General features: G+C 40.4%; 12 protein-coding genes, 3 long non-coding RNA genes, 1 other non-coding gene and 3 pseudogenes across 23 annotated transcripts; 8 read left to right on the top strand and 11 right to left on the bottom strand.

Annotated features, from left to right (window-relative positions):
- Positions 1-8,378: 8,378 nt before the first annotated feature.
- LOC120734079 lies at positions 8,379-9,202 on the top strand (annotated as a pseudogene).
- Positions 9,203-17,946: 8,744 nt separating this feature from the next.
- Positions 17,947-19,681, bottom strand: LOC120734116 (olfactory receptor 1500-like). The gene has a single exon (XM_040032684.1). It carries the CDS (start codon positions 19,331-19,333, stop codon positions 18,362-18,364), a length of 972 nt encoding a protein of 323 aa, XP_039888618.1. The 5' UTR covers positions 19,334-19,681; the 3' UTR covers positions 17,947-18,361.
- A 3,607-nt stretch (positions 19,682-23,288) lies between these two features.
- Positions 23,289-27,622, bottom strand: LOC120734078 (annotated as a pseudogene).
- A 4,381-nt stretch (positions 27,623-32,003) lies between these two features.
- LOC120734060 lies at positions 32,004-33,219 on the bottom strand (annotated as a pseudogene).
- An 8,064-nt stretch (positions 33,220-41,283) lies between these two features.
- Positions 41,284-43,803, bottom strand: LOC120734077 (olfactory receptor 1M1-like). The gene is made up of 3 exons (XM_040032652.1): positions 43,045-43,803; positions 42,620-42,673; positions 41,284-42,310 (listed from the first exon to the last, which is right to left on the bottom strand). The coding sequence occupies exons 1-3, from the start codon at positions 43,118-43,120 to the stop codon at positions 41,838-41,840; spliced, it is 603 nt and encodes a 200-aa protein (XP_039888586.1). The 5' UTR covers positions 43,121-43,803; the 3' UTR covers positions 41,284-41,837.
- Positions 43,804-48,407: 4,604 nt separating this feature from the next.
- LOC120734059 (olfactory receptor 1500-like) lies at positions 48,408-49,620 on the bottom strand. Its single transcript, XM_040032625.1, has one exon. It carries the CDS (start codon positions 49,618-49,620, stop codon positions 48,649-48,651), a length of 972 nt encoding a protein of 323 aa, XP_039888559.1. The 3' UTR covers positions 48,408-48,648.
- Positions 49,621-60,489: 10,869 nt separating this feature from the next.
- On the top strand, positions 60,490-61,842 carry LOC120734108 (olfactory receptor 1500-like). The gene has a single exon (XM_040032679.1). The coding sequence runs from the start codon at positions 60,490-60,492 to the stop codon at positions 61,459-61,461; it is 972 nt and encodes a 323-aa protein (XP_039888613.1). The 3' UTR covers positions 61,462-61,842.
- A 15,879-nt stretch (positions 61,843-77,721) lies between these two features.
- Positions 77,722-114,719, bottom strand: ubl3a (ubiquitin-like 3a). Its single transcript, XM_040031899.1, has 5 exons — positions 113,976-114,719; positions 87,501-87,609; positions 83,603-83,689; positions 81,252-81,329; positions 77,722-79,549 (listed from the first exon to the last, which is right to left on the bottom strand). The coding sequence occupies exons 1-5, from the start codon at positions 114,000-114,002 to the stop codon at positions 79,497-79,499; spliced, it is 354 nt and encodes a 117-aa protein (XP_039887833.1). The 5' UTR covers positions 114,003-114,719; the 3' UTR covers positions 77,722-79,496.
- LOC120733603 lies at positions 94,574-99,837 on the bottom strand. Its single transcript, XR_005695865.1, has 2 exons — positions 96,952-99,837; positions 94,574-96,919 (listed from the first exon to the last, which is right to left on the bottom strand). It is a non-coding gene; the product is annotated as an uncharacterized LOC120733603 (long non-coding RNA).
- Positions 114,720-121,276: 6,557 nt separating the features above from the next.
- On the top strand, positions 121,277-131,721 carry LOC120733601. The gene is made up of 3 exons (XR_005695864.1): positions 121,277-124,650; positions 124,813-124,821; positions 131,711-131,721. It is a non-coding gene; the product is annotated as an uncharacterized LOC120733601 (long non-coding RNA).
- Positions 131,722-136,026: 4,305 nt separating this feature from the next.
- On the top strand, positions 136,027-138,356 carry LOC120733600. Its single transcript, XR_005695863.1, has 2 exons — positions 136,027-136,909; positions 137,447-138,356. It is a non-coding gene; the product is annotated as an uncharacterized LOC120733600 (long non-coding RNA).
- A 131-nt stretch (positions 138,357-138,487) lies between these two features.
- On the bottom strand, positions 138,488-142,087 carry LOC120733598 (high mobility group protein B1-like). Its single transcript, XM_040031898.1, has 5 exons — positions 141,955-142,087; positions 139,508-139,668; positions 139,094-139,242; positions 138,837-139,011; positions 138,488-138,750 (listed from the first exon to the last, which is right to left on the bottom strand). The coding sequence occupies exons 2-5, from the start codon at positions 139,652-139,654 to the stop codon at positions 138,601-138,603; spliced, it is 621 nt and encodes a 206-aa protein (XP_039887832.1). The 5' UTR covers positions 139,655-139,668; positions 141,955-142,087; the 3' UTR covers positions 138,488-138,600.
- A 3,495-nt stretch (positions 142,088-145,582) lies between these two features.
- Positions 145,583-159,685, top strand: uspl1 (ubiquitin specific peptidase like 1). Of its 3 annotated transcripts, none has more exons than XM_040031896.1 (10): positions 145,583-145,777; positions 146,764-146,835; positions 147,213-147,372; positions 147,989-148,111; positions 148,196-149,084; positions 149,465-149,575; positions 154,314-154,443; positions 154,887-155,012; positions 156,351-156,511; positions 157,601-159,685. In XM_040031896.1, exons 3-10 carry the CDS (start codon positions 147,244-147,246, stop codon positions 159,361-159,363), a joined length of 3,432 nt encoding a protein of 1,143 aa, XP_039887830.1. In that variant the 5' UTR covers positions 145,583-145,777; positions 146,764-146,835; positions 147,213-147,243; the 3' UTR covers positions 159,364-159,685. The 3 variants fall into 3 exon arrangements, with proteins under 3 accessions (XP_039887830.1, XP_039887829.1, XP_039887831.1); XM_040031895.1 differs by having other exon boundaries at positions 146,761-146,835; XM_040031897.1 differs by lacking the exon at positions 146,764-146,835.
- A 640-nt stretch (positions 159,686-160,325) lies between these two features.
- On the bottom strand, positions 160,326-160,397 carry trnae-uuc. Its single transcript has one exon. It is a non-coding gene; the product is annotated as a tRNA-Glu (tRNA).
- Positions 160,398-161,589: 1,192 nt separating this feature from the next.
- LOC120733596 (arachidonate 5-lipoxygenase-activating protein) lies at positions 161,590-164,699 on the top strand. The gene is made up of 5 exons (XM_040031894.1): positions 161,590-161,834; positions 161,912-161,993; positions 162,798-162,868; positions 164,235-164,316; positions 164,395-164,699. Exons 1-5 carry the CDS (start codon positions 161,762-161,764, stop codon positions 164,555-164,557), a joined length of 471 nt encoding a protein of 156 aa, XP_039887828.1. The 5' UTR covers positions 161,590-161,761; the 3' UTR covers positions 164,558-164,699.
- Positions 164,700-164,707: 8 nt separating this feature from the next.
- On the bottom strand, positions 164,708-172,600 carry LOC120733594 (mesenteric estrogen-dependent adipogenesis protein-like). Its single transcript, XM_040031892.1, has 6 exons — positions 172,532-172,600; positions 166,051-166,266; positions 165,808-165,944; positions 165,436-165,551; positions 165,186-165,353; positions 164,708-165,079 (listed from the first exon to the last, which is right to left on the bottom strand). Exons 2-6 carry the CDS (start codon positions 166,248-166,250, stop codon positions 165,065-165,067), a joined length of 636 nt encoding a protein of 211 aa, XP_039887826.1. The 5' UTR covers positions 166,251-166,266; positions 172,532-172,600; the 3' UTR covers positions 164,708-165,064.
- On the bottom strand, positions 170,928-172,547 carry LOC120733595 (mesenteric estrogen-dependent adipogenesis protein-like). Its single transcript, XM_040031893.1, has 5 exons — positions 172,316-172,547; positions 172,073-172,209; positions 171,701-171,816; positions 171,451-171,618; positions 170,928-171,344 (listed from the first exon to the last, which is right to left on the bottom strand). The coding sequence occupies exons 1-5, from the start codon at positions 172,513-172,515 to the stop codon at positions 171,330-171,332; spliced, it is 636 nt and encodes a 211-aa protein (XP_039887827.1). The 5' UTR covers positions 172,516-172,547; the 3' UTR covers positions 170,928-171,329.
- Positions 172,601-178,215: 5,615 nt separating the features above from the next.
- Positions 178,216-215,456, top strand: b3glctb (beta 3-glucosyltransferase b). 5 transcript variants are annotated; one of them, XM_040031888.1, is made up of 17 exons: positions 178,220-178,472; positions 179,196-179,295; positions 179,388-179,425; positions 179,518-179,545; positions 179,757-179,866; positions 186,710-186,786; positions 186,895-187,006; positions 187,165-187,301; positions 187,878-187,941; positions 188,613-188,729; positions 190,949-191,018; positions 200,401-200,514; positions 203,236-203,335; positions 205,413-205,532; positions 206,238-206,382; positions 207,267-207,417; positions 207,701-215,455. In XM_040031888.1, the coding sequence occupies exons 2-16, from the start codon at positions 179,274-179,276 to the stop codon at positions 207,399-207,401; spliced, it is 1,389 nt and encodes a 462-aa protein (XP_039887822.1). In that variant the 5' UTR covers positions 178,220-178,472; positions 179,196-179,273; the 3' UTR covers positions 207,402-207,417; positions 207,701-215,455. The 5 variants fall into 5 exon arrangements, with proteins under 5 accessions (XP_039887824.1, XP_039887823.1, XP_039887822.1 ...); XM_040031887.1 differs by having other exon boundaries at positions 178,220-178,842; XM_040031886.1 differs by lacking the exon at positions 179,196-179,295 and having other exon boundaries at positions 207,701-215,454.
- A 15,706-nt stretch (positions 215,457-231,162) lies between these two features.
- Positions 231,163-273,542, top strand: rxfp2a (relaxin family peptide receptor 2a). 2 transcript variants are annotated; one of them, XM_040033321.1, is made up of 20 exons: positions 231,169-231,910; positions 239,785-239,928; positions 245,299-245,382; positions 245,899-246,004; positions 246,818-246,889; positions 247,368-247,439; positions 247,967-248,038; positions 248,572-248,643; positions 253,175-253,249; positions 253,620-253,691; positions 256,039-256,110; positions 256,452-256,526; positions 261,741-261,812; positions 262,113-262,184; positions 262,304-262,533; positions 265,673-265,818; positions 266,393-266,488; positions 267,218-267,386; positions 267,845-268,063; positions 271,573-273,542. In XM_040033321.1, exons 1-20 carry the CDS (start codon positions 231,856-231,858, stop codon positions 271,704-271,706), a joined length of 2,109 nt encoding a protein of 702 aa, XP_039889255.1. In that variant the 5' UTR covers positions 231,169-231,855; the 3' UTR covers positions 271,707-273,542. The 2 variants fall into 2 exon arrangements, with proteins under 2 accessions (XP_039889256.1, XP_039889255.1); XM_040033322.1 differs by lacking the exons at positions 267,845-268,063; positions 271,573-273,542 and having other exon boundaries at positions 231,163-231,910; positions 266,586-267,335.
- Positions 273,543-274,487: the final 945 nt, after the last annotated feature.

The raw sequence follows: 274,487 nt of genomic DNA, 5'->3' as shown, positions 1-274,487 counted from the left end.
GATAGATAGACATATATGATATTGTCGAGATGTTCGTAAAAAAGAGGGTGGGAGGGGGTGGAAGACCAGGAAAGGGTGGATTTGCGGCCATGACAGCTGTAGATTGTGCCAGGGGGGGGGGGGGGGGAAAAAAAGGCAGGAGAAAATAGAGGGGAAAGAATAAAGAGGGACACATGGAAGGTGACGAGAGCAAGAGATGAAGACATTAGATGTGCGATCCTATTTTGCGTTGTATCTTAAGAAGATACCGGACCATGGCCAAATATCCACACGTTATAATGGAAAAAGACGAATGGACGCGAGAAAAGTAATGATTTGTTAACACTCCAGAAGAGATAGAGGAGGAATGTGATGTGGGGGGGGGATATGAGTTCTGGCATGGCAAAACAAACGGTCATGGCCGCAATATAATTTGGAAAGTGCAAGACAGATTCTGAAAAGACAAGCAATCCAGAATATGATAGCACATGAATGATACTACTATGTAGCATCGCCTACAGCTCTTATAATTGTACAGTAATATAAGCTAGATCATATAAGAGAGATAGCTAACAAGTTAATAGATATACTCATATAGTATATACATAACTGAGATATAACCAACGGCGGAGATGATGTATAATATAGTTACTAACTGTCTGCTAGAGTCACCCCCGAGCAGGTACGACTGTGTGTATGTATTGTATCATCCTAGTCCAATAAAGGCTCTATAAGCTTTTACTCCCGATAAACTGCTAAACACACTGTGGTTTTGTGATGTGTTTGTAGTCGCAAATTTGCACACCGGAGATGTTGGCTCGCAGAATGATGAAATGCCATCTTAGATATAAAGTAGTTGAATCTAATGCTTTAGTTTTGACTATAAGAAGTTAAAGATTTAACGTTTCAAGGCTCCATGCTAGATCTTCGAATTCTCACGACACATATCTGAACTATTATAACAAGATACATCGTGGAAGCGAACCACAATATAACCATAGACGGGGCAGAAGCATGTGAAGAGCTCTATGAGAGGGGGACTCGACTGTCACGTAAGTAGGTCAGTTTAAGATAGTATAGAGATGTAGGCTCGAATATATTCAAGAACTGATATAGTGAAAGGGATAAGGAATACAGAGAAGTGCTTAATTTGATTTTAATTTAAACTGGAGAGCCGGTGAAGAGAAAACCCATATAGAGGAATATAATGCGTGGCTTGTGGTGCTGGGTTATAAAGAGCTTTATAGTGCTGAGGCAAGCGGTAGACCATAATGGCGCGGGTATAAGCATAGAGTGGCTGGCCTGGGTTCGATAGGACCTTTGGCCTTGCTGCATGTCTTCCCAGCTCTCCCTCCGATTTCTTGTCAGTCTCTACTGTCCCTATCAAAAAAAGAAAAAAAAATACTAAAAAGGATAAATGTGTTCTCTCTTTCTAGAGATAAACGTGAAGTCATGCCGGCTCGGTCCCCTGATCAACAAGGTCCGTGTCAGGTGTTGAGGAACCAGGGCACCCTGATGAGAAGTGGGCTACTGGAACAAGAAGGCATTGGTAGGCAAGAGACGAAATTGGGCGTTGTTGGAATGCTACTACGCAAGTAACCCCGGCGAAAGGCGCTACACGAATAGGATGGAATCTTCAATATACAACATCCACATTGAGCTACTAGTTGTTTCACAGTCAGAGTTTCAACATTCAGAAGAAGGGATTGTACTCACAGCTAGAGATTGACAAGGCACAACACACATGCTACGGCAAGGGTGAGCCAGGAAGACACCCGAGATTGGGTACAGGTCAGGCATCATAGCAGCTAAGATGAACAGGCACATGGATCAATACATGACTGGGACACAGAAAGGGATTGGCAAGAATACCAGAGGTGCAAAACACCAACTACTGGTAGACTAGGACCCTCAAGCTCCCACGCCTCTGGTAGAGGACCCGAGCTTGAAGCATATTAAGGGGGAGTTATCTAATTGTGTGTGTGTGTGTGTGTGTGTGTGTGTGTGTGTGTGTGTGTGTGTGTGTGTGTGTGTGTGTGTGTATATTTCACAGTTCGGGTCAGTTTGATACTTTGGTGTCATGGTTATATATTTTTTCAATACAAAAATAATGTTCATGCCTTTTTTAATTTGTAATTTATTAAAATTATAAATATTTCTTTTAACTCAAAATTACAGTTTTTAAATTAAATGTTGCTGAAACATCAAAATAATAAAAATAATAATCTGATGGAGAGTTTATTACAGAGAAATGGCTCTTTCCAAAATAAAAGCTATACTATACCCTTCTTCTGGGGTATTCTCAGCAGCATATTAAACATACCAGGTCACCATAAAATGAACCTCTCTCTGATGGACCTCCCCTAACACTCATCTTCTGAAGTGCTAGCACCGCATATACAACAAAAACAACTTAAATAAAAGGCCCACTTAAATGCAACCCAAAACATAGTTTACTAAATTTTCATGTTTTTCTTCAGAAAAATTGGGATGTCCACATGTTCTGCTGACAGTACAGATCTGCTTGCTGTGACAATGTCACCTGCTGTGGAAAACATCCTCTCACTTGGGACAGAGGTTCCAGGTACAAGCAAGTAACACTGTGCCACAGTGCCAACTTGGAAAGATGAGGGTACGAGCTCAGTTGTTCCTTCCACCATCTCAGTGGGTTATCATCTGTGGGAATGCAGTCTGCAAACCTGTACAAGTTATTTCCTCCTCTGCCACTTCAGCTGCAGACCTGGTCCTTGGTTCCTGTGCCACGAACAGTTCTCCAAACAACTCCTTCATGGTCGACTTCTTCTCTGGTGAAGATGCTGATGACTAATCTGAAGAGTTTGCTGCTTGAGTCTCTGCGGAGGTCACAGTTTCTGTGGTGCCTGCGGCTTGGTCCTGAGGAAATATAAACAACCAAACTGTTAATTGTATTTGGTTAAATAATATTTATAAATCAAGCAGTAGCAAACACATCATGATTGTTACATATTTTAGGGTATTCAGCCACTGTATGTTCTTGTTCCTGAGTTAGATTCTGAATGTTCTTCATACTCTTCCTCACAGTGTTGTCGGCCATAGCAGCATACACTGCAGTTTGCTGTTGAAGGTATCTTTCCATTATATCATGGGAGGAGTTCCATCTTGAATCAGTTTTTCTTCACTAAGCTGCAGCAGTTGTTTTTTTTTCTTAAACACACATAACTATGTTTTTAGCATTGTCAGTAGTTACAGGTATTGTCACATTTGGTTTCACTAACTTTCAATATTCCACAGCTTCTGACAGACCTTTGGCTAAGTCGCCAGTGGCATTACTTTTGATGAGGCATGTCTGCAAAACACTGCTTTTCATCTGCCATTCTGGATCAATGTAATGTGTGGTGACGGTCAGGTAGCTCTGTGTAGCTCTTGACATCCAGCCGTCTGAGGTCAGAGCAACAGTGGGTGCTGCTGACACTGCCATCTCTAATTTGGCTTTTGTCTCCTTGTACAAAGCAGAAACTGTGGTATCGGTGAAATAGAGATTGACAGACCATGTGACTTTCGCGCATTGCATTGAGGGTACGAGTGGTAACAAAATCAAAACACTGCATCAAGCGCTAGCATTTCCAGCACCGGTAATCAAAAAGGCAAAAAAAAAAAAATGTACGAGGAAAAAAATCAAAGGAGTTAAAGGGTTAGACCCATACAAACATACAGAGTGGAGTAAGGATGTTAGTATGCTGCCCAACTTTCATCACGCACATATTTATTATTATATATATGGTCCTAAGTGCGAGTGGATACACTCACAAAATGTTTAGTAACTTCAGATCCCTGCAACAAGCCCAGGTCCACTTTACTTTGGTGATTTGGACTATTCCATTTCACAGCTGTTGTTACATTTTTTTCTCTTTATCTCCTGTACAGGCCAACGCAATCTATTTATCATTTCAGGTTGTAGTATTAAACAACATTTTCAGATCTAAAAAAAAAAAAAAGAGTGTTTTGTAATTCATTCAATGTATTGTCTTTATTTATAACTGGCATTATTGTTTCATTCTATTATAGAATCTTACAAGAAAGAGGCAAAATTGTATTCCATTGTGCTTTATTAGCTGCTTCGGTGAAAAACAAATTAACAATGCAACAACAAAAAAAAAACTATTGCAAAACAACATACTGGAAAACAGTTATTCATCACTTGATTGCTTCAATACAACCCTTGGGCACATACAGTGGGGCAAAAAAGTATTTAGTCAGCCACCGATTGTGCAAGTTCCCCCACTTAAAATGATGACAGAGGTCAGTAATTTGCACCAGAGGTACACTTCAACTGTGAGAGACAGAATGTGAAAAAAAAATCCATGAATCCACATGGTAGGATTTGTAAAGAATTTATTCGTAAATTAGGGTGGAAAATAAGTATTTGGTCACCTCAAACAAGGAAAATCTCTGGCTCTCACAGACCTGTAACGTCTTCTGTAAGAAGCTTTTCTGTCCCCCACTCGTTACCTGTATGAATGGCACCTGTTTGAACTCATCATCTGTATAAAAGACACCTGTCCACAGCCTCAAACAGTCAGACTCCAAACTCCGCCATGGCCAAGACCAAAGAGCTTTCGAAGGACACCAGGAAAAGTATTGTAGACCTGCACCAGACTGGGAAGAGTGAATCTACAATAGGCAAGCAGCTTGGTGTGAAAAAATCAACTGTGGGAGCAATCATCAGAAAATGGAAGACATACAAGACCACTGATAATCTCCCTCGATCTGGGGCTCCACGCAAGATCTCATCCCGTGGGATCAAAATGATCATGAGAACGGTGAGCAAAGATCCCAGAACCACACGGGGGGACCTGGTGAATGACCTGCAGAGAGCTGGGACCAAAGTAACAAAGGTCACCATCAGTAACACACTACAATGGCAGGGAATCAAATCCCGCAGTGCCAGACGTGTTCCGCTGCTGAAGCCAGTGCATGTCCAGGCCCGTCTGAAGTTTGCCAGAGAGCACATGGATGATACAGCAGAGGATTGGAGAATGTCATGTGGTCAGATGAAACCAAAGTAGAACTTTTTGGTATAAACTCAACTCGTCGTGTTTGGGGGAAGAATAATACTGAGTTGCATCCCAAGAACACCATACCTACTGTGAAGCATGGGGGTGGAAACATCATGCTATGGGGCTGTTTTTCTGCCAAGGGGACAGGACGACTGATCCGTGTTAAGGACAGAATGAATGGGGCCATGTATCATGAGATTTTGAGCCAAAACCTCCTTCCATCAGTGAGAACTTTGAAGATGAAACAAGGCTGGGTCTTCCAACATGACAATGATCCAAAACACACCGCCCGGGCAACAAAGGAGTGGCTCCGTAAGAAGCATTTGAAAGTCCTGGAGTGGCCTAGCCAGTCTCCAGACCTCAACCCCATAGAAAATCTGTGGCGGAGTTGAAAGTCCGTGTTGCTCGGCGACAGCCCCAAAACATCACTGCTCTCGAGAAGATCTGCATGGAGGAATGGGCCAAAATACCAGCTACTGTGTGTGCAAACCTGGTAAAGACCTATAGTAAACGTTTGACCTCTGTTATTGCCAACAAAGGTTATGTTACAAAGTATTGAGTTGTATTTTTGTTATTGACCAAATACTTATTTTCCACCCTGATTTACGAATAAATTCTTTACAAATCCTACCATGTGAATTAATGGATTTTTTTTTTCACATTCTGTCTCTCACAGTTGAAGTGTACCTCTGGTGCAAATTACTGACCTCTGTCATCATTTTAGGTGGGGGAACTTGCACAATCGGTGGCTGACTAAATACTTTTTTGCCCCACTGTATATGCCTGACTTTTTGTGGCTGTTTTGATCTCGCTCTCTCTCTTAACCGATCAAATCTCACTGTGGTAGCAACTTTAAACTCGGTATGACCCAGGTTGATAGAGGGTGCCCAGTCTGGATCGCATTCCAGCATTTTGTAGGCTGGTTTTCCTACAAAACACAACAAACATTAGCCCGCAAAGCCACAGTGAACAAAGCAGCATAGCGCAACGAATTCAATTCAAATCAGTATAAGACTTATTTGTAAACTACATCAACAACTATGTTATGATAAATTACATAATAACTACAACAGAAGACTTACCTTTGTGGAAATGCTTGGAGCAGACTAACATGTGAGCTGGAGTGTTCTGGAACGTTATATTTGATCTTCGAATGGCTGCAATCCAGGCCATCCGTCGGATCTTTGTTACTTCGGAAACATGGCTTAAACAATTTCTCTTCCACGACAGAATCCGATAAAAAACGATCTCTTTACCCATTGGCTTCCCGTGGCTGTCATGTGACCGGCTATTGCAGTTAATAATACAACAGCTTCTTGCCATTCTTTGTTTCTTTTTATCGCTGTGTGACTGTTTTCATGTGAAAGCCTGCGTGCGCTAGTACCGCTTGCCACTCGTACCCACAATCCTTTGCGGTTTTACCCCGAAATGACGTCTCATTTTCAATCTCTATAGGTTTGTGTTGACAGCAATAAAAGTAGCAATTGCCCTGTCCATTTCTTTTGCCCTCATAGAATCATGTGCTAACGGCTGTCTTAATGACTCAGGTAAAGTTTGTAGCATGCATGCTTGTTGTTGTTTTTGTCTGCTTCCACTTGTCTTTGCACTAGGGTGATGTTGGCCTTAAATGTGCAGTCATATTCATTTTATTCCCACTGATGTAATTGAGCATTGCGTGGCACATCCGACATACTGTTGTACTTTTGTCCAAGACGCGATTACCATCAGGGTCATACTTCACATGAAAACCAAAATAGTTCCAAACGCCAGATCTGAATGACGGTGGAGGAGGTTCAGTTTTGGGTAGCAGTGAGGCAGTTGCCATGTTGCAACAAGATCCACTGAGTTCTCAATACAGACAGCATCATCAGAAGATAAGTTGATGAAATAAATTAAAAATTTTGTATTCTTCAATACTAGGGATAGGTACCGGTAATGGCACCGGTTCTGACATAAACGGTAGTAACCAGACCAAAAAGCAGCGGACATTTCGGTGCTTTATTTCGGTGCTTTTTTTTCCTGAGATGTCATACACTTTGGATTCCAGCCAATCATTTTACCTTTCCGAGGATAGTAGGCGGGCCCAGGTACATACGTTCTTTTAGAGCAGAGCTACAGATTAAAAATGCCCAAGGCGAAGCGGCCAAAGTCTGGCTGTACTTCACAGCAAAAGAATGGCAAAAGCAGGCAGCCGGATGCATATATATATATATATATATATATATATTATATATCTATATATATATATATATATATATGTGTATATATATATGTATATATGTGTGTATTTTTTTTTTTTATTTTATTTTATTATTTTTTTTGCCTGTCCCTTTTGGTTCTTTTGCCATCAGAATTATTGTCTAAAGGCAAAGAAAGATGCCCAACGGATTTACTTTACCAAATTGACCATCCCAGCCTTGCCGTAATGGTCCATTGATTCACCTTTTATTGTTTATTTTATTTTCACTTACTGAATACGGGACAGACTTGACTGGAGGAAAGAAGGGGAAAGAAAGAGGGTAAGAGAAACAGCTGAGAAGAGGGACGGGGGAGAAGGGCAAAAAACAAAAACCAACAGAATGGGCAGCAAAAAAAAAAAAAAAAATGCACATATCGATCACCTGGATCACCTGTTGAGAAAGAAAAAAGAAAACAAGCAGAAGAGAACAAGAGTAATAGAATAAACAACATCACAATGATATATGGGAATATGACAGTAAATACTAAATATTAAACATTATTGTGCAGCACATAACATCAACAGAACACAGTGTGCTTTGAGGTAAGAGCCAAAAAGGGTAGTTTGTGGGTGTGATCACCTGTGTGTACACCTGTGAGCATGGACGCGCTTGTTTTTTTAAAAGGTTCCTTCATGTAATGATCTGCTAGAGGGTGGGGGGGGCCACTGCCCCGTCCTCCAGGGCATGAAGCAGGTATGGAGGAGATCAAAACTCCAGACATCTAGAGGCCCCCAGAACACAGAGACCAAGGAAGACTAACAGAGGGGCAGCCGCGCCACTGTCCCAGAAAGAGCTGAGGAGAGTCCCAGATGAGCGTTCACTCAGCAGCCGCGGAGCAGAAGCCAGGGGGAGTTGCAGTGACGCGCCCGTGAGCTCCGCCGGCAGCCAGCTGTGCCTGAGTGACCGAGCCCCAGGCCGAGAGGCCGGGGGCACCCCACCTCCGAAGTGGCCCGAGCAAGCCCCAGGCTCCAGGCCCCGATAAGCGGCCGCCAAGGAGTGAGCCGGTGTGTACCTGGACGCCCATCCCCAGACACAAAGAACACCAACGCACGATGTCTGAGTGAGTCCGCCACTGGCAGGGAAGTGGTGGTGGGTGGAGATAGGCCTCCAAAACCTTGTTTATATTATTTCTGTCCTGGCAAACACAGCTGTCATGGCCTCAATATATTTGGATCACAATCTAATAAAGAACACCAAAATATATTGCAGTTTTCAATCTTGCATTGGTTGATCTGTTTAGGGTAACTCCGCCATGGTGCCAAAGGTTCTCAATATCTTTCTGGTTAATCACCCCCACATTTCCTATAATGACTGCTGACATTCCTGTTTTCTGCTATGTATTCCTTTCAATGCAAGATCTAAATCTGGTTGCACTGTCATATGACAGAGCTATGGCGATCGTTACCCAATGCATTATCAACTGAAGGTGACTCACAAGTCATGTTCTGTTTAATTGCCTCTTTCTGGGTGTTTGTCATTATTGTTGTACTCATTGCAATGGCCTTCTTACAAGGCTTTCTTTCTGTGGAATCAGTTGTTATTTTAAAAGCTTTTTTTTTTTGTTGACCATGGTCAGATATACCGCGCTTTGCATGCACTGATTATTACACCCAGCGATATAACTGCTTTGGATTTTGCAAGCTCTTCTTCTTTGGCTTCCTCTTTTGTTTGGTTTGTTGAGTTATCTGAGTATAGGCTATGCTTTAGCTAAGGTAGCCACAGTTCGAGAAAGAATGAAAGGTTTTTAAAACCTGTACAGCTTCATCTTCATTAGTGGCAATCTATTTCCTCCCAATACTAATCACATTTACCTCTAGGTGCAAACATAGAGCCAAATGCCAGAAATCATAAACCTGTCTCTGACCTCAGTTCTTTCCTCCAATGCTGAACCCTATCATATATGTTCTTCAGACACGAGAAATCAAAGAATCTCTGAAGAAGTTCTAAGAATCACAACACACTACAAAAATAGAAAAGTCAAATTTAAACAGTAAGAATAAATTGGCATAAGTATCTTTACCCCCTTTGTTTTATTTAAGGGAATGCTTATAAAATAAAAAACTGTGTTGAATTATGGTTAAGTACTTCCAAACAGAACCCAAATTACAAATGTCACACTTCACGGGGGACTGTGCGTTTGATTTTAAAGCACATGTAGCAAAGATTGTGATTTGTGAATTTTTTAAGCAATTGTAATTGTACTGTTAGGACCAACACAGAGAGACATATAGATACTTATTCAAAACTATGGCCAGTTTATGAACCATTTATCATTACATATACAAAATAAATAAATAAAAGGAGTGACAAGTCATGTATGGAAAGGTGAAAGATTTAGGTTCAAAGCAGGGACCTCGATGCTGTGAGGTGATAGTGATAAGTAATCTCATTTATCTTAGCAAATGTAAGGGTTGCCTTTCTGAGATGTATGCATTGCACATGACATATGCTTGTTTTGTTTGTTTGTTTGTTTGTTTAAAGGTAATTTATTAAAGCCCCTATATAACTAAATAAATACACTTAATGACTGTTTAACCCTTTAGAGCCGATCGGAGCGGACACGCTCTGTTTTGCGTAACTATTTTTAAATCCCAGTAGCACTGCAACCCACGTAAGCTAGCGCAAAAAATTTTTTTGCATATGAAACCGGAGGAGTTGTACTTACATCTTATGCCATCAGCTTGTCCTAGGTCACGGTTTTCCTTCCACATACAGCTTTGCAAAAACTGCATACAAGCGCTTGCAGGAACAAAACATAATATTCCAGAAACACCTTTGCCAATCCGATCAGCTGTTCATACACTTCCTACGTTGGGAATAGATGTCAGCGCGAACTTTGCATTTCCGCCATTACCTGCCCGAAACCGGAAGTGACGTCATTTTCGCGGAAATGTAGTCTTTTTTACCATCAGGGCCTCAGGGCCTATACTGGTCTTTTTAAAAGTTATCTTTGACTTTATGCCTTTCTGTGTCGTTTCTGGGATGCTTAGGACTCATATTGCACTGCTGGAAATAGTTTATTTGATGCATATGCTGCTTTTTTGCAAATTTGCAGTATAATATTTATTTTCGTTTTTCCTGCAGTGTATAAAAATTGGTGTATTTCAAAAATAAAACTATGAAGACACTCAAAATAAATTTCCTGTGGTAGGAAACTATTTTGTGCAACTTTTTTGTATTTACAGTTTTGAGGGATAAGCCTCTTAATTTCTCTAACTAGAAATATATGTTAAAAAAGCAAAAACGATTTTCAATGTTTTTGTAGTTTATTGCACTTTTTTGCCATTTATGTAATTACTATGCACTTAATGAATACATATTATTAAAATCTGGGCTATAATGGTTGTATTGATGTATAGCAACTTGAAATGCTCCAAAAATGGCTCCACAGCATGTAAAAATATAATATCAGCTCTGGCGGACTTGGTTCTATGGTAGGTCTTAAAGGGTTAAACATATTTAAACATTGTCTGCTCTGAGAATATGTCAGGAAGCATTCCAACTTCTCTTTCTTCCACCTTCTATGTGGATATCAGGAACCTTTGATTACTGTTTCAAAGAATGTCCAACCAAAATATAAATATTATGTAAAGGACTGACTAAACTGGTAGAAACCTAGAAACTTTATTTTTTGTGGCAAATAAACTGAATCATTGTGTAGTGACCCGATTGAGTAAATTCTACTCATAACTCTATGATCACATGGTTTAATGAAGAGGAACAGACAGCTACTAAACGTGACAGGCTGTGTGGTTATGTTGTAACATTGGTTCTCTGAGTGAAGACATTAACTAGCCAGCTTTTGAGCTGCTCTTCGTGGTTGTGTGCTATAAACATTGCCTGCCAATAGAAAACAAATTAAATGTAGGGAGTTGTTTTCCCTTCTGTGTCCCTGCTGTTTGTTGTTATCAGTTTTTATTTGCAGGCAAGGTTTTCTACTTCTTTGTACATTACATACATACTTTCAACAACTTCCCACCACGAATTTTTGAGTCCTTAAGTTGATGCTTTGATTAGTATTCATTATATGAATATGATAAGATAAGAAAATTATTATTCTCTCACTAATAAAATCAAAAACAATGGCGAAAAAGAAGTTAGAAATGCACAGGAGGAATCAGTAATACTGAACAGCCCAATTGCTATCAGGCAATCAATTTACGCTGTACAGTTTCCAAGGGATTTGCAGTTACAATGTAGCTATGATGTAGTTTTCCTGCTAAAGCATAAGTCAGGTGCCCTAGCCACCCTCATTTGGGGAACTGGATTGGGTACAGGGGGAGGCTGGACTGCAGCCACCCTAGGAGTAGAAACAAGGAGTGGCTGGGCCCTAGCCACCCTCATCTGGGAAATTTTGATGGGTGCGGGGAAGGCAGGACTGCGGCTGCCCTGGGTCTGGGTGCAGTTCCCCCCTCCAGGGGCAAGGGTACCTAGACCCGGTTCGTAGAGTACGCTTGGGGAGTGTGACCGTGTGTACAGCGTCTCTTTATGTCTGTCTCCATGTTGGTTGAGTGTGGAGTAAGTGCATATGAGAGCATGAGGGTGGGAATGGATGTTTGTGTCTGTGTGTGCCTGTATGTCTGTGTCTATATGTCAGGTTGGGTATCAGACGCCACCTCTCTGGGGACATCTCAGGCCCTCCAAGGTTTGGAGGCCTATCTCCACCCACCACCACTTCCCCCTGCCAGTGGCGGACTCCCTCAGGTGTCGGTGCGTTGGTGGTTCTTTGTGTCTGGGGGTGGGCGTCCGGGGTACACACGGCTCACTCCTTGGCGGCCGCTTATCGGGGCCTGGAGCCTGGGGCTCGCTCGGGCCACTTCGGAGGTGGGGTGCCCCCGGCCTCTCGGCCTGGGGCTCGGTCACTCAGGCACAGCTGGCTGCCGGCGGAGCTCACGGGCGCGTCACTGCAACTCCCCCTGGCTTCTGCTCCGCGGCTGCTGAGTGAGCCCTCATCTGGGACTCTCCTCAGCTCTTACGGGGACAGTGGCGCGGCTGCCCCTCTGTTGTCTTCCTTGGTCTCTTGTGTTCTGGGGGCCTCTGGATGTCTGGAGTTTTGATCTCCTCCATACCTGCTTCATGCCCTGGAGGACGGGGCTGTGGCTCCCCACACTCCCTAGCAGATCGTTACATGGAGAAACCTTTGGAATGCAAGCATGCTGATCCACACAGGTATGCACACAGGTGTACACACGGGTATTCTCAGACGCGGACTACAGCTTTCTTGGCTGCTGCCTCAAAGCACATTGTGCGCTGTCTATCTTGCGTGCTGCACAATATCGTTTATTATTTAGTATCTACTGATATCTACTGCTAGCTAGTTTATTGTGATGGTGCCGGTTTTTTTTATTTATTATGTTGCTCTTTGTTGTTTGCTTTCTCTTCTGTTTTTTTTTCTCCATACAGGTGACCCAGGAGTTTTGTTCTTTTTTTTTTTTTTTTTTTTTTTTTTTTCTTTCTTCCCCCCCTTCTCACCGTCTCTTCTCCCATTTGGTTTTCTTTCTCTCCCTCTCTTTCTTTCATTCTTTCTCCCTGTCCTATCCTCCAGTCATGTCTGTCCCGTTTGTAGCAACTGAAAATAAAATAAATTCATAATTATAATAAAGGTCAATCAAATGGACCAATATGGCAAGGCCATGACGATCCACTTGGTAAAATAAATCCGCTTGGCATCTTTCTTGGCCTTAAGACAACAATTCTGATGGCTATAGATCCAAACGGGACACAAAAAAAAGAAGAAAAAAAAAAAAAAAAAGGACTGCGGCTGCCCCGGGGAAAGAAACATGAGAAGGGTGCACTCAGGGATAACCACTGGTATTTACAGTCTTTTGGGAAATGTGTTTTCCACAATCCAAAACACAATCCATCTCTCATCTTTCACAGTTTCTTCAGTCATTAAACGGAGCCTGAGCAGAGTCTCAGTATCTGGGAGAGCTGATTCGGCGACACAAAAAACATTTTCAACATACATGTCCATGAACACTAGGGTTGGGCGACTGGATGAATATATTGACTGTCATAGATAGACTGATCACAACGGTGATCGTTTTTACAAGGGTGATTTATTTATTTATTTATTTGCCCATGAGTAAGTTTGCTAATAAAGATGAAGCTAATAGAAACCGTCAACAGAAAAAAAATAATAATAATAGCGCTGTTTTAATAGTACCCTCTTTCATCTGCGAGTAAATGCCCCTCCTCAGAGTGCACCCAAATGCTTGTTGATGGAGCTGCAGAAGCCGAGCATACTCAGCTGTGTGGCACGTACATGCTCATGCAAGTTAGTTGTATTTGAATACTTTGCTCACACGATACGTCTGCACAATAGGCTCCCCATCTTCAGACCACATGCCTGCCGAGGAGTTTGTTCATTGCTGTGGTGGCATGGACTTGGAAGGACTTTAGAGGCTTTGCCGCAGCAGCGCCAACATGGATGTTGAAGGGCTTAATGGCAGTGATAGAGCTGGTGAGTATGCCGCTGGTGAGAGACGCAGGTTGCTGACTCTAATCAGTTCAGAACAACGATGTTGTGGGTGATGCTGGCAAGCCAAGACGGTAGGCAATCCATAAAACCTGGGTTGGCCATAGCAATCTGGGCCAACTGAGGCCCTTCTCTCTCTCTAGTGGAGAATATCCATATGATGCAGAGCGGAGTAACACAGACACCAAACTCAAAATTGTTGCTAAACTAAAGGTCTGCTGGTTCCAACATATTCAGGTGGAAACAAAACTTGACTAAATCGGAAAACTGGAGAGTGATACAAATGGAAGACAGGAGTAAACTAAAGCAAAACGTACTAAGACTAAACTGGGAAAACTGGACTAAACTAAACACTAGGGACATGTAACATTAACTTGGAATACTTAAAGATGGAACACCTGAGCATGAAGTATGACAACCAGAAACATGGTACAAGGTGAGCAGATGACCTGTCAATGAACAGAGGGAAAAATGAAACAAAATATACACAAAAGGGTAATTAGGGAGAGTGGAAACATATAGGTCTATTCATCCAGCCATATTCCTAACAACACAGAGAAAGCAAAATGATGTGTTGGAGTTTAATTACGACGAGGAAGAATATGAAATCTTCATACCTCCCTCTTAGGCTGCCAAGCCTAATGTTACGACCACTCTCCAGGATGAGAATTAGAGCACACCAGCCTCTCCCACTGCAAAACATGTATAAACATTTTACAGTGGGAAACGCTAGGACAAATGTATTAACCGAGACCACCAGATCATATTAAGAAGGGAAGAAATTGCGCAGGCCATAAGGGCAGCAAAGCAGTTACTCTCCGTCTTCTTGGAGCTACTGGAAGAGGTAACTGTCTCTTGGAAGGACTGCCCGTTCAGCAGCAGAAGCCCTATACAGGGGGATTCTTCACTTAATTTTGAGGGCATGGGCAAGCACGCCTTACTCTGCATGCCCCCTATGGAACAGTTAGGCACAGCCCACCTCCATTTGGGGCTGGCTATGGCCTCCTCCAGGACCCCCAGAATCCCATCAAAATAAGACTGTTTTCAGTCCACCATGACTGAAAGGAGCAGAGCCAGATTGCTCAACCTGAGAAACCTCTCAGAGAGGAAGGAGGACATCTTGGACATGTTGATCATGACTGACAACATTTTTGGGACTCCTCTGGCTTCCATGCAGCAGAAATGTGAGGTGAGGAAGAGGGATGATGAGGCCATCCCCGGAAAACTGAGCCAACAACATCTCTGGCCCTGTGATGAATGTTCGCGCAAGTGGTAACCCAGCCTCCCACTCAGTCAAGATCCAAAACAAATGAAGCCCCAGGCAGCCCTGGCATCTCCACTCAGGCAACATAGGAGTGCGGGCTGTCAGCTTGTCAGTCACCAGGCCAGAAAAAAGAAGTAGGCGGCCTAACAGCCCTTCCTTTCCCACAGGTGCAGAAGCTGAATGTTCCCCATTCACTTGCCATGTTCTGGAGTGTATTGCAAGGGCGGTCATCGACCACTCGCACACACATGGTCTGCCTGAGAGGTTTGTCAGGTTCAGCCATCTGGACCATCCTTCTTTACACATCCCCCCCCTCTGATATCTCCCACTTTCTCCAGAGTGAGGGAGAATCATCACATCCTGAGTTTGATTGCTCGGCTCTGGCCAACAGTGCATTGGCTGACAGAGCTTCTGTGCAGGCAGCCGTGGAAACTCCCCGCAGAGCAGGGACATGCTGATGCAGGCAGAGGGGACAATTATCCACCCACATCCAGACACTTTAGGCTTTTAATCTATAAGCAGGTCACTCTAAGCTGATAAGGCACTATTTTAATGAATAAAAAACAAAATGTAACGGGTGTATTAAAAAATCATTTATATTTCACCAAAGATCAATCCTCTAGTGTTATTTTGCTTTGTCAGTATTGGTTATGTATATGTGTTTATTTTATACCTACTCAATGTCTGTATTTTGTATTTTGGGAGCTTTTATTTTGTTTGTGTGACCTTTGAATTCTCACAAAGTCACTTCCTGTGGTTGCGCGCTATTCTCCTCAGTCGGCTAGCGGCCGCTGAGGCGAGGTGACTGTACACTAGTGTCCCCGGATGCAGAGCAATTAAACACAGTTTAAGATAACAAAAGTGATTCAAACACTGCTCATTCCCTTTGTGCATTTTGTCTCACAGTTTTGGTGGATGTTTTAGTGTGAATTGTAGTGATGTGCGATACCACTGATTTTCTTTCCGATCCGATACCAAGTAATATTCAGGGTGGTATCGACGATACTGATCCGTACGGATACTTAGTACGAAAACTTTTTTATTTATTGTATCTCAAATTATAGCATCATAATGATTACAGGGCATCAGATTACTTGTTCTTATCACTTAATAATGCAGAGTTCATCATATAAAAATAAAAAAACTTAAGTTGTGCCTGCATGCAGCACTAAAGGACTCCGTGAGAGACGTCTATCTCGCGCTAGCAGCACCTGTCCCTCTCCTCCTCTTCAGTTCGCCTCAACATACGCTCGTCATATTCTGTGATCTGATTTACTCTGAGGTGTTTGACGAGGTTAGTGGTGTTGCCACAACCATACATGCCAATCCTCCCGATTTTTCCGGGAGAATCCCGAATTTCAGTGCCCCTCCCAAAAATCTCCCGGAGCCACCGTTCTCCCAAATTTCTCCCGATTTTCCTCCCGGACAACAAAATTGAAAAAACCACATCGCAGAATTCATAGCGCGGCCCAGCCAATTCCAACTACTTATTTTTAATATTACTCTTATTTCTCTTTCTGAGCCATGTTGAGGATAGATTCCGTAATATACATCAGAATAAAGAGAATATAGTTTGGGATTGATTGTAATATTACAATATGGCCGTTAATGGGTGTAAGAAGGCCTGGAATGGGAACAAAGAACTGGGGTGCAGGGCAGGAGGACAATCAACCCCCATCCCCAGGCCAGGATGCAAGAGTTACTGAGGGTGAGGGGCAGACAAAGACCTTAAAAGGAGATGGGGGTCAGGGTGTCAGCACCCTTGGCCACTGTACTAGTGTATTTCCATTGTGGGGGTGTTTACTGTAGGGGGGAGGAGACCAGAGGTTATAACTGTAACTGTTGTGTGGAGTTCTTTAGATCAGCCTTTAGCATAGGACTGCATAGGATGCAGTGTGCTGATCTCCAGATGGATCTGTAAGAATAATGGGTAATAAAAGGATTGTGTAAAACATGGAAACATCTCAGCGTGATCTCTACCAGGACCAAAAGAATTGCAGACACCGGCGTTGTCTCAACAGTCGCAAATTTTTTTTAACATATTTTCAGGTGAGAATGTAGCTGTGTAAACTTCAAATATCTGAGCCGACCGACACATCATCTTCAAACCCCGGCGATCTTTCGCTACTCGGGTTAAACATGATATATGAGTCACTTTGATAACTTAAAAATGTTATTGTTTGGCTTTTTCAGTGTTTTATTTGTTCATGAGTAAATCGGTTTGGCTCTTAGATTCAATTAAATTTAACTTTATTAATCCCTCGGGAGGGTTCCTCCGGGGCTTTCACACAGCTGAATAAACATCAAACAGAAAATGATTAAACAGAAGTTTGAGACGGTCGAGAGTTTACGTCAGCGCCCGGTTATATTTTAGATAGCAAGGAGCAGACAGCAGAGTTTCACTCCACCGAGGGAGCTCGTGCCGTACTACCCCGGCTTTCTTTAGACCGCAAAGGCCGGGTCCTCAGGTGGAAGCAGCCTGTGAATTTGGACCGTTTCCGGGCCGGCCAATAATAACGGTGACATTTAACGTATTTTATCCGATAAATAAGCCCTGTAAAATGTATTTAGCCCCCCCTCCCCCGCCCAACAGCCCTTTTGAATGTCTCCCTAGTATGGCCACAACACCTCACTCTTGGAGCACTTTTTTGCCATATGTATCGCAAACCATGTCTCAGCTGTTTGTGGAGGTAAAATACGTCCACACATGACTCCAATTACGCTCAGCCATTGCTGTGAGTCAAGGGGCTGCGAGACATTTATTCAGCCGTATTTCGCACATGACTGAAAGGTGGAAGAGGAAGTAGTTCCTTTGAATGTAGACAATCCGAATGTTATAGTTTCCTTCCACTGTGTTCCTGTTAATGATAAACTACAAATTTAATCTAAATTACTAAAACATCAATATTTTAATGTGAGAATCGATATATTTTTCGTATTTTTCACATTTTTTTAGTATGTGACACGTGGTATTGTACGACTTTAAAAAAATAAATGATTATAATGGAAAGCAGCTTTTACAATTTCATTTTACTATGGTCATGCAAGAGAAATTACTCTGGTATTACTTCACTTATATTTTTATTGTTGAATATTCTTTTTCAGTTATATTAACTTGTAGTTTCAATTCTATGGTCTTTTAGATTCTATAATAGTACCATAACAGTGGCACACGCAGGTACTGAAACAACAAATTCAAAGAAAAAAGAAGATTGCTGCTACTAAAACTGACTAAAGTTAAAATAATGTCTACATCTTAGTCCTGAAAAATACAGAGGAGCAGAATCTCTTTGGTCACAGAAAGACTAAATCTTTTACATCAGATGGCAGAGGGCACTGCAGACATTCAAGTCTAAATCCTTTTTTAATATTTTGTGGCAATTTTGGATGTAACTCGAGTTTGTAGCAACTTCTTTAATGACTCTTTGATCTCCTGTGTCTGAAGAACATAGATAATCGGGTTTAACATGGGAGGCAATACAGTGCTCATAGAAAGGCTTATGATTCTAGCATTTGGATGTATTACACTCCCAAAGATATACACAAATGTAAATGGAAGGAAATAAATTGCCACTAATGAAAGGTGACCTGTGCAGGTTTTGAAAGCTTTCACTCTTTCCCTAAATGTAGAAATTTTTGACAAAGAATAGCCAATACAGCAGTAACTTCCCACGATAAATGCCAGTGGAAACCCAAGAATTATAACTAGTGCCAAACCAGCAATTGCACGATTGGGGGTAACATCATTGCAGCCAAGACGATACATAGGACCATGATCACAATAGTAGCTCTGAATAACAACAGACTTACAAAAAGAAAGTCTTGTGAGAAGGCCAGCTGCAATGAGTATAAGAGTTATGGCAAAAAGCCAGAAAAAAGCGATCAAAGATAAAATGAGCCTGTGGCTCACTCTCATTTGATAGTGCAGCGGGTACATGATAGCCATGACTCTGTCAAAGGACAATACAACCAGATTAAAACCTTGCATAAAAATGAAAGTAAAGCAGAAAAACATGAAAGTCAAGCAGTCATTGTAGGAAATATAATAATGGTTAAACAGAAAAATGTCAACAACCTTTGGAACCAAAGCAGAGCTACTTAACAGGTCTGTAAATGCAAGGTTAAAAACAGCAATATATTTAGGACTTCTCAACATGCGATCCAATGTTATTACAATCATCACTAATGTGTTTCCCACCACTGCAAGAATGTAAATAAAACACAGAAAGACAAAATAATATCTAATATTAGGTATGCCAATAAAACCACTTATTATAAAATATGCAGGTCGCACAAAGGTGATGTTGTTCTCAGCAGCTGAGTTAATCAATGCCATGTAAAGAGCTTCTGTTAATCTTCTATAATTCTCTGTACTCGTTTGTGTAGGCTGCCTCTAGTTTGTGAAGGCTAGCTACAAATATAAGCAGAGCAACTTTGTGCTCTGATACTTATAGCAGTACTCTGTTCTCTTGTGTACTGCTCTCCTCATGTGTGTGCATGTGTGCATAGGGTACACAATTCAGCAGCCAGCCAAACACCATTCAAAATATATAATTATAGCGTCCAAGCTCCAGGTGCTTTATTTTAGGTTGCAGCTGTACAGCAGGTCACAGTGGTTGTATTGGACTACCTGGGTTCACAAGTGTTATCCACCCACTTAAAAAAAAAGAAAGAAATAGGCTTGTCCCTTGTCTTCTTGGCAGCTAAAGGTCAATCTCATAATTCCCATTCATTGCTAAGACTTATAATATTATTATTGTTAATAATAACTTAATTATATCACCCTTTCGAAACATCAAGTTACAGTGCTTTACAGCTCAAATAAAAGCAACACATAGAACAGATAGAAGTTAAATCTACATGTTAAAACATAGAGACCCATAAACAGGCATATAATCAGCCATACTGAGGGATATTCATCCCTACATACACGCATACATGGCTAGAAGGCCCTGGTTAGATCCAAAAGGTCGGCTGCATTGATAAGGTGTGCAGGGGCCTGTCCATGTAAAGTTTATATGTTAATAACATAATTTAAAGTGGATTCTGAATTTCACTGGAAGCCAGTGAAGGGAAGCAAGGATAGGTTTAATATGTGACTGCTGGCTAGTTTTCGTTAGCAGCCTTGCTGCTGCGTTCTGAACTAACTGAAGATGAGCTATGAAAGAACTGAGAGATGTACGTGAAAAGTGAATTGTAATAATCAACACAGGAGAAAATTAAAGTGTGTACTAAAAGTTCAAGATGACAAACTCACAGTAAAGGGTTGTTGTTCGCAATATTTCTCAGATGAAGGAAACAAGACTGGGTAACCTTTGAGATATGACTTTCAAAATTCAAGTGTTGATCTTGGTATCAAAAAGGATACCAAGGTTTTTAACCAGATGATTTGATGGTATTAGCGAGGGCACTGATGTACTGGCTAACTTTGAATGTTTGGGCCGAGCACTAGAACCTCAGTTTTACTTGAATTGAGATCGAGGAAATTAGAATACATCCAATTAGCAACACATGAGCGGTGCAGATGAGAACATACATTGATTAATATGAATTCATATTACTCATTTTACAGACCCAGCTAGTCTTAGAGTGTCCAACAAGATTTTGATTTAATGTAATATAGGCGAATATTGTGTTTTCCTGACGATGGACCTGACCTGAACATTATATTTTGCTCGACTGGCTGAGACGTTGTACCTGAGTTTGCATAGCTTCCACCTACAGTACATACACATGCACTTAGTGGGGTTAGGTTAATTGGTGATTACAAATTGCCCATTGGTGTGAGTATGAATGTTTGTCTGTTTTTTTTTTTCTTCTTTTTTTAAGTTTTAGCCTGTGGGAGACAGGTGTCATGGTCCTGAGCCTGCCGACTCAGTGTTTTGTGTTTCCTTATGCTTTTGTTCATTCCGATTTGCCATTTGTTAGGTTTCTGTTCTTTGCCTGCCTGCTCCCACTTCTCTGTGTTCCCTCCGTCTCTCCATGGTGTCACACTGTCTGCTTGTGAATCTGTCTGTTTAGTTCTGTGTCTTGTCTGGTTCTGTGTCTGTGAGTTTCCAGTTTTATTGTGAAGGTCTCCGTCTGATGTGAGTGTGTTCAGTTTAGGTTTCCCCTGTCCCGTCAGCTCTGATTTCTCCCAGCTGTATTGCCCTCCTGTTTCTCATCCCCTGATTACTGGTGTGTGTATTTAAGCCCTGTGTGTTCTCCTGCCTGTTGCCGGTTCGTCTGCGTTACTCTGTGTTCCACGGTGTCCTGTTCCTCGTCTGCGGCTCTCTGCCTCTCATCCCGTTTGGTATCTTCTCAGGTTAGTTATTTAGTTTTCCCAGTTTAGGTTTCTTTAGTTTATTGTCCTCCCTCATTGCCTGTTTTGCCACCACTCCACTTTTTAAATAAACATCACTAGCATTATCATCCACTGCTTGCATTTTGGGTCCTTTCTCCCTCCAAAACCACACGGCTCGCCTCGGAAGCCGTGACAACAGGTGTCATAACCACAAAACCTTTTGTAAATTAATAGCATTAACCCCACATGAGCCTCACTCCATATGCAGTTACATGTTGTCATAAATGCTGCCAATGGAACTTGCGTATCACACACAAGTTTCGGCTATCAGCAATAAACATGGGGACTGACTGGACTGACAAAAACTTGACTGACATGACACCAATATGCAAGATTGCACCTCCACCCACAGAGCAAAAAGGGTGGATGTTTCTTTTTTTTACAGGAACAGGAGGATGAAAGCAACATCTTAGTTTTGCATGTCTTGTAGGCCATGCAGATCTTTTGGTTGCCAGTTTTTTCTGTGTCTGTTTACAAGCAGTGTGTTAATATGACCTTCTATTGTTTACAATGCAAAGGTCACTGTGAGAAAGTGTGCATACAAGATGCACTGGGCTAACATCTACATCTACTTTTTCTACAGCAGAAGGATAATCATATGATTTAATCACATGATTTGCAGCAGGAAACACCACTGGCCAATTTTTTAAACACAGGCTTACAGGCCTGGAGCAGAGCTACTCCATGGGAGAAGCCCTGCAAATATTAAGAGAGAATGGGCAACTTTATTGTGCATCTCTAATTGTTTTGAATTGACACATGGCAAGGACCATGTGGCAAAAGGGGTTTGTCAGGGTAGTTTTAATTTTTAATTACAGGTGCAGTGACCAAACTGATGGAAGGAGATCATTCATAAGATGCAGACTGAGACCAGGAGAGAAGGCTTCAAGAGCACCAGATGGGCGACCAGTCTTATCCCCAGAGATCAGAACAAGAGCTATTGAAGAGGCACATGGGTTACAGAGAGCACAGCTTGCTGCAGGAAGCTCGCTGCTGGAAGCCTGGTGGGTACGTCTGAAAGTGATCAAAAGAAAGTGGTCGAAGCCGAAGTAGACAGGACATCGCACGCTGTTTCACTGAAGGGCAAAGGCGAAGCCGGGTAGCACTGGAGCCAGTGTGCAGTAGCTGAGGAGCCAGGAAGGTCGGTGAAGGAACAAGGAGCAACTTGAGCACCAAAGGGGGAATCGAGCCCTGACTCAAACGAGTCAGAGAACACCCAGACCTCAACCACGGGGGCAAAGTAATCCCGTGGTCTGTGGCAAGGTCTCAGGGTAGTCTCCCCCTGAGACTGAAGAAAGAAGAGGAGGAAGAACGCAGAGACTCACCCCACGCTGGAAAAAGAAGACTGAGTGAATAGATGTTGAAGGTTGTCTACTCCACACCACCCTATTCAAGCAGTTAAACTGATTTTATCTTAGGAAGTGGGAAAAGCATTCACACAAAGAGAGTCCGTCAGGTTTAGGAAACCAGTTTTCACCCAGGATGAAGGACACGTGTGATGTGATCTCTCATTGGAGAGGTAAAAAGGGGAATTATTGAGAATAGAAATAAATAAACTTAAGTTGTGCGCTATTTGAACAGCTTGCCTGCCTGCAGCACTAAAGGACTCCGTGAGAGACGTCTGTCTCGCCCTAGCAGCACCTGTCCCTCTCCTCCTCTTCAATTCGCCTCAACATACGCTCGTCATATTCTGTGATATGATTTACTCTGAGGTGTTTGACAAGGTTAGTGGTGTTGCCACAACCATACATGCCAACCCTCCCGATTTTTCTGGGAGAATCCCGAATTTCAGTGCCCCTCCCAAAAATCTCCCGGAGCCACCGTTCTCCCGAATTTCTCCCGATTTTCTCCCGATTTTCCACCCGGACAACAAAATTGAAAAACCATATCGCAGAATTCATAGTGCGGCCCAGCCAATTCCAGCTACTTAGTTTTAATATTACTCTTGTGATATCCTAAGACCAAGGAACCACGGAGACCATGTTTAGCTCACAGTTGCTTCTTTATTAAGAGAACCGGGGCATGCGCCCCACAGACTGAAAGCTCTCCAACCACTGTTGCCCCCTGGTGGACAAATCCCTGCCACAACATAACATTCCTCCCCCCTTAAACTGGAACTACTCTGTAGTTTTAATCACTACAGAAAATACCCATAACCAAAAACTTCACCTTTATAAAAAATGCAACAACCTCGTCCCCAGCCTTTATTGAAATTTCACTCCGTAATAATGAACCTTTAGTCCAACAGTCTTAGGTTAACCTATAACAGTTCACCGTAATCACGGCACAAAGTCTCTCAGGTGCTCCGGCTTTCTCTTGGTCCTTTGCGATCGCCGTAACCCAGTGGCAGGTGATTCCAGCGAATCACTACTCTCCATATGTGGCTTCACCACTGGTGTAACTTGCACCTCTATGTGTCTCTCATCCTCGTCTCCTGTCTCAGCGCTGATGTTTGGGGCTGCCTTTGGGGGCTCGCCTGGGTGGCCTTCAGGCATTCCTGCTGCCAGGCACGGCTCCAGGCGGGCAAACAGCTGATCGACGTGACGCCTCACCACTGTCCCATTGCCCAGCATCACCAAGTAGGAAACAGGCCCCGTCATCTCCTGTATAAGTCCTGGTATCCATTTTGGTCCTCTGCCATAGTTTCTGGTATATACTGTGTCTCCAATAACAAACATGCGCTCCTTGGCATGTCTATCATGATACAGTCTTTGGCTATCTTGTTTTGCTGTCACTTTTTGTTTCAAGTCAGGGTGTATGAGATCAAGAGTACACCTCAACTTCCGGCCCATCATCAACTCAGCGGGAGACTTCCCTGTTGTGGACTGTGGTGTGATTCTGTAACTAAACAGAGCCCTGTTTAACTTGGTTGCCAGTGTGTCTCCAGTACTCTTTTTCATGAGTTCTTTGAACGTTTGCACTGCTCTTTCTGCTAACCCATTGGAGGCGGGGTGATATGGAGCGGAGGTGACGTGAGTGATTCCGTTCTTTGCCATGAACTCTTTAGTTTGTGCACTTACAAAACACTGGGCATTATCTGAGACCACCATCTCAGGAAGGCCGTGCGTGCTGAAACAGTTTCTCAGGCAGTCTATGGTTGCAGCTGCTGTAGCGGATGGAACTGGATACACATCTAACCATTTGGAGTGTGCGTCCACTATTACTAAGAACATTTACCCAAAAACGGGCCCGCATAATCGATATGTATCCTTCTCCAGGGCTTTTCTGGCCACTCCCAGGGGTTGTAGCGGTGCGTCTTGTGGCCTGTGTCTATGTTCTTGACATGTACTGCAGGACCTCACCTTGTCTTCAATGTCATTCTCCATATGCGGCCACCACATGTAGCTTCTGGCCAGGCCCTTCATGCGGCTCATTCCTGGGTGTGACTGATGTAGCTGTTCCAAAAGGGGGCGTCGACCTCGTTCTGGTATCACCACCCTCGCCCCCCCACAGCACACACCCATCCTGCACACTCAGCTCCTGTTGTCTCTGTCTGTAGGGCTGAAAATTAGGATGCTGCGTAGTGGGCCATCCTCTCATAGCATACTCACGCACTCTGGAGAGTATGGGATCTTTGGTTGTCCATCTTTGCAGCTGCTCAGATGTCATCACGCCCTCCTGGTCCTGATCTACCATCAACACTTGGTCCTCAGCTGCCACCTCTTTAGGGAGGTTCTCTGGAAGAGGGAGACGACTCAGACCATCAGCATTACTGTTATTTTTGCCTTCTCTGTATTTAATGACATACTCATAGGCTCTTAATAACACTGCCCATCGCATGATCCTCTGTGACGCCATCTGAGGGACGGCCTTCAACTCATGGAACAAACTTATCAATGGCTTATGATCCGTGATAATCATGAACTTCCTGCCGTACAGGTACTTATGAAAATACTGTACACCAAATATCACAGCCAATCCTTCTTTATCCAGCTGTGAGTAGTTCTTTTCTGCTGCATTCAGGGTACACGATGCAAACCCAATGGGTTTTTCCTGACCATCTGGCATGCGGTGAGCTAGTACTGCTCCCACTCCATAGGGGGACGCATCGCAAGAAAGAATTAAATCCTTTTGCTCATCATAGTGTACCAATACACTGCTTGACTGCAACAGTTCCTTTGATTTGCCGAAAACCTTCTCCTGTGCTGGTCCCCAACACCATGGTTCCCCCTTTCTCAGAAGCTTGTGCAGTGGGGCCAACAGTGTGGACAAGTTTGGCAAGAACTTATTATAGAAGTTCAACAACCCCAAATAAGCTTTGAGCTCTGTCACTGATTTTGGGGGTGGCGCCTCCTGCACTGCTTTCACTTTTGCCGGCACTGGATGTAAACCGGTCTTATCCACCCGATGTCCTAAAAATGTCACTTCCTTCTCCATGAATTGACATTTGCTCCTTTTTAAGCGCAGGCCCGCCTCCTCCAAGCGCTGCAGCACTCCAGCCAGTGTTTGAAGATGTTCTTTGTCATTCTTTCCCGTCAGGATGATGTCATCCAGATACACTGCGACACTGGTCAGACCTTGCAACACACTCTCCATGGTGCGCTGAAAAATGGCAGGACTTGAACTCACACCAAATGGCAACCTGGTGTATGTAAACAAACCCTTGTGTGTGTTCACTGTGACATACTTTCTAGATTCCTCATCAAGTACAACCTGTTGATATGCGTGACTCATATCTAACTTGGTGTATTTTTCTCCTCCTGCCAGCCCCGCTATCATGTCCTCCATTCGTGGAATGGGGTATTGTTCTACAGGCGACACCTTGTTAACAGTCAGTTTGTAGTCACCACAAATTCTGGCGCTGGAGTCTGGCTTTAGTATGGGTACAATGGGTGCGGCCCACTCTGAGAATTTCACTGGTTGGATGATCTTCTCCTCCAACAGTCTCTCCAGTTCCTGCTCCACTTTCTTTTTCATAGCAAACGGAACTGATCGGGGCTTATAGAAGCACGGTTTGGCATCACTGGCTACATGTATCTTTGCTGCAAACCCCTTCAGCGTTCCCAACTCATCCTTAAACACTGTTTCATGTCTGGCCAGTATCCGCTGTAAGGCATCATCTCCGCCTTCTATCTTATGTACAGGTTGCCAGTCTAATTGGAGGGCCTTAATCCATCCCGACCCATCAAACTAGTTCCAGCCCCTTCAACCACCACCACATCCAGTGTTTTCTTACTGTCTCTGAATTCCACCTGCACTTGGGCTGCTCCCCACACGGGTACCTTGTGGCCTCCATACGTTCTCAGTTTGATTCCACACTTGCTTACTTTGGGCGCCTTACTGCCTTCAAAAAGTTTTTTAAATGACTCCTTCGACATGATAGTGTAACCACAGCCTGTGTCTACTTCAAATGTCACATTCTGTCCGTTTACTTTTAGCTTCTGTCTGATGGGTTCTTCCCTTGGGATGCTAATCTCCTCATGCACATTATACATAGTCACACTTGCCTTTATGTGGTGCATTTCAGCTCCTTCTTCCTCACTCTCCACATTCTCCTCTTCCAAGAAATGGGCTTGTTTACCTTGTCTGCCACGCCCTCCTTTTTTGTTCCATTTTCATTCGGCAGACCCTTTTTATGTGTCCCACCTTTCCACAGTTGTGGCATTTTTCTGAAACAAACTTGCAGTCCTTGGCCACATGATTTAGCCCTCCACATCTGTAGCACTTCCTGACAACCTGTTGTGACGTCGAGCCGCCGTCCTCCATCTTGTTCACGGCTCCTAATCCTTTAGTGAATCGCGACTGTTCTGTCATGCTCTTCAAATCCACAATGTCTCTGTTAGCAGCCTCCATTGCTTGAGCAAACTTCAGCGCCTTTTCAAATGTTAGCGAATCCTCTGCTAACAATCTGCGCTGTATTCTGTCGTCACTTATTCCACATACTAAACGATCCCGCAGCATCACCGTCAGGGAGTCTCCAAAGTTACAGTCCTGTGCGAGCTTCCTCAGCTCCGCTACATAATCGCCCACACTTTCCTCCGGCCTTCTATTCCGTGTGTTAAACTTCCACCGGTGCACAATTTCACTCGGCTTAGGGTGAAAATGATTGTTCAACAATCCCACCAACTCAGCATAAGAACGATCCCCTGGCTTGACCGGACTGAGTAGGTTCCTAATCAGGGCATAGGTCTGTGCGCCCACGCAACTCAACAGTACCGCTCACTTCTTCTCCTCCTCCTTAATATCATTCGCCACAAAGAAGTAATCCAAAATCTCACAATATTCCTCCCAGGATTGCAGCTCGCTGTCGAACGGTGCCACCGAGTCCAAAGTGGTAGCCATTATTCCACACCGAGGGTTACGCTCCACTTCCCACAGATGCTAGCGCTGTACCACTTGCCAACCTCAGTTCATAAGTCACTTAGCACGGTGTAACTTCACAGCAAAACCTGGCTTTTACCCTCATCGCCATATGTGATATCCTAAGACCAAGGAACCACGGAGACCATGTTTAGCTCACAGTTGCTTCTTTATTAAGAGAACTGGGGCATGCGCCCCACAGACTGAAAGCTCTCCAACCACTGTTGCCCCCTGGTGGACAAATCCCTGCCACAACATAACAACTCTTATTTCTCTTTCTGAGTCGTGTTGAAAATAGATTCCGTAATATACATCAGAGTTAAAGAGAATATAGTTTGGTCGAAGATCAGACACCAGCGAGGGAGGATAAGAAGGACAGACACAACAACATTGTCATCCCCTATGTAGCCGGTGTATCAGAAAAACTCAGGTGAGTTTTCTCCAAGCATGACATCCCAGTGTACTTCAGACCCAGCAACACGCTCAGACAAAAACTGGTTCACCTGAAAGACAAAACTCCAAAACACAGACTTAACAATGTGGTGTATGCTGTACAGTGCAGCGAGGAATGCCCAGACCTCTACATTGGAGAGACCAAACAGCCACTTCACAAGCGCATGGCACAACACAGAAGAGCCACCTCCACAGGACAAGACTCAGCAGTCCATCTGCATCTGAAGGATAAAGGACACTCTTTCGAGGATGCCAATGTTCACATTTTGGACAGAGAGGACAGATGGTTTGAAAGAGGAGTGAAAGAAGCCATCTATGTCCACTGTGAGCGACCATCTTTGAACAGAGGCGGGGGTTTACGACACCAACTGTCTGCCATCTATAATCCAGTTTTGAGTTCCCTCCCCAGACGCCTTAACGCCCACTCACATCCTGGGCCATCTGACCTCAGGAATTTGCATGATAAGGTGGGGCCAGGTTTCACAATGAGCTCACCCGAAACCCTGGCTGATTGGGACCCACACCCAGTTTCACACCTTGGCTCAGGCGATTAGAGGATCATCAGGGGGTCCTTTTGTCCCTCTGTGGGGGGATACTCCCACTAGGTTTAAATCTGGGACTCCCCACCATTTGACCTTAGAACTGAAGAAGCTTCTCGGATGAGAGGTGAAACGTCTTCAAGCAACTTAAAGAAGTCCAGACGCTTTTCTTTGCAAGCTCCTTTGACTACGATGACCTGGATGACTGAGAACCTTCACAGACATAATTTGGGATTGTAATATTACAATATGGCCGTTAATGGGTGTAAGAAGGCCTGGAATGGGAACAAAGAACTGGGGTGCAGGGCAGGAGGACAATCAACCCCCACCCCCAGGCCAGGAAGCAAGAGTTACTGAGGGTGAGGGGCAGACAAAGGGGTCAAACGGACACTACCTTAAAAGGAGATGGGGGTCAGGGTGTCAGCACCCTTGGCCACTGTACTAGTGTATTTCCATTGTGGGGGTGTTTACTGTAGGGGGGGAGGAGACCAGAGGTTATAACTGTAACTGTTGTGTGGAGTTCTTTAGATCAGCCTTTAGCATAGGACTGCATAGGATGCAGTGTGCTGATCTCCAGATGGATCTGTAAGAATAATGGGTAATAAAAGGATTGTGTAAAACATGGAAACATCTCAGCGTGATCTCTACCAGGACCAAAAGAATTGCAGACACCGGCATTGTCTCAACAGTCGCAAAAAAACTTATACATATTTTCAGGTGAGAATGTAGCTGTGTAAACTTCAAATATCTGAGCCGACCGACACATCATCTTGAAACCCCCGCGATCTTTCGCTACTCGGGTTAAACATGATATATAAGTCACTTTCATAACTTAAAAATGTTATTGTTTGGCTTTTTCAGTGTTTTATTTGTTCATGAGTAAATCGGTTTGGCTGAGATTAAAGTTATTAGATTAGATTCAATTAAATTTAACTTTATTAATCCCTCGGGAGGGTTCCTCCGGGGCTTTCACACAGCTGAATAAACGTCAAACAGAAAATGATTAAACAGAAGTTTGACACGGTCGAGAGTTTACGTCAGCGCCCGGTTATACAGGGAGTGCAGAATTATTAGGCAAATGAGTATTTTGTCCACATCATCCTCTTAATGCATGTTGTCTTACTCCAAGCTGTATTTGCTCGAAAGCCTACTACCAATTAAGCATATTAGGTGATGTGCATCTCTGTAATGAGAAGGGGTGTGGTCTAATGACATCAACACCCTATATCAGGTGTGCATAATTATTAGGCAACGTCCTTTCCTTTGGCAAAATGGGTCAAAAGAAGGACTTGACAGGCTCAGAAAAGTCAAAAATAGTGAGATATCTTGCAGAGGGATGCAGCAGTCTCAAAATTGCAAAGCTTCTGAAGAGTGATCATCGAACAATCAAGCGTTTCATTCAAAATAGTCAACAGGGTCGCAAGAAGCGTGTGGAAAAACCAAGGCGCAAAATAACTGCCCATGAACTGAGAAAAGTCAAGCGTGCAGCTGCCAAGATGCCACTTGCCGCCAGTTTGGCCATATTTCAGAGCTGCAACATCACTGGAGTGCCCAAAAGCACAAGGTGTGCAATACTCAGAGACATGGCCAAGGTAAGAAAGGCTGAAAGACGACCACCACTGAACAAGACACACAAGCTGAAACGTCAAGACTGGGCCAAGAAATATCTCAAGACTGCTTTTTCTAAGGTTTTATGGACTGATGAAATGAGAGTGAGTCTTGATGGGCCAGATGGATGGGCCCGTGGCTGGATTGGTAAAGGGCAGAGAGCTCCAGTCCGACTCAGACGCCAGCAAGGTGGAGGTGGAGTACTGGTTTGGGCTGGTATCATCAAAGATGAGCTTGTGGGGCCTTTTCGGGTTGAGGATGGAGTCAAGCTCAACTCCCAGTCCTACTGCCAGTTTCTGGAAGACACCTTCTTCAAGCAGTGGTACAGGAAGAAGTCTGCATCCTTCAAGAAAAACATGATTTTCATGCAGGACAATGCTCCATCACACGCGTCCAAGTACTCCACAGCGTGGCTGGCAAGAAAGGGTATAAAAGAAGAAAAACTAATGACATGGCCTCCTTGTTCACCTGATCTGAACCCCATTGAGAACCTGTGGTCCATCATCAAATGTGAGATTTACAAGGAGGGAAAACAGTACACCTCTCTGAACAGTGTCTGGGAGGCTGTGGTTGCTGCTGCACGCAATGTTGATGGTGAACAGATCAAAACACTGACAGAATCCATGGATGTCCTTGCAAAGAAAGGTGGCTATATTGGTCGCTGATTTGTTTGTGTTTTGTTTTTGAATGTCAGAACAGAAATGTATATTTGTGAATGTGGAGATGTTATATTGGTTTCACTGGTAAAAATAAATAATTGAAATGGGTATATATTTGTTTTTTGTTAAGTTGCCTAATAATTATGCACAGTAATAGTCACCTGCACACACAGATATCCCCCTAAAATAGCTAAAACTAAAAACAAACTAAAAACTACTTCCAAAAACATTCAGCTTTGATGTTAATGAGTTTTTTGGGTTCATTGAGAACATGGTTGTTGTTCAATAATAAAATTATTCCTCAAAAATACAGCTTGCCTAATAATTCTGCACTCCCTGTATTTTAGATAGCAAGGAGCAGACAGCAGAGTTTCACTCCACCGAGGGAGCTCGTGCAGTACTACCCGGCTTTCTTTAGACCGCGAAGGCCAGGTCCTCAGGTGTAAGCAGCTTCTTAATTTGGACACCACCGCTGTTTACGGGCCGGCCAATAATAACGGTGACATTTAACGTATTTTATCCGATAGATAAACCCTGTAAAATGTATTTACCGCCCCCTCCCCCGGCCCAACAGCCCTTTTGAATGTCTCCCTAGTATGGCCACAACACCTCACTCTTGGAGCACTTTTTGCCACATGTATCGCAAACCATGTCTCAGCTGTTTGTGGAGGTAAAATACGTCCACACATGACTCCAATTACGCTCAGCCATTGCTGTGAGTCAAGGGGCTGCGAGACATTTATTCAGCCGTATTTCGCACATGACTGAAAGGTGGAAGAGGAAGTAGTTCCTTTGAATGTAGACAATCCGAATGTTATCGTTTCCTTCCACTGTGTTCCTGTTAATGATAAACTACAAATTTAATCTAAATTACTAAAACATCAATATTTTAATGTGAGAATCGATATATTTTTCGTATTTTTCACATTTTTTTAGTATGTGACACGTGGTATTGTACGACTTTAAAAAAAATAAATGATTATAATGGAAAGCAGCTTTTACAATTTCATTTTACTATGGTCATGCAAGAGAAATTACTCTGGTATTACTTCACTTATATTTTTATTGTTGAATATTCTTTTTCAATTATATTAACTTGTAGTTTCAATTCTATGGTCTTTTAGATTCTATAATAGTACCATAACAGTGGCACACGCAGGTACTGAAACAACAAATTCAAAGAAAAAAGAAGATTGCTGCTACTAAAACTGACTAAAGTTAAAATAATGTCTACATCTTACTCCTGAAAAATACAGAGGAGCACAATCTCTTTGGTCACAGAAAGACTAAATCTTTTACATCAGATGGCAGAGGGCACTGCAGACATTCAAGTCTAAATCCTTTTTTAATATTTTGTGGCAATTTTGGATGTAACTCGAGTTTTCAGCAACTTCTTTAATGACTCTTTGATCTCCTGTGTCTGAAGAACATAGATAATCGGGTTTAACATGGGAGGCAATACAGTGCTCATAGAAAGGCTTATGATTCTAGCATTTGGATGTATTACACTCCCAAACATATACACAAATGTAAATGGAAGGAAATAAATTGCCACTAATGAAAGGTGACCTGTGTAGGTTTTGAAAGCTTTCACTCTTTCCCTAAATGTAGAAATTTTTGACAAAGAATAGCCAATACAGCAGTAACTTCCCACGATAAATGCCTAGTGGAAACCCAAGAATTATAACTAGTGGCCGAACCAGCAAATGCATGATTGGGGGTATTATCATTGCAGCCAAGACGATACATAGGACCATGATCACAATAGTAGCTCTGAATAACAACAGACTTACAAAAAGAAAGTCTTGTGAGAAGGCCAGCTGCAATGAGTATAAGAGTTATGGCAAGAAGCCAGAAAAAAGCGATCAAAGATAAAATGAGCCTGTGGCTCACTCTCATTTGATAGTGCAGCGGGTACATGATAGCCATGACTCTGTCAAAGGACAATACAACCAGATTAAAACCTTGCATAAAAATGAAAGTAAAGCAGAAAAACATGAAAGTCAAGCAGTCATTGTAGGAAATATAATAATGGTTAAACAGAAAAAATGTCAACAACCTTTGGAACCAAAGCAGAGCTACTTAACAGGTCTGTAAATGCAAGGTTAAAAACAGCAATATATTTAGGACTTCTCAACATGCGATCCAATGTTATTACAATCATCACTAATGTGTTTCCCACCACTGCAAGAATGTAAATAAAACACAGAAAGACAAAATAATATCTAATATTAGGTATGCCAATAAAACCACTTATTATAAAATATGCAGGTCGCACAAAGGTGATGTTGTTCTCAGCAGCTGAGTTAATCAATGCCATGTAAAGAGCTTCTGTTAATCTTCTATAATTCTCTGTACTCATTTGTGTAGGCTGCCTCTAGTTTGTGAAGGCTAGCTACAAATATAAGCAGAGCAACTTTGTGCTCTGATACTTATAGCAGTACTCTGTTCTCTTGTGTACTGCTCTCCTCATGTGTGTGCATGTGTGCATAGGGTACACAATTCAGCAGCCAGCCAAACACCATTCAAAATATATAATTATAGCGTCCAAGCTCCAGGTGCTTTATTTTAGGTTGCAGCTGTACAGCAGGTCACAGTGGTTGTATTGGACTACCTGGGTTCACAAGTGTTATCCACCCACTTAAAAAAAAGAAAGAAATAGGCTTGTCCCTTGTCTTCTTGGCAGCTAAAGGTCAATCTCATAATTCCCATTCATTGCTAAGACTTATAATATTATTATTGTTAATAATAATAACTTAATTATATCACCCTTTCGAAACATCAAGTTACAGTGCTTTACAGCTCAAATAAAAGCAACACATAGAACAGATAGAAGTTAAATCTACATGTTAAAACATAGAGACCCATAAACAGGCATATAATCAGCCATACTGAGGGATATTCATCCCTACATACACGCATACATGGCTAGAAGGCCCTGGTTAGATCCAAAAGGTCGGCTGCATTGATAAGGTGTGCAGGGGCCTGTCCATGTAAAGTTTATATGTTAATAACATAATTTAAAGTGGATTCTGAATTTCACTGGAAGCCAGTGAAGGGAAGCAAGGATAGGTTTAATATGTGACTGCTGGCTAGTTTTCGTTAGCAGCCTTGCTGCTGCGTTCTGAACTAATTGAAGATGAGCTATGAAAGAACTGAGAGATATATGTGAAAAGTGAATTGTAATAATCAACACAGGAGAAAATTAAAGTGTGTACTAAAAGTTCAAGATGACAAACTCACAGTAAAGGGTTGTTGTTCGCAATATTTCTCAGATGAAGGAAACAAGACTGGGTAACCTTTGAGATATGACTTTCAAAATTCAAGTGTTGATCTTGGTATCAAAAAGGATACCAAGGTTTTTAACCAGATGATTTGATGGTATTAGCGAGGGCACTGATGTACTGGCTAACTTTGAATGTTTGGGCCGAGCACTAGAACCTCAGTTTTACTTGAATTGAGATGAAGGAAATCAGAATACATCCAATTAGCAACACATGAGCGGTGCAGATGAGAACATACATTGATTAATATGAATTCATATTACTCATTTTACAGACCCAGCTAGTCTTAAAGTGTCCAACAAGATTTTGATGTAATGTAATATAGGCGAATATTGTGTTTTCCTGACAATGGACCTGACCTCTGCCTTTCATTCTGTTGAACTAGAGATGGACCGATCCGATATTACGTATCGGTATCGGTCCGATACTGACGTAAATTACTGGATCGGATATTGGAGAGAAATAAAAAATGTAATCCGATCCATTAAATATCAAAAAAAGCACCTCACAAAACTTGCGACATGGCGTAACTCAGCTCATAACCGTAGCACCTGTGCAGTGTGTCACATGATAGAGCAGCTGTGTGTATTTGTAGCCTCACTACCAAACCAGCATTTCATCTCCGAGGAAGTTATCCCAGAGAGCAGTAAAGCAAGTGTGTAAGTTCATCTCTGAATGTTTTTAAATCATTCCCACGTTAAGCTTAACAACCGATATATGGAGCAACTGCCTCTTCTCTAGTGATGTGCGATACCACTGATTTCCTTTCCGATCCGATACCAAGTAATATCCAGGGTGGTATCGACGATACTGATCCCATACGATACTTTGTACAGAAACTTATTTTATTTATTGTATCTCAAATTATAGCGTCATAATGATTACAGGACATCAGATTACTTGTTCTTATCACTTAATAATGCAGAGTTCATCATATAGAAATAAATAAACTTAAGTTGTGCGCTATTTGAACAGCTTGCCTGCCTGCAGCACTAAAGGACTCCGTGAGAGACGTCTGTCTCGCCCTAGCAGCACCTGTCCCTCTCCTCCTCTTCAGTTCGCCTCAACATACGCTCGTCATATTCTGTGATATGATTTACTCTGAGGTGTTTGACAAGGTTCGTGATGTTGCCACAACCATACATGCCAACCCTCCCGATTTTTCCGGGAGAATCCCGAATTTCAGTGAAATCTCCCGGAGCCACTGTTCTCTCGAGTTTCTCCCAATTTTCCACCCGGACAACAAAATTGAAAAACCATATCGCAGAATTCATAGTGCGGCCCAGCCAATTCCAGCTACTTAGTTTTAATATTACTCTTATTTCTCTTTCTGAGTCGTGTTGAGAATAGATTCCGTAATATACATCAGAGTTAAAGAGAATATAGTTTGGTCGAAGATCAGACACCAGCGAGGGAGGATAAGAAGGACAGACGCAACAACATTGTCATCCCCTATGTAGCCGGTGTATCAGAAAAACTCAGGTGAGTTTTCTCCAAGCATGACATCCCGGTGTACTTCAGACCCAGCAACACGCTCAGGCAAAAACTGGTTCACCTGAAAGACAAAACTCCAACACACAGACTTAACAATGTGGTGTATGCTGTACAGTGCAGCGAGGAATGCCCAGACCTCTACATTGGAGAGACCAAACAGCCACTTCACAAACGCATGGCACAACATAGAAGAGCCACCTCCACAGGACAAGACTCAGCAGTCCATCTGCATCTGAAGGATAAAGGACACTCTTTTGAGGATGCCAATGTTCACATTTTGGACAGAGAAGACAGATGGTTTGAAAGAGGAGTGAAAGAAGCCATCTATGTCCACTGTGAGCGACCATCTTTGAACAGAGGCGGGGGTTTACGACACCAACTGTCTGCCATCTATAATCCAGTTTTGAGTTCCCTCCCCAGACGCCTTAACGCCCATTCACATCCTGGGCCATCTGACCTCAGGAATTTGCATGATAAGGTGGGGCCAGGTTTCACAATGAGCTCACCCGAAACCCTGGCTGATTGGGACCCAAACCCAGTTTCACACCTTGGCTCAGGCGATTAAAGGATCATCAGGGGGTCCTTTTGTCCCTCTGTGGGGGGATACTCCCACTAGGTTTAAATCTGGGACTCCCCACCATTTGACCTTAGAACTGAAGAAGCTTCTCGGATGAGAGGTGAAACGTCTTCAAGCAACTTAAAGAATAGAATAGAATAGAATAGAATAGAATAGAATAGAATAGAATTCAACTTTATTGTCATTGCACATGCACAGGTACAGGGCAACGAAATGCAGTTTGCATCCATCCAGAAGTGCTTTAGTGATATAGATATATTACAGTATATATTAGCAATAATATAGATATGTGAGTATATTACAGAAATGGGTCTATTATGGTATGTTATAATGTACACGGTATGAAGTATGTTGTGAATATTCTATAACTATAAGTATGTACAGGCTGTAGTGAGTACAGGCTATGAACAGGATATAAATATGAAAAACTATACAGAATATGAAATAAATAACTTTACAGAATCTGAGATATACAGCTATACAGAAATGGGAACTATGCAAGTTGTAAACAGTTGTAGGATTAAAGATTATCGAATGTACAGAATGATTATTTACACAGAGCTATACAGTAGTGCAGTTAAGATAAGTGAGGGTGTAGATAGTTTCTACAGAGGCTATATAAAGTGCTAGTGGTTGTGAGTGGTGGTTCAGTCCATGTTATTATTGTGTGTTTGAGGGTACAGTTGTCCATTGTGGGTATGTGTATGTTCAGTCCATGAGTTTAACGTGGGTCAGATGTCAGGAGGCAGAGTTCAGGAGTCTGACAGCTGTGGGGAAGAAGCTGTTCCGGTACCTGGTGGTCTTAGTCCGGAGGCTCCTGTGGCGCCTCCCAGAGGGCAGGAGGGTGAAGAGTCCATGTGATGGGTGACTGGGGTCTTTGATGATTTTCCCAGCCCTTTTCAGACACCGCTTCCTGTAGATGTCTTTTATGGCAGGAAGTGGTGCTCCGGCGATGCGCTGGGCAGTTTTCACAACCCTCTGCAACGCCTTCCAGTCCGAGGCAGAGCAGTTCCCATACCAGACTGTTATACAGTTGGTCAGGATGCTCTTGATGGTGCAACGATAGAAGTTCACCAGGATGTCTGAGGACAGGTGGTTCTTCCTCAGAGTCCTCAAGAAGAAGAGGCACTGGTGAGCCTTCTTGACCAGCTTGGAGCAGTTGGTCGTCCAGGTGAGATCCTCGGAGATGTGGACTCCCAGGAACTTGAAGCTGCTCACACGCTCCACAGCCGTCCCCTTAATGTGGATGGGTGGATGTGGGTCAGCATTCCTCCTGTAGTCCACGATGAGCTCCTTGGTCTTCTCGGTGTTAAGCAGCAGGTTGTTTCTGTCGCACCACTCAGCCAGACTATCCACCTCCTCCCTGTAGGCGGCCTCATCATTGTCACTGATGAGGCCAATCACCGTGGTGTCATCTGCAAACTTAATGATGGTGTTGGAACCATCAGCAGGTCTGCAGTCGTGGGTGAAGAGGGAGTAGAGGAAAGGGCTCATCACACAGCCTTGTGGTACACCGGTGTTCATCGTGATTGTAGATGAGCAGTGGTTATCCAGCCGGACATGTTGGGGGCGGTTGGTCAGGAAGTCCAGTAACCATTTGCAGATGAGAGAACTGATGCCCAGGTCTGTCAGTTTCCTGATGAGTTGTGAGGGGTGGATTGTATTGAATGCTGAACTGAAGTCTATAAACAGCATTCTGGCGTAGGTGTTGTTGTTGTCCAGGTGTGAGAGGACAGAGTGCAGTGCGATGGAGACTGCATCCTCTGTGCTCCTGTTCTGGCGGTATGCGAATTGGTGGGGGTCCAGGGTGGGGGGGAGACAGGATTTGAAGTGTGCTAGGACCAGCTGCTCTAAGCACTTGGTGATGATGGGGGTGAGTGCTACTGGGCGGTAATCATTGAGGCAAGATGGGTTGGAGTTTTTGGGTATCGGGACGATGGAGGTGGATTTGAAGTAGGCCGGTACCACAGCGTGGGCCAAGGACAGATTGAATATGTCTGTGAGCACTCCTGCAAGCTCCCCAGAACACGCTCTGAGAACACGCCCGGGGATGCCATCAGGGCCTGCAGCCTTGTGGACATTGATCCTCCTCAGCACCGCTCCTACATCGGTGGGGGAGAGAGTCAGAGGTTGGTGGTCTGGCGTCATGTCTGCTTTGGTTGTGGTTGTGGGGTTCCCTCGCTCAAAACGAGCATAAAAGTTGTTGAGCTCGTTGAGGAAGGAGACATCAGAGGATGCGGGGGAGGGTTTGGTGGTCCTGTAGTCTGTAATGGTCTGGAGTCCTTGCCACATGCGTCGGGGGTTGGAGTTGGAGAAGTGTTCTTCTACCTTCTTTTTGTAATGGTGTTTGGCTTTTTTGATGCCCTTCTTTAGATTAGCCCTGGCTGTACTGTAGGCGTGTGCATCTCCTGACCTAAAGGCGGTGTTGCGGGCCTTCAGGAGGAGACGAACATCCCGGTTCATCCAAGGCTTCTGGTTGGGGTACATGGTGATCCGTTTCTGGGTGGTGACACTGTCTGTGGTTTCGGAGATGTAATCCAGTACAGATGAGGCGTACTGGTCCAGGTCTGTGTGGGTGAACATATTCCAGTCTGTGTTTTTAAATCTGTCCTGGAGCACTGCGTCTGTCCCCTCTGGCCACACTTTAATTGTCCTCACAGCAGGTTTCACACGTTGGATGAGTGGTGAATACCTAGGTGTGAGGAACAGGGAGAGATGGTCCGATTGTCCAATGTGGGGGAGGGGTGTGGCTTTGTAGGCTCCAGCCAGGTTGGAATACACATGGTCTAAAGTCTTGTCTCCTCTGGTGTGGCAGGAGACATGTTGGTGGAATCTGGGGAGGACTGTCTTTAAGTTGGTGTGGTTGAAGTCGCCAGCAACAATAAAAGCAGCATCGGGGTGTTTATTCTGGTGTTTGTTAATGGCTGCAGAAAGTTCTTTCATGGCCAACCTAGCATTAGCGTCGGGGGGTATATACACGGCAGTGAGTATGATCGAAGTGAGTTCTCTGGGGAGATAATAAGGTCTGCATTTGACCATTAAAAACTCCGCATTAGGTGAGCAGTGACTCTCAGTAGTAGTGGAGTTCATGCACCAAGCATTGTTAATATAAATGCACAAACCTCCACCTCTGGTCTTGCCGGAGTCATCTGCTAGCCTGTCGGCTCGGTGTGTGTGGCGTCCTGCTAACTCGATAGCATTGTCCGGGCAGCTGTTGTTCAGCCATGTTTCGGTGAAAAACATGACATTTGAGTCCATAATCCATCTGTTGTTAGTGATGGAGAGCCGTATCTCATCCATTTTGTTTGCCAGAGAACGGACATTGGCGAGAAAAATACTGGGTAAAGGCAGCCGGTGTGGTGTTAGCTTTAGCTTAGCCCGTAGCCCTCCGCGCCTACCTCGCCTTTGTTTACGATCTCGGCGCCGTCTGCGTGCACTTCCACCCGGCCGGGGACAGTGGGCAGCCTCCGGTGTTCTGGAGATCTCTGGGATGAGTCGGAGATCGGCGATAAAACTGTTGGAGTTGTGAGTCCAGATGTCTAGAAGCTCTTGTCTGCTGTAGGTCAGCAACACACAGCAATTCTGGACGAATAATCCGGTTAAAAGTAGATAAAAAAACCGCTAAATAGCAGATTCTGGAGAGACACTGAGCCTCGCGTTGTTCACGCGCCGCCATCTTGGAATCGTCTGGACTTAAAGAAGTCCAGATGCTTTTCTTTGCAAGCTCCTTTGACTACGATGACCTGGATGACTGAGAACCTTCACAGACATAGTTTGGGATTGTAATATTACAATATGGCCGTTAATGGGTGTAAGAAGGCCTGGAATGGGAACAAAGAACTGGGGTGCAGGGCAGGAGGACAATCAACCCCCATCCCCCAGGCCAGGAAGCAAGAGTTACTGAGGGTGAGGGGCAGACAAAGGGGTCAAACGGACACTACCTTAAAAGGAGATGGGGGTCAGGGTGTCAGCACCCTTGGCCACTGTACTAGTGTATTTCCATTGTGGGGGATGTTTACTGTAGGGGGGAGGAGACCAGAGGTTATAACTGTAACTGTTGTGTGGAGTTCTTTAGATCAGCCTTTAGCATAGGACTGCATAGGATGCAGTGTGCTGATCTCCAGATGGATCTGTAAGAATAATGGGTAATAAAAGGATTGTGTAAAACATGGAAACATCTCAGCGTGATCTCTACCAGGACCAAAAGAATTGCAGACACCGGCGTTGTCCCAACAGTCGCAAAAAAACTTATACATATTTTCAGGTGAGAATGTAGCTGTGTAAACTTCAAATATCTGAGCCGACCGACACATCATCTTGAAACCCCCGTGATCTTTCGCTACTCGGGTTAAACATGATATATAAGTCACTTTGATAACTTAAAAATGTTATTGTTTGGCTTTTTCAGTGTTTTATTTGTTCATGAGTAAATCAGTTTGGCTCTTAGATTCAATTAAATTTAACTTTATTAATCCCTCGGGAGGGTTCCTCCGGGGCTTTCACACAGCTGAATAAACGTCAAACAGAAAATGATTAAACAGAAGTTTGACACGGTCGAGAGTTTACGTCAGCGCCCGGTTATATTTTAGATAGCAAGGAGCAGACAGCAGAGTTTCACTCCACCGAGGGAGCTCGTGCCGTACTACCCGGCTTTCTTTAGACCACGAAGGCTGGGTCCTCAGGTGGAAGCAGCCTCTTAATTTGGACACCACCGCTGTTTACAGGCCGGCCAATAATAACAGTGACATTTAACGTATTTTATCCGATAGATAAACCCTGTAAAATGTATTTAGCCCCCCCGGCCCAACAGCCCTTTTGAATGTCTCCCTAGTATGGCCACAACACCTCACTCTTGGAGCACTTTTTTGCCACATGTATCGCAAACCACGTCTCAGCTGTTTGTGGAGGTAAAATACGTCCACACATGACTCCAATTACGCTCAGCCATTGCTGTGAGTCAAGGGGCTGCGAGACATTTATACCACCGTATTTCGCACATGACTGAAAGGTGGAAGAGGAAGTAGTTCCTTTGAATGTAGACAATCCGAATGTTATCGTTTCCTTCCACTGTGTTCCTGTTAATGATAAACTATAAATTTAATCTAAATTACTAAAACATTGATATTTTAATGTGAGAATCGATATATTTTTCAGATTTTTTTCACATTTTTTTAATATGTGACACGTGGTATTGTACGACTTTAAAAAAATAAATGATTATAATGGAAAGCAGCTTTTACAATTTCATTTTACTATGGTCATGCAAGAGAAATTACTCTGGTATTACTTCACTTATATTTTTATTGTTGAATATTCTTTTTCAATTATATTAACTTGTAGTTTCAATTCTATGGTCTTTTAGATTCTATAATAGTACCATAACAGTGGCACACGCAGGTACTGAAACAACAAATTCAAAGAAAAAAGAAGATTGCTGCTACTAAAACTGACTAAAGTTAAAATAATGTCTACATCTTACTCCTGAAAAATACAGAGGAGCACAATCTCTTTGGTCACAGAAAGACTAAATCTTTTACATCAGATGGCAGAGGGCACTGCAGACATTCAAGTCTAAATCCTTTTTTAATATTTTGTGGCAATTTTGGATGTAACTCGAGTTTTCAGCAACTTCTTTAATGACTCTTTGATCTCCTGTGTCTGAAGAACATAGATAATCGGGTTTAACATGGGAGGCAATACAGTGCTCATAGAAAGGCTTATGATTCTAGCATTTGGATGTATTACACTCCCAAACATATACACAAATGTAAATGGAAGGAAATAAATTGCCACTAATGAAAGGTGACCTGTGTAGGTTTTGAAAGCTTTCACTCTTTCCCTAAATGTAGAAATTTTTGACAAAGAATAGCCAATACAGCAGTAACTTCCCACGATAAATGCCAGTGGAAACCCAAGAATTATAACTAGTGCCGAACGAGCAAATGCTTGATTGGGGGTAACATCATTGCAGCCAAGACGATAAATAGGACCATGATCACAGAAATAGCTCTGAATAACAACCGACTTACAAAAATAAAGTCTTGTGAGAAGGCCAACTGCAATGAGTATAAGAGTTATGGCAAGAAGCCAGAAAAAAGCGATCAAAGATAAAATGAGCCTGTGGCTCACTCTCATTTGATAGTGCAGCGGGTACATGATAGCCATGACTCTGTCAAAGGACAATACAACCAGATTAAAACCTTGCATAAAAATGAAAGTAAAGCAGAAAAACATGAAAGTCAAGCAGTCATTGTAGGAAATATAATAATGGTTAAACAGAAAAATGTCAACAACCTTTGGAACCAAAGCAGAGCTACTTAACAGGTCTGTAAATGCAAGGTTAAAAACAGCAATATATTTAGGACTTCTCAACATGCGATCCAATGTTATTACAATCATCACTAATGTGTTTCCCACCACTGCAAGAATGTAAATAAAACACAGAAAGACAAAATAATATCTAATATTAGGTATGCCAATAAAACCACTTATAATAAAATATGCAGGTCACACAAAGGTGATGTTGTTCTCAGCAGCTGAGTTAATCAATGCCATGTAAAGAGCTTCTGTTAATCTTCTATAATTCTCTGTACTCGTTTGTGTAGGCTGCCTCTAGTTTGTGAAGGCTAGCTACAAATATAAGCAGAGCAACTTTGTGCTCTGATACTTATAGCAGTACTCTGTTCTCTTGTGTACTGCTCTCCTCATGTGTGTGCATGTGTACATCAAGTTACAGTGCTTTACAGCTCAAATAAAAGCAACACATAGAACAGATAGAAGTTAAATCTACATGTTAAAACATAGAGACCCATAAACAGGCATATAATCAGCCATACTGAGGGATATTCATCCCTACATACACGCATACATGGCTAGAAGGCCCTGGTTAGATCCAAAAGGTCGGCTGCATTGATAAGGTGTGCAGGGGCCTGTCCATGTAAAGTTTATATGTTAATAACATAATTTAAAGTGGATTCTGAATTTCACTGGAAGCCAGTGAAGGGAAGCAAGGATAGGTTTAATATGTGACTGCTGGCTAGTTTTCGTTAGCAGCCTTGCTGCTGCGTTCTGAACTAACTGAAGATGAGCTATGAAAGAACTGAGAGATATATGTGAAAAGTGAATTGTAATAATCAACACAGGAGAAAATTAAAGTGTGTACTAAAAGTTCAAGATGACAAACTCACAGTAAAGGGTTGTTGTTCGCAATATTTCTCAGATGAAGGAAACAAGACTGGGTAACCTTTGAGATATGACTTTCAAAATTCAAGTGTTGATCTTGGTATCAAAAAGGATACCAAGGTTTTTAACCAGATGATTTGATGGTATTAGCGAGGGCACTGATGTACTGGCTAACTTTGAATGTTTGGGCCGAGCACTAGAACCTCAGTTTTACTTGAATTAAGATGGAGGAAATTAGAATACAACCAATTAGCAACACATGAGCGGTGCAGATGAGAACATACATTGATTAATATGAATTCATATTACTCATTTTACAGACCCAGCTTGTCTTAGAGTGTCCAACAAGATTTTGATGTAATGTAATATAGGCGAATATTGTGTTTTCCTGACGATGGACCTGACCTCTGCCTTTCATTCTGTTCAACATTATATTTTGCTCGACTGGCTGAGACGTTGTACCTGAGTTTGCACAGCTTCCACCTACAGTACATACACATGCACTTAGTGGGGTTAGGTTAATTGGTGATTACAAATTGCCCATTGGTGTGAGTATGAATGTTTGTTTGTGGTTTTTTTCTTCTTTTTTTAAGTTTTAGCCTGTGGGAGACAGGTGTCATTACCACAAAACCTTCTGTAAATTAATAGCATTAACCCCACATGAGCCTCACTCCATATGCAGTTACATGTTGTCATAAATGCTGCCAATGGAACTTTCGTATCACACACAAGTTTCGGCTATCAGCAATAAACATGGGGACTGACTGGACTGACAAAAATTTGACTGACATGACACCAATATGCAAGATTGCGCCTCCACCCACAGAGCAAAAAGGGTGGATTTTTCTTTTTTTTACAGGAACAGGAGGATGAAAGCAACATCTTAGTTTTGCATGTCTTGTAGGCCATGCAGATCTTTTGGTTGCCAGTTTTTTCTGTGTCTGTTTACAAGCAGTGTGTTAATATGCCCTTGTATTGTTTACAATGCAAAGGTCGCTGTGTGAAAGTGTGCATACAAGATGCACTGGGCTAACATCTACATCTACTTTTTCTACAGCAGAGGGTTAATTGTATGATTTAATCACATGATTTGCAACAGGAAACACCACTGGCCAATTTTCTAAATACAGGTTTACAGGCCTGGAGGAGAGCTACTCCATGGGAGAAGCCCTGGAAATTTTAAGGGAGAATGGGCAACTTTATTGTGCATCTCTAATTGTTTTGAATTGACACATAGCAAGGACCATGTGGCAAAAGGGGTTTGTCAGGGTAGTTTTAATTTTTAATTACAGGTGCAGTGACCAAACTGACGGAAGGAGATCATTCATAAGATGCAGACTGAGACCTGAAGAGAAGGCTTCAAGAGCACCAGATGGGCGACCAGTCTTATCCCCAGAGATCAGAACAAGAGCTATTGAAGAGGCACATGGGTTACAGAGAGCACAGCTTGCTGCAGGAAGCTTGCTGCAGGAAGCTCACTGCCGGAAGCCTGGTGGGTACGTCTGAAAGTGATCAAAAGAAAGTGGTCGGAGCCGAAGTACACAGGACATCGCACGTTGTTCGACTGAAGGGCAAAGGTGAAGCCAGGTAGCACTGGAGCCAGTGTGCAGTAGCTGAGGAGCCAGGAAGGTCGGTGAAGGAACAAGGAGCAACTTGAGTACCAAAAGGGGAATCGAGCCCTGACTCAAACGAGTCAGAGAACACCCAGACCTCAACCACGGGGGCAAAGTAATCCCGTGGTCTGTGGCCAGGTCTCAGGGTAGTCTCCCCCTGAGACTGAAGAAAGAAGAGGAGGAAGAACGCAGAGACTCACCCCACACTGGAAAAAGAAGACTGAGTGAATAGATGTTGAAGGTTGTCTACTCCACACCACCCTATTCAAGCAGTTAAACTGATTTTATCTTAGGAAGTGGGAAAAGCATTCACACAAAGAGAGTCCGTCAGGTTTAGGAAACCAGTTTTCCCCCAGGATGAAGGACACGTGTGATGTGATCTCTCATTGGAGTGGTAAAAAGGGGGGTTGTTGAGAATAGAAATAAATAAACTTAAGTTGTGCGCTATTTGAACAGCTTGCCTGCCTGCAGCACTAAAGGACTCCGTGAGAGACATCTGTCTCGCCCTAGCAGCACCTGTCCCATTCCTCCTCTTCAATTAGCCTCAACATACGCTCGTCATATTCTGTGATATGATTTACTCTGAGGTGTTTGACAAGGTTAGTGGTGTTGCCACAACCATACATGCCAACCCTCCCGATTTTTCTGGGAGAATCCCGAATTTCAGTGCCCCTCCCAAAAATCTCCCGGAGCCACCGTTCTCCCGAATTTCTCCCGATTTTCTCCCGATTTTCCACCCGGACAACAAAATTGAAAAACCATATCGCAGAATTCATAGTGCGGCCCAGCCAATCCCAGCTACTTGGTTTTAATATTACTCTTATTTCTCTTTCCGAGTCGTGTTCAAAATATATTCCGTAATATACATCAGAGTTAAAGAGAATATAGTTTGGTCGAAGATCAGACACCAGCGAGGGAGGATAAGAAGGACAGACGCAACAACATTGTCATCCCCTATGTAGCCGGTGTATCAGAAAAACTCAGGTGAGTTTTCTCCAAGCATGACATCCCGGTGCATTTCAGACCCAGCAACACGCTCAGACAAAAACTGGTTCACCCGAAAGACAAAACTCCAACACATAGACTTAATAATGTGGTGTATGCTGTACAGTGCAGCGAGGAATGCCCAGACCTCTACATTGGAGAGACCAAACAGCCACTTCACAAACGCATGGCACAACATAGAAGAGCCACCTCCACAGGACAAGACTCAGCAGTCCATCTCCATCTGAAGGATAAAGGACACTCTTTTGAGGATGCCAATGTTCACATTTTGGACAGAGAAGACAGATGGTTTGAAAGAGGAGTGAAAGAAGCCATCTATGTCCACTGTGAGCGACCATCTTTGGACAGAGGCGGGGGTTTACGACACCAACTGTCTGCCATCTATAATCCAGTTTTGAGTTCCCTCCCCAGACGCCTTAACGCCCACTCACATCCTGGGCCATCTGACCTCAGGAATTTGCATGATAAGGTGGGGCCAGGTTTCACAATGAGCTCACCCGAAACCCTGGCTGATTGGGACCCACACCCAGTTTCACACATTGGCTCAGGCGATTAGAGGATCATCAGGGGGTCCTTTTGTCCCTCTGTGGGGGGATACTCCCACTAGGTTTAAATCTGGGACTCCCCACCATTTGACCTTAGAACTGAAGAAGCTTCTCGGATGAGAGGTGAAACGTCTTCAAGCAACTTAAAGAAGTCCAGACGCTTTTCTTTGCAAGCTCCTTTGACTACGATGACCTGGATGACTGAGAACCTTCACAGACATAGTTTGGGATTGTAATATTACAATATGGCCGTTAATGGGTGTAAGAAGGCCTGGAATGGGAACAAAGAACTGGGGTGCAGCGCAGGAGGACAATCAACCCCCCATCCCCAGGCCAGGAAGCAAGAGTTACTGAGGGTGAGGGGCAGACAAAGGGGTCAAACGGATACTACCTTAAAAGGAGATGGGGGTCAGGGTGTCAGCACCCTTGGCCACTGTACTAGTGTATTTCCATTGTGGGGGTGTTTACTGTAGGGGGGAGGAGACCAGAGGTTATAACTGTAACTGTTGTGTGGAGTTCTTTAGATCAGCCTTTAGTATAGGACTGCATAGGATGCAGTGTGCTGATCTCCAGATGGATCTGTAAGAATAATGGGTAATAAAAGGATTGTGTAAAACATGGAAACATCTCAGCGTGATCTCTACCAGGACCAAAAGAATTGCAGACACCGGCGTTGTCTCAACAGTCGCAAATTTTTTTTAACATATTTTCAGGTGAGAATGTAGCTGTGTAAACTTCAAATATCTGAGCCGACCGACACATCATCTTGAAACCCCCGTGATCTTTCGCTACTCGGGTTAAACATGATATATAAGTCACTTTGATAACTTAAAAATGTTATTGTTTGGCTTTTTCAGTGTTTTATTTGTTCATGAGTAAATCGGTTTGGCTGAGATTAAAGTTATTAGATTAGATTCAATTAAATTTAACTTTATTAATCCCTCGGGAGGGTTCCTCCGGGGCTTTCACACAGCTGAATAAACGTCAAACAGAAAATGATTAAACAGAAGTTTGACACGGTCGAGAGTTTACGTCAGCGCCCGGTTATATTTTAGATAGCAAGGAGCAGACAGCAGAGTTTCACTCCACCGAAGGAGCTCGTGCCGTACTACCCGGCTTTCTTTAGACCGCGAAGGCTGGGTCCTCAGGTGGAAGCAGCCTCTTAATTTGGACACCACCGCTGTTTACGGGCCAGCCAATAATAACGGTGACATTTAATGTATTTTATCCGATAGATAAACCCTGTAAAATGTATTTAGCCCCCCCGGCCCAACAGCCCTTTTGAATGTCTCCCTAGTATGGCCACAACACCTCACTCTTGGAGCACTTTTTTGCCACATGTATCGCAAACCACGTCTCAGCTGTTTGTGGAGGTAAAATACGTCCACACATGACTCCAATTACGCTCAGCCATTGCTGTGAGTCAAGGGGCTGCGAGACATTTATACCACCGTATTTCGCACATGACTGAAAGGTGGAAGAGGAAGTAGTTCCTTTGAATGTAGACAATCCGAATGTTATAGTTTCTTTCCACTGTGTTCCTGTTAATGATAAACTACAAATTTAATCTAAATTACTAAAACATTGATATTTTAATGTGAGAATTGATATATTTTTTGTATTTTTCACATTTTTTTAATATGTGACACGTGGTATTGTACGACTTTAAAAAAAGATAAATGATTATAATGGAAAGCAGCTTTTACAATTTCATTTTACTATGGTCATGCAAGAGAAATTACTCTGGTATTACTTCACTTATATTTTTATTGTTGAATATTCTTTTTCAATTATATTAACTTGTAGTTTCAATTCTATGGTCTTTTAGATTCTATAATAGTACCATAACAGTGGCACACGCAGGTACTGAAACAACAAATTCAAAGAAAAAAGAAGATTGCTGCTACTAAAACTGACTAAAGTTAAAATAATGTCTACATCTTAGTCCTGAAAAATACAGAGGAGCACAATCTCTTTGGTCACAGAAAGACTAAATCTTTTACATCAGATGGCAGAGGGCACTGCAGACATTCAAGTCTAAATCCTTTTTTAATATTTTGTGGCAATTTTGGATGTAACTCGAGTTTTCAGCAACTTCTTTAATGACTCTTTGATCTCCTGTGTCTGAAGAACATAGATAATCGGGTTTAACATGGGAGGCAATACAGTGCTCATAGAAAGGCTTATGATTCTAGCATTTGGATGTATTACACTCCCAAAGATATACACAAATGTAAATGGAAGGAAATAAATTGCCACTAATGAAAGGTGACCTGTGCAGGTTTTGAAAGCTTTCACTCTTTCCCTAAATGTAGAAATTTTTGACAAAGAATAGCCAATACAGCAGTAACTTCCCACGATAAATGCCAGTGGAAACCCAAGAATTATAACTGGACTCAAACCAGCAATTGCACGATTGGGGGTAACATCATTGCAGCCAAGACGATAAATAGGACCATGATCACAATAGTAGCTCTGAATAACAACAGACTTACAAAAAGAAAGTCTTGTGAGAAGGCCAGCTGCAATGAGTACAAGAGTTGTGGCAAAAAGCCAGAAAAAAGCGATCAAAGATAAAATGAGCTTGTGGCTCACTCTCATTTGATAGTGCAGCGGGTACATGATAGCCATGACTCTGTCAAAGGACAATACAACCAGATTAAAAGCTTGCATTGAAATGAAAGTAAAGCAGAAAAACATGAAAGTCAAGCAGTCATTGTAGGAAATATAATAATGGTTAAACAGAAAAATGTCAACAACCTTTGGAACCAAAGCAGAGCTACTTAACAGGTCTGTAAATGCAAGGTTAAAAACAGCAATATATTTAGGACTTCTCAACATGTGATCCAATGTTATTACAATCATCACTAATGTGTTTCCCACCACTGCAAGAATGTAAATAAAACACAGAAAGACAAAATAATATCTAATATTAGGTATGCCAATAAAACCACTTATTATAAAATATGCAGGTCGCACAAAGGTGATGTTGTTCTCATCAGCTGAGTTAATCAATGCCATGTAAAGAGCTTCTGTTAATCTTCTATAATTCTATGTTCTATCGTTTGTTTAGGCTCTAGTTTGTGAAGGCTAGCTACAAATATAAGCAGAACAACTTTGTGCTCTGATACTTATAGCAGTACTCTGTTCTCTTGTGTCAGCTGTAAGCAGGCCAGTTTACTCCGCCTCCATTACAGACAATTAGACATGGAAGTAGTAATATGTTAGTTTTGTAAAAAAATTTGTGAAAAATGATTGTCGCTACATTAACGTTCAGTTTGAGGCTTACATCAGAAAATTATATGTTTATTGTTCTCACATGGTATGGGACAGGATTATTTTAACAAACAAAGGACATTTTGCCTGATAATTATTTTTATCCTCTTGTAACTTTACTGTATAAAGAGCTAAAACCTCCAAAGTTTCAGAAGTAGTTTATATATAAAAAGATCAGTATTGTTGAACTGCAAAATATCTTGGGTGCAGTTATATTTTTGCACACAAGTATAACAGAATAGCTTTAGTGTTTATTAAAATTTTACTACGAACTTATACAAAATGTAGCAAGACATTAAACAAACAGTTTTACTGATTATGAATTAGACAATATCGGATTCATATCGGTATCGGCAGATATCCAAATGTATCTTTCGGACATACAAAAGTGGTATCATGCCATCTCTAGACCTCACCCTTAGTGTAAGTCGTGCCCTTCCCCTCCAGACCAGGGATGTGATTATTAAAGATTATGAAAGGCCCGACGGGGCAGCATGGTGGCTAGCACTGTTTCCGCACAGCAAGAAGGTCCTGAGTTCAATTCCACCATCAGGCTGTGGTCTTTCTGGAGTTTGCATGTTCTCCCCGTGTTTGCGTGGGTTCTCTCTGGTTTCCTCCCACAGTTCAAAGACATGCAGTCAGTGCCATGTGAATTTAGAACTACTCGTATGCTCAAACATAGTGGTTAGTAATGTGTCAAGTTGTGGTTAGCACAGATGACCAATAACAGAACACAACTCTGGTTCAGATTGACCATGATGTTCCTCCCAAGCACTCATGCAACCCACCCAGCAACTCCAATAAGACTGGGTACTCTGAACTGTTTTTGGTGTACAGACACAAATGTCATTGAGAAGCCATTCTGACCTCAAGGTGCAGGGAAGCAACCCTCTCATCAGCTGGAGAAAACCCCAAGATACTGGCATTACAGTGGTCCCTCGCTATAGAGACGTGACTTTCGCGCATTGCATTGTGGGTACGAGTGGCAGCAAAATCAAAACACTGCATCAAGCACTAGCATTTCCAGCACCGGTAATCATTAATTCTGTGGTTTTAATCCCTACTTGCATTTTATTTGCCCCAAAAACAGTTATGCACAAAACGACGGTGAACACGGCAGGTCTGTACAAAGACAGACTTGACGAAAAGGAAAAAAAAAAAGTATGAGGAAAAACAATCAAAGGAGTGAAAGGGTCAGACCCATACGAGCATACAGAGTTCAGTAAGGACGTTAGCATGCTGCCCAACTTTCATCACGCACATATTTATTATTATATGGTCCTAAGTGCGAGTGTATACACTCACAAAATGTTTAGTAACTTCAAACCCCTGCAACAAGCCCAGGTCCAGGTTACTTTGGTGATTTGGACTATTCCATTTCACAGCTGTTGTTACATTTTTTTCCTTTATCTCCTGTACAGGCCACCGCAATCTATTTATCGTTTCAGGTTGTAGTATTACACAACATTTTCAGATCTAATAGAAATAAAATTAGTGTTTTGTAATTCATTCAATGTACAGGGAGTGCAGAATTATTAGGCAAATTAGTATTTTGTCCACATCATCCTCTTCATGCATGTTGTCTTACTCCAAGCTGTATAGGCTTGAAAGCCTACTACCAATTAAGCATATTAGGTGATGTGCATCTCTGTAATGAGAAGGGGTGTGGTCTAATGACATCAACACCCTATATCAGGTGTGCATAATTATTAGGCAACGTCCTTTCCTTTGGCAAAATGGGTCAAAAGAAGGACTTGACAGGCTCAGAAAAGTCAAAAATAGTGAGATATCTTGCAGAGGGATGCAGCAGTCTCAAAATTGCAAAGCTTCTGAAGTGTGATCATTGAACAATCAAGCGTTTCATTCAAAATAGTCAACAGGGTCGCAAGAAGCGTGTGGAAAAACCAAGGCGCAAAATAACTGCCCATGAACTGAGAAAAGTCAAGCGTGCAGCTGCCAAGATGCCACTTGCCACCAGTTTGGCCATATTTCAGAGCTGCAACATCACTGGAGTGCCCAAAAGCACAAGGTGTGCAATACTCAGAGACATGGCCAAGGTAAGAAAGGCTGAAAGACGACCACCACTGAACAAGACACACAAGCTGAAACGTCAAGACTGGGCCAAGAAATATCTCAAGACTGCTTTTTCTAAGGTTTTATGGACTGATGAAATGAGAGTGAGTCTTGATGGGCCAGATGGATGGGCCCGTGGCTGGATTGGTAAAGGGCAGAGAGCTCCAGTCCGACTCAGACGCCAGCAAGGTGGAGGTGGAGTACTGGTTTGGGCTGGTATCATCAAAGATGAGCTTGTGGGGCCTTTTCGGGTTGAGGATGGAGTCAAGCTCAACTCCCAGTCCTACTGCCAGTTTCTGGAAGACACCTTCTTCAAGCAGTGGTACAGGAAGAAGTCTGCATCCTTCAAGAAAAACATGATTTTCATGCAGGACAATGCTCCATCACACGCGTCCAAGTACTCCACAGCGTGGCTGGTAAGAAAGGGTATAAAAGAAGAAAAACTAATGACATGGCCTCCTTGTTCACCTGATCTGAACCCCATTGAGAACCTGTGGTCCATCATCAAATGTGAGATTTACAAGGAGGGAAAACAGTACACCTCCCTGAACAGTGTCTGGGAGGCTGTGGTTGCTGCTGCACGCAATGTTGATGGTGAACAGATCAAAACACTGACAGAATCCATGGATGGCAGGCTTTTGAGTGTCCTTGCAAAGAAAGGTGGCTATATTGGTCGCTGATTTGTTTTTGTTTTGTTTTTGAATGTCAGAAATGTATATTTGTGAATGTGGAGATGTTATATTGGTTTCACTGGTGAAATTAAATAATTGAAATGGGTATATATTTGTTTTTTGTTAAGTTGCCTAATAATTATGCACAGTAATAGTCACCTGCACACACAGATATCCCCCTAACATAGCTAAAACTAAAAACAAACTAAAAACTACTTCCAAAAACATTCAGCTTTGATATTAATGAGTTTTTTGGGTTCATTGAGAACATGGTTGTTGTTCAATAATAAAATTATTCCTCAAAAATACAACTTGCCTAATAATTCTGCACTCCCTGTATTGTCTTTATTTATAACTGGCATTATTGTTTCATTCTATTATAGAATCTTACAAAAAAAAGATGCAAAGTTGTATTCCATTATGCTTTATTAGCTGCTTCGGTGAAAAACAAATCAACAATGCAAAAATAAAAAATAACCATTGCAAAACAACATACTGGAATTCTTTGTGTTCCTTTTTATCGCTGTGTGACTATTTTCTTGTAAAAGCCTGCGTGCGCTCGTACCTCTTGCCACTCGTATCTACAATCCTTTACGGTTTTACCCCGGAAATGACGTCACATTTTCAATCTCTATAACGCAGTTCACCCTTCGCGGCCTCGCTGTTTCGTTGATTTTTTTTGTGCATGCTTTTTTTTTACAGTGCATTGTGTTCTGCGTCCTGATTGGCTGCAGACCATTGTCAATCTCATGCCATGTCTCCTGTACAGTACAGAATGCATTCAGCTTGTCAACTTTACATAAATGTTCGATCACTCGCAGTGTGACTCTGAAGTGCTGTACAGTATGTCTGTAAGTTTTCTCCCCAACAAACACCAATGTCGATGAAACGTTTTGCACCATCAAAGGCAACCGCGGGTGCCTTTGGATTCATTTTATAATCCATCCATCCATTCGCTTCCACTTATCCCTTTCAGGGTCGCTGGAGCCTATCCCAGCTATCATAGGGCGAGTGGCGGGGTACACCCTGGACAGGTCGCCAGCCTGGGCCAACACACAGGGACAACCATTCGCACTCACATTCACCTGCACATTCACACCTAGTGGCAATTTGGATTATCCAATTAACCTATCCCAACAAGCTGCATGTCTTTGGACGGTGGGAGGAAGCCAGAGTACCCGGAGGGAACCCACGCAAACACGTGGAGAACATGCAAACTCCACACAGAAAGACCCTGGCCTGATGGTGGAATTGAACTCAGGACCTTCTTGCTGTGCAGCAACAGTGCTAACCACCGTGCCACCGTGCAGTATTTTATAATACTGGACTTATCTTTCTATGAAGGTTTAACCTTTGAGAGTGTTTAAACAGGAGAGAAAAGTGTGAAAATGTTCATGCCTGTCTGAGAAAAGTGTATACATACATATCACCCAGTGTATACCATTCAATATCACCCAGCTTGAGGGGTCCAGATCCTCACTTAAACCTGGCAGCTCTACATTCACCTTCAAGACTGAGGACGTGGTGAGAGCCCTCAGGATGACCAGGAAGAGGACCTTGACAACATCAGCAGTCGAGTTCTGAGGCACTGTGCAGGGCAACTAGGAAGTGTGTTCCAGACTAGGGCTGCCACAAATGATTATTTTGATAGTCGACTAGTCAACGATTATTTTTGCGATTAGTCGACTAATCAGATCATGCATCCACTGGACGTACAGCGTACAGCTTATTGCACCAGCATGCATCTGCTCTTATATAACAATCATTATCTTACAGCTTGAAGTGTTTAAGGTATGTTCTAACTAAAAATAAAGACAAGATGATAGTTTATTAAATTTTAATAGAAATTTGCAGATTGTTTTGGTGAAGTTTAATAAACTCAGCCGTCTGCTCCTTGCTATCTAAAATATAACAGGACACCGGAGTATATTCTCGAGCATCTCACACTTCTGATAATCAGTTGTCTGCTTGAGGTTTATTCAGCTGTGTAAAAACTATAACTTTAATCTCAGCCAAACCGATTTACTCAGAAACAAATAAAGTACTGAGAAAAGCCAAACAATAACATTTTAAAGTTATCTAAGCGACTGATATATCATGTTTAACCTGAGTAGCGAAAGACGGCGGGGGGTTTGAAAACGATTTCCCGGGAGTCTGATGCTCTCACCGGCTCTAGTGAGCCTTGAACCCCGGCTAGCTATCAAGCTAGTGGGTAACAGACGTCTCCGAAAACGTCAGGGGGCTTTTAGAAATATGTGGTGTCTTGATAAACTGAGCAGATATTTGAGGTTTACACATCTACATTCTCGCCTGAAAATATGTTAAACGTTTATTTTGTGACCCAGAAAGAATGATGAAAGAGTAATATTAAAACTAGCTGCCGCTATTGTTGGAAACTGAGCAGGGCTGCGCTATGAATTCTGGGACACAGCTTTGTCTTCTTCTTCGGGGTTTATCGGCAGCTGGTATCCTTGTACATGCAGTGCTGCCATCTTCTGTTTCAGTCCGTTATTACACACTTAAATCCTACTACTTATTCGTGTGTCTTTTGGGATCTTACAAAGCTTCAAATGACGCGGCGACTATTAAATCAGTCGTCGACGATTTTGATAGTCGACATAATCGTGACTTGTCGACTAATCGTGGCAGCCCTATTCCAGACTCTATTTCAACAATCAATTGACAGTCGCATCGTCCACCAGCTGTGGAAACACTCCACAGTCATCCCCATCCCCAAAAGAAACAACCCAAAGTCTCTGATGGATCTTCATCCTGTGGCCCTCACCTCACAGGTGATGAAGGCCATGGAGAAGATCATAAAACAGCGCATCATAAGAGCAACTGACCCCCTGATGGACCCACTCCAGTTTGCTTACTGTGCACACAGAGGTGTTGATGATGCAAAAAATCTTCATCTTGAACTCCATCCACAAACATCTGGAACTCCTTGACTCCTCCGCCAGATTTCTGTTTGCTGATTTCTCATCAGCGTTCAACAGTCTGGAGCCTCATATCCTGGCCACTAAACTTTCCTCCCGATTTCATCTGGATGATCTGCTAACCCTGTGGATATTGGACTTTTTGACAAACAGGACTCAGAAAGTTCGGGTCAACAACTCTCTTTCCCATCAACAACGTCCACTGGCTCCCCCCAGGGCTGTGTGCTCTCCCCTCTGCTCTACGTCCTCTACACCGTTGACTGCAGATCCACACAGCCCAACTGTCACCCGGTGAAATATGCTGACAACACAGTTCTCCTGTCACTGCTGTCAGGCCCCTCACAACGCCACAGGCCTGCTCTTCAGGAGTTTGAAGCTGTCACACCACTCTACAAACTTGAATTTGCTTCAGTCACCGCCACCAAGGGAAGTCAGTGGAGGTAGTTGAGGAGTACAAATACCTGGGAACCATCTTTGACAACCTCCTTCAATTCTCTGCTAACACAGAGGAGATTCTCAGGAGGTGCCACCAACGGCTATACCTCCTTAGGAAACTCAACTCCTTTGAAGTCAGCACACCCATCATGTTGACTTTTTACTATGCCTTCCTGGAAAGTATCATGACCTTCTCCATCACCTGCTGGTTCCACTCCCTCAGCCTTCAGAACAGGAACAGACTGCAGCATCAGTGTGCTCTAAAATCATTGGCCTGCCTGTCAGAACTCTTGCACAAGACAGGCAGACAAAATCATCAACGACCTCTCTCACATTCTTCACCCCGCATTTCAGTCCTGCATTTCCTGCAGGACTGAGAGGAGGAGAGCCACTTTTGTCCCCAAAGCCACTCTGCTTTTTAACTCCAGCCGATAAGACCATGTCGCACACCAGAAACAATGGGAAAGTACAAGAGGAAAAAAAGAGACCTCTACTCATGCTGGGCTCCTGGGAGGACAGCATGAGAACAGGAAACAAAAAAACTCCTCTGCACAAAAAAGCACATAAATGTCCCCAGCACAACATTATGGAACACGTGACAAGCCACAGGGTCGGGTGGGGGGTGAGGAGTAATCCGAAGCAAACACAGCAGCCATCCTGCCCAGTGCTACCATTCCAGCGCGGGCTTAGACCCGCCGTGTTCCCAGGAGAGAACAAGCATCGAAGGCGTTTGGAAAGGGAGGGGGGATGAGTGTGTGCATATCAGTGTATACAGTGGGGCAAAAAAGTATTTAGTCAGCCACCGATTGTGCAAGTTCCCCCACTTAAAATGATGACAGAGGTCAGTAATTTGCACCAGAGGTACACTTCAACTGTGAGAGACAGAATGTGAAAAAAAAATCCATGAATTCACATGGTAGGATTTGTAAAGAATTTATTCGTAAATTAGGGTGGAAAATAAGTATTTGGTCACCTCAAACAAGGAAAATCTCTGGCTCTCACAGACCTGTAACGTCTTCTGTAAGAAGCTTTTCTGTCCCCCACTCGTTACCTGTATGAATGGCACCTGTTTGAACTCATCATCTGTATAAAAGACACCTGTCCACAGCCTCAAACAGTCAGACTCCAAACTCCGCCATGGCCAAGACCAAAGAGCTTTCGAAGGACACCAGGAAAAGTATTGTAGACCTGCACCAGACTGGGAAGAGTGAATCTACAATAGGCAAGCAGCTTGGTGTGAAAAAATCAACTGTGGGAGCAATCATCAGAAAATGGAAGACATACAAGACCACTGATAATCTCCCTCGATCTGGGGCTCCACGCAAGATCTCACCCCGTGGGGTCAAAATGATCACGAGAACGGTGAGCAAAGATCCCAGAACCACATGGGGGACCTGGTGAATGACCTGCAGAGAGCTGGGACCAAAGTAACAAAGGTCACCATCAGTAACACACAACAACGGCAGGGAATCAAATCCCGCAGTGCCAGACGTGTTCCGCTGTTGAAGCCAGTGCATGTCCAGGCCCGTCTGAAGTTTGCCAGAGAGCACATGGATGATACAGCAGAGGATTGGGAGAATGTCATGTGGTCAGATGAAACCAAAGTAGAACTTTTTGGTATAAACTCAACTCGTCGTGTTTGGGAGGAAGAATAATGAGTTGCATCCCAAGAACACCATACCTACTGTGAAGCATGGGGGTGGAAACATCATGCTATGGGGCTGTTTTTCTGCCAAGGGGACAGGACGACTGATCCGTGTTAAGGACAGAATGAATGGGGCCATGTATCGTGAGATTTTGAGCCAAAACCTCCTTCCATCAGTGAGAACTTTGAAGATGAAACGAGGCTGGGTCTTCCAACATGACAATGATCCAAAACACACCGCCCGGGCAACAAAGGAGTGGCTCCGTAAGAAGCATTTGAAAGTCCTGGAGTGGCCTAGCCAGTCTCCAGACCTCAACCCCATAGAAAATCTGTGGCGGGAGTTGAAAGTCCGTGTTGCTCGGCGACAGCCCCAAAACATCACTGCTCTCGAGAAGATCTGCATGGAGGAATGGGCCAAATACCAGCTACTGTGTGTGCAAACCTGGTAAAGACCTATAGTAAACGTTTGACCTCTGTTATTGCCAACAAAGGTTATGTTACAAAGTATTGAGTTGTATTTTTGTTATTGACCAAATACTTATTTTCCACCCTGATTTACGAATAAATTCTTTACAAATCCTACCATGTGAATTCATGGATTTTTTTTTCACATTCTGTCTCTCACAGTTGAAGTGTACCTCTGGTGCAAATTACTGACCTCTGTCATCATTTTAGGTGGGGGAACTTGCACAATCGGTGGCTGACTAAATACTTTTTTGCCCCACTGTACTTCAGGGCAGTACCCTGTCCACTGGAGCTCCATTGATGATAGACTCACTGCTGACCCATTCTAAAGTCCTCCACCAGCTCCTTGGTCTTGGTCAGATGTTCAGCTGGAGGTGGTTGTCCCGACACTACGATGCCAGGTTCTTCACCTCATCCAAATAGGATCGTTGATGGAGCAAACTTAACAATGGTATTGGAGCCATGAGTGGCCATGCAGTCAGAAGTATAGAGGGAATACACCAGTGGTGAGGGTATGCACCCCTGTAGTGCTCCCGTGTTGGTAGTGATGTTTTCAGAGACACACCTACCCACCTTCACCACCTGAGATCTGCCAGTGAGGAAGTCCAACACACATGCACATAGATGGCTCTTAAGTCCTAGAGTCTGGCTTGTTGTTCTTGGGCACGGAGCAATGGAGGATATTTTCAAGCATGTGGGGACCATGGACTTTACCAGGGAGTCATTGAAGATAGAAGTGAATACACCTACGAGCTGGTCAGCACAGCAATGCAGCAGATGGCCAGTGATGCCGTCTGTTCCCGCCACTGTTGTGGTGTTCACTCTCCTCAATGCCGCTCGGACGTCGTGCTCCACTATGCTGATTACCTGTTCCTCGGTTCTGACGTCACTGTCCTCTGTTGTCGGGCTGTAGTTAGCACTAGCCACCTGGCTAACCTTGAAACGGGCGTAGGACTCGTTCAGCTCATTGGCAAATGCAGAAGCGACATTAATTGTCGTGGTGTCCCTGACTTTGTAATCTGCGATGGTGCGCAGTCTATGCCGCATGCTCTGTGTGTCACCCTGGTGGAAGTGAGACTCCACGCACTCCCGATACCTGTGTTTGGCATCCCTCACCACTATACAAAGCCACTTTTTAGGCGCTCATATTGCCAGTGGCGAGACCAGCATTGTATGTGGCGGTCCTGGTGTTCACTGCAGTGGGAATCAATCCGTCCACCACGGTTTCTGGTTTGGGAGTATCTTGACTCTTACAGTAAGGATGATCTCCCCTGCTACAATGCTAATGAAGCTAACTGCTACTTCCGTAAACTCGCTAATGTCATTGATAACCGAAACATGTCCCGGTCTACGTGTTTAAATGCTTTCTGTAGCGTAGCTTCTGATTGGGCAGACCAGCATTTCACCTCCCTCGTGACTACTCATCAATATGTATGTTTTGTTTATACTAAGGAATGAGGAAATGGGGTTGTGGTCAGATTTGGATGTGAAACAGTTTTGTTGCCCTACTTGTATGGCATGTAGCAATGGCCCAAAATTCTTTCTCCCCTCATCGGACACGTAATGTGTTGGTAAAAGTTCGGCATAACTTCTCTGAGGTTTGCTTTATTAAAGTCTCTTGCCACAATGAGGGCTGTACCTGGATCTTGGTTTTGAAACGCACTCAGCATATCATGTAGTTTAGACAAAGCCATACTTGTGTCCACCGTGGGGTGGGATAGGCGGTGGCCAAGGTGAACTCACGACACAGGTAAAAGGGGTGATACTTAATTGTCAAGTATTCCAAATGAGGCGAGCAGTCACTGGAGACAGTAGAAATGCTCCTGGCATTGCACTAATTTCTGTTTACCATGAGAACCACCCCTCCACCTTTGGTTTTGTTCAACTCTCCCATTCTGTCCGTACAGAACACTGAGAATCAGTCCAACAGATTTATGGCATGGTCTGGCACAGATGGGGGTCAGCCCTGTCTCAGTGAAGTACAGAATGTTACAATCCCTCAGGAAAGGACTCTGCAAATGGTTGTTTTTGTAAAATGAGGTCTGCAAAGCCAGACTGAAAATGATCAAGATTCCTTTATTGCTGCTGCTTGGCCACAACCTTTTCTAAAACCTTAGCAAGTAGCAGTAAATATGAATTATGAGACTGGCATGTAGCTATCAAGAAGAGAAGAGGCAGACTTATTTAATTTTTTTCAAATGGGCCGATAGAAACATTTGTGAACCCAGGCCTGCTTACAGCTGACACAAGGGAAAAGAGAACTGCTATAAGTATCAGAGCACAATGTTGCTCTGCTTCTATTTGTAGATCGCCTTCACAAACTAGAGGCTCCCTAAACAAACGATAAAACACACAGAATTATAGAAGATTAACAGAAGCTCTTTACATGGCATTGATTAACTCAGCTGATGAGAACAACATCACCTTTGTGCGACCTGCATATTTTATTATAAGTGGTTTTATTGGCATACCTAATATTAGATATTATTTTGTCTTTCTGTGTTTTATTTACATTCTTGGAGTGGTGGGAAACACATTAGTGATGATTGTAATAACATTGGATCACATGTTGAGAAGTCCTAAATATATTGCTGTTTTTAACCTTGCATTTACAGACCTGTTAAGTAGCTCTGCTTTGATGCCAAAGGTTCTTGACATTTTTCTGTTAAACCATTATTATATTTCCTACAATGACTGCTTGACTTTCATGTTTTTCTGCTCTACTTTTTATGCGATGCAAACTTTTAATCTGGTTGTATTGTCCTTTGACAGAGTCATGGCTATCATGTACCCACTGCACTATCAAATGAGAGTGAGCCACAAGCTCATTTTATCTTTGATCGCTTTTTTCTGGCTTCTTGCCATAACTCTTATACTCATTGCAGCTGGCCTTCTCACAAGACTTTCTTTTTGTAAGTCTGTTGTTATTCAGAGCTATTTCTGTGATCATGGTCCTATGTATCGTCTTGGCTGCAATGATATTACCCCCAATCGTGCAATTGCTGGTTTGGCACCAGTTATAATTCTTGGGTTTCCACTGGCATTTATCGTAGGAAGTTACTGCTGCATTGGCTATTCTTTGTCAAAAATTTCTACATTTAGGGAAAGAGTGAAAGCTTTCAAAACCTGCACAGGTCACCTTTCATTAGTGGCAATTTATTTCCTTCCATTTACATTTGTGTATATCTTTGGGAGTGTAATACATCCAAATGCTAGAATCATAAGCCTTTCTATTAGCACTGTATTGCCTCCCATGTTAAACCCGATTATCTATGTTCTTCAGACACAGGAGATCAAAGAGTCATTAAAGAAGTTGTTGCAAACTAGAGCGCAGTTTAGAATTGCAGAAAAATACTGATAAGGATTTAGGATTCGAAATGATAAAGTATTCCAATATCCTTCAGTACCACTCTACACATCAAATTTTGAATTTCTGGGTATTACAATATGTGCCATTTAAAGCAGCAGTCCCCAACCCCCGGGCCACGAAAGTTGAAGCTCGGGTGTGAAATTTATGATTTTCGGGTTTTTTATCGTTAACTCAGTTTTCCTGGTTCTTTCCCCATGTTGTAGTTGTGTGTCTTATTTTGAAAGGAATATTTACACCTTACCATAGCAACCAGATAGCATTAAGGGGCAGAGAGGTGGACGTTTCTCTCAATGTTGTTGGCGCAGTTCAGGAGGATGCTGCTAATAAAGTTACACAATTACACAGTGAATTTCACGTTTATTATTATATTTACAAAGTTTGTCTTGGTTGTATCATTTTATTTTGTTGTATTTATCTGTGACACCTTAAAGAAGTCCAGACGCTTTTCTCTCCAAGCTCTTTAGACTACCATGACCTGGATGACAGTTTTCGGCTGATGTAAACCACAGGTTGTTCGATCCCCTTGCTGGGTCCAAACAACTGTCAGCCCTTTGCTCAAGGAATCAGTCTAGAGAATGAAAGGGCGATCCAAATAGAACTCTATGAGTGTGGTGCAACCGGGCAGAGGGAGAACACATCTGCAAACTACGGTTGCAATCCAGCAACATCTGCTCTCTGGGCTGGTGTGAGATGGTTCTCACAAAGGAGCGAGGATGGAATAGTTAAATATGTTAACTCAGGCCTGAACTCATCTTGATACCAGGCCTCACGAGAAGTAAGCAGAAGTTGTTGATTTACCGGTCAGTCTGCATTCTTACCCTTGCCTACGGTCACAAGCTCTAGATAATGACCAAAAGAATGAGGTCATGGCTACAAATGGCAGAAATTAATCTGCTTTGAAGGGTGGCTGTGGTCTTCCTGAGAGAGAGAGAGAGAGAGAGAGAGAGAGAGAGAGAGAGAGAGAGAGAGAGAGAGAGCGAGAGAGAGAGAGAAAACCTTGATAATGTCTTCTGGGAATCTCCTACTGCGAGAAGGCCCCAGGGCAGACCGAGGACTTGCTGGAGAGATTACATCTCTCGGCTACCTTGGGAAAGACTGTCCCCGCAGATGTGCTGGAAGTGGTGATATCCATGAAAGATGAATGGATGGTTTACAACAAGATTATAACATGATAAAATGTGGACCAAGTGAGCCGTACAAATACTTTCTGGATGCACTGTAATCTTTTGCACCAACACATCTGCTTCCTATATGGACTTTTCTTTTGCACTTTTTACTAATATATATACATGAAGCAAAGATCAAACGATATATGATTCAACGCACAAATGACTGGTCTATGTATACAGACTGTCAGGGCTCTGTGTGCGGGCAGGTGGAAATGTGGATCCAAATGCAGGACTACGAGACAAAATGTAACTGAAAACCACAGCTTTTATTGCTGGCATGAAACAAAAACAGAAACCAAACCATGAAACCAAACAGGAACACACAGGCAGGATCTGAGGGTATGACGCGACAATGAGCACAGGAAAACACAGGGCTAATATACACAGGGTGGTAAACATTTTTCATGACATTGGATTTACAGCCAGAGGATGTCATATTCCACACAGACAGATGAGGCAAATTTACAGGTTACTTAAACTAAATTAACTTCTGACTTGAAAAGTGTTGATAATGATATTTTATACTCAGAAGGACAAACGGAGGTGGTGAACACACAGTTTCCTCAATACAATTACATGAAAGCGTAGTGTTAGGAGCACTTAACCAATCGGAATTATGGTGATTGGATAGTAAGTTTACTGGCAGGAAAGTGGCTTATTTTACAAAAAAAGTTCATACATTTTCCCCATAGTATATGTTTATGTTAAATGCATACAATGCTGATTAAAAGCTGTGATGCGTGTATGTGTGTGTGTGTGTGTATACCTGTTTGCACTGCACGGGAGTTTAGTATTAAAAGCATTATTAAAATGCATGAGCTCTTTAAGCCCTTTAGTCAGTAAGACTGAAAAAACCTACTATATTAATAAAGTTTAGCTTACTTCAAGCCAGTAAGGAGAGCTGGCAAAAATGCTGTGTGAGTTGACAGATTTATCACAATTCTCTTATTGAGACATTGGCAAATCTGACAGATTATTATTAGTATTTCATTAAATTGATGTTTAAACAACAGTTTTAGTCTTTTCTACCTACTGCTGCAATAGCATTTAACCTTAATCTGTCTGCTAATTTGCCGTATGGTCAACAGATTAAACTAGAAATCTACATTTAGAGAATTGTTGGCTTTCTCTAAGAGCAACATGACAAAATTAGAGCTGTCAGCGTTAATCTCGTTAAAATGACGTTAACACCTTAACCGCATTAACGCGGCAAATCTCTGTTAGCGAGTTACCACGGATCGCCCTGTGCGTGGGGCTGCATGTCGTCAACACGTTAACGTTGACACTGTGCATCCCCACGCCTTGCTTTACAGGAAACTGATGGGCAATATTTAGCATTTTTCATATTTTAGGATTATATACTGATGTATATAATCTGGAAATTGTGAAGCTGTTTGCAGTCAAATCAAGAATAAAGTCTAAGAATCTTTATTTATTACCAATGAAAAACAGGGAAAGACAAAGGAACTAATCCTGATCCTTTCTCAGAGATCTGAGGGATATTTCAGGAACTGTGACTCAATTTTCCTAAATGGTTATTAGTCAGTGATTTCATGATTGCTGATCTCTTATCCTGAACATATCATACCACTTCCATGTCCTGAGTGCTAAGGCTAGTTAAAGTAGTTTGGGTGGGTAGTTCAGGGGCTGAGGGTATCTCAGTCAGAGAGACTTTTAGAGGCAAATATAAATAATTTTTTTTAGTTTTTTTATTTTAAAAGGGTAAAATACTCCCAAACTTATGTCACTTGAGGCTAGTCATTGTGGATTTCCTGATTCATCTGAGGCACCAGAACTTCCATTTTGTGCCAGAATACAAAACATAAAACTAATGGTTTGCTGGTTTAAGTAATGTCATCTAACACTAAAATTTGATTAGATGAAAACACAGAAAACACAGGTTACAACTTTGTTAACTTTGTTTTTTGTTTATTTTTTCATTCTGACTATTGCGACTGATTAGATCAATTACCAAAGAAAGAAAGAAAAGCACCAGGGTAGAAAAAACATTCACATACAGTACAGTTCTTATACAGCAATGCCAAAAAGAAAAAGAAAATACTCCAGAGACTATTAAATCTCCAGGGGCTCTAAATTCAAACTATTACACTGAATATTATCCACAGGGACATATTAATAAGCTATTGTTGCCAAACAAAAGAAATTAGTTCCCTGGGTATATTAGAGATGTTCAGATAATCCCTCAGAGAGAAATAACAGACTGCTTTAGGCCTACAGGAAACTGATCTACATTCTGTAGCGTTGTGTTGTAATCAAAATGATTTCCAAGAAAACTGAAACAGCACTGTGGTTGTAACTTACACTTAGTTTCACAATATGTTGGACAGTGTTTGGAGTTTTGCCTCTACGCATCACCATAATAGATATTAAAACAGTCAAGATATGATTCAAATGGAGAGTTTAAGTTTTCATTTAAGAGGTTGTATGAAGTGTTACATTAACTTTTCAGGTATTGGAGGCATTTTTATGTGCTCCTGCTTAGATTTAACCTGAATGAGTGAGCTCCAGTCACTAGGAGTGCAACGATATACAAAATTCACAGTTTGGTTCGTTACGATACTTTGGTGTCACGGTTCAATATTTTTTTGATACAAAAAAATATATATTCATGCCTTTTTTAAGTTATTCAAATTATAAATTATTTCTTTTAACTCAAAAGTATAGTTTCTAAATTAAATGTTGCTGAAACAACAAAATAAAAAATAAAAATTATCTGATGGAGAAATCACTCATCTGTGGAAAAGAGTTTATTACAGAGAAACTGCTCTTTCCAAAATAAAAGCTATTTTGTCGACAGCAATAAAAGTAGCAATTGCCCTGTCTATCTCTTGCCCTCTTACAATCATGTGCTAACGGCTGTCTAAATAACTTGGGTAAAGTTTGTAGCATGCGTGTTTATTGTTGTTTTTGTCTGCTTCCACTTGTCTTTGCATTAGCGTGATGTCAGCGTAAATGTGCAGTCATATTCGTTGTGTTCCGACCAATGTAATTGAGCATTGCGTGGCACATTCGACATACTGTTGTACTTTTGTCCACGACGTGCTTAAGTAGAGTCTTACTTAACATGAAAATCAAAACGGTTCCAAATGCCAGATCTGAATGACGGTGGATGAGGTTCAATTTTGGGTAGCGTTGAGGCAGTTGCCATGCTAACTTGAGTGAATGCATATGGGCGGCGCTCAGTGGATCTGCGCTCGACAATGCAGCCTAGGCGGAGTAATCAAACGCAGATCCACTGATCCCTCAACACAGACAGCATCGTCAGAAGAAAAGTTGATCAAATAAATTAAAAATTTTATATTGTTCAATACATATGCGTACCGAACCCAAAGCACTGTATCGAACGGTTCAATACAGATACATGTATTGTTGCACCCCTACCAGTCACATATTGATTTATTTAATCAACTGTGGTGACGTAGAGACAAAACTGTGTGTATTTGTCTGATGAATTTTGGGCCTAATTATTGATCTGTGATTGACTCTTTCAGTGAGTTTGTTCACCAAATCACTTGGTATAATACAGTCCCTAGGCCTGAGTTGCCTGAATAATAAGTGAAAAGGCCCTAAAAGATTACAGGTTTACAGAATTAGCATGATCTTACTTTCCATCCTTACAAAGAGGTCTGTGAACTACTCTTCAGGCTGATCCCAGAGGAATCCCACCACAGTGCCACTGTATCTTCTCATTTTCCCCCCACAAGAGGCCTGATCTGTTTTTCTACTCCTAATAGGCTGTTCCTTGGAGGACAACACTGTTGTCTGCTAAACTTGTTATGACCAAACTGACTAATTGATCCTGAGAGGCTTCAGAGAAAAACACAAATATTTATCACACAGATGGCTCAACTTATAATTGTTCAAGAACTTTTTGTTTTTTCTAGTCATTTTAAAGGTGCATTCAGATGCTTCCATCACAGGGGTCTTTCTTACGCATCTGACTATGACATTTTGGTTTTTGAGCTTATATCTTATTTATTATTTTTGTTGATTTTTGCTCTGGAACAGAAAAAAAGGCAGAATATAGCAGGTAGTGTTCTTTCTTAAAAGAGAATTTTCATTTAAATTCTTTTAAATAATAGAATTAGTGACTTTTAGATGAAAGCCCGTGCTTCTCTGCACAGGGTCTACAAGGCCTGCAGCAAAACACACAGTCTTGGTAATGTTCATTATGTGGCCTCATGTAGTGGCTTAATTTTGAAGCCAATCCTCACATTAAATCAAAACACATGAATTCCCTTCAGTTTATCTCATATAACTCACATAATATTATATTCACTGACTCAATGCTTTGTAAGGGTCACAATGATCAATCCACTTCTTCATTTTGGGTCCAAAGACCATGGGCTGGCGGGGGCCCTGCTGTAACAAAATGGGAATAAAATTCAGTTTTATATGGTTACGCAATAAATCAAGATAAAAGGTGTGACACTTGACTCCACTGACCTTTACGTATTGTGATAGGCCTTGGTATAGGCCCCATTTGAAATATAGTCAACTACCCCAAATAATTGATGGTAAATTGCATTTTGACCACAAGGGGCAAAGAACAGTATGAAAGAAGAGCTGATATGGCTTCTTTTACATGTAGCAGGCTGTCTTGATAAATAAATAACCTTTATAGCTGCCACAATTTTGCCTTTAGGCCTAACTTCATTCTTCTTCATTAAACAAGGTGCTGTAAACAATCTTCGCAGATTTTGGACACATCATTTGCAGTTGCTGCAGATTTGTCAGGTGTGCATGTCCTGCGCACTTGCCAGAGATGCTTATTGGACTGTCATCTGGTGAAATCTGGTTTCTTGAACATGACTCTTTGGCATGTTCAAGAAAACAGTTTGAGATGATTTGAGCTTTGTGAGCTTTGGGTGGTACAAAGGGCCCCAAAGTGTGACAAGAAAATATCCCGGCACAATTACAGCACTAGCAGCCTGAACCATTGATACAAGGCAGAATAGATTCATACTTTTATGTTGTTTACAAAAAATTCTGACCCTACAATCCACATGTCAGAGCAGAAATTGAGACACTGAGAAATTGAGATGTTTTATAAACACAAGTGCATAAGGACATTTATTTCAACTTTCACACTTATCAGGATCATTGCATAATTTGCAATTATGGTGTGATGATGACCTGGTTTGACCTCCAATGAAAAGCAAATGGTTCAGGCTGCTAGTGCTGTAATTGTCCCTTGAACCAAACATGTTGAAAAACAGCTGAAAGAAGCCTACACTCATAACAGACTTGTGTGCTTGATTTTTGTAGAGGGCCTGTCTGTGTGGCATACAAGAAATGGTTAAAGATGATGAAGTATAGAAAAAAGGAAAATAAAGGTTGCCCTGAGGGTAGTGGGAGGGATGAGGACAGAGTGTGTTAGAAAACTGAGACAAAAATAATATCACAATATAAAGTTTTTGTTTTAAATACCATAGAAACCATAAATTCTTAAATAAAAATGAAGAAACTGATGAACATTTAAGGCTGATAGCTGAACTCTTTTAAACCATGAAAGTAATTGTAGATTACAGTATGTTGAAAATTAAATTGAATTGTGCAGACTTATAAGCATATTTATGAAATGTGGTGTAATTGCTCAGTTTATGACCACTAGGGCTGGTCCATATTATAACGTTCATGGTAATACCGGTACAATGTTTGGCAACGATAAGAAAATAAAATATTACGATAGAATATGGGTAAAACGCGCATGCGCAGTGCTTTTGTTTTCATACGCACATGGCCAAAAAAGCAAGGTGGCAATGGAGAATGAGAAGGGGGAAAGGGGACTGTTGAGTGAAACGGATGAACCAGAATTGGTTTGTAAAAATGGTGCAACTTCAATGATGTGGAACAGCTTTGGTGTTTGTCTGTCAGATACCCACCAAAGCACATTTTTTTGTGGAAGATGCAAGCGGGCCGTCGTTATTGCCGTATTTGTCGGACTAAGGTGCTTGTAAATCTGGGAGTAATCTGGGTCCAAAACGCCGTCCACTTCAGGTCTGAAAATGGTAACTGGTCCCTAAGGACCCCAAAGCACTTTACACATTCAGTCATCCACCGATTCACACACACATTCACACACTGGTGATGGCAAGCTACATTGTAGCCACAGCCGCCCTGGGGCGCACTGACAGAGGCGAGGCTGCCGGACACTGGCACCACCGGGCCCTCTGACCACCACCAGTAGGCAACGGGTGAAGTGTCTTGCTCAAGGACAGAATGACCAAGACTGTCGGAGCCGGGGCTCAAACCGATTACAAGACGAACTGCCAACTCTTGAGCCACGATCGCCCCAAAACTGTCTAAATTCTTTCAACTTTAATAAAATGACCTGCTTTACCAGGTGTAACACGTAAGTTTAACGTCCAAGCATTCGTGAAAACAGAATTCATTACATTTAACGGAGTTAGAAGTTAGTAGGAAGTTAGCTTGCTAGTTTCGCTAGTTACCTAAGCATGATATACCATGTTCTGACGGAGAGATTTCTGAAAAAATTCAAACGTACAGCTCTGCTATCACTTCCAACATAAATGAAGACAGGAAACTAAACAGCAGTGACGTTTGTAGGATTACTGAAGTTGGGCTAGTTGGTATATAATGATGAGCAACGTGAACGCTAGCGAAACAGCTATGTTAGCATGACATAAACAGTGAAGCTGCAGGATGAACGCTAACACTTTTCTACTCGATAAAAGTTAGTGTGAGGGTTCCTGATGGTTAGAGACAAATGCAATTGCATGGCAGGGTGCTGTAAACGGACCAAACTTCAGTCAGAAGAACAACTGAGATAATCCATTCATAGTACGAAGTTAGTCATTAATATACTGCAACAACATGAGAATAGAGCAGCTGTGACAGAATACAGCATTAATGAATCAATGGTACAGACGTGGAGGAAGCAAGAAGAATGAGTTGAATAAAGTTTGATTTAAGCTAAACAAAGCAGTCAGATAATGTGCCTCATAATCCCGTGCACCTTATGGCCCAAAACATACGCATACCTCTTTTTAACTTCAGTGGATATTATACATGGTTATGCTCAGGATATGTCAGCCCATTTCTACTGGAAATGCCTTTTGGTTAAACTTTCAGCAAGAAATTGCATTTGCACTTTTAATTTTTTATATAGCTTTAATGCACATAAAAAACAGCTGCTTGTTTAAGTGAAAATAAATGGATGGGTTTTTTGCGCTAGTAAAGTTGTGGAGTTGTATTGTGTATTTTGTCTCGCATCAGTTATATCGTCAGCTATAATGTTATTGCAAATTTTCAAATATATATTGTGAGAAATATTTTTGGCCATATCGCCCTGCTCTAATGACCACTGCAGATTGTTGAGCTTAATTATTTATTTAAAAAATGAACAGGGCCCACATTGACCTCTAAAGAACAACTTAAATGTGCACAGCTTTCATGCGCTTCAATAAATGATACACCTGGACACCCTCAGTTAAAGCTCCTTCCTCCATCCTCTAGAATGCATTTTGGAGATTGATTGTCAGGACACTGACAAGACGACGGAGGATGGTGGAGACAGGGAAATAGAAACAACTGGCAACAAACCTCAGAGCCACAATAGTGGATTTATTTGATCTAGAAATGTGATCTAATTGTCTCTGGCTGTTAAAATATTGGGGAAAAAATGCCAGGATATGTTTTAAACATTTGTTTTGTTTTCCAGTTTTTTATTTCGTTGATTTTCTCTTCATACAGATACTTTGATATATGAAAAACATGTTTAACTCGAAGATTTACATCAACACAGTGTCCATCATAATAACATCTATAGTATAATATCAACCGTGTCCATAATCTTAAGGTATTGTATGTGTTAGTATATGTCTTGACAAGCCCAGTGCTAACCCAAACTCTATTTTTATGCAGAAGGATAATTCACGTATTAGGATTAATACCTATGATAACCTAAATCTCAGAAGTTCGGGGCCCACATATGAATTATCTAACTCCATCTTCTCTAGTTACTTTTCTTATTCCATCTCCATTTTCCTCTAGGCCTCATCACACTGGCTTTGCATGAGCTGATTGTTCACTACCATGTCTATAATGTCTATCCAAACTACTGGTGGAATGATAGGAGCCTTTGCCTCTTCCTCATCCACATAATCCACTCGTCCAGTTCCTTGAACTCCCAGATCTTGCCCTGCTAAGATTTGCTTTCCATACAAGTTAAAAGAAAGGCTGTTGGAAAATCCTTTCTCTAAGATTCACAGAATCAGAACACGTTATTCTCCTTTTTATAACAAAAAAAACCCACAATAGGCCTAATAATAATCTTATATAGTGGATTTTGACACCAGAGATGGGCAGTAACATGTTAAAAGTAACGTGTTACTGTAATCCAATTACTTTTTCTAAGTAACAAGTAAAGTAAGGGATTACTATTGCAAAAAAGCAATTAGATTACTGTCACTTTCCTGTAAGAAGGCTGCGTTACTGCGTTACTAAACCGTGATTTCGTTTGTGAAAGTGTCTAATGACAATGATGTATGAGCAGTAACAGATGTTTGTGGATCAACAATGGGTAATATGGAGTGTGCAAGAGTATGACCGTGCAGCGTTTAAAGCTTGGAAGTACTGACAATACTTTGAGTTTGATTCCGTAAAAATTAACAAAAACACTGTTCACTCTGGGAAGAAAACTTATGTCTACAGCAAAAAAATTACACTTCAAATCTGAGCAATTCACAGAGAAAACCCCGGATCCTCCCACTGACATGCCCGCTGCGAAACTCCACCTGCCCCCATTCCTGCTAAACAAATGAAAATAGATTTAACCACTTAAGCCCCACCCCCTGGTACCGGGGCAAAGAGGAGGAGATCACGTCAAATCGGTTATAACATGGGGTGAGAAATATAAGCCCCAACATGTGTGGTATTCACAGAAACCTCAGAATCTCAGCTAAAATCTCATATAAACCATTTCTACAACTACCAAACACAACGAAAACAAGCCATGATTAAACGAGCAGTTACATAAATGCGCACAAGACCGCTAAACAAACAAAACTGAACAAGAAATTCTTCAAACTTCATGTAATCGGCTAAAGAAGGCTGGTTATCTTCCAGAGCTATTACTGACTCCAAACACCAAGTTTCACCACGCTCTGATCAAAATTCACTGAATGAGCTGCCCTACTTTGGCAAAACGTCTTACTGTAAATAGTTTATGCACATTTCTGCTGTCACAGAGTAATTCTAGCACAAATTTAAGTAGGTATGACGGTTTGCCATTTAATGTTGCCCATCAGAGTACGCTTGTAGCTAGGACTGGGCAATATGACCCAAAATTCTTATCTCGATATTCTTTAGCTGGGTGGCGATATACGATATATATCTTGATATTTTTTAAAGCCATAAAGTAAGAACAAAAAGAGAGCTGTGTCCCAAGAGCTAACGAGACACAGAAAGCAATGCAGACTAAACTCAAGACACGTAAACTTAACACAGAGACTTCAGACATCGCAACAGGGAGGGAACATAGACACAGAACAGAAGGCGGTCAGAACACAAAACAGAAACCAAACCCTAAGAACAAGACAATCTTAAGAATTAAATGGCTCACTTTAGCAGGTGAAGGCTAAGGCTTGGAGGGGGAGGTCTGAGTGACTGGCAGAGGAGCGTTAGATGTTCTGACCTGAGTTTTTAAGGATCTGCGTGAGTGGTGGTGGCAGGAGGGCAGGCAGGTTAGTGTGATTGGTAATTACTTCCTGGAGTGTGGCTGAAATACTATGAGGGTTATGATGAGAATCCAAGAGGTGAGTTTTAGTGGTGTTGTCGTGACGTAGCGAGCCAATGGAGCTAGGAGCAAAGGAGATAAGGTAAGCAAATAAGAACTTGGCTCTCGAGCTAAGAGTGTGAGCCTGTTACCAACCTAGGTGGGTTGATGAACTGGCAGTGAAATAATGGTGAAACTGGCCATAAATACCCTCTGCTGATTGCCACAAATTAAGTCCAGGTGAGCTGCCCAGGTGAGAGAATGGCAGGCTCGACCCGAGACAAGTAGAGGAGGCAGGGATCCACACAGGACACTCCCAGCTGCTCATATTGACCAAGACAGGGCGATGCAAAAGTTGTTGAAGGACATCAAATATTAGTGAGGGTGCATATATAATTTTCAGTCTGTTTGTGTACTTTTAGGCCTGCGTAGATTAGCGGAAATCCAAAATCATTTTTAATCATTCCACCCTGGAAAAATAACTGTTCAAAGAAATAATAAAACACCACAATTACCATGACATTCAGCTCCATGGTGAGTGGATGTAAACTTTTGACCACAATCGTAACCATGACCTTTGGAGAGCTGAGTTTCACCTAACCTAAGGTGGTCTTTGATATTTACAGCTTGTATATTAGAATATTACAGGCTCTTTGCATTCACGCCTTTTATATTATTCATGAACTTTTAACTATAAAAGTCCTTTCCCCTCTGGGCAGAAAGAAGATCTTTAGCTGCCACAGAAGTGCCATCTGTTGTCGACAACTTTCCTTTCTGCTTTACATTATTCTTCCAAATTTCTTCTTACCTGATAATAACCCTAAATATTGTATAGCCACCAATCTCTTTTCCAGTGTTTCCAAATGAGTCAGATAAATGGATTAATATTTGAGCTAAAAGAGCAACATGTCTATAAAGTATGTCCAGCCTTTTGCAATTACCAAATCAAACATCAAAAGCAACATTATTATTGATTGTTCACTTCCATTGAAACACATTGAAACATTAACATGAAAAATACATGACATGAATGCTACTGTGGCGACCTCTTGTGAGGAAAGGGAGTAACTGAAAATAGCTTTCTCTTTATTGCATGAATTTTACCTTTGTGATATATGGGTATGGAGGGCTTTGAATGCCAAAATGAATGAATAAAATAAATAATTATGTCATGGTCCTTAGTCTGACGACTCAGTGTTTTGTGTTTCTTTATATCATCCTATGTTCTTGTTTATTCTGTTATGTCTTTTGTTTAGGTTTGCTATGTGTTTGGGTTTTGTTTTATGCCTGCCTGTGTTCCCTCTGTCTGTCCACGGGGTCTGCTTGTAAGTCTGTTAAGTTCAGGGTCTTGTCAGGTCCTCTGTGTCTGTTAGTTTCCTGTTTTATTCTGAAGGTCCTTGTCTCATGTGGGTGTGTTCAGTTTACGTTTCCCCTGTCTCGTCAGCTGTGGTTTGTTCCAGGTGTGTTCCCCTCCTGTCTCCCATCCTCTGATCACTGCTGTGTGCATTTAAGCCCTGTGTGTTCGCCTACCTGTTGTCGGTTCGTCTGCGTTCATGTCCTCCGTCACCCTGAGTGGTTTCCCTGCGTCTCTCTGTCCCTTGCCATCCCTCTCCCCGTCCGGTTATCATTTCAGGTTTGCTTTTTAGTTTTCCCAGTTTAGGTTACTCTGTTCTGTTTCTCGCCTCCCTGGCCTTGTGCATTAGTTCCACCTCCTTCAATAAAGCCTCCTCACTTCTGAAGTGCCTGCGTTTTGGGTCCTTAAATAATTCCACACGACTGCTGCCCCAGCCGTGACAAATTATCTATTAATTAAATGTGTCAATAATTAATGCATGCATTATATAAATAATGAATCAAATATGTCATTATTTCTTACAATTGTAAATAAATAAATAATTTCTTAAATGTTTTAAATGATTTGACATTTAATTAATTATTTATATATTTAATTCATGAATTAATTCCAATTTTAATTAATTGGTGACCCACTTAATTAATTATTTAATTATGTATTAAATTCATTCATTCTGGCACTCGAGGCCCTCCAAAGACGGTATAGATGCAGTTCAGTTTTATTGTTAAACAACATAAGGTGAGTGTATAAATTTAAAGCAAATGGTAGTGAGAAAAAAAGAAGTTACCAAAGTGTACCGTACAGCATGTTCATCAGAGCTGATCTTAAAACTCATCCACCAACCTATAGTTATTTATATATATAAACACACACACACACACACACACACACACACACACACACACACACACACACACACACACACACAATAAATAAATACTCAAAGCTATCAGACGACATGTGCATTTATAGTGGAACGATGAGCTGTCATAGAAGTATTCTGCCAGAAGATGGCATCATCCTCAATCTTTACTGCAAACAGAATTCACCCGCTGAATTCAGGCAACTCCTGCCTTGCAACTCTGTTTGTAAGATCTTTTTCCATAATTATATTTTTTCCCTTATAATCGATGTAAGCACAATAAAGGAATGCTGAGAGAAGCTTCATGAGAAGATATCACTGCACCAGGGTTTTAACCCTGTTGTCGTGGTCTGAAGTAAGCATGAGAGATATGTTTTATTAATGTTTACAGCCAAGCTCAACACTTAAATGTGGATTTGTATAGATCACAGATATTTAGCTCATACTGCAAATTATAAGGAGTTCTTACGGAGACTCAGATTTCCTTGGGAACACTGATTTGTATAAATACTGTTGGTGTATTGTTTGGAAGCAAAGCAGAAGTGATGCTGGCATGGTTAATGCCTCACACGCACACACAAACACACAGAGAGTGGTGCTTTTCACTACTGTAACCACAGCCCGCTCTGTCTGTACCCAGTCTCTTCGAGAAAGAATAGCTGTATTCATGTTAAATGTGGCCCGCGTTACTGTGACACAGCATGGCTGCAGGGAGGAGAGGAGGGACAAAAACTACACAGGACTCCACTGGTAACACAGAAACAGTCAGCATCTTCAGTTTGAATAGCTCTTTATGCTTCTCTCACACTGCACTGCTTTACACCTAGTGATATTCTCAGACAGATATCTTTTATTTCTTTAACCACTGAGCAAATAACACATGTAACATATTTTGTTTGCTCAGTGTGTCGTTAGTAGACGAGTACATGACGTTTAACACGTTTGCAAAACTCTCCCAGGGCAGCAGGCTGGGTTGTTCTCTGTGCTGCTCCTCCTGCTGCACTTTGGTCTACTCGATGTTGAGCAAACTCGGCAAGTGACTCAATGCCATCACGTTGTTGTTTTTTTTGTTTTACAAATCAGAGTTTATTCTTTCTCGCTGTGTACGACTGTATCTGTAACTTTGAATGAGTCAACATTCTGACTTACTTGACGTGTTGAACACGAGAAACAACACAAGCTTTAATCAGGGGTTTTTATCCAGTGAGAAACTGTTGACTGTCACCTCACAGGAAGCATACTCCTGCACACAGACATGCTTAGTTGTTGCATCTGTAGTGTTTTTCTTTCAGTGTACCCATACTCATTTTTGAAGCGTCATAAGATGTACTGCAATACTTAATAATACTTAATATTTTGTACACAAAAAACTGCAGTACCCCTCACATTTTTAAACACCTGAGATTTTTATACGCAGCAATAATTGCGCATCATTACTGCGTGTATCAACTATAAATATGTTATTATTCATATTTATTGCTGATACTTCATTTAAGCATTTAAGTTCATTTAACTAAAACAAGTAAAGGAGGAAACAACATTTCGATCCTGTGTGTGCGTCCTGAACAAATTGCAGACTTGACAATAATGTTGAATTTGAAAATATTGCTTTATAGAGTGCATCAATAACTTATGCAGCAATCTTACACATCAGTTGAAAAAGTCTTTGGATCATTTACTGAAACAACAACTTTCAGTAAAACAATAAAATTCTAGTGTCAGCGGCACTGCTATTATATTATTAGACTTTTTGCATCATTTTGAATAATCAGCTTTGTTATTACAAGAGTGTTTTTACAAATTTAAGTAAAATCTATTGAGTTTTTTTCTTATTTGTGTAGCACAGCCTTAAACACTTAAAACATCTCTACCACCGCTAAAATTGGTGGATTAATCTCCCACCTGATGTGTTTTTGTATATTTAATGAAGCCGTGCAAATTCTGTGCATCACAGCATACCGCAAGATGTTTCCCACATACTCAATTACTTTTTTTTTTCCAAATGTGTACTGTGATAGTGTTGCTTTCTTGTTAGTTTGTACCGCCTGTCTGATTCCACCACCAGATTGAGATGATGTGTAATCTTGGTACACATTCATCTTTTCTACAGAGACATGAAAATAAGGAGCTTTCAGCTTCAGGAGGTCTAGAGTGATATCTTGATATGACTCAGAAAACAGATAAAATCATTCAGGCTCCCGCTACTGGTTTCTACTATTCTACATCATGCAGTCATGTGAAAAAGTTTTCATAGCGCTCTATGGAGTCATCTGAAGTACACTCCTACTGCTTCCATAAGGATAAGTAGCAGTCAGCTGCTTCTAATTAAATGGACTTGTTTAATTGATCATCAGCAAGTGTGAGCACACCTATAAAAACAGAGGTTTGGACAGTTTGCAGATCTGGAGCAATCAGCTGTGTCTAAAGGATTCAGTTAGCACGTTAAACACTAAATTTCATGGCAGTACAATTAGAAAAATACTAATAAAGGGGCTTGTTTTTTTGCCAGTAGAAATGCTTTTCTCTCAAAAAACAAAAAACACAGCAAGATGGTTTAGGTTTGCAAAGCTGCATCTGGACAAACCAAAAGACTTTTGGAGCAATGTTCTTCGATGAAAATCAAACAGCATATCAGCACAAACACCTCGTACAAACTTTCAGCATGGTAGTGGAGCAGTCATGATTTGGGCTTATGTTTATAGCCACAGGACCTGGATACTCTGCAGCTTCTCTGTTAACAGCACCATCATCCCAAATTTTACAGTTTTGTTAAATTATTGTGATATTGATGCTCAAAAGAGACTAAATGTGTTTTACTTGTTCCAAGAAGTTGAAGAATCAAAATTTAAGCCCACCTCTATTTACAACACTAACCTGTGAGTGATAGTTTCAAGGTGAAATTCAACATACCAGAGTCACTGTAACAAGAAAAACTCTTTTTAGAATAATGTGCTGAACTTGTTAAGATGAAGATTGGAGTCCGGTGTCTTGTTCAGCCCTCTGGTTAAAGTCCCACAGACTGTGAGCTAAGATGCTGTTAAAATGATTAGTCAGTGGCGCTTAAAACATTACAGTTCAAGTGCAATAAATCATGACAACGAGGTAGCGCACTTCAATAACTTTTATTTAGTTTACAGATGTATTCCATTTTGAAGTTTGCAGGGGGGGAGGGGAGAGCATTAGTGCTATTTACAATTGGTTTGAAAACGTGTATCTCTGTACAGATTTGAACCCTGATCAATATAAACAATATTTTTTTAAGACCTAGTGCTGTTACAAAGCGATTCTTTAAAGCAAAAACAACAAAACCCCACAAAGAAACAGGATTATATTACTTTATAAACAAATGAAAAAGAAATGAATAATAAAAGAGAAAGAACAAAAGAAAGAAAACAAAAATCCATCAGTCCATCAATGATTAGGGAGGATTTGCTGCTGTTAAGCACAAGACATTGTCAGAGAGTGACTGTGAACTGGCTAGAAGCTAACCGTATACACAATCATAGACTAAACACCAATATAATGTATATCACCAAGATCTAAAGTCGTCATTTTCTATATAAGATTCATATTAAATATATTCTACACATATTACCTTAGTTTGGAACATTACTTCCACTGGAAAAATATAAAATAAAACAAAGCTTTTTATACATTTGTTTTAATAATCTAATGAAGGAGCACATGCTTTAGTTGTGCAAACTGGACTTATTAATGCAGATTTAAGAGGCAAATTAAGACAAATAAGGACCCTTTTCCTTCTGAGTTAATGTCCGTGCTTACAAAGCAACTGTCTGAGAGATCCTTCACAATACTGCTATAAAAATAAAGGGAGGGGGGGCACAGTGAGACAGCGACAGTGTGTCACGGAGGAAAGAAAATTGGCATGATGTTTCATTAATCACAACACTAGTCGGTCGATAATATGAGTGGACTGTCAAAACACAGTCACCAAAAAAAATCATGAACAAACAAATATCGAAAAACAAGACCTTAAAAAAATGGTTGTTTTCTATTTGTTTGCTTGTTAGGCTTCGTTTGGCTAAAATACAGCGGACTCAAAGGAGTGGGATGTGTCGCTCTCGACATAAAAAAGGGAATCGTTTCTCTCTTGCGACCTTTAAGGGCACATGCAGAGGAGGGCAGTAAAGAGGGCACACACGTGTGTGTTATTATGTGTGTGTGTGCGTGTCATGTTTTGAGTTCTCTGATCAGGCACGTCTGCGCTTTGTCTGCCGCACTAAGGGGTATCACGCAAGCACGCGCGGCTCGATGTGAGGACAGGAAGTCGGAGTGTGCGCGTTTGTTGGTATGCTGATGAGCTGTTAGTGGTTAAAATTCTCAGCGGTCTGTATGAGAAAACAAGGCCACACGCACAAATTTGGGCACTGCATTAGAATGACAACCGGCCAGAGTAAAGAGCCAGTTAGAAAGGTGACTTGTAAGAGACCGCCTGAGGATGGCTCGACAAGGTGTGTGTGTGTGTTTACTGCAAATGTGTGTGTGCATGCATGTGTATGGCAGAAGGCTTCAAAAGGATTTCATTAAGAAAGAAAGAAAAAAAAACATGCAAATCCAGTTCCTTCTCATTTTCAGTTATGACAGCAAATCAAGTACAACAAAGGAATCAACTCTATCTTTAATCAATTTACTGCTCTCCAAGTCTGTCCTGGATCAGCCTGAGCCTGCTGTCCTTCTATGCATGTGTATGAGGGAGAAGGGGAAAAACAGAGAAAGTGCGAGTTTGTTTGTTTCGTTAAATGTCTCTATGAGTATTCGCAGTGTAGACAGGCTACAGGACAAGGTACAAGCTCATTAGGTCCAGGACATGGAGGGCGAGAACGGATGCAAAGGATGAAAGGGGGTGGCGGTGTGTATTTACAGAATGACACAGCAGTTACTCTCCCCGGTCTTCTCTCTGTTCCTCTGACCTGGACACACAGCACACAAACGTCATGATTAAACAAACACCCACACAGCACTGTCACAGAGTTACTCAGCTCAATAGTCAGACATCACCTCAAAAGGACAGATTTAGAAACATACTGGTAGGCCAAGTTCAGATACTGCAACACTGCATGGAAATACTTTTGATATACTACAACCATATAACATATGTAGCTCATAAATGTTCTAAAGAAGGTCTAAATCTCCATCTCCTACAGCTGAGCAGCATTTTGGGATTTCATGAGACTGGATCTGTTGCTCAAACTCTCTGAGTTTGTTACATTTCCTAGTGGTACCTGAAGCAACAATGCCTCATTTTTTTTTAAAATGTAGACTCTTGAAATCTACACTTACAGTGTTGTGTAAAAGTCTTAACCCATCTCTCATTTCTTTACATTTTGTTAAAATGGGAAATCGGTGCTGCAATTTACTGAAATGTGGAAATACAGCATAAAAATCTTGAAAATCGAGATTTGGTATGACCACAGGCTTAACTTTCTTAGGCAGGATGATCCAACACTGCTTTAATAAGGTTGGGGAGGCCAATTCATGAGTGATAGTGCTCCTGACTTTGTGTTTTAATGCTTTTCCTGCTTTGGCAGTGTGTTTGGGATCATTGCCATGCTGAAAATGTATTAAATGTAGTAAGTCAGATGCTCTCCAGTTGGTACTTCATAGTGGATCAAAATCTGATGGCACTTTTCTGAGTTAAGATCTCCAACACCACTGTCTGAAATATAGCCCCAAACCATGACACAGCCTCCACAGTCATCTAATTCTACAGATGCTTGGAGATAGTCACTGTTGTACCTCTCTCCTGACCTCCAACGTACATATTAATACCAATTTGAACTACAAAATGTCACATTTGTATTCATCACTCCATTGCCATTGGTTTTCAGTCAAGATCTTGTGCAGTTTGCCATATCTCAGCCTTTTCTCCCTGTTTCACTTCCTTAAAAACATCTGCCTAACAGCTCTTTGGGAATCAACTTGTTGGTGCAAACATGCTATTTTATGTCTCTCAGACTGTGTTGTCTTTGAGATTTTTCATAGATTCAACTAAAGAAACGCTGGCTCATTCCTTAAGTTAGATTCCATTTTCTATGCTTAAATGATTCACAGGTCAGTGTGAGGTGGCTTGATAAACATAAAAAAACATTTCTCTGAAAATGGTCAGGTACAAGGACTGGACTGAAAAAGCAACCAAACTTTAAAAAGCCTAGAGAACTCCTGCTCAAGAGCACTATAAAAAACATACAAGACCAGAAATTAAAAAATAGGGGCGACTCAGGTCTTCATAAACAATTCACATAAAGAGTACTTCAAATCTAACTTTGTAACTGTTTCTCCACATAACAAAAGTTCATTCAGATTCATTCTTCCTCACATGGGCTCACAGATACCCAGTATGAGAACTTTGATGTCCATTTGAACTCTATTCGCTTGTCATAGTCATAAAAAAAATGAAGCAAATCTTCTGGCATGATTTATATTAGCTATATTCTACACAGTGTGTTGTATCTTGGGGATACACTTCAAGGAGCCAATTATTTGCACTAGTGGCTGCTCCTAAAACAGAAGCCATGTGCAGAAATAAATAATGGCTGGGAGCGGAACATTTAACGTTGTTCAGCATGTGAAAAGCCTCCTGAAAGGAAAAAGGGGAGACGGGGAGCTGGTTACCTTGGGAATTTGGCTCAGGCAAAGTCTCTCTGGCAACTAAATGCATCACTGTGGTCTTCCCCAAGGGCAGTTTGAGAGCTGAGAGAGGGAGAGAAGGAGGGAGAGGATGAAAAGGTTATTCAGTGAGCTACATTATATTTGCCTGCACAGTGTCACTCAGCAGAAGTATAACATGACTTTTTAACAGCTTTCTGAAACTGAGTGTAAATTATAGATTGGATAATGTTGAGCTACACATAGAGAAAATTAAATTGTCAAATTATGCGATTAAAGTGGGATTGCAGAATAATAATCACTTGAACATGAGGAAATTGTTGGCAATCTGAATCCACATGTAACTGAATCATTTAAAACACTGTTCACAAGCGGCTGAAGGAGCGGCTAGTTTCTTGCTCTTGAATAAGACGACTCGGTTCCAAGTTTTATTGTTATTTGCAGATAATATTGCAACATAATTACCAGTAATAAAGGTGCAAATTAAACGATACTTAACACTAAAAAGGATTAATTAAAAAAGAAATGCACAAAATATCTGACACACGTGTAGCGTGTAGTATGTACATGCACATGTATACAGTGGATTCAAGTTCAACGGGATTAGTTAGCAGACAAAAGTGAGAAAACACAAATGTGGAGGTTGCAGAGCACCCTCTGGTAGACATGCTATGTAACATGTTTAAAGGGTGTTTTTCCCCATTTCTTCTTTAGTTTTTAAATTTTAATTTACCAATACTGATATATTAGCTACTATAAGCCAATATATCTGCCCTGCCAACATATCAGTTGAGCTTTATTGGTAGGCATTCATGTTAGTATGAAAAATAATGGAAAGCAATGGCTATGAGGAAGGCAGGTGAAATATCAATAAAAAAACAACAACTTTGTAATACCGAATAGACCAAAACCAATAGATGAGCTGCTGGATACCCCTTAAAGAGATAATATAATCCAACTTGGCGCCTGCAGCCTGGGTCAAGAAGCCAAAAGAAGTAAAATCAGAGGTCGATAAGTGCGCTTCAAAGTAAATCAACAACATCAGCAAGGAAAAAGCAGCCAATAAGATTGTAAAATATTATTTTATTATTGTCTCACAGCACTCTAACGAACCTAAAAAACAAAAAAAACAACCCACCCACACGCCTCGGAACAACCCTGCAGGAAGGTGAGGCACCACCGGATTTTGTATGAATGCAGCATAAATGCACGCTTCATCCTGTCCACTGACGCCACTCGGCCCTGCATGCGTGTGTGTGTAGCACAGCCTCGCCCTTGGCCACACAAACACACAGACCTGCTGCTCTTTTTAAAATCCATGACACAGACACCAGAGGAGAGAGATGGAAAAGGAGCACATTCAGTCTGAAATGGTGCCTCCAGGTTCATCTAAATGTTTCCATGAGACGCTGTGGTATGCCCTCGCCTTTGGTGGGTGTGTCAGAAGTGCTCGTCAGCAGTAGCAAGTTGAAAAGGTAGCGCTCACAACAGACCAGCTGCCATAGGTGCATAACATAACAGGTTGTTCAGTGCAACCCTGCTTCTGTTTAAATAAGAGTTTTGCTACCTCATTGTTGGAGCTGGGCACAGTCTATTTCAATAGGTTTTTACAAAGTCCTCAGACTACACACACAGCTGTAATTGGCATGGGGTTAAACAACCACTGCCTAAAGGCTGGAGCCCAGAAATGTCGTGAATACACAAAATAAGAAGGAAAATTTGCAGGATCTCTCACCGCTTCGCATAAGTTCATATATAGTTATAACTTTTAAAACTACACACTCCTGTTAACATGTAATAGTTGGCAACTTGTGTGTGTGCTTTAAAATGTGTGTGTCTGTACTCAACAAGGATTCTGTGTTAATGTGCAAACATGCTAAAAGATAAGGGAATTATCAGATGGATGGCAGATAGAAGACTGCAAAAGGGTTAGGGTGCGCTGTAACACCGTTAACCACAAAGCACCAGTCAAGTCTAAATTGGGTTAGGCAGATAAAAAAGCCTAAAAGCCAGAGAGAGTGAACTGGCCTTCCACAACAGAAGACGTCCTTTTCTGCCTTTCACTCTCGCTTCCTTTCTCTCTCTCCTTTGTACCACTTGAGGTCTCCTTTAAACGCCAGTCTTCCCTCTTTCCTGACCAGCCTCTTTCCCCTCTTTTTCCTCTGTTTCCTCTCTCCTCCCTCTTTCCCTGTCAAAGCAAGCTTGTCCAGAGCACTGAGGTACCTCTGTTCTGTGACTCAGGAAAAGGATGAGAACAGCAAAGAACTTTCCAGCAGCGCACGGCTGTGATTTTGTGTGCATGTCTATGAGCGAATGAGCCATTTTCTCTGGGTGGTGTAGCTTCAGTGTTTTCTCACCTCCTAGTGTTACGTTGCCGTGTAGAAAACGTCCCTGGTAGATGAGCCTCAGGATGTTAGGACTGCTGACCTGCTCTTCCTCCCAGTCTGTAGGAAAGCAGAGAGAAAGGAGGAGACAGTTAAAGAGAAAGGAGCCCTGCTGGTTCATTTTTACCTCTTATTTTACTCGTTTTCCATGAAGTATTAATTTGACATTTCACAAGTACAATTTAATGCACTTCAAAACCCACAATATACAAGAATCCTAAAGCTGTGTATAAAAAGCTGTCGTGTCGGCGTGATGAAAATGCTGAACACAGTGTAGTGAAAAGAAATCAGTTGCTGCCTGGTAAAGAAAAAAAAGAAGAACCACAGACAACCACACTGAAGATATTTTAAGACATTTAGGGCCTTTATTTTAAATCCTTAAAGGCAGAATGTATAATATTTGGGCTTTGCGGGATGCCCTACAGAACGTGAGAAAGAGCCGAGGCAAAAGAAGAAGACGAGGTGTGGCTCGGGAAGAGCTAAGGACAAAAGTGAACGCATTAAATGAGAGAGAAACGAGAGTGCCGAGTTGCGCAGCAACAGAGTCTGGCCACCAGATGTTTGTCTCTAGCTAAGCGCAGGGTGTTGTTGCTGACTGAGAGCCTGCTCTGGGTCTCTCAGGGTTCAGATGGGTTGTCTGGGAGGAACACAGGGTGCTCCCAACACTGACGGGATTGAACAGAAAACTTCTGTTGTCGAGGAGAATTCGAGTCCAACTGTGTAATTTGTAGTTTTTCATGCATCGTGGAGTTCTCTTAAACTGGAGTACATTAGCGGCACCGTGGGAAAAAGCTAGAGTTTTGAAGGTGACGTAAGGTGGGCAGTATCAAATGAATTCTAACCCTGGTGCACAGCAGCAGCGAGGCAAGTGGGTGTATTACAGAAAGGAAGCGGCTGCACTGTGATCCCACATTCCTGTATGCAATGATAATCAGGCTGAAAGGAGTTCATTCTAATTACCCTACACCAAAGATATGCACATTCCCCACACTGCTATATAGACCTGCATGTAAGCAATTAGCAGTTGGTCTGACAGCAATAAGTCTGATCAAGTAGTTTCTAAGCAAATTAACAAATATTTGTTTACAGTTAAATTGTTTAATTAGAGCTTTTACAGAGATTTGGTAGCTGTGCCTGCGTAATGATGATATTTATTAAACGCCACATATTAAATGCAAAAATGTTAAAGAATATAGACCTGTAAGAAAAACCAAAGCTGATGCTAAAATCTGACATGTGTAAAGCAGATGTGAAAACCCAGATCTTTCTCATGTAAATCAAATAAATAATACAACTGTGTTATAAGCACCTTTGTAATGAGGTAAGAAAGAAAGTCAACTCTAATGCTAATTTTGCTGTTAACCTAAACCTTGAACTGTCCGTTAATCTTGTTTGCACATTACAAGCTAGAGCAGCTCCACAATCATCCACCGTCTTCGCTAGCTCGTTGCTGACTGTTTGGTGTCGAGCAGGTACATTTTCCACGTGTTATTTTTTAGTTTTTAAATGTCAAACATGAAAAAGAAACTTCCAATACTGAAAAAAGTGAACTGAAAAAGTACAACTGCAGGCTGGACAGGTAAACAATGATATTTTTCTTTTGCTACAGATTACTATTATAAGAATATATATTTAACCTGCTTTTTCACTTTTAAAAAAAGTCAATCAGCTTTGAAAATGTGGTTACTGTAAAAATAAGTTTGTAGATGTCTGTAAGAATTAATCAAATATATGAAAAGCTATATCTTAAAGAGGAAAGAGAGAAAAAACAAGTGTGCCCTGACTGCTTCCAGGAGTACCCTTGTACTGCTGTACGGATCATGAGTGCATTGCCACGTCCATAAAAACAAAAGTCTTGGCAGTTTGTTGGTGAGGTGTGTATTACAGTTTTTTACAGACGCTAGGACACATTTCTCAATACTTAGGTCACGTTTGCAAAACTCCTCACACAGTGAGCACAACAGAAGTCTATGTGGGCTAAACTGAGGACCAGTTATCATTGTTTTGGCACAAAATGCATTCAATGACTACATCTCTCAAATTTCATGAATTATCTTCTCACTCAGACACAACAACTGCCAAAAATCTTTGTACGTACAGGACATTTTGCATGTGCTTACATACTGTTTTCAAAACTGTTAAACTTATGGCCAAAACAATAACACAATGCAAAACTTGAAAAGACAGCAAAATCCAACAGCAATATTTTATTGAAACATATTTTAAATCTAAAAGTGCAGCTTAACCAGCCACAGCTTATTCTCATTGTAGATGAACATCTACACAGGTGTTACACAGGTGTCAATTTTTCAACTCCTTCAATTCTGGCATGCCAGAAGATTATTTCCTAGGTGTGTTGCCCAAGATGACATAAGATGTGATGTGGATGAGAACCTGTGGCCAAATGGAGAAGACCGAGTAGATTAGCATTACTATTGTATGTGTATCAGTGGATGGTGTGTATACAAATTCTTGTATTTTGGGATTACTTAGTGCAAAAACAATAAAAATACAGAAACAAATATTAACAAATTCTGCATGATGTCTGATTCATTCCAGTAACATATATTGAAATTATAAACAGAGATGTGTCCTTGTTTTACACAAGAAAACACTGTGTAATGCTACATGTTGTTAGTGTTTTTTAGGTCATTGTTTTGTGGGTGACAAAGTGTGTTTGTCGGCTGTCAACCTTTGCTAGTGTTCTGGAAGAATGAGTTTATTTGAGACCTGGATGAAGTGTTTTGGTAGTTGTAGTGCATTTTGAATGTGAAATGAACTGCTTTGCCAAGCTGACGGTCAGTTAGGAGGATTGTGTGAAGTGTTTTGCAAAAGTGACCTAAGTATTGGGAAATGTGTCCTAGCGTCTGTAAAAAACTGTAACACAAAGCCACAATCTTCCCAGGAGGAGATGTCCCAGAAGGTTCACCCCAACGTCAGACCATGCAAAAAAAACTGTACAGAACCCGAGAGCTAAATCTCATACTCTACAGGCCTCAGATAGCATTTTAAATGTCAAAGTTCACAATAGTACAGTTTAAAAAGGCCGAACAAGTATGGTTTTGTTTGAAAGGGTAAACAGGAAAAAGCCTCTTCTCACTAAAAAGAACAGGGCAGCACAGACTAGCTTTGCAAAGCTGCCTCAAAATGAGTGGAGATGTTTGTCTACAATAGAATGCTCCGTGTTTGGTGAAAACCAAAAACACTATATCAGCACAAATACCCCATACCCTCTATCAAGCACAGTGGTGGAGGGCTTAAGTGGTAGGCTTATTCTGTAGCCACAGAACCCAGGTATCAGGTCATTGAGTCACTGAGTCAACCATGCACTCGTCTCTATACAAAAGTATTCTAGAGTCAAATGTTAGATCTGTCTGAAAGCTGCACCTTAGCTGAAATTGGGCCATGCAACAGGACAATGATTCCAAGCACAGCAGCCAATCTGTAACAGAATGGCTGAAAAAGGAAATAATCGAGGTGCTGCAATGGCCTAGTCAAAGTCCAGACCTCAAACTAATTAAAATGTTGACAACCTTAAAGAGAGATGTGCACGAATACCTTTAAAGCTCAACGTACTGAAGCAATGCTGTAAAGAAGAATGGGACTACAGTCAAGCAGAAAAATGATTTGTGTTATTGCTGCTAAACGTGGCTCTACAAGCTACTGAATCTTGGGGTGTGCTTAGTACAGTGAAAACCTTTTCACCGTACTGTAAGCGACTGCCTTAGACCACAATGATTTTATTCATAATGTAGGAACTTGTTATTGCTTTCATATTTATATTGCACATACATTTATAGCAGACTCATACCTCTGCATATCGATGCACATGTATCTGATGTGAATAGCAATACATAATTGAGCTACTCACCCATTGGCCAGTTGTCATAAACGTGTTTGGCGATATCTGCTGCAGAGTCGTTGGGAGAGAAGAGGAATTCTTTCGTCTTTCCACTGACCAAAATCAGCCGCAGGTTTATCTGCAACACAGGTAAAAGCAAAAAAACAAAAAAAACAGCATTAGTGAATGTGAGAAACAAAAAATGAAGACAGAGAAAAATGCACATTCAAACAAACAGCTGTCCCATATGTCAGATTATAGAGCTGGGTCAGGAAGCACACGGTTTCAAGTTAGTAATTTAATAGGAAACAGAAGAAGGATATGAAGACCCTGAGGAACATCCTTCCGTTGGATGAACTCCCATCAGTCTCTCCAACTTCCTCTTCAGCTTTCTCAATTCCCTCAAACTGTATTTCTTTGTCTTTGGTTCCCATGTCTGAAATTGAATGGAAGTTTGTCTCTCGCTTACCATTCCTCATTTTTTTTGTCCCTGTAGGTGTTTGAGCGAGACATTTTTCAGGCAACTAAAATTAAAGATTTTCTTAAACCTTTACCTGAAATTAGAAATGCTGTATCCATGTTTGTTTTGTACTGTAGTTTATGTAATTAGTCACCTGTGTTTTTAATTACGTTTCCACAGTCATATCATGTATGTATTTTTTAGGTTAATTTCCTGGATTTGTGTGTAGAATTTAACCCCTCCAATGTGCGATCACTGAGTAACTTTAGATTGATACTATTTATAAATCAGATTGTGAAGCACCTTAGTAACTTAAACACTACCACAGCACATGTTGACCTAAACATTTTGGTTTTAACAGTCTTAGTTATTGTTGTTGTTGTTTTAGTTGTTTTAATTGACTTGTTTTATTTATTTATTTGTTTTTTCTCTATATTTTACTGCATCATTGCGGTGCATTTTATTTATTTTAGTGGCATTTTACATTGTTAAGCACTGCAAGCAGCATGGACTGTTTGGAAATGCGCTATCTGAATAAACTTGACCTTGACCTTGACTACCTAACTTCACTATTACTGAATACAAACTCTCATTATGTGTACTGGATAATTCGGCTGACACATTACAAAAATACATCCACTGAATTCTTCTGTACTGAAAAAAGTACATACTTGCAGTTTAACAGAGAGAGAGAAAAAAAACCCTCAGTGGTGATCTCTGCCCCGCGTAGAGACAAGGTCATTATTCACCAATGTGACTGTGCAACTAAAAAAAAACCACATAAATGAGAGGGACACACGTGTTTTGCTTCCAGCCACATGATTTTGTTTCTCTCACCTTAGATCACCAGCTCCCAGCGAGAAAATATACACAAGTGAACTGAACACACGTGGGGGTGTACATTTAGAACCGTTAATTTGCAGAGCAATTAAACTGCCGAGCACTAGGATGCAGATGAGAGGCCTGATATGTGTTTAGCAGTGGTACAGTGTGCCTTTAAGAGCAGAACTCAGTGGTGTGTGCTTGCCTTTGCTTACTGTATTTGTGTGGCTGGGCCCCTGTGTGCGCATGGCACGAGCACGTGTGTCATTGTTGTCAGTGTGTTTCCATGTGCCAAGTATCTGTTAGCCTTCTACACCACACCCCGTGTCCTACCAAACCCACTCTGCTGAGCGCCACACACACACACACACACACACACACACACACACACACACACACGGAGCCGGGTGGAGTGATGTAACAGAGCTAACACCAAAGGATTGAAACTGAGATCTCTTTAAGTACGTAACCAAATCAGCTTATAGGTTTAAGCATGGACGAGCCATACAGAAGCATGTATATATATATGACATATACAAAACATCACGTACAATAAACATAATGAGCACAAACACTGGTAAATGTGCCTCTAAGAGATTAAATCAACTTAATAATGAGATAAGATAATTTCAAGCTTCAGTTTTGTGTGTGTGTGTGTGTGTTTTTTTCATCTATTTGCAGGTGCACTGTGTACAAACACATGCATCCAGGCAAACAGACTCACACAAACACACCTTTAACGACTGGGAAACGCTAGAAATAATTCACTGCTGCTTCCGGCTGTGATTCACAAAATATACCTTTAACAACTTTGATGACACAGATCATAAAAGCATGAATTTGCATCAGCTTTTGAGCGGATGCCTGAAGGTAAACATGCACACTGTTCCATCTGTTTGATTGTTATAAACACAAACACCTGAACGTTACAGGCAAATGCAGAAAAGAAGCAGAAATGAGCACAAAGTGAGATTCAAAGGAATCCCCTTTGCATACGAGAGGTTTTGCTCCTTCCTAGTAGAACACCTGGTAGTTACCATGGTGTCACCATGGCGACAGCCAGTGGTGAGCGGCTTAACCTGATAACACCTACAGGATAGCTTCGCTTCAACCTCCCACACCCAACCCCTGCCCATTTTCCATTGCTGTGTCACATCAAACCATCTTCCCATGCTTGCTGCAGTCTCTGCATCACCTCACTCACTCTGTCTCTTTCACTGACTCCATCAATCTCTGGCTCTGTACAGCGTACAGTGGAGAAATGTACAAGGCCGGAATAACAAGAAGAATTGAGCTAGCCTGGGTTAAACAAGGCAAACTAAGCCTTTCTTCTTATATATGTCACCACAAGGGTGAATTTCTGCCTTTGCCTCTCTTCTCTGTCTCTCTTTCTTTGCTTTCTCTATTCTTACAAGTCTCTTTCTCTCAGTGTACTTCCTGGAAAATGCAAATTATTAGAAAAAATAAATGCATGACAGATGCAGATGTTTCCACTCCAACTGAGAATGTTTGAAATGGTTTGCGTATCAAAATTATGCAAATCTCATGCTATGGCCAGTGCAGCCGCCAGATTTCCACAGAACTGAAATTCCTGCAGGACTTGTGAACAATGTGCAAGCCACCTGGAACATCAGAGCATAAAATTAGAAGAAAAAATCTTTACAAAAGACTCGTGTGCACTTCAGGGACATCAATGAAAAGTACCAGTCCTTGTGTTCTGGTGGCTCATGGTGGTGTAAGACCTTACATTGAGCTATGCTGCTACAGATGAATTTCTCCCCTTTTCCCTCTCTGTTCTAATTCTGATTTCACCTGAGTCGAGATCTCAGCTCTCCCTTGCCATTTTTCCCTTCCCTGCCCCCTTTTCCCAGAGGCTCACTGCGCCTTTCTCTCTTCCGTAAAAGGGCAAGGTAATGAGGTTGCACAGCCAGCTCAGGGAAGTATATTCAATTACAGTCTATTCTCTCTAACAAATACAATTGCTCCAGGTAAGGGGAGGAAAACAATTCATGCGTAATCACAGTACAAACACATATCTCCAGGCAGACTGCTAGTTACTCATGCATACAAATACTACATCCTAACCCACTGCCAGACGCACTCTGAAATGCCAGAAATTAGCACTGTGAACATGTCACTAGCTTGCAGAGCTTGTAGAGCTGTGAGAAGAAGAAGAAGAAGAAGTCACTTAGCAAGTGTTTGCAGAGCTTGCAAACACTTTCACGTCCTCGCGTTGGAGACGCGAAAGTGTGCCTAGCTCCAGTAACAGAATGCGGAAGCATCCTTGCTCCTATTCCTGGCTGCTTCTGAAAATAACACAATAAAGAAACAGGTTACTTATGTGGAAAATTGGTGACACAGCTTTTTGCCTGTCGAGCCTCTCTGCTCCACTGCAGACCAGACATTCACAAAGTCTAACACTAATGTGACCCGGCTGCCAACAAATGCCATGCCGTAAACATGTGAGCAAGCAAGCCCTCTTAGCTAAATACCGTTTGCACACGGAGGAGAGCAGGAAACTCAATGCCATCTATAATTATTCCTCCCTGAGCGCCGCTCTCAACTCTTTCTCAAGGCACTGTTGTGTGTGCATATGCACGCATGTGTCTGTGTGTATGTTTACAAGTGCATTAAAGAGTATTGCTGCTCTTTAGACCCTCTGCAGCAGTCAACAAATTACAGAGTGGGAAGCCATCCTGTGGGAATATATTAGAGCAGCTTTATATGTAGTCTGCGCAATAAGGTTAGCTGCTGCTGTCAGAGCGGATTCATAACTGCATGAATGAATTTAAGAGAGGACATGGGTGATTAACCCGGCTGTGGTCTGTTTAAAGCAAGGCAGCTGGATCCAGCAGCCAGCTCGCTTTGACTTGCCCGTTAAATCTGGAGAAAATTCGGCTGTAAACCTGAGAAATGTAGCTGCACAGCACTTTAAATACTAATGAATTCTACGTCAGTGATTTCACAGACAATTGCGGAGAGGTCACTTTTCTTTCTGTCACTGCTCTCTGGCTGTAAATATTAAATGCTACAGAATGGGCCATGTTCTGGTAACCTGTAACACATTTGTTGCATTTTTTAAAATGACTTAAAGACGTGTGAAAAAGAAACAGCGTTGCAAGCTCTCAGTAATTTTCCAAAGACACAAAAAAGAACCACAATGTTAGTCTCCATTAGCGTATAAATTATGCGCAGGAGCCTTTATTTTCTTTAATTGAAAACACGCTGAAAAGGGATAGCGCTTTTAGAAAATCACTGTGCATATTGGAAGTGCTGGTTAAATGCGTGTATTAAAAGCCGCGAGCTTCATCTGCGCCCATGTGCAAACTGTAAGCGAGCGCATGGGAAAGCAAACTCTTTCGATTTGTCAGAGAGCCTCATTTTGAGTTTGACATAATTCAATATTCTACACAGAGGTATTTTATCGCTTGCACGAGTTCCCTCTCTTACGTTCGCACATACACACAAACGCAGTCGTTACGTAACAGTGGCTGACTTATAAATGTGTGATACAAAAAAGCAAAGCCTAAGGCAAAGATTTGTAATCTTTGAGTCTCTGTGAGCATGTGTGTGTCTAGCAGCGTTTGGGGGGGGGCAATGCTCTAATCACATTAAACGTTAGCTTTTGCAAGCTTATCTTTCTTTCCTCCCTAAAATGTGCTACCTCTAATCTTTGTTTTCAGACCTGAAACATTGCAAACTGAAGTTTAGCAGTTTCAAGCAGGATCCTTGAAATTATGCTGAATTTCAAGGATCCTGCCCTCGGTTGTGGGCAAAAGACCTGCAACTGACAAATAAAGGCTATCTCATCTCTCAACAAAGGGTGTGCCAGGCAACAGATTGGTGAACCAGCTTGTTAGGTGCACCAATAGCCAGGCCAACTTTACTTCTTTATCTTTTAATGAATGGGTGACATGCAATGACTTCTCCCCACTAAGGGAGGTGGATAAATTGCGATAAACAAATGTGGCTTTATTAAAAATAAAAACAATATGTGAAACAACAGGAGATGTGGGCGTCTTTTGTGTTTTGCATTAACCAGTGTCAATGAACTTCTTTGCTAGTGATGCGATAAAAACAATAAAAACTGTGGCGTAATCGTGACTGGATATTTAATAGACTAACTGACTGCATTTTAACAAAATGTTTCCCTGGCAAAGCAATGATGATGTGTTTAAGTGAAAAAGTGAAATAATTAGGCTCAGGGACAGAGAAGAAATATGGATTAACATAATTTTTAAGAAATATTTTTAAGAAACAGTGCAACACTCATGCATATTCATACAGACATGACTGTGCAGATGATAAATTTGGATATCAGCATGTTCACTGTAGGAAAAGATAGAACGGAAGGACCTTTACCCAGTTGAAATGTTTATTATTAACTTTGCTATCTTTATAGACCACATATCTACAATTGCTGGTGTGTCATGCTTTGTTTTGACATGGCTTTCCAACAAACTCTAGATAGGTATCGTTTCCATGAAACAGAGAGAGGCCAGACAAAAGACAGTGATGCTAAGGTTAAAGAAAGATAATTTGACAAAAATATACACTTTGAAAATAAATTAAGCCAAGAAGAAGTCACTATCGTTACATGTTTACATCATGCCAACAAGATGCAAACAAACTGGCAGAAAGGGGCCGAGGGAGAATCTTTCAAGCAGTTGCCAGACTGAGAGGAAACCTAATCTTCCTCCAAACTTTTAATGTTAAGAGAAATTGTCGTCTTTGCTCTTGCAACAAGAAAGCTCCAGCAAAGCAGTCTGGCTGGTCAAAATTTATTCCAACACTGCTGATTGTGCCTACAGCCATGCTATGATGGCTGCTATGTCAACACTTGTGGTAAACAGGGGCCTAGTTAGTCATCTGTGCTATTTTGTTCTGTTTTTCTGGATATATGTGAGCTCCTCTCTGTGATCATGTAATCAGTGTACAAAATAATAAAAACACCATCTGACTGAAGTCCTTGCAGACTCGAAGCTGGAAGTTAAATGTGGCACATGCACTTAGTTTTGTGGTGCTCGTCTTCTGTGTTCGAACGACAAAAATACTGACCAGGATGCACGCGAGCTACAAAACGCAGTCAAGTTTGTACCTATTTAATACATAGGAGAGTTGGTTCTCTATGGTTCTTGAAGCTTGCTCTGTTTCTTTTCTCACGTTGTATTGACAAAAGTATATGGACATTACACCTACAGGAGCTGCTCGGCCCATATCCATACCAATAGGCGCTCCTGGTGCACAATTTCTGTCCTGATGTTAATGCCAGAGGAGGTTTGGGGCTCTGCAGTTAGTCAGGAGCGCATCAGTGACTTTTACAGATGCTCAGCGACCTTGTAACTTTATGTGGTCTGCCACTTTGAAGCTGCGTTGTTGTGGCTTCCTCTTTGCAATAATACCACTTACAGCTGATCGAATATCTGAATATCTAGGACAGAAGAAATTTCACAAACTGACATGCTGCAGCAGCTGCATCCTGTTACAGTATCAGAGTACCAGGGAGCGCTTTAGAACGACCCATTCTTTCACAAATGTTTGCAAAGGCACGCTGCATGGACAGGTGCTACCTACCTGAATTCACAGTTTAAGATCAGTGTCCTAAACCTTTCGCCCTTTTAGTGTACTCGAAGCTCGTGCTTTATGGTTCTTGAAGCTTGCTCTGTTTCTTTTCTCACATTTGTTTAGGTAATTTGCATATTTGTGGTCTTGAATACTGAATGCAGTAAGAACAGAGAAAGAAACCTTGACAGTGTTCAGCCTTGCTTGCATTTCCTGTTTTAAATGGAATTTTCAGACCTCGCTTTATTTTTATTTTTTCCCCACTGTAGCACAACCACAGGAAGGAAACAACAGGGCAACGGGTGTTTATTTTTACATAATGACCCTGACGGTGCTGACTTTTATTTTGCTGTTATTAGTTAGAATAGAATAATTTTGGTTATTTTTTCCTTTTGTGTCCTGATTGCTCCTTTAGCTACATTTTGCAAGAACACATGTTTAGCACTGCTGCTGTGAAATAAATTCATCTTTTGATGAACAGGGGACTTGTGATTTATCCTCTGTTATTTATCCTTTCAGAGACTCTTATCCTCACAGTTTTTCAAACAGCAACTAGCATTTCCCCTCCCCTGTTATATGCCTCCACAGACCAGTCAAGATGCAGTTTACCTCTGTGTTACATTTGACAGTTTAATGTAGCTGTTCCTCATCTCACTAGAGGAACTATGGGTCGTAGATTTTGTTAGCTGTGCAGCTGTGCTGTAAAGTCCCGTCAGCCACTCTTCTGATTTCTGATATAGATGCAAAATATATTAAAAATATATTTAAAAAATCATTTGACTTGTTCTTGTTTTGCTTTGTGTCTTCTGTGTTTTTGAACAAATTTAATGTGGGAAAATAAAAAAAAGAACGGTTCCACAACAGCCCTGGTTTCTCATGTGACCCCCAATCCTGATCTGTACTTTCACCATAACTTCAAGGTGTACACCAAAGATTATTGTGGACCAATCAGTATCCAACCTTGCTTGTTTCAAAAATAAACTCAGTTTCCGAGTTACGTTGTTGAATGTAATAAAAGAGGTGTTTCCACTGAAAATTATGGTGTCTTGGGTATGAAAAGGGAGCTATCTTGTCATAATCCCACCCATTTTGTTTTCCTCAAGACAATGTGGGAAGGGCTGTACCCAGTGACAAGACACCAGCTTATCACAGGACTAGCAGAGGGAGACAGACAACCATTCATACTCACTCGCTTCACTTATGGACAATTTAAAATTACCAGGTAACTTAACCCTGTGCATGTTTTGGACTGTGGGAGTATGCCCACACAGACACTTGGAGAACATGGAAACTCGCCACAGAAAAAACCCATTTGACTGGATTCAAACCCAGGACCTTCCAGTGCTGCCCTCATCTTTCCATAATTAACATATAAAATCCAAACATATGGACAAGAAATTTTATCATCCTTCACCTCTGAACAACACAATCGAATCTCTTCATCCTTGACTCAAACTGTGTGCCAGATGCACAGAAATACTTGAAATACATTGTGTTAAAAAGAATGAGATTGAAGTGAGGTCTCACAGAGACCTTGACCTTTAACAGTCAAAGTCTAAAGAGTTACTTTATGAATCCAAACACATACATGTACTAAATGTGAAGAATTCCCTTAAGGAAAGCATTTTAGGACATCCGGAGCCATGAACAGCTATGCCATTTTTAAAAAGCATCATATATGTTCTCAAATCTTAACATAAATGAACATGATAACAAGCTGATAATTAAGTGTTTAGAAAATCATACATCTCCCTGCCTCAATATAGGCAGAAGCTTGTTCAGTGACCATAAAACACCACCCTATTTCCTGTTGGACTCTATTAGGGGACATTAATCATTAAATAGAGTATCTACTGTAAGAGCGATTTTAAAAGCACCACAGACCTTTCTCAGATGCCCTTTCTTAGGCTGCTTCCTAACTTCCTGTAGAATAGGCAGCTAATGGCTGCATTACAGTACTAATAGCATTGTAATAGTGTGCTTTCTTTCCTTCGCAGCATCCTCAAACTTTCTACAGCAGTTTGATTGGGCAAAGTAAAGACACCCTCTGCTTAGAGATCATCTGCAAAGGCTAAAAATTCATAAAGGTTATTCCATGATCATTGTATAACACTGAAGGCCTTTCTTCCCTGACTTTAGCGCTGACCTTGTGGTTTGGATTTGCATCTATGGAGCTTCACTACACCTCCAGGTTTTGAATCCAAGGGTAATCCGATCCAAGAGAGACGAAAACTCGCTTTTTCAGCAGCTCCCACTACTACCAGTCAGTCACATGTCTGATTACACAGTTGCCCCATCATGCCTCGCATCTCTCTCCAAGCCCTTGTCCCTTTGTAGTGTCATTCAAAAAGACCCATCCTTTGATATGACGACGTCCTCATCATAGCCAGAATCTGCTCTGCTCCTCTTTCTTTTTTTTCTCTCTCCCTCTCCTTCCTGTCACAAGCAAGATCAGCCGTTTCCTGTGCTGTACCTGACAGCCTTTAATCCATCAGCTGCTTCTCTTCTCTCCAGAAACAGGCAGGGCCTTCTTTTCATGCTGTCATCATACTCCTCCCAGCCTTCTTCTCTGAAAACCTGCTTTGCTCGACACACACACACACACCTACACACACACACACACACACACACACACACACACACACACACACACACACACACGGCGACATTCCTCTCTCTCTTATAGGCACCAGGTAGGTGCCTTTGTTCACACATTCCTTCTATGCTTTCTCTATGTGTTCGGAGCTGTCACACAAAGGTTTACTTCTTGCGGCTTTCTCCTGCGTCCCGTGTGACTGTTAAGGACGTCACACTTTAAAAATGGCTGTTCAACACATCAGGAACAAATGAATTAGCATGACAAATGTGCACGACGCTATAACCGAAATGCAGTGAGTTACCTGCAGATAGCCCACACTCTAACAGGATACTGTATGCTGAATGTGAAGCAGAGAGGTCAAAGAGATCTTTATCCAACAATGATATAAGAGTCAGAAAATGTTATGGTGATGGTGTAAGAGCTGACAGACAGGACCATGCACCCAATTTATCAGCCAGGGTTAAAAATTTCCCTGTTTATAGTTTACTTTTGGTAAAAAGATTCAAAGAAAACTGCTTCATAACCAGCTGTATCAACTGATTATAAAGACAACATGGTTTCTACTGTAGCGAGGCTGAGGGTACAGGATGGCTGTTATATGCAGGTCAAAGGTCACTTCATGCTCTTTCCACAATGAAATACACCATGTCGATTTTTTTAAAAACAATAATAAAAGTGTTTTAATTAAAAGTGCGCAACACACCTCGGGGTTAGAAAATTGCGTGGAAAAATTTTACGCATTTAATAAACAGAAGAACGGAGGAGACTGTGAAGGGCGGTACGCAGAAACATTAATGAGAGAAAAACGATGACGGTTTCACAGGAATATCCGAACAGTATTTTCAGTGTCACTTCCCAGTGTCTGTGAGCATCTGTAACAGTTTAGGGCTCTGTAACAGCCCTATCCTCACCCTTCATCCAGGGGAGGCTCCACTGTCATCATCTCAACAGGGAAAACAAAACTCCACTAAATACTTTTAGAAAGAAATGTAGGAAAAAAAGACAAAAAACACAAACAAGTTGTCAACTGGAAGAAATTTTAAAGCTACAAGAGAGAAAAAGAGGTTTGCAGAGTCCTGTATCCCACAACATTACCAATATGCAGGTCCGATGCAGTGATGACAATGACAAGTCAGAAGCCACAGCATACATAGGAACCCCTGACACTTATAGTACTGAGGAAATGAGACAGTGTCACAGCAAAGACAGAGAGGCCCAAAGCAGGATCAACAAAGGTCAAATAGAGGCAGTAAGAAGAGGAAGCATGATGGTGAACAATGAGATGAAAGGACTTTCATGTATCCACCACTAAAGCATATGCACACACATGAACATACAAACATTTGTGTGCGCATTCAAAATGACTGCTGTGGGAGCTGGCGACGCTCCGGTTTTAAAAATGTGGGCAGAGATGTCAAATTACTCTTGTACGCTTCAATCGATTCTTCTCTGATCCACCTGTGAACCTCTCGACTATCCATTTCTCACTTTGCGGGTAAATTCGAGGCAAAGTGTGACAGAAAAAAAAGAGATTACAAGGTACAACGTTTGATAAAGTGATAAAAAAATATATATCACTGGTTGCGCAAAGCTGTGATGAAATTATGCTTTGCGTGGCTGAGAAAGAAGTTGAAAATGATGCGTCCGGAACTGATAAAGAGTTCACCAAGACGTTTGTTTGCCCACGTGTACGACTCGCTCCCGCCTGTTGGGTTAATACACATCACCTATTTCTGACGTGCTTCTGCATGAAAGCAAAAAGAAACTGAGAGCTATTTATAACTTTCCTCCGGAAAAAGGCTATATGGTAGGTGCGATGCATGCTTCATCACGAAACCTCAGAAACCTCTCTTCATAAATCTTGCTCTTATTGGGTTTTTTTTTTTTAAATACTGTCTCTGTTACTCTCCTTGTATAAAAGATTGCATTTCTAGGAAACCTATATCTATAAAAACATGCATCTTTTTTCTCTCCTACATGAACTGCATTCAATTTGCACAACTTATTTCTTTCTTGAAATGTGGGCTTTTGGAACAACTAAACACCTCTAACTTCAGTCTTATCTTACCCAAAGAAACCACAACCTTAACCCTCTTAACAGGTATACGCACAGTTTCCTATCCTCTGAATGTCAAGTGAATTCCTCTAAAAGTTACAGTGTACTGCCTTATTGTCTTTTTCTTGGAAACCGTTGCTGAAGAGGCTAAAAAAAAAGCAACAACAACAACAAAAACTATCAACTTGTTCACCAATTAATGCTGACAGAAAAAAAAATTTCAAGGTTAGTGTTTGTAATAAACACCATGAACAGTAGTATAAAGATTTTAAGGTACAGAATTACAAAAAACAAAACAGCAGTAATAATAATAATATAATAAATGGCTTAGTGAGCAAGAAATTAACTTATCTAGCCTCTATTAACTGTAAATTTTATTGGAAATTGAGATTTCTGTCTTTTTTATTCCACAGCAGGTTGCAGTGTTATAGCATCACACTCAGTTCACATTGAAATGCACAGAATTCAAGACAAGCAACACATTGCTGCAGAAGTGATGACGCAATATCACAACTACACAGTCACATTCAACTACAGCGCAGCCCACCTAGACCCTTATTTGTTTGTTTGTCAGTGCAGCTATGTCACGTCGTAACTGACGGTAACTGACGACTAAGCTAACGACTCTTGTTTACATCGCAGTCAAAAAATAAAAGGTTGAAGCTATGTTTTAAGTGTAGTGTTAAACTAAAACTTTAAGAGCGGTCTCAGATATGAGCTGTGTGTGGGTTACTATTTGCCTTTTGTGCTCTACTGTAACCTAAACTGGTGCAGGTAATGAGTAAATGGTCACAATGCAAGTACATTAGGAAACACTGACACCATAGCACGAAAAACAGCACGGAAAACACTGGGTGTTGTCTCCTTGTTTTAATAATAATAATAATGGATTGGATTTATATAGCGCTTTTCAAGGCACCCAAAGCGCTTTACAATACCACTATTCATTCACTCTCACATTCACACACTGGTGGAGGCAAGCTACAGTTGTAGCCACAGCTGCCCTTGGGCAGACTGACAGAAGCGAGGCTGCCATATCGCGCCATCGGCCCCTCTGGCCAACACCAGTAGGCAAGTAGGGTAAAGTGTCTTGCCCAGGGACACAACGACCAGGACAGAGAGCCCAGGGATCGAACCAGCGACCTTCCAGTTACAGATGTGATTCCCAACCCCCTGAGCCACGTTTTGGCTCCCACTAAGGTTTTTCAGGGTTTTGTTATCAGTCAACAACTCTCAAGGTGTGCTTAAAGAACAAAACCAACATTTGTGTGTGTGTGTTTCCTTTTTTTTTTTTGCATTCAGTGTAACTGAAAGCTACAGGTGTTGAAACTGCCTGGAACAACAGACTCTAGGGACATGTATGACTTACATTATCTTTTACATGTATACTATAATGTGTGTGTATACATGGTTTTCTTGTTTTGAATCAGCACTGGATTCTGTTTGGATTTTTTCCTTTCTTTCACTCTAATTTTCTATATTTTGTCTGCTTAGGCAGCCATCATCAGACACAAAGCCAAAAGGTCAGCATGCCACACGCAGGCGTGTTGCTGGTAAAGTGACCACACACACACACACACACACACACACACACACACACACACACACACACACACACACACACACACACACACACACACACAGACTTGATGATTGCTGGTGATGGCACTAAAGTAGGGACATCCTGTCCTTTACCTCATTCGTCCTACCATTTGCTCAGCCTGCTCATGCCTCCTCCTCTCTTTGTCCTTTGCTTCCATCACACAGTGTCTCACCAATGTGACTTCCTCCCGTGTGCTCTCCCCTGCCTATTGCTATGTAAAAAACCCTGGAGACATGTAAAGCATCCCCATGCTGCTCTTCCCCTCCCTACCTCCCAAGAGAGCTGCATGCTCTGATGTGACCTCTGCCTTCCCCTGTCTCCTCTTCATCCTCCCTACTGTGTCAGCCCCCCTATCTCCCAAGAGGTGTGCAGTCCAGGTAGTCAATTTGTAACTTTCAGGTTTCCCCCGCCCCCACAGAACAAGCTTTCCCCTGTACTACATCAGTGCCTCTATAATTAATTGATCACATGCATTTTCAGAATCATAGCCAGCAATTAATTAAGAAAAGAGGGCAATCCCTCCCCTGTTAATCGCTTCTAGAGTGTGAAAATTTGGAGGATTAAGTGAACAAAATAAAAGGAAATGGCCATCAACAGATTTATTGGCATTCCTCCTTGCAAAAATCTTTTTGGCGGTATTTGCAGGCAGCAGATTAATGCAAATCAGTCTTGTCTTGAAATTAAAAGTGCATGTTTATGAAGTAAAGGCTTAGCGGGAGTGTTAAAGACCAACTGATATAACATGTGAGGGGGGGACAACAGAGTCGAGAGTAGAAACGGCCCAGAGACAGCAGTTATATCCACGACACTGCATTTTCTTTTCTCCTTCAGAAACAAGCACTGCCCTGTAGTCACGACTCACGTGATGCCGAGTATGTGTAGAGGAGAAACTGTGTGTGTGGATGTGTCTGTGTGTATGTCTGTGTATGTGTGTGTGTGTGTGGGTCTGTGTGTTGGAGGGGAAGAGAGGGAGGCACACACAGAGACATAGCTGGCAAGCTAAAATGCCCTCTGTGCAGGAATTCACCAGATGGTACTGGACAGAAACCAGGGCTATGACACACACACACACACACACACACACACACACACACACACACACACACACACACACACACAGTACATTATCTGAGCCTATTTGAGAATGAGAATTAAAGAAAGTTATTAAATTCTAACACAAGATTATGCAGTAAGAAACCAAAGAATTATTAAAATGAGCCTAAAGCAAAATTTAACTTGAGGTCATCCGGCTGTTTGCAATTAAAAACAGACTATTAGGCAATCACAATATTAACAATGCAACTAGCACGAAGCCTCATAAAGCGAGACAACAGACAGAGGATTGCAAGAGTAAGCACATTAGAGATTTCACCATACCATACAATCCTGTATAACATAATGCAATCTAATGAAAGGGCCTTACAACAAATCAATGGCTCTGCGATGAATGTTATCTTCATGATGCTCATTTGCTGTTTGGGGAAATATCTACATTTATGTCTTGTTTCATTTCTTGAGAAGGGCCGTGGTGTTGTTGTGTTAAATAACACTGCAGCGGATGTTACAATAGCTCACCGGGTTGAGAAGGGGGGCCCAGAGGCCATAAGGCTATTGCAGAGGCGTCTCTTCCCCGGCTCTGTCTCCCAGCTTTCCTCGCCACTCTCAAATGCCCTGTCATAATAAAGACTAAAAGTCCCCCCCCCCTTCCCGCCCATTAACATGATGCATTTACTTGCATCACCCACACAATAGCCTAAACATTCCAAACTTCCAAAAACCTCAACAGAAATCTCCTACAACTTCAATTAAGTGATAATAAAAAATGTATTAGTTATCTGATCAAAACAAACATAAATTTAGCGCGTCTTTGTGTCTGCAGAATATAAGACATGCACCGGCAGTTTTCATCGTTGTTTATTTATTTTTTCATTGTTCTGGTTAAGGCTTTTAGCCTCCGATTATGCTCGTTTGTACACAACAGGAAAAAGGAAGCCTCTGTGGGGAGACAGTGGAGGCAAGCAGTTACACAAGCAACAACAGGAAGGCACAGGATAGCGACAGAGGGGGGAGGGGATTCATGAGGTTTCATATTGTTCCAATACGATACAGACGCCCGAGTGAGGTTAAGGGATGTTGTGCTGCTTCTGTAATGTAAGCAGAATTGAGATGATGGCACACATGTGTCACAATAAAGGAATCTGCGTCACACATAACCACCTGAGATGACAGAAGTGGCTGAAGATGCAGAAGTTTGGTTAACCGTTTCAGAACGAAGCACAGCACACTTTCACAAACAAGGGTGCTTTTTATACAATGCTGTGACCTTTAGATTAAAAATTAAACAGGATTACTGTGCCTCTCAGCCTTAATGGTTCGTCTGAGCTTTAAACTCCACTGTACCAACATCAGCTGACTGAGGAGTCTGTGCTAAATGAAAGCCAGCTAAACTTAGCTGAAATGTGCCAGCTTTATATATACAGACACACACAAGCATCTGAGCTTCCAAATGCCACTAGCCTCAAACACTAATTTAGGGCCCACTGACTGGTTCTGTAACTGTATATCTGGCACACGGGAGCCTCTTCACAGAGATGTGTAATTAGCCTAAATCATGGTTGATATCTGATGTCTTCTATGTAAGTCAAAGTTCTGCCATTTCCCCCCGACATAAACGGTTGTTCCTTATTACCAGAAACTGAGAAAAACAGTTCAAAAGCCTTCAGTCACGTCAGTTCAAGGTCTAATGCTTCACTGCTGCTAGCTAGTTTAGATAAGAACACACACACACACACACACACACAAGTGTGCACACACAAAAGCCCTGCCAGGATCATTAGAGATCTTCATCGAGCGCTCCATAGCATCTAACATGCAATGACAAATTTGTGCAAGACACCATGAAGGCCAAACATACCCTCTCTCTATTCCCCATATCAACCAGCATGCATGCACACAAACACAAACACACACACTCTCTCCCTTTTTAACTCTATGACCTCTGCCTCTTGATTCCTCATTGCCCATTTCCACCACCTGTGTCTATGTGAATATATTAAAACCAGAAAGACAGGAGAAAGACTCTGATTATGTTACTCTTTAATTTGACATCATGACAACCCAAAACGAGCCAAAAACACACCCTGCCAATTTTCTGTTACATCCTGTTCGGCATAAGCTTGACATTACTTCAGTATTAAGAACACATCCCGTACACAAACACACAGGAGTTTCTTAGTAGGCTCGGTGCGAGGACTCACACAGCAAACTGAAGTTGCACGGAGGGGATTTTCAGCGGCTGAGGCAAAAAACCCCAAAAAAAGCCGGAATGCTGGTGTGACCGTTCTCAAAGTGGCAAAACGGAAATAAAGTTGGATTCGATTCTGGCCAAATATTTTCTTCTAGCTTCAGCCGCTCAATTTTTTCTCTCCTGTGTTTATAATCACACAAATATCATGTTCTGAAACTCTTCTGAGCTTAGCATTTTCAAATAACATAACAAAGTGACTGTTTAATAACTGAATCAATTATCAAACAATCACAGCAGCAGAAACACTTACAGAAACAATTATCAGCTGTTGCCTCTTCTAGCTATGATACAATTAAGACAAGTCAAAGCATGGCATGGTGCTCATCATCTGATGATTGCAGACAATAAACATGATATCATCTCCTTTTCAGAGAAAGCCATTACCTTATCATTAACTGTGCAAAATGTAACTATCTAACTCTGTTCTCTACCTACCAGCAGACTGACCATGTCACTGTTGTGCCAGATCTCGGTGTTTTTCAGAAGCTGGTGATGGGATGGGTCTGCTCTCCAGGGGATACCCTACAACCTGGAGGACCACTCGAACCAGCACCTCCACGACACCGTGAACTAGGTGACTGCCAAACAGCCACTACAGCTGCAGTAAAAGATGATGATGCTGAAGTCCACATCTAAACTCACAGCTAATCAAGAGACCTAAATCTGTTGGGTGAATCGTGACTCATATCTCGGATCTTGGTCATACCACATAAAATCATTTTCATCCTCATAATCATCATGTGACCAAACTGCCCTCCCCAAGCTGCTTCTGAATGACACTAGGCTGGGTTGATTTTAAAAAAAAGAACAAGAAGCTGTGTCAGACTTTTTACATTTTGAAAACACAGAGAGGAAAATCTATGACTGACAACCACAACGGAGTACAAGTCTGGTTTAAAAGACATGTGTTTGATGACCTGAGGTCAGCGGATCCTTTTGGAACATCCAGTCAATGAGGCTTAACCTTTGGATGACTGCTCCATGGCTCACACCTCCCCTGTTTGGGGCCCAAAGAGTTTCAACGCTGACCCTCTAATTCTCTCGGTACGTGCTGTCTGTCTGAGTGCTCTGGCACAGGGTGTCTGAATATCAGGACAGATTTAAGCACTGATGTAGAAACGGCAGCCTGTCCAGAAATGTATGAGAAAGAGGGCTATTTGATTCATGCCCGGTTCTATTCAATTCAATTTATTGTCATCACACAAAGCCGAGCCAGTGCAATGAAATTTGCAGCATCAATCAGGGCAGCACAGCGACACCACAAGTGCACAGACCGAGACCTTCGCTGGCTCAAATAGAAGGAAGATCAATACAATGTTCTCTATAGAATTACCATACGATAACATGCATGGGAGTATAGGGTAAGATAAACAGCAGATTAACGAGTTTATTAGTAACCTGTTATTACTGATAAAGTGGCAGAGCATGGCAGTCTCTGATCCAGTCATTGTGTTGTTCCATAACATGAACAGCGCAGACACACACATATACATAGAGCCTGTCCTGGCACAGCGAAGCTTTAATATAAATGTCCCCTCAGCTGGAAATTGTTTCCAGCGCAGCTGAAAGACCGCTTTTATTGAGCTAGTTAAACACCCCCACCCCATCCCCCTTTTCTCCTACACACAACCAGCACACACGCTCCCTCTTTATACTCGACATAATACTTCTAAAGAAACACAAGGTATTTTTCTGCATTTGTAATCCTTTTTTTAGATTTACTTAAATTATACACCGAAAAAACAACAGTGTCACAGTTTTAAGTAAAGTCCTCATCGTGTAATGTCGTTTGAATGACATTAAATATAAAGCATGACATTATAAGAGGACCCAAAAGTCTGCAAATGTAGTTAATGCCTGGTGTAAACCTGAAATAAATGCATTACTCATTTAGAATGAACATGTTTGTGCAGAATTTTCATCAGCGGGGGGGGATGGAAAAATACAAAAGCGTCCAGTTTGCATTAATGATTCACATTAGTTCACATTGCCGGTTGGGGAAAAAAATGACAATGAGCAGAATATTTAATGACGCTATCATGCCCCCTTTGCACAACTGCCTCGGGTGGTTGAGAAAACGATATAAATGAACAAAAGGTTTTCACTCGGTCTCCTTTTGGAAAACAAGACTTTCTATGTAAAGGACATTATAATGAGCTTTTGTTAGACTGCTCATCTTCCTTTTCACGTCTAACTCTGTGGCCCTTTCTCAACTCGTGTTTCTCTTCCTCTTTTCATCTTCTTAATTCAGCCGGCTGAAGCATGAATTTAATTCCTTTAGTATTAGGTGGCAGCTCAGCTTCTCCTTATCTCTCTTTTACAGTTAAGCTGCTGTTTTCTTAGACGTTAACTTAAAATACATTGTGGTCCTGTCTTTGATTATATTTCTGGGTTTATGGCGATTTAAAACAGATGAAGAACAGTGGTGGGATTGTGCATTTGGGTGTTTTTCTGCCAGTTATATTTGCGCCATCATGGGATGGGCCTACGTCAAGTTGGGAGATTTACAATTTACAGGAAACATAATTGAATGTATTGATGACATTTGCGTGATTATAGACTCACAGTGTCTTTTTGTATGGCTAGCCAGTGACATAAGGCGTTAAATGATACAGTGCCAGCAGCACAGGAACAGCATCATTACATGCAAACAGCGGCTTTTTGAAGCCAGTCCAGTTTGTCCTGGGATCTGGAGCAAAAGTGAGCTGGCGTGGGTGTTACTCCACCGGCAACACCAACAGCAAATACGTCACATTTAACAGCAAGAACAGGTTGTGCGTTCGCTGCTTCCTTCATGCAAATATGCACATGCTCACATTTGTCAAAAAATAAACATGCACATCGACATTAAAAGCAGCTGCAAGCGCATGGGGATTCATTTGTTGAGTGTGCGAGCGCTTGTGTACGACTTACATTCATACCCCCCTCATTTAAGTCATGCTTGGACTGAACCATTTGGCACAAAAGCCTAAGAGTGTCCTCGGGTTACTTTTGTCCTGAGGTGTTTTGTGTCCAGCATCTACTACTAAGAACATTTCTTTTTTGGAAGAGCTCAATGCCAAGAAATCACAGTTGTCACATCACTATTATTGCTCCAAGGACACAAACATTTACAACTACAACCTGAATTTTATACAGTTTTGTATTTTCAATTGAGTGTAGTTATAGCCGTTTAAATTCACTTTAGCTTTTATCATTTAAAAATGTTCTGTTTTAGTTTCAGTGTTAGTTAGTAACTGCATGCAACAGCTGCCTGTCTACTATTAAGACTATTAAGAGGATCAGAATCAGACGAGTAGACCAGTTTCATCTTGAATTACCAGCCCCCACTCGCCCCCAAAATGATGAAGCAGTTCAACGCATTCCTCAGCCTGTGCAAAGCCATACCTGCCAACACCAACTGCTGAAAAGGGGCGGGTTTTCTAACGTAATAAGTGCTTATCCCAACACAAGCACAATCTGTCTTTTTCCTTGTAATTCCTTGGGGTGACTTAAACAACTATTCCCTCTTTTAATAAAATCTGTGCCAATCCTGAATTCAAAAATAGGAAAAAAAACTTTAACTTTATTATAAGGATCCAAACGAGGAAGTAACACTTTATTTATACTCGACAGTATTTTGATTGTGGAGTTAATGTTTAAAAGCACCTGTAACAGCACAGAGGCTGAAGGGAAACCTAAATTCTGCAGAAAACAAATTGATCATCATTATTGATGTTTATTGTTTTTGCTTTGGGGAACTTAAATATCAATGAGATTGCTTTTTTATAAGTGGAGTTTTTTTATTCCTCCACAGCTGCTCCATATGTTACTCATTCTTCAACCATAATGTTTTACTTTGGTTTGGAGCAGCCAAGAAAAAAGAAACAAAAAAGCAGGTTAATCATCAACTGTATATAAAAGATGGCCCCTAGCTTCCAGGTCAGAAAAGTCTGCATTCTTTCCAAAGGCCAGTCCTTTTTTATGTTCAGTTTGTCAATTATTTTCCCACAGGGAGAATAACAGTTTATAAAGGATGGCATGGAAAAGGATGGGTGGGCAATGTCCAACAACTGCAGGTCCTCTAGGTGTCACTTGAGGCTGGCTCCAAAAGACACCCAATCCCCAAAATGAATAACTTAACAGCATTAGAAAGCATGGTTATGGCCTGGTACAAAACACAGTTTGAACCTTTATGGACAGTCTATGGACAAGTCAACTCCCTGGATAAATTCGGGGCATGGCTAAATTGTTTTGACAGGTTTCCCAATAATGGCACCGGATTAGTGTCTGCTAGGCTTCATCCACATCCTTCCAGTAACTAAACTGGACCTGTTCACTGTGTGTGTGTGCTGTTGGAGCATTTTTAAAGTATTATCTGTCTAACTTTCTTCCTTGTTTTCTACTACAGACCAGCCTATACGTTTGTGCTTTAATTTTGGTGACTGATATTCAGTATTTATTAGTCTGTCCCTTACCACTAATTATCTGATATATGCATATCTGCACTGGACAGTTAGTTTATCAATGCAGCTTGCTAACCAAAGCTTGCCACCTTTATCACTCCACCCATAAGATAATGTCCGGCGTCAACCCCCCCCCCCAAAAAACCCCAAAAAAGAACAAGGCGTCCCCCAAAGCACTAAAGGTTAGATTTCAAAATGCAGAGTTAGAAGTCAGTGATCATGTTATTGATGCTACATCCATCTTTTATACTGCATACTGCATGCAAGTCCATCAGTGCATCATTTACGTACAGTCTATGGTTGAGCTGAATGTGAACACGGTGTTCACTTACAGCACTACACTAACTCTCCAAGCACGATACCATACATGTATAGAAGAAAACTTGCAGCTTCTTAAAAGGTTATGTTCATGAGGTTCTAAAAATTCATATTTTTTACATTAACAAGGACAACACTGCTTAATAGAACAACACGTCAAAGGAAACAGACAAGCTGGGAGAAAGAGATCAGGGAGAACTAACAAGTACGTAGCACTACATATTTGCAGCACATTCACAGGATGCACATGCCCAGACACAGGCCACAATGAAGAACATGCAGGCAAACGTAAGCAAAAAACAGTTACATAACCAATCGATAGATGACAGCTTCTCAGTTGGACTTCCTGTTGGTGTTGTGGACATGCATCAATGCAATTAAATTACCTCTATACAGAGGACTGCTGGGGATATACATTGACAAGAGCTTTTCTAATATCATTAACTGTAAATACAGCTTTGAAGAGCGATACAGTCCATTTTGCAGCGTCAAAGCATCCCCTCACAAATTAACTATAAATACAGCAACACAGTCCACAAACAGATCATAAAAAACTTGACAACTCTTTTTCTTTTCCAATCCCATCAATCAAAATATCGACTAAATGTATTTGGCTCATTTATGTTTGTTAAAATATTTATATATATTTTAGCTGCTGTATCTATTCGAATCTCCTGACTGGCTTGAAATTAATAGGAATCAGACACACAGCTCCTGCACCTTCAGAACTACCATTAGAACTTTCCATGGCTCTGCGAGGCCTGCATGTGACGATGCCAGAGTCAATATGTCAACTGCTGCACGGGGGCAAGATGACGTAATCCTGATCTGTGACTCAAGACCGGCAGTACATGGCATTGGTAGCACACACATATCCAACAACATGCTTTCTCCAACTGGCGCTGTCAGGCTTCAGTCATGTTCTCGCTCCCTCTGAAAGTGTCAATCAAAGCCTTGTTAGCATCTCCAGCCTGAAGCTGACAACGCCGGCAGATCTGTCACTGTGGCATACGTGCTGAGCTAAGCTCTAGCTGGAATCAGAACATCAGAACCGGTAGTGTTGTTTTCTGCAGCAAGGATTCCCCACCCATTGTTTCTTTCATTCCTCATCTGCCACCGACACACAGTGGCCTCTGACCCTGACCTTTGACTTCTTTTGTGTGTGTGCGTGCGTGTGTGTGCGTGCGTGCGTGCGTGCGTGTGTGTACCCAAACAAGTCACTGTGCTGTTTTCGAAACCACACACAGAGTAGATTTATCCAGTCCTAATACCACTAAACAAATCTGATATACAGCATTTCTTTTGCTTTAAATATAGTCACAGTGGCGCAATTAAAACAACTGGATCGACAATAAGGATTTAGCCATGAATCAATTAATCAAGTCATCATAAGTCAATAGACAGAACAAAGAAAAAAATTAACAATAAGTGGAAAAAAAAGTCTGTTTTAAGTTGAGATTTGCTCACTGACATCCACACACTGCTGTACCAACTTCAATGTCTCCATCAAACCACATCAGCAGCATTTCCAGGCAAAAGACAGAAGACTTCGTTGACTTAATAACAGTAATTATTGACTAGGAGCTCACACTGATATTGTTGTTTTTTTTGTTTGTTTGTTTCAATGATCAAGTTGTAATGAAGCTAGGTCCTCCACGCCAAAACGAGCCAGTTTGGGTGGTTTGGCATTTAATAAGAATGCCTCCCGGGTGGGCGGCTTCCTCAGAATGCTTTCTGGGAACGCCCAGCTGGGAGGAAACCCAGGGGAAGACTCAGGAGGAACCGGAAAATGCTGCTTAGCCTTCTGCCACCTCAGTCCAACTCCCGAGAGTTAGAACTGTACTGTACCACCTGGTTTGCTTTGAGTCAGAGCTGCGATCACCTCCTACAACACAAATTAACATGTTCTCGCCAGTCCACAAATGACGGGGTGTCTGAATACTACGCTCGTTGTGTGTGAGTGAGTATGTGTGATCACAGTCTTTATTTCTTCATATCATCTCATAGCAGGATCGCATGTGTTCCTGTAGTAGTAACCTCGTCCAACCGGGAAGAAGGACCAAACAGTTAAATTCATTTAAAATTTGCAGGAGCAGTTGATACAAAACTGTGTCGATCAAACAGCTAATTCCTAAATGACTGCTTATTTGATAAAATAGCTGGAAAATGTCCGCAAGTTCTTAAGGACCAAGTGGATGATTTCAAAAAGCTGCATTTTTGCTTTAAAATAGCAGCTAGCTAAATGGCTAATTCGCTGACTTGTGGAAGCACCCTTCACTGACCCAGTCACCAAAACTCCTCTGTATCACTGACAAAAATCTGAGATGTGTCGATATGATTAAGAGGTCTGCAAACAGGTTAAACCAAAACTTGCTGTTGTCAATGGTTTAAAACAAGCATTAGCATACAAATGCTGCTGTTTCATGGTCTGTTACAAGTCTATGTAAGCTGAAGCTCCCTGTCTTGCCTGTTAAGCTGGGACATATCGAAAGCAGCGATGTCTGAAATTCACTCTGCTCTGTGGGCCTTTCAGTCTCGTCTGTGGCGTATTCATTCAGCTGGGCTTATCTGAAAAAGGGCGCTGCTATCTTCTCCTCTTCCCGCTACTCTCTCTGTCTCTCGTCTCGTCTTGTTGCCACAACACATACCTGCAGTGCACAAAGACCTATCCTTCTACATACTTTCACGCAGACACACACCCAGACTCAGATTCAAGCGTCTCACTGTTGCCATGGGGACTATTTCAACCCTGTCAGCACTTCTAAGATCTGCCCGGAGAGAGGCAATTTGCCCCTCTTCCCATGCTTCGCAGTCTTTTTATCTACTCATCCTCCCCTCCTCCTGCTCCTGCTCCTGCTCCTGCTCCTCCTCCTCTTCTTCTTCTTCTTCTCCCATTCGAAGATGGAAAAAAAAATCCCATCCTCCATTCTCGAGAGGCATGACTATTGCTTCTCCTATTCTTTCTGTCAGATTCATTCACCCACAGTGTTTGGCACCAGCAATCTCCTCTCCTCCTACTCTCACTCCCACTCTATACAGCCTTTATGAGGCTGTGTGTATACACTTGCTTCTTCCTCAGGCTGAGTGAACATTGAGGTGGGGCGGGGGGCTTGGGGAGAATGTGCATCTGCTGCTGATTTCAGCCACACAGGATCAGCTAAGTGCTGAGAGCTGAGATTTTCCCCCCAAATTTCCGTGGGGAACACAAGGGGCCAGTTTGATGTATCGACTGAGCCACACCACAAAAGGGAAGATTAGAAAACCTGAAGTGTCTTACTCATGTGGCGAATCTGACCTTTATGTTTCTTCTGCAGGCATTTTAATAGCGTAAGCCTGGAGCAGGAATAAAAAAAACAATTTAAAAAAGGGGGAAAGGATTACTACTTTGGAGAAGTGAAAAGAATATTATTACTCTACCTCTTAAGAAATGAACTTTATGGCCGGCACTGCCGATAAATGATGTAATAATAATGTGATACTTCCCCAACGGGGGAAATTCTCAGAGAACAAATCAGGCAGAGCCATAAACCAGCTGGCAGGGATTCACTGAGTTGCTTGAAGACAATTTAGCAGGAGGCTTGTGGCTCAAAACCAAAGTTCACTGGCTGAACGATGCTCTTGTGCTACCATAAAAAAATTAAAATAATAATATCCACACCCACAGCCAAGGTGACATAATATTTTAGTATTCAGCTTCCAGTACTTTACAGGTCAAAAGATGAAAGATCCGGCTCATAATTATGTCTGTAATCTGTGAGAATATCTCGCCATGAGCTACACTTTGAGATGCTCTAACACACATATACACAGTGGACGTCTCATTTACTTCCTCAGAGCATTATCCAAATATCCCGACAACATTATGGACCTGCAGCTAAGGGGATCAGCTGAACTTGGACAGGCCGGAGCAGGGCCACAGCTGGGGTAGCTGATCTCCCGGAGGGGCCATATTACACGGTTTATCCTTTCTATACATAGACCTGTAAGTATTCTTAGTGCCACCACACGCTGGCAGCAAAGATAACAGCCATAAAACTGTCATGCCCACGGGAAGGGAAGCATTACGTCAAAGACCCAAACCCAGCTAAATGCACTTTGTGATGCTTTTAATTTGTGACAGTGGAGAGACAGGAAGCTGACGTAAATCCTTATGAGGAGAGCTCATAATACACATGACAGCCAGTAAGCTAGTGTAAAACAAGTTAAGATGTCATAGTGACTGAAAGAGTTGCCTGCTGATGACCACTTTTTACTGCCTTTGTTTTAAGGTCTACATCAGTAGGTGTGACATGTCGCTGTATGACGCTGATTTTATAAACTCCAGGGTGCTTTCAGGCTTTCTGCGATGGTACAAGGCTCCAATCTGATAAAGGCATGAGGAACAGATCTGAGCGGGAAGTATCATCAAACTGGGAAATGCAGAGTAATCGCAATACGATAAATCACAGCAACATAATTAAAAGTATGTGTTCCCACAGGATCGTGCTGCTGGTTATTGCAGTTTCTGCTCATGTTTTACAAATGTTTGTGCATGCACTGCCTTCTTTTTTCATGTGTTTGTGTGTGTTTTAAAATGTACTGATCTTTTTAAACTTCATCTAACGTTTCCAGGATGCCATTGTCTTCCACGGCTCCCTCTGCAGCGTGAAGATGAATTTCTAAACCCTTGTAACTTTCTTGAGTAATGCATGTGCAATTAACTCAACTTTTCTTTAGCCTCAGGATTTACGAAAGGGTGCCAACCAGAGCTCAAGTGGAGCAAATGATCGGTCCAGCAGTTTGCAATCTAAATATGTTCAATTCAGGTCTGAGGTTCTGATTTCTTCCAAAAGCTGGACCCAGGTAATGTTAAGCTTTATGTCATGATCAAAACTGCCTGTTAACCTCCACAATCAACTTCTTTCTTCACATTTCCTAACTTTTTAAGTTCTCTCTGGATGCAACTGCCTCACCACAGCAAGATAATATGATGCATAAAAATGAAGGTACACTTGATGATGGATTGTAAATGGAGTATAAAGCTTCCAGAGCTTGCTAAAGGAGCTTCACACTTAGTCAATGGCAGCCTAAAACTTTTTACAACATGTACTTTTAAACAGTCAGCAAGAAGAAAAGAAAAAAGTTAAACTTCCACATTTTATTTCCAGAGAACCTCTGGAGACCCAAATTTGATCAGCCATAAAGGGTCACACATACAGCTGAATTAATAAAAGCAGAAGTAGCGGTCGTGGGCAGGACACACTCAGACGCGTCTGCTTTCAAGTCCAAAGCCTGAGGAAATGAATGGGTGTGAATGTTAAAACAGCGGAGGAGCTGACAGGCATTTCTCTTACCATGTCCGCTGGGGTGCTGCCCGTCATCGTGAAGCTTCTCCCGGTACTCGGAGGTGTTCAAACGCACATACACACACTCACAATCTCCCTCGCAGGGCAGATGCCAATATTCCTTCTCTTTTTTTTCTTCCTTTTTCTCGCACTTGTAAAAAAGCTCCCCGCAGCTCTGACAAACGCGTCCTTGTGGTGTTTTAAAAGCAGGAATTTTTTTTTTTTATTCCCGGCGACTCGCTCTTTCTATCTCTGTCTGTCTTTCTTTTTTTCCCCACAGTCACAACACTGAGGTAGCCGAGACGTGTGAAAATGCCTCTTCCTCTCTATTGCACAATCATTTCGTTAATTTCTCTCCCTCACAAATCACTGATTTGGGGAAATATACTTAAGATTAGAGGGGCAAACTGTCGACCCGAGGGCCTCCTTTGACCCTCAAACATCAACAATATCCCGATTCAGAAAAAACAGAGGTGCCTACGACATGCGAAAAAACCAATACTGCTGGCACATCCGGACGCGGACCTTGTTCTCTCGGGGTGGAAAAAGAACAAAAAAACATCCGCAAGGTTAACGGCTGCCGTCCTCTGATAAACTCGGACACGTCCGCCGGTCGGCGTGAAAAGGCGAAACGGTGATATGAGCCGGTCCTGCTCTTTAAAACGCGGGTATGACCGCTGTTAGCGTTTCAGACTGCACTGCTGCACCTTTAGGACCCGTTCAGCTGTCATTCCGCTGCCTCGAGTCAGAGTAAAGCTAGCCAACGATACAGAACTTCCGGTGTGGGTTTTCGAAATAAAAGAATGTAACCGCTTAAAGTCTTTTTGTGTGAAAGTTTTTCTTTGAAAGAATTGGGGGGAAAAAAATAATGTACAAATCATGACATTAGTCTAGCATGCTGGGGTTTCTATCTGTCTATCTATCTATTTATCTAGCTATCATTTCATTTTTTTTTTCATATCATAGAACTTCCCACTTAAATTATGATTCTCAAACATTATGTGGTTGTCTCCTCCCACTAAAGTAAGTAATAATATTAATAAATATAAAACACATTAATTCATGAACAGTAATAAAAAAATAAAAGTATCTATCTATCCATCACTACTAATCCTATTTTCTATTATTATAGTATATTATACTATTGTTTTAGTTGTTCACTGGTAATTTGTCTGATTACTCCAGAAAACTACTCATGTAAGCTGCACAGCTATTTTATTGAAGAACATCTATACAATAGCCTATTAAACATTCATCAAATATTTAATTATCCTTAATGAGCTGTGACAGTGCACCGTGACCTGAAAATCCCAAATGAAAAATTATCTTACTTGTAGGGCACAAGTGGCCTCATGTTATCATTCGTAGTTATTCTATTCATCTGATTTCTTTGACCAGTCTATTGCTGGGCCAACACAAAGACAGTCACACTCACCTGTGGCCAATTTACCTGACCCATGCATGTCTTTGGACTGTGGGAAAAAACAGTTTTCCACATGCATGTGCAACCTCCTCACGGACTGGTGGATTTGAACCCAGACCTTATTATTATTATTATTACTATTATTACTATTACTATTATTATTATTATTATTATTATTATTATTATTATTATTATTATTATTATTATTATTGCTCTATTACTTATAGATAGGTAATAGAGCAATAATAATGGAAGAGTGGGCTGCTACAGGGTTAACATTTTGGTTGAACTAATTGGCAATAAAAAATATATATATTATGAAAACCACAAATTCTTCAGAAATTGTCAACCAATATCTCAGGGTTCATTTTTGTTTTATTTTGAAGTAAGAATTGGCTTATATCCGGATGTCGGCGCCGTTTTTTTTATTTAACATGGCGTCAGTAGCTAGATTTGGAGGGTGGATCAGGAAAGGGAGTGTTGAACATATTTAATAAAAGTAGTGGGACCGTGGATTGGAAGACAGCGCAGTGCAGTTTGGTGGAAGAATAACCAATCACACTTCCACAGCAGCAAGAAGGGCAGAGAACACACAGGAGGGACAAAGGTGGAAATCTAATAGGGCATATCCAATCTTGCACAGATTGCTGTAATCTTATTCTTCTTTTGTCTTTATTTACAAAATCTCAGTTAATAAAGCCTTTCTTAATCATTTGTCACTAAATGAAATTAATATATCGTGTTGATTGATACCCTTCTTCGCAAGTGCCCCCTCTGGAAAGGTTAAGGGTAGGGGATTCAAAGTTGTACAGTTGCACTTGCAGACAGGACTGTGTGACATCACTTCCATTAGTGAGCTGTGACTTAGACGATGAGACGAGGCAACAAGGATCCTCCTGTAATCCTCCTTAATCAATAAATCAGACATTCAGTACACAGGGAAGAGTAAAGAGCAGCAATAAAACAGTACTGTATATTTTACATTTAACATCGTTAGTACTGCATACAATAAATGGACTACTTAACAAGTAATCTGATTAAGAAATGAAAAAACATGACAGCTTTATAATATGAATTCAATATAGCTGTCAGGTTATTTATAGCATACATCTAATACATGTAATATAATATCCTGTCCTTCATGGAGTGCTCTGCCTTGTGTGGGTGCGTGTGCATGTGTGTGCGCACTTGTGTGGCCTTGTTTCCGTCAGGGGTCGAGATATGCATCGGCAGCAGGTCTGTCATCTCTCTGGTGGAGTGAATGAAATCCATTGTGGCATCAGGAGAGGCTTTTTCTCAGAGATCTACTGGATTAACTACCTAATCTCCCCACTATAAAGGGAGAGTGAAGAGGGCAAGTGAGTTACGCACACTCAGACACACACACACACACACAACCATCAGCATGCCTGTACAAGCATAGTAAAGTGTGGAAGTGGTTTTGTTGGCTTTGTTTTCCAAAATACGGTCAGTGTGTGATTTTCGCCAAGCAAAGGAGGGCATCGATTGAATAGTACTGCCATTACCAAGTCATCTCTTAATTATTTTCTACCTGCTTGATAATTATCCAATATATAAAATGATAAAATGTTAGAAGAACTGATTGCAAACTCAAGACGATTGCTTCTAATTGCTGTGTCATTTTAATGTTGAATATATGTTAGATACATGGCACACGTACACTCACAGCCACCTTATTAAGTACACGTTAGGTATACCTGACACAAGTATCTAATCAGCCAATCATATGGCAGCAACTCATCATGATATGGTCAGGACAGCCTGCTAAAGGTCAAATTGAGCATGAGAACGGGGAAGAAAGGTGACTGTGAATGTGGCGTGATTGTCGGTGCCACAAATGCTGGTCTGAGTATTTCAGATTTCAGATATTCCCACACAACCATCTCTAGGGTTTCCAGAGACAGGCCAGAAAAGCCAAAATATCCCATGAGCAGCACCTCTGGGTGAAAATGCTTTGTTGATGCCAGAGATCAGAGGAGAATGGCCAGACTGCCTTCAGCTGATAGGAAGCCAACAGTAACGCAAAAGAAAACACTTGTTACATCAAAGACATGCAGAAAAGCATTTATGAAAGGACAACATGTTGAACCTTGAAGCGGATGGCCTATACCAGCAGAAGACCACACCGAGTGCCACTTGTGTCAACTCTGAAAAGGAAACTGTCACAATAATTTCACAACAGAAGATTGGAAGAATGTTGCCTGCTCTATATTTTCTTGGCACACTTAGGGCTTCTTAGCACCAGCAGAATATCACTGAAACACCACAGCCTAGTATTGTTCTAAAAGGCCATGTCACAACGCTCAAATAATCTCAAACTGGTTTCTTGAACATGACAATGAGTTCAGTGTACTCAAATGGCCTCCCAAGACACCAGATCTCAATCCAGTCGAGCACCTTTGGGATGTACGGGAGATGCACATCATGGATGTGCAGCTGACTTTTCTACTGCAGCTCTTAGATGCTATCACGTCACTATGGACAAAGATCTCTGAGGGATGTGTCCAGCACCTTCTTGATTCTATGCCACAAAGAATTAAGAGTGATCTGAAGGGAAAGTTGTCCATCCTGGTACTAGCAAGCTTATTAAGTGAAGCTGAAATGCAGATATTTTCCATTATGATCCATAAAAGAAACATCTGGTTGTAAAAGGTCCACATACTTGGCTTGCGTGCAGCCAAGTTCAAGGTTCAAGGTTCTTTATTTGTCACATGCATAGTTATACAAGCATAACACACAGTGAAATGTAACCTGACACGCTCCTCGACATGTGCAAAAAATGGGGGGGGGGTAGAGGAAGAACATTATATTTATAGTATATTAGGTGAATGTGCAGTAGTAGCAGCAAGCAGGTGAATTCTGCACAAGTTATCAGTTCACTGATTATGCTATTATATCACTGTACGTAGGACTTTCATGGGGTGACATTTTATTATTGTTGCATTGTGGTTAGAGGTTGAGGTTATTTGCATTATATTAAAGCTGCACATAAGCCTAATGTCACATGGTATTTGATCTATGCCTTCTGTATCCTGTATCTGTAGACTTTCTGCGGTCTTCTGCAGATGTGCTCCAACCAAAATGTCTTATATCTGGCCACGGGCGATCGTGGCTCAAGAGTTGGCAGTTCGTCTTGTGATCGGAAGGTTGCTGGTTCGAGCCCCGGCTTGGACAGTCTTGGTTGTTGTGTGCTTGGGCAGGACACTTCACCCGTTGCCTGGTGGTGGTCAGAGGGCCCGGTGGCGCCAGTGTCCGGCAGCCTCGCCTCTGTCAGTGCGCCCCAGGGTGGCTGTGGCTACAATGTAGCTTGTCATCACCAGTGTGTGAATGGGTGGATGACTGGACGTGTAAAGCGCTTTGGAGTCCTTAGGGACTAGTAAAGCGCTATACAAATACAGGCCATTTACCATAAATAAATCCAAGCATTGGTGAGCGTTCAGAGTCTCAGTGTGCCTGTGCAGCATGTGTTTCCCTGCTCAGCACTTGTCTTTGCTTGTTTGACAGTGCAGGTCTGTGTAATATAAACTGCCCGGTCACCTCTGCAGTCCTTTACTTCCTCTATTCAAAGTCTGCTGATCAAATAGAAATGTTACATTCAGTTTAAAGACAGTACACCTCTGTAATCCTCTGCCCGGGCTCTAGACTGTTCTGCTGTCTCACTCAGGCCACACACATACAACGACACATTTATGGAACTACAATGCTTGGCCACGACAAGGAAACAAATCCTTGGTTGCTTCATAGGTCAAAGGGCTTGATTAGAGATTAAGCAGCACAGTGTATCCACTTTCAGAGAAGATCTCTTTCCACTTCCAGTGACGCTACAAAACAGTTGTCGCATTTCAGCTTTGAAGGGCAGCACTCAGCGGTTAACACTGCTCCATATATAAACACTGACTGTCAGCCTAGCAGCACTGGGATAGTCCTCTACCAGTGCCCTCTGCCTCTCCATGTTTCCCGCAGAATATTAACATGCGCCGTGTGTCATCAGCTATTCTTAGATCCTGAAGTAGACTTTGAGCTTAGACTGTGGCTCAAAGATTGGGGGGGGTGTTTTGTTTTTTTCCTCTGGAAACTACCAACACAACACAACACACAGTGTGACGCTTCACGCCCTCAGACTGAGAGGACAATCCAGTTTGTCTCTCCCAATGGAGGTATGAGCAATTATTTCCCTACCACGGGCACGGAGTAACATCTCCTTCCTGCTAATATGCTTTCATGCTCATCAGTCCCTCACTGAGAGAGATCAACAACCTAAACAATTGTGTGTTTTTTCAAAAAAAACATGTGTTTATCCAAATAATGAGCAAAACCAACAGCCAGCCAGTACAAGGAGTGTTTTATAAGAACAAAAAGCCACTGAATTCAACAAGTTCTTTCATTTTAAATAATCCCCCTGTCATTTTTGTTGTTGTTTTTTTTGTGTGCGTGAAAATCTCCAGAGAATCTTTTCCCAGACTGACAACTCTGCTACAAATATCACCAATCCCAAAAGAGCTGCCATTATTATGCAGGATCAGGTCCCCCTCAAAAGCCGTAGTCTAAACCTGAGTTGGATTAGGCTCAGACTTACCAGGAGACACACTAAGCCTGAGCTTATCTACAGCGAACTATTGTTGTGCAGATCAAGCGGAGGTGGGTACACCTCTAATCTGTCCACCTGTCTAACACACTTAGTGTTAAATCAGCACAGGCATCTGGCCTGACATCCCCCTGACAGACCTTTGCTGAAGGCTAAATCTAGTCGTGTCTGTGATTTCAAGTTACTTCATTTATCTGTTTGTTTTGAATCGCTGTCGAGTGCAGTTGGTGGTTTCTCTGGAGTTAAGCGGTACATGCTCGTCACAGTTAAAACCTCCCTCCTCCATGGCTATGAAAACATTTGTCATCACCGCACATTTTTCCCATCTGTCTACCACAGAAGGGGAGTAAAATAAACACTCGGCACTTGTATTTTGTATCGACGTGCACCTGCTGCAGGGAGTGTGGAGCATTATCAAATCAAATCAAATCACTTTTATTGTCACATCACATGTGCAGGTACATTGGTACAGTACATGTGAGTGAAATTCTTGTGTGCGAGCTTCACAAGCAACAGAGTTGTGCAAAATACAATAACGTAAACAAGCAAAATACAAGAATGGCTACATCTGAAACTAATAAATATATGTACAATATATAATAGTATATGCATTTCTGGATGTGTATACTAAATGTTTTTCTACGTGTGTGTGTGTGTATACACATATTTTACAAATTAAATAGAGTAAACAATAAAATAAAATATATAAAAATATACAGAGTTGAGACATGTGCAAAACAGTGGCATTACTGTACAGTGTGGAGTGCATAATGTTGAAGTTCCAGTAGTGAAGGTGAGGTGTCTATGAAGTGTTCAGCAGTCCGATGGCCTGGTGGAAGAAGCTGTCTCTCAGTCTGCTGGTTCGGGACCGGATGCTGCAGAACCTCCTTCCTGAGGGAAGTAGTCTGAACAGTTTATGGCTGGGGTGACTGGAGTCCTTGATGATCCTCCACGCTTTCCTCAGGCAGCGCTTCCTGTAGATGTCTTGGAGGGAGGGAAGCTCACCTCCAATTATCCGTTCAGAGCACCGCACTACTCGCTGGAGAGCTTTGCAGTTGTAGGCGGTGCTGTTGCCATACCAGGTGGTGATGCATCCAGTGAGGATGCTCTTATTTCCACACTCTCTGTTTACCTGTGACTGTGAGTTATTCAGCATTTATTCTCTGTGTTTGTAAGAAACGTCCCATAGAGGCACTGTTCAGTCCATCGGCTGGCTTTGTGCTCTTCCCTTTCTTCACTGCCTGTTCAGCTTGTTCAACACAGTAAGTCTGTAGTGCTGCATGAAAGTAGGCATGTCAGGCACTGCCTGCCGGAATTAGGCATAACAGGTTTACTCATCAAGCAAAAAAAAATGTCCTTCATGTTGGATGTGTTTTGCATTACTCACACTATGAGGACGTAAATCTGCCATCCTTTGGGAAAAAATGGACAGGTATTTCCACATACAGTGTTTTTCATTCAACCTGATCACGCAATGCACTTTACCCTAGAAGCCACATTCACACAGTGCTTGATTGGCAACAAACACATTCACACATTTGGTTTCACCTGGACTTTAGTAGCTCACCTGAAGACACTTAACATGTGTCCTGGAAGATTTGAATTAGACCTGAGTTCAGCCTTGGTCTGAGTAGGATCGGAGTAAGGTTTCGGCTAGGACAATTAAAACAAGGCAGTGTTAAATAAGAGCCAGTGGCATGTTTGCCTAACAGGTTTGAGCTCAGGCAGAGGCACAGATACCCTAGAGGTTGTAAAAGGAAGAGCACCTGATCTAAAACTGCCACAGCTACCTGCTGTGGTGAAATCTTGTGAATAGGTGAGAAAGAATGTGATGTCCTCTGATGCTGCTGCATGTTGTCATGGTACATGCTCGATAATCCAGGGTAAGGAAGGTTGGTTCTGTTGTGTTTCTAGTGGGGGAAACTTTTCATCATTTATCCAAGTATCTTGTTTACTCTAAACTGACTGCATGTTTCCCAGCCTTATAAACAGTTGCATAAAGACCGAAACTAGCCCCACTGCCTAACAATGAGCCATGAGCTCAGTTTCATCATCGTTGTTACGCAAACTGCCAGCATGGTTACCCCAGCGCGGTATTCGCCAAACCTGCAAAACCCTTAAAACATGCTCCAGGCAGTCCAGGGAAGAAAAACGACAGCAAACAAAAAATACACTGATGGTACCTTAGGTGTCAGGCGTATAGGAACAGCTGAGACATATTTTTTCAAAACATTGCACCTGTGTGGCTCTAAAACCCCAAAACATGCTACGCCAAAGATGCAGAATATAGTTTTCTGAATATTTGGACAAAAACTGTGAATATATGATGAAAATATAATACACGAGCTCTAATCAGAACAAATTAAAATGTGTAGAAAAGCAGGACAAATTTGGAAGTCATCCAATCAGAAGAAACCTCGTGTAGTAACATTAGATGCACACACGTGATCTTCCAATACAACAATACAACTAGCTGGCATGCTCTTTGTTTCTCATTGACAAAATGTCAAAGCTCAGGACCAAGAGAAAAGAAGACATAAGGACACATTTCGCATTCAATATTAAAAAGCTTTATAAACTGTGGCGCAACTGTCACTGGTAAACACCGGTAAAACTTGCTGTTGACATTGACACTGATATAGTGTACACAGTTAAATGCCACAATGGTGCCTTTGGGAAAACCAAACAACCTGGCTAAGCGGTTGGCTCAACACAGAAAAGCTGTCTGGTCAGGACAGGATTTCACAGTCTAGTTACACCTGAGGCCATGGGACACTCTTTCTGAGGATGCACACTTGTTTGAGGGGGGAGTCAAGGGAGGCCATTTATGTGGAAATGAAATAGCCAATGCTGACCCGAAGAGAGAGCCTAAAGGTAAATCTTTTACCAACTTACAATGCTACCACTCACAAACTGAAGAGTAGCCATTGATCCACAATCATTAGAGTCTGAATGTTAACAATCATGAAACTGAGCTTGTGGTTCAATATTAGGAAATAGTGCCAGTTTCTGCCGTTGTGCAACTGTATTGTTTATAAGGGTGGACAAACATACCGTCAGCTGAGACTGAAAACGCTACGTCAAATGAACAGAATCAGCTTTCTGGGGAGTATATGCAACACCACGTAGATTAAACATTCATGATAGAGGAGATTTATACTGATGAGTTAAATCTACGTCATATGTACATCACCAACCAAAAGTTTTACTTATCGTTATGATGATTTTTATGATCATCTGACGTCTCAATTTTCCCCAAATGTGACACCCAAAATTTCAACTCTGAGGACAAATGTCACAAATTGTTGCACAAAAAACTTTCACAAATTCACGTCATTTGCAAACTGTTTAAGTATGTTACAAAATCTCTCTTCTGATACCACCGTCTGGCCAGTTTATACATTCATCCTATTTACAATGAGTGTTTTTGTCACAATAAACAGTGCGGCCCCACGGGGTTGTCACTGTGACTCATCAATCTGTAACTATCATTACCTGTCTGCTATTTCTGGAGATACATTCATACACACACCCGCATATATATATATATATATATATATATAGAGAGAGAGAGAGATAGAGATAGATATGCAGAAACACACACTTTAATGTCTAACATTGGCATGAGTCCCCGTGGGTCAGTCCCCTCTAGGATCATGAAACACCGGCACAGCAATGTTTCACCAAGGTGTGGCCGCACCGCTTTTAGAGCAAACCACAGGCAGTACCAGCCTCCACCTAAACCTCCACCCTCTCCAGTTTTTCCACGTTTCACTCTGCTCTCTCTCTCACGGTGACTAAAGTAGAAAGGTGAGGTGCTGTTATCAGTATCACTTGAATAACGTTATGGCCACTGTGCGATAAAATTGCTATGGAACAAAACAGCAGCGATCAGATGAGCTGTGGCCCTCCACGGAGAACAAAAGCAGCTGGAAGACAAGTCCAGGGAGGATTCTTTGGTCACATAACAGAAAAGTAGCTTATGTCACACAAAAAAAGGGATCATGTCATCTGCTTTATTCAGTCTTCATCCAACAAACACATGTAACAACAAGCAAATAATAGGATTATGTGTTATTTTTACTGAGCTCAGTCTGCAAGTAGCCGCTGTTTTTCAGGTGTTCACTTGTTTATTTGCTCTGTGAGTCAGCTGGTGGGAGTGCTGTGCTGATGCAGGGTTTATTTTTTGACAGAGACAGGATAACAGATTAATCAACGCTGAGTGTTTGCAGAGCTTAAAAGAAGAAGAAGAAAAAAACAAACAGACAAAGACAGCCTGACTCGCCAAGAACATAATCTGATGGGTTTGTTTGAGGATACAGGAGGGAGGGGGCTACAGTAGTTCTGCAAACTTCTGGCTCCATTCAGTATTTCACTCGCTGAAATACTACAGACAACATCAAGAAGACAAGCCAGCTTTTAACGTGTGCCACATTTATTTTTAACGCTTTCTTTCTGGCCGAGTTTTCTCAATAGTGTGTCTTATAGACCATGAAACAGCAGCTACCGTAAGTACAACACTATATCTACGTTCAGGCAGAACGTTATGACCACTGACAGGTGGAGTGAATAACACTGATTATCTCTTCATCATAGCACCTGTTAGTGGGCGGGATATATTAGGGAGCAAGTGAACACTTTGTCCTCAAGTTGATGTGCTAAAAGCAAGAAAAATAGGCAAGTGTACGGATTTGAGCGAGTTTGACAAGAGCCAAAGTGTAATTGCTAGATGGCCGGGTCAGAGCATCTCCAAAACTGCAGCTCTTATGGGATGTTTCCAGTCTGCAGTGCTCAATATCTATCAAAAGTCATCCAAGGAAGGAAAAGTGATGAAACAGCGGCATGGTCATGGGAGGCCAAGGCTCACTGATACACACTTTGAGCAAAGGCTGGACCGTGGGGTCCAATTCAATAGACGAGCTACTGTAATTGACAAAAAAAAGTAACACTGGTTCTGATAAAAGGCTGCCAGATTACACAGTGTATGACAGTTTGTTGTTAGGGAGCAGTCAGGGTGCCCATGCTGACCCCTGTGCACCACTGAAAGCACCAACTATGGGCACATGAGCAATGAAAGAAGGTGGCCTGGTCTGATGAATCACGTTTTTTTTTTCTTCTGCATAACGTGATGGTTGGGTGGGTGCGCTTTGGTTACCTGGTGAACATCTGGCACCAGGAATCAAATGGAGGCAGTGTGATGCTTTGGGTACACTGTTCCAAAAAATAGTAATGTCAAATTATTTTACTGTGTATTTTACAGTTGCGTACTGTTTTTCTAGAATATCATTACATTTACATAAGTAGACTGTGATCTGACACGTGAAATGTAAAATAACATAACATCACTGTAAATGTAATAAAACACAATTTACTTGTTTGTTAAATATATTTTGTTGTACATATGCATATTTAGATCGTAAAAATACATCCAGGAATGTCTCCCATCATGCCTTGGGACATGTGCTGCTGTTTAGATGTTCTTGTTTTATTGTTTATGGTTACGTTACTTTAAACTGTTATCTTGAATGTTGTGTTTACGCCGTGGTGCAGCGTCACTGACAGTTGTTGTTTCGTAGAGAGAGTGCTGTACCATGAGTGACTTCTGTTGTGTTGTTGTTGAAACTTGAGGCACATAATAGCACTGGCAAGTGTTTTAATGAAGAGCTCCCCCTACCAGCTTGGAGTTAAATAACAAGCTCAATCTCTCTCTGTGAGCTTTCTTGTTAAGATTTCTCTGCATGCCACAGTATGAAGCATTGCACGGACACGCTGTGCTAATTAAATATTTTGAAAAAGAAATGTAGAGGTAGGAGTTGCAATAAATATAAATAACATGACGCTAAGCTTTGGCCAATGAATGTGAGCTAACAACAACAAGGTCGCAGGTATGGCTGTGACCGTAGGAAAAAAACCCTAATATGAAGGTATTTTACTGCATTTCACAGTAATGTTCTGTTCTTCTAGAATATCATTAAAGTTACGTAAATAGACTTTGACTTCACATTTTGAATGTAAATTAACGTTAAATCACTGTAATGTAATACAACATAATTGTCATGATTATTAAATGTATCTGTCTGTACATATGCATATTTAGATTGTTAAAATACATTCACAAATGTATCATGATTTCACAAATATCTGTCCGTTATTTGAAAGATTGAACTGTTGAATTCACATGTAATGCTATGGAAAAGTATATAACATGATCCCTATAAGCTTGTGTTACATCACATAAGTATTATTATCATTGCTATTTAGGTCGTTTGTGGCTCAAGAGTTGGCTGTTCGCCTTGTGATCCGAAGATTGCCGGTTCGCGCCCCGGCTCGGACACTCTCTGTCATTGTGTCCATGGTCAAGACTCTTCACCTACCGCCTACTAGTGATGACCAAAGGGGCCGATGGTGTGATATGGCAGCCTCGCTTCTGTCAGTCTGTCCCAGGGCATGCAATCAATTGTTATTTAAACCAACTGTTAACTGTATATTTCTGTACATTTACGTATTATGATTGTTGTTTATAGGTAATTTCATTGTTTGATCACGTAAAAATGTTCCTAATTTAATGTCTAAAAGCACTTGGAAAAGGCAGAATCCCATGTCAAATTAGCGCAACTAATTGTATTTTCATTACTGGAAATAACCGTATTTTTATGCGGGAGTTATTTTCTGTTATTTCACGGTCGTATTTTGGCGCCCCAACTGCCGGAATATTACCGTTGTTTTAGGATGTTTTTTTTAACAGTGTAATGTTCTGCTGGGAATGGTTTGAGGAGCACAAGCTTAAATGAGTTTGAATATTGACTTGGCCTCCAAATTCCCCAGATCTAAATCCAATCTAGCATCGGTGGGATGTGCTGGACAAGCAAGTCTTTGGAGCCCCCACCTCACAACTTACAGGACTGAAAGGATCTCTTGTTAACAGCTTGGTACCAGAAACAACAGCACAGCTTCAGGGGGCTATTGGAATCAATGCCTCTGGGGGTCAGGGCTGTTTTAGTAGCAAAAAGGGGACCAACACAATATTAGGCAGGTGATGCCTGGTCAGCGTATTACTGTCTGCAATAAATCCCATTCAGTAGAACAGTTTCTTCATGGAGAGAGGCAACTTCCTGCTTTGGTTTCCATCAGCTTACTTTTATTGACATAAAGCTATAAAGGCACACAATAAAACACAAGGCTGATTTGGCAACAATGTCTAAAAGTAACTGAGTTATTTAGCTCGGTATTAAATGGAATAATATTGCATATTATCATTTCCCCGTGATTAAACAAAGAATAAAGCAGCTTTTAATTAGTTGAAGAAACAACACCACATGCCAAGCAAAGAAAAGCCAGCATATCTTTGATTTAATACTATGTATATTGTGATAGACGAATTTCATTATTCAGGCCTGTAGTGAAATTGCATCATTGCTCCGTCCTTAATATGAGTGCACTGTAATCATCTTGGCTTTTCCCTAACATCCAATCAAGTTCTAAAATGTAATCAGTGTGATGATTTAAGCTGATAACCATTCTGTTAATGAATGCGCTAAATCTGCATCCCAATTCTACAGTGAAGACCTTCATTTAAGAGATTTCGACGCTGTAAACCGCTGGCAAACGCTGGCAAACGCTTTGAAAAAGCACACTTATTGGGTTTCTGATAGCGTCCTACTTCTCAATCTCTGCTCCCAGGTCACTAGGTCTTCAGCAAGAGAGGATAGGCAGATGTTACATTGACACTGAGGCCTTTAAAGTTATCTTACGAATCTTTGCACAAATGCATCATCACAAAATCCATGATTTGGACACTCACCACAGTGTCTCATTACAAACGTCATCACTTCATGCTTGATAAGCGCTCAGTGTTTTTTTTTAACGGGTTTTACTTGTTGTTCAAAGTCTAACCAAAGAATCCATAGAGGTTTACAGTACAGCAGGACAGGGGTGTTTAATGTTTAACGCTCTAAATGTTATTGTGGAAACAATGCCTGCACATAATTAAAGAGGAAATGCAGCACCTTGACTAGTGATACAGGTGATACAGGTTTAACTTCTGCTGGCTGCCTTGCGCGCGTGTCTGTGTGTGTGTGCGGTTTTCTTCCATCACTGAAGACAGATGGAGGACAGTTGGCAAATCAGGAAGTGCAGAGGATTAATAAGGAGGAAGTGAGGGCAGCTATGAAGAGACTGAAGAGTGGAAAGGCCAGGTGGCATACCTGGTATGGAGATATCTAGGGGAGAGGGCAGTGAAGTTTTGAATCAGACTGTTTAACACAGGGTGATGTGTAGGAGCTGCACTGTCTTTGCAAATGAGAGGGAAACAGGTGTAAAGGGGATGAGTTTAAATACCAACAATTCAAAGAAAGACAGCACAAGAGAGCTAAAGAAGAGAGTGCAGGGGGGATGGAGCAGGTGGAGATGAGTGATGGGTCATTTGTGACAGAAGGGTAGCAGAAACTCATTGTCAGTGTTTACATTTGGACAAGGATATGAACGATTTTGTCTTGGAACATCAAAGGTGTGCACCTTTAACCCCTATTTTGACATCAGACTGTGCTCCATGTCACTGTTTGTTGTTGTTACAACGACGCTTGTGATTGGTCAGCGGGGTTATATCTGCACTTTCTATTTTTAGCATGCTCTTGACATAATTTTATGGCGTTTTCATGAGGACAGAGATATTTTTAAAAACATTGCTTTGCATACGGGACCTTTTTATGAATGTGGAAAATCCCGCTTATAAGAAATACTCATGTGAATAAAGACTTATTTTTCTTTTATGTTTTGCATTAGTTTTACTTCCTCCTTGTTTGTGTTGATTTTCAAACGTGTCCCATCGATTACTACCCAATCAGTTCTCAGTGTATAAATAGCCCAGCTTGTCTTTGTCAAAGCACCTGCGTATGTTGCTGAATGTGGTTCCTTGTAATATTTATGCTCCGAGTCCTCCGATTTTATCTGGTTCTCTTTGTTATTGGACTCTATTTAAGTTTTCAACAGTTACTGAAGCTCGCTTTTTAAATTTTAATTTCTATCGTAGTGAAAAACATCAGCTTTCTCTCATTTAACCGTTTATCTGTTACTTAATTTCTCCACTTTAGTATGATTGGCCACAGGGGAGGTTTTCAGGAAAAGCTGTAAAACGTATGACAATACAGTTAAAAGTCAAAAATCTTTGCTCTCCACATTTTACAAAGCAGTCTAGTGGGCCAGATTGAAGTCTTTGGCGGAACGATTCGAGATATTTGACATTCCTGCTCTACACCATAACCTGACAGATGATGAACAATTCAAATGTTGTTAAGACATCTCACTGAAAACCACAAATTTTAATCTGTAACTGGTGCTCATGCCATGAGTTCATAATTTTTCCCATAATGACTGTGGCGTGTTGGATCAGTTTTCGTAAATCTACATGACGTAACACCTCCATCAGATTTTGGAGTTCCTGGAGGTGTTACGTCTTCAACGGGACTTTAAAGGAAATCAGTGGGAAAAATTGTGTTTTCATTACAAATCTGTTTATAAATTCTGTTTTCTCTGTATTTCACCTCTTCCATCTTCTCCTGTGCACTGGCAACAGGTAAACATTGCTTGTGCACATTGTTCACATAAACACAAAGAATTGCATTTCTTCACTCGTGTTCTCACGGCCAAAATGCCAATATTGTTCCACACAAAAGACTTGGGCGCACACACACAGGAAGAAAAGACATGTGAGATGATTCACTCGATACAACCACGAGTGCAGGATGACAAATTCTGTTTTACAAGAACTCAACATTTGTGTCACCGCCTACTTGATCGTTGGCAACACTTTCCACGCTTAAAAACAAAAGGACATGCCAACACACATGTAACTGCTGTCACCAAGACAATTTAATACACACATACATGTGTGTTTTAGAGCAGTACCAATAGATTCGTCTCCCACTGTGAAAAGCCTTCACATACTCACATAGTTCTTTTCTTTGGGGTTCAGTGGAATGACACACATTTTAAGCAGTTTTATCTCAGTCTGAATTATAGAAATAAAGAAAATAAAACATTTAACACAAAATTAATGACTGATCTTTTATTTTTCTGGAAACCCTTTCTCAAAAAAAGGGGGAAAAATCAGATAAGAATAACGTTTTGGTTTTTTTTCAATAGGGTTCTAAAATTAAAACATTTGCTACCAAACGTTAGTTTCTTTGTTTAGATGTTTGTGTGCCTCTAATGCTTGCTGTAACCACCACATTTATTCATCGCCCAGTTGTAATTTCCTGCCATTGTGCTTTCAGCATGTATCAGATCATTTCAGGAAAAAAACTATAGAGCAAAAACGTGTCTGGGGAGTGCTTTGATGATAACTTTGGTTTTCTCACTTTGTGGAGGCAGTGCAGGGATGTATCGCAAGTGATTTCGTGGGATAGATGTGAAACTGGCAGCGCTGTAGCCTACAGTGACAAAGGATTCAGAGGGGAAAGAAGACTAAAAAGAAAACCATAGAGTGAGAAATTACACTGAGATCTTTTATTCTTCTGATGTGTTATTCATACAGAAAACAGGAAGGCTGGGACGAAAGGAAACTCAACAATTACACACCTTTGCAATAGCTCCACCAAGTGGAGATAGAGTTTATAACTAGACACTGTTTGAGTGAGAAGATCGTGACAGAATCAAAGTTAGTTCCTTTTAAGCAGTTCACTACAAATATACTGGAATATACCACAATATCCAAATTCTTCAGCCCTCCTTTGCTTATATTTTGCTTTCAAGGAGCCACACTTGAAATGTTCTAACATGCTCTTGAGCAATAGTTCTCCAGGCCTTCTGAAGGTGTTTGGACATTCGCTGCTTTCTCACTCACTTTTCAGTCCAGTCCAGTGTGCCTGACTATTTTCAGAGGAATGGGCTTTTTTGTTTACTTTTATTTTGTTTATTTGTTAAGTCACTTAACACTGACCTATGACTCATTCAAGCATAAAAAGACACCTAATTCTAAACATTAATCACACATAACAGTAAACTTAGCAAAGAAACAATTTGACTGACATAAAATAGCATTTTGGTGCCAACAAGGTGATTCCAAACAAGCCATTTACTGAAGACTTTCTATAAATCAGCATGGTAAATGGACTGGTTTTTATATAGCACTTTTCTACTCTGAGTACTCAAAGCATTTTATACAACTTGGCTCATTCACTCATTTATACAAGCCTAAGTGTTTTTTTTTTATCTATCTATCTTGCCCTACCTCCTGAGCTACAGCCACTCCAGCACGCAGATTAACTACATGGTGTCCAGTGTGTCCTTAGAAATCTGACAAAACTGGACAAGTGGAGTACACAAGAAGAAGTGACAGGCCAGAAAATATCTATTAAAAATCTGCTCTTTATGGAATAGTAAAAAAAAGTCAAGAAAACATCTGACACAGGACCTAAGAGATGCATCTGGCTCTTCAGATGATCCATCTACTGTTCATTGGAGCCTCATCAAGAATGTTCAGTTGAAGGGTGGCTGTTAAGAAGCCATTCATAAGGAAAAGAAATCAAAAGAAAAGGCTTAGGTATTCAAAATGGCACAAGAACAGAAGTGAAAATCAGTGGCAACGAGTCTGATTGATTGATGAATCCAAATCTGAAATATGGAGGAGAAAGGTGGTGGAGGTTCTGTCATATTTTTGAAGACGCATGTTAGCCATCCTTTTAATCCTTTTGCACAGCAACTCATCTAAGCATGTAGACATGGTCAAGACAGCCTGCTGAAGTTCAAACCGAGCATCAGAATGGGAAAAAGGTGACAGTGAATTTGGCATGATTATTAGTGCCAGACAGGGTGGTGAGTATTTCACAAACTGCAGATCTACTGGGATTTTCCCCCAGAGAATGGTCCAGCAGTTATCTGAGTGAACAATGTCTTGTTTTTGTCAGCGATCAGAGGAGAACGGCCAGACTATTTTGAGTTGGATAAGAAGTAACTCAAAAATAACCACTTGTTACAACCGAGGTATGCAGAAGAACATCACCTTAAAGCAGTGCTATAGCAGCAGAAGACTACACTCCTGTCAGCAAAGATTAGGAAACTGAATACCACAATGAGCATCATTTACAGTCAACACACAAAAACAAACCATGTCACAAATTTCGAATGATCTCAAGCTGGTTTCATGAACATGACAATGAGTTCACTGTAGACAAACGACCTCTACAGTCACCAGACCAGGGCAGCTTTTGGATATGAAGGAATTAAGGTAGTTCTGAAAGCAAAAGGGTTCAACCTGATACTTGCAAAGCGTACCTAATAAAGCAACTGGTGTGTGTGTGTGTGTGTGTGTGTACATAACACGCAAACTAAACTAATAAGTACAGCTGGTTTCTAAGGAAACATCAATGAATGCATGCGTGCTGAATCCTACCATGGCAATGTCCTTCTATAAAGTTTCCCTCAGTTACATTCTGAACTTTACACATTTATAATATCAATAATTCTAATAACACACAAATTCACTGTTTTAATTTGCTCTTACAACACAGCACCTAATCTAACAACCATGGTCTTCTGTGATAAAAAAAAAAAAAAAAGTACACAGTGTTATGAGACCGTCCCAGTAATGGAAAAAGAAAAATGATTTTTTAAGAAAGCAAGAAAAAGTAGCCTGATCATAATATTTAGGTGGTCTCTTCTTTTACCCAGAGGAAGAAACAGTTTTTGAAACTGTTGTGCTAATCTTCTGCAGAGCCCCATAAGTAAACTTCAGGTTTCTGGCTGTGCAGAGTGACTGTAGAGAACAGTGTTACTGTCGAGGAAAAACCGTTATTAGGACCAGATCTTACATCAGCGGATGACTGCTACTTCCTACTTAAAAGTGATGATTTTGTGCTTTTTGTTGCAACATTCCTCATCGCTGGAAGCCTGATTGATGTCTGATTGAAGTCTGATTCGGATGTAAAGGTCTGAAATGAGGCAATCAAAGTCTTCTAAATACACACACGAGGGATCAAAACAGAAGCAATGCAAAATAAGTAATGGTAGTAATAAACACTTTTATTTATAGGATAGGTTCAACAAGTGAAAAGGAAAGGTGGTTCACACATACAGACTGGAAAATAAACAGCTTTGAAATCCAACAGCTTCATCTGCAGTGACGAATGATGGCTATGCTTCAGTTTTTATAATACTGCCACAAAATACAGGATTGAGGATCCAAACGAGCACAAGCTGAGGAAGGAAACACGAAACACACATTTAACAGAATACACATAAGGACGTAAATCTGTTACACTGAGAGTATAACAAATGTTGTGCCAAAGGAAAGACAGCAATACACACACATACTGTGAGGGATAATCAGGGGAATGGAAACACCTGCGTAGCATAGCACAGCTGACAACAATCCCGACAATGAGGCAAAGGAATTCAAACTAGACATGAAACACAGACGATAACCAGCTGTCAAAATAAAACGGGAACCCAGAGTAACGTATTCAAACTTGACAAAGAAGCACAGAAATGGGGTTGAAAAAAACAAAAAATAACAAACTCAGAGGTTACGACAATCATCATCATCGTTTTGAAGGGAATGTGCCAGTTACAGCTTTACTTCACTTGTAATTACAGAGAGAAAATAAGATGGAAACAAAAATTAAGCTTATCTTACATTGAAATTACTATTGAAGCAGCTTGTCTATGATTAGTCTGTCTATATACGGTAGATTTATACTCACCCCCATGATGACAACAATAAAATGCAACAGGCAGAGAGATTAGCAGGTGTATGTGGCTTTAATATTGGTGTTCAGTAGATCCTGGCAGTCAGGGGCTTGCTGATAATCAGTATATGATATGGCTCTGGGACTGAAACCTAAAATGTAAACTCACTGTGGACAAAAATGATGACTGTGAAGAATCCAGCCACAGTGCTACTAATTTGTGGAATTAAAAGTATTGACAATTATGCACTGCTCTAGGTAAACTAAGCTATTCCCCTCCCAAAACAGTTATGAGCAATATTTCTGGTGTCACTCTGTAAAAATCCCCAATGCTCTTCTGTGCATCTTCAAATTGGAGTGAACAGCCAGCCAGCTGCAGGCCTTTTCATGTGATAGTATATCTGTACTGTACTGTGGCAAAGTACCAATATATAATATGTGCAAACATACATGCTAATGCAGTACACAAATGAACAACGGGAATTCTAGGAAGCTTGAATGTCATGATTTGGTACGACCACCTTTGTTCTTCACCATAGCCTAAAACTCTCTTAGGCAAGCTTTCTTGTAATGTCTTTAAGTAATCTTTAGGAATAGTTCTCCAGGCTTCTTGAAGGACATTCAAAGCTCTTCTTGTTGGTTGTTGTTGGATGGCGGCTGCCTTTTGTCCCGTTTTCATCTTGATGACGCCACACTGCTTCAATAATGTTGAGGTATGGACTCTGGGGAGGCCAGTCCATGAATGGACTGAAAATCACCACCACTCTTGCTGCTATCCTCCTGTCACTCTTCTTGACACTCCTCTTGTCACTCATACACCCTGCCTACACTCACACTACAGTGGCTTGCAAAAGTATTCGGCCCCCTTGAATTTTGTCACATTACAGCCACAAACATGAATCAATTTTATTGGAATTCCAAGTGAAAGACCAACACAAAGTGGAGCACACTTGAGAAGTGAAAGAAAATCATACATGATTCCGAACATTTTTTACAAATAAATAACTTAAAAGTTGGGTGCGCGTTCAGCCCCCTTTGGTCTGAGTGCAGTCAGTTGCCCACAGACATTGCCTGATGAGTGCTAATGACTAAATAGAGTGCACCTGTGTGTAATCTAATGTCAGTACAAATACAGCTGCTCTGTGACGGCCTCAGAGGTTGTCTAAGAGAATCTTGGGAGCAACAACACCATGAAGTCCAAAGAACACAGCAGACAGGTCAGGGATAAAGTTATTGAGAAATTTAAAGCAGGCTTAGGCTACAAAAACATTTCCCAAGCCTTGAACATCCCACGGAGCACTGTTCAAGCGATCATTCAGAAATGGAAGGAGTATGGCACAACTGTAAACCTACCAAGACAAGGACGTCCACCTAAACTCACAGGCCGAACAAGGAGAGCGCTGATCAGAAATGCAGCCAAGAGGTCCATGGTGACTCTGGACGAGTTGCAGAGATCTACAGCTCAGGTGGGGGAATCTGTCCATAGGACAACTATTAGTCGTGCACTGCACAAAGTTGGCCTTCATGGAAGAGTGACAAGAAGAAAGCCATTGTTAACAGAAAACCATAAGAAGTCCCGTTTGCAGTTTGCCACAAGCCATGTGGGGGACACAGCAAACATGTGGAAGAAGGTGCTCTGGTCAGATGAGACCAAAGTGGAACTCTTTGGCCAAAATGCAAAACGCTATGTGTGGCGGAAAACTAACACTGCGCATCACTCTGAACACACCATCCCCACTGTCAAATATGGTGGTGGCAGCATCATGCTCTGGGGGTGCTTCTCTTCAGCAGGGACAGGGAAGCTGGTCAGAGTTGATGGGAAGATGGATGGAGCCAAATACAGGGCAAGCTTGGAAGAAAACCTCTTGGAGTCTGCAAAAGACTTGAGACTGGGGCGGAGGTTCACCTTCCAGCAGGACAACGACCCTAAACATAAAGAATGGGATGGTTTAAAACAAAATACATCCATGTGTTAGAATGGCCCAGTCAAAGTCCAGATCTAAATCCAATCGAGAACCTGTGGCAAGATCTGAAAACTGCTGTTCACAAACGCTGTCCATCTAATCTGACTGAGCTGGAGCTGTTTTGCAAAGAAGAATGGGCAAGGATTTCAGTCTCTAGATGTGCAAAGCTGGTAGAGACATACCCTAAAAGACTGGCAGCTGTAATTGCAGCAAAAGGTGGTTCTACAAAGTATTGACTCAGGGAGCTGAATAATTACGCACACCCCAGGCTGGGGTCTTTGTGTGGAGTTTGCATGTTCTCCCCATGTTTGCGTGGGTTCTCTCCAGGAACTCCGGCTTCCTCCCACATGCACTTAGTGGGGATAGGTTAATTAATCAGTCTAAATTGCCCATAGGAGTGAATGTGAGTGCGAATGGTTGTTTGTCTCTGTGTGTTAGCCCTGTGACAGACTGGCGACCTGTCCAGGGTGTACCCCGCTTTTCGCCCTAAGACACCTGGGTCAGGCTCCAGCCCTACCGCGACCCTGAAAAAGGATAAGCGGAAGCGAATGGATGGATGGATGCCAAGCCAACTGCATAATCTGTCACGATCAAGCTCATTAGAGGACATAAGGAAGGCGTGAGCTGTTTTAGATTTCTTCCAGCTAAGGCTTTAAGCTTCTACACAAGTTCATATCCGATAATAAAGTCCACATTAACATTGAACCAGCGGCTTTCAGCTTTAAATCATATGTAATCCAAGGACTTTTAATGTTTACCCCAAAGTTAAGTATTTATTGACTGGTTTAAACTATAATCGTGAGATTTCATCACCAGTTTGGATGCAAGCGCACAACGTGACCACTAGGTGTCGCCCGGAGCCCGCTGATTGAGCCCAGAGCGTGCCCAGAGAACACCAGGTGGCTGGGATTAGCGGGCTTTTAAGATCCAGCAGTGGCGCTGTGTGGCTAAAGCCTGCAGTACTGTATGCGCACTTCAGGCCTGGAAAAAACAGAAAAGAAAGAAACGAAAAAAAGGCCCACACAGAAACTGATCAACAGCTGAGTGCAACTGCAACTGTTTCTGCATAGTTTCCTTCTTCCTGCCACTCACCACCACACAATCCGCTCCAGTTGGCCCGTTCAGTGGATGTTGAGTGTAAACATTCACGTTTTAACCGCTTCCCACAGTCTGCTGTACACTGAGAGCAGACCATAGTGGCACAGTGAGCACAGAGACAGCGGGGAAATACCCAACAGCGCGAGGAGTGTGCAGCTGTCAAATATTTGGTAAGTGGGTTTGCCTCGAGCTTTGTGCAGTTTTGAGGAACAATGGGAGATAAAAACAAAACAGGAAAGAATTATTTTTTTTTTAGCAGTTGGATTCAGAATTAAGGCAGTCATCTCTAGGCTTCAGAGTAGAGAGGTGACTGGGCTTTATCAAAGCAGTGCAGAGGTCAGCTGCTGCTCTGTGTCTGCCTGTCTTCTGGCCCACTTCATACCAAAGCTCATACAGTAGGCCAAGGCTGACCTTAGTGCATAGACTGAGGACTGATATAGCCCAGTGGAAGACATATCCTAGTAATTTACACCACAGCCCTGCTCCTGCTCTGTGCATACTTGTGTATACTCTCAGACTGGGAGTTGGTAAGCCCCTTCTTCCTCAATGAGCACTCTCCCAAAGGGAAAGGGAGTGCTGCTGAGGCCTCGATGCACAGCCCAAGTGTGGCTTTTAGGTTCGACTGCACCAGCCATATTCTTATGTCACTGGGTTTTTCAAAGCACATAATCCTTCTTATATAAATGCCCCTCTTTTTTATACCCTAGATGAGACCAAGAGAGTACAGAAGATGAAGCAGCTGGATCTAAATAAAACAGGAAGAGTCAGTGATGCATGTTGGCATGAAGAGAAGGCAGTAAAGCTACAACTTTCAGTGGACCTCCTAGTGTGGCAAGGAGCCTAGCAGCTTTTTTGCACGCAGCCACAGTAGACTTAAAAACAGAGGATACAAACAGTTGTGGTGATGAGTCATACTTCATAGGAACAGCTTATCAAGGCCCGAGTCGTTAGACGCTTTCCCGCTCTCTTTAATTGCGTCCGGGTCTCATAATGTGGAGTCACTTTAACTTAACCGAGGTAGCAGTGCGAGTTAATATACGTCTCACCTTCCAGAAAGATAACTATTGATCCTCAGGTCTCAAAAGAGAATGATCTGTTATGGTGTTAGTTTTAATTAAATTTGTTTTAATTGCTCACATTGATTCTTTTCCCCCCCACATAGAGCTGCCATATAATCCAACTCATCTTACTCCTGCTCTACCAGCTTAAATCTCACACGTTTTTTTTGTCGTTTTTTTAAACACATAACCTGTACACAATACAAAACCAATTTATTTAAAAAAAAAAAAGTGTTTATTGACATCAGAAGCAATTTAATTTTCAACAATAAACAAGGTTTTTTTGTCTTATTTTGCTATTACAGTGGTACATAAAGATCAGTAAAACAACTGTGATACGTCAATTTTGATAACATGTAATTTAAAATAAAAACACACAGGTGAAGGAGGAAAAAAAGAAGAAACACTCAGATCTAACTCAGAACATTTTTATGTGCTGTGCACCTCTAGCTAAGGTAAATACTGTAAAGCCCACCCCTTTACACTGTACCAGGCAGGATAGTGGTCTAGTAACTACCACTGGGGGAAAAAAAAAAAAAAAAAAAAAAAAAAGTAAGACTGGCAGAAAGATACAGACACGATACTTGTGTAGTGTTAACTATACAAAAAGGAGAAAAAAAAAAAAACTGTACAGCATAAAAACAACTGATATACACAGCCTTTTTTGTCGTTTTATTTATTTTTTTTTTATTTTTTACCCCTTGGATACTAATGAATTTTCTTTCAGTAAGTGAAGTGTGTGTACAAGGGGGTTAAATGCTTTATAAACAAGAAAATGACCACTTTATGTCACCTGCCACCTACTAATCATCATCCTCATCGTCATCATCCTCTTCCTCCTCCTCATCTTCATCGTCGTCGTCATCATCATCGTCTTTCTTCTCTGCCTTGGCCGGGGCTTTCGCTGGCGCACCGCTGCCTGGTTTGCCCTTTGCGCGATATGCCGCGATGTCCTGCGAGGGAGGAGCGAAAACGCGGTGAACCAGTGTCGAGACACAAAAACCGAAGAGCTCAGTCGGCATTCACATTTTACTCTTACCTTCTCATACTTCTCCTTCAGTTTGGCCGCCTTCTTCTCGAAGGGCTGCTTGTCCTCGGCTGCGGTGCTGTTCCACATCTCGCCCAGCCTCTTGGCAACATCCCCAATTGACAGGCCGGGGCTCTCGCCTTTCACCTTAGGGCGGAACTCTGAGCAGAAGATGAAGAAGGCAGATCTGGGGGGGGACAGAAAAACATTTACACAACTCACTCGCCATACATCTCAAAAATCCTCAAATGTGGTTTTGCAGTACTTACGGAGGTCTCTTGGGGGCATTAGGGTCCTTGTACTTCTTCTTCTTCTTTCCCCCCCTCGCCGGAACGTAGTTCATCATCTCCCTTTCATAGCGCGCCTTGTCCTGCCTGGCCATGTCCTCAAATTTGCCCTTCTCCTTGGCCGACATTGTCTGAGAGCAAAAACAGGCATCTCACCAACTGCACCTTCTGAGGCGTCACCCTCTGTACCCAAGCTTGCTTATTTCTTGTTTTGTGTTAACTCATTACACAACACCTGCACCTTTTCAGCTAAAGTCAAGAGGTGTAACCAACAACATCCTGCTTGTCATACATCCTTGACCCCTCAGCAGGACTACAAATTTCACTTTCAAAAAAAAAAAAAAAAAAAAAAAAAGGGACAACCCAAAACAAAAACCTCAAGCTAAACTCTACTACCTTCCATCGCTCGGAGCACTTCTTGGAAAACTCGGCAAAGTTAACCGAAGCCTCAGGGTGTTTCTTCTTGTGCTCCTCCCGACAGGTCTGCACAAAATATGCATAGGAGGACATCTTCCCCCTCGGCTTGGTTGGATCCTTCCCCATCCTGGTGACAGTATCTAAAAACAATTAAAAAAAAAAACAATAAAATAAAGTATATCAACTATTTAATGATGCAGTATTCAGCTGCAATATAATATTAAAATGTAATAAATAATGCTATGTGTCATTTAAATTAAAATTTGAATTTTGAAATTAACTATAATAAGAAAATCATAAATAAAAGTGACCTACAATGTTTGTCCAACCCACACAATCATGTCTCTCTACTGACCGCACGCACTATATAAGTCACCCGCCCTCCCCGCTGCCAAACTGCACTAAGTTAATATCACTTAAAGCAGTCCTGTGAAATAACACCGCCCAAAACGGACGGAGCTGATGTAAAAAATAAATAAATAAATAAAATAAAAAACGTTTTATTGATATTGATACCATTTATTTATTTATTACAGTGGCCTTAACATAAAATCCGCGGTCAGCTCCTCATTATGGTGTTTCACCAAATGACAAAACACCGCTGCGTATTAAAGAAGGAAATCCCATCATCACAGCCAGCAGCGATCATTAATGTGCGTTTGGTTTGCAGCGATAAATGTCCCGGAATCGCTCTCAAACACCGAACTGCAAAAGTTCAGCTGCATGGTATAAACCTGAACCATCCGTGGTGCTATATGAGTGGATTGGGCGTTAAAAACAAACAAACAATATTTTCCTTGCCCCCCGTCTTTTTTTTCCTTTTGCAACATAAACATCCTCAAATCTAACCTGCAGCAGTAATAAATCACCTGAAAACCCATAGTTTTACTCGTGTTCGTGTTTTTAATCGAAAGAAATAACTTTGACACAAAGAGACACAAATTGGAGAAAAACACGTATTTATTGCAAATAAAACACTCCAAACTGCGCTTCCGTGACATAAACAATCATCTCTCATAACTCTTCTTTGTCTCTTATTCGGGAAATAATGTGAAAAGCTTTCGAAAAATGTTTAAAAAACTGTTATTTTTCTCCCCCTCCCCTTTACATTTTCCTATTAAATGCTACTGTAAGTCCCAAGTAAGCTGCGTCGAGCGAAGTAGTAATGGCGCAAAGGCTCTCGTTGAGGAAAAGGAGGTCAACAACGACAGCAATATTTCTTCTTCCATTTTGTGAGAATGCCTTCTTCATGAAAGAAAGTCCCCCTCAAATGTCTCCTCCCGCCTCCCAGTTCGCTTTGCTACGCGACAAATATGTCTAGAAAGCCGGCGATCTTGACTAAATATTTCCCCGATTGATTCCTATTGCACTAGCCGCCTTGTATAGTAATACATTGGGTCTGTACTGTGTCTATGAGCGGGCTGTGCTACTGACTTGGTTTCTATGAGCTCCTAATGGCCGCTCGTCTTCATCCACTAACATGGAGAATATGGCTCCTTCTCTTTGTGTCAACGCTCAGCCATTGCACTGCACGCAATAGAGGGCAGAGCGACCGCGGCCACCACTTCATTTCAAGCCCCGATTTAAACCTTTTCCGAGCATCGGAAAAATCTCCCCTTGGTCTCGTTCGAATCACGAAAGATTGAATTTTCTTTTGCCGTCGTCACATCTCATAGTTACGACTTTGTTTCTCGAGAAAACACGGTTAGAAAAAGTTGAACTGAACTGCGCCTCTGTCACTGGCTTCCCATTTGCCTCGCTGCCTTGTTTCCTATGCGAATACAGTCAGCCATTACAGTAAAGCGCAGATCGTGAGGTATTTTTTTTCGCTGTCTTCTCGGGTGAAGTGTGGCAAACAAACATTTGCCCGGGTGTATTTTAAGATGCTCTCTCTTTTTCTTAGGTTTTTATAAATTTTGATGCTTGTCTCCAGACTCCGCACGCTCCTCCGGTCTTCGCATGACAGCCGTTCAGCTTTGCAATGCACTGCAATGCCAATGGCTAGCTAACGGTGAGTCTTCTACCATTGTCGCTAACAGTGTTGTCCGCTAGACATTCCTGATTTTTTTCGCGATAACTACCATTTGATTCGACTCAATTTTGCGAAAACGACACGATTATATTATACAAAATTATTCTTATTTAACGAAATCGACGCTTTGCGTCGAATTTCGTCAAGGTTAATTTTCAATTCTTCTTTTTTACTGAGCGTCTGGTCCTCACTCCCAGGCAGAGTAATGTAACGATACCTGCTTAGCGCCGGCAATTTTGTTGTTTTTTTTAAGGGTTCCCCGCAATAAAATTATTTGCAAACAGTAAAAGGTTTCGCGTGTAACCGTGGCAGACAAATAAGTAAGATATTTTTGAATGTTACCGTCATTTTCATCCTTACGGACACTTAAAATGTTCGTGTGTGTGATACTTACCCAGTGACTATCGCTGGATCTCAATGGTCTGCAATGGCTGTGTATGAGGGAGCACAGGCGATACGCAGTGTCTTCAGTCTTCAGCTCTCTAACATTACTCTCGGCGGGGCTCGCACGCCATTGGACAGCGCCCAGTCTGGCGTCCCTGCGATTGGTCGAAGGCTTTTCATTGTCCTAATAGAAGACGAGGTTCCATTGGTTGTCTTTTGTGAAACGTCACCGAAGTTTTGTGAGGCGCGTGGATACAAAAATATTTCTGTCCGAGCATGCTGGAGCTGGTAGTAGTGTAGTGTGTTTGCCATAGTATTGAATTCACTACGTTGAGCTCAGTGTACAGTAGGCAAGCTAAATGAATGAGACATCGAGGAGCGCTTGTAGCCAGCGAACGAGGCGGCCGTAAAATGTTGTCAGATTGTGTTGGATGGGTTGTACGTCTCCTTATCAACAGGCTCCATTGTGCATTCTGCACAATACACGTGAGCTTATTTGCAAATTATGTCTTTAAAAATGTATAGGGAGGACATCGCAAATTCCCGTGTAAAGGGCATAAAGAGCGATTACCCGTCCCATGCGTGATAGTTACGTCCAGATATGAAATTTTTAAAAAAAGATTTAGCTCTTAGTATCAATGAAAACCATAGGAATTCAATGATTGGCCTCCCTTGTGATCAGTGTATTAACCATGATTATCATTTATGCCCATGATCGACAGAAAGTCCCTGCATTGACACTACTAAACCGTGTTTTCTTATTCTCTCTGACAAGTATCCATAATTATTCGTTTTTTAAGCACTCATTCTGTGCTTTTGACTATGTTTACTTACGACCCAATATTAATAGTAGGATAAAATGGAGCTGGAGATAATAAATTATGGTAAATATATTTAATGGGAAATTAATATTAAGATCTGTCAGTTAATGTTTTTCTACACAGTATGTTTTTTATCCTGATATTTCGAGGTCTCATATACATTACCTGATTAGGAGATGGTCATGTGCTTATTCTTAATTAAGACTTATGAAGATCAAAGGGCGGCTGCTCAGTTTAAAGCAAAAGCAGTAAATGAGCATTTTGACTGACTTTATTCATTCAATTATTTATTTATTTTTGCCCTAAAAGATAGTGAGCTTTTACTTGGAATTTTAGATATAGTCCAACAGGTCTGTATGATAGCCTCATAGCAGAGGGCTTCTTACTCCCAACACCTGGCACGTTGTTATAATAAACATAATACAATTATCATAGACTCAAATTCCAATACATCCAAAATGGGGGAAAACAAACAAACCCAGGAGTCTGTTTGTTTTGTCTATTCATGAGTGCTTTTCAATCTAACCCACTCTACACAGCAGGTATAGTACATATAGTGCATATGCATGTACAGTGTATATATATTTTCTATATTAATTTTGCAAGCTGTTTTGTTCAAGATTATCCAATATTGTATTAACAGTACATTCCTAATTGATCATTTATTACTGATTGCCTTACAAAATATAGCATATAACTTATTGTATATGAGGTTTTAAAGGTTTTTGTCACTTTTCCCTGTACAATATGCATCTGTTACACATTTTCCTTGTATTACTCTTATGCAGCTGAATAAGGTGTCTGATTAGTACAGCCAAGAGGTGACACAAATACATTTTCTTGTATGTCTGATTAACAGACTGGGAAATATTAGATTCTGAACGCAGTGTGCATGGGGTAACCTAATGAGCTTTAGTGCCAAGTGGCATTGCTCTACCACTACCATCAGATAAGGAGTAGATTAATTTCTTGAGTGTGTCTGTTTAGCGTGGCCTACCTTATAACATATACAGACATGAAAATTGCTATTATCCTTGATAATACAGCATAATATGCAGTTATACTGCATTATATTCAGTATAACAGTGTGTAACTTAGAGTTATAAATAATTACCCATTACACTACCAGCACAGAATAACTGCACAGAAGAATGAGCTGTATAGATTCTGATCATCAGTCTATAAAATGCACATTTTGTCACTTTGGGACCTCAGCTCTAGCGCCACCATTAGACAGAGTTATATGGAAAGTTATATGGAAATAAAGGCAAAAAGAGCCTCCACAGAGTAGAAAAGACATTCCAGGAGTGTGATTTTAGTCTGTGACAGAGGCCCTTCCTAAAACGACTTGTTTTGCACTGAGTGGATTCAAGCCAGTAATGTAATTTGACTTGAAAGGTTTGTCTGTGTGTTTGAATATGGCTGGTGAAGGGGGGTAGGGGGGTGGGGTGCTTAAATAAAGAAGGTGCCCACAGTCTCTCATGATTTCAAATATAACCACATCCCTACAGTAAATATTCCTTTAATTGCGCATGTTTAAAAATGAATGAATTGTTTCTTCATATGTTTAAAGAGAATAAATAAACGGCTCTTCTTCTTAGCAGCTAACATAGAAACAAAGAAAAATGGCTGAGAGAGTTTATTCTTATCCTTGAATTAAGAACGGGAAGGGTGAAGTGATTCCAAATGCCAATCACAACCCAGACTCAGGCCACATGTCTGCCAGTGATGCTGCCTGTCTGTGTCTCATTTTGCATCAGGAGATGCCACGGCGGAAAGCTATAGCCTGCTCGTGAGGCTAGGAGGCGGCCGGTTTATGCATTCTAATGAACGCTCCCTGGGAAAAATATGCAAATTCATTTTGTCATCAAGAGGAAAATAGAGGACAGGAGAGCAGCAGATACAGGAGGGGCTTAAGGGGGGGGCACATGCCATGCAAGAGGCGGGATTGGGTGGAGGGAGGTGTGTGTGCATATGTGTGTGTGGGTTGGGCGTGTGTGTGTATGGGGGGGGGGGGGGGGTACAGGAGCCTGCAAGGGCTGGTATTATGAACTGAAATGGGGGACATATGTAAAATCCATCCCACCCCCACCCAATCAGCAAAATTAAGCATACAGTGGGCTGGCAAAAAAACAAATCACCAGAGAAATAGTCGCCCTTATCATTCATTTACAAAATATGCTATGTGAAAAAAGAGGGGTAAATAAAGGCTGTTTTTTCAAATCAGCAGATTTCTTAACAAGTTCGTTAAAATATCTGCCTAAAATATTCAGTTCTGTTGGTTATGGTTAATTCAGACAAGAAAAACTCACTTTGTGTGTATGTGTTCAGATAGAGTGAAGGGGAATGACAGAATAAAATAATAAAAATAACAAAACTGCTGTTTAAGAACAACTAAAACAACAGCACACATTCTTCCCTTCCTTGATGATAGCTAGGCAACTTTTTTTGGAGGTGAGCAAACGGGGCTCTCGGTGTGTCTACTGAGGCCTGGTTACTCGCTCAGTAAGTATATCAGTATTTTGGGGGGTAACAATTGAAAACAAATGTATAAATAATAGTAACATAATAATAGAAAAGAAAGAGAAGATATCACTGTTATCATTGTATTGATTACTGTGATAATAATAATTACAATGAACAATAATAACAGTAAATAAATAAATAAACTGTGCAATAGACATCCCCTATCTCATCCTACAAAAATAATATACATAAATAAAATATTATTAGTATCCTTAGTCGCGCAGTGTTGGTGATAGTATTGTGTCAATATAACTTCAGCCCACGTTATTGCAGTTCACTTGAACAGCCGAGTGGCGGCCAGCGGAACCATCAGTGATAGAGTGGGGGAAGACAAAGGCCGCTGCACAAACCCGCGGTTGGGAAAACGTTTGTGACACGAATCGATAGAAAGATGCACATGGACCCATTATACCGGCGACTTGAAAACTACAGCTTAATGTGCACCGACTTCAGTGTAACAGCAAATATAATTTAACATTTGTTTGGGTACGTATGATTTATTTATTTATTTTTACTAAGAATAATTTTAGCCGCCAGTTAAACGGTTGCCCGGCCTTAGGCTAAGCGTTTAGCATGCTAGCTTCCAGGCTCAAGCTGTCTGATAGTTCAGTCAGGGCATGCAGACTGGTTAACAGAACTGATTTTAACGTATTTTTTTAATTTCCCAAATAAAATCACTATATCCTTACAGCATTAACAGGGTAATGGTAACTAAGCATTTTATTACAGAAGTGTTTTTTAAGTGAGGTTTTTTTCTTTTTGCTTGCTTGCTTGCTTATGTTAGTGTTAAATAGCTATCAAAGCTAGTTTTGCTGGGAAACTAATTGGTTCCTGGTTTGTGTCGTGTACTATTATTGATCTAAATACCTTTGGAGAAAAATGCGGAGAAAACATGTGGGCAATATGGTTAAAGCCTTGCCAATTAAAGTGTATACTTTATATACTGTACCCTGTGAATGTTCTAGAAAGATGAATGAGACGCTCATAATAAATGAATTTAACTAATTTGGAAACTAATAGATTGACTTTAGGGGTAAACACAAGCATGCTGCAGTCATGCCGGGACCATCCTGGAAAAGTAGAGTCCTTTATTGTAGTTAGAACCTTGTGGGGGTTCTTTTTATAAATTTCAGAGAAGATCAATCTCTATACACTGTTGTTTTGGTCAATTAAATGTGACTTATATATTTAAAAATGTATCCAAACCATCTGTAAGAACTTATATGAAAGAAGGGCAGCTTTCTTATCTGTTTGAAAGATGAGTTCTGAATCAATTTAAATTCCACTCAGTGATCATCACCTGTGCTCAAGAGTCTATTGTTCTGCCTTCAGGCTGGCTGTAGACTGACAAAGATTAAGCATAAACATTACGCCAGTGAAAAGATTAAAGAGTCACCTTTGAGCATTTGCAAGATTTTTCTTTTTTGGGGGTGTTTTAATGTATTTATTGTGTACATTTATTCCTTTAGTAGGAATGCTGCAGTATCGTGCCTGAACATCGTTATCTGCTAATATCATCCTTGTTGACTGCCGTCTTCCTACTGGTAAATACAGATGGCAATAGTTGATGTTTTTCTTTTGTCAAATCATTTCGTTTCAGCTAAATGTTTAAATATGGTTGAAATAACGTAAAATAGTTGAACTATATTTTTTATGTGTGCGATTTCCCTGCATAAGAATAAATAAATAGCATAGTATTGTACTGATGATGAGGAGCAAATTCCTGATTAAACACAGATTAATGTACCTCTAATGTTATGCATTACCATCACTGTTTCAAGCCTATGAGATATAAAGTGATCTTTTTTTTTTTTTTTTTTTTTGCAACACAACCAAATTTATTAAAAGGAACAAAACCACTTTCAAAGCAACTTGTACCTTGATAACTTCATAACATACCTGTTTTCTTTTTCTTCCTTAGCGTGCTCGGAGGTGAGAGAGTTTGTGGTGACATGGTTATATATTGTGGATGGCACCGGACAGCCATGGACCCGAATAGCCGCAGCAGCTGTTTGCCAATAACTGGTGAAGACACTGGTTTGGAGGCTTTGGCCTCACCACTGGCGGGGTATTTGGGAAAAGTCAGTAGAGCTCTTGTTCTCCTCTCATTGTCACTTGCGCAAAGCTGAATTGTATTTGAAACTGGACTGTGACTGGACAGTACCAAAGCAAATTCAAAAAACAAACAAAAACGGAAATCTTTGGTTGTAAAAGGCGAAAGTTGGTATGTTACTTGTCTTGACAGGCTTGAAATTGGCAAATCTGTCATACTGTAACATGGGAAACTGTGTACTACTTATGATTTTATTACAAGTATGCATCTGCTTTCAAGTACTTGACTCCCCCTGTCCTGCCTCACTTGAACTGCTCCTCACTACAAGCATTTAAAACATAAATCTTGATCGGTCTTGTAAGGTAAATCAAGTAAAGTATTTCAAGTTTCGATTCATGTGTAGATAATGTGTAAATATATAAAAGTAAGGCTGCTGACAGATAAAAGAAATGGTTGATTTAAAAAAAAAAAAGTAATCAGTTGAAAATATATGCAGTCTAAAATCTAATATGTTAATGAATCTCATCAGTTAGATCTTTTTCTAGATTTGTGTTTTCTTTTAAGCTGTTGTCTTCAGTTCACCTGTGAACTTGGTAAACTTGGTAGACGTCTGGGGCTTTAACATACACCATGTTGTTCCCCAGGTGCAGGAAAGAGCTGCTTCACTGGACTATTGCCCTTGGTGTACATCAAAGGGGCTGAGCTATGCTCTACGCTCGTACCGAATCAGCCTCCAGGATTCGATCACTGTCTGCACAAACCCACAGGTAAGTCCAACCACTCAAGTCACAGTTTCATATATTTGTTTTGCCGTCATCTTCGGTAACCTCTTTGTATCCATTCTCTCACAGTGCCTCTTCCCACTGGTCAGCCGCTCCTTGGAGGATGTTTTGGCTAGCTTGGATGCTGTGGAGCCAGTTGTTGGGAACAAAAGAAAAAATGCCTCCACACAGGAAAAGGAAGAGTTGATTAAACCTTCATTCAAACGTCTTCGATCAAGTGAACTTGGCGGTCTCGAGCCACAAGGTGTAACTGCCACACCTGTTAGCCCAGCAGAGGATGGTGCTGCAAATGCTGTCAGAAATGACCAATATGCAGAACCCACGACAGATGAGGAAAAGCTGAATGGATACCACAGGGATTATCGAGTTGCAGAAGTGACAATTAGGGAATCTGTGAAAGAAAATGATCCAGACTGTGCTGCTTATGCAGATGGTCTTGCCCCCTCTATACTCTCAGCTGAAAGCTCCCTGCAACTTTCTTTGACTACTGATGAAAATGAGGCTGTGCTCAGTTCTCATTGCAGTGCCCATGGTATATCAGGGATTGAGTTAAACCACGAGAGGAGTCTTCCTGGGATCCAAAACGGCTTTGAACAGGACATTCATTTAAATGAAATCGATATTTCACAGAGTCCTCAAAGTGAGCTGACAATGTGTACAGAAATATCACGGACTGAAATCTGTAAGAATACAGAGGGCGTTAAGTCAGAGAGTGAGGATCTGTCTGGTTCACCATTAAAGGAGTCAGAAGATCTTGTACCTATTCCAGATCAGCTTCTCTGGAGGAACAGTGACAACCTGTGTTGGCTGGACTCGCTGCTTGCTGCTCTGTTCAACTGTAAGAGTTTGCAAAGGTGTAAACCTAAAGACGAACCTCAGCAGTCATCTCTGTGGCAGCTCCTAAAAGGATATGAAGACATATGTGCGGCCATTCAAGTCCACCAACAGACTGGCAGTGGTAAGTTGAAGTGAATTTCAATCTATGCACGAGTGTAATGTCTAACTTTTATTCGTTAATGTCTGTTTTAGAATAGAATAGAATAATCCTTTAATTGTCCCACAAGGGGAAATTTGGTTGTAACAGCAGCCAAAAAGACACATATACAAACAAACAGTACGCAGGACAGAAACATACACAGATGTTTTCATCTGTTGATTGTTACAGTGAACAGCAGGCTAATAAGATGCATTAGTAGTTATAGCTGTTGTCTAAGGAAAACAAAGTTCTTAACAGAAAGTGGCTGTGACTTTAGCCCCATAGACCTCCATGAATAGACTTGTGGAAACCCAGCATTTGTTGTATTTGTTTTGCTTATGTGGAAATTTTTTTCTGACTAGATGGCATTGTGCGGGTTCCAAGTCATGTGCTGCAAAAGGCCACTACAGACCTTCAGAGTCTAAGAATGTCAGTCTTCAGACTACTGCAACCCAAACTGCACTGCAAACTCGGTAAGCTCAAGAGTTTTACACTTAATGAAGGTTCATGACAGGTTGGTAAGTGTTTTCAGGCAGTCTTAAGTCATGTCTTTAAGAGACAAGTTTTTCAGGGAATGCTATTTAAAAGCGTAAGCAGAGTGGTGTTCTCCTGTTGAAGCATTTATCAGCATGTCTGTTCAATGAGAACATTGAAAATAAAGGTGTAGCTGTGCTGAGATCCCCATGAGGAATTTCTGTCTCTAAAGAATGTTGTCCTGTTTCTGTGTATTACTGCTACTGGTTTAATCCACACACATCCGGTTGTTCAGTCTGACGTCACTAGCCGTGTCTGGACCTAAACTTCGCTGCAGGTCCATATATCAAACAATCACTATGGCATTACTGAGAGTTGAAAAACTGTCTAAAGTCTTTCATCTTTAATAAAATGATCAGCGTTCTGCTCTACCAGGTGTAACAATTGAGTTTAACATCCAGGCATCCATGAAAACGGAATTTATGACATTTAACGGAGTTAGAAGTTAGCAGGAAGTTAGCTCGCTAGCTTCTATCTAAATACAACATAGCATGTCCTGACTGCGGGGTTTTGGAAACAAATTAAAACGTACAGCTCTGTTATCACTTCCAACACAAATGAAGACAGAAAACTAAAAAGCAGTGACGTTTGTAGGGTTACTGAAGTTGGGCTAGCTGGTATATAATGATGTGCTACGTGACCGCTAGCGACACAGCTATGTTAGCATAATATAAACAAGCTAACTTTTTTTCCACTCGATAAAAGTTAACGTGAGTGTTCTCGGTGGTCATGAACAAATGTAATCGCATGGCAGGATGCTGTAAAAGGACCAAACTTCAGCCAGGAGAACAACTGAGATAATCCATCCATAATATGAGGTTAGTCATTCATATACTGCTGCATGGGCTGGGCTGTAGTTACATCCTAAGGTTTTAAAAACTGAGCTAAAATAAATGATTAGCTGTAATAAAAGCCGAGGGAGGTCAACAGTGATCACTGACTGTTTTAGGAGCTTTTTGAGATCAAATAAAAGAAAATACAAAACATTAAACATGTTAACAACACAAAAGCCATATTAAACGCAGACTACTTTAGGCCCGGAAGTAGGATTCGTCGCGTCATCACTGAACAACCGGATTATCAGCTCAGTCACACTAAAACCAGTCAAAGCCTTAATTATAAGGCAACTAGTGCTGGAGGGGTCGCGTTTGCCCAAACAATACAGGAAGTAGTAGGGTGTAGGTAGTAGGGTGGGGCAACTAACCAGATTTTATTTTCATTTATGAGTTTGACATTCAGAGATTATGTAAACAAGATAATAGAGATAAAGCAATTATTGTATTTGTTTCACTTTCACTGCTTCTTTTTGTCTGGTGTTATGAAATCCAACATTCATTAACAATGCCAGATTTTCCTGGTTAGTGCTGTTGCCTTACAACAAGAAGGTCCTGGGACTGAATCTACCAACTGGCCAAGCATTTCTGTGCAGAGTTCTCCCTGTTTCCGTGTGGCTTCTCTCCGGCTTTCTCCCACAGTCCAATGATATGCATTTAGTTGGATTAGGTTAATTGGTAATTCTAAATTACACCATAGGTGTGAAAGTGAGTATGAATGTCTGTTAATCCTTCGACAGACTGGCAACCTGTCCAGTATGTACCCTGTCTCACACCTTATGGCAGCTGGGATGTGCTTCCTGCCCCTGAATTGGATAAGTGGAAGAGATGACAGATTTTTCTCTTTCCTTAATAAGACCACCCTCTGCCACTGTGTATTATATTTTGTTCAGTTCAACCAAGAAAAAGTTCAGTAAATGTGTCTTGTCTCTGATGTCAGACTTGTTCTTAATATTGACCAAAATAGTCATTGTAATAGTTTTTGTCATAATTGAGCAGCCTGGTGAGAAGGTCATTTCATAAAAATCTGCATTGTTTTCAGTGAATGCATGCAAAACTTTGCCTTCATAATATGAAAACTGTGCTATTTGCAGAATTTTTAAATGCACAGGTGTTGCTTGATATTTAGCATTTATAATTTACATTGTTCCTGGGCTGATAAACGCATTGAAACGCAATCTATAATTAAAACGTAATCTATTTTACGCCCAGTCCAAGCGTCACAATCTACAGCCAAAATATTTTGTTCAGCACAATTTGTGATCAATTTTGAGCACAAATATCAAGGTAAACGTATCATTGCTTCACTGGCCCAGTTTAATGTCTGTTATGTAGAGTAAACGAAACAGTCAGTGGTATCCTGAATGTTTATCTTTTTGTGTGTGTGTTTGTTTTTGAGAACAGATAAGAGTGTATTTTGGGTAAACTTAGAAGGTTCATATCACCATTTGGGAAGAGGGCCTGTAAGAGCCACAGTCTTAAGAAGATTTAGTTTAAATTTTGCACAGACTGCAAAGTTAGTTTCTAATTTTTGCATAAGAAAAGCGTAATGTATAAAGATAAGTGCATGTGCATTTGAATGTTAATGTTGCTGTCTTTATAATAATGAGTGACAGCGTACAGTGGAGTCAGACAGGGAGCTTCATTAGGTATCAGTGGGTGTAGTTTTTATACCGTGTGACACTATTTTAATAATATAAAGTAAACCTCTTAAATCAGAATTACATGTCCTGTTGCTCGCCTCAGACCTAAGTTACAGCTCATTAGTGTCTTGTTTAGATACTCTGAAGCAATACCCTTACATCGGCCGTTCAAAACAACTTGTAGCATCTGAAAGGTCTTTTTACTAGAGGTGGGAATCACTGGACATCCTACCATATGTTATTATTACAGTACTTCACCCACAATACAGTATTATTGGAATGTGTTTATTTATTGTCAATTTTGCAATATGCTTTTATTGTTGTTGTAATAGTTATTAGTTTAGAATTATTGCATTAAATGTGAGTTCTCAGCGCCAAATTATTTCCTTAATAATTTGCTTCAAGTTTCCAGCCAAACTTGAAGCACAGCTGGATCTTGGGTCCCTGAAGGTTCTTATCTATATCAGATAAAATGATGTTGTTATTTTGCCTAGCAACGGGCTAAAATTACCCATTTATAGCATATAAACATCATCTGCCATGGCTGGGGTTTTTTTTGGGGGGGGGGGGGGGGGGATTTGCTGTTTTTTGATTTTATTTTATTTTTTTCCCCTCTCCACAAGGTTTCATGATCTTGCTGACAGACATGACACTGAACATGAAGTGTGGCAGAAGAAAAGCTGCATGTTTGTTTATAAATACATGTATTTTATGACCAGGGGTGTTTTCTTTAAGTGTAGTTTTAAATATATACATTGAGCTCAAAGCATGCATTAGGAAATGGAGAAGGGCTCCAACTACCAACGTGTCCAGGAAATGTTGCCTTTACATTATTATTTAAGAAAATGCTGATCATTAAAGCATTTTTCAGTCTCTTTGCTGCAACAAGTAAAGTCCTCAGTGTGACTCAGCCTTTAGTCTTCAGCCATTCAAGTCTTAATAGGTCATATACCAGACAGGTCTTGCTGCCCAGTTCTGCATGTCTGGTTCTTGTTTGTTCAGGATTTAGCTTGTTGCAGCACATTTTAGCTGACAAAGACTAAACGTTTGCATTAGGAGATGATAGAATTGCCCAAATATATATGTTTAAAGAAAAAAAAAAACAGGGGGGAAAAAGATCTTTAGAGATCTTTAGGAAAAAAAAAAAGGGGGGGGGAGCAGTTGATAAACACTTTTTCCTTGGCTTTTTGAGGGTTTTTTGCTAGCCATATTTGCCATAGTTTTTCCTGTACATTTGCAGAGTAATTTCTTCCCACATACTCCCCTAATTCAGAAAGTTTAGTTGGACCACATGCAGGGTAAAAAAAACAAAAAAAAACAAGATTCCTAGCGTTGACAACTGATATAATCTTAACTTGTTTATTTTAAAGTATTAATAAGAAAGTCTAATGTTTTCTGGACTGCATTTCTGAATCCACCAGCAGTTATAGTAAACCAGTGTTAGGTCAGAAACGATATGCAAATCTCGCCACGCTACTGTGAGCAAGAAAGAGATGTCTGAGCGAATGCAAACTCAACCGCACAAGGCTCGTGGGGCCCCTCAAACCCTCTGTTCTTGAATATTAATTTTCAACATAGCCTAGTGCTACAGTTTTTTCCAGCAGATCAGTGACAAAAGAAGTATTTTAAGAAGCAGTTGGTCCTGTTCTGGCAAGTTCTTTCTGTAAAATGTAAACACATACAGTAGTTTACACACTATGTGAAACGCCCCATCTGAGAACTTAAAAAAATAAAATACTTGCCTTAAAATTGTTGTGTTTTTTTTTTTTTTTTTTTACTTTATGTGTAAAATCCTTTTATATATTTGGCGTTTCACAAGAAAATACCACATACCACAATGCGGTATTGAGTACCAGTCACTCTTTTGTGTAGACTTAATCTTAAACCCTTCAAAACAGTCATTATCACCTGATGGTATCAGAAAGACACAGGTCCGGGCAGGCAAACCTTGGATTTTGCTCAGCTTGTTGGAGCCAAATTTATTACAATGTATAAAATCTGGAAAATGCATGATGTAAGTGCAAAGGGATGGATGGGAATAATGAAGATGAAAGCCAAGCAGGCGATGGCTATCCTGATGTGATATCTAAAGTTTATCTTAATCCTCATCCAAAGATTATGTTTTTAAAAATCACCTGGAATAGGAGCATGCATCTGAGCGTGTAACACTGTTCGAACTCTGACATGTTTTTACTTTTCAGGTCAGAGGGAAACTCCGGTATTTGCTATGCCGCTGCTGCTTGTGATGGATTCTTGGGTAGAGTGTCTCTTCCAGGCAACCTTTTACTGGGAGATGAAGTGCAGCAAATGTAAAACACCTGTGAGAAAAAGGTAGGTTCATTTATTTTTAACCAGCTGAGGTGTACAAAATACTGCATTACACTTTATTCCATAAAACTTGATCTTTGTGTAACCACAGCACAGAATAACTATACTGCTGGGAGCAGATTCATTGTTTATTATAAGAATTGGAAGAGGCCCAACTCTGCTTTGGGCGTCTCTCAAGAGGGCAAAGGGAAAATATGAAATATTAAGTAATTGAAGGCAAATTTGTACAAATTCCTCAGCTGCATTTCTGCCAGAAATGTTATCAGATACATAAGAGTTGAAAGCTTAGCTGATGAAAATCAGCATCTCAAATAAATGTGATGCCAATACATTACAAAAAATTGGTAGTGGCATGTTTTTTTTTTAACTAGTTAGTTGCACTTCTCATCATCACTGTATTGTTTTGTGTCTGAATCCTAAATACATTTTATGCTGTAATTTTTCAGGGATATGAAGACTCTTCCTACTTTCACAAATATTGTACCTGATTGGCACCCACTAAAAGCAGCACACTTAGGCCCCTGCAATGTGTGTTGTAAGAAGAATGAGATGAGGACTATGGTGTGGGAAAGGTAGGAATCAAAAGAATCAGTGTTGTGGGTTGGTTTTTTTGTTTGTTTTGTTTGTTTGTTTTTGTCTTTGTTTTTGTTTTTTTGTTTGTTTTGGTTCTTTTTTTTTTTTTTTTTTTTTTTTTTTGGACTTTGGGTTTATGAACATAAATTAGCATCTTGTTGAATTGTTTTAGTCCAGTGTCTTCAAACCACAGAGGTTGGTGGAAATTACTGTATCCAGTTATGGAAGGGATTAATAACTACTTAATGAACACATTAATAGAAGTAAAAGATCAATAAATCTAATCATCGCTTTTACCAATAAACTCACTGGACACCTTATTAACTACCTTGCTAGCATAAATTCCCCACACCATTACCCCATCATCAGTCTGAACTGTTGACACACCACAGATTGTAGATCTGTGCTGCCATGTTTTTTACACCAAATTCTGACCCTTCAGTCTGAATTTTACTGAAGATATTAAAACTCATCAGTTTATCCAATCATCTGTTACTCAATTTTGTTAAGCTCGTGTGAATTGTAGGACCCGTTTGTTTTGCTTAGCTGACAGGAGCATGAGCCAGTGAAGTCTTAGGCATCAAGGTTCAAACTGCTCTTCATTCAGAGTTGTTTTTCTTCATACCTTGTTTCTAACAAGTAGTTATTTGAGCTATAGTTGCCCTCCTATAAGCTTAAAGCAGTCTGGCTATTCCTCTGTGACCCCTGCCATCAAAAAGACATTTTAACCCAGAAAACTGCTGCTCGCTGGATATTTTCTCTCTTTCAGACCATTCTCTCTGAAACATAGAGAGTAAATGAGCAGGTTTTGAAAAACAGACCAACCTGTCTGACGCTGACAGTCATGCCAGTTGAATGTCACTTAAGTCTGCTTTCTTCCTCATTCTGATGCTTATTTTGAACTTCAGCAGATGCTCAGTTCGTACCAGCATCTGCACCACCTGATATCATGGTCTTAAATGCAGTGACTTTTTGCCATGTGATTGGCTGATTGGATATTTCCTTTAACGAGCAGTTAATTGTCCAGTGAGTGTATATGTTATGCAGATTTTTTTTCTGCTTAAATATAAATGGAAATACAATTTGACAAAAAATTGAAGTGGGTCATCTGTAGCAGTGGTGTCCTTATGAATATACTGTGAGTAATAAAGAGAGTGCAGCTCAGACTTGAGTTATTGCAGGGTATGTTTTTCTTTGCAAAACTAATGCACGGAGTGGTTAAAATAAGATTTTTTTTTAAAAACAAAACAAATACATTGTTAAAGTCTGTCTGGATTTTCACTTTTTTATACCTATAACCACTTTTTGCTTTTTTTGCCTTGCTTTGTGTTTTATAGTCTGCCTCCAGTGTTTGCACTGCACTTTGTGGAGGGGCTCCCTAACAACGATGTCAGTACGTACACCTTCAACTTCAAGGGCAGAAGCTACTCCGTCACCACTGTCATACAGTACAAGAGTCACCTGAAGCACTTTGTCACCTGGTCTTGCAGCGCTGATGGTACGTATTTGTGTGTGAAATGTGAACAGACGACAGAATTATTTAATGTTGTGCAAATGAGAGAGTATTGAATGTTGAAACTGAGAAATATTTATTTAAAAATATGCCAATTTCAAATGAATCAGAAGCATTTCAAAAACGGTAGGACGGGGCATGATTACCACTTGTTGCATCAGCTCTCCTTTTAACGACAGCACGTTGCTGTAGATCAAAAATAAAGTTGTTTTTCCATTCTCGCTTGATTTTAGATGTTCAGTAGATGCTGTGTACAGACTTGTAGTCTTCTTCTAAGAGTGCTCAACATCATCTCTCTTTGTGTCTGAAACAGTTTGTGGGATAAATGGTTTCTTTATTGTTACGCAACCTTTTCAGCCTTTTGTTGCCCCGTCCCAGCTCTTTGATGCATACTTTTTTTTTTTTTATAAAATCATAAATAAACATTTCAAAACTAAAGCAATTCTCACTTTAAACATTTGATATGTCATCTTTGTAATGCATTTTTCCTTATACAAGTTGAATTTGATTAAGTAGATATTTTGAAGTTGTTAGTGCAGTATTTTTACACAAATAAATGAGGTCAAATTAGGTTTTTTGGTTTTTATTAAACTGGAAGTCACATTTAAGTGCTTTTCTTTGTGGTTGAAACACTTAATGGTTGAGTCTGATTTGACTCTGCCGTAGTTTGCCAACAGCACATTCTGCTGGACAGTTCATGCAAGAGAAGAACCCTATTTGCTGTCTATTTCACTGTCATTTAATAATTAGATTTATTGAATAATTAGATTTTATTTTGTATCTAGCTTACCGATTTTGCAAATGTAATGTTATTGTGATGTGTAGCTATTTCTTTCACAAGTTAGATAATTAACTAGTCTGCAGTATGCTTTGAATAGATTAGACATATGGCAGACTGTGTTGCGCAGAGTTGCTCTTGGAAGAGACCGTAATTCTGCATTATTTATTTTGTTTTATGTTATTTCAGTTTTTCTTATTCATTGGTCACATAAAACAAACCCTCGACATAGACGACCAAGTTGAACCTGCAGCATTTTGCTGTAACCATTTGTTGTGCTTTTTTTAAATTTGCAGGCTCGTGGCTGGAATATGATGATTTAAAATACCCTGACTGTAAGACCCACCAGAAGCTTCAGGTCCCTGCTAATGAGATGCATATCGTCTTCTGGGAGGTGGAAGACGACAAAGAGCTTCACATCTGTTCTTCCTCCTCCACATCTGCCCTCTCTGACAATGAGAGAAACAACAGTTTAAATGAAGGTTCGGTAGCGGATGGGGTGTTGGTTCACAGTCCAGATCAGTCTCTTCTTATTCCTCATAACGACACCGACATCATCTGCGCTCTCACTGAAGACACCAGCAGCGTCATGGACACAACAGTCACGGCAGGCTTTGATACTTCCATAGGTGCCACCACTTTGCTCGACACCTTTGAGGGCCTAACCCACAGTGAAATCATTACGCTCACACTGGTTGAAGTAAAACCCGATGTAGAAATGCAGTCTTTAAACAACAACCACAAAACTCTAGATCTGAACACCGCTGGTAAGAATGAAATTCTTGACAGCTCTTCTGCTGCCGAAGGTAATGAACTGCATCACTGTCCCAGTGTTGACCTTCCCTCCACCTCAAGTGATCCCGACTCAGGGGACGGTTCGTCCAGCGATCCGACATTTGTGCCCGGTGCCAGGAGAGGACGAGGGAAAGGAATCAGCAGGGGGAAAACCGTCAGCAGAGCAAAAGGTAAAAAGGTAGCTTCATCAAAAGTATCTTTGCATACTTCATCATCGACATCTTCAGAACCCTGTGGAGTAAACTGTGAACAGCCTGTGGTCCCTGATACTGAGGATAAGAGTCAATCTACTGAAATTACACAACAGGGTTCCCTCATGTCTTCTACTGATAACCCACCCCTCTCTGCCAATGAGAGCGATCCCACATCAGCATCACTGCTAGATCAGAATTCTCGCTGGTCCTTCCTGCTTAGCAAACATCCACTAAACCAAGTTCAGAAGTCCACTGCTAAGTTTGCCCCTGCCTCAGACACACAATTAAAGCCCCCTCCTCCTCCTCCTTTTCACTCTACCCCCAACCCTGTGAAGAGACCGCATCTTCCAATGGCGCTCTACCTAAAACCACAACTCCGCACAGAGAACAGCGAAGATCTGCCAGTGAAAGCTGCAGACATGTACGGGGCATTTCGTGCTAAGAGCTTAAACAACCAGAGACCCCTCCTATCACCTACTGTGCACTCACAACCAGTCACTTCTAACCACCTAACCACCCCTACAGTGATGTCTAGTACGTCCCTGATTACACCTGGAGCAAAGGCACTCCTTAAAGCCTCTCTAAAGAGACATGGCAGCCATTCCTCAGAGGTTCCTGTAGGCCTCGGCAGCACAGAAGCCCTCAGATACAAACTGCTTAAGAAACTCAAATCAAGGAAGAAGCAGCTTGCTAGAATCAATAAGATGTTGGATAAACATGGGGGACTACAGCTCCGACCGGACAGCACTGACTTGGACTCTCCCAGCACCGTCACCTCAAGCACCTACGATGGAGCCACCAGTGACGACTTCCTGTCGGACTTGCTCTCGCCGGCAACAACAGCCAGCAACCTTTCGCCAGACAGCACGGGCTTCTTCGAGATGTTCGCCAATGGGCCTGACGGAACAGAGCGTGTGGTTGAAGCTGCTGGGAGACCATCAGAGATGAATGGCGGAACGAACGGGCAACACGACGAAAACTTCCTTGACGAGTTCCTCTCTCAGGCTGCAAGTCATACCCCGACCGACATGGAAACCGAAGCACTCAGCGCACTTGACCTTTTCATTTAAGCTGTGATGTTTACCATTATGTGGAGCTGTTTAACAGCTATACCTTGTCTTTTTTTAGTTCAGATTAAAGAAGGGAGAACTCCTCAATGTGTATTTATGTTTCTGTTAATGAAGGTTTGTAGGTGTGTCAGTCATGTTGGAGGCATGTTAAATAACAGATGAAATTTTGGGGGGGGTTGTTTTTTTTGCATTTTTGGCACTTTGAATTAAGGAACTGGCCATTTGAAGCCAATTAAATTTTGTGTTTCAGTTTGTGTTGATGTATTACTTAGTTATAACTGTCTTTTAGTGTAAATAATAAATTCTTTATATGATTCTTGTACTTGTCAAAATGTCAGTTATTATGAAAAGGAAGGGGCAGGACATAACCATAACCTCCAACTAGCTTCCTGTTTGAGAAATAAAATATTTATGTTCAGATTTTTCAACTTTAGTTACTTAAAACTTTAGTATTAAATGTAAAATGGGCTGGTTTCAGGTCATTCAAGTACCCAGTTATTGGTTGAGTACCATACTGCACACTTGTTGTTTTTAACAATAACCAATTTAATGATATACCATATTCACAAGAGAATCTCAGGAAATGCTGGTTGGTAGAGATAAGATAAAACTTTATTAATCCCTCGGGTGGGTTCTTCTGGGAAAGTCGGTTGGTAGCAGGTAAATTTACTACCAACCACAAATAATTCAGAATTTGCATTTGGTGGCTGCAGCTTTGTTTCAGAACTGTTTATTGGGTGCATGTTTTACACAGCCAGGTGATACGCTTTAAATAAGATACAACCTAGGCTTTTGAGTTGTGTCATTTATTGGTGAGGAAATTTAAAATTAAGCACTTATTAAAGGAAGCTGTCTGCGTGTGTGGTCCTGTCGTTTTGTAGGGTGAAGTTTTTATATAAAGCACCCTGAGTCTGCTTACGTGACGATATGTAAAAAAAGAATAAACTCGAGGAAAAAGGGCGTTCCCATACCGGGAGTCGAACCCGGGCCGCCTGGGTGAAAACCAGGAATCCTAACCGCTAGACCATATGGGATTTGCGGCCAAGAATCATCATCATATGTATATGACAAATGGATAGCAAACGAATCAGGAGATGATAGGATGATAATGGTACTTTTGTTCCTGGCGCCATGACGTTCCTAAAATAACTTTAACGTTAGCGATTCGTTCCCTGAAAGCTGACACCGAACAGCATGTTTTAAGCTAGCTCCTTAGTCCAGCTCATCTTCACTGGTTGTAAACTAAAGGCATTATAAACATGTTCGGTGTTACACTGTAGGTGTTAGGAAGAGGTGTGCAAAAACATTTTTTTTAAATTAAGAACGACATTAGTCTCTGGATATCTTCGGGTTTGGGGTTTTGTAGGGCGGAGGACGTCTTTATTTGGATTTAGTCGATACGAGAATGCATCAAAGTCATTCAATATAAAGTTTTGAAAAGAGATTTAAAAAAATCAGCGAGGACGTTGCATTTCCTTTGAAAGGCGCACGCAGGTGCTATTTGACTGTAAGTGGGTCAAATCAGAATAAGAATAAGCCAGCTCTATTTTTACTCTACTTTTACTCTTGTAGGATAAAAAATGATTACATTGTTTCGGGGGGGGGGGGGGGGGGTACCTTCTTTTTAAATGCATGTTGTGTTATACAGTATGCTGTAATTGACGTTTTTCTAGGAAACTAGAAAATAGGTCGGCAATTAATTGAAACATCTGCAAACATACTCGGAATTACTATATATAAGGCAAAAAAGAGTTTGTACAATTCCAACAAACTTTATTCTTCAACACATCCTGAACTCTTTTCGACAAACTTTCGTAAAGTAGCCTTCAGGAATAACTCAGAAGTCTTATATAATAATATAATATAAATAACAACAAATGTATATAGAAAGTCTGTCTCTTTTGAGGCAAAATATAAAGAAACGAGGGTTAAATCAAACCTTTTGCACTGTGTTGTATATGTTGACACATTCTCCATGCATGGTCTTGATTATTTATTGCCAGAAATACTTCAAGTGTCTGTTCATAACACTACTCATGTATATAATTACTGGGAGTAATGAGAGGTGACACATAGCGTAATAGTGATGCAAATAATTTTGCAAAACATCAAGCCAGGCCTTTACATGCAATCCGGTCTTACACAAGCACACAGAGGAAGTAGCAGCAAAGTTGTTTGCAGCCCTCTGTATTAAACCAGAGCATCATTTACATAAAGGGGAAGCCACAAACAAGTGTGTATGTGGGATGGAGGTGGGATGGGACAACATGATGTCATGAAGGGAGAGATCAGGTTTATGATTTGCTACTGACTTTAAATACGCCTGTTTGGATGTGAAAGACCATCTTTGTCTCTTTCAGCCCAGCAAACACCTGCTCCTAAAGCTCACAGGATAATCATGGACTCCAACAAAGTGGTGGAAAACATCTACCTCCTGGTCATCGTCACTCTTGTCAGCGTGCTTCAGAATGGTGAGAAACTCTAACCCAGTGACTGGAAATGTACCGCTCACATCACAAATGCTTAATCTTGACTCTCTGTTTTTAAGCTTTTTTCGCACAGAAAGTGGAGAGGGAATGCAAGAACCATAATACCCGCACATCAGCTTTTGAGCGAGTGTCTTGTGCCAAGTGAGTGCTCTTTCTTCAACAATTAGTTCTCTATTGCAACATCAATACCAGCGAACTGAAACAATATCACATTTGTTTCCTAATAGGCTTTCCATTCGGCCTCATAATCCACCAAATGTTAACTCTCTCCAGAGGCAGTCCTCATTTGCTTGAACCTTCCCCGGTTGGGGAAAGAGCTGGCTGGCGCTGACCTTATTTGAATACTTGATGGTGAAATAACAATGATGTGTTGAGCTCCAGGCCTCGAGGGCCGGTGCCCTGCAGGTTTTAGATGTTTCCTTGATCCAACACAGCTGATTTAAATGGATAAATTACCTCCTCAACATGTCCTGAAGTTCTCCAGAGGCCTGGTAATGAACTGATCACTTGATTCAGGTGTGTTGACCCAGGCTAAGATCTAAAACCTGCAGGACCTCGAGGCCTGGAGTTCGACACCCCTGATTTAAGGCCAACCTCTCATATATCTGTTCCATCTATACAGTTGCAATGACATGTCAAGAACTTTGTTTGATTGATCTTCAACATGCTAATTCATTCCTTTACAAAGAAGCAGAAAAATAGTAAAGCAAATTGTTGTTTTTAATAAACTATGCTTCAACCTTTGTGAAGTACTTGGTAATTTGGAAACTATCATTTCAAAGTGTCTTCCACAACAATTACAACAAAAACCTCACAAAATGTTAGATTTTGGGACTCAGGCGTTCCAGTTCTTCTGCCTTTAACTAATCTGCCATTGCTTCATAGTTTCTTCACACTTGCCTTGAAATGTGCTAATAACAGCTTTTGTTTAAACTTCTTCTCTAGTCGCAACTGCATGGATGCTTACCCCACTTTCTTGGCAGTAATGTGGTGTGCTGGTCTGTGTCTCAGTCAAGGTAATCATTCATGAATGTAAAGGAGGCTGTAAACAGTGCACACCCACACAGGAAACAAAAGCAAACATTTAGAAAAGTGTTTGTTCTCTCCTTGTACAATACAACACAACACAATCCAATATGCCTGAAACGCTGCTGTTTTTCAAAGGTAGAAAGTCAGATCTGCACATGACTTTACTGACATTAACCTTCTGTGGATCATGCTGCTACAATTTAAAGATAAGCTTTAGGCCAAACCGATAAAATAAAATAAAGCACAAGTGCTGACATAAAATGCAGTTCCTCTAGTGGCTACTTGAGGCTGGATCCAACAGCAAGTTAGTCTCCATATATTCCCATGTCAGCAGACTGGGAGCTTAAAATACCAACCTGTGGTTCAAGCCAGAGTTGTGGCCCAGAGTTTACATCAACTCATCATGGGAATGAATGTCATGCTAATTTGGATTGCATTTAAATTGGCTGATTTCCTGGCACCGTCCTGGCTTAGCGTATAGGGTTGAGGTCAAGGCTGTTAGCCTGTTCAATGTTAGCCATTTAGCAAACACACATCGAAATCAGTTTCGATGTGTGTTTGTTATCGTTGTCCTGTTCAAACACCTAACAGTTTTTCAACAACTGTGTTTCAACAAGTTTTAACCGTCTTGCTGCTGATTTAAGATAACGTTCAAGAATTTGGATGTAATCCTTCTTTTTCATTATTCCATCCACTTTGTGAAATATACCAGTACTGCTGGAGGCAAAACACCCTCAGAGCGTGATGCTACCACCACCATGTTTGACCTTTTGCCATTGCGAGCAAATAGCTTATTTTATCTCTCGTCTGACCACTAAACTTTTCTCTTTACTTGTTGGCCTGTTTCTCTGTATTGCCTGACCTTACCTAAAATACCTTATCATTAGTGCTGTCAGCATTAATCTCGTTAAAATGACGTTAACGCCATAACCGCATTAACACGGGAAATCTCCGTTAGCGAGTTACTGCGGATCACCCTGTGCAAGCGCTGCACAACGTCAACGCGTTAGCACGGTCGTTAACGCATTAGCGCCATGCAGCCCCTCGCACGGGGCGATCCGCAACATTCAATAGTATAGGATTGGATAACTGGATTTTTCCTCAAAAACAGTGCGTGCAGTGTGAGTTGGTCAGGGTGTTTTGTACTTATGAGCTCTCTCCAGTAAAATGCAAAATGGGCCTACGCTCTGTTTGGGTGCAGATGTCACAAGAATGAAGCACACTATTAGCTGAAATATTACTGTTTGTGCCACAGAGTCGAGATTGACTAAGTGGAAAAAGACCTAAACCATATAAGACCCACAGCGTATTATGAAACCAGATACAGAATCTTTTTCTGTCCTCTGTTTGAAGCTCCCGCTGCTTTCGCTGGGATCATCTATCTCGTCGTCAGGCAGAAGTACTTTGTTGGATACTTGGGACAAACCTCTCAAAGGTAAATTCCTACAGACCCAGTAGCATGTATTCTATGTGTTTAGAAGCAGTATCGCATTAATTTTTCACATCTGTACAGCACCCCAGGTTACCTGTTTGGAAAACGGGTCATCACCTTCCTTTCCCTGATGTGTGTCATTGGCATTGCCAACTACCTGCTGGTGCGCTTCTACGGCAGCGACTATAAAGAATATGTGGAAACCATCACTAACGCTGCAACTGCTCTTCTGCTTATCCCTTAAATGAGTTTGTGTCATGTAACCTTTCCACATGAATAATTTAGCTCCTGGATCTCTGTTGCATTAAAAAAAAAAAAAAAAAAAAAAAAACACTGTTTAATAGATTCATTGCATTTTTTGGAAAAATAATAAAATAATTCTCACAAACAAATATTGATTTGACATTACAAAATCTGTAAACATTTTATTGTGCAGCAGCACAAATTTGATCACTATAAAACCCCTCAAACAGTACAACAATTAAAAATCATGTAAAAACAAATATTTGCACACACAAAACGACCTTTATGACATTCAGAAAGTCTTTTTCAGTCCTTGTCAGTAGTTTCCACCCACTGGACAGACAGAAATTCTGGACTCAGATCCTAAAATCTCCAGAGGTAGGAAAGCCGTCGGTCTGGCAGGATGATATTTCAACCATTCATCTATTTTACTGAAGATGCAAAAACAAGCTCCAGTTAAAGTGAACAGTTAAACTCAAGTTTGCATCGTTCTTCATCCTCAGCTGGCTCATGTCATTCTCAACTGTAACAAGAACAGATGCAAGAAAAGCTCAAGTTAGACAAAAACCTAAAGAGACTCAAAAACATGGATTTAGTTTAAGATCTGATAAGAACAATTTGAGAAGCACCTTAAATGTTCTTTTGCTGAAGCCAAGCCAGTGTGGAAAGTCAAACAGAGCATCAGAATAATATTTGAGGGTGAAGGAGGCGTCTCTCCACACGGGCTTGACCTTCATGAGGTCTTCAGATATGAGGTTTTTTGCTGCCCAGCTCTCCATTTCTTCAGTCAGGTCAATCTGAAATGAAGGGAAAGGTAACATCTAGTGATTCTGAATAAAAGAGGCTCATGCAACAGAAGCACCATGAAGTCCTGCTCACATCCACTCTGTAGCTTTCTCCAGCAACAGAAGAGATGGTCCCATCCATGCCTCTCTCCAGCTGCCACTTGGTGAACGGCTCGTTGCCGTCGATGCACACCACATACTGCTTCACCACTGAAATGCAGTTGGGAAAGTTCATGAGGAAAGAGTAAAAAGGTCAGAAAAGGAGAGAGTTTGCGCAGAAACATGGTGTAAGAAGCATGCTTTCACTGTAATGTGAACTCCACCCAAATCTGGAGGCCTGCATGAGTCAGCTGTGCCAGAGAGCAGCCCACAGCTGTAACATACTGAGTTGTTTTCACCACTGTCAGCTCTTTGTACTGTGTGTAATTACTGTTAGATGACAGCTTGTGTGTAGGGAAACACTTACGGCTGAGTTCTCTGGCTGCCTTTTTGTTGCTCACTGAGGATTGTTCTTCGCAGGCTGAAATCAGCAGATAGATCTCCTTGGACAGCAGACTCTTCCTCGTGCTGCTGTATTCCCACAAGTTGTGCATTTTCACTTTTCTGTGGCCAAAAGCAAAACAGAAAGAGTTTCATATTCATTGCTTGTGCATATGAACGCATAAATAAATGAATATACATTTGGGCGTGCATTTCTGTCTTTTCTCACCTTCCCAGCGAGTTGTGGAAAACGAACTTCTTCCCGCAGGACTGGAAGTCGTCGATGAGCACCAGGCTCTTCTCCTCGTTGCAGCGGACTCGGTAACCCGATCCGAGAGTCTCCACAGAGAAACCTGGCGGTGGATTTCTCACAAACTCCTCCACTTCTGTCACTCTCATCCTGCTGCCCGACTGCTTGTTTACCGGCATGCTGTCACGTTTTCTCCTCTCACCGACGTTTATGTGGTCTAGTTGATGGACTTCTGAGCCTTTAGTAACGCCCACCGACCACCAAGTCTGAAGAGATGAACTGATATGATTTCCGCTCCCTTTGAGCCAAAATAAAAGCCTTTAGTTACCGCGCTATGGAGGTGATCCATAGCTGCTTGATCAGGTGATTCAACCTTTTAACTCATCCTGTTTAAAGACGCCAGCGGCCGATTCCAGCTTCTCAGAAGGAAAGATCGAAGAAGAAGGAAGATTTTGCATAATTGCAGCTGAAATGTATCATAAAAATGCAGTGTCTGTACACGATTAATTAAATATGATTATACGTCTATCTGTGAATGTTTAGAGGGAATAACGTGGTTTGAACTGTTGGCGAAATAAAACATGGTGAAGACGTCGCGCTTGAAATTAATTTGGGCGATCGTGGCTTAAGAGTTGGGAGTTCGCCTTGTAATCGGAAGGTTGCCGTTTTACTTCACCCGCTGGTGGTGGTCAGAGGGCCCGGTGGGGCCAGTGTGTGAATGTGTGCGTGAATGTGTGGATTACCATTTAATTTGATCCGTTTTTATTAGAATTGTTTTCTAATTGTGTTTTGTAAAATAGGTCAAGCAATTAATCATAGCCCATAGGCAAGGGGTGTTAAACATAGAGCACCGGGGCTAGAATTGAATCTGGCCCACTGAAGCTTTGGAAAATGTATTTCTGGTTTTTCACTATCTAAAGTAAAAATGCGTGTGTGTGGGTGCGTGTGATGTTTTCATAGTGGGCCCACAGTAACAAAAAAAAACAAAAAACTCATAATTTTTTTTTTTTATTACAGGACATTCTGATCAGTGTGCAATCTCTCCTGTATTTTACAGACCTATTACTTATAATTTATGAGAGTCATGTTGACAAATTTATTACATTTACTACAGCAGCATTTTTTTCAGCGTGTCGAAAAACTGAAACTTAGTGTGTTGAAGTTGTACTTTTTAAATTATTAAAAGATATCTGGGGGATTCAGTGTGTAGTTAAACTTCGGTACACTGTCAGAAACGGGAGTTTCACTGTGGTCTGGCCGTCATATGTAGGTTAACTGAGAAAATATGAGTCCTTGTGCTGTTATTTTGAATTCACTTTGTTTACTTTCCATTTAGTAGAGTAGAGCATGATGGATCAGCTTTTATCAAATGACCTACATACATATGAGTACGCCTGCACAAACAGAGACTCAGTGACAACGCAGAGCATTTTAAAACATTGGTGGTTAATGAATAACCTGCAACCTGTGTTTCTGCTTCATTCCAACACCCTGCCCCACTTATGGGAATTTCTTATCACGTTGCAGGCCCTGTGCTCAAGCTTTGTTTGTCTCTATGAGCAAGTGGTTATATTGTTGCTTTATTTAACTTCAGATCACATTTACAAATCACATATCGCTCATGTTTTGCCATTCTTGCACAGGCTCCAGTCTCTGTTCAAACTTGAGCCACTTTAGAAATAACTAGTTACGCTAACATGCATTGAGAGAGTCACAGTGCTAACCACCTCACCGCTATGCTGCCAATGGAGCAGCATATCGATTTTGATTTACCTGGTATGGTGGGGAGGCGAACTCTGAGCGGGCTCTCACTGCTGGGGTCAAATGCACCCACTGGGGGACAGTGTGAGGCAGACTGGATCAAAGCACTCACTTGATCTTGATAAATTCAGGAGTTTAAAGCAATTTTGGCAAGTGATCTTTTTTGTCTCTGTTTGAAAGGAAGCAGAAATTGGTTCATCTTTTTTTTTTATTGCTGTTAACTGATTATTTGTATTAAACTGTTCATTAAAAAAATCAGAATATCTGACAGCAGTGTTTTGGAAATAGGTTTTCATTATTTTTTATGTTTTCCATTGCATTCTGTAGACAAAACATTTACCCAGCAAAGTGAGAGCTCAGTTAGTTCAGTGCATTAAATGATCAAATGTTGTTCTGTAGGAGAGACTTTAACACTCCAGAGGCTTATAAATGAAATCTAATAAAAGAGGAAATGGAAAAAGAAACACCAAAATCAAAGTAAAAATATATGATCAGAGACAAGAAACACACAAAAATGTTATAATTCTTCATAAAAGCAAAAAATAAACACATACAGCACATACAGTGCAGGTAGAAGAAATAAGGACTCTCCATCATCATGCAGAAAATGTGAAGTCTCTGAGACAGCAGGCATAGTTATCAAATTCATCTGTAATGAACACAGTGAATAGTTACAGTATGACAATAATACCTGATGTTCCACACATCATCCATTACATGAGTTTTCACAGGTACACTACAGCAGACACAGAGTTACCTCTCATATTTCTAACTCACCTAATGGCTCATGCCTGCTTTCTGCGTCACAGAGGCAGACATGAGAGTCACACCTGTCCAGTATTGCCCTGTGGTAGCTGGGATAGGCTCCAGCCCCGTCCCCTGCAAGCCTAATGAGGATAAATAGAGGGAATGGATGGATAATGGCTCAATCTTGAATGAAAAGACAAAAAATAGGGGAAAAAAATCAGCCTGTCATCTACACTTTATTTCATTTGCCCGAACATTTTCTATCATGTAGACAGAAAAGCCAACAGATCTCATGTTTCACAAGCAAGAAATGTATATTTTGTTAAATGATTGCAACTAATTGCATCTAAATAATCACTGATAAGACCCCTAAATGGTGCTACTCCCTTCATAACCTCTTTTTAAAGGCTATGGATCAAGTGACCTGGTGACCAATTGGTTTGAGTACATATCACAGGCTACAGTGCACGTATTGTTGGGGATAAGCGAACAACATTTGCACTACTTTAGCTAAATTCATACTTTTACACACTTCCGTCATTAATCATTTTCCAACTACTGCCAGTCACCGTTCCTCCTTGGCCGTCCTTTTACTGAATGCCATTTCCTGCTCTGTTCCTACGGTTCCTGTGTGTCTCTGAGTAGCAAAGGCAAACATGGAAAAAGGTTTGTGAAATTCTCTAAAGTACAGCATCAACCATACAGGGATATGCTCATCTGTGATGGTTTAATATCCCTGCTGTCTTTTTGTTTTTGTTTTATTTAAAAAAAAATAAATGAGTGTACTGAAGGAAACTATAAGTAAGACAGAAAACATGAATAACGCGTCTTGTGAAGTATGTGTTTATTACACGAGACCGACTTTGTCAAACGTGCTTTATTGTTTACTGCACTGTATTAAGAGAGTGTTGTCAGCATTTCCTGACTTTCCTTCTCATCTTTGTTCCTCAAACACTTAAAAAGTTTCAGGCACTCAGAAATCTGCGTGCTTTGTTGTTGTCACAGCCATTTCAGCTCTGCTGTCTGTAAATGATCTGTGATTGTTTCCTAGGCTCTTGTCGCAGGTGACCTCAAAATGTGCTAATAACAGCTTGTGTTTACGCTTGTTCTGGTCGCATTTGCATGGATGCTTATCACACTTTCTTAGTATTAATGTCATGTCTGATTCATAAATGAATGTAAAGGACAGTGTAAACATTGCACACCCACACAGAGAATTTAATTTATGATATAAAGGCAAACAGATGAGAGCAGCGTTTGCTCTCTGCTTGTAGATCACAGTATGTTTCTGAGAAGAACAAAATCACACCTGCTTCTGAATTTAGTGGTGCTTTCATTATATGTCCAAAGGTGTGTGGACACACATTATATTCATATGTAAAAAGGTTAGAGAAGTTATTTCAAAACAATAGACAAGACAACTATGTTACTACAATCTGTTGCTGAAAAGCAAAGCCAGCAAAGAAGTGCAAAAACCTGTAGTTCCTGGAGTGGAGTCAATACCCATAGGCTCCCATCTCAAAAGCCTCAATTGGCTATTTTTGGCTGCTCCTTTATTTACCAGGGGTCACCACATTGTTTAGATTTACATCTTTAATCTGGCAATATGTAAACCAATATATCTACGACTGTTGTTGTGATTTAGTGACATAATTAAAATCGGTGCCTCCTGGGCCTCACTTTCATAAACTAGCCCCTCTGACCTGGACCTCTCACTCATCCTGTTGGTACCTTATCACGCTTTAGGTGAAATTAGTTGTACAACTCTTTTACAGTCTTCAGCAAAAACCTGAGCCCCTCCTATAATGCTGATATCGCAGGTCCAACATGGCAGAACAATAAGTTCAGGTGGATGTCGGAAGAATTTACTAATGTAAAGCTGCAACACTTACGATTGCGTTGGAGTCAGGTCAAAATAGATGCAATCTAAAAAATTTTAGCCATGTTGTACTGATATTAGAGGGGGTGATTAGAAAATGCTTTCCCGCTAGAGAGAGAATTTGTGTTTTTAGAGATCAAAATGCTACTTTTGTGGTGGAAAAAGCAACTGACTGTCGCCAGAGAGCTTTAGAGACAAAGCAATAACTCTGAGTCTTACAACATTAAAATAGCACATCAAACACTTTCCTGTTTACGTCAACTCTCTGCCAAGAAAATGTAAAATACAACTACATTTCGTTTGGGTCCCATTGTCACAAGAAGCACACCATTACCTGGAATATCATTGTTCATAGACCCGAACCATAAAATACAGACCCAAAGTGAATTCTTCATTATGCACTCAAATACGAGATTTTTTGCTTTTAAAGCATTTATTGCTTTTTTAAAGAAAAACAAACAAGCAATTGTCATGAACAAATATCTTTTTTTAGTGCAAAAGTACGAGCATTTCATTTTGCAGCAGCACAGATTTGACTACTTTAAACCCTTCTTACAGTACATACAGTAGTTAAAAATCGTGTAAAAAATTAATATTTACAGGCACACAAAATAAGTTTTATACACATATTGTGTTAAAACGACCTTTATGACATTCAGAAAGTCTTTTTCAGTCCTTGTCAGTAGTTTCCACCCACTGAACAGACATATAATCTGGACTCAGATCCTAAAATCTCCAGAGGTAGGAAAGCCGTCGGTCTGGCAGGATGATATTTCAACCATTCATCTATTTTACTGAAGATGCAAAAACAAGCTCCAGTTAAAGTGAACAGTTAAACTCAAGTTTGCATCGTTCTTCATCCTCAGCTGGCTCATGTCATTCTCAACTGTAATAAGAACAGATGCAAGAAAAGCTCAAGTTAGACAAAAACCTAAAGAGACTCAAAAACATGGATTTAGTTTAAGATCTGATAAGAACAATTAGAGGTGCACCTTAAATGTTCTTTTGCTGAAGCCAAGCCAGTGTGGAAAGTCAAACAGAGCATCAGAATAATATTTGAGGGTGAAGGAGGCATCTCTCCACACGGGCTTGACCTTCATGAGGTCTTCAGATATGAGGTTTTTTGCTGCCCAGCTCTCCATTTCTTCAGTCAGGTCAATCTGAAATGAAGGGAAAGGTAACATCTAGTGATTCTGAATAAAAGAGGCTCATGCAACAGAAGCACCATGAAGTCCTGCTCACATCCACTCTGTAGCTTTCTCCAGCAACAGAAGAGATGGTCCCATCCATGCCTCTCTCCAGCTGCCACTTGGTGAACGGCTCGTTGCCGTCGATGCACACCACATACTGCTTCACCACTGAAATGCAGTTGGGAAAGTTCATGAGGAAAGAGTAAAAAAGTCAGAAAAGGAGAGAGTTTGCGCAGAAACATGGTGTAAGAAGCATGCTTTCACTGTAATGTGAACTCCACCCAAATCTGGAGGCCTGCATGAGTCAGCTGTGCCAGCGAGCAGCCCACAGCTGTAACATACTGAGTTGTTTTCACCACTGTCAGCTCTTTGTACTGTGTGTAATTACTGTTAGATGACAGCTTGTGTGTAGGGAAACACTTACGGCCGAGTTCTCTGGCTGCCTTTTTGTTGCTCACTGAGGATTGTTCTTCGCAGGCTGAAATCAGCAGATAGATCTCCTTGGACAGCAGACTCTTCCTCGTGCTGCTGTATTCCCACAAGTTGTGCATTTTCACTTTTCTGTGGCCAAAAGCAAAACAGAAAGAGTTTCATGTTCATTGCTTGTGCATATGAACGCATAAATAAATGAATATACATTTGGGTGTGCATTTCTGTCTTTTCTCACCTTCCCAGCGAGTTGTGGAAAACGAACTTCTTCCCGCAGGACTGGAAGTCGTCGATGAGCACCAGGCTCTTCTCCTCGTTGCAGCGGACTCGGTAACCCGATCCGAGAGTCTCCACAGAGAAACCTGGCGGTGGATTTCTCACAAACTCCTCCACTTCTGTCACTCTCATCCTGCTGCCCGACTGCTTGTTTACCGGCATGCTGTCACGTTTTCTCCTCTCACCTCCTGCCGACGTTTATGTGGTCTAGTTCTTCTTCTTCTTCTGTATAGGGTTGGCAAACAGCAAAATGGTGTAATGTGGTCTAGTTGATGGACTTCTGAGCCTTTAGTAACGCCCACCGACTGCCAAGTTTGAAGAGACAAACTGATATGATTTCCGCTCCCTTTCAGCCAGAATAAAAGCCTTTAGTTACCGCGTTTTGGTGGTGATCCATAGCTGCAGTTGTTAGTTGATGAAATGGAGAAATAAGAAATGTTTTTTTTTGTTTTTTTAAAAAAACCCTCAAACTGTGCTACCTTTTCAAAAGGAAAGAACCGCTTTTTCCTCATTTATACCGACGTAATAATCCATTTGAGCACACACAAGTCAATATATTAAAACCTAAATTAAATTAAAATGTAATGTTATGCAAATGTAATTAATTTATATATTAAATCACATTACATTTATGTAAATAAATACATAAAGAACAAGAAAACAGTAGAAACTTCCCTCTTCCACAAATGCTATTATTTTGAAGGAACGCCTCTTCTCTTTAATTTTGCTTGATATGAGATCATTTCAAAGCCAAACTTTATCAGCTGACCTGCTCACACCCATAAAAGAGACTAAGCCTCTGACAATGTGAGTCACAAGCAGAAATTAGATATAAGCTCGTCTTCCCAGAAAAGGTTGACCATCTGACAGTGACACAAATCTAACCCTCCTATCTAAGGTACTGTGCAACAGTCTGGAGCCACTCATCATTTGCTTTTAATTTGCTTCCAAGACGTTCGTTAATTTATTTTATTTTAACTCTTTATTTCTTAATGTCATTTTTTTGAGAGTCGTCTTGAGCAGTCCTCCTCTGGGCTTTATGGTTATAAGGAGATTGTTAAAGCACAGAAAATGGCAACTTTTAATTGGTATCTTTTGACACTTTGTCTCAGGTGTCTATTCCCGATGTATTGAGTTGAATGTATGAAAAATTCCAAACATAACATAGTTTGACAATGTGACTGCTAAAGAGCTATTGGCTGGAAACTTGGCATATCTCAGTTTGGTGTCCTGTCAAAAAGCCATTCTTAAGGAAGTGAAACAGTGAGAAAGGTGTGCCAAATTACACAAGAACTAGACTGCAAACCAGAGGCAAAAGGTCTTATGAAGTGATTAAACTTGACATTTAACATTTTTGGATCAAACCGTCATTAACACGTATTGAAGAGATCAGGAGAGAGGTAAACTGTAAGACTCTACAATCATCTGTAAAACACAGAGGAGGCTCTGTTATGGTTTGGGGCTGACCTGGGCCCTTTGCTCTGTGTCATCAGATTTTGATCTACCAGGTAGTACCAGCTGGGAAGCATCTGAATGGCAACAAGGTAATTTTTTCACCATGACAATGATCCCAAACACACTGCCAATGCAGTAAAAGCATACTGGGATAGAGAAACTTTAACAGTGCCAGTCATGGATTGGCCTCCCCAGAGCCTGGACCTCAACATTATTGAAGCAGTGTGGGATCATCTGGACAGATAACACAACAAAAGGCATCCAACATTCGTAGTAGAGTTTTGAATGTACTTTAAGAAACCTGCAGAACTATTCCTGAAGGCTAATTAAAGAAATTACAAGAAAGCTTGGCTAAGACAGTTCAGCCTGTGCTGAAGAATAAAGGTGATTATACAAAATGTTGTGTTTCAAGGCCTGTTTTTGATTCATATAGTATCTTATTTCCATGTATGCTGGCACATGTTTCAATAAACCACTGCGCTATTTTCCCATTTTCTTTGCAAAATATAAAGAGACAGTGACCCAAAACCTTTGCACAATACTGTACATAACAAATACAGGTGAGAATGAGGGATGTCACAGAGCTGTTACTTATGTTGACCTCTATAAATGCACGAAGGCATGTAAAACAGCATTTGCTCTGTTTGAAATTAACCTCAGGTGGACTATTGAACTGAGAAAGAAGCTATAAACACTTGAAGCTAGTCACATACAAGCCTTTGCTGCACACTAACACCCAGTGGCGGTCCTAGCCTGTTTGGCGCCCTGGGCGAACACTCCCTCTGGCGCCCCCCCCCCCCCCCCCCCCCCAAACACACACAGACACACACACACACAAAACATATTAAGGATTGTACAAACGACTAATTAATATTAAAATCTGTAACATAATGTATTGTTTGGAGTTTAGTCTGTTACTATTTTTACCATTTCTTCTTGGAGCAACTGTAACCTACATTATTTCCTTAGGGATTAATAAAGTATTCTGATTCTGATTGTTTCAGGATGACCTGCCATTATCCAATCACACATCTGCTTACCTGTATCTTTTGCTCGTTTCTCCTCCTCTTCTTTTTTCTTTTTTTCTAAACTGAAGACATGATGGCTTTGAACTTTTCTTGTCCATCTTCCATTGGTTTTAATTTTACACTACAGTATGAACACCCATCCCCCAACTCAGGGATCACCCCAACATAACCTAATAAACCTACACCTTAGTTCATTTTGTCTAGGGTTTATTTCGAGGATTTCGCACAACCCAGGATTCCAATCATGAATACATAATGGGCTTGGATTTACAACATTATGAATGAAATGTGGTCTACTTGGAAGCAGCAGGACTCTCCTCCCCTTTCCACGGGTTATGTGTGAGATTTTAAATCATCAAACTGTAAATTATGAATTTTAAATTGTTATTGATCCCTTTACCCCGAGTCCTAAAGTGTATATTTATTTTCTTACTCTTCTTATATATATTGTTTGTTTACTTGCACTGCTGTAACTGGAGCCTCGTCGTCTCGTCTCTCTATACTGGACTGTATGTAGCGGAGATGACAATAAAGTTTACTTTGACTTCAGCAGCGAGCAGGCGCACCGAGGGCTCTCGCGCTCACTTTTCACGTATAGAATTACTGTGCAGCATTTTTGTTCCTCTTACAGGAATTTCTGATCACGTTGCCATGTTTTCTCATCAACAGGCCTAATGTGTGCTGTGGTGTACTTTGTGAACAAAAGGGCTTAGTATTACTTTACCTAACTTCAAACACATTCATGCTTTATTGCTGTCTGTGAGTAACAATGTGACACATTATACAGCCTATCCCTGTGAATAAACAATACTTAGGCCTGCAGTTCCTGGATTCTTTAAAGCTTTCTCCAATTTCGGATTTCTTTCTTTTTTTTTTTTCTTTTTTTTTACAGTTCACTCCATCTGCAAAACAATGTGAGCACTCTGAAGTGCTGTTTCACAACAGAACCAGCCTACTTTAATGTTTGTGGCTCAGCTGTTCACTTTTAGCCTCTGTGGTCAGGAGCCTGTTGACTCATTTGTTCTGGATGTCTCCACCAGTCTGCGTGTGCTTCCACAGAAAAAGTACGTTCAGCCTGTTTTCTCCACACGTCCTCAGACGAGACTTTAAACAAGCCTATCATACTCTGGAAAATAAAAGTGGTTTGACCTAGATTCCAGTTGTAATTCTCACTGAACCTTCCTTTTGTTTTAGATTATATCTATTTATTATCTAGGTGCAGCTAAACTTTGTCTTCCCTGTGTAGGACAGGTAGAGGCATTGCCCATTCCAAGTGTGAGAAGCTTCAGTCTTATTTATTCATACTTCATTCTTATAATGGCAGATATCTAATCAGCCAATCACGTGAGCTTATAAGAAGGCAACAGTAACTCAAATGACCACTCATTACAACCAAGGTATGCAGATAAGCATCTGTGAATGCACAACATGTGGAACCTTGAAAAAGATGTGAGCTACACCAGCAGAAGACCACACCGGTGTCACTCCTGTCAGCTAAGAATAGGAAACAAAGGCAAAGTCACACAGGATCACCCAAAACAAGTGATTAGTCTCAATTTCTGCCTCGAGAAATCAAATCATGGATCCATCCTACCTTGCATTAACAGTTCAGGCCAGTGGTGGTGCTGTATTTAACAAAATGGTCAGTGAGTGAATATAAAACGTGAATTTTTACTATATTTTATAACATGTGGTGGTTCTCACATTAGCTGAGAAATATCAATATATCAATGTGCAGCAGGTACAACTCTGATCTCTGAAAACAGAAGGTATGACTTCCTCTATGAGCATTTTTTTTTTTAAATTATTGATTTTGAGTGCATAATTTTGTGGCATACAGCAAGTAATAGAAAGATTTTATATAATTTAATCATGCAGCTCATATGTCTCGCTCATCTACTGTTGATGAGACATAGAAACTCAATTCGAGCAAAACTACACTGGCATTATTAAATAGGGCAGGATTTACAGTCCCAGTGCAGAAACTGTTCATAATTGCCCATCATAAATGCCTTGAAGCGTATCACTTTTTAGCATCAATGCTGGCATGTTTTTTTGACAGTTGGTGGTTGCAAAATAATGTCAACAAACTCAGTGCAGAGGCATTTGTTGTGCACCTTATCCTATTTTATGTTCCTCTGACTCAGAGTAATAAAAAAAAACTTTGCTAATGCTAAAAAAACAAAAAACAAACAGGGTTGATCTACTTATTTACAAACACGAGAAGCCATAATGGCAATGGTATTAATTAAGATTAAAACTAAACTCATTCGGTACACTTTTTCAGTCATTCTGTTTTAGATTTGCTGCTGTGTTTGGGATCATTGTCCTGCCATAAGAAGCAGTTTTAGCCAACCTTGCACTCTCAGACAGACAGGCTCACATTTAGCTCAAGGATTCTTTGGTATACAAAGGAGTGCATGGTCGACCGCAGCTGCAAAACAAGCCAAAATCAGCACCCCTCCACCACCGTGCTCACAGCTGGTATGAGGTTTGTGCTGCTATGCTGTGTTTGTTTTTTCCAAACAAGGGGCTGTCTATTTTGGCCACACATCTCCACTTTGGCTTGTGTAACATTATTCCAGAAATCCTGTGAATTGTTCAGATGCATCTTTGCAAATCTAAGCTGTGCTGCCATGTTCTTTTTTTAGAGAGACATAAGAGACTTTTTCCTGGTAGCACTTCCATACCTGTTCAGTCTTTTCTTAACTGTACTGTCATGACCTTTATTATTTAACATGCTAACTGAGGCCTGTGAAGTCAGAGGTGTATATCGTGGTTTCCTTGCGGTTTCCTTTCCTTTCATTCACCTTGGGGGAAACTGGCTGGGTTGTCCACTCCTGAGAAGACTGCCAAATTTCTTGAATATTTTCCACGCGAATAATAATAATAATATTAACCTCCTAGGACCTGAACTCTTCCACAGCATGCATTTTTAATTTCTATTTGATGTTTGGGCATATTGGGGCCTGATGAATTTTTTTTTTACCTGATTTTTGTTTTTAAAAAAAATAAGAGCCACAAATGAGGATATTCATTTAAAATTTTGATAGAACAGTAGCAGTATAATGTCCTCGTAAGTGGATATCAGGCCCTTGTAGAGCAAAATTTAGTATTTTGGTCTAAATACCCCAAAGTGTGATGTCCTAGGATGATAATAATAATAATAATGGTAATAATAAAAATAATAATACAGTGTAATCTACCATCTGCTGTTGTTAATCTGAATGTGTATTTACCTAATTTTAAAACCTGCTGATTTTTTTTAAGTTAATCTTAGATTTTAGGAGGGCATACCTTCATTGGCATGAATAGTACAAAAATTTAGGTTGAATTCCTATTTACTGTGACCAGAGACAATTATTTATATGATTTATATCCCGTTTCTGTAACAAACCGATCCAATACCAGACATCGAAAACCAAACTACTCATTTGCTGTCCGCTAGAGGTCGCTACAGCTCCGCACTAACTGCCACTACATGAAAGCTCACGCCTCCGGTACAGAGATGTAGCAAACCGATTTCTTCAGTTCGCCATGGAAACACGGTGATTGAACCAGTAGCACTAGGAGTCATGTCACACCGTGATATGTTTTACGCATGCAGACTGGTCGCTGTGCTTCTAATTTGTCTCGGTAAGTGAAGTGAAACGTCTGCAGATCCGAGGCAGGGGTGCAGTTAGCTTACCCGCCACACAAAGCTGGACACACTGTGTCAGCAGCCGGAAGTGGCTTTAAGTTCTTTGAAAGTAGTGAAATATAACGTTGTTTAACTCTGCATTAAAAATTATGAACCAAGGTCATTTTTAACCTTGTCAAATTTTAACGTAAAGTCATAATGACATTTGTTCTGTTTTTGTCTTTCTAAAGAAAGTGAGAGATATAGCGCATGGTTTTATTTTTAAAATCAAAAGAGGAAATGGTATTAATGCGCAGGTTTCGTTATCATCCGCTGTGGTTGCTGACAGGTCTGCCGAAGCGTGGGGGGCTGCAAATGAAGCTGAAGGTGTCTTAAAAAACATGCTGATACATGCTGATAATTTCTACACTTTATAATTGTTCTCTTTTATTACCAGAAAAAGTCGTTTTAGTTTAGTTGTATACAACTACCATCCAAATGTCATAGTAAAAATCAAGACCCGTCAAACTAGGCAACAGTTTTCTAATCTTCTCTTGTCTAGTTTTACTGAGCCCGTGTTTAATTGGAGCCTCGGTTTCTTGTTCTTAGCTGACAACAGTGTTACTCGGTGCGGTCTCTGCTTCTGCCGCCCATCTGCTTCAAGGTTGTGTGTTCAGAAAAGCTCTTGTGCATACCTCGATAGTAACAGGTTACGTAATTTACCGTTACCTTTCTATCAGCTCAAAGCAGTCTTGCCATTCTCCTCTGACCTCTGACATGACTTGCTGACTGGATAAACAGTTAAACAGGTGCACCTAATGAAGTGGCCATTGAGTGTAGGTACTGGTTTGATTTAAACTGAAAAATCAAAAAAAGATATTTTTTGTCTGCTCACAAATAATTGTTCAGTTGTCTTTTCTTTCCATACCAAGACGTCTTTGCTGGAGACAAACACACAGGGCCTGATCATGTAAGTACTGCTTTTTAGTTTCTTGTTGTAAATTAATGCTTCGCCACGTGCCTCAGCAATGTGTTTTTGTCAATCTCTCTGACTGTCCACAGGCAGCAGAGCGCAGGAAACACTCTGTCGGTGAGTGAGAGGGCGATCTAACATTTTGTACAACTATTTGGGGAAATAAACAAGTTCTATAGCGCATCTTATAATAATGTATCTAAGAGCTTACTTTGAAATATTGTAGATGAGTTTAAATTCGAACATGAAAGGATGAAAGGATTAGCGCTTCCTCTTTGTTTTCTTAACCAGTCATCAGGATACATATTCCATGCATGTCTTTTCACAGAGCTGGAGGACGTAGTGATAGTGATCCAGAGCCAGAGGAACTCCTACCATGCCCGTCGCAGTGGTCAAAGGAAAGTGGAGATTCTGCAGCAGGCAGCCCGACTTGGGCAGGTAACATCTGCCATGCTTTGTTATAATCTTCCTATTTTCCTGTACACGCTCATACATGTATTGTACAGAAGGCACACTGAGTATAGTCTCCATAAGAAAATATCAACATTCTTCTTATGTTATAAAAATCTGCTATAATCGTTTATGTAAATTCATTTACAGTGATAATGAATAAAGGAAGTTAACCATTTGAAGTCATTTGCAATCATAAGGTGAAGTAATGAGGCGCTACAAGCAGGCTCTACTCATGACAGTGTGGTGGTCAGAGTGCTCGCTTTGATTGGAACCTCTTAGAAGATTAAAAAGAAGACGACTGGACTTCTTTAAGCTTGTGAAGATGTCACTGCTCATCCAAGAGGTTTCTGCAGGTGTTAGAACTACAGAAGAAGCCTCTTGGATGAGTGTCTTGAGAGAGGCAGTGAAGACAAAGGCTATCTCCCGTTACAAAAGCTCTCATCAACCATCAGCCATCTTGAGCTGGTATCAGATGTTGTGGCTTTCTTCAGTTTTTTGGGCTCTTGGCTCGTATTCTAAAGGAACTAACTTCCTGATGTTACTGAAAATCAGCAGCAGCCGACTTCAGAGGGAAATGAATCTCCGTGCCATCATCCTGTATCAACCATCTTCCCAGTGCAGAATGAGATTGACAGCCAAGATGGGTTTTTTTCTTATGCTTACATTTCTCTACAAGTGATTTATTGAAACATGTGCGAGCATACATGGAGATACAGTAGATAAGTCAAAAACAGAGATTGCATGATTCTAATGAGCTTGAAAGTCAATATTTGATACGACCATTTTTATTCTTTAACACAGCCCGATTGGTTCGGGGTCACATCTGTTCACAGGGGGGTTGATAGTGATGGTTGTGTGTCCTTGTGTCCTTGTGTGTGTGTGTGAGTGGTCTGTGTGTGTCTGTATATGTGTAGGTGTGTTTATGTATGGCTCAGCCTGGGTGACCCTTAGCCCCTGTGGGACATGGTTGAGGAGGGTGGCCTTGCCCCTCCCCCGGGATGTAAGTACTTTTGGTTCCAGGGTGCATGGCTTGATGTTTTGCCGTACTTGTTGGCCCACTCCTTTGGAGGTTGTGGTCCAGGGTGGCCTCTTCAGTGCAGTTGGGGGCTCTGCTGAGAGTTGGGCGGTTCTCAGGCATCTGAGACCCTGTTTTTGTCTTTGGTGGCATGGGCTGCCTGCCGTCTCTGGGTCTCTGGGGGCCTTGCTCTTTGGCTCTAAGGGCTCCATCTGGGGCCCACTTCCTTCCTCTGCTGCTATGTGCACACAGTTGTCATCGAGATGTGATCTCGGCTCTTCAGTACTCTGTGGGAGCAGCAGATGCCTGAGTCTCCTGGGTCTTTCTCTGTCTGATGGGGCCGTTATTACCAAAATTGTTAGTTTGTGTATCCATCCATCCAGGTGCTACTTTTTTGTATGTTTATTCTTACAGGTGCAGCACTTGGAGGCCCATCATGCTTTTTCACTTGTGCTCTGTCCTCTTGTCCTTTTCATTTCATCTATTTCCCCTCCCTTTTTTTCTTGCTCTTTTTCTTGTGCTTGTCAACTCTGGCAATGCTGTATTAGACATGCACTCATGTGAGTAATAGTAGAAATGAATAAAGAAAGAAAGAAAAGACAAACACAAACAAAAGGGGGCCTAAAGACTCCAGAGCTCGTCTTGGAAAAGCAAATATGTTTGGCACAACAGTTCATTTAGATCCTGATTCTGATTGCAAAAGCTGCCAGACATCAAGACAGGCTAAAAAAAACTCCAGCCTGAACTGTCTTAGCCAAGCTTTCTTGTAATTTCTTTAAGTAGTCTACAGGAATAGTTCTCCAGGCTTCTTAAAGGACATAGAAAGCTGTTCTTTGGATGTTTGGTGATTCATTAAATCATTAACCTAATTAATAATTAATTAAGTGATTTTAAAATTTGGATTCATCACCCCATCAGATCTGTCGCCACTGATTTTCAGGTCAGGTTTGCATAATTTGGCACACCTCAGCCTTTTCTCCCTGTTTCCTTTCTTTGAAAATGGCTTCTTGGCAGCCACCCTTCCACTCAGACCGTTTCTGTAGAGGCTTCAGTGAACGGTGGATGGATCAAATGTCAAAAGTTGTTTGTTATGTATAGACACAAAACTGTTACATCCCTTCACTTGGGTGCTTATATGCTTGTGTGCAGTATTGAATGACTCAACAAGAAGAAACAAACATTCCTGTGAAAATGGTCAGGTACAAGGTCTGCATTGAAAATGTGTGAAAAAGCAGCCAGTGTCCAAAGAAAGAAAAGCTGGAGAACTATTACTCAAGTCAGTTTAAAAGATTACAAGAGTTTTCTCCTAATTAGATGCTTGTTTTGAAATTTGGGGGCAGGTTCTTACATAAACTTGTCTTGAAATATCCAGGTCAACCTCTAATTAAAAATTGCAATAGTGTATTTTAACTAAAAAGGCAAACAAGGTGGAAAAAAACACCTTACTGCATATGGCATAAAGAGACGCCAGCATACGAGCATGAAAACACCGTCACGTTGATGCAGTACAGCAGAGAGAGCATCATCATTTAGGGCTGCTTTGCTGTTTCTGGGCCTTGGTGATTCAGGTGGACAATTACTCCAAGCAAAGTAAACCTAAACACACACACAGACCGCATTCAACTGCAGATGCTGATGTATTGACTCCATTATGGGTGAGCTTAAGCAGTTCTGTAAAACGCAACAGTCCTCCTGAGCATTGTGCAGGTCTAATCCGCAGATAATTGAAACACAATTTGGAGGTTATTGCTGCCATAGGCGGTCATTAAATACAATGGTTCATTTACTCTTTACACCATAATTTTAAAGCTTTAATGGGTGAATTTTGTCTAATTAGAATACAATTTATTTCTCAGTTTGTTTTTGTATCGATAAGCATCACTGGTGTTAATGGACAAAAACATAAAACCACCTCCACTCTTGCTTAGTTTAAAGTGAGCTACTTTAGTTTCTATGGTGGATTTTTATGGCTGATTCTTATGCCTGTTTTATGATTGCACTTTACTGTGTCAGTAGGACAGGACAGCAATCCTTTAAGTACTTTAGCTTTTATTAGGTGTCAAAAAATGTTAAAACTGATTTATGTTTTGTTGTGGTATTAACATGGCACCAATAGATGTCCTCCTTTCCACAGAGCCTCTGAAGGAAGCCAGGCTCACTGTTTTCATGCAGTAAGCGTTTAATGGTACCTGCCTGCAGGGTATCTCTTAAAAGTAATTTGTTACCAGTGAAATGAGATGACAGGTTTATGGATGTGATGGGGTGCAGTAGATGTAGATGTTTATTTTCCTTTGAGATGAATTGGTACTGTGAAATATGAATCTGATGTTTTCTCTTTACCTGCAGTTTAAATTGAGGAAAAACTGCCTGATTGCAAGAAATGGCAAAAAAATTCAAGCAGCAGGGGCTCTGTGAAAAGATTTCCAAAGCTAAATCGTAAAATCTTCACTTTCACCCTTTTTTTTAAAAGAGCAGATGGTGATCGAAAACTGTAGTGAAGGCGTAAAATAGAAAAGGGCGATGAATGTTGGTGAGTTACTAATGAAATCAATGTTTAAAAACCCCCCCAGAAAAATATGCTTTACTTTTAGTTTTTGGCAAAAACTAAAAGAGTTCCAGCATTGTGATTGGCTGGAGCCATTCTATGTAACATTTAAACATGTTATCCTTTCCCTCGCTCCTGGTACTCTGGCTTCCTCCCAGGTTGATTGGTGATTCTAAATTGGCTGTAAGACATTTGGCCTTTGTGCTGCTTTAACAAGTGAATTTCCTCAGTGCGGCATTAGTAAAGTCTCTATCTCTGTCCTCCTTTACTACATCAATGAATCTTCTTTCTGGCCTTCCTCTTTTCCTACTGCTTGGCACCTCTATCTTTAATGTCTTTGTCCAGTATGTATGCGCTATCCCTCAGCTGCACAGGTCCAAACTAGCTCTACCTATTCTTTGTCTCCATGTGCTGTCTACAAAAACCATCTGCCTTTTGTAGTTTCGTTTCGTAGGTGGGAGAACACACAGGTCCTTAGAAAGGCTTTTCAAGCTTTGTGCATCTCTATAATGTTTCGTCTAAGGTTCAGTCAAAGTAGTTGGAAATGAGACTGTTTGACGGATATGGGTGCAGCACCATGCTTGTAGGAATCTTGTTAATCTGATGACTTTTCATGGATATAATGTCATTTCTTCACAAAAGCTGGAAGGGTGTGATTGGAACTGAAAGCTTTTGATTTGATGCTTATTGTAGCATAAAGACCTTAAAGCGGTTGCGTAATCCTTGTTTAAGGTGACTTTTCTGCTGATGTTGATTTTCACTGACGGCACGGTTTAAATGCTGACTCTGATGTCCTGCCAGCTTGTTGTTTAACTCTCTTGCAGGCTTTTTTCCTGCAGTAATTAATGGTGGTGGTCATAATGTGACTAAAATATCATCAATAGCATCTCAGGTTTTAATTCGCCAGAAAACAGCGCTTCAACTTACAAGTGAGAAAGTTCTTTACTAAAACACACAGCCCACTTGCACGTAGAGCAACATGTCTGAGTGACCTTTATAACAGTTTTGGAAAAGTGTTGTGTCCTTTTTTAGTCAAGAGTGAAATGAGGAGGTGGTTAGCGCTGTCATATGCTCTTTCAGTCTGAAGCCAGCATTGTATGATTGTACAAAATGAAGGAGAGGGGGAATCATTAAACCAAGCTTTGTAAATGGAACATCAGATAATGGCTTTATTCAATATACTGGCAAAGAACATCCGTGTGGTCGAACATAAATTTACAACAGAGTGAAGCATTTTATTTTGGTCATAGGTCATGTTTTGTAGCAGCCGTTCAACTTGCATAAATCAATTTGCACACTTGACATAACTTAATAGCTTGCACACCTCTCTTGCTGCCAGACAGTTAAAGGCCTTTTAGTCTCCTGGTTCTGTAACAACATATGTAACGAGGGTCTTAATCTCTGCACCAGCTTTCACTTCAGTTGATTGGTCCATACATCAGTTATTCCTCCCAATTGCTTCTTTACAACCAATTTAAATAGCTACATGGAAAAGACTTATGACTGTACGAGTCCTCTATTTTCTAGTCTCATTCTGAGCTTGTAATCGCCAAGACTATAGGCTCTATATGAAGTAGCACAAATCCCACTATACTGAAACCTGCTGCAGAGGGTGTCTGCAAGATTGTTTCCTGAACTCTTCTTCACTGAGAACTAAGTTACTGAAGTAATGATTTTTAGGGAGAAAAAAAAGCATTTTTTTGTCTAAAAATTTTTTAATTATCAGAAATAAAGTGTTGATTATATGTCTGATTTTAATTGAAACCATACTAACTTTTTTTAATTTGAAAAATGGACGCAGATTAAATACTTAAGGATTTACTACATAATGTAGTCTTGATGGCGCTCTACCAAAGCTGCAACAGATGTTAGGAGTTCAGTAAAATCAAAACCAGAACCAGTTTATGAATTTGAATAAGAAGCAGCTTCTTCTGGTTATTGAAATTGACTGACATCACATGGTAGCTCCCCCAAATTCTCTACTATGACTCTTTTGAAGCATGGAATAAAACTGGCAAATCCCATAAAGTGACTGGGATGTCCCAAACACTTTTGGAAAGCCATTTTATTGCACTCAAAATCCTGTCAAAACCTATAAATGGAACTTGCTGTTACCTCTCTTTAGGTCAAGTTGTGCCTCTTGTCATATTTCAGATGTCTGTGTTCCCAGATGGTGGAATTTGAGTTACATTTTAATGTCATGAAACATTTTGGCAGGCAGGACTCGGGAATGAGGGATAAAATAAAAGGCAGCTTTATTACTGAGCTTATGAAAACTGTGCGCAAAATGCAAAAAACTCAAAATTAGCAAGATACACACAGGATAACAAGAGGCGAGGGAACAGGTGAGAGCCCAGCTGGGACAGATGACAAGACAGAGGAAGTAGAATTAGGCACAAGATACAAGAAGAAGAATAGACACCAGAATAAAAGAAGAAGAAACAGAACGTGGGAACAGAAACACCAGCTTGACACAAATACAGACGCAGGATGCAGAGACCAGACCGACACCAGGACACAGCTCTGGAAACAGAAAGGGAAAACAAAAGATAAAGATAAGACTCAACCAGAGAAGAAGAACGTAGAATACAAACAGACTGCTGGAGGATATGATGATGACAAAGGAAAAATAGGAATCTTACAAACATTACAAAAGAGCCAAAGTAAGAAACAAATGAGACACAAAACAAAACCAAATCTTGAACTCAGAAAAAAACTCAAAAAATAACATTTAAGGTAAATATATCAAAGAAACATCCAAAAACGACTCCAACAGAGCTGCAGGGTAGGTCACTAGAACTTTTCCAGTAAATAAATAAAAAGTTTAAATATCCATTCTGTAACATAAGTTTGAAGTTGACATACAGTACTGATGAATCACTATGTTTTAAAGAAAAATGCTAGCTAATATAACAAAGCAATGGGCTTCAACGTATTGTTCTTGATTGATTTAAATCTGCATTCATTAAAGTTTAGGTGTTTGAAATAGAAATTTAGTCCACATTTGCATTTATTTACACCTTTGTAGTTCTGGTGTTTTGTGTGTTTGTCTGTTGTAAGACTACGGTCATCATATGTATGCGAAATATGTTATTTGATGTATTGGTACTACCCGTACTAGTAAACTATGGGACATAGTGGGGACATAAGATGCTTATGCAGAGAAACTGAAATCATCATAAATGAATCATTAAAATGCTTCTGTAGGGGTTCAGCTCAGTGTTTTTCATGTGACTGCAGGATGATTCAGCTCTTATGTGTCATGCAGGGAGTTCCAGTGATTGTTCTTCTCCATGAGCTGTCACAGTATGAAGGGGACTGGAGTATCCTCCCTGCACTTCCTCGGTGAGTGTTGAGCACTCAAATGAAGATGAGTAACTTATTAAAATTACGTTGCATGACAGTTTATTTAACCTTGATGGTTTGGCGTTGTTAAGTTGTCAATCTTCTCAGGCTCTTTGTCAAATATGGACATTCAGCTTCCTGGTTGTTCTTCATAGAGGAGGAAACCAAAGTCACACTGTCTGCTCTGCTGGAGGTCCTCAACAGGTATCCAGCTCAAGAGGTGAGATACACACACACACACACACACACACACACACACACACACACACACACACACACACACACACACACACACACAAGCACCTCAATAACAGTAGTGACTGTGCACTCAATTGCTATGCGTAAAATGATGATCATGGTGATCTTTTTGCAATACAGGAGTGGTTTTTGGGTAAGCGTCTCCATGACAACGAGGCCTCCATCATTCACCACTATGCCTTCTCTGAGGACCCCAGTTCCTTCAGTTACCCTGACACCACAGCAGGCTGGGCTCTCAGTGCGCCGCTGCTCAAGAGGTGAGCGTAAAGATTAAAGTGAGTCCCTGTGTGGCTCTCCTCTCTTCTTTTACACATTTAGCAGACCTTTATAAGCTTTCTAATAAGACATCTGTTAATTGTAAAGACTAAGCTAAATTCAGCCAATAAAAATAAGGACCTACAAGAGTGAGGGAGACAGTTTACAGTAACAAAAACAAAAAAGAAAAGATGAGAAAGAAAAGGCGCGGCTAAAAATAAATCTTTTAAAAAAGAAATGTTCCCAGAATGACTTTTAATGCAGCACTTATTTTTGTCCCACTAAGAAAAAAGTTATCAGCTGCAATCTTAACCATTACCTGTTGTTTCACTCACAGTGTAAAATACATCTTATATATTTTATATTAGGATTTGTTGCAGGCCCTTACTTTGTCCACTGTCTCTTTCTACCTTTAAAATCGCCTACCCTTCAAGCTTGACTTCTGATTGGCTGCTTTCCTGCAAAATAATAACTGAGTAACTTTCAGTCATTGTTGTTAATTTCATTATATAATATGGGAACCTGCTCGTTTCATCTGTGCTTTGTTACCTTCTTTCTTCAACCTTCATGTGTTTCAGACTCACAGAGCGGATACGGTCTGAGAATCTCAAGTCAGATTTTACAATCGACCTGAAGCATGAGGTACTTTGTCACTTTCACTTTTTGGAGCGTTTAAATCAATTATAACCAAACAAAAACTGGTTCAGTTCAACTTTGTGCTTCTTCTTCTGTGAAAATTGAAATCAGTGTCTTTCAGTCTACGAGCTGAGCTAAAGTACATTATAACAGCATTTCTTCCCCGTAGCTTTCGATCTTCAGCTTTGGTAGATCGCTCATTATTTTTCAACACATCACTGGAGCAGTTAGCATTTACAGTCCTGTGAAAAACTTAAGTACACCCCTACTGCTTCCATAGGAATTAAGAGGGTAAGTAGCAACCAGGTGCAGCTGAAATGCACTTTATTTTATAATCATCAGCAAGTTTGAGCACCTTTAAAAAAGCAGAAGTTTTGGTGGTTTGCTGCTCTGAGCATTCAGGTGTGTGTTAACACAATATCACAGTCTTCCAGGTCAGACCAAACAATGCTGACAGAGAAAGTAGTGGAAGTAAAAACACGTTTAAAGTTTAAAGGACCTGGATTAGCTGTTGTTAATATCTGAGACCAGACTGGAATTTATCTTTACTGTTTCCTTATTTGACTTTTTTTTTGCGCCTTTTTACTTTTTTGTCAAGTTTACCATCACTAATTTGAATATAGTGACAAAACACTTTAACCTTTGAATTTGTCTTCATGCATGTTCTGTTTTTCTAGATTGCTTTGTTTATTTGGGAGGAAGGACATGGCCCAAAGCTGACAGCAGTTCCAGAGTTTTGCACAGAGCCGAGAGACGGCTGTGCTACCGCGTTTACAACCTACCTGCCCGACTGCGTATGTAACAGCTTCACTCTGTCTAGTTATTCTAGATATAACTTGCATTTCAGTTCTTCTCATTTTGTGTGAACTTTGGTGTAAAACCAAATCTGTTATGACAGCTACCTGTAGATTTTTTTTTCTAAGTCAACAATAGTTGTTTTTGACTCACGTATGCGGCAAGACTGTTTTATTATCGCTAACATCTTGGCAATAATACGTAACGTTCATTGTTTACTCACCAAACTCAATGAAATTTTGAGATATTCCTCTTATTTAGTTTAAATTGTCAAATATGAGCACAGGAAAAACTGGCTAAACGCGTTAGACCTTTTTCCAGTGTGCAGTAATCCATCACTTTAAGTCGCAACAAATTACAGCTGAGCCAAGGCTGGACTGGGACAAAAAATCGGCCCGGGCATTTTGACTAGAGACCGGCCCACCAGGATAAAGAGTGAAAATGTGACGTCATTCAGGGGTAAAACCGCAAAGGATTCTGGGAACTTGTGGCAAGAGGTACTAGCGAACTCCGTTACACAGCGATAAAAAGAAACCCAAAAAATGGCAAGAAGCTGTTGTATTATTAACTGCAATAGCCGGTCGCATGACAGCCACGGGAAGCAGACGGGTAAAGAGATCGTTTTTTTTAATCGGATTACGTCGTTGAAGAGAAATTTAAGCCATGTTTCCGAAGTAAGAGCCGACGGATGGTCTGGATATACCAAATATAACGTCTCAGAACACTCCAGCTCACAGGTTAGTCTGCTCCAAGCATTCCCACAAAGTTCAGAGTTTTGTAGTAGTTAATACGTCATTTTTCTTAACATAATTGGTGATATAGGTTACAAGCAAGTCTGGCGCTGAACAGAAATTGTCGCGCTATGCTCCTTTGTTTATTGTGCATAAATAGTGAATTGTCCTGACACAATATTGTGTTTCGCTTCTGTTATTATGGTACATTGACAAAAACATATACTTTTATTCACAGGATAAAACAGTTGCTTTGTATCACTAATTGTCCAGTGCGATTACAACATACAATATTATTGTCACTGCTACATTTCTGTAATAAACCAGAAATTATTTCCACTACTAATTAATTACCGTTGAGTTCAAAGGTTATATTAATAAACTGTTAACGAATGTGTATTTATGAAGACGATTTGTGAGACTGGTAAACTTACCTTTGTTTGTACGATGGTCTTTCGTTCTACACGGTGCATTTCAAGGTCCTGTACCCATCCGTCGGTAAACTGTACCTGGGCTTGTTGCAGTGACCTGAAGTTACTAAACTTCATGAGTGCATGAACTCACTCCAAGAAGCGTATAATTATAAATCTGAGCGTGGTGAAAGTTGGGCAGCACGCTAACGTCTTTTGTCCACTCTGTGTGCTCGTAAGGGTCTGACCCTTTCACTCCTTTGATTTTTCCTCGTATCTTTTCTTTGTCTTTTCGTCGAGTCTGTCTTTGTACGGACCGGCATTGTTCTCCTTTTGTTTTATACATTCCTTTTTTGTGCGGCAAAGAAAAAACAAGAAGGTATTGGAACCGGAGAATGAACGTTTAGCGGTGCTGCAAATGCTTGCATTTGATGCGGTACTTGGATTGTTTTGCCACTAGTTCCCGGCATGCAATGCGCGAAAATCACGTGATTGCTAAACAAGGGGGAGGGTAAATCCGTCTCCTCGGCTGTAATTGGTCCAGCCCAGAGTCGATCATGACCAATTACCCAATCCAACACCTTTCATTATATATACCCTTCCTAAAAAAAAAATCCATCGGCCCATAAAAACAAAAAAATCGCCAGCGGCCCACCGGGCATATGCCCGGTATGCCCGATGGCCAGTCCAGCTATGAGCTGAGCTGTCCATATTAGTTAGACTGAAGTCAGCCCTTTATGCCACTGCCAAAGTCTGCTGTACGGGAATGCAAACAGAAAAGTTCTGTGAGCAAGTGAGCTGATTTAATCTGAAGGGTTAATGGAAATCAAGTGCACAGCTACCTGCACTGAATGCTTTAAAAACTATTTGAACAGATCGAGTATAAATCTCTGCCACATGATTTTTATACATCTGAAACATAAGACGAGTTGAGCATATGCAATATTATGTAGACATTACATGTATTGCTGATATGAAACACATATTCTGAAGCACATTTTTTTACCCATTGATGGCTACAGTGCTTTTTTTCCCCCAATGAAGGCAGACACTTTTTCTCTTTCTCTCTTATTTTAGGGGCATCCAGTGTCGAAGAATGATGTATTTGTTGCTGTGAAAACTTGCCAAAAGTTCCACTCAGATCGAGGTGTGTGTACAATTTCTGACAAATTAACAATACTTTGTTCTGCAGAGGTGTAAGTAGGTAACAAGATCCATCATGTCAGTAAGCACATCGATACTAATTCAAAATTTGTTAATCTAAATTAATTATTTAACATTCAATACATTTGGTTATCTAAAATATATCTTCTAGCTACAGCTCTAGCTATCTCAAATAATAGAAAGAACCTTAAAGTATAAGTATACATAAATATACCTCCGGCGTAAATGTGCCTGTCAACGAATTGTCATGTAAAAAAGCACATTGTGTTTCAATTTTAAGGATTTACATATCAGTGAAACTAAAGAAAACATCTGGTCTTTTATAGGTTCTGCATGTTGCTATCTGTGTCTTTATGTATTTATCATTTATTTATTTAATATTTCCATCAAATTAAAAGGTTAAAGTGTTGATAATCAAATGCGCTTGATTAACTGAAGTATGAGCGACTCTATAACATGGCTTCAGTTAAACATGTTCAGTCTTTTTATAATTGTACTGCTGTTAACTTTAACATTTAACAAGTACGGCTTGTGCAGAATTGTTCTTTTCTCTAAAAAGAACATGGTGCTATGACTTAGGTTTGCAAAGTGGCATCTGAACAAAGCACAAGACTTATAGAACAGTAGGCCTCATTCATTAATGTGCATGGAATCGTTCTTATTCTTACCTTGTTCACAAGAAATGTGTTTGCATGAAGATTCACTAACAGATTCATTACATGTGCGCAATGGCCAATTTTGTTCTTACCACACTACACGTGTTGCAGGCTGCAACTGCAGGCTTCTGTTTGTCGCCCCCAATCTGCATACCGTATGCTTAACATCATGTAATAGAGATTGAGTCCCAAAAGGTTGATTCTGTTCATCTGGACGTAGCATTTTCAGTGGGAGAAATGTTTTTTCACTCAGCCACTGAATGAACAATGGGCTGGGAGTTCCTTGATCATTAATATGGAAATTGTCATGAACATTGGTCAATAGCCACTGATCAATGGCCATGAGTACCATTCACAAAGAGTTGGGGCATGGCTGCAATGACAGATTTAGCCTTAGGCCTCCTCCTCGATTCAGGGATGGTCTTTCACTTTTCATGTAACAGCCCATCGTTCATTCAGTTATTGTGCAAATGTGCTGTTTATAAGGTTGGGGAAACCTGCAGTCAGCTGAGACTGAAGAAGGATGAGTGACGAAACGTTTCTCCCACTGAAAACGCTACGTCATCAACTACGAATCAGCCTTTTGGGATTTACTCACCTGGATAATTGAGCATGCATCGAGACAATAGAGACTGAGGTGTAAGTAAAGAGACTGGCTTGCCAAACTAATGTTAAAAAGAAACATGAGAAAGTTTCCTGAAGAAACTTAAATAAAAGTGTCGGAGAAGGAAGCGCAGGAATCCACAGGAGTTATGAGAGGTTTAAACAAACAAGTAAATGAAGGAGGAAAAAAACCTGAGCGATGCTCTGGCTGAATATCGATACACTCGCTGTGGTAATATGTGGCTCGTAAAGTACGAACAGTTTCAGGTAACCAATAAATTGATGAATCACTGATCTTTTTGTGGGAAATGTTTACACACATTTACGCACAGGTTTGTGTGTATGCACCTGTTAAAAATTAGGCACACTGAGCTGACAGTGAACTTCTCTGTATACCCAAACACTCTAGAGTCAGATGTTGTGTCTAACAAATAGTTTTACTGCCTGAAAATTAAATAAGTGGGAAAAGTGGAGCAAAACCCACAACAATCTCAGAATCTTTTAAAGTCATACAGCAAAATTTAAATTATAGTTACTAAAAGTGGTTCTGCAAGTCATAGAATCACGATTTGTACATAGTTTCTCTTTTAGTTTAGTTTTTGTGTTTGTCTTATTCATCTGAGGTTCTCTTTTATTAATTTTGAGACCAGGCAAAGATCGAATTATTTATTTATCTATTTATTTATTTATTTATTTATTTTTTCATCGTGTTCTGAGATTTAAAACATTAAAAGAGGGAATACTTTTTTTAATGACTGTTCTTCATTGCCTTTAATAATTATACTTTTACAACATTTTGTCCACTGTGATCATTTTAAAAACAAGTGATTGTACGGTGGCTGGGAAGTGCAAAGCGCAACAAATTAAAAAACCGCAACAAATTAAAAATCCTTGACGGAAAGGGATTGTCTGAAATACCGGAAGTGACACAACGATTAGCCTAATAGGGCTTTTTGGGGAGTGATGTCACGAGAGGGGGCGTGACCAGGATTTTTGGTTGAGGCGCCATGTTTCTGGGCCAAACAAAGCGCTAGCGAAAGAGGAGCGAAAGTACACGGATAACACCAGCTATGGTTCGTACTTGCTGTGCGGTCGGTAGTAAAGTTAGATCGCACGACCGGCAAGGGAATAAAGTTGAAAATGGTTTATCTTTTCATTCTTTCCCCACCTGGAAGCAACATGAGGCAGCTCATGTATCGGATGTTACCAAAAGAAGACGTCTAGTCTGGATAGCAGCTGTGAGACCAGCTGATATCCAGTTCTCTTCCATCTCCAAATATCTGTTGGTGTGCTCCAGACATTTTCATTCCGGTAAGTTATAGATATGTTCATATCACTCTTTATCCGGTCTTTTAAGTCTGACATCACTAGCCGTGTCTTGGCTCAAACTCCGCTGCAGGTCCATAAATCACACGATCACTGTGGCATCACTGAGTGTTGAAAAACTATCTAAAGTCTTTCATCTGTAATAAAATGATCAGCGTTCTGCTCTACCATGTGTAACAATTGAGTTTATCATCCAGGCATCCATGAAAACGAAATTAGCAGGAAGTTAGCTCGCTAGATTCCATCTAAATACAATATAGCATGTCCTAACTGAGGGATTTTGGAAACAAATTCAAACGTACAGCTCTGCTATCACTTCCAACATAAATGAAGACAGAAAACTAAACAGCAGTGACGTTTGTAGGGTACTGTGAGTAAAATGCGTTTGATTTCCCCCCGAACATTCAAATTAGTGCAATCATAAATTCATTCATGAGGGACAAATTACAGTGAGAGCATGTGGAGGCTCTGGCTATGTTCACACTGCATGCGAAAGCGCATCAAATCGGACTTTTTTGACCGTATGCGACCCATATCCAATCATGGTACGACAGTGTAAAAACAGCACAAATCCAATATTTTCAAATCCGATCTGGGTCACTTTCGTATGTGGTACTGAATCCGATACATATCTGATGTTTTAGAAAGCAACTGCTGTTTGAATGGTCATGTCGCATTAAATCCGTCTTTTATGTCACTGACACGAAACATATGCCAATTATCAGCGCTGGAGAAGCGTCCGAGAAGACATTGAGAACACATGAGCGCTTCGTGTCCATCCCGTGTAGATGTTAGTGAAACTGTTGGGAAGACAACATGAACATTTTATTTATACTGTATAATCTGCAGATTCTGACAGAAATCTGCATATCCTTTGAAGCACCGCTCCTCTCTAAAATGGCAATAAGGATAATTATTAGGCCATATGTAAATAACAAAATAACTTAAAGAAAAGTCTGAAACAAGTCTTTATATTAAGGGCCATCAGTCAAACAATACTGTTTGGTCTGGGTCTAAACAAAGCGTGTTGTGTGTGACATTTGCTTTTGCATATGTGGGCCACTTTGAGGGTTCACAAAGGAGCGCGTTTGCTGTCACATTTTATTTGTAGTGTGAACAAGCAGACAAAAAAATCGGAATTGAGCATTAAGACCTGCAGTGTGAACGTAGCCATAGTGAGTTCAGTCCATTGATGTGACATTGTCCTGAAGGATTTAGTTATTCTCAGTGGTTAAAGAAATTGCAATTATTTATTCATGTTTATTAGAAATAATCCTAATTACATATCTTGCTTCCGTGTTTGTGTCCTGTGTCACAAAAAATACATTTTTTACTATAATACATTGATTAATGACCTGCAGAATCTCCTTATCATATTACGTGTCCATAATTGTCACCTAAAGTCAAACTTTATGCTTTCTCCATAAAGTGATTACATACTTTAGTTTCATTTTCTGAAGGCAGGTTTCTGAAAGAGAACAGGCAGATTTGGAATATAACATGTAGCGTTCTATAGATGGATACATAAAAAAATGGAAAATTACATGTATGTGCTAACTTTCTAAACACTTTGTTACATTTATGATAAATGGATTTGAAAGTAGATAAAACACATTTATGTTGGCCTTGGCTCATTAGAGTCTTTGTCTTTAAATTAACTTGTAACTTGTATGTTTCAGGTACTGCATTCTCAAAGACTGAATGAACCAGCATTGCAGCCATGGGTCATTGTGAGCATCACAGGGAAGGTTGAAGCCGCCCACTGCACCTGTATGGCCGGAGTCATGGAGACCTGCAGCCATGTCGCTGTTCTTCTTTTTAAAGTAGAAGCAACAATGCGGATCTGTGGCACAAGGGCTGTTACAGATGAACCTGCATACTGGGTTTTGCTGGGTAATATGACCAAGATACAGCCAGAGGTTGGCCATAAGATAGACTTCTCCTCTTCAGCTGCCCAAAAACGGCTCTGGATCAAAACATAAACAGACCATACGTATTGAAAGGTAAAAGGAGCCGTCCTCAAAAAAGAAAAATCCCACCTGCTACTGTGGAGGAGTTGTCACTGCTATTGGATACTTTACTGGAGCACAGTAAAGCTGTGGGTTGTGGGAATGACCCATAATGTTTTATATAGGGGTCTAGATTTATGCCTGAAGTGCACTGCCATGTAAATAATTTGCATTTACTGAATATGTACTGACTGAGTACCACTGTTCAAAAGTTCAATAAAGAAACAAACTAATTTTTGCCTCTTTTTTTATTATAGAACATCACATCAGTTACAATGTAGAATCCATGTCATTTATAGTTTATAAAAGACAAAATGTTTACACAAAATCATGACGGCATTTACACGATATCACCCACTACTAACACTACTTAAATTGAAGTAATTGATAGCGGTAATTTTTCAGAAGATAATTTACTATCTGTACAGCACAAGACTTAAGAATATTTAACAGGAGCAAGTTTCATTTTCCCCTGGTTTTACTACCACACTGTTCATCAAAACGGCAGCAAACCTTCACCGTCTTATCCAGAAGGGTCACCTCTTCACCCTCACATGGAAGAAGTAATCTGATTGGCATGGTGGTATGTTTGAAGCAGGTCCCTTGTGTAGCGCTGGAACCCAGTCACGATGTTTCATCCATTTCATTGGTTTGCTGCAATAATGCCAAATAATTAGCAAGTCTATAAATAGCACGTAGTTCTGCAAAATCACTCATTAGGATGTTTTTTTTTTTTCTAATTTGCTATGACTTCAGAGTGCATCGAAAAGAAAACTAATAGGCTATCTGGTCTTTAAGTGATGGCGTGACAAATCCTGCTTCCAGGCCTAAAGTAGTCTGCGTTTAATATGGGTTTTGTGTTGTTAACATGTTTAATGTTTTGTATTGTCTTCTATTTAATCTCAAAAAACTCCTAAAAACAGCAAGTGATCACTGTTGGCCTCCCACTGCTTCTATCACCACTAATCATTTGAAAGCTCAGTTTTTAAAACCTTACGATGTAGCTACAGCCCAGTCCATGCAGCAGTATATGAATGACTAATCCTATTCATCCTTGTGGATGGATTATCTCAGTTGTTCTCCTGGCTGAAGCTTGGTCCGTTTACAGCAGGGCTGCCCAAACCCAGTCCTCAAGAGCTACTATCCTGCAGCTTTTAGATGCATCCCTACTCCAACACAGCTGAATCAAATGGTTTGATTACCTCTTCAGCATGCCATCATGTTTGGCAAAGGCCTGATAACAAGCCATTCATTTGATTCGGGTGTGTGGGAACAAGGATGCATCTAAAAGCTGCAGGACGGTAGCTCTCAAGGACCGGGATTGGGCACCCCTGGTTTACAGCATCCTGCCATGAGATTACATTTGTTCCTGACCACCGAGAATCCTCACGATAACTTTTATCAAGTGGAAAAAGTTAGTTTATATTATGCTAACATAGCTGTGTCGCTAACGGTCACGTAGCACATCGTTATACACCAGCTAGCCAAACTTCAGTAACCCTTCAGTAACAAACGTCACTGCTGTTTAGTTTTCTGTCTTCATTTATGTTGGAAGTGATAGCAGAGCTGTACGTTTGAATTTGTTTCCAAAATCCCTCAGTTAGGACATGCTATATTGTATTTAGATGGAATCTAGCGAGCTAACTTCCTGCTAATTTCGTTTTCATGGATGCCTGGATGATAAACTCAATTGTTACACATGGTAGAGCAGAACGCTGATCATTTTATTACAGATGAAAGACTTTAGATAGTTTTTCAACACTCAGTGATGCCACAGTGATCGTGTGATTTATGGACCTGCAGCGGAGTTTGAGCCAAGACACGGCTAGTGATGTCAGACTTAAAAGACCAGATAAAGAGTGATATGAACAGTGTTGAGTAAGTTACTTTAAAATAGTAACTTAGTTACATTACTAGTTCTCTCAAAAGTAACTCAGTTACTTCAAGTTACTCGTTACTTTCAAAGTAACTAGTTACTAGGGAAATTAACTTTGGTTTTACTCAGAATTCTCTTGTTAATGTGTTTCTTCCATAACTTTGCCAGTCTTCTAGCTTGCTTACTTGCCACAAGTGCACTGTGCCACCTACCAATAAAAAGGAAAAGATAATGTGCACATTTCCACAAGAGAAATCCCACGCCTGGACCGTCATTGACTGCTGCCATGATTCTAGCCTACGTCACAGCGTCATGTGCGCCTTTTACATCCAACACAAAAACTGCAGTCGTGGTGCTTTCGATTGTACTCAGAACTCGGAAATTCTGCCTTCTGAATGGGAAGATGTAGGCAACACCAGACTGCAGATGAGCTGCATACAGGGCTGGACTGGGACAGAAAATTGGCCCGGACATTTTGACTAGAGACCGGCCCACCATTATAGGAAAAATCATAAAGCCTTTGAATGAAAATAAACACTGTTGTGACAGTGATGTACACTGTTTTGATGGTATATATGCATCAATCTATCAATCGTTTGTTGTAAGATTCAGATAATTACTTTTTAAAAGCTAGACATTTTAAATGAGAATAAGAAAGAAAAGTATTTCTTTGTGCCCCCCTTTCCCTGTTAATGCCCTACCTGGCCCCCCTGGCAACACTTTGCTAGATCCGCACCTGCACAGTTACCAGCTGTCAGCTACCTAAAAAAGGATCCTGGGGTTATTTGTCTCTCAGAAACAGTTCATAACTTCCCTTCAACTCATTCATGTCACCTAAAAGGTAAACCTGTTTCTCCATCACCTGTTCAGCTCTGATGATTCAGTAAGGACATCTCCTGGTATCATCTTCATGTTTCCCTCTCACCAGATAACCAAACGATATCATGACCAGCAGCTTTACAGCTGTGGCTCCAGCCAACATCAGCTGATACTAGAAATTAATATTAAATAAATTCTAACAACAGCTTATCAAGCTTAAACATGCTGCTGTTGTTTAGCGCAACATCGGCTGGTTTCCTCTTTCAGCGCAAAGTGGGCGATAAACAAACAAGAGAGCCGATCAGCTGATCATTGATCAGTTTTCATGATTGAAGTAGAAACGGGAGAGGGAGGGGGGAGAATGAAAGAAGAAGAGGCAGCTGTGCAGCAAAGACACAGAATAACTCCAGCTTTGTGTTTTTTTCATTGTAGCTGAATTACGGGACAAACTGTTCCTTTTCACCTCAATAAGAAACGCGTAATATTTTCTCTGAATACCAGACGGGACGGTTGGCAACTCTAATAACTTATGAACAAAATAAAGTTCAACATCAGTAACTTCATAGCACCACCCAGCTGTATAGAAACTCTGTCATGCTAGCTAGCATGCAGTACGGAAAAAGTCAGAATAACGAAAATAAACTCCACTTAAACTTGGTTTATATCTGACCCAGAGAGACTGCAGGTCATAACTTCTTACCTGAAGTTCAGTTCACACTTGGACCGGCGGCCGCCTTGGGTCTCTTTTCCTTCTGCTTCCCCTTTCCTTCATCCACCTGCTGGCCTCCACCACTTGCTAATGTTACTGAATCTGTGGAAGCTCCGCGATAGCCACCACATGAAGTAACGAGTAACGACCCTATCTAAATCCCAGTAACGAGTAACACGTTCCTGATTTTGGCATAATAACTAGTTACCGTGCTCGTTACCACAATAATAACGTAGTTACTGTAACGCATTACTTAATAACGCGTTAGTCCCAACACTGGATATGAACATATCTATAACTTACCGGAATGAAAATGTCTGGAGCACACCAACAGATATTTGGAGATGGAAGAGAACTGGATATCAGCTGGTCTCACAGCTGCTATCCAGACTAGACGTCTTCTTTTGGTAACATCCGATACATGAGCTGCCTCATGTTGCTTCCAGGTGGGGAAAGAATGAAAAGATAAACCATTTTCAACCTTATTCCCTTGCCGGTCGTGCGATCTAACTTTACTACCGACCGCACAGCAAGTACGAACCATAGCTGGTGTTATCCGTGTACTTTCGCTCCTCTTTCGCTAGCGCTTTGTTCGGCCCAGAAACATGGCGCCTCAACCAAAAATCCTGGTCACGCCCCCTCTCGTGACATCACTCTCCAAAAGCCCTATTAGGCTAATCGTTGTGTCACTTCCGGTATTTCAGACAATCCCTTTCCGTCAAGGATTTTTAATTTGTTGCGGTTTTTTAATTTGTTGTGGTTTTTTAATTTGTTGCGGTTTTTTAATTTGTTGCGGATTTTTAATTTGTTGTGGATTTTTAATTTGTTGCGGTTTTTTAATTTGTTGCGGATTTTTAATTTGTTGCGGATTTTTAATTTGTTGCGGTTTTTTAATTTGTTGTGGATTTTTAATTTGTTGCTGTTTTTTAATTTGTTGCGCTTTGCACTTCCCAGCCACCGTAGATTGAGACACACAGGAATAATAACAATGCAACTCAGATATAATAATATATTTCAGTATATTACAGTTTTTGTATTTTTAATAATTTGTGCAATTATCCAAAGCACTGATGCTATGTACAAGTGAATAATTAGTGGATGTGTTTCAGAATAAATTAAGGTAAGATGAGTCTCACTTACCATGGATCACTTTTAAGTTATTACTTTGTAGGTTTTTGGTGTCATGTCTAAAGACTAAAGGCTATAAATTATAGTCTATTAATTAAATAGAAGCTTTGCCTGCCATCAATCAGTGCTTCACTAGTCATAGCTACTGTATATATATCTGTTTGTATGTGTCTACAGCTCAGTGGTGAAGGCTTAATGTTGTTGCAGGTTCAGTTATCTTTCCCCATTCATTTCCACAGTACCAGTGGTGAAGGCGACCTGGGAGAAAGATGCTGGGTTTTTAGAGTATTATAGTGATGTTACTGATGCCTCCATACCAACAGTCAGTTTGGGAGTGCCCAATACTGAGAGGGGTAAGTTCATTAGCAGCAGCAATTTTTACTGATAACTGCTGGATACAGATCAGAATATTCAATTACATTTTATTCATACAGCATCAATTCACAACAGTCACCTCAAGGAGGTTTATATTGTAAAGTAAAGAGCCTACAATATTAGAATGAAACCCCAACAATCGTGTGATGCACTGTATTGTGTGTGTATAACCTCTTTTTAGGTTTTGTGGATATTATACACGGTTATGCTGAGGATATGTCAGCCAATTTCCACTGGAAATGCCTTTTGGTGTCAGCAAGGAATTTGCATTTGCACTGTTATGTTTTTATGTAACTTTAATGCACATAGAAAACAGCTGCTTGTTTAAGTGAAAATACATTTATGGGTTTTTTTTGCAATAATAAAGTTGTGGAGTTGTAAAGTATTTTGTCTAGTGTCAATTATATCGTCAGTTATATCGTTATCGCAAATTTTCGAATGTTTATCGTGATAAATATTTTTGGTCATATCGCCCTGCTCTACTCTGATCTTCCTGGAGCTGATCATTGACTGAGTCTTTGCCCTCCTGGCTATTGTTCATTCCTTTCAGATGGTAGTCTTCAGTTTTCTTCCACGTCTCTCTGGTTTGGCTTTGCATTTTAAAGCATTGGAGATCGTTTTAGCTGAGCAGCCTATCATTTTCTGCACTTCTTTATATGTTTTCCCCTCTCCAATCAGTGTTTTGATTAAAGCATGGTGTTCTGAACAATGTCGGGCACGACCCATCTTTCTCAGGTTTTCTGAGAGAATTGCATGTAAAACACGTGCTGGCTTCATGCTTAAATAAGTTCCATGTGAATGACACCTGTTTCTTCACATAATGAATGACCTTACTGATTGGACTCCACACTGCTATTATTTTGAACATGCCCCTTTCACTTAATTATTTAATTACACAGACTCAGGTGCATTCATATCATGAATGTTGGGTCTGTTGGTCTCTCTGACTCTACTACACCTACTGGTAAATTATTTGCCATGTAATAATACGATTTCTACCAAAAAGATCGTGGCTCGGCTCGAACTGACAGTCTTGGTCGTGTCCTTGGGCAAAACGCTTCACCCGTTGCCTACTGGTGGTGGTCAAAGGGCCCGGTGGCGCCAGTGTCCGGCAGCCTCGCCTCTGTCAGTGCGCCCCAGGGTGGCTGTGGCTACAATGTAGCTTGCCATCACCAGTGTGTGAATGTGTGTGTGAATGGGTGGATGAATGAATGTGTAAAGCGCTTTGGAGTCCTTAGGGACTTGTAAAGCGCTATACAAATACAGGCCATTTACCACAACTCTGGTTAGTCACATTGGACTGCTATTATTTTGAACACAACTGTACATCACTTAAAGTCCAATAACCAAACTTTTAAACTTTGTGAAAAGCCTTCCCAGAAGTGTTAAAGCTATTATATCTCCAAAGGGTGGGCCGGCATCATAGTAAACCCTATGGATTAAGAATGGGTTGTCAAGTTCATATGCATGTGACAGCAGACAAGTAAATATATAATAGCAATATAGTGTACGGATCCGGCTTTTAGGAAAACTCCCCGTTTACATGAACAAATTGGAATCTATCAGATAGCTATGAATCTATATTGTGTTCTAATCTCTGTGGTCACATATTGGGGTCATTGGTATTGAATGCTGCGCTGAGGTCTAACAGAACAAGCACAGAGATGTGTCCCCTGTCAGAGGTCAGATGAAGATCATTTGTAGCTTAAAATTGTTGGGAAGACTAGTCAGATTGTGTAGACACTCCAGAATATGCATTAATAAAGTCATCACGAAACTAGCTACATGACAATAAGAAAGGCAGAGTTGGTCATAAGCCAAAAATGCACTTTATGTTTCGTACTATTTAGGAGATGCTGGTATGCTGAGAAATATGGCTAACATTGTGCCTGATTTGTATCAGCATTTATGCAAGTGTCGTCTGATCATGCTCAGTGAAACATGGAACACATTTGGGGATACTGGAGCACAATGTTGCCCTGAGCTGCAGGCATAAAAGCTGCAAGTGTTAAAGTTAATGAAGGAGAATTTAAAGCTCCTGGTCCCTGGCTCACCTCTGCACAGCTGGCTAATCACAGGATGTAATAGCTCCTTTCCTGAGGACTGAAGTATCGAGCTCCATATTTCCTGTCCTTACACATTTCAAGTGCACCACAGTCAGTGTATGAGCAGACAAATCAAAAGACAGTCTGATTTAATCAGTTAACTGGCTGTTAGCGGTGAAAAGAAGTGTGTATGTCACCTAATCTTTGTCATAATAGGCGCTCGAGCAAAAAATACTAAACAGAGCTTCTGTGAAAAAGACACGGACACCAGTTTTATTTCTCTAATGATAACACTCTTGTCTGAGATGCACCTTTGTGCTTTACTTGAAGTCCATTCACATGGAAGGGAGTTGCACATCCATCTATTCCTCATATCTCATATCCACAACCTTTTCTTGGCTCTACTTTGTCATTTCACACACATGCAGGTGCTTTTGCTCATTCTTCCAATTCTCCCCATTGTTTATCATTTTGTAAACATTTTCTTCCATTTTATTGAAACACAACATTAACAAGTGCACTAAGAGAGGACAGCTCCCCCAAAGGTCATGACCTTGACATGATTATCAACCAAAATAAATCAGCTCGAGCTGTTATTGAATGTGATGTTGAATCTTTTTCACATTTTCTTCTGTATATTTTATTCCCCTAAAGGACACTGTGGGAAGACGTTTGCAATCTTGAGGCGGTTTTTAGGCAAAGCTGTGCCGAAAGCCGATTGGCTGCTCATCGTTGATGATGATACTCTCATCAGGTAAGCTGGAAAATATTTTTTCTCTTTATTTAACACACACAAAAATTAATACATTGATATATCACAATACAATGTTATGAATAAAATAAAAAGCTACAGCCAGTCAGCCAGTAACTATAATCATGAAAGTTGTTTATAAAAAGGTTTATAATGTACTTTTTCATTCTAATCTGCATATTTAATATGAAATGCAAAAAAAAAGAGAAGTATTGTAGTGAAGTTTGCAAAAAAAGTCCCCAATGTTAATCTTGTGTATCCTCCTATCCTGAATATATGGCCACAATTTCTAATGTTTCAATTCAACTGTTTTTAGTATCATTTACACTGTTGTATAAAATCAAACATGTAGCCCTGCACACTGGATTTGAGTGTCACGCCTTAAAATAGGATGCCACAGTTGAAAAAAGTCAGTGTGGGGCATTTCTTGCCTCTTAGGTAATCCACAATCAACTGTAAATACTATTATTGCAAAATGCAAGTAATCAGGAACCACAGCAGCTCAGTCGTAGCAGAAACCACGTAAAGTTACAGTGCAGACTCATCGAACGCTGTGGTCTCCGACACTCAATAACTGCAGGGCTCCAAACATCCTCTGGCATGAGCAAAAAACTGGCCCAGTACTTTTTTCTATTTATAGTGTATATGTATACTAGGAGTGGGGGAAAAAATCGATTCTGTGTAGTATCGTGATATTTTGTTTGCTAATAATGTATCGATACAGGGACAGCAGAAATCGATATTTTGTTACAAAAAAGGTTTTTGTGCTCTGACTTCAGAGCATGTTGATCCTTTTTCTGAGCAAGAACCCTGACATTCCTTCACTGTCCAAATGTGTTTAACTTTTTTTATGGCAGCTATAAACATGACAGTTTACTTATTTTAATTTAAGACATGTTTTATTTTAATTAAGTTTAAAACTTTTTTATTTAATGTAAAATTGTATTTTGTTTTAATTTACTTTCAAATTCTTCTGTTGCTGAAGGGGCTGCATAGTTTTCATAAATTTCATAGTTCAGAATAGCTATAATTGTACCAGATGGTTGCATTCAGTTAAGTTGGACTAGACTGTAATACAAACCGTTCGGTTTGTCAACAATAAAACTGACTGAAATGAGAGAAAGACTGAGTGTGAGACTTTGATATTAGATAAAATGAATATTGATAAAGTTTACCTTTATGTACAGAATCTGAATATCGCAAAATATTTTAAAAAATTGCAATAATATCGTATCATGCGTTAAGTATTGTGATAATATCGTATCGTGGGATGTATAGTGATTCCCACCTCTAATGTATACTGTAGCATAGAAAACATGTCTGTTTGGGTTGCTGCCTTTCAATTGATCCTTATATCACAATGTTGTTACTTGTTGTTACTAAGATTAACTTCCACGATGTCACAATCTGGCTGAAGCAGACTGCGTGGCCTTTGAATAGTGGACCCAAACGCACACACAATGGAACATGGAACGTAATTTGATTTAACAAAAGGCGAGCTGTTTTATAAGGCTGATGAAAAGGTACAGACAAAGGGCAAGGCAAACCGATGCAAAACTAAGCATTAACCTAAACTGGGTAAACTAAAATAGAACATGAAAAACTTTGACATGAACAAACCAGGACATGGATACATGAAACCCGGAAACATGGCTTGAAACAACAGACGACCTGACAATGAATGCATGACAGCAGACTACATAAATACATACGAGGCAGACGAGGAGAAAGGAAACACACGTGGAACACAGCTAATTGGAATGAACATAATGACGCGACAGAGAGAGGGAAACTAAACTCAATGAACATGGGACAAACCTCTTCAAAATAAAACAGGAAACATAAAGGGACGCAGACATGGCAATGCGAGCCTGACGACATGGAACACGTAGACATGAAACACACGACAGACGTAGATGTGGACTTAACGTGACGGACTGACGAGGAACACGGACACTGTAAAAACATACAGAGGGAAAAGGGGACTGGAGATGAGACATGGACATAACTAATATTTTATTGTAGGCATGTAGGTACTATGTATGCTATGCAAACTTTCTGTCTCTTGGTCCACCAACAGTTTACCCCGGTTGAGACAGTTGCTGCGTTGCTATGACCCAAAGGAAGCAGTGAGCCTGGGGGAAAGATATGGCTATGGCTTGATCCAGAAGGGATACAGCTACACCACCGGAGGAGGAGGGTGAGGCTGTTGGGTCAGATGATATTTTTGGGTTGTCGGTGTTAATGATTGTTGAGCCAAAACATGCAAAACCTTGTGTGAAAATTTGAACATTACTGATTTTTCTTTATTTAACATTAGAGGCAATAGTTGTACCTTAGCTATTACATAGCTACAATCAGATACAAGCAAGGCATGGCATCAAGGCCCATATTAGCTGGAACCAGTAATTTTTTTTCTGTTACATTGTACTTCTCCGTTGGCTTTGGTCTCAATTTGCATTAAAAGAGCCAGACCATAGTAAAAGGGAGTTAAAGCTGTTAGGCTGTGTGAGGATTTACCAGTGTTGCAATAAAGCAAAAATAAATGTTGCAATACAAACTCTATGCTTCTTACACGGGGTTTGTCCCAAAACCTTTGGCTTTCCTTGCAGTTTTCATGTCAGCTTTGAATTAAATACTGATAATAATATAACCACATTCTTCTGTGCATTATGTAATCCAGTCAAATGTTTTTTGCACATTTGTTCTTGTTGAAAATCTTTAACTGATGACTAAAATAAAAATAGTTTTTGGAGGGGTTAATGTATACATACCTAATATGCCTACATAGTAAGAACATAACAGAGGGAGCGCTACACACTGAACACCGTGTGTGTGTGTGTGTGTGTGTGTGTGTGTGTGTGTGTGTGTGTGTGTGTGTGTGTGTGTGTGTGTGTGTGAGAAGGATGGTGCTCAGCAGGACGGCGGTGTCCAGGCTGCTTTCCAGTAGTTGTGGTTGCTACAGCGATGATGCTCCTGATGACATGGTGCTGGGCAGGTGCTTCACTACGCTCGGTGTTCCCATTACACACAGTCCACTATTCCACCAGGTAGAGAGCAACGCACACACGCACGTGTTCTTGTCACGGTGAACAGCTCTCTTGATGACGTTGTTTTTATTTTTATGAGAGTTGTAAAAACTTCCTGGGAAAGCAATGCATAAATTAATTTGGTCTGTTTAAGCAGGTCAGCTGAACACAGAAAATGTGTGACAGATGTAAAGCATGAAGTTTTAATTAAACAGTAAATATCTGCTTGACTTAAATAGGAATCGTTCTTTTAAGAGCAGCTGCTTATGAACTTAAAATCTATTGTAATGTTTTCATTTACTGGAGCACCAATTTAATATGAGGCTGTTTAGTAAAACTAAATCCAAAGTGCTAAAGTTTAAGACGTGTGGGTAGGGGAATAGAAAAAGAGCCTTTCAAACCATTTCTGTCTTTGTTTTCTTGCTTTTGCAAAGCGACTCACACCTTGATTAAATGCACAGAGACGCCACTTAAATGAGCCCAAATTGCCCCAAGTGTTAATGGAGACATTAACCTTTACTTAGGACCAGATGATGCAGAGTGTGACACTCTCTTCCTGTTTGCCTTGTTTAAATGAAGGTCAATTAGAGAGACCCAGAGAATGCCATGTGGTTCTGCTTTCCTTACAGAGTGCTGAACCTCGCAACCTGAGAAAAACAATCTGTTTGCCACATAGCAAAATAATTGAGACATTAATCATTTTGTCCCAGAAGCTTGCAGCTTTGTAATTAACCTGGTGGGGCTTTTTGAATTTTATTCTTGTGTTTTCTGCCTGTTAATTATAGTTTATCTTATGATTATGTGTTTACTGCTGCTCTTTGAGATAATACAGATATCCTTGTTCTGTGGATAAGCGTGCGGGGCACACGCACAGACAGAAAAACCGCTTGTCCTTGATATTCCAGGCCCGACCAGATGACTACTCCGAGGAAATGATCTCCACGCAGCACGCCATCTCCTTCCACAAGCACTGGAATGTAGATCCCGTGGCTGTCTACAGATACTGGCTGCAGGACACGCGACCACGAGATGAACTGTAGAAACTGTGTTTATGCAGTAAGTATGTCGTAGACAAGAATCAGTAACCACTGTTAAGGTTGCTGTAACATCCAGATAATGTGGGGAATTTGCCACATTTGTTTTGACATTGGTGTGTAGACTTTTCAGATCCCAATAAACAGATATGACGAATCCCACCGCTGCATTTGGCAACAAATGCTCCGTAGCTCAGTACACACACTGGTCCAAGGAGTAAAATAATACTACTTTACCTCAGACACTAAGCTAGTCGCTGCTGTGGGTCATTCAGCTCATTGATATTATTTCTCTGCCTCCACAGTTTCAACTCTGCCAACAAGAGCTCGAAATGTACAAAAGTGGTGGTGATTCAGCTTCAACTCCTGGATCAAAGCATGAAATTCTCCCTGCTGCTGCCTTCTTGTAAGACGTGGATTGAACCAAATTCTTAGTCTCTTCCTTTTCTTCTTTAGAAAAGGGTCGGCTCATCATTGCTTGATGTTGACTTCTGTTTTCACTGTACGTTTTTTTTGTAGGACAAATTTTCAGCAAAAACGCAACGCATTCGACATGCTATATACATTACGCGACACGTTTGAATCTGGACATTTAACCATTGTTTATTTGCAACGCACTCTGTGTGTAATGGACTTCAGACTAAAAGTTTGATGAATGCACTTTGTGATGATGGTAAAGTGAGGAGGAATTTGCCCAACATGCGATATTTTGCAGAATTAGGACCCAGAGTCAGACAAAGTAAACAAACAAAATATTAATAGGTCACAAGCAGTGTTGGTCAAGTTACTTAAAAATAGTAATTAGTTGAAACAGAGGAAGTTCAACAAAGCCAAAGAATGCCTGACGACTGCAGTCATCAGCTTTTTCTGCTTAAGGACCAAGAAGTCAAACTAATATACTTGGAATAATAAAGCAAAGAAAAACTGGAATCAAACACAGAACAGCTGAAAACCTGTCCAAAAGGGCAAAATTAAAGCCACAAATCCCACAGACTATTACACAAAATTGGACAGCGATTTGTGTGAATTTGTCCAGTTTTGACATATTTTCTGGTCAGCATAGACAAAAGTTGGAGGACATGATATTTTTTTCCTATTTCTTAGTTAAAGACTAGCTGTTGCCTGGATTGTGAAAAATTGTTAACTTTGTGTTGTAAAATTAGATTATTTATTTATTTGGGGGGGGGGGGGGGGGGGTTTCGGTCTGAAACCTGAAAAAAGACGATTTGAGACCAGTCTCATAAAGTACACTAATTACCATTTCATATGTCATTAATCACTATACAGAAAGATTCTGAAATGCACACTGTGAAGACTATTTATCTGTACAGTAAATTCCACGTGTGCATATTTTTGTCTATTTTCTTTGAATAAATCTGAAAATCTGAGGTTCAGTTGAAGTAAGCAGAACTTTATTTTTGATGTGTGAACGGCAGCACTGTGCGAATGTGGGTCAGTTAAAGAGTTGCCATCAGAGGTGACGAGATGAATTAAAATGTAATGTTTCATCCATTGTGTGGAAATGTTGGTGTGTTAACTGAAAATCTGCCATGTCTTTAAATTAACTTGAGGTTTTTTCGTAATGTTGAAATAAATATTCAGGAACATTTAACAAAACCTTTTTATTTTTTGTTGAGTTACTGACATTAAGAATTGTTGTATTATGTGTGGCGGCGGATCCAGATGTAGACTCGTGAAATAAACAGATCTTTATTTTTGAAATCTAGTAAAAAAATCCAGACATGAAGACACACGAGAGGAGAAGAACCGAGTACCAACAATACAACACGACAAAGAACACAACAGATGGAGGATTTAAAAACACAAGACTAATCGGAGATGCGAAAAAAACGGAAAACACAAGTGAAACTCACAAAAGGAGAGACTATCAAAATAAAACAGTAACTAACATCTAACAGAGAAACACAGACACTGGAAACACAGGAGGGCAGGAAATATGAAACTCAGGGGATTAACATCAGCTGTGATGACAAATTATCAATAAAATAACCAAACCAGAGAGGAAAATCATGGAAAACAAAATATAAAACAAAAAATATAAAACAACAATAAACAAAATATAAACCAGAATATGAAACTAACCAACAAGAAGGAAAAACAACACATAACAATAAACAGAAATAAAATGTTGAACTCAAACCAGAGTCCAAACCTGGCATTATGATAAGTGCAGAATTGAACAGTTCTTTTTTCTGCTGGTAAGATTTGCTGGAAAACTAGATTTGGCTTTAAGATTCGAAGTAATTATTCCTCACAAGGTCATATAATGAAACTAAAGGGGTAAATAATACATGAATGAATGAATAAATAATGCAGTCGCCCAAACAAAGCTATTATTCATAGTGTCGACGTGGATTCAGTAGCCTGAGGGGAAAATTCCTTCAAAGCTTGTTGGTAAGGCACTAATAAAATATCCGACTGACACGCTGGCTTTTTGTGACTTTTGTTTGGTGTCGAATTCGCATCTCGTCTGAAATTCTTCTTTCTTTTGTCTGTCTCGCCATATATAAGTATTTGAGTATCACGCTGGGGGCACCGCTCCTGGATGATATTACAGCAAACTCATCATTTTCTCTGCCTGGGGCTGTGTGCCGTTTATTTTTTCCTGGCTCATCACATCCTTGAGGCCAAAATCCCCCGAGAGGCAGCTTGGCGCCATGTCACTGTGACAGTAATTTTTTGGAACAGGGGTATTGAATGGCCACAGTGGGGGCTGTGTATCATGGTAGGCCCTTATATTCAGCATGAATTCTTGCAGAAGTAATGAATTCATCACATTGACATTATTCATCCGAGGAAAATTGGTTGATTTAGACACTGTTTCGGAGTCCTTTGCTCTCCTTGACTCCCAGAAGTTCCATTTCCAGCGTTAATATCCGGATTCGGCTGCGACAATGTCACACATCTCATTTCCTATCATTATGTTTGTCTTTGACTTCTAGGTGTCACGTGGCAAACTTCACAAATGGATCATTGTGTTCCCGTTGCACTTTCACACATGCAGACACTGATGTAGATTTCATAAACCTTTGGGTACGTTCAGTGGTGCAGATGAGACACGGCCTGCTCGACAGGTCCAGTGCTTCACTATTTTTTTTTTTTTTTTGGAATTTCCATCAATAAACAGTAAATTACTTTCATTAAGCAAGCACTGATTATCATTGTTTTAAGTGGTAATAAATCAGGTTTGTCCACAATTACTGAGTATGTTCTACCACACTGCAAGCACAAACAGATTATTTACCAAGTAACTGAAGCACTGAGGCAGTTACTCCCCATGTCAATTTTATGACCCCAGGAAACAGTGTTAGCGTTGACCCTGACCTTTGTCCAAGTTGACCCTTGGACAAAGGTCAAGAAACCATATTGAGTAATATAGCATATGAAGGGTTCTACAGGGGGGCAACTGCCCCCTTGCTGTAGAGGCTTGTCCACTTGCTGCCCCCCAACTTTTATGTCCTTAAAACACATCCAAAATCCTTTTATAGCCTTCAAATTAAATATTAACTTACCATATAAAATTAATAATAATCTTAGGGTCCCCCTATATCAAATGTCATCTACCAACAACAGACACATTTAGGTATAAATTATACCTAAAAATTGGCTTTGTTTTCTTAGAAGATATAATGGTACAATAAATAAAGTTTAAAAGTGTTTTTTCTGGATATTTTGTTGACTCCAATTACATGAAGGGGATTGTCACCTATTTCACTGAAGAGGTATATGCCCCCCTCCCCTATTAAAATGTTCTAGATCCATCACTGGCATGGAGAGAGCTAGAGCCGTACAACGCACTTTTATTTTTTTTAATGCAATGCCCTACGACGTCACAATGACACCATAAAGACACAAATCACACGCTGCATGAATATATCTTAAAATCTCAAGTTTTGTCAGCCATTTCTAGTCCAATCATATGGTTAAAGATAATAAAACAGACAATGTTAATGTGCAATGTTTCAGTGTCATAAGTCAAAGGTCAGATGTCAGCATGTTGTATTAAAAACATCATATAAAAAGCTTTCCCTCTCCCTCTTGTATTTATGGTATTTTACATCCCCATGTCAATATAGTTAGGATGCTGTGAAAAATGTAAAAACAGAAGGCTTCCTAACATCTTCGAACTCAGACAATTAATTATTTTAAGACAAATCTGCAATTTGTAGACATAATTTTTCCAGGTTGGTGAAACTGTTTTATATACCTTGCTGAGTTGTTGCCAGGTAACCTAATTAGTTGCAAAATGTCCCAGCAGCTGTTTTTTTTAGCACCACTTACTTTTGCAACCTTTTGTTGCCCCTGTCTCAACTTCTCTGAGATGATTTGCTTTAATCAAATTCAAAATGAGCTCATATTTTCATGAAATAGTAAAATCATTCTGTATAAACATTTGATATGTTTTCTATGATCTAATATGACTAAAAATATGTGGATTTTCTTTCCATTTTGCACACTATTCTAACTTTTTCAGAATTGGCAGCGTGTTTCTTCTTTCCATATAATTTAAGGTTAAATGCAGTGTTTCAGTCTTTCCTGATGTAAAGTTGTATAATGTGGGACAAAACCGATAGGACTGGCTACAGTGTGTTGAACCAAACTGAATAATAATAAAGTTTTGCTTTATCCATAAAGTTTGAATTCAGTTACTTACAGATATCACCAGAAGCTTCCCTGAAGCCATGCCTGCAGCCCAGCCGTCTATGACTTTTCACTGTTTTTGAACAATTTTTTGCACTTAGTGTTTTTTGCACTTAGTGTGCCAAGTAAAACAGTTGCTAATATGAGCTGAGGATCCCAACAGACCCAAACAAAAAGAGTAGGTATCAGTCTTACCTGGCATCATAGAGAGAAAAGTAGCAGAGAGGGAAAAAAAGAAAGCCCTATGAACGATGCTCACGTTTGTGCCAGTAGCTTCTACTTCATTTTTTCTCATTAGACCCTCCTGAGGAAAATAAAGCGGTCAGTTAATAAGCAACTTCTTTTTTTCAAAAGAAAAAAAGAAAAGAAAAGAAGTAAATACATGTATCAAAAAGTTACCCAAAGTCCAAATGTAGATGAAATTAAAGTGTAAACCTTTGCAAGTTTACCCTTCATAATAACATCTTTCGAGTTAAACAACGTCTCCATCCTACATGCATTTGGACTCGACCTGAAATATACAGACAGATATTTCTGTCTTTGCAATTTAAGCTAACTCCATCCAGATAAATAACAATACTCTTCTACAAACTACAGAGTATGCATAAAAGAAAATCTCTAAAGAGAGAAAAAAAGAAAAGAAAAGAAAATCTGCCTGCCCCACATCTAAACTTTGCCGAATAACACCAAATAGAATCATCAAAACTATGCAGATAAATGTCCTGATGGTGGGACAGAGGTGGGTGTTTGCACTGAGAGAACCTCACCACTCGTGAATGTGAGTTTAATTTGAGCGTTTGTAAAGGGGACATCTGAACTTCAAAGCACGTCATTTTCTGCATCCTGCTTTTTATTAACCAGTTTAGGCCTTTAATGTAGTGTAGCATAACGCAATGCACACACATCCAACATTTAATATTTGGCTCCCCTTCTTTTCTGTCATGAGGAAGTCATCATAAATAAAGTGGGGACATCGAGCTGTATGACCATGAAATCTTATATCACTAGATATGATTCTCTATGCTATGATTTTCTTCAGCTACACATCTGGAATCCTTCTGCCTACAATTTCTACACTTAAACAAATTGCACCCCAGAACATTTAAAATCTTATAAGGCATTTTCCCCCCAAATAGCCGATTCCCAGGAATATCACGTGGAATGGCTCGGTCCAGAAAACAAACAGATGGTATTGAGTGAATTTAAGAAAGATCCATGTAAACACAGTTGCTGTTCTGCTGTTTGGTCTACAGGGATCATTTAAGCTGATTATGTTGGAGCTAGTGCACAAGTTTGTCATCATAGTTTTTACAAAACAGTTTCTGCACATCGTCCTACTCAAGGTTGCAAAATGTTTCCATGCAGCTTCTGATTTATTTAGAAGCTGTAACACTGTTATTATGCTCATGTCGTGCTTCTTCTGCCAACAACTGCTTTCAGAAGGCTTAAAAGACTCATTTTTTCTCTGCGCTTGCCTGCCAGACAGTCATCTGTCATCCTTTTCAAAGGCTAATGAAGTCTTGATGACAAACTTTGCTTTTAATGCTGGTGGATTTTGCCATTTTGTGTTTGCTTTAAGATCTGCAGACACTGCGAGCTATTTTACGTTGTTGTGTTACACGTGTTCTTTTGGGGTGGTGTCCTCTCTGAGGAATATTTGCCTTGCTAATGGCAGTTAGCTTTGTCTGTCGTTTGGCTTGTGTATTTTGAGTGTTTTGTGCCAGTGAATTACAAACTAATTCAATATAAACCCCAATTTCATGAAGCTGGAGTGCTGTGTAAAATGTAGATGATAGAAAACATCAAATGTTTAAACTGAGAAAAATAAACATTTTAAGTTATTTTAAATTTGATAATGCAATTTGTCTCAAAAAAGTTGGGATGCTGGGAAAAAAACCAAAAAGTAAGTGGCACAAAAAAGAGACAGCTGCAGAAACGTTTTGTTTGTAATTACATTTATTTGCAAAGGGTCGCCAATATGCAGAAAACATGTGTCTGCAAATTGTGGAATAATGTTCCTCCGCTTAACATTGCAAAGATTTTGAATATCTCATTATCTGCAAAAGATAATATCGTCAAAAGTTTCAGAGAATCTGCAGAAATCTCTGCCTGCAAGGAACAAGGCCAAAACTCAGTGTTGGATGCCTGTGGTGTTCAGGCCCTCAGTTAGTACTGCATTAAAAATATGATTGTAAAAATATGATTTACAATCATCTCGCTGTCTTGTTGACTTTGAAAGGGTCGCTTTGAAGACGGGGAACGGGTGTGCAACAACTTGCAGTTAATTGCTGTCTTCAGCGCAACTTTGGTGCTCCAAGACGCCGTGGTAATGCAATAAAACTGAGCCAGTCTCCTGTCAGTCTGCTACTGGTTTACGATTGAATCAGGTCAAGCTGGCAATCGCGTGAAATCTTTTTCCAATAATACAGTGATTAAATGTGATAAATCATCAAAATATCTGTTGCCATCTACCTACATATCTACTTTCACAGTAATCTAGCCACAACCTCACAGATCTGAACAAGTAACTCTAAAATTCTAGTGCCAATAGTGACATTTACAAAATAGTAAAGACACTAGTGTGGATTATAATCAGAATACAACCAGCTGATTTGACTCCTCTATTCCACGTTGAGCTGGGCTCACTGTGACAGACTGGCTCAGATTGATTACATTTATAAATTAGGCAGCAGTTATTTGTAATAAATACTAAAGACTTTATTAGAAACACTCTTTTTGTCACTTAAGGTCATGCTGACATTTTTTTCGACCCTCGATGTTAAATCTTCACAGAAAGACTTCGAGCGTATAGCATTGCTGCAACTTTATCAGGCTTTTTTGTTGGAGCGGATTTAATTTTTTCATTTTCTGTCATTGCCTCCCTATAAATTGGCGTGTAATAAACTTTTTCTACAAGATTTTCTACAAGGTTTCGAAACCTGTCTATTAGGATTTGCTCCCATTAAGTCAAAAGAGATTACTGAGGTCAGACAGTGAAGTGAAGTGATGTTCCAGATGTCTCCAGCTGTGGGTTGAGATTGGGCTTTAAGTGGGCCACTCAAACTCTTCAACGCTAGGCTATTTTTTCATTGACCTGCATTTGTGCGAAATCCCAAACTCATCATGTGCTTTTGTTGCTTGATGCTTACTGTCAGAATAAATCAGCACGTTTTTTGTTGACATCAGCTTGGCACTTTACCCTCTCTCAACATCTGTGTCCACACCCTGCTGCTGTGAAGTCGGGATGAGTGGACTGGACATAGTAGTGTTAGTCTTATGTTACCAATGCAAAACAGGAAGGGATTAGACGGACAAGGAAGGCAGGCCAAACATATTTGATATGTACAATTATTCTGACAACTGTAATTTTTGATAGATAGTTTGAATAAGCGGTTTACTGCTATAAATCAACAGTAGGTGCATGTCTTCTTTGCCTTTTTGCAGTTCCTTTATACCATATTCCTAAAACATTGTGTGCAATGTGTGATTTCAGTGTCTCCATGTCTGTATTTGGCGTGGGGGGGTTGATTGGGGGGTTGTCAGGAGTGTTTTCACAGCACAAAAACTTATGTTGCTGTGTAGAGACAGACTGTCATCTGCAACACAAGGTTAAAGAACAAATGTAGTCCATGCCAGGCAACTCATCTGCTGCCTGTTATCATTGGACTCCGAATTTAGTCGGAGACAGCACATCCAAATGGGAAGAGACCCCGGGTGGACCCAGAACCTGCTGGAGAGATTATATTTTTCGTCTGGGCTAAGAACGCCTCGGGGGCCCCCAGAAGTGAATGGAGCTATGACTTTAACAGTTTTTCAGATTTTTTTTTTCTCAGATAAAACTGCATCAACTGTCGTTAAATCAATTATAAGAAAATTATTTTTAAAAACTTTTCCCGTTTTCATCTGTAATTTCACAATAAAAGTCTTGTAAAAATCTGGTATATTTGTACATTCACAAGTATAATTCTTAAACAAAACAGTTTAATTTCAGTAACATTTACCCAACTCCATATCTTTAAATATGTAATAATTAACAGAAAAAACATGCATAATTGACCATATTTATTTTGACTCTGCCAATTTGTCTCCTAGCAGTTTGTTTTATATAAGCTAGCAAATAATTTACTAAGTAAGGTTTGGGGCCTGGTGCCTTTACTCCATGAAAGCAGTAAGAGAAGAAAAGATGAGAACAAACGAAGGATATTACATAAATTCAAGGTGTAGAAAGAACAGAAAAAAGTATGAGACCGAGGGGGAGAAGAGCATAAAGGCGTAAAAGGACAGAGGTGAGAAAACACGTTTGTGTTTATGAAGGATTTAAACTTTAACCAAAAAAAACACACAAAAAAACCCACATCCACTGCAGTGAATTTGATTGATATTTAAAATTTAAATACTGAGCTCTGGATCATTCACGGCAGTGTCAAATCTCTACACAGGGAAGTTGTTCATTTCCTCCTCTCCATCATTTTTATTCATGAGTCAGTCTAAAAGAATAAGATGAGGAAGTGGTAGTCTTTCAACCAAAAGGTCCAAAGTTAACTTCACAGTGACAATGATAAGTCACAACAAACAAAAATATATATTTTTGTAATTTTCCAGATACTAATTGGATGACACTAATCTTTTATGGAAGACATGGATATGAACTGTGACTTATCAGTAGAGATATGAAACTCCAAGTCGTTCATTCTGGCTTGAACTGATCTAGCAGATCTCTCTGAGTATGCAGTCGCACATCCTTCATCCGTGTGAAACACAAACTGTGCAACGCATGTTGTACAAACAACACGAGTTGGCTGAAAAGGGGGCAGATAGTCTTTTATTAACATTCAGAGGCTGAATATGTAGGCTGACACGCTCCAGTGAGTTTCACACCGCGCATATTGAAAGCGCAGCATTGAGATGTCATTTAGCTGCTGCCAAGTGAAACATCGATACAGAGGAATAAAGCTCAGATTGTTTCCACACATACATCAGTCGCTGTAGTCAATATGACTTTACACAGATATGAAAACTGAAGGGAAAATTAGCATAAGAAGTAAACATTCTTCACAGAGTAAATTATAGGTCTGTTAAGGATTAAGATTTTCAGAAGGGGGAGAGAAGATTGCATGGCATTTTAAGATAAGGAGGTACATAGTATGGTGTGTTTTAGCTTCTGTCGTACCGACTGTTCCCAAGTGCAGTGTTGCATGAATTGCCATCATGGGACAGGGTGTTATTCTTCATCAAGAAGCTGGCTTGGATCTGCTCTTATGGAGGCTACCACAGAGACTCATTATCACAGCATCAGAGCAGCATGTCCCACATTCCTTATTTGTGATCCTCACCCTCCCACTCTTCTCGTTGTAGACACCAGGATTCTCAGTGAATCAGTGTTGCCAACTCCTCAGTAAGGAATATCGCTATTGGTTGTCCTAAAAGTCGCTAGAAGTCGCTAAATGACGTCATCGCCTAATTTGCATAATTGGTCATGCTAATCTAATTGTAACCTATGTTGTTGGAGAGAGAAATAACATCGTGGAAGAGACATAAAGTGAGTAAAAAACGTCCTAAAGTTAGAGTTTATTTAGAACTACAAATTAAATTTCTTTTAGCAATTATTGTTTTTTTTTAATGTCACAATTCCAAACCTGCTCCTTTACCCGGGCTTGGACCGGCAAAAGTGACCCAAAATAGGCACTCTGGTGGAGTTACTTTGTGTGTGTCTATAAGTAGTTTTAAACCTTGTGATCCACAAAACAGCATAAGAGTAAAAGAGTAAAAGAAGAACTGACTGCGTTACAGCACCCGCTGCTTGTTGAGAGTAAAAGCGATACGCGCTTTCACGTCTTTTTTAGCAATTTTTTTTTAGAAAAAAAGTCGCTAAGGGGTCTGAAAACTCGCTAAATATAGCGACAAAGTCTCTAAGTTGGCAACACTGCAGTGAATATTTTGGGGTTTGGGTTTTATTATTTTAGTAGTGTGTCAGTTTTATTTCTGGTGATTTTAGCACTGAGTATTTGATTCCTGTTTCTGCTTTATTTATATTCTAGTGCTGAGTTTCACTATTGTAATCATGTCTTGTGGTTTGTGTCAAGTTTTATTAAAAGCAGCAGCTTTAGTTGTTTTAGCATTGCTCTGTTTCTCCCTCTGTCTTGTATTTTTGTAGCTGCAGAGTTATGAGTGGGTTTTTTCCCCCGTTTTTTAAGATACGTGTGTGCAAATACAGCGGGTCACTGTGCGTTGAGTGCTGGGGATATCGGAGGTGATATCTGCTCTTCCCATCTGAGTTTTTTTATTTGTCTTTTTCACCTCTTCATCTTTGTTATTCTCTGTTTTGTGTCTTTGAGTCTTTATGTTGTCCTTCCATGTTGGTATGGTTCAGCAGGTGTGGAATCTCTATCCACTGACTATTCAATTCACCGGAAAATAGAGTCACCATTCCTGGAAGATTTCTGGGCATGGATAGTAGGAGGGCTACAGTTTCACCAATACTCTCAAGACATTCCGAAGCATCACTGGGAAATACCAGAAAAACCTATAAAATCTAAACACACCCATCATTGTTAAAATATTGTATATGTAATTAATGTCTTTAGTACATGTTGCTAAGTAGAGTAGATAATTATGAAATGAAATGGAAGAGCATAGAGCATGTACCAGGGAGAAACTACTAAACCAAACTAATAACAGACCTTTATTAAAGCACAAGCATTAATAATTTTCAATACCTATCTGTCAATGAGATCCTTGATAAATCACTATGTCAATAAAATAACAGAAATATTAAATATTAATATTAAATATTAATAGTAACCATCCAAAATTCTAACATATAAAGCATCAAATCCTTTTGCATTTGGGATTATTACCTAATAGTTAATAAAATTAATATCGAAGCATTAAAAATCTGCTTTTTGTCAGTATTTAATTAACAGATTAATCACTGCAGTTTCACAGTGCCAGTCCAATTTATGTATTGTTTTGTTTTAAAATGTTGGCTCATGTGCATGTTTGTAGGAAGTTTGGTATACAGTATGTTTTTAGTTTATCTGGTTTAACATAAGATAATTTTTTAAAGATAAATAAATCAGATCCAATTGATTTTTTAAAAAAAATTAACGTATGAAAGAAGTTTTAAATCAAAGCTTTTCTTCAATGGTGAGCAGATTCGAGGTGAAGAGTCCCTTATCCTGCTGCAGTACTGAACGAGTGTACACCAGGGAACTGAATAAAACCAGAATAACTCCGATCATGAAACGAATATCGTGTCAAGATGTTGCATTCACAAAGGCATTAAAGCTGGAAATTAATGAGAGGTTTCAAAGTGAAAATGTCTGTGTCAATGTGTCCGACAGATTCTCCCGAGCTTTTGACCCGTGACATTTTAAATAGGATACATTAGCAGAATTAATCATCCATGATGCAGTGAGCTGAAGAGAGACCCAAGAGATCCTGATAAAATGCCAGTCTGCTGCATGGAAGTATCTGTTTTTCACTGCTCCAAGTGGAAGAGTCTAAGTATCTCTAAGTATCTAAGAGGAGAGTTGGGCGTGGGGTCATCAAATGGATTGGTGCTGCAGCTGCAGTGATGCGGATGCTGTACCAGTCTGTCGTAATGAAAAGAGAGCTGAGCCTAAAAGCAAAGCTGTAAATTTGCCAGTTGATTTACTTCCCTACCCTCACCTATGGTCACAAGCTGTGGGTAGTGACCAGAAAAACAAAATTGCTAATACAAGCGGTGGACATGAGCATTCACCAAAGGGTGGCTGGCCTCTCCCTCAGAGATAGGGTGAGGAGTTCGGCCATCTGGAAGGAGCTCAGAGTAGAGCCGCTACTCCTCTATATCGACAGGAGCCAGTTGACGTGGTTGGGACATCCGACAAGGAAGACCCAGGACACACTGGAGAGCTTTTATCCCTCAGATGGTGTCCTGCTTACTTGGCTTCTGCAAACTTAGGTGTCATTTACGTCCAAAGATACAAAGCATCAAATTCTTTTGCATTTGTGATGATATTTGGAGTCAATAAAAGGATCAAAAAACTGCTTTTTGAAGACTAATCACTGCGATTTCACAGGGAGTTGTTTTGAGTGGATACTGTACATGTTTGTAAGAAGCTTGGTATACAGTATGTTTGTAGTTTTACTCAGTATGTTTCTGCTTTAATGTTAAGAGTGCCGCGGGGCTGCCCGTGTTCGTGTGCAGTGGCGGTCCTAGCCTGTTTGGCGCCCTGGGCGAACACTCCCTCTGGCTATCTATCTATCATGAACACCAGGCCCAAATGAATTACACGCTGAGCAGGAGGGATGATGGTGGTTTGTACTGTCAGTCAAGAAGAACAAAATTCAAGTATAACAGATGTTCATCTATAATATTGGCTACACGCTCTGCATGTGGTAATCATCTATATATTGTCGTGTCACCTGTCTATTTTTCTATCTGTCGCCTCCATCATCACCACATTACAATTTAGCATTCAACTTTTATCCAAAGTATACTTTTGATTCAGTTATCACTTAGCGTGCAGTCATTTCAAGTAAACATTATTTGTGTTATAGTTACATGATGAAAACAATTGGGATCATTTTAACCCCAGTATAAAAGAGCTGAAATTAACACACAACCAGCCACCCAGCGTGTCCTGGGTCTGCCCTGGGGCCTCTCTTATATGCTCAGCTCTCTCTTCACCACAACAAACTGGTACAGTGTCCACATCACTGCACCAATCCATCTGTAAGTCTCCTGCTGCACTCTCCCGTCCCTTGTGAACAAATCCAGAGATATATATCTATACACCTATTTTGGGGCAGCAATCCTTCACACCCCAGAGTGGGCACTGCACTCCTTTCTGGTTGAGAACGATAGCTGCAGACTTGGAGTGTCAATCACTTCACATTCAGCTGCAAACTTCCACAGTGCAATTGGGACATCACTGACTGATGCTGCTATCCTGTATATATCTTACTTACTATTGTTTGAATACTTGCGATTGTTTTATTGTACTTTTTATATTTTACATTTATATTTATTATTGAATCTTGTACCAAGGGAGTGGCACTCCAATTTCGTTGTACTCTGTACAATGACAATAAAGGCTATTCTATTCTATTCTAAAAGAATCACATCATCTTCAAACAGCAGAGATGAGATCACCAAACCCAACACCCTCTTCCCTCCAGCCTTTGGCTGTGCTGCCAAATTCTGTCAAAAAGTATTGGGAACAAAATCAGTGACAAAGAGCAGCGCTGGTGGAGCTCAGTATCCACCAGGAATGTGTGCAACTTATTCCTGGCAATGGGAAACAGGCTCTTACTATGGCTGCACATGGACTGGAAACAACACACACACACACACACACACACACACACACACACACACACACACACACACACCATGCAGTTATAGCATGCAGTTTCCCTCATGCTTTGCTCAGGACAAGCTGGCATCATACCGGAGAAATAAGTAGCTGCCGTTTCCTTCCTGTCTGCCTTCCAGGACCTTTTTCAAATTCATTTCCTTGCCGAGCCTTGAACAGCCACATCAGCAGGTGAAATTTTCCGTCACTCATTGTTGTTCAGATTAGCGCTGTGTAGCACCATCAGTTTTCCTTTTCATGTGTTGCATGACCACAGCATGTATCAGTCTCAGGTAGATATAACAATGTCATGCATACCCTTACCCCCTATTGAAATTGTATGAGACTTTCAATTAGGCTGATTGGCAAATATTAAGTGAACAAAAAGTTCACATGTTTGAAAATGTAAAGGCGAATTTGCAGATTTTGACTGCGACCCTAAAACACTTGTATTTTTAAAAAGCACTAATGTAGTGACATCGTTAGGTCATAAAAAATTGTAATGATAAAAGAAAATGCTGTGCGATGTAACAAAAAACACACCTCTGGGATCTACATGGACCACAGTCAGTGGCACGAGGAATAAGCATGTGAAACACAGACCCACACCCTTCACATCCTAGCAGCCAAAACCTTGGGTGGGCGAAACCATGATAGTGTTAATATTTGGTTCACGCTCATTTCTGCCTCATCATGATCTAATTGGTGCTGCTCAGGTGGGTCTCTGCACTTGCATCTCTGCCATTATTACAGGAATCAATGCACATGAAATGAGAACCCCAAAGACCAATGCACATTTGTCTTGACAGGATCTCATTTCGTTCCAAAGAAACAGGTTAATTTAACTCAGCTAAGATGTCTTTCAGCACAGGGACAAAGGGGGGAAGTCAGCAGGGAACCACCAGAAAGGAGAAGACAAGTAAGTACTGCTGCAGCTGAGTATTTTAGCAGAGTTGTTATCAAACTTGAACTGAATCCTTACTCGTGTTTCCTTTATAATCTATAGGCGATTCATAGTGTTTTTCGTTCCATAAAGCATTGTCTGTTGGTGAGTGGGTGGGCAGGAGAGTGTGAATCAGAGAAGCTTAGGTTTGTAATAAATCCTTCCTTTGCAGGCGCCTCAAGTCCAGCCAAGGCACGCACCAGAGGAAAACACCACAAAGAAAAACGGCTTTAGCCACAGGGCCTAATGAACTAATGAGAGGTTGGCATGCTAGCTGGACTGAAGCTGGGAACACCCCATTCCCAGAGAACAAGCCAGGAACCAAAGGATGCCCCCTGCTTCACCTGAGAGCAAAGAGATCAGGAGAAAAAGTAAGAGAAGGGAGAGAGGAGGCAGAGCGATCAGGCCTGCAGGACCATGACGGTTTCATCTGTTTGTTTGTTTTTAGTGATTTTTATTTATTTATTTATGTTTTAATTGTTTCAGCTACGATGAGCTGGCCCTGCTTCTGTTTTTGTTTAATTGAGTTGTCCACACCCTGGAACAAAGGCTAATTTAGTGCAGAGGACCACATGAAATGAATGGTTTCTAAAAATGCCTGAAGGCTCTTCAGCAGGCTGAATATTAGCAGATGTTTTGAAACCTACTATTTATTCACCACTCCAAACCCCTGCTTAGTGCTTTATGACTATTCGGACAAACATTAAAAGTCTGGATTAACAATCACCTGGTTATTCTCTTACCTGTAATTAACAAATAACTGCATGAATTCAATATTTATAAGATGTGCCTTACTTTCTTAACTCTCCAAAACCTTCCTCCAGCTATATACATATTGAAACTTTTAAATTTGCGTCTCTCATCCCCCACTGTCAAACGAGGAAAATGACACACAGACCTCCGTGCTCCAGAAAATAATCTCCAGTTTTGAAGGTTTCAACTATAACACATTAAAAAGAAACAGAAGCTGTAGATTAAAACCAAAGATGTACAACTGAAGTTTACAAAAAAACAGTTAATAGGTTTAATTTTGCTTGCCTTGCTTGGTTTAGAGGAAATGTACATTGTCTCTGGATTGCATCTTCATCAATTCTGACATTATTAAAATGCCAAAACCCTAAAAGAAAAAAGCCACTGCTGCCACCTTTGATTGAAAACAGAGACCACGTGCTTCAGCATAACCACGGAAACCATTAAATATTTTCACTAGGGAAGAGTGATGTTAAGCAATGCGAGAGTGAATCAGTGTTGCCAACTTAGCGACTTTGTCGCTATATTTAGCGAGTTTTCAGACCCCTTAACGACTTTTTTTTTCTAAAAAAAAAAAGTCGCTAAAAAAAAAAGACGTGAAAGCGCGTATCGCTTTTACTCTCAACAAGCAGCGGGTGCTGTAACGCAGTCAATTCTTCTTTTACTCTTTTACTCTTATGCTGTTTTGTGGATCACAAGGTTTAAAACTACTTATAAATACACACACAAAGTAACTCCACCAGAGTGCCTATTTCGGGTCACTTTTGCCGGTCCAAGCCCGGGTAAAGGAGCAGGGTTGGAAATGTGACATTAAAAAAAAACAATAATTGCTAAAAGAAATTGAATTTGTAGTTCTAAATAAACTCTAAATGCATTTAGGACGTTTTTTACTCACTTTATGTCTCTTCCACGATGTTATTTCTCTCTCCAACAACATAGGTTACAATTACATTAGCATGACAAATTGTGCAAATTAGGCGATGACGTCATTTAGCGACTTTAGCGACTTTTAGGACAACCAATAGCGATTTTCCTTACTGAGGAGTTGGCAACACTGGAGTGAATGACAGGAAGTGCAAATGTTAGAATGAACATCACTGCGACATGTTTTTAACATTTGCCTCGAGGCTTATTTGCTGTTTTGAATTAGTAAACTGAGCTACGAGGTAGGAGGAGGAGGAAGGACATCTTGCTTCTGGGGTTCCAGAGGGAGTTTAAAGATTAAACATGCAGCTGTATGTAATGAGAAATGGACTTCATTGAGTAAGCAGGTTGTAGTTCTGGTCATCAATCATTTAGATCAGCGGTCCCCATGAGTCATTTTGTACCAGGGCCGCGAGAGTTGAGACTCGGGTGCGAAATGTATGGTTTTCAGTTTTTTTCATCGGTTTTTAGCGGGTTTTTTTTTTTTTTTTTCGTTAACTTGGTTTTCCTGGGTCATTTCACGTGTGTTATGAATAAATCTTCTTTTTTCGGTATTGGTACTAGTTTTATTTTGTTGTATTTATCCGCGACGCCTTAAAGGCCGGTCCCTATAAATATTGTCAGGAACAAACCGGTCCGTGGCGCAAAAAAGGACCGCTGATTTAGACCATTTTTAATCTTTGCTGTCAAAATATTTGTAAAACTTAAAAAAAACTTTAAAAAAAAAAAAGCTGTTTTTAATACATCTATGAAAAAAGGTTTCTTGGTGCTTATGCAGTGCCTTAACAAATTAAAATAATATTCATTGATGGTTGTGTTTGCGATGTATGGCTTCGTCTATTGCTCCTCATGCCTGTTTGCAGTAATAATAATTCTCACTGTAATTTCAACCTCGCTTGCAACTGAAGAAAACACCACCAATAAGAAAAACTCTGCAAAAGTACACAAAACACAACGGAAATAGGAAAAAAAGAAAACAGAAATAGGAAAAAATTGATTTCCAAAAGAACAAGGGAAGTGTTCCTGGGGAGACAATATCCCGACGGACCAGTTGCAGAAAAAACACAACAGTTTTTGGGGTGTTCCTGTTTTATCAGGGTTTTTAGGCTAATAGTTTTTAGGCCTGTTAACCTAATAGTTAGGTTAACACGCTCACCTCATCTTTTCTTTTCTCACAAAACCGATAGATCCTCCACTTCTTTTAAGTGTCTCTCAGCGCAATTCTTAGCATATTTTGGTTCCTGCAACTGGTCTGTCGGGTTATTGTCTCTCCAGAAACACTTCCCTTGTGCTTTTGAAAATCAGTTTTTTTCCTGTTTCTGCTGTCGTTTTTCCTATTTCCGTTGTGTTTTGTGTGCTTTTGCAGCATTTTTCTTATTGCTGTTTTTTTGTTGTTTTTTTTAAGTTGCAGCCCATTATCCTCTCAGGGCCACCGTAGAAAATCCGTGTGGTAATTTAAATGGTTTTTAAATTAATCACAGAAGAGCGCATAGTTGGTGTTCTTGTCATGAGACCAAGAGAATGCTAAACCCGCGTGCAGAACGCTGTGAAAAGTGCAGGAAGTTTTATTTACAGATTGTTAGAAACAGAGAAAGTTGCTCTGTGGAAGGTGGTGTAGATCATTCTGGCGATCAGTGAGCACACACACAGGGAATTGTTGCTGGATTTGCACAGAAACACAGGTTAAAATTCAAAATAGCAACTGATGCACAGTCTTTGATGAAAGCTTACTGTTTTTTGAACTCCAGGGTGACAGGTGAATTTAACTTTGTTTACCCAATGCAGTACCTGAGATCTGACAGATGCCGGAGTCTGGCTCTGGCTGAGGCCCAGCAATAAAACGCTGGGAGGATTGATTCATCTCCTGTGGGGGAATCTGAGACTGCAAACTGGTAAGAGAGAGAACTGAATCGTGCAAAGAGTAATGACCACTTTTCTTGGTGGGAGTTCAGTGTCCACATCACGTATGTTCTGGAGATCTAACTTTGACAGGGTGGTGACTAAAGTTATAGACACAAGTTGGTCAAAGGTGACTGGCAAGTCTTTTGCAACCAACTCACATTTCGTCAGCTTTATCAGGTCATGAAGGAAAGCACCATGAGGTGCTTTTTCCTCCCACTTGGTCTTTTAGCCAGTATCACAACTGAATTAGTTCCTTTAATAAACACACTTTTAAAATTGTTAACAAATTCAGCATATGATGCCACATCATTTGGATTAATGACCATCTGTCCCAATTTAGTCAAATCAGTGGCTTTTTACAACTCATGGGCGAACTGGTTCAGGTGAGTGCAGTGCTCTCTTAGAAGGCTCCAGTAGAGCGGATGGAGGAGATGGAGCAGAGGTGTGAGGGGCAGATGCAGATGTAAGGGTTGGGTTTGTGCACACGTGAATTGCATCATTCCACCAAATTCTCCTATATTTATGAGCAGGATGTCTCGATTCAAAGTAACGTGATAAAAGACATCTTCTTGTTCATTCAGCTCTTCTCCTAGGGATGTGATTGTGTCCTGAGGTGATGGCTCCATGGTGGTCAGATCGGTCTGTCATAAGACCAACAGAATGATAGACCCACACAGAACACTGTGAAAACTTCAAAAAGCTTATTCACAAATTATTAGAGACAGAGGAAGTTGCTGTGAATTATAGAGAAGATGGTAGAGATAATGCTGGGGGTATGTGGGCGCACAAACACACACCATCACCAAGAAAGCATGAGGACTTCTGCACAGAAACACAGACTGAAATCTAAAACAGAAACTAATGCAGATAAGAAGTAAGACGCTACCAGGAGTGTGAGACGTTACCAGTGAATTAATCAGCAGATCTTGTCACAAGTTGAATGGTGGCAATGCCAGGAGCCTCCTCTCTAAACAAACAAAAACACACAGAGAATTAGTTATTATCCAAGCCCACGTTTAAGTTTGTGTGACTCATGTGATGTATTTCTCTGATGTATAGACAGTAGAACAGCACAGAGAGATGCCAGCATAGAGAGAGAGAAAAACACAAAAAAACCTTTTGCGTCATGCGAGAACATCAAGCTCTTGGTTCTAATCTTATTAAATGATCTCAGATGAAAGATGGCACCAAATTAGTGGTTAAGAAGGGAGGTGATATTTCTAAAGTGAAAATATGCATATCATCATTTTCATTTGCATATGAAAAAAATGCAAAATGTGAAGTATATGTAGTTCAGTTACGATATGTGATGTGTCTACAACTGACTGATTGTGTAACTGTGGCACAAATACATTTCTCTCTAGTAAAATTACAGAACAAACACCATCTCCTATAACACACGAATACTGTATTCATTGCTTGTATTCATCAGAAATATTAATGTCATAAAAACTAACTTTTCTAAATTTTTCCATTAAACGTGTAATTTTCAGTGCAGACAGACACGAACAGACTACCGGGCGACAAGACGAACATTATAAAATGATCCAAAAATGAGCAAGAAGTAATTAAATCAAATGAATTACATTTCTGAGCGAAGAAAAATATTAAAAAATAAGTTTTTAAATAGTTTTTAAATGCAGGTAGAAATGAATGAACTGGGTTCATGTGTTTGCTTTACTGATTTACTTGTGCTGTAATATTATTATTATTATTAGTAGTAGTAGTAGTAGTGTTGTTATTATAACATAACTTCAGAGAAACGTGTTTTCACATGAATAGAGCAAAAAATGTTTCCCATCAATGTGCATCATATGTAGTGGCTTAATTACTAGTAAAACCTCATGATTGATGTTACTCCAGTAAAAAAAAAATATTTGTTTCATATTCTTAAACAAGCAAGTTACTGTGATTATGTTGTTAATAGCTTTTCCAATAATTTAACAGAGGTCTGCAACAATTTGTAGTGTGTGCAGTTCACTCAGTCAAAATTAATTAAATACAAAATGGGAGAAGTTTTTATTTTGCCTTTTTTCGGGCTTTTTAATTTTTTTTGTCTATTAAAATCTTAAATAACTTAAATTTCAAAATTGATTTCCTGAAACAAACTTAAATACTGAATACTCTTTGTGACTGAATGAACGAGTGGGTTGTAGCGATGAAGGACGAGGAAGAGCGCTCCCTTTTCTGATCTCTCGCGTTCATAGATGTTGATTAACGCAGCGCTTCTCGCAACAGAAAGCAGAAAACCGTCTCCCGTTCCAGCTGTTTACAATCTCCTGCTGAATACATATAAGGTGACAACATAAGCCCTTTCCCCTTTTTTTGCGATGAACCGCTTCAGCGGGTGTGTATTTGTCATTCCAAGCAAAATCCACTGCAGATGGTGGTGAGGACTGAGTTGTCCTGAAAGTTAGTTTGGTAGATTTTTTTTTCTCTGTTTGTTGATTCCATATCGATGGCAGGGGTCTTTTATTATGCCTCCATCCTCCTTAGTGCCTCTCAGCGTTTGACTGTGTGAGAAAAAAAGTGTTTTATTGGGAGGTTGTTTAAGAATTTCTCCCAGTTTTGTGCCAAATGCTGAAAGTGATTTCATGACTTGATATATTGAACTAATGGGGAAAACTGAAAATGTATAAATAACAGCAAAAACAATGGAATTACCAGTAATTTGTGGTGAGCGTTAACAGCCAGCAGCATAACATAACCTGCACTACTTCTTACTTTCTAAATGATCTACAGTGCTTTCACTGAGTATTGTGCCATGAGCTGCATGTGATTGTTGTTCCAGCTCACGTTACTTCTGCGAGGTTGAAATAAGAGCTCCGTCTTGTGAATTTGATGATAAATGAACACGTACCGTCTGAACTATATCAAATTGTGTTTTCTGAGAAATCAGCGAGAAAACAAAGATGTTACCGAGTGCATCCCCAGGCTCTTCAGTGAGACCAAGAGATAGCATGAGAATAGGAACAGCTGTTGTTCAACCCTGTCATCTCATGAGGAACATCCAGAGAAAAGTGCCAACGCTGTGCCAACTCATTTCAGCTTTATTGAGTATTCCCGTCCCTCAGCGTCATACAGGGAACACTCAGCACAGCACATAGAATATCTTCACTTCCAAAATTTTTCCTCGAAGTCTGAAACTCCAATGGCTCCTCGTGAGTATAGATGCACAGCACACAGACATACACAAAACAGATTTCACCACCTCTGAAACTCACTTCCAGGAATATTTAGTTGCCATTATTCAGCAAGAAACCATCTTTGTGTCACAGACTGTTGTCTGTGACACAAAGATGTAAGCCCGTTACAAAGATGTAAGCCCGTTACAAAGATGTAAGCCCGTTACAAAGATGTAAGCCCGTTAGAAGCTCTTTGATCTTGACATCATCGAACTATCAATCAACATTTAAACATCTTGATGGGACCACAGCAGCTGTGATGCCAGTGATGCCCTCCAAACACCAGAGTTGAGGCCGGAAATGTACAACGTATGCCACTGGATGATGAGACCAACTGCCTGCTTTCTGTACAAAGACACAGTCTCATCACACAAAAGGAAGAACAAAGCACAGCCACCGAAAAGACAAAACTAAAGGCAAAAACTGGTTATTTGGACCTGAAAAGAGATAAATAAGCACAATGTCTCTCTAGTTTGAGCCAGAATTAAAAAAAAAAAAACTTAATCAAGGAGAGACTCACTGTGAACAAAGTGAAAAGGGCAGACATGAAAAGATCGATCTCACCCTGTCACCCTCGCTGCTGTCCCGCAGCCTCAGTGACTCCAGACCCATCACTCTTACACCTGTGGGAACAAAATGCTTTAAAGGCTGGTGCTTCAACAGATCAAAGACTAACCCCCATCAGTCTGGCGATAAAGCAAGCAGATCCACCAGTGATGCCATCTCCACTGCCCTCCATATTGCTCTTAGTCACCTGGAATGCCTTAGATTTGCTGTAAGACTGCTCTTTGGCAACTATACCTCGACTTTTAATACCATCATCCCTGACATTGTAGTGAATAAGCGGGTCGCTTCTCCCTTTTTCCATATACGGACGTGACTGTACTCCCACCCACCCCACCGATGCAATAATAAAATGTGCATATGTCCCCATCCCCACCTTTAAATTCCTGGGAACTCATATCTCTGAGGAGCTTTCATGGTCAGCTAACAGAACATCTGTGATGGAGGAAGCTCTTAAGGGTTCGACAGATTAGTTAACTGGAGGAGAGGCTACTGGTGAGCTTCTGCCACTCTATGGTTGGGCGTGTGTAGTCATTTGAGATCACTGTGTGGTACGTCGGCTGTAGTGTAGCCGACAAGCAAACACTGCAAATGGTGTTAAGGTCAGCTTAAAAAAGGACTATAGGATGTCCTTTAACCTCTCTGTATGGGAGTGCTAGCTCTCACCAGAGCAAAAAGAATCTGAGACCGCTTCATCCTGGCCACCACTCGTTCAGCCATACCGCCCTCAAGAAGGAAGTGCAGAAGCATCAAAAGTAGCAAGTAGATTAAGAAATAGCTTCTCCACGTGGGCGGTAAGGACACTAAATACACACTCCTAACACTGATAACACACAGTGTTACTTTATGCTGGAGTCAGCCCAAGGATCTCTTGCACATCTTCACCTCATTCAAAATGCTGCTGCCCGCCTCTTGACTGATACCCGCAGGCACAAACATATAACACCTATCCTGTCCTCTCTTCAATGGTTTCCTGTTCATGACAGAATCTATTTCAAAGTCCTAACGCTGGTTTATAAATGCCTAAATGGTCTTGGTCCTGCATACCTTTCCAAGCCTTATATTCCTTCGCAGGCCCTTAGATCAGCCGACCAGCTGCTTTTGGTTGTCCCGAAATCTAGGCTAAAACATAGAGGAGAACGAGCCTTTTCAATTATGGCTCCCAAGCTTTGGAATACGCTGCCTTTCAATATTAGACAGGCATCTTTGTTTCCTGTTTTTAAGTCACTTTTGAAAACACACCTTTTTTCTATAGACTGGTGTGAGTTGATATGTTTATTATGTGTTTATGTGAGTGTCAGTGTTTTTGTCTTTTGTTTTACCCCTTTGTTTCTGTACAGCACTTTGGGCAAACTTTCTGTATTTAAATGTGCTATATAAATGAATTGGATTTGGATTTGGACAGTATAACTCTCGGATCCAATAATTTGGTTGTGTGTGATTTAAGCAACATGCCTGTTTACTTGTGTTTGTTACTTTTTGATGTCTGCTTTCATGACTTTTCTGTTACATGTCTGTGTTTCATTGTGTTTTTTTCAGTATTAATGCACCTTCAGATGTAGCATCTTATCTTATTTTATCTTGTCTTATAACCTGGTCAGCAGGTGAGGCTAAAGCAGTAATGCACCTCCTCTGTGAATTTAGCTGTGGGGAGCATTTATCAAATTCAGTTCTGTAATACTTTTTATATACGTTTTTATATATTTTATAAATTTTATATATTTAACACGAGAGGCATTTGAACAGGTATCGAGTTAAAACTAAGTGGGGGAAAGCTGCATGATGGGGTGGGGTTAATTTGCAGCCGTAAACAAGGCAAAGGTGGCAAGAGGTGGATGAATATGTTATTTTCTGGGGAGGCTCCTAACCTACATTCCAATAAAGCCAACCCACTGAGCGAGAGAGAGAGAGATCCACTGAGCTCCTGGAAGTCCACGGTGTTATCGGGATGTATTTAAGCACCATCTCAGTTTAACTTTGCACGGTACATGTTTAACTCGATAGTAATCCTACATTTTGAGGGGTTTTTTTTCTCTAAATTCCACATGTCGGACATGCTCTGAGACACTGGTCGGACTCGGACTTCACTCCTGTAGGCCTATTTTATTTGGCGACCTGCAGGTTATTTTATTTGGTCTGAGCATCGCCGCCGGAGCGCAGCGGGAGCAGGACAGCCTCACAGCCTCAGGATGAATGTACCTGCCGTCATGTTGCTCATCCACTTGACCCACATTCATTTGAAAGGTAAAGACCCTTTAATGCATTCAATAGGTTATTTCAATTATTCTTCGTACTCTAAACAGATTCAATTTTTTTTATTTTTTGTTCATGTGCCAGCATGTTTGATGGACACGAATATCGAGAAACAGGAAGGGGCAAAAAATCTGCGCAGCATTATTTACACTGTTAACTGCAGGATTGAAACCATGCGCTCCCCTTTCAAAGAGCCTCGTCTGTCCTGCAGTGATCTGAGACGGACTGAGGTGTTATTCCTGCCGCAGAGGGTGGAAAAGTCTCAAACACACTGCGAGTGCTCATTTCAGCGTGAGCAGAATGATCTGAGAGAAACAAAACGAACACAGACCCTAAAATTCGGGATGCGATACGGACGCTCTGATAGGCTTGAATTTGCATTGCCGAGAATTTGTGTAAGCGCTAAATTGCTCAACGGGACGAAACTGTATCAACCATTATGACGAATTAAAGTATGAATGATATTATTTTACGTTTTTCTGATTTTTTTCATTCACTGCAACATGAATGAACATTTCCTCCACAACTTGCCACCCTGAGACTCATCTCATCTCCCACAGCATTAGAAAAGTTTGACTGTGTGATGTTGTCTATAAGCGCCTAATTAACTGTTAAGAAAATCACCACTTACTAATATGAAGATCAATAAATTATATGTGTTTAATACTGTAGGCTTTGTTTTTTTTAAAACAAAAGGGGGACATTAATAATGAGCAGTGCTAACATCATGACGGAGGCATGTGTGAGTCAGGCGGCAAACAAGAAACCACACAACATTCACACTTAAGAAAATTATCAGCTGCATCTCAGTATTTCACTTACAAGAGTTTATTTAATACATATTTACAGAACCGACCCCATTTTTTATATTTTAATTCAGTGTCCAGGACGCTCTTGAGTTTACTGATTTAATCTGTATGAGTCATGGATCAACAAGCAGCTGACAGCACAGGTTGCGCCAGTCCTTCCCTCTTTCTGGTCAGGCATATTTTCTGTGTTCAGCTCACCTGCACTACAGATGTTTCCAGTTGTGCATCCAGGGAGGTTCAACTGCAGAAAATACAGTGAAGCAAGAGCAATAATTCAGCCAGTAGTGAAACCCATTACAGTTTTTACAATTCAGTGTTTTGGGCTAATTTAGGTTTTGAAGTTACAGTGATGTGAATCAGAGGCTCCTCAGCTTATCCCAAAATCATGCTTATTTTTAAAATTTGGAGAAAAAATCTGCAAATTGAAGAAGTTTTGATTTTATTGATATATTTAATATATTTACAGATAGGCATAAAATCATCATTTGAGTATGTATTGGCGTTGATCACCTGATATTTGACCCGTTGGTGACTGAATAGAAACACTCGAGGTGAACAGGCAGCACAGAGGCAGACATGATGTCACTTTGTGTTCTTTTTCCACTGCTCTCTTTATCTGTGAATGTTCCGTCTGCCTCAGACAAAGGTGTGAAATTAAGTCTATCTTTATGGTTACTGGAAGACTCTCGAGACACCGGTATACTGTTTTCTTCCATGACTGCCTGAGTTCTCTCAAATGTGGTCATATTTCAAGTAAAGCAGGCTGTATCTCTCTTTCTATGTTCATCATACACAAAAACAGAACAGAGTGTTGATCCTTTGATGGAAGTGGCCTGTAATTCATCCAACAAACAACTCAGTCACCAACAATTTGAACATGAATTAAAACATGATGCATGCCGTGCGGGATTATACTAAACTACACAAATTTTGCACGAGTAAGTTCTGGCTTTAAAATCAAAGAATGAGATCACAAACTTAAAAGAATCGTGCTGTGAAAATAACATTTCCATCATCCTGATTTCATCTTTTTTTATATTTCTTGCACTTAGGTTTTTCAGATTATCAAACAAATTTTAATATTGGACAAAAACATGCAGTGCAAATACGAAATGCAGTGTTCAAATGCCGATTTTATTTATTAAGGGGAAAAAGTCGACCTGACCGTGTGTGAAAAAGTCATTACAAGGCATTACGCAAAAAAGAATATGATACCAACAATCAAACATGGTTGTGGTATACCACTATAGTGTGACGGTCTGGGGTTGCTTTGCTGCTGGAAGACTTGTTGTAATTGATGGAACCACGAATTCGTCTCTCCAGCAGAAAACCCTGAACAAGAGTGTCCAGAAGCTCGAGAGCACTTGGGTTTTACAGCCGTTTCACGGAGTTGTTCTGACCCTTGAGCCATATTTTGTGCCCATGAGAGGGTTTTCTTTCACAGTCATAGACATAACAGCAGCAACAGTTTATACCAGGGGTGTCAAATGTACAGCCCCAATTATATCCACCCCACGAGATAATTTTATGTGTCAGTTATTATTGGCCCGTTAGTAAGTGGGAGACTGACTTTAAACCCTGCTGAAAATCCTTGCAGGCAGGGATGGGACTGGCACACCATTCAGCCAGTTAATCGGCCATTGTGTGAAGGAAGGAACGGGGCAGACGTTCCAAGACAGCAAGTGTAGTGCTGCAGGTCAAGTACACAGAGAGACGGCAGAACTGCCAAAACCTTTTTTATCTGTAATGTCCTTACTCGTATTGGTAAATAGACTAGTGGACAGGACAAAGGGGTTATATATGAAATATAATGTTTGCAAGTATCTTAAGGACCTCATCATTTTACCTACATTATAACAAATTAAAATATCTTTGTAGAACTATTACTATATTCTTGCAATTTCTGCCGCCCACTTGGCCAGACCCTTTAACTGGATAAATAAAGGATATATGAAAAGTGCCAAAAGCTACATTCTGACAGGAATGTTTGTAGCTCAAGATGAATTAGATGAATTATACTGTTCACGAGGGACCATAATTTCACATATTATGGACCAACGAGTGATTTATAGCTTTTATAGTGATTTTTGGCGGACAATCAATTTTTGGCACAAAAGCAAGCAATTTTTGGCTTGCTTCAAATGCAAGTGTGTCGGGGAAAAGTGAAGCAAACTGAGCAGTGTCTGGCTGCATTTCAATGCAAAGCTGAGTGCAGAATTTATAGAATTAGGGGCTGGCTACAGTGATACCTGTTTTTATTTTCAGCTATTTTCCATTGTGGAGGACAAAAGGTTTCAAACTTCTCCAATCCTGTTTTATGACTACTGTTAAAAAAATAAACAAAAATAAAAATAGAAAACTGGACAGTCTGAGCAATGAGCTGCCAGAACTTATTCTGTAATTTTGCAGATTTATTTCTTACAGTTTAAGTCCAAAGAGTCACGCTGACAGATTTCCTAACAGCAGCTTTTTCTTTAACATGTAGAAAAACAGTTAAATATGTGACTTCTTTACACAGGAAGCAGAGTTTCACCAGTTTGCCCACTTATGTTTAAAGCAGGCTGTATGTGGCCTCTGGTTTCGAAGTACTGATACAGGCATTCACGAAAAGAAGATGTCACAGCCACATTTCACTTTCTCTTTTATTAGTTGCTGCTTTAAGCTTCAGTCTCACAGTCCTGGCAGCCTGCAGGACCTTCGGTCACTAGGGAAAAGTGAGCATTCCTCGACTGGCGTCAAAGAGGGTTCCACGCTACAAACTTCCCTAAGACTGCTTTGGTTGGTGTCAGATTGCTAGGGCTGCCTGTAGTTTGCACTGAAGATGGCAATTTGCCTCCAAACACCCACTGACTAAACATCAGCAAGCAGTAGTAAATCTTAAAAAGCCTGAAACTTTCCGTAAGCCCTCACTATGCGCCTGTCACACCTTTATTTTAACTATATCGTTTATTTATTGTATATTAGACAATTTTTTTCTTTTTTCTATTATTTTTTTATTATTGTCAACTGAATAGAGAATTATCTATTTTCCTTAGCAACCAGTGGTTACTAGGGCGTTACTGACGGGTCTCTATGACCGGGGCTTTAGAAATTGATTTCACAGCAACTGCCAGGAACCTGAAAAACCACATAAAAGTGGTCAGGGAATTTTTGTTGTTTCTACATGAGTGGTGTCAATCATAAGGTTCAGGGGCCTGAATTGACCCTCAAAGACTCAAATCTGGCCCATTTGGAAAATTGGATCAATGTGAGCTGTATGTGGCCCTCAATTTAAGATGAGTTCAGCATCCCTGTTCTACATATTACATAAAGCATGGAAAAAACTTTAAGTGCATTGTTTTTCTTAATATTTATGTTGAAAGTAAATCGTTGCATTGTTTAAATTGCATGTTTTCTATCGCAAATTTTTACAGTACTGTTAATCACTATTATTAAAACTCTGTGGATCAGGGCCCACATTTTCTGACATGACACAAAGAAAACGGGGATTTGGTTTAACATACCAACACTATGAGCCTTAAGGAAAATTCCCTATTTGGAGAGCTCACTCATTAAGTCAGGTAACTTTACTTACACTGTAAGTGTACATAGCAACAAGATCACATAAACAAAGATTAAAAAAAAAAATGACAGTAACCATTTAAATGAGATAACAAAATAAAATTGTATAAACGCCCTGGGTTAAATTTATAAAAGGGCTTAAATAAAAAAATCAATTAGAAAATTAAATGCACAAATAAAATCTAATGTAATAGAAACATGGTTTGACAAAACCATGAAGCATCTCAGGCTTGACTTGTGTTTGCGTTTGATTTATTATTGCGAATCACTGGACCGGTTCTTATGTGGGAAGACAGATTATTCCAGAGCCCAGAAGCAACAACAGAGAAAGCTCGCCTCGGCACGTTTTTTAGGAGAGAGGAGACCACTGAGAGAAGTTTTTGGGAGGATGACCTCAATGAACTGAAGGGAAATTGGGGAATTAAAATATCCATAACATATTGTGGCAGAGGGCTTTAAAAACTGTGACGTCTTTTCTTTATTCCCTGATCAGTCACATTCACTTGCATTCCATTGAATGTGTTTTCGTTTTGTATGCTTAATGTGCAAAAAAACAACAATAAAAGCTGGTGGATCTAGCTAATCATTACACATTAATAATAAATGATTAATAAACCACGTGTGCACTGGCCCTGTTCTCTGGCACAGTGGGTTTGAAGTAAAACCTTGACTCGTTGTTTACATCTGTATTCTGATGAGAGCGAGGACATTCAAAGTGAATGTCAGCATTTTTTCCTCACTGTGTCATGTTGTGAAGTGACGAGTTTGGACCCAAAATGCAGACTCACAAGTAAATACAAAAATTCAACAAAATATAAAAGGTAGGGATGGACCAACCTGATATTACGTATCAGTCAATGTAATCCGATCCATTAAATATCACAAAAATATTTCACAAAACTTGCGACATGGCGTAGCCCAACTTGTGACTTGTTAGCACGTCGGAGCGGTATGCGTCACGTGATAGAGCAGCTGTGGCGTGCGAGACATGTTGAGCGGTCTGGTTGAGCATTTGTATTTTATAATCAATACAACTGGTTTTTTTAAATATCTTGCTGCATTTTGTATAAGTTCATACTCAAGTTTTAAAAAACAAAACACTAAAGCTATTCTGTTATACCTGTATGCAAAAAAATACACTGCACCCAAAGTTCAGCAATACTGATCAATCTAATAAACCTACACCATCCTCCCTATTCTGGTATTTTAAAGAGTACTTGGGGGAAATATTAAACAACCTAACAAATCAACTTCCAGCAAAAAAACATAGGGAACTACCCACCACCCTCTGCCTCATCGTAATCCACTTTAATTTTTTTTTTTTTTTTTAATTTTTTTTTTTTTTGCGCCTGTCCCATTTGGCTCTTTTGCCATCAGAATTGTTGTCTAAAGGCAAAGAAAGATGCCCAACGGATTTACTTTACCAAATTGACCATCCCAGCCTTGCCGTAATGGTCCATTTGATTCACCTTTTATTGTTTATTTTATTTTCACTTACTGAATACGGGACAGACTTGACTGGGGGAAAAAAGGGGAGAACGAAAGAGGGAAAGAGAAACAGCTGAGAAGAGGGACGGGGGAGAAGGGCAAAAAACAAAAACCAACAGAATGAGCAGAAAAAAAAAGAAAAAAAATGCATATATCAATCACCTGCATCACCTGCTGAGAAAGAAAAAAGAAAACAAGCAGAAGAGAACAAGAGTAATAGAATAAACAACATCACAATGATATATGGGAATATGACAGTAAATACTAAATATTAAACATTATTGTGCAGCACATACAGTTTTTCTCAGTCGCTTTGGTGCGTTTCTCAGAACACCATTAACATTTGCACAGCAGTTAGTGCATTTCCCAAAACAATTAGTGCAAACTGCAAAACCTAGTGGATAGCCTGCAAAAGCACGTCACATGCACAGAATTGATTATCCATACCTCAAAAGCAAGTATCCATGTCAACGAAACTGTCAGTGCCATCAAAATGAAAAGTCTTGACACCATCTTTATGAACAAGATAGTCAAATGGCATTGTCATGTTTCCACTATGACAGTTTATAATTTCAGTGTTTCCCATTGCAAAAACAATTGGTGACACCTGAAAATGCTGACGACAGCACTATGGCCTACCTGTACAGCCATCTGAAATGTGCAGTAAAGTCACTGTAGGTCGCCCCGTGGCTCAGGGGGTTGGGATTTTTGAGTCTCGCATCTGTAACCGGAAGGTCGCCGGTTCGATCCCAGGGCTCTCTGTCCTGGTCATTGTGTCCTTGGGCAAGACACTTTACCCTACCGCTTACTGGTGTTGGCCAGAGGGGCCGATAGCTTCTGTCAGTCTGCCCCACGGCAGCTGTGGCTACAGCTGTAGCTTGCCTGATGGAGTGAATGAATAGCGGCATTGTAAAGCACTTTGGGTGCCTTGAAAAGCGCTATATAAATCCAATCCATTATTATTATTATAGGCTGATAGGTCTCAATTTCTGCTGAAACATTCGAATGTACGGTCAGAATTCATGCTCCAGGCTGCTGCTGATGGTATAATAGTTTGATGGTTATTTTATTGGCATGCTTTGGCCCCATCAGTGCCAACTGAACGTTGTTTAAACTCAACAGCTCCTGAGTGTTGTTGCTGTCCCTTCATGTGTATCCATCAGCTGATAGCAGCAGGATAACGCACCATGTCAAATCATCTCAAACGGGTTTCTTGAACATGGCGATGAGTTCACTGTACCCAAATGACCTCCACAGCCCCCCACATCTCAGTTCAACAGAGTATCAAGAATGTGCAGCCAAAAATCTGCAGCTAATAACCCCGTCTGAAAGAAATACTTCAAGACAGAAGATGGATAAAAGCACTAAAAAGCCAATGTATATTTAGGTTTGATTACTGGTAAAACTAGTGGAGGGGGGGAAAAACATGTAAAAGATGGAACATTTTGTGATTTTTTTTATGTCAGGAAAAGGTCTGCATTCAGTAATTCATGTTTCTTTACAACTGGCAAAAAATAAATAAAGATAATGAGGAATTTCTTTCTGGTTTGTTTTAAAGTACGTCATGCTAACTAAAGAGTCATGTGTCTGACTCACTGTGAAAGACCTTAAAATAAATGAATTCTCTGATCAGACACGATGGTTTACAAGTCGTTATGTGTGGGACACAGATGCAAAAGAAAAAAAGCAGTCTAGTCACAGATTTAATGATAGCTTTGATGGATTTATTAGGGGTGTTTTTGAAATAGTTTTTAAAAATACACAGAAAACCCTCAGATTGATGAATTCTTTATGAATTTCATGAGTAAATTTGGTCTGCACCTGACGTTTTTGTTGCCTAGAGCTGCACGAGTTGATCTCTCCTAACTCACAGGTATCAGTGTAATATTATCAGCCCATTTTCATTTCTTTTAAATATGTTTTTGCATTATTTTCATTTTTGTTGTGTATTTTAATTCTTATCTGGATAAATTTGCACCTTCTTATATTTTCCTCTCCCTTTCTCAGCTCTGGAGACCAGCTGGGTGGAAGGAGGGGTTAGATGCCCTCTTGGCCAATTCCCATGTGGAAACACGAGTGAGTGCCTCCCTCAAGTTTTGCAGTGTAATGGACACAAAGACTGTCCCAATGGAGCTGATGAGAGACAGTGTGGTAAGTGTGAGCCAGTGTAACAGTGGTTATAAATGACCAAAGGCAGTATTTACTTTTAAGGGAATAGTATGTTGTTTATATTGACTTTATTATATTTTCTTATTTTTTAATATAAGTTAGAATTTTTAAATAAACTTTAGATGTTTGTAGCTCGCATTTTATGAAATGCTGAACTAATGAAATGAAGATTTGGCCTTATTTAACCTTACATGAGTCGAAAATTCACATTTTAACCTGTGATTTCACTTCATAACTGTCTTTCTTTCAAGGTGACACTAAAAGTTTTAGCAAGAGAAAGAGAACGACAAGCCTAGTCAGAAGTATCCTGTAGTATAATATTATACAATAAGCTTAAGGTATTCATGTTTAGTTATTTATAAATCAGTGCCTGTTGTCCATTACCTACTCCTACTTTTTTTTTTTTTTGTACATTTCAAAACAAAGGAAAAAATAATATAAACAGCATTCAATAGTAGCATTAACGACTAGCAGGTTGTTTAGTGATCATGTACAATCCCTGCTTCCTGGTCGAAACTACACTGCATTCATTAAGGATCTTGTCTTCTGTTTTGTGTTTTATTGTGTTGGATCTTGTTCTATTTAATATAAACAACTGTCTAAAAATAGTCAGTGATCACCATGGGCTTCTCTGGGTTTTTATTACCCCTGTTCATCTGCAGCACATTTTAACGCTCAGTTTTTAAAACCTAACGATGTAACTACAGCTGTTCGCGGTTTGCCTGACACCAAATATTTGAGTGGGTCAGAAAAGAATCACTTTGAGGCTAACAAAGATTTGAGTGAGTACATGAATGTGAGGATCAGGACTTTTTCATAGCGAGTAATCTAAAACGTGCAGCAGTATATTAATGGCTAACCCTGTGCTGTCGATGTATCTCAGATGTTGACCTGACTGAAGTTTGGAAGCTTCTTCCTGACGTGCGATTGCATTTGTTTCCACCTATCGGGAACTCTCACGTTAACTTTTATTGGAAATAAAATCTATGGGAAAAAGTTAGCAGTTATACTCCAGTGTCGCTGTGCTAATGTGTTTATATTATCCTAACCATAGCTGTGTAGAGAGATTCCGGGTTCAAATCCCGGACGAGCCCCCAATTCTAAATATCAACACTTCACCAAGTTCTTTTGATTCCTCAGAGGCATCCAATGGAAGACAAAACACTGCTCAGTAGAATGTTTAACACTTTATTACTTCTAGAAGGGAGATGCGTCCTGCATGACACTCTGCCACGGATCTCAAAATGGTGGTGTGCCACTAACAGTTTTATTACAGAAGCTCTCTCATTCTAGTCTAAACAACAGTGTCTCAGTAACTTTCCTCTAGAGATGGTCGCCTCTTATCTACATTTTCCCAGGGAAGCGTGAGCGAGAGGCTACAGCTTTCTACTCCCCAAGGACACGTGGTCTCATGCCTTTATTTTTCAGGGTTGTGTCCACTTAATACTACACTATATAACTTTATAACAGTTATTATTAATAAGAAGCATAGCATTATTGAGGCACTGCAAATTATTTAATCCCAACACTAGCAACCACGTAGCACACCACCATATGCTAGCTAGCCCACCATCGGTAACCCTAAAAATGTCACTGCTGTTTAGTTTTCCTTCTTCATTTATATCCGAAGTGAAAGCAGAGCTATATGTTTTAATTTTTCTCAGTCAGAACATGGTATATCATCTTAAATAAAAACTAGCAAGCTAACTCCCCACTAACTTCTAACTCTGTTAAACTTCATAATCCTGTTTTTCATGGATGCTGGATGTTAAATTTGATAGTTACACCTGGTTAGGCAGACATGCTGATCATTTTATTAAAGATGAAAGAATTTTGACGGCTTTTAACTCTCAGTCATGCTGTAGCGTTTGTTTGAGAACTGAAGCGGCTTTTGGACCTGGAAATAGCTAATGATGTCATATTTAACAGGCAGATTCCCTTTAAGGTAAATACTGCTTCTTCTTAAAGTGTTAAGAAGCACTAAAAGAGTGCAAAACCTTATATAGTTGGAGTTTGCACTCTTGTAGTGCTTCTTCTTAACACTTTGACCTTCAGATCAATCTATTGCCCCTAAAAAGAGAGTCAGTGATCAAATATGAAATATTTTAAAACTTCATACAATATTATTGTTGAGAATTCACACCACACTTGTAAGAATCGTAGTTTCTAGGTTATAAGCTTTTGGTCAATTTTCAATCAATAAAGCTGATCTTGAATACCTTAGTTTTCATTCAAAATTTTGAGGTACAGACAGCATGGTAGTCTTGCAGCAAGACTACTTGAAACAGGAGAAAAGCTGTTACACAAGAAGAGCTGTAGAAGGGCGTTGATCAAGCATCAGGTCTGGTGTGTACTCCTTTGTGGGAGGAGGACCAGGACTACCAATGCCAGAGTCACACAAAATGACCTCAGATGGGATACTCATGTGCATATTTCTGACTAAACTGTCAGAAACAGAGTCCATGAGGATGGCAACGGGTCCTGACTTCCTTTATTCTGGCCTGTTGCCGCAGCCCAGCATTATGCATTTCAGTTCTCATTCACTAGAGATATACCTCTCCAGACCTTCACTTACCCCCTGCCATTGAGTGTCATAAATAAAGCAGTGAAGGAACTTCTGTTTGTTATACATCGATAATTAGGAGTGACATGCGCCTTAAACAAAAGAACCCTTCTTTTCTTTGGTGGGACTCCAGACCAAATCGAGCCTCGCTTTCCTACAACCTCTCTTGGGCCTCGGAGTGTTAGCCACTGGATCAAACTCTCATGACAGTCTTCCTGCAACTGCAAATCAACCAGCTGAGCATGGGCACGAAGACTGTAACCCTGACAATCTCCAAAGCCTCAGAAAAAGACTGAAGCCAAGAGCCAAGAGTAATTTTCCAAAAGAAACATCCCGTTTTTGCCAGTTTTAGAGAACTAATCTGTTTCAAATTACCATTCAAGACCAGGGTCATCATCTGTTGGATATTACCTCTATTGTGTAAAAGAATACTATAAATGTTACCATGACATCCGAGAATAATCTATTTCTTTTAATTAACAGTCGAGAGTCGCTACGCCATTCAAATATTCATCAGTCATTGTCAATTAAAATGCCAATGTGTTTGTAACTATTTCATAAACACTCCCTAGGATGCTTGTTTTAGCATTAGTCCCACGGTAAACATGAGTTAGTATTTTTTTTGTTTTTTTTGTTTTAATCATTTAAGCCCTTTTTATGAAACGTTTTCATTTCTGCAGAGCATAGTTTTCTCATCACCCAGGTCAAGAAGGAGCGCAAATTAGTTTCAGTCTGTCTGCGAGGGCATGCTAGTTATCAGAAATCCACTCTGTGTTATATTACTTCTCCATTCTTGTCATCTGCCTCACCACCACACTATGCAACACTGCCATAACGATGACAAGCACAGCAGTAAAGAAGTTCACTTTGTGCACTTTATCAATCTTCTTTTTTTTTTAATTTTCTTAGGAAAATTGGAACAGCAAAAGTACAGTATATAAGCCAAAAATGGAGTCTGTACAATGTTAACAAGCTTGAAAGTGAATATTTGGTATGAACACCTTTGTTCTTCAATACAGCCTGAACTCTCTTAGACAAGCTCTATTGTAATTTCTTCAGGAATCGTGCTCCATGGTGCGTTTTTACCATTATCATGCTCAAAAGTGAAGTTACTGCCAATCAGACACTTGACACAGACCAGTTGGTATTCAGGCTGGATCAGAATCTGATGGTGCTGATGATACGTGAATTCCATCAATTTTGACAGGAGTTGTACCTCTCCTGACCTCCTCCATACACAGACCAGACCAGACCAATTAAAGATATCAAATTCATATTCATCACTCCATAAGACCTGTTCCCACTAATTTTCAGTCCAGCTCTTGTGTAATTTGCACAAAAGTATAGGTATTCTTTATTTAAGTAGAAGTTAAAAAGTACTGAAGTGCTTTTACTTCTTTACTTTATACAAGTTCAATCTGCTCTGAAATGTACTCAAAGAAGGAAAGTAAGTACCTTGTTGAAGGACATCATAAATCTAACCAGTTTATCCTGCACACTGTTTGTTTTGCAGATAGTTTCAGAAAACTTTCAAAAATTACCTGCCAGTTAAAAAATGTTTATCCCTTTTTTTGTTCGCTCTGCTTCTGTAAGTACTGAAGAAGTACTGCAACTACAACAGAAGGACATCTGCACCAGTTCCAGATCGTTCTGCCCCCATGACAAAAGTACTATGAAGCTCTTTTTCATTTCCTTTTTATGCGATAATCCCTGGTAATGATTGCACCCATAAGATTTCTGTGTTTTTGTTCCCCGTTATTTACACTAGGCTCAAATCACTTTCATGCACATTGTGACCAGCTTCTAGTAAGAAATTACCTGAAGATCTAATTCAGGTTTTTTGTGCTAAGTTGTATGTTACCTGTAGACACAGAAGTGGTTCATCCCTTGAGTCAGGTGCTTTTTATATGATTGAATGATTTATGGGTGGCTTAACAAACAAATATTTCTCTGAAAATGGTCATATACAAGGACTGGACTGAAAACGATTGAAAAAGCAGACAATGTCCAAAGAGAAACTTTGAAAGACCGTTAAAAAATAAAAAAAAAATACAAGAAATCTGTCTCCTTGGAACATTTTTACACAGCACTGTGATAATGATTGGCATATTTTGTATGTTTCTTAAAGAGAAGCTTGATAACAGATTAGGGTTTTTTGTTAGTAGCTTTAGAAAGATGTAGCTATGGTAGATGAGGCTTTAGAGTTCATTTTGTGAAAAAACTGGGATAAAATCGTTCCAAAAAGTAGCTCAGTCCCATAAAACAGAAAATATTGCTCCATCATTGCTGTTCCTCATCGGTACTGATTTGTCAAAGCTGTTTCTGATTTGTGGGCACTTATAGCTCCCAGTATAGCATCAGGGATGTGTTTAAAATGCTTATAATGTTCCAAGGATATGTCAGATCATTTGACACAGTATAATGCTTATACTCTGGTGGTGACTTCGTGGTGAGGTGGGTCAACACATACGCCTAACATGCAACAGATTCCTGATTTGGGACTGGGAGTAGACAAACCCAGCGTCAGGCGGTCACGAGCTAATGTACTCCTAGCGCCGTTCCCAAGCCAGGAAAAATGGGAGAGTTGCATCGGGAATGGCATCCGGTTTAAATCTGTGCCAAATCTAACATGTGGATCCATGTACTGTGGTGATTCGTTTGAAAAGAAGGGAGCAGCTGAAAGTACCCATAATGCTCATGTGCTGGTGATGCCAGTGCAGGAAAACCTTGATAAACTATCATTACTATCCAGTCAAGTGAATTTAACTCTTTGTTCTTTGCTTTGGCAGGGGACAACATCGGATGGGCAGATTTATTTGCCCGCACACTACAGAAGACTAACCCTGTGGACCAGTACTTCCTCAATGAGTGTTGTAAGTGTGTGTGTGCACATTAATACACCACGGGGTAGAAATATGGGACTCTCCACCATTTGACCCTAGAACTGAAAAAGCTTCTCGGATGAGAGGTGAAACGTCTTCAAGTAACTTAAAGAAGTCCAGACGCTTTTCTTTGCAAGCTCCTTAGACTACGATGACCTGGATGACTGAGAACCTTCACAGATACATTAATACACGTAGACCACAGAGAGACATGAGACAAATGATCAAAGAAGGAAAATATGATCAGTTTTTGACATCAGCTAGCAAATAATACAGATGATGTGACCTAGAAAAGAAAAAGTTGCCCCACCAAAGATTAATGGACAGCAATTAGCAAATTCTGACAGCTGGATACGACAGCACACGACTCACAGAATTAACTGTTATGTTGACACTGAGGGAGAACTGTGTTGGGCTCTGGAGAAAAACAAATGCCATGTTTTCATTCGACAAATAATTTTCAATGAGCCTCTAAATAAAAAACAATGTGTGTGTGTCTGTGTGTAGTATTGCAGGAGTTTCCAGAGAGCTGTGACTGCATACAGACAGATGTTGAGTGTGTGGAGGTCAGCCTGCAGGATGTTCCGTCGCTCTCGCCAAATGTTACCTGGCTGTAAGTGTCCTTTGACTCCAAGCACTCTGTCAGAGTCCTCTTCAAGTGATTTGTTATTTTGTAGGTTAGGTAAGCTGTAACGGCTTGGCAGGTAACAACAGCCCATGTCATTGTGGGTGTGTCACCATGGCAAAATATGGCCTTGAAGACAGCTATACGCCAAGAACAACAAAAGAGGTAGTTTTGAGTACTCAAAGGTGTTTCTCTGTCTGTCACAGTCCCACAACCATACATGGTACAGCCACAAAGGTTTACAGGTTTGGAGAGCCCATGGATACTGACTAAATGGAGAAAAACCTCTCTGCATGTCTCTAAAGAAAAGAAAAAAAATATATATATATATCTCATTAGTCTTGCTTTTCTCATTCCATCAGCTCAATTGCTTGTTACTGTAATAATTTATTGATCCATTGATTTGAATACTGAAGATAAAAGTTTAAAAAATTGAGATTGAAAAGTTGAAAAGATTTTTATTTATATTTTAGATCTATATTAAAATATTGAAGCACAGTTTAATATCCTGGGGGGAAAAATAGGGTATGATTGTCAGCAGACTAATTACAAAAGGTATACTGAGCCTTGTGTGAATTGCAGCTACAGTTCTTTCAAAAATCGCATTCACTTATTTTTATTAGTCAGTGCCAAATTAAATTTATATATATTATACATATTTCTGCATGCCTGTAGTTTGTGTGATGGTTTATTGCACATAACGTGTCAGACATTTCATCGCTTTCTCTCCGTTTTTTCCTCTTTGTGCAAAACGTATGTTTGTGTTTTTCTTACAGCCACATTTGATGGGTTGTGTTACAGGTCCCTGAGGAGCAATGAGATCCGAGTGTTGTCCGATTTTGTTTTCTCAGAATACTCTGCCCTGGAGAGACTGTGAGTATTTTTATGCTGCCATCCTTGTGTTTTTGTTTTTTCGCTGTCTGTTTCTGGGCAATTTAGTTTTTAGTAATGGCAAATGTCAAATCACTTTTATTTGATTTTATCCTTCCTTTAGAATCTGTAGTAATAGTAGCTCAGAAATGACAATGGCTCAAGGAGTGTATTGATTTCTACACTTTTCATACACGTTTTCATTTAGTAGTTTGGTACAGCGGCCTTATACTGTGACATACTGGACCTGAGCATCCAGTTTTTCCAGTAGATGACTGTTCCATCTACTTGTCTGTTGACAAGAAGATACATTTTCTGTGTTATTTCTTAATAATCATGTAATAAAGGGTAACAATAATATTTCTCTTACAGGTGAAAATAGGATTTTAAGAGCATATGAAAGTTTTCTGTTTTTCCTATTGTCTCAAACATAGTTTGAAATAAAAGAGCATTTGTTATTTTTATTCTGTTCTGTTTTCAGGTTTCTGCAGAACAACAGCCTCCACTTCATATCTAAGCATGCATTCAGCAGTCTGCACAATCTAAAGAGGTTGTAAGTATCCTGCCTCGTTTCCCCTGAAGCAAGTGTATTCATTTTGTTTTCCTTCAGTTCTCTTTTGTGTTACAGGTCAACTTCAATTTATTTTTTTTAACCTGAGTGGTACTCATTTCTTACATGGAGAAAAGCAGTTGTAATTTGTGTTTTGACTCCAGGCTTTTCTGTGGAGTCTGCGGGAATGAGCAAAACTGTGCATTTAAAAAAAAAGAGAGAGAGAGAGAGAGAGAGAGAGAGAGAGAGAGAGAGAGAGAGGATCAAAGTGGCTTTTTTTTGCAAGCCAAAATTTCTGTTTCTGTGTTTAGTTTATGAAATGTCAACAAATATAACTGTGGAAAAAATGCCATCATTTATTTAAACTGTCTAAAGATGACTTCAATTTTTGTCTGACCAAAAATCATACCCAAAACTACGGGTATGTCCTATGATTATAACTTTGCTGTATTTTGTTACTTTCAAATGTAGTCATTATAGTTGCCTTTTTTTATGACCAAACTTCTTGTGCTTTTCATGCTTTCTCTCAGGTTTCTCAGTGAGAACTTAATCTCCTTCCTCAGTCCCGGTGTGTTCGGGGATCTAAATCAATTGGAGTGGCTGTAAGTAACTCAAAAGCATACAGATGTGCACTTTCAATAGTCACAAATACGAATACATGGTAGCAAGGAGACTGTGTTAAAAAAAAAAAAGTTATCCAAAGACTGTAACGTTTTGTTAATTTTGCTTTTAATTTTAAAGGTTGAGATGCAAAAGTTGTCCGTTTGATCCACAGGTTGGAAACAAATCCACTAGCTGGATATAAAATTATTTATTTAAGCAGCAGAGTGGAGAAGTGGAAATGGTGCAAAAATAACAAGTTTAAACGGTGCACAGATGTGTGGATTGAGCTTTTTTTCTACCTGTGAAATCTTACTTGACTCAAGTAGTTTTTTTCCTTCTTTCTAAATTCTTCTGTAAAACACAAGAGCTAATGTTGTACTGTATGCTGCTATTGTGAAATACTGAAAATCACATTTGTTTAAAAATCATATTGGGTCACATTTGTAACACTTATCTAAAGAGATTGTTATCACCAATGATTTATTTAATGCAATTAAGCAGTCAAACTGGGTAATCTTGTTTTGTGTGTCAGGATGTTGGACCATAACCCACTAAGCAGCTTGTCCCAGGACACCTTCACTGGGCTCCAGTCTCTCATGTATTTGTGAGTTGCATTTTTCTTTGAATATTATGTAATAATTTTGACTTGGATTTGTTTCTAGTCTAGGTCTACTCTGAGGTCTTCACTTACAAAATCAAAAGTCTTAAACTCTTGCAAACCTGAAAGCACTCAGTAGGAAAATAAACCTTACTTTGCAGCACATGTAAAAAAAAAAAGTGTTTATCATCTTACAAAAGTAATATCGTGCATTGCACTGAACTGTACTTATCTTTAAATATGCTACAATGCAGGCTAATTGCAAGAGGAAAGCTGAGAGTAAATCTATGATTAATGTTAAGAATTAAGTTTAATGCATGTTTAACTTCATATTACTGTTGTAGGGAGCTAGCATGCAGTACGGAGGCCTGTTAGGACAAAAATGAAGCCGCTAATTCCAGTGCACTTCAGATCACTTTGAGGTTTTCGTCATCTGGAATCTTTCACTTTGATAGTTGTGTAATATCTTCCATATGCTTGGTTTCTACGCCCACTCATTTTATTCATTAGTCAAAAACCAGCCTGGCTTTAAGTGATGCAGAACAAGGTTTGTCTCTAAGAGTAGAGAACTTTCAAAATAATTGATGTTATGAATATAAGAAATATGAGATAACTATTGTTCTTGTAGTTTCATTTCCACTGAAGTCACAGCAAAGTGGATTCAGCCTCTCTTTTTATTTTACTCAGTAGCAGTTACATGTTTTTGATTATCAACAACAATTTCATGGATTAACAGAATTTTTTTGTTTCCTTTTATTTTTTCATGCTCACTAAAATATTTTTGAGTGTTTGCCTCTGCCACTGGTTTCTCTCAAGACTTGTACCAACAATGATGTTTCATCTTTTATTTTGGGTTTTCATGAATGTCTTACAACAGGCATTGATTTTGTCACATAATGCTGGTTCAAGGACCTAAATGCAGACTCGGGAGATAAAATCATCAAACAAAAGGCAAACTTCTTATTGAAGGTGGTGACAGGGCACATTGGGACAAAAATGAAATCCAAATTCTTCAAACGAGCAGTGACACAGCGATGATTCAACAGACACCGTGAGAAAGACTTCAAGGAAAGACGAGTCTATTTATACACATACGCATACTCTAAGGTCATCAGGGTAAGTGAAAGCAGAAGGTAAACAAGACACAGCTTGAAGACAATGAAGTCAGCGAGACAAGAGGAAGGAAGTAAAACTAAACTCAAGACACGGGACAAATAACTGCCCAAACAAAATGGAAAGTTAGAAACAATAACTAAACAGAGAAATGCAGACAAATAAATACACTTGACATGAAACACTAAAGGATTAAAAAAACAACCTCCAATACAAACCAAAATGAGAGTTAAGAGCAAAACAAAATAAACGCTATAACCAAACTAAGAACTGATGATCGAAGATTTTAGTAAACAAGGCCAAATATTCCAAAGAGTCCAATATCCTGGGCCATGACACACTTCTGATTAACTAAGCTGAATTTAGGGCAGCTGATAGTAGGCTAACTAATCCACATTGAGGCCTGGCTTAATTTGAGCTTAGTCTGTGAAACCAGCCATTTAACCCAGACCTGAAACCTGAGCTGTCGTTTGGGAAGGATTTTTAATTTCTCCCAGCTGTTTGGGTTTAGTTGGATCAGATAATGTAAAAAATAAAAAAATCATAATCTTTTAACAGATATTAAGTCATCTTATGGGGACAATGGCTTAATATCAACAAAGTATTAAACACTTTACTGAGCAGGATGACGTATAAGGTGCAGAAAAGCCAAAACGTTATGTACCCATACGACGCAGGGTCTCAGGAGGTCAGGTCCTAAAGCCCTGGATTAATTTACACTAGGTAATGCTCAATCTCTCTTTACCTATTTTCCGCCCATCGTTCCCTTTAGATTAATTCCTTCTACTCTGTCCACTCTGACTCATAGACCTGGCCTAGCTCAACCCTAGCTGCTGCTCTTTCCACGACATGAGAACGTGATTTTGGTTCTCACAATACAATTTCTTGGAAATCAACTTCAGACCCGTCACCCTGAGCTGCGTCTGCTTGGCTCATTCTCTGCATGTTTTCTTAAATCCATCCACAACAGGTATCCGTCTCACGAAATAACCCTTTTAATGTTTATGTTTCAGACATAAAATGTGTTCTCACTGCACCTGACTCCTCAAAGAGTGTTTGCACTTCCACGGAGGGACTGTTAGACGGGGATGACCATATGTCTCTCATTTGATTCCCCATTCATCTTTGGAATCAGAGTCCCTTGTCCTTACTGCCCGCTGAAGTGTTGCCACCCAAAATATTAAACATTGTTTTGATATGGAAACTGTTTCAGAGTTGAGGTCTGCCTGTGCCATAATTCTTAAGCAAATAGGGATTTTTTTACTCCACATAGTTAAAGCCCCATCAGCTACCATTTATATAGTTGGCTCAATGTCTGATTTTTTTTTTTTTTCTTTTGTTCATCTCAGCATCAGCAGAGATTTGAAGAAAGAAAATTACAGTGAACAGTTTGGTACATCCATTCTGTTATTGTTTGGCAGTGCAGTTGTAAGCATATGTCATTCCTGCCTTGGAAGAACTTATGTATCTAGCATATTTCTTGAGGAATGAAGCGCGCTTCTCATTGGTTAGGGGGAAGTCAGTTTGACACAACTGTCCAAGTCCAGAACTGGCAAAACATCCCTACACTTGAATATTCCTACCACCTCATTTCAGTGTGGGCTTGATGCGCTGCCATATCATTCTCTGTCTTGTACATCTCAGACTTCTATTACTGGCAGAAACCAAAAACTTGGTTTCATCAGAAAATGGAGTTTTCCAGTCATCCGGTGTGAAATGCGGATATGTCTAAGCCCACCCAAAGCATCTGGACATGTGTTCCTTTCCCGAGAAGTGATTTAGAAGAGACCTTTTTCTATCACTAATGAGAAGCTTGATGTGTATCTTCTTTGAGGTCATAGCATTTTGGTCTCTCCGGCCATGCTTTGGATAAAAATGCTCCAGTTTCAACCCCTTGTTTTATAGCAGGTGAACAATGGCTGCAAGATCATTTAGTTAATTAGCCTCTAATAAATGTAATACATCCACCTGTGTGATATGAACAAAAGATACAACTCAAGGAACTGTAAGCTTTTGGATAAAAAAGGTCCGTGCAAAACAATCAAGCTTCAACTTCATGGAGAGAAAAAAAATACTCAGAATTTCTGATTTTCTCAGCAAAGATGTACCTGTAACTTTATTTTGAAAGGTTCATGGGTGGACATTCTTTTGTACATGCAAATATACTTACTAGAGATGGACCGATCCAATATTACGTATCGGTCCGATACTGACGTAAATTACTGGATCGGATATCGGAGAGGGGGGCCGATAGGACATGAACAGGGAGAAGGGGGCACAAAGACATACTTTTCTTTCTTATTCTCATTTAAAATGTCTAGCTTTTATTAAATAATTATCTGAATCTTAAACCCAAAGTTTTAATCTGATGTAAAATGAACAGAAGTCCATTACTGTATATAGTAACTATTAAGTCTAATATACCCTAGTAAGCTATAGTACTTTTTCCTTTGGGAAGGTACGATCTGTGCAGTCTGCAGTTCTGTTGAAGAAAGATGTTGAATCTATTTAATTATTCTTGAAAAATAATTTATTTCTGTGCATTTTTTTTCACACTGCATCAAATTAAAGTTGATTACATCGATTAAGCATCATGAGGTGGGGGGTGGTTCCCTATTTTTTTGTTTTGTTTTGTTTTGCTGGGAGTTTTAGAGCCCTATTAGTTAGGTTGCTTACTCTTTAAAATACCAGAATAGGGAGGATGGTGTAGGTTTAAGTTTATTAGATTGATCAGTATTGCTGAACTATGAAATATTTTGAGTGCAGTGCATTTTTTGCATACAGGTATAACAGAATAGCTTTAGTGGGGTTTTTTTTGTTTTTTTTAACTTAAGTATGAACTTATACAAAAAGCAGCAAGATATTAAAAAAAATAGTTTTATTGATTAAAAAACACACTATGTCGGATTCATATCGGTATCGGCCGATATCCAAATTTATGATATCGGTATCGGACATAAAAGTGCTATCGTGCCATCTCTAATACTTACCTTTCAAAATGTATATAAAAGTTCCTGGGACATAATTTAATAACATCCCAAAGTCATATAAACTGTGTGATAATGTCGTGTATACACTAACTTTTCTTTTTAGAATTTACAGCCTGCCTTGCTGGTGAAATAACAGCCTGTACATAAACAAAGATAATAAAGTTATGAGTCAAGTATATGACATGTGAACATTTTTCCATGCAAACATGTTGCTGCTTCCTGCTGTCTGTCTGACTTTTGACTCACTTTTGCTTGACTGACCCCCGATCCTACACTCTGAGGATCAGCACATTTATATATGGATGACAAGAAGTCCAGGAGTAATTTGGCTCTTAAAAGTCACAGTCTAAGCCTTACATCTGTTTAGTAGTCACTCTACAACTCTGTTCGGTCCTATTTAGTTTTGCGATTAAATGTCTTCCTCCCCCCTTCAGGTCCATGGTGAACACTTCACTGCAGCAGCTTCCTCATCCAAGCTTCTGTCAACACATGCCTGCCTTGGACTGGCTGTGAGTGAGAGTGTACTTGTGTGCATGCAGGTGTGTAGTGCATGTGATGTTAGTGCAAGTGTACTAACAGACAAGTGTAGCAGTTATGCTGATGTGTGTTTGTCCTTGTTTGCATATATAAATAACAAATTAAACTGGTATTATAGAGGTGATACTGAGTTGCATGACAGTTTGAGTCAGCCGATATCTCTGGGGCTGCTCAGATTTGCTTTATTTTTTTCTGAGCAGATTAAATGCAAGAAAAAATATTCCATTTATTTTTTCTTTCATAACTTTTACCAAAAATCTATAAAAATTACACCCTTATATTTGTATGTTTAGTAAATGTACATTTTTATTTTCCCTCTCCTCCTGTTTTCACTACTCTCAGGGATCTTGAGGGAAACCAGATTCAAACTCTTAACTACTCTATCTTAAAGACATGCAGCAAGCTTGAAGTTTTGTGAGTATCCTGCTTTATTAAAAGTTCAATAAGAACGCTGAAAGCTCAGGGTTTAAATCTGCGCACCACACAGAAAGTTTCCCAAAAGATAAGGTAACGAGAGGTGTTTTTTGATCTTCGAATGCTGCATATATACTAAGCAGCTACTTTGTTAGGTACACTTGTTGAACTACTCAATAACACAAATATCTAATCGGCCAAACAAATAGCCGCAACTCTGTGCATGTTGACATGAAAACATGGTCAAGACGACCTGCTGAAGTTCAAATGAATGTCACGAGGCTGAAGAAGTCACTTGAATGAGTGACAAAACGTTTCTCCCACTGAAAACGCTATGCCCAGATGAACATAATCAAGTTTTTGGGATGTCTAAAGAAGACTGTAAAAATGTTGTCTGGTCTCATGAGTCATGATTTCTGTTGCAACATCTGGATGTTAGCATTTGGCATTAACAACAAGAAAGCATGGATCCATCCTGCCTTGTGTCAAAGCTCGGGTTAGTGGTGGAATAGTGTTGGGGATATTTTCTTGGCACATGTTGTGTCCCTTCAGACCAGTGGAGCATTGTTTAAACACAACAGCCTACCTGAGTATTGTTGCTGACCATGACCACAGTGCACCCATCTTCTCATGGCTCAGATCACTTCGAACTGGTTTCTTGGACATGGCCTCTCAACATCTCAACCCAGTAGAGCAGGTGTTTCAAACACAATGGCCCAACAAAGACAAAACTATGCATAAGACAAGACCCCCCCCCACAGCCATTCAAACTAGTAGATAAACAATTAAATAAAAAGTTTGTGTCTTTCATTTTTTTGCATTTTACAAAGTGTCCACAGTAAAAAGAATCACTTGTTGAAATGTTGCTCGTGTCAGAACTATAACAGAATGTGATATAGATACAATATTACAGCTGTTGCATTGTTAGTCTACAGCAAGTGTTAGTTAAGTGTAATGAGGATGTGTTTGTGCATGTTTAATATATCTCTGGGGTCTCAGTTGTGCCTAAACGCAGTTAATGTTGTGTTTACAGGAAATACATTAGAAATGATGGACTTTTCATATATCACTGCAGTTAGTTAATCATCCTTAAGGGACTTAAGTGCCTTAAGTTTTTAGAAAATCTCCCATTTTAATCCTTTAATTATGTTTTATTCATTTTATTTTATCTGTTTACCTAAGTTTATCTCCTGTTCTCTCCCCTTGGCGCGCCCACCCTCAGACACACTTGTTCTCTTTTTATTTATTTTATTAATTAACAAGAACAAATTCTGCTGTGCAATCAGATCTTTAAGAAATTGGTCAAACAAGCATAGAAACAGAAATTGGCGCAACTAAATGTGACTATCAGGCCTGGCCTAAACTTGCTTGGAAACTTGGCTCAGGCCAAAAATTACACTGTGGTAGGAAGGCCTGCTGATCTTGGCTTAATTAGGCTTCTCACCAACTCTTTTCCTGCAGACATACTTGGAGTTGGCCTCGGCATGCAATCATGTCACTAGACCCAGCAGCTCCGGAGAATATGCTTAAGTAAAGCTTTTCCTGGGCACATTGTGCTCTTCATTTATTTTTATCCCAGATGTGGAGGGTCACTGGGTTAAATAGGACATAAACAGAAATTAATGCTCTGGGTTTTAGTCTGCCAGGTTATTATTCCAGGTCCGTCACTACCATGTGATAGTGAGCTTGTGGGATGACACCTATTCATTCACTTGTCACCACATCTGCCAGAACACCATGTCTGTTGATTCAACTATAGGGTCAGTGGATTGTGTATATGGATCTTTTGCTTCCCACTGTCAACAGGATCACCTCATACACCAACAGAAGCCAGACAAATGCCATACACTTAAATTTAAGCTCTTCCACTTCGGTGAGTCAAGTCTCAATCGCCTTGGTGGATGCTGCATCCCTGACCTCACCAAGGCTGCCGACTTGCTGTTTCACAAATGGCCCTGCAAAGCCCAACAGTAAAGCCTGTTGTTTTTAGGACCTACCAGAGCAGCTCATGTGCCTCAGAGGAGGTTAAACTGAGATCTAGACAGAAGTGCAATCAAGGTTTGTTTCAAATGAATGCATGTGCGGCATTTTTAAACTCCACAAATACAAACACAACATAGGGCTGAGAGGAGATGAGCCATGAGGTTTGGCAGTGAAATGAGCTGAATTAGAGGAAAGGATTCACACGAAGTTCAGTGAGTACGGAGGCCTAAGCAGGGTCATGCAAACTTTGAGGACATGGTTAAGACTGACTAAAGTAAATGAGATTGTATCCATTTATACCAGTTTTCCAACAGCACTTTGCAGCTCTCTGCATGGTTTCTGACAGCAGCTCTGCCTTCTTCAGGTTACTGATAGACAACAGGATTAGGACAATTCCCGAAAACACCTTCCAGTCTCTGTGGAAGCTGGCCGAACTGTGAGTAAGAGCATATTCACAGAAAGTCAGTAAAACCATGTCAAAATAAATAAATAAATATACACCACTGTCTTCAAGTTCACTCAAAGAGATTCTGGTGAGGCTGGTGTTAGAGAGGTTTTGTTCTGATGAGATATGAAGTGTCAGGGATGAGTAAGAAAAGAAACCTGTGTAGAATTTCATGCAAACATTATGTATCTGCACATTTATTTAAAGCCTTTGCTGTTTTCTATGCATGTTTACACTGTCCATGTTTGGAATTGAATGAGAAAAATGTAAATGTGCTATAAAATGAGTCAGGAGGTTTAATTTTTCCCTTGTTTCTCTTTCATCCTCTTTAGGGATCTGTCTAGGAACAGGATTAGGGAGCTGCCAAAAAACACCTTCAAGAGTCTCTCCAAATCCCTCCTTAAACTGTGAGTAAATGATAGTGTGGAAAATAATTCGTCATTATGTGGGTTTTATAACAGGAGTGAATTAGGACAAGGTCTAAAGTACACAGCAAAATCTCCAGTGTTAAATTAACACTAGAGAGTGTCTATATGGGTCCACACCTCTGAGTGTTAAATACAACACTGTTGAGTAGGGATGGGTACCGGTGTCCGGTGCCATGATGGCACCGGTTCTGACATAAACGGTAGTAACCAGACCGAAAAGCAGCGCACATTTCGGTGCTTTATTTCGGTGCTTTTTTTTCCTGAGCTGTGATACACTTCTAGCCAATCATTTTACGTTTCCTAGGATAGTAGGCGGGGCCAGGTACGTACGTTCTTTTAGAGAAGAGCTACAGATTAAAAATGTCCAAGGCAAAGCGGTCAAAGTCTGGCTGTACTTCACAGCAAAATATGCAAACTCAGCAGCAACAAGTGCTTTAAGCTGATACTGTGATACTGTCAAAGGAGGTAACACCTCAAATCCGATGAAACACCTGGCGACGCATAGCGTTTTTTTTTTTTTTAAAGCCCAGAAATGCGCCGTATTTGATAGCTTGCTGCGAGACCTCACACCGAGCACATCTACTGCGGGTGGGTTGCCTGTTATGCAACATCCCCCAAAAACACGAAGAGGAGAGTCCTGGCCCCTAGCCCTGCCAGTGTAGCAGAAATGAAGAGGATGATGACGGCAGCAGCAGCCGTTCTTCTCTGCGTGAGTAGCTTAATGTTGTTTGTGTATAATTTACGCTGAGTAGGCTAACCACGTTATTAAATTAATGCATAGGTGTCAAACTCTGGCCCGCGGGCCAAATTTGGCCCGCAGCCTAATTACATTTGGCCCGCGATGTCACGATCCTGGGTCTTATGACCCAGTGTTTTGAGTTTTAGTTCATTTTGATGTTTTAGTTTATGTAAGCCCTTCAGGTTCCTAAGTTCATTTGTTATCATGCTTAAGTGTTTCTAGTTCTTATTATTTCCCCCTCGTGTTTCCAACCATGGTAAATCTCCCCTGCTCTCCATGTGTTTCATGTCTGTGTCTTACGTTGTCAAGTTCTGGTTGTCATGTCTGCGTCTCATTATGTTTCCTATTTTATTTGGAAGAGATCCTGTGCTTTTATATTATGGGTTATGTTTTGAGTCCTTTGATGTACTGTTTCTTGTTTCCCTAGATCTCAGTTATGGTTATCTTAGGTTTAGCTCTTTGGCTTTGTTATATGGCTTCCCTGTGTTCCATGTTATGTCCACTGTGATGTTTTGTGCCATGTTTCAGGTTCCTATGTTCTGTCCCCCCAGTTGCTGTTAAGTTTGCGTGTTTTAGAATTCAGTCAGTGTGTTTCCTGTTTTACTTTGAAGGTCCATGTCTCATGTGAGTGTTTCTAGTTTTGCGTCCTTGCCTCGTCCTGCCTAATTACTCTCAGCTGTGCTCTCCTCCTGTGGCTTATTCCCCCTCGTTATCCCTCAGTGTATTTAAGCCATAATGTTTCTCTTTGTCAGTGTTGCGTCCTCCATCATAGCTGTGTGATTTTTCCCTGTGGCTCCTTGTGCTTTAGTTTTCCCAGTTTAGTTTATTTTGTATTGTTTTTCGTGACCCACTCCACGCCAGCAATAAAGCTGTGTTTTTTGAGTTTACCTTTTGACTCTGTGAGTTTGCGTTTGGGTCCTACTCTTGCCTGCACACAGCCGTACTGTGACACGCGAAGCCATACCAAATTACTATTAGAGCTGGCCTACTGGTATTATACAGCTAATATATATATTGTTTAGTATTAAGCTTTGCTTGTTCCATATTCAGTTTTCCAGCAAAACTTATTTGAGTCCATAAGAAAAGATTCATTCTTATATCTGGAGGAAGATTTTTTTAAAAATAAATATTAATGCTAGCCCGCGACTTTGTTCCAGTTTTGAATTTTGGCCCACTGTGTATTTGAGTTTGACACCCTTGCATTAATGCATGTAAGGTGAACTAGCAAACACCGTCGTAGTTACATGCGGCTGTCTTCTTGTTTGATGGCAGATACTCCCTTCACCCTGGCCAAAAAGGCTAAAATGACCAAAGAAAAAGTGGAAAACAGCTAAACATGAGAGGTTTTTGGACAAAGTTTGTGTTTTTTCCATTGTTTAAGCACTGCTTCCAGCCAAGAGTGATGCCATATATGCCCCATAGCTGCAGAAAAGACTAACATTGTTATCTTTTTACAAAAAACAGCTGAACATAAGAGGTTTTTGGACCAATTTTGTGTTCTCCATTCTTTAAGCACCGGTTTGAGCACCGTTTGAGCACCGGCACCGTTTCAAAAGTACCGATTTGGCACCGGTATCGGATAAAACCTAAACGATACCCATCCCTACTGTTGAGTGTTAAATTAACACTTTTGACAGTGTTATATGTTTAAAAGTAACCTAGTCAGTTTTGAAGATTAACAATGGCTAACACTGAGCAGTGCTGATTTTCTAACACTGGAATATTTCTAACATTTTGAGTTATTTTCCAGTGTTAGAAAATCCGCACTGCTCAGTGTTAGCCATTGTTAATCTTCAAAACTGACTAGGTTACTTTTAAACATATAACACTGTCAAAAGTGTTAATTTAATACTCAACAGTGTTGTATTTAACACTCAGAGGTGTGGACCCATATAGACACTCTCTAGTGTTAATTTAACACTGGAGATTTTGCTGTGTAGGATTAAGAAAAAATAACTTTGTGAAGGTTTCTGAGAATGTGACTTATTCTTAGTGGGATACATGGTGGCTGTGATCAGATGCAGAATAAAACTATTTTTGTTAGAAGCTCTGAAAGAAAGAATTTATAATGTAAAAGAAAAATCAATCACGAAACTGTTACATTGAGTTAAAATAATAAGTGCAAGCATTATATTTTTAGATAAACTGAGTTTATTTATGTGCCAATTCTATATAATCCTCCATTAATCCTCTTACTTCATTTTCATTTAGTGGTATTTTGAGCTTCTTTTCCACTATGTGAGAGGAAAATGATATATAGTAATGTAACATAAGAAATATTTACAAACTGAAGACAGGCAGTAAAATCCTGCATCAAACTGCAGTATGTAGTAGGGTTTTTTTGTACTTGATATTTAAGTATTACTTTATTCAAATACTAATTTTTACAGTGCTGTACTTTACCTTTTACTAATGAGAGAACAAGGCTCTCATTAGCTTCTTCTAGCACTCCTAAACTTTTATTATTAATTCAAGTGTTGTAACAAAATTAATTTCCAAATAAAGGATAAATAAATTATTATTAAACCTGCAGCACTTATTCAAATTCTTCACTCTGTATTTAGATGTGAGTTGAGCAAAATTTTGTCATGGATACAAGTTTTGGTGACTTACAGGTGACACACGAAACAAACAGAGAACATAACATTGCATTTGCAGAGGCATGATGAAATGAACATGATATAGAGGAATATTCAAAGAATGGAAATGTATAAATCTAATTTTATAAATTTATTAACAAATCTTGACATATTGAAGTTAATAATCGCTGTGTGTATGATAACGCAAACGTTCATTCAGACCGGCCCACCCTTTCAGAAGGAGATTCGGTAGTTTCTTGACAGAAAGGGCAGTTTCCCTGGTTACAAGGTTAACGCTGATCGTCCGTGTAACTCACAGTTTTAGAGCTGCTCCTCGTATGCATTGTGTCGTGCATTAAGGCATATGGACTGTTTTGATTTTGTAGTGTTAATCGCATGTATAAAATGTCTCAGCCTTTTCTATGCATACTCAAATCTTCCACTTATTACGTAAAAACAACATTTCTGTACTTTTGCCTCTTAGTGCTGAAGGGGAAAAAATTATCAAAATGAATGAACCTTGAGACAAACCTGTTTATGAGCAGCAGCTGAAGACCTTTTTTTGGGAAAGGAGGGGCCAGGACTGGAGATGCTGTCAGTCAGAGTAACAGCGCATGAATAATTGCTTTCATAAAACTGCTGCGCTCCAGTTGGCCCGCTGGCTCTGTGTGTGTGTGTGTGTGTGTGTGTGTGTGTGTGTGTGTGTGTGTGTGTGTGTGTGTGTGTGTGTGTGTGTATAACTCCCTAACGATCACTAGCTAAGACTTAACTAGAACAATGAGATTAGGCTATTTTCCACAGCACGAGCTATCCATGGAAACGTTTTTGAGTCTTGTTGATCCCACACCTCACAGGAAAGAGACAGGCGGAAAAGGCAGATTAGGGGTCTGCTATTTGAATCACTCGCATCACAGAAGAATTGCTGTTTATTGAGACTTTTGGGACAATCTGCTGCCCTCATTCGATGTCACATAATGCACATACAGTAATACATCCAATGGAGTGCATCCCCCTTTCAGTGACAAAACAGGCCTGGCCCATCAAGGGTTGGACTCGACTAGACCCCGGAAGGTGTGCTGTGGTATCTGGCAACAAGATGTTAGCAACAGATCCTTCCATCGTGTAAACTGTGAGGTGGCGCTTCCATGGATCAGACTTATTTCTCCAGCACATCCTACAGGTGCTCGATTGGATTGAGATCTTAGGAATTTGGAGGCCATGTGAACACCTCAAACTCATCGTTGTGCTACTTTTTGCTTTTTGGTGCCTTGCAGTGGACACACTGGGTCCAAAAAGCAGCATGGTCAACATGGGTACCATGAATGATCTGTGAAAATGCAGCACAAAACACAACAAACTGTGATGCACAGTATATTCTGACATGTTTTCATCAGTTTGCAGTACAACAGCTCATATGTTGGATCGGACCACACAAGCCAGCCTTCGATTCCCATGTGCATCAATGACCCTGCCGCTGGTTCACCACTGTTCTTTCGTTGGACCACTTGGGATAGATAGTGACCCATCGTGTCCATCGTGAAGCGACTTACAAAGCAGGAAAAAATATATTATGTCAAAGTATCAAAATATGCTATTGCACAGATCTATCCTGCCATTGTTCATTGCAACATTTCTGGCTTGTAGTTATTCAGGCCCTCTAAAGAAGACTTTAAATCTACTCTAAACTACGTAATCTGAGCAGGGGGAAAAGTGCAGAAAGCATTCTGTATCTAATGTCAGGTGTAATTGGACACAGACCTTTTTTTTTACTTGTTTTAAACAATCAAGGATGTCAGGAATGTACTGTCATTTGGCCATTTCTTATATTTCATATTGACAGGCTTTGTTGTGTTTATCATCTGTTTCTTGTTTCAGAAATATCTCCCATAATCCTCTCCTCCGTATTCATCCAAGCCATTTCCACCACCTGACACATCTTCAGTCTCTGTAAGTACTCTGACATACACACGTTTGCCTGTTTTTACACATGTGAGGACCTTTATTGCCCTGAGCCTCAAACATCACAACTACATGCTTAATTTTTATAACTTTCCTCTAAACGTTATTCTAACCTCAATCATGAATACTAGTTTATATCTTCAAACACTTCTTTGAAGTCATCTGGGACTCTCCAGAATATCTTTCTAATGCATTAATGGCTTCTTCACTTTGATGTCTTAATGCTGAAATTGGTCTTCAGAGTTTGCTGTAGTCTAGGGCGGTGGTGAAATCTGTTATTTCCTACAGAGCGCTGGAGGGAATTGAGATCGCAGATATTCAGACTAAGGTGTTTCTTCCCATGAAGAACCTCTCCCACATGTATGTGTAACACACAGCCGTCACTTCAGAAGAACCAGCATGTTTTGTCATCTCTTCTTTGTCGGTTGTTTTTTTGTTTGTTTGTTTGTTTTTTACAATTTTTCTCTTTTCTCTACAAGCTATTTCAAGAAGTTTCAGTACTGTTCCTATGCACCTCATGTGAGGTCCTGTAAACCCAACACAGATGGCATCTCTTCTTTTGAGGACCTCCTGGCAAACATGGTGCTGCGGGTGTCTGTCTGGGTCATGGCCCTCATCACCTGCTTCGGTAATCTGTTTGTCATCGGCATGAGGTCGCTGATTCGTGCTGAGAACAACCTGCATGCTGCCTGCATCAAAGTTCTCTGCTGTGAGTAACAACGTAGCACCGGGTGAGACAGGCTCGCAAAATAAAAGTACTTGTAAAAACAGCAATAAATCTAAATGTCAAGCTGTTCTTTTGGAAAGTGAATAAGTCAGCTTAGCCTTGCTTCTATCCAATGAAACAGGATGAAGAAGTTTGTTATACTGGGATGGGATCAAACTGCTTGGAGACTTCCCAATCTACACACTTCTCCTTCATTCTCCTCTTTCACATTCCCTGTGCCTTTCTACTCGGCAATCCTGGGTCTAATGTACCCTCATACCATTAGAGAGCCAGGCATCCATGTTTTCCAAAATGAATTTTAAATTTCAATTTGTCTGACCACAGAATAGTTTTCCGCTGTGCCTCAGTCCATTTTAAATGACCTTTGACCCAGAGAAGATGGTAGCATTTCTGGATCATGTTCACATATGACTTGTTCTTTGCATCATAGAGCTTTAAACCTTCTTGGATGGCACAATGAACTGTGTTCACAGACAGTGAAATCTGGAAGTGTTACTGAGCCCATGCAGGGATTTCCATGACAAAATCAAGTCTGTTTTTATTGCAGTGAAGTCTAAGGACCTGCAGATTATGGGCATCCAGGACTGGTATTTTTCTGCAGATGCAATGCATCTTTTGATGATATTATGTACTGTAACTGGTGAGGTATCCAAAATCTTCATAAATTTGCAGTGAGGAAAACTGTTCTAAAATTCTTCAATTTGTGTATTTTTTTTTTTTTACAGATTTGTGAACCTCTGCTCATCTTTACTTCTTAGAAACTCTGCCTCTCAGAGATGCTCTTTTTATACCCACTCATGTTTCTGATTTGTTGCCAGTGATCCCAATGAGTTGCAAAAAGTCTCTGCAGCTGTTTCTTTTTAGTATCACTTACTTTTGTTTTCTGTGTTCTGTTGTGAATAGCACGTGACTATGGGTTTATGAGATTGGTATTTGTGTTTACACAGGATCCCAACTTTTTCTGGATTTGGGATTGTAGTTTGCGTCTCCCCTCATGGTAAAAAGCTTCCCTCCCTGAGTCTGTTTCTACTTGAGGTTGCTTCCTCTTTAGAGGGAGTTCTTTCACCACTCTGTTGTCTATGGCTCGCTCATATGGGATTTTCCAATCAAACCATGGGATTGTGGCTATATTAGACTGTCACAATATGAACAAAACTGTCTGGAGGCAAAATTGTTTCCACTTGGTTTGTTTCCAGAAGTAAAAACATGTTTAATTTTATTTTTATTTATTTAATGTCAGAAATCTAACAGCATTGTGTTAGAGAAAACAAAAACAAGAGACTAACTCACTAAGACTCTGAGATGGAGGGAAAAGGAAATGAAGATGTTTGCTGCAAACCATGCAGGTTTTTGGTTTTTTGTTCTGCTGTACTTCTTAAATTGTTTACTTTGTCTTATTTGTACATTATTTACAGAGCACCTTTTCTTTGGAGATTGCAGATAGTTGCGTCTTTAATGTGAGGAGCAGATTGTTCTTTTGTTTTTGTTTTTTTGTTTATTTACTCTGTCATTAATGAATAAGTAAAGAAACATAATCATCTAACTCAAGGACGGGCTTTCTAGGAACATTAAAAATTTGATATAATAGATTAGACGGTGAGAAGCAAGTGGGCTTGAGTTCAGATCCTTAATTAATAAATGGAGGTAAATTTTGAATCTGTGAGAAATGCCTCTTAAAATGCAGTTGAGGTCCTGTCAGATCATTAAAGAAATTCACAGTCACTCAGAGATTGTTTGAGCAGACCCCCACCCCCCAAAACCTCGGGTTGAGAGGTTTAACAATAAATATATCAAAATTTGTAGCTAGTTGTGAAACAGCAGCTATAATGCATTTAACATCTCACTAAAATTGCATTTTTAATCCAGGGGTGTCTTTGGTTACAGGGAATCATGTTTTTACAGCGGTAATAACTTAGTGAAGAAGAGATTATTGTGCAGCTATTAGTAAGTATAAATTTAGATTGCCATAGTCTTCTTAAAATTAAGATGCTAACCACAACGACTGAAAATATGCTTTACGTTTAATTTCTAATATTCTAATAAGTAATTACACAGGACACAGAGGGTTCATGTGGTACTCATAAATATACTTTGATTAGTGTGTGATTACATCTTCCATCTTCCAACAAATTGATCTGTTCTCAAAAATTCTGATTTTATCCATTAAAAATACAAAGGAGCATGCATCGGTTTGTGGAAGCCACCAACAACAACAGATGGTTATAAGCTAACATCATGTATCCAAAAAAATCACAGTTTCCTTCTCATAAACAGTTTGTTTATATTCTTGCACCATAGGGTAGAGGTTTTTCATGAGGTGTCCGTTAGAGCCATTATAAAGGAAGTTTCACTAATGTTAATGTTAATGACTAACAGCAGCTAACAACAGCATTTTCCAAGAGAAAAGTTTAGCATATCTCAAACAACAATCACTTCAGTATCGCTGTCATCAGACGTGAGCTTCACTGTCTCATCGACTCATATCGGAGTCCTTTAATAAGTTTTACAGCCTCCTAATAGACACCAAACAAACTGACAGCAGACTGACAGCCTACACTCCCTACAGATGAACAGACACCAGAGCTGTTTGTCCTAGAGTGGCCACCATACCTAAGATTATACACTTGAATTGGGAGGGGTAAGAAAACAGTTGACTGCAATCTAGTGGTGGTGGTCAGAGGGCCCGGTGGCACCAGTGTCCGGCAGCCTCGCCTCTGTCAGTGCGCCCCAGGGCAGCTGTGGCTACAATGTAGCTTGCCATTGCCAGTGTGTGAATGTGTGTGTGAATGGGTGAATGACTGAATGTAGTGTGAAGCGCTTTGGGGTCCTTAGGGACTAGAAAAGCGCTATACAAATGCAGGCCATTTTAGTGCATCTAGATCTAGTGGTGAGATTTTACACACAGTTTTAGTCAACGCTTACCTAATTTCTTTCCAACCCACCTATCTGCATATAGCAAGATCCATCCATGCTTGTGGTTCCATTAATCTTGCCTGTTGTGGTGACTTAAAAAATATTATGATACTGTTTTTGGGAAGGATGTAGCTGACAGATGGGCTTATAATCACACAGGGCACATCTGCCTATAAATAGACTCATAGATGTCATCCTTATCATCCAGGTGCTGACTGCCTCATGGGCGTGTACCTGTTTTTTGTTGGCGTATCTGATGTAAAATTCCGCGGTCAGTACAACCGTAACGCCCTGCTGTGGATGGAAAGTGCGGAGTGTCGGACCATTGGATTCCTGGCCATGCTCTCCTCAGAGGTACTGCCCATGTATATATCACACTTCAACACACGCAAATATGCATGCAGATTGAGACAAACTGATCTGTACTGTAAAACTGACACATCACAAGGAGTTGCACTTACACATCCTTCGCTTTTTGCTTGTACTTTTGCCTTGCTGTTTTCAGCTAAAGTAGCTTCAAGATTAAAATCATCTTTTGTTCCGCTCACTGGCCGTATCAGCTTGTTTCGGCTCTGCATTATATAAATATCATGTTTGCAGACTAAAGTACTCATATTATGCTCTCTTTTACTTTAAAAACGTGTTTATAATTCACTCTCACTCATTGCTTTTAGCTGTTGCAGATGGAGACATAACAAGCCTCAGCTGGAGTTTAACAACCCATCTCAGAACTTTATGCACTTTCCAGGATAAATCATCATTAGACTGACTTTATAAATGATGTGAACCCAAGTTCCATCCTCTGCATGTTGATTCCTCTGTCATAATAGAGGTTCTACTAATAACAGTGCAGCCAATATTCAAAGCAGTGTTCAGTTTATAAGTTAAAAACATGTTGTTTATATTTGCGGTGCATGTTTCTCCTCAGGTGTCTGTTCTCCTCCTGACCTACCTAACTCTGGAGAAGTTCCTTGTCATTGTTTTCCCTTTTAGAAATTTGCGCCCAGGCAAATTTCAGACAGGGGTAAGTTGCACTTTTCAAAATGGGGAACAATGTGCCTGATGAATGTCATCCAACTGTTGTCTTTGTCTACAAAGTAATCGTCACTCTTATTTTGAAGAAAAACTGCTGAAGAACACACTGCACAAAAGTCCTCAACGCTCACTGACTCAGTAACTGCAGAGCTCCAAACCTCCTCTGGCATTAACATCAGCACAAAAACTGTTTGCTGGGAGCTTCATGCCTTCAGTGGGTGTAAAGTGCAGGTAGCTCATTTTAGTCCACTAGTAATCTTAGCTGTAAGGGAAAACAGTTTGTGTGAAGAACAAAAGAGAGATATCCTTTGTTCTACTGGTTTGGTATGAAGTATAAAGTAACCCCTGAACATCACCAGAAGTCCCCAAAATATTGACCATTTCCAGATTTACTACAGTCTAATATTCATTTTACTGCTTTGAACCAAGTCTAAGAGTCAGCCATTTACTGTAAATATGCCTCCACCCACCTCACATCCACCAGTAAAGAATTAAAAGACCTACTGCTTGTTCTCCCAGATTGTCCACACAGGGGCAGAACATGAAGTGACTCGTCAGTCAGCAGGAGGCAACTTGATTGAACCAAATGTTTGAAATCTGATTAAATAAATGTCAACTAGAGTTTGGAAACCCAGGCAGTCATAACTTTTCTTATTTGGGGAATTTGAAGAGTACTTTGTGTGAAATCCTGACAGCATGTATGCTGTCCTGCTTTAAGGTGGTCCTGGCTTCGATCTGGCTGCTGGGGTTTATTATTGCAGCCGTGCCCCTAATGAATGAGGACGTCTTTGGGAACTACTACGGACGTAATGGGGTCTGCTTTCCCCTGCACTCTGACAGGCAAGAAAAACCTACTGCCAAAGGATATTCCACAGGGATTTTTCTGGGTGAATAGAAGATTTTGTTTTTCATGAATTTTCATTCCATATTTTATACTTACATAAGTAAGAGACAGCACTCAGAAGTGGGAATAATTCTTTGTATTATTGTAGGGTCTTTACCTTACAACATAAAACACCTTAAGGCAACTGTTGCTGTGATTTGGTGATGTATAAATGAAATTGAATTGAATTGGAGTTCAGTAAAATCTTTTTTTAAAATAGTCTTTTCCAGAAAAGAAAGACAATCTTCCATTTAAACTTTAAACACCCAAAGAAATGCGAAATTGTTCATTATCACAGAATATACAAAGTGTAAAGTAAAAAAAAACTACGCAGTACAAATCTGTGAAGCAGAACTGTCCTGTGTTCAAAACCACTTAAATACTGTATTTAATACTGTATGAACTGCATAACGGTGTTTGATATAGTCCCAGCCAGCATGAAAAGCATTTGTATCTCTTTAGGTCTAAACCTGGTGGCTTTCCTGGTGATTGTATTCTCCTACTCCAGTATGTTCTGCTCCATCTATAAAACCGGCATCAATGCCACCGACCTGAGGAGCGGACTGCACAGAGATGTGGCTGTGGCCAACAGGTTTTTCTTCATCGTGTTCTCTGATGCCCTCTGCTGGATTCCTATATTTTTGGTGAAAGTCCTCTCGCTGCTGGAGGTGGAGATCCCTGGTAAGAAGTGAAACAGCTGCCTTATAGTACTTATAGTATCTTAGAGGTTTAACTGTATATATATGTATGTATGTATGTATGTATGTATGTATGTATGTATGTATGTGTATATATGTATATGTATAAACAAAACATTAATCAAAAAATTGTTGAAAAACAAATTACAACATTGTATAAAAAATTACAATCATCAACTCAAATACTTGGTTCTAATTGAACAGAAATTTCTATGAACTTGTAAGAACTGTGTAGGACATGAATCAGTCTGTGTCAGATCCTGAATTTGAAATTTCCACTGAAGTCACGGGTAAGAGACAAGTGGAACCAAGATCGAGGCCATTTGCTTTTTGAAGTTTGCAAAGACTGCTAAATTTTGCCAGTGGTAGTTCACTTTTTGCAACATAGTACGCTGTTCTAAACAGAATTTTCAGGTTTATTTTTAGTATGTTATTTGCAATTGGTGTTTGTTCTGGGAAAGATATTGCAGACTGAGCAATAATGCATTTCTTGCATTTCTCATGGGTTCTAATGGGGCCTTTCTTAAAATGACTGGTCCCAGTAACAAAGGCGCTTGTCGACTCAGAAATCGAGAGAAAACCAACAACACACCCGGCAGAACATTATGTTATTTACACGGGTGCACATAAGTGGTCCGCATGTGCGCATTCGCTGTCAAAATAAAAGACGCGCACCAGATAAGAAGTTGCAACGCGCGTTTGCGTCCATATAAAAAGCACTGTTTTTGTCTGCTAGAGTGGGATTTTCACGGCACATTCCGCACCACATCTCTGTGCGTTCATCATTTGTTTGAAGCCAGCTCACCTCCTGCAACCACTTTTCTGAGAATACGCGCTTCTTTTGTGGTTCGGACTCCTTCTGACATTTCTTTGGAGGTGGAGGAACACCAAAGTAATTGCTTAAATGCAATAAAAACAATGATGAAAAAAAGTAATTGCTTAAAGGAGCTTCTTCGACATCTTTAAGAGTTCTAAACAAATGTCTGTCCTCCTCCAGAAAATCTTATGTATGCAAACACGCGTTGCAACTTCATATCTTGTGCGCGTTTTTTTTTGTTTGTTTTTTTACAGCGAATGCGCACCTGCGGACCACTTATGTGAATCACTCATCTTTGGAAAAGAGAGTTTATTACAGAGAAATGGCTCTTTCCAAAATAAAAGCTATACTATACGCTTCTTCTGGGCTATATTCTCAGCAGCATATTATAGCGGGTCAGGGCTGTTCGGGGTTCTGTTTGTACAGTTATGTTTTGTTTATGTTGCCATAGTGACGGGTGACGCCCTCTCGCTGCGACGGTGTGTCCTTCCGGGGTCAGAGGGCGCCCTGTGTGTTGTTGTTGTTGTTGCTGTGTGGTTGCCGCGCTGAGCAGTTAGCTAGCGGCAGTGTTCTTCTGCAGATGTCAATAAACGGCTGTGCTCCCTGGCTAGCTCACGGGAAGCAAGACTAAACGACACCTCCGTCTCCTCGTTGTCTGAGCTCGCCACATTGGTGTCAGAAGTGGGATGATGGTGGCACCCCATGTTCTGACCCGAGTGACTTTTCCCCCGCCGGTCGTGACCGGCCGGTGCCCAAAAGAAGGCACCTGGACATTTGCAAAGTGAAAGCAAAAAACAAGCGCAAATTCAAACGCGATTTCAATATGTCACATATTGACAGTGGCTCACTGATGCCAATGACATAATTACCCAGCTACATTTCCGAAAGAATGCAAAAGCATTGACATATAATTTTCCTTCCTACAATAGCCCGACGGGCAGGGCAGAGATAGATTTTGGTAGCCCGACTGAAAAATCGCTAGCCCCGGGACGTCGGGCTAGCGATTTTGCAAGCCTTGTGTTACAGGCATGGCCCTTTAAGGATGAAGCCTGATGGGAAATGTATTCGGGATGTGTGTAGCGGGACTGCCTGGTGTGTGTGTGTGAAGAGAGAGAGCGGAGAAGGGGAAAAAGTAACGGTTAGCTACAGAAGAGACGAAAAGAAAATAAATAAAAGGAATATAATAACTCCCTCGACAGCCAGAGTTGTGTCGGCGATGCTCGCTGTGAGTAAACTGTTTCAGCCCACTGTACGCGGTGTTCGTGCCTTAGAGAAGAAATAAAGTTCGGTGAAGCAGTTTCCTACGCCTCCTTCGGTCTTTTTGCTAGCGGAGTTGACCTGTATAGTAAGCTGTTGCCGGCTACGAGTCAGTTACGGAACCTTCAAGTAACTGCCAGAGGTTTCCTTACTACGGTTCGGGGGCGCGGATCTGGCACGGTAACACCTGTATCTGATTGAGGAATCACTCATCTTTGGAAAAGAGAGTTTATTACAGAGAATTGGCTCTTTCCAAAATAAAAGCTATACTATACGCTTCTTCTGGGCTATATTCTCAGCAGCATATTGTAGCGGGTCAGGGCTGTTCGGGGTTCTGTTTGTACAGTTATGTTGGGTTTATGTTGCCATAAGTGACGGGTGACGGCCCTCTCGCTGCGACGGTGGGTGTCCTTCCGGGGTCCAGAGGGCGCCCTGTGTGTTTGTGTTGCTGTGCCGTTGCCGCGCTGAAGCAGTTATCTAGCGCAGTGTTCTCTGCAGATGTCAATTACTAACGGCTGTGGCTCCCGGCTAGCTCACGGGAAGCAGACCAAACGACACCTCCCGTCTCCTCCTTGTCTGAGCTCGCCCACACTATTAAACATATCAGGTCCCCATAAGGAGAATCATGTGCTCACGCTGTCTAAATGACTAGTGGTAAAGTTTGTAGCATGCCTGCTTGTTGTTTTTGTCTGCTTCCACTTGTCTTTGCACTAGGATGATGTCGGTGTAAATGTGCAGTCATATTCGTTGTGTTCCCACTAGTGCTGTCAGCGTTAATCTCCGTTAACGAGCTACCCCTGCGTGGGGCTAGACGGCCAACACGTTAACGAGCTAACACACTAGTTCCCACCCATGTAATTGAGCATTGCGTGGCACATCCAACATACTGTTTTACTTTAGTCCATGACGCGCTTACCTTCAGGGTCATATGTCACATGAAAACCAAAATAATTCCAAACGCCAGATCTGAATGAGGGTGGGGGAGGTTCAATTTGCCATGTTGCAAGGAGAGGTTAACTTCTGTCTCGCTAGCTTGCCCTGCGCTCTTCCTTCTGACAATGCTGTCTGTGTTGAACGCTCAGTGGATCTGCGCTCGACAGTGTAGCCTAGGCGGAGTAGTCGAACGCAGATTCACTGAGCGCTCAACACAGACAGCATCGTCAGAAGGAAAGTTGATAAAATAAATTACAAATTTTGTATTTGTATGTATTGTTCATACATATGCGTACCGAACCGAAAGCACTGTATCGAACGGTTCAATATCGATACGAGTATCGTTGCACCCCTAATATATATGTGTGTGTGTATATGTGTATGTATAGGTCACTGTGTTACTTTATTGAATAGTTTGCTAACAAGCATCAACACAATTATATTTCTCTAGATTTCAATCACTTGTGAAATGTTTCCTTCCTTAGGCACTATCTCCAGCTGGGTTGTCATCTTCATCCTTCCCATCAACAGTGCCTTGAACCCCATCCTGTACACCTTGACCACCAGCTTCTTCAGGGAGCAGGTGGAAGTTTTACTCTGTCACTGGCAATACTCCTAATACTCCTCTGCCAGGAGGAGTATTATGTCTGAAGAAAGACCGCAAAAGCCTTACCTCGTCCACAATCTTTATGGAGATGTCACGGGGTCTGTGCTACCAGCCACCCGTTTACCTCCAGCAGATGTCACTTATAAGCGCAGATCCTCACTATGCCTGATGATGTATTTGTAAAGATACAGCATTTTGTAAGCTACTAGTCCTTTTTTGTTGTTTTACGTTCACATTCACACTCACATCCAGGATAGAATCACCAAATATCCTAACATGAACATATTTGGACCCAAATACAAATAGTACCCAAAGAGAGCCCATGCAGGCCAGACCTTTTTGCTTTGAGGCAAAAGACCTAACCACTGTTGCACTTTACCACTTGAATTAATAAAATATAATGAACATAATATAAAAATTCAAGATCTTACAACTGGTCCAGTCATAATTTATAAAATATACTGTTAATGTCAAGCCATCCTGAGGATGGCGCAGACCATAAAATGGGTGTCAAACATATGGCCCAGGGGCTAGAATTGGCCAGGCAAAAACTCTAGTCCCATTGGGCTGCTTTGGGGAAATTGAAGGAGCTCATAAATCTTGGACTTTTTACCGTACTCTCATAAGTTTTACAGCTTTTTTTCTACTGATAAAGATCACGCTCCCCCCTTCCTCCCAGTGAAAACAGAACTTTTTTAATGATCGGACACTCTGGGCAATGAGCTACCAAAACTTTTTATGTAATTTTACACATTTATTTCTTACTGTCAAAGCCCAAAAGTCATTCTGACAGATTTCTTTTTATTTACTTACAGCAGCATTTCTTTATCACATAAAAGGAGATGCCCAATTTAAATTGCACTTTTTATTAATCTGTTAAGATATAGGAGGGATTAACTGTGCAGTTAACTTCTTTAAAACGATAGAAAAGCGCATTTCAGTTAAGATGAAAATGAGCTTTATGTGGCTCATGTAAAATGAGTCTGACATCCCTGCCTTAAAATTCCTTAAGTCTATCAAGAAAAGTGTTTAGATGACTCTTGTAAAATACACACATAGATCCTAAACAGTCCCTATGGTGAACTTTTTATGAAGTTTAGAAGCTGTGGGACAAACACAGAGAGACTGACAAATACCAGTGGCATAATATTAATGAAGAACATATTTTATATACAGAGCTATCCAGTTAATCTCTCCTTACCTACTGGTTTCTTTTTTTTCTTGCCCTTTAATTCCTCCATGCCCATCACTTTTTGGGTTTTTATCAGCTTGTTTAACTATCCTCATAATTCTTGCTTTCATGTCATATTCTTCCATTTACATGTACTGTATCTGCTTTGACTGAACTAATGTTGAAACTGAACCAATATGGTGCCGGCCCTTTGTGCCATAGTCATGCTGTTTAAGAGAACTGCTCTGAACTCTTCATTTGACTGACAACTTGGATGAAAGCATTTTGTACACGTATGTCATATTACATGTAATTAACAAACTGACAAATGAGGAGACTGAATTGCGACACTCTCAACATCTGCACATGAGACTTTGGAGCTGGACTTTTCCAGATTTCTTTCATGTTTTGATGACTGATTTTTTTTTTTTTTATCAGTGCACCAATGGACCTTTAAAAGCTCCTTTAACTTAGTGACAATCATTAAACGTGGAGGAGTTTAAACACTGATGACATGAAAAGGAAAGCTGGACAGATAAATAAAAATGGCTGTTTAATACTTGCATACATTTCTCATTAATATACCAAGCAATGGAATCCTAACAAGGCCCTTATTTCCTGTTATGCTGTATTGATGTGCATATGTTTGTTTAGTGTATAAAATTCGGTATGGATCCTCTCGGTGTGAGTTGTGTGCTTTTTGATGGTGTTTGTTGGTGTCAGGCTCTATATTGGTTTTTCTTAAATTAAATAACAATAAAAAGACATGAACTAACATGAAGCACATTCATATATTTTTGGCTTTTTTGTATGAGCAGTAGTAGGTCATTCTTTAAGGCTTTCTGTAACCTGAAAGGAAGACAGCACAAACAAAAATAAGCAGTGGTGTACTTTATGTATGTTTATTTACATACACACGGGGATGAATATTTCCCTATTATAAAATGAACATGACTGAAAACCTTGATTACCAAAAAACAGTGCTGGCATTGTTTTCCTCTATAAAACCATTCTAGCTAAACTTACAGTTTAGCTCTATATCCCTCTCTGTCCACATACCAATAGCTACCAGCTACACTTCTCTAAATGGTTACTTTGTACATTCTTTTTAGTCACTTTGGACATGGGATAATTTACAAAACAGACCTACATTTAAACATCCTTCTATCTTCAGTTTATTTTATCAAGATTCCTATTAGCTGAAGCAGTGCAGCAGCTTTATTCCTGGGGTCACAAATCTTTACATTTTGATGGTTTGCTGTAAAACATACACACACACACACACACACACACACACACACACACACACACACACACACACACAAACAACAAAAAACAGCTTCTCACAGCACAAATTATACCTGATATAACTTTTACAGATCCAGGCTCATGTTAACAGTTTCTAACCATAGTCAAAAGTGTTTCTCTCTATCTGCAGTGGCACCAAATTCTATTCCTTAATAGCACCATATAAAATACTTCTTATAACTGAATTGGTACTTGCTATCGGTAATACAAATTGTCCTCCTTGCTGATTTTTTTGTATTAATAAATATTAATAAAGAATTATTAACTTTTAATACAAAAAATAACATTTCTAATCAATTTAAATGAAGAATGAA

This window comes from Simochromis diagramma, unplaced genomic scaffold (genome assembly GCF_900408965.1).
Source record: "Simochromis diagramma unplaced genomic scaffold, fSimDia1.1 OVJJ01000216.1, whole genome shotgun sequence".
In the NCBI taxonomy this organism is placed as follows: domain Eukaryota; kingdom Metazoa; phylum Chordata; class Actinopteri; order Cichliformes; family Cichlidae; genus Simochromis; species Simochromis diagramma.
Note: the sequence above shows the minus strand (reverse complement) of the source record. Positions and strands in the feature narration are given on the sequence as shown.

Coding starts and splice junctions, on each gene's coding strand:
- LOC120733595 (XM_040031893.1), bottom strand. CDS start 172,515: ATGCCGGTAAACAAGCAGTCGGGCAGCAGGATGAGAGTGACAGAAGTG. Junction 172,210..172,315: donor TTCCACAACTCGCTGGGAAG/GTGAGAAAAGAC, acceptor TTTTGGCCACAG/AAAAGTGAAAATGCACAACT. Junction 171,817..172,072: donor GGCAGCCAGAGAACTCGGCC/GTAAGTGTTTCC, acceptor ACTGCATTTCAG/TGGTGAAGCAGTATGTGGTG.
- ubl3a (XM_040031899.1), bottom strand. CDS start 114,002: ATGACGGGCAGCACCCCAGCGGACATG. Junction 87,610..113,975: donor GCAGCACCCCAGCGGACATG/GTAAGAGAAATG, acceptor CCTGTGTTGCAG/ATAAACCTGCGGCTGATTTT. Junction 83,690..87,500: donor TTATGACAACTGGCCAATGG/GTGAGTAGCTCA, acceptor GCTTTCCTACAG/ACTGGGAGGAAGAGCAGGTC.
- LOC120734077 (XM_040032652.1), bottom strand. CDS start 43,120: ATGCGTGTATGTAGGGATGAATATCCCTCAGTATGGCTGATTATATGC. Junction 42,674..43,044: donor GGGTCTCTATGTTTTAACAT/GTAGATTTAACT, acceptor ACATTCTTGCAG/TGGTGGGAAACACATTAGTG. Junction 42,311..42,619: donor ATTGGATCGCATGTTGAGAA/GTCCTAAATATA, acceptor TACTCATTGCAG/TTGGCCTTCTCACAAGACTT.
- uspl1 (XM_040031897.1), top strand. CDS start 147,244: ATGGTTATATATTGTGGATGGCACCGGACAGCCATGGACCCGAATAGC. Junction 149,576..154,313: donor CAAACTGCACTGCAAACTCG/GTAAGCTCAAGA, acceptor TTTACTTTTCAG/GTCAGAGGGAAACTCCGGTA. Junction 154,444..154,886: donor AAAACACCTGTGAGAAAAAG/GTAGGTTCATTT, acceptor GTAATTTTTCAG/GGATATGAAGACTCTTCCTA.
- LOC120734108 (XM_040032679.1), top strand. CDS start 60,490: ATGGCATTGATTAACTCAGCTGATGAGAACAACATCACCTTTGTGCGA.
- LOC120734116 (XM_040032684.1), bottom strand. CDS start 19,333: ATGGCATTGATTAACTCAGCTGCTGAGAACAACATCACCTTTGTGCGA.
- rxfp2a (XM_040033321.1), top strand. CDS start 231,856: ATGAATGTACCTGCCGTCATGTTGCTCATCCACTTGACCCACATTCAT. Junction 239,929..245,298: donor AGCTGATGAGAGACAGTGTG/GTAAGTGTGAGC, acceptor TTGCTTTGGCAG/GGGACAACATCGGATGGGCA. Junction 253,692..256,038: donor TGCAGCAAGCTTGAAGTTTT/GTGAGTATCCTG, acceptor TGCCTTCTTCAG/GTTACTGATAGACAACAGGA.
- LOC120733594 (XM_040031892.1), bottom strand. CDS start 166,250: ATGCCGGTAAACAAGCAGTCGGGCAGCAGGATGAGAGTGACAGAAGTG. Junction 165,945..166,050: donor TTCCACAACTCGCTGGGAAG/GTGAGAAAAGAC, acceptor TTTTGGCCACAG/AAAAGTGAAAATGCACAACT. Junction 165,354..165,435: donor GAGAAAGCTACAGAGTGGAT/GTGAGCAGGACT, acceptor CCTTCATTTCAG/ATTGACCTGACTGAAGAAAT.
- LOC120733596 (XM_040031894.1), top strand. CDS start 161,762: ATGGACTCCAACAAAGTGGTGGAAAACATCTACCTCCTGGTCATCGTC. Junction 161,835..161,911: donor TGTCAGCGTGCTTCAGAATG/GTGAGAAACTCT, acceptor TCTGTTTTTAAG/CTTTTTTCGCACAGAAAGTG. Junction 161,994..162,797: donor GAGCGAGTGTCTTGTGCCAA/GTGAGTGCTCTT, acceptor CTTCTTCTCTAG/TCGCAACTGCATGGATGCTT.
- LOC120733598 (XM_040031898.1), bottom strand. CDS start 139,654: ATGGGGAAGGATCCAACCAAGCCGAGGGGGAAGATGTCCTCCTATGCA. Junction 139,012..139,093: donor AATGCCCCCAAGAGACCTCC/GTAAGTACTGCA, acceptor GTCCCCCCCCAG/ATCTGCCTTCTTCATCTTCT. Junction 138,751..138,836: donor TGAAGGAGAAGTATGAGAAG/GTAAGAGTAAAA, acceptor CCTCCCTCGCAG/GACATCGCGGCATATCGCGC.
- LOC120734059 (XM_040032625.1), bottom strand. CDS start 49,620: ATGGCATTGATTAACTCAGCTGATGAGAACAACATCACCTTTGTGCGA.
- b3glctb (XM_040031886.1), top strand. CDS start 178,412: ATGTCACACCGTGATATGTTTTACGCATGCAGACTGGTCGCTGTGCTT. Junction 188,730..190,948: donor CAACCTACCTGCCCGACTGC/GTATGTAACAGC, acceptor CTCTTATTTTAG/GGGCATCCAGTGTCGAAGAA. Junction 205,533..206,237: donor TACACCACCGGAGGAGGAGG/GTGAGGCTGTTG, acceptor GTGTGTGAGAAG/GATGGTGCTCAGCAGGACGG.